Genomic DNA, 265,779 nt, shown 5'->3' on the forward strand with positions numbered 1-265,779 from the left:
TGGTGGGAGATGATCAGGATTGTGCCCGCAGCACTTGGGGAAGGAGCATTTAATCCTTTCCCACTGTGACATAGTTTCAATGAAAATTGTGCCCCTGAAGCTCCTATGAGCCATGAGAGGGAAGCTTCCATTGGTGACCCCTGCACTTGACAGTCCTTATCTGTCCAGCCCCATCCTGAGTTCTGTTTCTTAGTCACAATAGGATGTAACAGAATGCTGAGATACAGAATCCTGAGGTGGAGTTAAGCCGACACAAGTCCCGTTCATGCCACCGGCACAGATTAAGATTGGGCTGCCCATGTATTGTTTTCGCTAAAGCAAGTATACTACTAAAGTACAGTACAACACATACAGTAGATACAATTTTAAATATTATAGGCATCCTGACATAGGATGAATATAGTTACTTTATTTACGCTGTTGCTGCGGACAGGCCATCCACGTGGTTTCTCCTGTTCCAGCTTCTGTCCAGCCCCTTAGAACATAAGAACAGCCCCACTGGATCAGGCCATAGGCCCATCTAGTTCAGCTTCCTGTATCTCACAGTGGCCTACCAAATGCCCCAGGGAGCACACCAGATAGACCTCATCCTGGTGCCCTCCCTTGCATTGGCATTCCATAGCCCATTTCTAAAATCAGGAGGTTGCACATACACATCATGGCTTGTAACCCATAACGGATTTTTCCTCCAGAAATTTGTCCAATCCCCTTTTAAAGGCATCTAGGCCAGATGCCATCACCAAATCCTGTGGCAATGAGTTCCACAGACTAACTACACGCTGAGTAAAGAAATATTTTCTTTTGTCTGTCCTAACTCTTCCAACACTCAATTTTAGTGGATGTCCCTTGGTTCTGGTGTTATGTGAGAGTGTAAAGAGCATCTCTCTATCCACTCTATCCTTCCCATGCATAATTTTGTATGTCTCAATCATGTCCCCCCTCAGGCGCCTCTTTTCTAGGCTGAAGAGGCCCAAACGCCATAACCTTTCCTCATAAGGAAGGTGCCCCAGCCCAGTAATCATCTTAGTCACTCTCTTTTGCACCTTTTCCATTTTCACTATGTCCTTTTTGAGATGTGGCGACCAGAACTGGATGCAATACTCCAGGTGTGGCCTTACCATAGATTTGTACAACAGCATTATAATATTAGCTGTTTTGCTCTCAATACCTTTTCTAATGATCCCAAGCATAGAATTGGCCTTCTTCACTAACGCAGCACATTGGGTCGACACATTCATCGAGCTGTCCACCCCAAGATCTCTCCCCTGATCTGTCTCAGACAACTCTGAACCCATTAGCCTATATGTGAAGTTTTGATTTTTTGCCCCAATGTGCATGACTTTACACTTACTTACATTGAAACGCATCTGCCATTTTGCTGCCCATTCTGCCAGTTTGGAGAGATCCTTCTGGAGCTCCTCACAATCGCTTCTGGTCTTCACAACTCAGAAAAGTTTGGTGTCATCTGCAAACTTAGCCACCTCACTGCTCAACCCTGACTCCAGGTCATTTATGAAAAGGTTGAAGAGCACTGGTCCCAGGACAGATCCTTGGGGCACACCACTTTTCACCTCTTGTTTCACCAAACTTTTCACAGGTTGCACAAACCCCTTCCACAAACGCATCTTGATCTTTGACAATATTTAAAATAATTTTGTGTAACTTCCACTAAAGTACACGTTTGGCAATGGTGGATGCCAGATTTATGTCTTAAAGGTATTAGAATTCTCACCTTGTCTATATTGCAGAGCACAATGAAATATTTTAAATTCATAAATAAATTATCACAGAGTACAGTCAACTCACATCTTGCATGATGGTTATGTTGTGGAGTCTGTGCCTGAATCTAAAATTTTATGTATTCAAGATTACCTTGAAAATCACTGACATCTGGAAAATGCATACGTCCCTTTAAAAATGACAACACAGGAGGGAACCAAGACCAAAGAACTTCATTCTGGATCTCAGGCTCCCTCCAGGCATGTCATTAGTAAACAGAATGGCTGGCAGAATTATCTGCACCAGTGTGTTTCAAACTGTGTGTCTCAAACTGTCTCAACCCACTAGGTGGGTTGTGAGCCAATTTCAAGTGGGTCCCCATTCATTTCAACATTTGATTTTTAATATATTAGTCTCGATGCTACCATGGTATGTGACTGCATTTGGGGAAATGTTACAGTGCATTTGGGGAAAAAGCCTGTATTTTTAACAAGCTACCATGTATATTCTTCTAACAATGATAGTAAATGGGACTTATTCCTGGGTAAGTGTGGGTAGGATTGCAGCCTAGGATTGTTAAAAATTTTCCTGCTTGATGATGTCACTTCTGGTCATGACATCACTTCCGGTGGAACCTGACAGGTTCTTATTCTTAAATGTGGGTCCCGATGCTAAATGTGCGAGAACCACTGGCCTGCACTATTTAAACTGCTAGTTTTTGGTTTGTTGTCCACATGAAGTTGCATTTGAAGTGTGTCTGTCGCTCACAAGATGCTGGCCAATTGTGCAGCGGTTCACATAAGAGTATATTACTTCATCTCTAGCATGTTTAAATGCTATACATGTGAATGTCTAAAAGGCAGTTTCTAATTTCCCATCCCACTTGGAAAAGCAGGCTCAGCTTTGCCCTTTGCTTGTCCTGATGCTGGATGGGAAAGTGGGATTAAGAATGTGGATGGGGAAGTAGAAAGTGGGATTAGCAATAATAATATTTTGTGTTCCTCATGTCCAGAGTGCTTCACATGTATTATTTTGTAATGTTTACAAAACTCTGTAGCGTAAATTGTATTATCCCCATATTGCAGAGGTGTGCTGTACAGCTGCAGCCATTAGAGCAGTGTTTCTCAAATTGTGGGTTGGGGCCCACTAGGTGGGTTGCGAGCCAATTTCAGGTGGGTCCCCATTCATTTCAGTATTTTGATGCCACCATGCCATCAATATCTTGATGCCACCATGGCATGTGACTGCATTTGGGGACATGTTACAGACCTGTACTTTTAACAAGCTATTATGCATATTCTTTTAACAATGATAGTCAATGGAAACTTACTAGAGGCAATGAAGTCTCTAGGGATATAAGGAGCACCCAATGCAGGAAGGGTTTGTGGGTAGTAGTAGGAGGAAAGCTTGAGGAAGCAGAGAGACTGGATTGATGAACTGAGGAACTAATGGCTGATGGAGAACCGGAACTGCTGATGGACTAAAGCATGATTTTATGCCCCATTGTGGTGTACAAATTGTTCAAAGAGTTTTATCAGTGTGTGAAAATACAATCCCAATAAATCTGCCAAGGTCAATAAGACCAAGGATGAAATGATTGTGGCATAATAAACTCAGCAGGAAATGTGCCACAAGGAAATGCGTCCATTCTATATAAATGGAGAGACTCTTGGGCCTCGGTGAGTCACTTACTGATGGGGCTATCAAATTGCCCACAACACATTGTAAGCTGAAGTTTGGCTCATGCAACAAATTGCTATCAACACATGGAAATAGGATGTTTTCACCCCTCCCTGGAAACTCAAGACATGATATCTGCACTAAGATAGCAGCCAGCTCTTCGGCCCCTGCACAGATGGGACCAGCGTTGGCCGCTAGATACAGTAATACAGAAAACCAAACACACTCCTAAATCTCTCTAAAATCTTTCAAATATAGAAAATCATTGAAGGAGATTAGTATTTAGCCTCACACTGGAGTGGAAAGTGTCCTGTTTGCACCCAAAAATACTTCTGCAGCAGCTGCAGTCCCGCAGCTGTGTCCCTGAGCTCCTCTATACTCCTTCATGGTAAGCAGATCTACTGTAGCAGGCCAGCTTCCTCTCAGATGCGACACTGTTAAGGAATGTTCCTTGGCATGGTGTGTATGGCTTGGGGCAATAGTCACCGCCATGTGCCCATGGTAATGCCCCCAGTATCCCATGTGGGCAGTGTGTCTGGGTGAGATTGGAAAACGGAAGATCCCAGGAAATTTCTGGGCCCCCGCCTCTGGCTTCTGGGCTGCCGTTTTGACCTGGGCCTGGGTACAGATTACCCCCTTTACCCCCCTCTCCTAGGCCCTGATGAGAGGTCTTTGGAAGGCTACACGAGGGCTTCTTTGGGGCTGGAGCAAGCCAAGGGAAGGAGCCAAAAGACAGCTGAAGGAGGAGGACAGGTGAAGCAACTCCCTCCCCACTGCTGATTTCTGAGGCCTCATTCTTGGTCCAGCAAGCTTCAACGAGTTGAAGGATAGCCAGCACAGAAGAGGAAGCATCAGATGTAAATACAGATGAACACTCACTGTCACGCAGCCCCATAGACTTCAAGTTAAGATTCAGGTTCATAGAGTGTATTGTGAAAAGTCCCCTGGAACCTAACCCCATTTTCCCCTTAGGCTCAATGATTGGGTATCCACTGATTCAGTGGTTGAGGTCAGTGGTTCTCAAACTATGAGGGAGCTTTATTCCCTCAGTAAGTCTTTGCAGGGGAGGGATTAGGGCATCAATGCTACCCCCAGGATTGCGTCGCTAAGGGGGGGGGCTAGGGGGTGCTTTCCACTTACTTGTAAGCAGGTAGAGCTGTTAGAGGCTGCAGGAGGTGCACAGAGTACCAAGTAGCCCTCTGCAGGGCTCCCTGAGGCTTGGAATCTTCAAAGAGAGAGATCCTGTTCCTGATAACAGGAAGTGCTTTGCGATTGCTTCATTTGAACATTCTAAGCTTCAGGTAGCCTTGCAGAGGGCTGCACAGGGCTCCCTGCACCTTCTGCAGCCCTATCTACTTAAAAGTAAGTGGAAAGCACCCCCCTCACCCTCCTTAGCAAAGAAAATCCTGGGGATCATGTTGCTGCCTCTCCTTTTCCCCCCACCCCTGAAGCAATGTGGGAACCTTTGCACAAACTGATGGGTCATGACCCACCAGTTTAAGAACCACTGCACTAGGTTTTCCAGGAACCTAAACCTAACGGAAAGTGAGAACTGACTGTATTTCTCTAGAAAAGGTTGAGAAAATGAACTTTGGGGGCCTATCCTATCCTTTCCATTGCTGATGCAGTCATGCCAATGGGCATGTGCATTGCAGTGGGAGGGCAGTCACAGAGGCCTCCTCAAGGTAAGGGAATGTTTGTTCAGGGCTGCATTGTGGCTGCATCAGCACTGGAAGGTTGCCCAGGACTGGGCCCTAAGTGTGACTTCTGTGCTCTAGCTTTAAGATTTGAATGGACCCAACAGATAATAGCACTTCTCACATCTGCAATTATATGTACAGTACATATGTACTTGGGAGAAAGTAGTATTGAATTCAGTAGAACTTACTTCCAAGTAAATATGCACAGAACCAGACTGAAATAGTGGCACTTTTTTCCCCTACCAACTCTCTTGTAATATCATGTGAAAGGTCCTGGAGTCTAGCTAGAAAAAACATATCAACACAGTTGTTGCCTGAGTAGTGGTTAAGTGCCAGGTTGTTGTTGTTGTTGTTATTTCACGTGGTTAATTTAAACACTATTACTTGTTATTAAATTTAAAACTATATAACATATAATTTATTACTTTCAAGAAGGCTATGTGCTGCCTGTTCTCAGGAAAAAGGAGGTCACTGAAGTTCTTTTCCAGGACATGAGACTAAAAAAGAGGACATGTCCTGGAAAAAAAGAGGACGCCTGGTCACCCTGGCAGGTCCTAGTGCCAGTTACTGCATTAAATAAACAAACCAGCTCCACAGCTCTTGAAGAAGGAACATGATGTTGACTACACCAGTAAGAGAAAAGCTCGTTTCAGTTCAGTCAGTCATTTCTGTGCGCAATCTGTTGAATGCGCTTGTGCATACAAATGACATGGAAAATGGCATTCGTTTGCAGACCCGCCGGGGTGCAGAATGCGCTGTGAACACTAGAGGTCGCAGGGAAAGCGATGACCTGAGACCTGAATCAGCAGACTTGTTGCTTGTTTCAGCTCTCGCAGCTGGATCGTGGGTCATGTTTAACGCTGAGTGATCGCTCCGCACATCCCTCCCGCGGTGACCGTAACAATGAATCAGGGCTGACGCTCCAGAAATGTGCTTTTTTTTCCTTCTGCTACGGAGGGAATGATTCGGGGGGAGGGGGAATAGATCATCTCCCACACGATCTAGCCTTGAAATTGGGGGGCGGGGGAATAGATCATCATCCACAGGATCTAGCCTTGAAATTGAGAGGAGGGGAATAGATCCTCAGGCACACGATCGAGCCTGGAAATTGGGGGGTGGGGGAATAGATCATCAGCCACAGGATCTAGCCTTGAAATTGGGGGGAGGGGAATAGATCATCAGCCACACGATCGAGCCTGGAAATTGGGGGTTGTGGGAATAGATCATCAGTCACAGGATCTAGCCTTGAAATTGGGGGGAGGGGAATAGATCCTCAGGCACACGATCGAGCCTGGAAATTGCACCTCCTAGGCTTTTTCATTGAGTGGAAAGGGGGTGGGGGGTGGCCTTATGACCCACGACTATTGGATTCCTCGGCTTGGAAACAATGGACCACGCTAATCCCCCCCTCCCCGCAAAACAAGCTTTGATCATCACTAGATCTGCCAAGGAGCCTGGATCTCTCCCGCGTCACGCTGCCTCTCCCGCTCTCTTTATTCCTCCCGATCGCACACAATGACGTGTGTGACATGTTGCTAGAAATCACTGCACTGTTCTCTCTGATCTCGGGGCTGGGGGGAGAGCAGCTCCTTATAAAGAGGGGGAGGGCGATCAGCGAGCGCTGCACAGCCCCCTCCCCAACTTGGTGCCGTGCCCAGCCTTTATCAAGACACTGACGCCCCAATAAAAGCCAACTGCAATTGCAGAGGCAAGCCACATGTGGTGGTGTGTAGCAATTAGCAGATAAATTTGCTGACTAAAGGACTAAGTGAGACAGGCAAGTCTTATTGAAGGCAGGTCAAAAATTCTGGTGGGGGGGAGAACCCTGCTGGGGGATGTTTTAGGAGAGAGAGGCTTGCAGACCCGATATCCCAACTGCCCCTCTTGCACTTGAAACTGGCCTGTTTCATGGATACAGAGCCCAAGCCTATGCATGCCTACTCAGAACCAAGTCACATTATAGTCAGCGGTGGGCTGTGAGGCTGCAATCCTAGCCACACTTTCCTGGGAGTAAGCCCCAGTGACTATTGGGATTTACTTCTGAGTAGACATGCATAGGACTGGGCTTTCAGGCTGCAATCCTATAACACTTTCCTGGGAGTAAACCCCACTGAATACATTGGGACTTATTTCTGAGTAGACATGCGTAGGACTGGGCTCTCAGGCTGCAATCCTATAACACTTTCCTGGGAGTAAACCCCACTGAACACAATGGGACTTACTTCTGAGTAGACATGCATAGGCTTGAGCTCTCGGTCAATATTCAGCGAGTTAACTCACTTCTACATATCTCTTTCCCGATCCGCGGGAGAGTGAATCAAAACCTACATCGCTTGCGTGTCAAGAGGGTGTATCTTTATGTATACGCTGACAGAGGGGGCAGGAACACTTAAGAATCATCATCAGTAGGCCGTGTGAGTGCTGGATATTCGGTCACCAAAGCAGGACTCAGTGGGGAATGTATCGATACACGCTGAAAGCCTTTGCACACGTGACGTGTGGCTGGGAACCTGGGTTGGCGGCCGAACGTGAGTGCGCTTGGCAAGGAAGGGTGCACTCATTCCTGGCTCACTGAGTGCCCTGATAGGATACACGTGTTTGGACAGTGGCACCCGATTTCTAGCTCCGAAATGTACACGTGAAAACGAAGTAATGCGTGAACTGACTCTTGAAAACCATTCTCAAGCACCAACGTGCTAGCAGTTGGAGCTGCAATCCTGAGACGTAACAGGCCACCCAGTTCGGAACCCAAGCCTACTCAGAAGTAAGTCCCATTATAGTCAATGGGGCTTACTCCTAGGTAAGTGTGGATAGGATTGCAGAGAGCCCAGTCCTACGCATTTCTACTCAAACTCTCATTTCAACTCAGAAGTAAGTCCCATTGACTAATAGCACTCCCAGGTAATGGTGGATAGGATTGCAGCCTCAGCGGGGCTTACTTTTGAGCAAACACGCATCAAGATGCACCGTAAGTGTTCTGAATCTCACGTGTCTTCCTTTATCTCCCCCCCCCCCATGAGTATTAACAGAAAGAGGCCCTGCATTACAGGACGACCCTTCTCTGCCCCCCCCCCCACGTCAGTGACTGGAGCCTCACATCTGCTGGGATGATTGATGGAGCCTTGAATGCGACGTTATTACTCTCTCGCAAGCCGAAATCAAACAGGCTATTAACGACATTACTTCAAAGAACACAGTTCTCAATACAATCTACTTATCTTAATTGAAACTTTCTCTGCATGGGTATTTGCAGAAGAGATAATTTACAGGTGCGTAGCGGCGCCAGGCGTCACGATGGAGGGAGGGAGTGGCTACACTGGGGAGGCAGGCGCGCAACTCTTAGGGGAAATGGGCTGGAAGAATGAACGTGTGAGTGGATCTAGGTGTTAGGGCTGTGACTATCATGGATACTGATACTATTGATCTTTCAAGGGGATAGTCATGGTAGATTTCCCCCCCCCCTCCATTGAGGATTAGCCTCTACATTTAACAACAGTGATTCAGGCTACAATCCTATCCACACTTTCCTGGGAGTAAGCCCCATTGACTCTACTGGGACCGACTTCGGAGCAGACACGCTTCGGAGCGTGTCTACTCAGAAGTAAGTCTCATTGCAGTCAATGGCGCTTACTCCCAGGAAAGTGTGGCTAGGATTGGGCTGTAAGGCTGCAATCCTAGCCGCACTTTCCTAGCCCCATTGACGCTAATGGGGCTGACTTCTGAGTAGACAGGCATAGGATTGGGCTCTCAGCGTCTCCAATTAGCTGCAGTCACTTCAGGACTACAACTTCCAATAGACTCCAGTAAGTAGAAGTTGCTGTTCTACTGTGTAGCAGCCCAATCCTGTGCGTGTCTACTCAGAAGTAAGCCTCGTTAGAGTCAGTTGGGCTTACTCCCAGGAATGCGTGGAGAGGATTGCATGTGAATATAATATACAATAGATGGATACCCGGAGGGCTTTTTTCTTTTCCTTTTAAAATTGAGGTTTCCTGTATAAATGCTGCTCCTGCTGCATTGCTTATACAGGAAACTGACTCAGAGAGGCAATCTTCAATACGATCTGCTGTGTGTTTGTGTATTAAAATACAACTCCAGTTCCTTAAACAAACCGGCTCAGATGTTTACCAGAGCAGCCCAACAGACTGAAGAGCTCACGCTCACATGGATCGCAAGAGAGACAGGGGGACTTCGAAGGCTTGGGGCATCCTCGGCCACCGACTGTCTCCCCGCTTACTCTAGAGTAACACGCTGAAATCGGTGGGGCTACTCTGGAGTAAATGGATCACCCTCGATTGACAGGCTTTGGTGCTGTTATGGAGTGAAACCAGTGTCGGTATCAAACGCTTACTCGGAAGTAAGTGCCACTGACTTGCATGGGCCTTACTTCCACGCAAGTGTGCCGGAGACCGCAGCTTTATCAGGGATTGAGAGCCCAATCCTATACATGTCTACTCAGAAGTAAGTCTCATTAAAGTCAATGAGACTTACTCCCAGGAAAGTGTGGATAGGATTGGGCTGTGAGGCTACAATCCTACCCACACTTTCCTGGGAGTAAGCCCCATTGACTATAATGGGACTTACTTCTGAGTAGACATGCCGAGGCTTGTGCTCTGAGGCTGCAATCCTAGCCACACTTACCCGGGAGTAAGCCCCATTGCCTACAATGGGGTTGACTGCTAAGTAGATCTGGATAGATCGGGCTCTAAGTCCCACTGAACTGAGCAGACACGCGTAGAGGATCGGGCTTGACACGTGTTTAGAACTGCAGCGGCATGGCACTCGAGCATTCCGGCTTAATTGGTTTGTGGATCGGGCAATTAATGTAGCTGCAGCGAGCTGAGAAGGAGGGGGGAGGAGGACTGTACTGTATAAACAGAGCCTTATTTTTAATCGCCTGCATTTGGCGGAGCTGTGCTGTCCCTTTAAATTATTAAAATACTTTTCGACAGCTCTCCAGTCTTTGGCAGGGGGACTTTGATTACTTATTGTAATTTGAAGCTCTGCCATGTTCTCTCTCTCTCCTCCTCCCCTTTATCTCTCTGCCTGTGTAGGAACTACCGAGAGATCTTGTTTGCTGCCGCTGCTCCCCTTTCAATAGAAAAATATGGATTAGATAAGGTTAACTACTCTAATTCGCACTGCGATAGGAGCAAGCGTGGTAGGAGAAGAAAGGGGGGGTAAAGGATCCGGGCTATGTAAAGCTGAAGTCACTAAGGAGCCATGCCCCCCTCCCCCCACATTGTATTAACTTCAGCCACGTGAATATAATTTTCATTAAAGTCATCCTGTTTCAGCTGGGACTCCTTGGAGGTGCAGCGTTGCGAAAGCGTTAAAAAGAGCCTGCCAGTCATGTCGACATCCTGTAATTTTATCACGGATCAGATTACAACTGTCATACTGTACAGACCTTTATTTCCCTGTATAGTAAATCATGTTTACTTCCCCCCCCCTCCTCCCTTTAGGAAGATCAACTACTCGAGCATTAGTGCCCAGGGTGTAAAATCCGAGGAGGCAGAGAGAATGCACCATTTTCTATCAACACTGCGAAAAAAAAGCCAAGCCTCCTTCTAGAGGCTGCGGGGGGAGAGGCTGCTGTTGGATCAGTCCTGCGATGCGATTGCCTTTGCTGGCTGCCCGTCTCCCGCCCCCCCCCCCCACGCCGCGTTGTGGGGCTCTCAAGTTTTCCCGGGGTTTGCATCATCACTCCGCGGGCAGAAAACGCTGCAAAGCTCCGGGAAGGAGTAGTAAATAAAGATCCACCTATTGCAAGCGGCTGATGGACTGCCGGGCTCTGTGCTTCTTTCTCAGCCCCTCCTTCCGCCCCCCGCATCCAGCGAGTTTTAATCTCGGGTGGCGTGGAACGAGTTTCCAAAGGACGCCCCACCTACTCGCCCCCCCTGTCCCAACTAGTAGTGGAAGAGAAACCTCTGGGTGCGCTGGAGAAGCGAGGATCCCTGTGTGCCACTTGGGTTACATAAACACATTAGTAGTTGAGCGCGCCCTTGCCGGAGATCTGCATTGTAAACACGTAACTGGGGTGTGTGTGTTGTGTGTGTATGGTGTGTGCACGTCCCAATTAAAGAATGCGCACGCCCCATCTGGCTGAGCCCCTCACCCAGTAGCCCCCACCGCTCCCCCTATATTGATTTCTCATGCAGCCTTTATTGTTCTAGCCTCTTAAAAAAAATGCAATCGCTGTGTGTTCAATATTGCTTGTGAGATTCCGTGATCGGTGTGTGTGTGTGTGTTGTGTGTACTCCCCACCGCCTTCTTGTGGGTGCTGCCTTTTTTTTTTTTTTGCAAGAGAGAACAAATGCATTAATATTTATATGTTTATATAATCGATAACCCACTTTCTCCCCCCCCCTTCCACCTTGGGTGTTAAAATACTAACACCCAGCAGCTCATCTACCCCACCAAGTTGTTGTTGTTGGGGGGGGGGGCGAGGGAGAATATGGCAGTAAAGGCCCGCAATTTAACTATCAAACCCATCTACATGTCTAATAAAAGCAAATCTGCTCCGGAGAATGAGAGGAGAACAGCGCCGCGGACTCTCTGCAGGAAATGTTCTTTATATTAGACATATACAAGCAGGTCCTGTCAGCTGAGCAGCGCAAGTGGCTCGCCTTTCCGGGCTGCAAAAATGGATCCACCCCGTGGTTGGGCCCCGGGGGGGCCGGGGGGGCGTGGGATCGAGTCCCTGCAAAGATCCGGGCGCGCTGGGGTTTTTAGGGGCGCTCCCGGGCCCCGCTCTGCCTCCACTTAGCCCCCTCTGCGCAGCGCCTGGGGGAGGCAGCGACCTGTATCGCCTCTGCAGGCTGGCAGCAGGTGCGAGCGGAGCCCCGCGTGTCCCCCACGGGTGGAAAGTCGGGGGTCGCCGGGAACGGGCTGCAGCGCCTCTGGACATCTGGGGAGAGCCTGGATCGGCGGCCGGGGGTTTGATATTGAGCCCGGGAGGCGGCGGCGGCGGCGATGTCGCTTTTCCCTGCCAGGACCTGATGCAATCCATTCAAGCCAACAAGTTTGGAGAGAATGTTGAGTTCAATCAATTCAGAACGTCGAGATGGAGCCCAATTCAGTCCAGGTATTCGGTTCTCCTCTCTCTCCTCCGCTCCAGCAGCCCCGCATCCCGGCCCCCCGCGCCCCCCGGGCACCCACCTTCGCCTCCCCCCAAACTTTCCAAGAACTTTCCCCTCTCTAATAGCCATTTGCCCCCCTCCCCTGGAAAAAAATGCCTTTGCTGATCGTATAGAGAGAGACACATTATTAGAATGGTGACTGATCGGATTTTTGCCCCCCCAACAAGCCTCCCTCCCCTCACACTATTTCCACCTTAGAGCTGATGGGTCAGTGTGTCTCTCCAGCATGTCCTGATCGGAGTGGGGGTGCCCCCCCCTAAAAAAATGAATTGATCTGCAATTGCTGATGGTTTTTTTTTCCCCTCCTCCTCTCCCCCCCTCCCCGTTTCTTCCTTGCTTCCAGTGGGTCGGCTCTCCGTGTGGCTTGCACGGACCTTACGTTTTCTACAAGGCTTTTCAGTTCCACCTGGAAGGCAGAGCCCGAATTTTGTCCCTGGGCGACTTCTTCTTTGTCAGATGTCAGCCCCGGGATCCGATTTGCATAGCGGAGCTCCAGCTGCTTTGGGAAGAGAGGACGAGCAGGCAACTTTTATCCAGCTCCAAACTTTATTTCCTCCCAGAAGATACTCCCCAGGGCAGGAGCAGTGACCACGGCGAGGTGGGAAACAGCTTTCTGTGTGTGTGTGTGTGATGGTGGCTGTGTGTGTGTGTGATGGTGTGTCTCCGCACCCCGCTCCCCAGAATGTTTATTAAAGGATGGAAATAATCCCTTCTGCCGGCAACGGGAGGCTCTGTCCTCTTTAAAGGGCTAGCGCAGCTCAGGCAGGGCTGCAGCAGGGGCTGCCATGGCCAGGCGCTGCCTGTCATCTTAAAGGGCCGATGGAACGTTCAGCATTTCCCAGCCGCGATCCCACAACTTGCTGTGTGTGTGTCTGTGTTGAAGGTGATCTTTACTTACATCACCCCTCTCCTTCCTCCCCTCCCCACCCAGCCTTGCTGTTTAAGCCTCCTGGTCGTCACATGCTTGCTGGTCGCCTTCATGTCAGTGCTCCTGCTGGGGTGGGGGGGAGATTTTTCAGGCCCCCCCAAGTGGATTTAAATATTGGAGGATTTTTTTTTATTGGGGCGCCTGCTTTTGGTCTTGCAAGTGTTGTGGAGAGGTTGGCAAGGAGGCGGAAATTACGAAAGAGAGGCACCGAGAGTGGAGCTCAGAAGCGATCTGGCTGGCAAAGACGGCTTGAATCTAGTGATCAATGACAGGCACTGGGAAATAATGCCTTCCAATAACTCGCACTGCCTGCCTGGGCGGATTCAAAGCACCCCGGTGTGTGTGGTCACCAGCACAAACACGTTCAGCATTCGCAGCCAGCTCGCTCTCCCCAGCAGCAGTGCTAGGAAGCTCTTCCTCGGAACGTACCACTCGCTCAACGCAATTAAGGCACTGTAATAAAAAAAAAGTGGGCATTTTCCAGAGAAGGCGGTGGGGCTGGTAGAGATGAGTGAGAGCCCAAGCGTAGGCACGTCTACTCAGAAGTAATAGTCAATCGAGCTTACTCCCAGGCTAGTGTGGATAGGATGGCAAGCCTCAATTTCCCTGGCTTTTTTTTATTTTATTTTAAAGCGAAGCTATCTCTCTGGTCGGAGGGACGACTCCTCGCGAATAAAGGTGCAACGGCCAGGATCGGGGCTGGCTGTGAAATTCTCCCCCCCCCCCGCATTACTTCCTCCTATGCAAGTCCCTGAAAATCAATGGGACTTGCCCAATGAGAGCCCAATCCTATGCCTGTCTACTCAGAAGTCAGTCCCATTCTAGTCAGTGGGGCTTACTCCCAGGAAAGTGTGACAATAATTGCAACCTGAGAGCCAACCTATGCTTTTCTACTCAGAAGTAAGCCCCATTATAGTCAATGGAGCTTACTCCCAGGAAAGTGACTATGATTGCAGCCTGATAGCCAATCCTATGCCTGTCTACCCAGAAGTCAGTCCCATTCTAGTCAGTGGGGCTTACTCCCAGGAAAGTGTGACTATGATTGCAGCCTGAGAGCCAACCTATGCCTGTCTACTCAGAAGTAAGCCCCATTATAGTCAATGGAGCTTACTCCCGGGAAAGTGACTCTGATTGCAGCCTGCGAGCCAAGCGTATGCCTGTCTACTCAGAAGTCAGTCCCTGTCGTCAGCGAGGCTTACTCCCAGGAAAGCGTGGCTGGGATTGCAGCCTTAGTACTGCTGAGTAAGCCGGAGCTCAGGCTTACGTGCAGCTGCATTTTCGCTTGCAGTCCTGATCCCTTGTGGGTTTGGATGGGGAAAAGTTTGGGAGGTGGCAGGGAAAGTGCGCTGCCGAAGTCGCATCCCCGCGGTCACTGCTGGGCAGAGGAGCTGAGAAGGACCCCGGGGAGGGGGGGGCGGCGGCGCTGGCGGGCTCGCAGCTACACGGTCTCCTTCTGGATGTGTGATTTCGCGTGTGCCCGCAGTCGCGCTGGCTGCCGGAGTCAGCTGACTGCCCCGTGTGCCGAGCAGGAACTGTTTGAAGGGCCGGAGACAAGCGGCGCTGTGTTTATGCGGAGAGCGCGGGAGGTGGGCGCGTTTGCGAAGGCGCCTCGTCATCGGAAGAACAACAATGGCCAGATGCGGGCAGGTCCTGGCCATCGCCGCCCGCAGCCTTCCCCCCACTCCTCTGGCAGGCCGAGCTGCCAGTCCCTTCAACAATCGATAGTCTGATGGAGTTAATTGTAGCCGCCGCCGCCGCCGCCTGCTACTCCAGCACCTCCCTCCTTCCACTCCCCCCCCGCTCCAGGATCGAGTTACTCTTTTGGATTACACGCTCCTTCGTTTCTCTACCGTGTGCAATGCATGTTCGCTGTGCACGAGATCTGGCTTTTTCAGGGATGATCATGTCATCCTTGTGGTCCAGCCAACAGAGTGGTGCTTTATCATTCTTCCTACCCCTCTCACCTGTACTGGGGGGGGCAAACTGCAAAGCCCCCCCTGGCCCGCCTAGTTACAGCCCTGCCTCACTCACATCTGTACTAGGGGAGCAAACTGCAAAGCCCCCCTAGCTACAGTTCTGCCTCACTCACATCTGTACTGGGGGGGCAAACTGCAAAGCCCCCCCCGCCCCCTAGCTACAGCCCTGCCTCACTCACATCTGTCCTGGGAGGCAAACTACAAAGCCCCCCTCCAGCTATGACCCTGCCTCACTCATATCTATACTGGGGAGCAAACTGCAAAGCCCCCCTAGCTACAGCCCTGTCTCACTCACATCTATATTGGGGAGGCAAACAACAAAGCCCTTCCAGCTATGGCCCTGCCTCACTCACATCTCTACTTCTGATGTCATTATCTTCCCTTCTTGAGTTGACATTTTTTGGAAGATGGAGAAGTTATTGAAGGAGGGGAGAAACCCATACACAGGTTGACCCTCTTTTCTTTCCCCTCAGAGATCTCATCTGCCCGGTCCACCCACCACCCCCTCAACTTCCCCCATGCAGCTGTCTCTCCTCCCCCTCCTCTTCTCGCTAGTACTTATTATTTGCTTTTCAAATTTATTACTTCAACATGGTCTGTGATCTGGAAAGGGGAAGGATTAAATATCCTCTCTCCCACCCCCACCCCCTTGGAAAAAAAGACTACAGGCATAATAGACAGGCCACTAAACCAGACAGGAAACCATTGAAAATGTTATTAAATCATTTTGGATAACGCTTTTGTTTTAAAACTTAAGTGTATGTGATCATTTCTGAGTTCAGCTGGATTCTAGGCATGTTTACTTTGAAGTAAGTCCCACTATGTTCAGTAGGATTTACTCCCAAGGAAGCATGCCTGATATTGCAGCCTTTGTCTTTTCTTTTTTTTAAACATTTCTGAATGTTCATAAGTTACTGGTTGCAGTCCACCTACTACATATTGGTGAGAGACTACCACCCTTGGTATGCAACTTTTGGATCACTGTCTTTAATAGGACCATCCTTCCTTAACTCTAACCCTAACCATAGGGTTGCAGTGTTACACATAGGGTTAAATGCCACTGAGTATCAAAGGACTTACTTTTGTGTAAATATCCATAGAATGGGGCTGTGTGAATGACAGGGTTAACAAATATTTTGAAATCTCTGATGGTGAATATTCATCAGCCAGTCAAGTTCTGTCTCTTGTTTAATGAAAGGGTTTGGAAAGGGTGGGGGATGGGCCACAAATCATTTTAATATGCCTTAATGACCATCTCATGTTACTGTGGTAGAAACATCCGAGAACATTAATCCTACCATTACCAGCCAGAGTGTTCTGTCGATACACTAATTCTAATCTGTGTTGACTTTTAAAAAAATATTACTCATGCTTTTATTTATTTTTAAAATGCAAACTGCTAGCAATTAGTTGTTTGATTATACAGTACCAGTGTATTTCATTAGGTCTTTAACTGATGTGTCTCTGAATTATTCAGCTGGATGAAAATAATTTCTTAGGGAGATAATGGCAAGTCTTGAAATGATGCAAATGCCTTGTGTGGAATGCTCAAAACGTGAAGCAGGTAGAAAGTTGTTGTGTTTTTTTTGTTCCTGATGCAGTTCAGTTTTACACCCCAGTGATGTCACTTCCCCCCACTGGCCTCAGTTAGTCATTCATTAGCAGAGTAGCAGCACTAGCAGAAGACTTTGGCAGGGAGCCTATAGAAACTCGCACTTAGAGCCAGGGCCTAGAGAGGGCAACATAACACTCCCATTAAGAACTGTACTTTGTTTTCACTTACTCCATTAACTTGTTTATAGATGCTGCAATGATTTTTTTTTTAAATCATTGATTTTAAATTGTTGGGGAATGGTATTTTCTGCTCAGAAAATACACTGTGTAGAGACAAAAACAGGGCAGCCTGCTGATTGGCAGTTTCTTACTTAAGGGAAACATTTCAGCATTCTTTCTCGGTACAGAGAGCAGTTATTTCAAGTAACTTAACCACAGTAATAATTCTTTTATGTAAATGACATCAACAGCTATTTCTGAAGCTGAGAGACAGGGCCGTTTTTAACTGAGAAATCTCGTGTAACCCTTTGTACGTCTGTGTCTTGTACAGAGAAATTGCACTGGGGGATAATTTATAGGGAAAATAACAGGGCTTAAGAAAATAGCCGTGTAACAAAATTTAATTATATGTTGAGGACAGTGGATAAAGTGTGGCTGAACCTTTTTTTTCTTTTTAATGTGCATTGTAAATCTGCAGTGTCAGAGGTTTTCTGTGAGGTCAGAGGTCAACAGAGGCACTTGCTCTGAGTAAAACTGATGATTAGCAGAGTGCTGGATCTTATCACATGCTGGTGATCAGCTCCTGTGGAGGTTTAACAATTGTCACTTGTGGGTACTTTGCTTGCTTGGTGAAAACTGTAACTGTTGTCTGTACATTTCTCAGAATTGTAACATCCAAGCTGGGGCTGTCTATAGGGTGAAGTAGCAGAGTGGGTATGTTAAGGCAACTTCATATAAGGTGAATCTCCTCCATAGAGGGCAGTTATGAATGAGAAATTGCATATGGGGATCTTGCATCACACATCTGATAAATGTGTGTTCATCTGTCCAGCCATACATTCCACCACACATTCCAGTGTGGTGAAATAGTGCATTCATCATGCAAAACAAACTATATTTGGAGTTTGCCTAGAAAATTTTATGTTGTGCAGAGCAGCCCTAGTAGCCAGATCCTATGCATATTTACTCAGAAATAAATTCTACTGTGTTCAATGGAACTCATGTCCTTGTTGGTCTCCTTAGGCTTGCAACTTGATCCTGTGCTTGTTTATTCAGAAGCAATGGGTTTGCTTTCAGGAAAGTGTGCTTAGACTTACAGCCCTTGTAAGATGTTTCTGATGCCACAGTTCAGCTGATTGTTCTATATTTGAGCTGATCAGTGCTGGGTGTAAATAGTTGCCTTCATTGTTGTGCAATCTTCCACCCTCACCCTTTGCATTTGTATGTAACCACGTGAGATTGTAAAGCTCAAGAGGCTGCATTCCAGAAAACACACACTTAAGTATGTGAGTGCAAGGGCTTAACTACATGTTACACTGGCATTGGTGCCAAGTCACTGAGGGCAGGGCCAGCCCAAGATTTCCTGGCACCTGAGGCAGTGTGCCAAAGAGTGCCCGCCTTACCTAGTAATGCACCACCCTGGACTAAAGATTGGAAAAAAAGGTGGAGTAGGATTGGAGAGTGGTTGACTAAAGCGGGGGCCTCCAAACCAGCCCATGGTGTGTGCTGGGAAAACCCTTCTGTGCATGGCAGTGGTGAAGCCTTCCTGTTTTGTGCCACAATCTCCTTTCTTCACACCTGATCTTCATACAGCCTCATGCTGGGCAGCTACTTCTGCTGTCTGTCGCTCCAGAAGGCTCTGTGCTCCGATTTCCCAGAAAAAGCAGCTGCCTGATGTGAGGCTGTATGAAGATCAGGCACAAAGGTAGTTGCAGCATGGAATGCTAAGGCTTTGCCACTGCTGCGCCACACCCAGAAGAATTTTCCCAGCATGCCAGATTCGGCCCATGGACTGGGGTTCGGAGACCCCTGGACTAAAGTATTGGAGACCATTCTGTTGCCTGAGGCAACTGCCTCAGTTGACCTTCTGTATAGGCTGGTCCTGGCTGGGGGGCCTGTGGCAAAGCCCCATGGTAGCCTATTTACTGGAGGCATGTTGGTCACCATCACAGCCACATGTACTGTGAGCTTGGAGAAACCTGGTCAGTGCTGACCTCTAATCCCTGTGAGACATTTGTGCTACAAACTCACAACACCACACATGCTGAAATAAAAAAAACCCTTACCATCTTCCATCATGTAATTTTTGTAAACCCAGAAGTGTGGGGCTTCTACTTATTTAAAGGGATCCTGTGAATGAAGGAGTTCCTTTGTTCTCATGGTTCCTGAAGATAAAACTGGGTATAATAAAATAAAAGCACTTCCGGGTTTCTGGAAACCATTTGATGTAGCATGGTAAAGAAACTGCGGATCCATTTTCTGCTCAACGGAGTTGGAAGTAGGTCAGCATAGCTCATGTCCATGGTGGGCTGGAGAGAAGTGGCAGTAGACTAGGCATGAAGGACACCCTGCATCCACCACCCCCTTACCCCCTTCCCCTCAATCTGCTACTATCTCAAGCCACATCAGATTGCCTCATGGCTGGACCAACTGCGGGTATACAGTATTTGGACTGACAGCTTATTGCTGGATGTGCTTCTATTACTGTGGAGTTGGCACTTGCTCTGTGATGGTTAAGTAATAGATCTCCCAGTCTGGTACTGTGTAATTTATCATCAAGAGATTCCACTGAGGTTTCTGATGTCATCAATTTTATGCCCATATGGCTTGTGTAGGGAGGCCTCCAGGATCCATAAACTCCTCTAGACTCAGCTATGATGATTCTGATTTGGGAGTGCCCCACCTGAGATAGCCCCACAGTCCATGAAGAAATTTGGATGGTGTCATTTGGCTGCATCACCTGATGTTGTTGGGAGGCAGAAGTCTGGAGTTGAGGCCTACCCTAAGGTTCAAAGACCCACTTCCTCCATTCCCCACTAAGCAGCCACCTAATAAAAATTCAACTGAATTTATTGCAGAACATAAATCATGCCACTCTCTTTCCCTCTTGTGAAAAGGCTGTGATAGGGCCAACATGGAAGGGAAAATAGAAGTGTGATATACTTGATACTTCAGACTGGATGCAAATTTACCTTCCAGAGTACTGAGAGAAGTTGCTACTCTTATCTCTTTGACTGGCATACTAAGATCCGTGGCAAAATCCTCTAAATCCCAGGATATTCTTAGATTATCTGTCATAACTAGTGGCAGCCTGTTTTGATAAATTATGTTGTTTTGTGTAGCTACTACTGAGCCAACTGTGCCAATTTACTTGCTACTTAAGGCTTGAGCATGTACTAAACAGAAACATGGCATCAGTAGACTTGTGACTTAAAAATATCTGTAGTCTTCAGTTCTGGGCTGGATCAAGGCCAAACTGGTGCCACAATGAGTCTTAGAGATGAAATTTTATGAATAAGCAGAAGTCCCCAGTTTGAATCTTGGCCCTGCCACAAACTTGCTAGGCAATCTTGGACAAGCCACCCTCTCTTGGCCTCAGCCCCCATGTGCAGTATTGGGATAATATTACAGGTTGTGCTCATTATCCAGTGGGGTTCCGTTGCAGAACCCCCATTGGATTAAAAAAAAAATCAGTGGATACCAAATCAGTGGAAAAATAGCTTTAAAGACCCACTCTCAGGTTTCTTGCTCCTCCATTGTTGCCCCAGAATGCATTGGTAGAGATGCTATACTGCATTCAGCCACTAGATGGGGTAAATAATTGAATCGAATGGAATGAAATTATAATTATTTAACAGTGCAAAGGTAGGAAATTGGATTTTGGTGCTTTTTCCCTTGTTATAAGGCATTTAAAGATAGATTCTGGCATCAGTGGTGAGTCAAATCAGTGAATGCCAAATCAGTGGATAGTGTGGTTCCACCTGTACTGACCATTACAGAATTGTTGTAAGGATTGCTATAAGAATATCTGTACGTGAAGCTCTTTGGAGTGCTCAGACTCCTGTACAAACACTAAACACAATCACATACATGTGTACTCAGAAGTATGTTTTGCTGTGTTCAGTGGGCCTTACTCCCAGGCCCACTAGATTGCACTTAAGTACATTGTTGTTATTCAATAAGGGTTCAGTAAGAGTCTAATGTCAGCCAAGTCTATCCTGGTAATCACTTTCCAATTAAAAATCCTAGGCATATTACTCTGAAGCAAGTCCCATTGATCTCAGTGCAACTTCCTTTCAAGTAAGGGTGATGAGGATTCAACCCAAATTGGGTCTCCACTGACTGCAGATCTGACCTGCCCAACTCCATAGTGATTGATTTGAATCAATACAATACTGTATTGGCATCCTAAGACAGGCTTGCTTTTTTTGTTTTTTTGTAATGTATTTTGTTTCCTGCATTTAAGAATATCATTTTCTTAAGACAGCTAACAATTAAAATAAGCTAAAATGTGCAGGAACACAAAACAATACTAAAACTGCGCATCCAAGACGTGTTCTGTAGGACTGCGTGACGCACACAGGATGATACCTCTACTGGCCAAAATTTTTAAATCCTTGATATTTTCAAATAATACTATCATGTTATATATAATTGGATGTGTAATTTCATACAGAATGCAATGAAACAAACCGCACTGAAATATCTCTAGTGCAGGGGTCTCCAAACCTTTTGGCCAGAGGGCTGCATCAAATATCTGGCATGGTGTGGAGGGCCAGAAAAACAATTTAAATATAAAATTTAAATAAATAAATAAGAGATGGAACTTAGATGAGTGAATAAATGAATGAATCGGCTCATTCATTCAACCTCTCTGGCCCTCAGAACACCCTCCAGACATAATCAGAGCACAGTTCTGGTCATGTTCAGTTGAGTGGGCCAGAGGCTTTCAGGGGACAAGAGGTTGGCCGCGGGCCAGAAAGAGGATGCCCGGGCATCTGGCCCCCGGGCTGGGGTTTGGAGACCCCTGCTCTATCAAAAGTGATAGCCAAAAAACCAGCGGGGGCAGGGCAATAGTGCCTCACCACGCCCACCACCGCAGGCATTGCCCCACCCATTGCATGCGAGGAGGTCCATCATGGAAGTGACATGCTGGCCTCCCACACCAAGTGATAGAAACCCAAATGACGCCATTGGTGTACTGTATATGTAAAGTGCATTCCAGGAATTTTGGTGCGTGCACTCTTGCACGCACTCTTTGGCTTTAACGGGTTTCAGGGTTAGGGGTCATTGTGTTGTTTGTGATGTACCATTGTGGTTTTCCCCAGGGAACCATAGGAGTCCCAGACTAGAGGCTTACGCAGCTCCCTGTGTAAGTCAGGCTCTCATCTATTGTCCTAGTTGTGTTGAAATGGAGGTAGCATCAGCAAGATCCATGATGCCACACCAACCATCAGTGAATGGTTTAGCTTCCAACTGGAAGTACCGTATTTTTCGCTCTATAAGACGTACTTTTCCCCCCCAAAAAAGTGGGGGGAAAAGTGTGTGCGTCTTATGGAGCGAATACTGCAAAAAAAAAAAAAAAAAAAAAACCTCCGCCCCTGGCCCCGCCCCCTGCCCGCTCTGCTCGGCTCCGCTTCCCAGGAAAGCGTGGGTGGGGTGGCAGTCTTGCTGAGCAAGCCCGCGTGTCTACTCAGAAGTAAGCCTCAGAGTCACTGGGGTTCACTCCCAGGAAAGCGGGGGTGGATGGGTGGGATGGCAGGCTCGCTGCGAAAGCCCATGTGTCTACTCAGAAGTAAGTCTCAGAGTCACTGGGACTCACTCCCAGGAAAGGGGGGGGGATGGCAGGCTCGCTTGGCAAGCCCAGGTGTCTACTCAGAAGTAAGTCTCAGACTCACTGGGGCTCACTCCCAGGAAAGGGGGGGGGGTGGCGTGGCAGGCTCGCTGAGAAAGCCCGCGTGTCTACTCAGAAGTAAGTCTCAGAGTCACTGGGGCTCACTCCCAGGAAAGCGTGGGTGGGATGGCAGTCTTGCTGAGCAAGCCCCTAGAGCAGGGGTGCTCATTATGTCGATCCTTGAGCTGCCAGTCCATCTCCAGGCGAAATGAGTCAATCGCGGGCTTCTCTCCTGTCCACGCATCCCTAGGAGTGAGCCCCTGGCAGGCTTGTGAGCCTAGGGAGTGAGTCCAGGGAGCCCAGGGACTGAGACGGGCTCCTCCCTGGGAGAGGAGACGCTGGCAGGCTTTTCTCCCATCCACTCATCCCTGGGAGTGAGCCCCATTGGCTCTACTGGGGCTGACTTACCTTTCCCCTGCTTTTGCACTGGTATGTATGGAGATCTGCACCCCCCCCCCCACTTCCATCTGTTGGTTCTGTGTGCAAGGGGTTTTGCAATGGTCTTGCTGTGATGCCTATACAGAGATCTTACCTGCCCCACACTTTTCCCCTGCTTTTGCACTGCTATGTATGGAGATCTGCGCCCCCCCCACTTCCATCTGTTGGTTCTGTGTGCAAGGGGTTTTGCAATGGTCTTGCTGTGATGCCTATACAGAGATCTTACCTCCCCCACACCTTTCCCCTGTTTTTGCACTGGTCTGTATAGAGATCTGCTCCCCCCCCCCCTTGTATTGGAATCCAGGAAGATCTGGTGAGGAGGTAGATGTGATGTCAGCAGTGGCCCCTTTAAGGGTAAGGCCTGGGCATCCAGCAGAGTGTGCTGCACAGCTGCAGTCACTGGAAGGCAATAGGGCCCTCAGGGATATAAGGAGTACCAGAGGAAGAAAGGGTTTGTGGGTTTTGAAGGAGTGTAGGTTGGAGGTAGGGGAGGAGACTGACTGGGTTTATTGAATTTGGAATCTGACTGTGGATTGTGACTGGACTTGGATACCCTGATGGATTTAACTGACCTACCTGGAACCTGACTTTGGACTGTAATTTGGCTTATTGGCTCTGGACTCTGATTTGGTAACTCTGAATGATGGGACTGATTTACTTGGCATCTGTGGACTGGAACTGGACTCATTTTTGCTTGCTGCACTGGTGAGTTGCACAAGGGGGACTGATCAGCCTTAAGCGGGCATGAGGCCCAGTGGATTGGAATTTGGCAGAACATCATTGTAGCAGAAAGATAATGTGATCCCCTATTTGTGTGCACCTGCTTTTGTGAGCTTCATAAATTCTGACTCTAGCGATGATGAGTTCTTGGTGTTTCCAGAAAACTAGAGTGCTCAAACCTTTAAGTCTCTCCATTTGTTAATGACAGTGATAATGGTTCTTAATGCCACTGTTGACTGCTGTTCACTTTACATGGTTCAAATGTTATTCTGTTATAGTTTATTAAATATTTTATTACACTATTTGGTTCAGAATATTTTTTCCTTGTTTTTCTCACCTCAAAACTAGGTGCGTCTTATGGTCAGGTGCGTCTTATGGAGCGAAAAATACGGTATATCCCTGAAATAGAAGGCGAACAGTGGTGGAGGAGAACCCCATGCTGTATCGTACATAACTCATGTGAACAGTGCAGTTCAACCTGACCCTGCTGTGGTTTTATTCTGTTGTAAAGATTGGCACAGGATTGGCACAGGATGAGTCTGAGGTTTGTGTGGTTTGGTAAGGAATGGATGCAACAAATGAACCTACTCAGATCTTCAAAAAAGAAACCAGATAGTATTCACTGGATGGTGAGGGCATATCTGCACACCTAATGTAAACTGGGTTTACTTGTCATGGCTGACCCTCCCTTCCCAGGAATGAGTTGGAGGAGAGACCTTGCATCATATGCCTCTACCATCTGCAGTGAGATTGTAAACCACTAGAAATAGGGCTTTTCCCTTGGCGATGACTGTAGACTTCTCTCCCAAAAGATTCTTACCCAGTCTACGCCACTGAATCTTTTGGGCAAGTAGTAAAAACATAACTGTCCTACCAGGCTTTGGAATTCCAAGCATGAATTCTAGGAATTTATTCTTCTGTGTAATCTGATTTTGGGGGAGGGGACAGGTGTATTTTTAAAATGGAATGTTAATTATCCCCCCCCCCCCCCAATTGCAAACTGCATTGAGGGCCATGTGTTGGAAAAGCAGCCTCTAAACTTAAGTATAGCTATGTATATTTACACTGCTGAATTTGCTTGTGACTTGGAAGCAGCTGTCCTGCCACACTATACAAAAACGGCAGTGTGGTTTGAGGTGTTACTCTGATGCAGTGGGAGATACTCTTTGCCCTAAGCATGTATTTGCTGAAAGGATTTGGATCCTACTGTAGTGATTGCTGATTGGTCTGGAAACACTTCAGCAGCTATGGTGGAGCTAAGATGACGGAGATCCCAAAGGAAGTCTACTAGAAGCCCTTTGTCAGCTGCTTTGAGCTTTCTAGTGCAATATATAATGACCAGCAAATCAGTTATAGCCTTGCTGACAGTTGATTTTTGAGTAAAACACATGGTCTAAATATGCAGTCTCATGTGAATGGTCATGGTTCAGTTGGAAGAGCACCTATAATCTCTTGACTCCAATTAGGGGGGGAGGGCTGTACAGGCCTCTGCACATTGTAGAGCAGCGATTTCCAACCAGTGTGCCATGGTACATTGGTGTGACGCAAATGGTCTGCAGGTGTGCCTCAGGAGTTTGGGGGAGAATCATTTATTAGTAGGGACATTGGGAGATGTGAGTCCCCTACCAGTAGCATGGTGTGCCTTGTTAATGGTCAAAAAACCGATGGTGTGCCTTGACAATTTTAGTGCCTTGTCAGTGTTCCATGAGATGAAAAAGGTTGAAAACTGAGGTTGTAGAGCTATCTTCGGTCGGATGGACCTGATTCAATGAAGTCCTGGTGCAGGTTGCCTTTCTTCAGTCTGCAGTTTGGAATAAAAATATTGACTTGCTTTAAAAAGGTGTTGTAAGAATTACTGGGATCATATGTGTGAAGCAAAGTGCCTTGAAGACATAAAAACTACTGTACACTGAGTAAAGGATATATTAAATAATATTAGACTAAAATCCTATACTGTACACATATACCTGGGAGTAAGTCCACATGAATTCATTATGGTTTCCTTCAGAAGAGATGTGCATTGGATTGTGCTGTTAGTATTCTTATTAGATGGGTTAATGGTGTGACTCTGGTGGCCCCTGAGACCCAATTCCCCCCCCCTTTTTGCTGCGTTTCGAAAAACCTTGCTATTCTGCTTGTGTGGGAAGACAGGTTTTTAAAGAGATTCTGATCACACATCATTTATATTGGGGCCTTGCCTGAGACTTCAGGCATGAGCATCCTTCAGTCAGCTGCCACCATTAGCAATGGCAGCATATTTCAGACATGCAGATTACACTTATTAAAGGTAGACTGGGAAAAAAAATCATGCTAACATTGCATCTCTCTCCAATATGCATTTGCTCAAATTAATTCAGATTTGGAAATCAGGCAGACTTCTAATTGCACTGCATTAGAGATGCATGTTTGACATTTATCATGAGCTATTCCTGAAATTGATAATTGCATAATCACTCCTTGAAACTTTGTCTTTGAGTGTGTCTTACTATTTGCCATAGCTACTGAGATGAGAAAGGGGTAGCAACGTTTATTTGAAGATGTTCTACGTTCCTAATTAGCCATCATCCTGATAACAACAGCCATGTAATTGTTCTCACCCCTTCTCCCAATTTTTAATAATTCCTTTCCTGCTCTGATTTATGTTGACTCAGAAATAAGCCTCACTGAGTTCAGTGGAATTCACAGCAAAGTAATCAGTGCTTTGACTAAACTTTTCCGTATTCCTTGTTGGGTTCCAGTTCTGTCTGTCATCCATCCGGTTTCCCCTGATGCAAAAAGCAGCACTGAGGCAAGTGGGATTGGAGGCCTAATGAAAGTACTACTGTTGAAATTCCAAGTTCCCGTTACTAAGATAGACTGCTCCTGCTCAAAAACTGCTGGCAGGAAACTTCTTAATATCCCAAATCTCTTATTTTTCTTCCCTTCCTGCTGACAACCTGTTCACTGGGTTGAACATGCTTAACATGCTCTGATTGCAGGCACAAAGTCAGCAAGAAGCTGCAGTGGTGCCACTCTGTCTGACCTGCTGCCCTCCGTAAGCCTCTAAGCAAGTTGATAGGACTCTTCTCTTGCAACCCTTTAAATGATTTCATAACGAAAAAAGTGAGATCCTTTAATATTATTTTACTAAGTAAAGGAGATGATGCCTAGGGGCAGATGCCCCTATCACCCTACCCCAAGTTATAGTACTGTGAGTAAGATTACAGTCTTACAGCCCAATCATAAGTGGGTCTCCTCAAAAGTAAGTCCCATTGTGTTCAATGGGGCTTGCTCCCAGGAAAGTGTGTATAGGATTGTAGCCATACACTCTAAATGTACCCACGTTTTTTTGGTAGTTGTTCTCAGCCTGATCAGTGGTGCTAAACATTAAACTCTTGTCTTAGGAGAATAAAAGGCTTTTACATTCTATACCCTCAAGCATGTTAAGATACTGAGCAAGATGGAAAAAATTTTTTAAATGTACTAATTGAGTGTTTTAAATAAGCATAGGGGGTGAATTAATTAGGCTATACTTTATTTTTAGTTGCTTAGTTACACAGTAGTATATTCCTAAGCACAAGTGAGATAAATTGGTTCTTTTTTTGTGCTTCTTATCCCTTAATCATACTAACGGAATTGCTTAGGAGGCTCAAGCATATATAGATTTTGTGTTTCCTAATAGTGCATGTTCCAAATGCATAGGATGCAGAAAGTAGATTTTGGCTCAGCTTCTTAGATATCTTACTTCTGACTGTTCTTTCGAAGGGGAGCAGTGGTTGCTCTCAGGGGAAGTTCTAGGCAATTGATATCCTTGAAGTGCTCCTTTGGGCCTTTTCATCAGCATTCAACACAGGAAAGCTCTAATGTGTGTTAGAACGGTCATGCAGGTTTGACTGAAACACTTTCGCTGGGTCTCTTCTATGCTTGAGTGTTGGTTTCCCATTCAGCTTTAACCCAATGGAAACTGGGTGTTTGTATGACAAGCGGCAAATTATCATGATGATTAGTGGCCTTTCTCATTTGGTAGTCACAATGTTGATAGAAGGTCACTGGGATTTGATGGCCTTAATCCAGCAACCCTAATGTTTGACCATGAATGCTAATGGAGGGTAGTTGCTAAGGTCAAACAACATAACTGGGGAGCCATAGTTATAGTTGGTTGGCAGACACTCTGTTTGCCAGATGCAGGGGAAGGTACCAGGATGCAGGTTGTGTCTGTTGTCTAGTGTGTTCCCTGAAGCATTTGGTGGGCCACTGTGAGATACAGGAAGCTGGACTAGTTGGGCCTTTGGCCTGATACCGCAGGGCTCTTCTTATATTCTTACGTTCAGGTGTAAACTAGTAGCATGTATCTAATTTTTACAGTCAAAGTGTGTGTAGGTGAGAGTTACTGAACCTTTCCCATCCTCTGCCTCACCTCCCGAAAATGGGGCTGCAAGCAATTTTTGGGCGTATTTTAAAAAAGGATTTCTGAGAGTACCTTACATTTGTGTTGGCGAAACTGTAACTATTTTGATGGGAAAATAGTTCTGTCTGCAAACAGTTAAGAAGACACAGAAAAACCATCAGTGTAGAATGGTACAACTGAGGCTAGTTGGGAACAAGTGACATTGGAAACTCTCTCTTCAAAATCAGGTAATGACCCCACAAATCACTTAGGATATCAGTTAGGGAAATCAAAAGGGTTTGATTAAAATTTGCACTTCATTCAGACATAACTAAAAGATCCCAGTAGTAACTCAGGTGACCTAACATGGGTGTTTATGGAGTGCAATATACTTTTTATCCTATGACTAAGTAGGAGAAATTGGAGCCTTTGTATAAAAAGACCATGCCAATTAATTTCTGTGGAAAGGTACAAATAATAATAATAATACAGGTATTTCTATACCGCTTTTCTTGGTCCTCAGATTTCTCCTTAGACTTTATTCAAGGCTATTTACATAGGCAGGCAAATTAAATTCCGGTAGGGATTTTTACAGTTTGAAAGAAGGTTTCTATCTTTCAAGAAACCACAACATTCAGATGTTTCTTTCTTGATCTGGTCGCACATTCTGGCCTCCATCCTCCCACGCTCAGAGCAGATGGTATAGCTCGGCTCAGCTTGTCAGCTGCTTCAAGGTCGCATGGTGCCGGCCTCGAACTGGCGACCTTCGGATGTTATCTTCAGGCAAATGGAGGCTCAACCCTCTAGACCAGACCTCCTGCCCATAGAGATCTTTGCATAGAGATCTTTGACTATATTTTTAACATAATACATATCACACTTTTCCAATTCCCTTACATTTCTGTAATTCACCAATGATAGATAAGTCCTAAGAATGTGAGAAAATGTAATAATATATTTGGATTGTATCCTAAGGTTTCCTTCCTCAGGAGGAAGACTCCTTTCAAGAAGAGAAGGAAACCTTAGGAACTACTCTTTAAACCACCCTTGGGAAATTGTCTTGATGGACACTGGAATGGTCCAGTGGACCATTTCATAATGGCTCATTATGAAAAGAGGTAGCATAAATTGTCACCCATAAATATTGCCTTACATTGCCCATGTACACCTTTTGATATAAATATTACACTGCACAATATCTGAACAGGGAAGAAATGTGAATTATGGCTTTTTCCTATCTAGTGTGGCTCTCGGAGACTGAGCTGCGAGTGAAGATGGTCCCTAGTTCAAATGCAGCATTTATCATGAACTTACTAGGTAGCTATAGGAAGTCTTAGCCCTCCCCCCTATCCAAAAATTGGGATAATAACACAGGCCAATAATAACACATTTTGCTTCCTTAAACGTTACACCAACTCCTGGGTATATTTGGGGTGCTGATTCCAAAAATGGCACCTGTTTTGCCCTATCACGTCTAGTTTTGGAGATATAGTATAGCCTCATTAGTGAATGGTTCAAGCAGCTTCCTCATGGGGAAGGCTATACCATGGATGTTTCACACTTCAAGTGATTACACAGTGGGAGGTCAGTGCACAGGGTAGGGAGAAAATAGATGTGCCCACACTCCTCCCCATGTCATTCAGCATGACCAATAGAATGTATTGTCTGAACCATTGTTAGGGCCTGCAAGCCTTCATTGGTAGATTAATCAACTAAAGCGTCAGTTGACTGATTAGTTAGGGAGCCATTTTAATAAGGGCACACTTTTAATTTGTGGAGCTGCAAATTTTCTTTCCTTCTGTCTTAAGGCAATTATTTTGATTCTGGTGTGCATTTTTTTACAATGTTGTAGATGTTGGGAGTGTATGCTTTCCTTTTTAAAAAACATACTCTGCTCTTTTATGTGAAAAATGTATAGTTTTGTTTTTTAACAGCAGGCACTGCTTGTTTTGAGGCTGCTGGTGTGAAACTCTGAGCTTTGGATTCTTTCTGCACATTTTAATGTTGGCTGTGAATGATGTACTGATTGATAGAGATATCAAACAATAGAAGATTATGGCAAGAAACCCAGTGTACATGCTCAGTAGATGCATGTGAAAACTGCCCCCATTGTTCTGTTGGACTGAGAAGCAAGTAAATTATTTACAGATATTTGCTAATTAAAGCACATATTGTTTTTCCCAGCACAAAGGGACACAATGCAAACAAAAGCCAAAAAAGAAATCAGCCTGCATAATTTTCATTTTACTAATGCAGTGTATATTACTCCTTGGTAAGAAAAATATGTATGTAATCTGCACAAAAGAGCTTTTCTCAGGGTAACTGGAGAAGACAAAAAGAGCAATAAATTGCTTGTCAACTTGCCTAAACTTAAATGGTTCCTGGAGTTCAGTAGGCCATCTGATAGGAAAACATTGTGACTGAACCTTATTTTCTGCCTTGGTCACATTTTCTTGTCTGCAGTGGCAGATGGAAGTTTAATTGAAAACTGGTTGAAACAAAAAAGGAAGGATGGTAGTGGGGGAAGTGAAGAAGTTGCTGTAAAAAAGCAAAAGAAAGGATTTTTACTAACCCTTAAAAAAACCTGTCTCTCCTTAACCATGCAAGATTTACTAACAGCCCAGAAAAATTGCAACACTCCTGCACTGGAAAGCTCATGAAGACTAAGCTGTGAATCCAGAAACCCCAAGATCAGATCTCATCTGCCATCCATGCCCAAGCCCATATTTGAATATCTTTGAATATGACCCACAAATTTCACTGGCCTTTCACTCCTTTGAACATGCGAGGAGGGGAGTGAGAATTAACATGTATTTGATGCGCAGCACAATCCTATTTTGTGCTAGAACAGGCAAGTCAGGAGGCTTGTGCTGTATCCAGCGCAAGATAGGGCTGCAAAATGTCTCAGCCGAAGGTAAGTGGAAATTTTTCCCCTTACCCCCAGGTAAGCAACTGCAGCCCCTGTGGGTCTCCTTAAACTTGCGCCACCTCAGGAGGTGGCACATGTCTGAGGACAGTTGAACTGCTTGAAGCTGCTCCACACTGCTTGGTTAAGAACATAAGAACAGCCCCACTGGATCAGGCCATAGGCCATCTAGTCCAGCTTCCTGTATCTCACAGTGACCCACCAAATGCCCCAGGGAGCACACCAGATAACAAGAGACCTCATCCTGGTGCCCTCTCTTGCATCTGGCATTCTGACATAACTCATTTCTAAAATCAGGAGGTTGCACATTCACATCATGACTTGTAACCCATAATGGATTTTTCCTCCAGAAACTTGTCCAATCCCCTTTTAAAGGCGTCCAGGCCAGATGCCATCACCACATCCTGTGGCAAGGAGTTCCACAGACCAACCACACGCTGAGTAAAGAAATATTTTCTTTTGTCTGTCCTAACTCTCCCAACACTCAGTTTTAGTGGATGTCCCCTGGTTCTGGTGTTATGTGAGAGTGTAAAGAGCATCTCTCTATCCACTGTCCATCCCCTGTATAATTTTGTAATTCTCAATCATGTCCCCCCTCAGATGCCTCTTTTCTAGGCTGAAGAGGCCCAAACACTGTAGCCTTTCCTCATAAGAAAGGTGCCCAGCCCAGTAATCATCTTAGTCGCTCTCTTTTGCACCTTTTCCATTTCCACTATGTCTTTTTTGAGATGCGGCGACCAGAACTGGACACAATACTCCAGGTGTGGCCTTACCATCGATTTGTACAACGGCATTATAATACTAGCCGTTTTGTTCTCAATACCCTTCCTAATGATCCCAAGCATAGAATTGGCCTTCTTCACTGCCGCTGCACATTGGGTCGACACTTTCATCAACCTGTCCACCACCACCCCAAGATCTCTCTCCTGATCTGTCACAGACAGCTCAGAACCCATCAGCCTATATCTAAAGTTTTGATTTTTTGCCCCAATGTGCATGACTTACACTTACTTACATTGAAGCGCATCTGCCATTTTGCTGCCCATTCTGCCAGTTTGGAGAGATCCTTCTGGAGCTCCTCACAATCACTTCTGGTCTTCACCAGATTTAGGTTATGTGATTTAGGATCTGACATAACAGCTGGATCCCAGCCCGGCCTCCAGCTCCCCGTCCCTGGGACCGCCCACTGCCTGCCCTCCTCCCACCTCGGAATACCACCTTCCCGCCTCCCCACCCTCCCCAGAGCCTTGCGTCAGCTGAGCTTGGCCGACACAAGGCTTGCTCCCTATGTCGGAGCAGAGGCTGGATTCAGCCTTCGCAGGCCAGGTGAGCCAACTCTTGAGGAGGCGCAAACATGTCTTACGGAATGTTTGCGACCCTCCTGTGCCGGTGCAAGGAATTTGTGCTGGCCCAAGGGCAAGTCTGGATTGCACCCTAAATTGCATTTCCTCAAGTACATATAAAATGGGAAATAGTGGTTTAATCAAGTGACTGCCCTCCTCTTGTGCACAAAGGAGGTGGAGGGGGCAGCACCAGACCCCCAAATTCAGTGTTGCTCCTTCGCCATGCTTTCGTGTTGTTTCTGATCAGGCCTAGATGTGAAGCATGTTGAATGCTCTGAAGGTTCTGAATTTATGCTGAGTATTACTATCCAACATCCAAGTTGCACCGTCATATTCCACAGATGGGAGACATGTTGTACTTCTTCCAGAGTGCCATATGCACAGTTTTCTTTGCAAAACTACAAATGGCAATTCTTCATGACTTGGAGACAATTGTCAGTTAATTAAGCCTACAATTTGCATGTGCTCAGGTTCAGCAGCTCTAGTGTTGTTAGTTCAAAAATGCCAAGCGTCTGTTGGTTGTATTCTAGATAGCCCCCTCCTGTTAGTGAAAGCTGCCACTCTGCTGGGGATGGATAACTGAAGGCTCTCCTAGTAAACCTCCAAGTGTTTAGAATCGTGATTTTGAGGTTTTGAAAATATTTCTACCGGTTTATAAATTGTAAGATTGGAAATATATTAAAGGCTACAAGTGCATGTTCACTTAAAACAGTTCCTGGGTTCTTTCTTGTGGTCACACTCTAATGTGACTAAGAAGTGGATCATAGGGTGGGTCTATGCAAATGAAGTAGTGGGCTGGTTTTCATGTGACTCCCACTGACATCGGTGGATAAAATAAATAGACTGTAGCCTGAAAGAGAGGGAGCATGTTCAGATTATCCTCAACACTGTGGATTATTTATTATTTTAATTTAATTTATAATAAAATATTTATACCCCTCCAGATAAGAAGGTGCTGCAGGCAGCTAACAAATTAAATTTGAAACAATAAAAAACAGTTCCCACTGAAGCAGTGCCCAATTACTAGAACTCACTCTAATTAATTAATATAACAAGCAGTAAAGGAGCCCACCCATAACGAGCAACAAAAATTGAGCCCCAAATGCTGCATGAAACAAAAATTATTCAGTCGTTGTCAGAACAGTGGCAAAGATGGAAGAGATCACATGTCTTGGAGCAAGGAGTTCCACAGACTGGGTTCCACCATGTGGAAGTCCTGCTCATAGTCAGGTGCACTTCTGCCAGTGGTGGAATATACAGGAAGGTCCTCCCAGCTGAACTCAAGGGACTGACAGATTCATAATGAGGAAGGCGACTCTTAGGTATTCCAGCCCAAAGCTGTTTTGGGCGTTAAAGGTCAGAATCAGCACCGAGAATTGCACTTAGCAATATATCTGCAACCAGTGCAGCTGACAAAGTAGAGGTGTGACAGGTTCACCACTCCTTGTGCGGGTCAGTGTATGTGCAGAAGCTTTGTAAAGGATTGACTGATTCGGCCCTCCTGGGCTCGTTCACCACGCACTCCTTTGATCGCATGCCTGGCAAGGTGAAGAACAAAAGCTTTTACTCTTGGTTTAAAATAAGCCACAGTTTCGTGTTGTGTCCAAAATTGGAAATTTCTTTTAACGGTGGGTGTTCAAACAAAGAGTCTATTAACTGATTAGCTTAAGTCTCCTTTTATTGGAGGGATTTATAGGAGGGACAGTGCTGGACAGAACTGGAGAGCAAGCTTTCCAACGGCGCCTAATTCTTCAGGCTGGAACAACATCTCCAATTTTGCTCTTTTGTCCTAGTGATACCTGGTGCCCCCTCAAAGGCAACTTCTGAATAATTTCATTTTATCTTAAACCAACTTCACTGATCATTTTTCTGCAAAATGTTCTACATATAACATTAGCGAAATGATTTTTTTTTAAACTGCTCAGCATCTCCATAATAATACTATATGTATTTTCAGTGAAATCCTGCGTATTTGACTTATCACTGTAACGAGCCTTATGTGGGTCTTCACCTCAGCATTTTCTGGGAGACCGCCAGTCTAATTGGTCTGGCCTGAAGGGGAGTTTGTTCAACTGTTCTCCAGAGCTCAAAGCACTGAAACCTGAGGGGGTGGTGGAGACAGGTGATTAAAATGTGAATTTAATGGGTAATCTTTTATTTCAAGCAAGAATTCTGGCTGAAAACTCAAAGTAGAATGATTATACATGCTCACATCAGGTGTGTGGGCTTGATCTATTTTGAGGAGTAAGAACTGTCTCCAGGTGACCAGGCAGGAGACAAATTTGTAAAATACAGGGCAATGAGGCCTGGTCCACATGGAAAGCAGAATGAAGTGGTAGAATCCTGAGATGGCAGAGTAGATAGCACCATCTCAGACTGAGGGTGAGGAATACTGTTTTCATACATTTCTGTGTGTTAATAAAGCAAAACACTAATAGCCCAATCCTGAGCTCCCATGGCATGCAGCTTCAGCGGCACTGAAAAGGCTGCCGCAGGCAGCACCTCAGGAGAAGGGGACTTTTGTTCCCTTCTCCCTGGTAAGGGAAATAGCCCCGCAATGGGGCTACTCAAGTTACCATCGACCAGAAGGTTGATGGTAAGGTAACGGTGTTCTTGTAGGGTGCCGAGCCCCACACGAATGCTCTGGATCTGGTGGAGTGGAGCTCTACTGGACCCACCTCCCTCCCTCCCTTCCCTGGCCCACCTCCCACCAGCCCTCTCCCCACTTCCCGCCTCCCCATCACGCCTCCTCTCCGCCCTCTACCTGCCTCTCCCCTCCCCGGAATGTCTCCTCCCAGCCCCCGTCCCTGCCCCACTTACTGTGCCAAGGCTCAGTGGTCTGTGTGACCACTGAGCAGCGGAGGCCGGGTGCCCGCCCGGCACTAGCCCAGCTAGCCCAGCCTGGCTGGCGCTGGGCTAGCATGGGTGCTCGCCCAGTGGTAAGGCTTGCAAACGTGACTTACGGCACGTTTGTGACTGCCGGCACACAGCGGATTGGGACTGTTCAGTATTGGGCCCTAAGCTTCTTTCAAGTTAGAAAAGAAAGGAAGAAGCCAAGTTCATCAAGGAGAAATATTTAAGGTCAGCCCACTCCATGGACAGCTAGATCTCTCCTTACAGGAAATTCATTTTACAGAGGAGAGTATTAAAATATGTAACCCCCAACTTGCACTCTGAAACAGTGCAGTCCATCCTCTTATCTTGGGACTCTTCAGCCACATTCTGACCTCTTCCTTTGATACGTGTCTATCAGGCACTTTTTATTTTTCCTTTTAGTCTGTTGAATTGCCATAATGGTTGTGTTGGAAGTTGAATTAGTGCAAAACAATGTGGAGACTATGTCTTTTTTGGGCTTAGTCTGCCTGACCTGGCTGTTTACCCCATCTCTCTCATCCTCTCCCACACATCACAAACTATGCAACCCTAATAGTTTTCACAAGCCTTGCACTTTGTGAGTTGTATATTGCCTTACAAGTACTTCCTTTGAGCATTGCCTTGCAGTGTGAGAAATAATAATAGTTAGCATTTCTGTAATAATATTTCTGTGTTCAAAGCACCCCACTGAAGGATTTGCTGAGATAATTTTAACTGCCACCCTGTGAGGTAGACCAGTATTTTCTGACATGAAATATTGGCTTATCTGAGGCCAACTAATGAGTTCATGGCTAAGATGAGATTTGAACTGAGGATTTTCTGGCTCGCTGATCGCTTTCATAGCCATTACACTGCTGTTGCTCTGATTTGTGTAACAAGTAGATTAATGGTATAAAAAGTGATAAGTAAGTAAATATTTAATCTAAGTTTACTGTTGTGGGTATTTGAAATATATGCAGTAAGCATGCAGTCTGTGTGGTTTTCCATGTCTCTGTGAAGAGAGATAATTATAGATGACATCAGTGGACCATAGCAGATGCCTTTAATCTTCCAAAGATCTGCATCTTTGTATCTATCCCCATATAGCTTTCAGTTTCTTTGAGTTTTAGCATCTCTGCTTTTCTATAAAGTGTTGCTTAAAAGGAGCTGCTATATGAAGACTAGACTTCCAGCATTTGATTTCAGTCATATCAGAGTGTGCTAGAGGTAGAGCCAGGTAGTACAGAATGTGGCAGATCTGAGGTGGAGGCAGGAAAGATCCTTATGGGTCAAGGGTGGCGCTAGGACAGGGGTAGGCAACCTTAAACACTCAAAGAGCCATTTGGGCCCGTTTTCTGGAGAAAAGAAAACCTCGGGAGCCACAAAACCCTTTTGACATCTAAAATGAAGATAACACTGCATATATAGTTTTTTTTTTTTACCTTTATGCTATGTATAAAAAAACTATAGTGTGTTGCATTTTTGAAGTCAGTGCCAGTAGAGGCAGTGGGGCTTCCTCCCAGGAAAGTGTGGAGAGGACTGCAGCCTCAGAGCCCCTCTGCCTGTCTCCTCAGAAGTCAGTCCCATTAGAGTCAACGGGGCTCACTGCGCCCTCACACTTGTCAGCCAGAGTCGCCTGGTGCAGGAGGAAGCCTGCCTGGGAAAGGATGGGGTGGGGGGAGATGAGGAGCCCTATGGGGGGGTTGTGCTGGGCTGGGCTGGGTGGGGGAGGCTGGGGGGACCCTCATTCAGTGGCTGCGCTTTCGAGGGGAGGGACGGAGGCAGGTGCCGGGCTGGGAGGTGAAACTGAGCGTGGCAGCTGCTTGTTGTGGGGGAAGCCCATCAAAAAGGTGCATACAAAAGGTGGCAGAACACCGTTCCGGTGCGTTCCATTAGAAAAAAGCCCTGTTTTTACATAGTAATTAGTTTAGCAAAGGGGGTGACAGAAAGTGGTCCCTTTGCCACTTTCACCTGGACTCCGGAGCTGCAGCAGACGGCTGAAAGAGCCACATGCAGCTCCGGAGCCGCGGGTTGCCGACCCTAGAGCTAGGAGAATATAATATAGGGAACACTGGGTGGAACATGTAAGTGTGGGTTTGACTTATTCAGTAGTGGTTATCCAGCAAAACATATTTTTATTGCTTCCTCCAATAAAATACTATCTGGTTGCAGGCATTGGGACAAAGAAATGGGTGTATAGTGCTTCATGTTTGAGCGCTGGAAGCTTATTTTACGAACAACAACCTGTGTATAATCACATAATATATTTACTTGAACATTTATATCTTGCTTTTCACCCTGTTTTTGAGCTGCTTAAAATGACTAGCAATCAACACCATTTAAAGTAATTCTAAAACAACAAAAGAAAAAAATTCAAACTTTATATGTTATATTTTCTCAAATAGACACATACTTGAATACATCTGGGACTACTCAGGTACACAGAAAGACACTTTGTAAACTAGCCCTGATGTGTGCTATCTAGTCTGTCATTCAGCAGTGTTTGTATGTTTATCTCACTGAAACCATGCTAGTGACGCTGCGGTGGTAAAACTAGTTCTTGCAATTACCACTGAAACCTTTCTGTCGAGAATAAATATTTCTGAGCACTCTAATCAAAGCTTTCCATCATGGATCATTTTGTACTAGATCGTAAAACCTTTAATTACCAAAATGAGTCCAGAGGAACACATTCAGCATTATGAGTAAAGGGGTTTGTAGCCCCTTTGGGGTGAAATTTGCAGCAAGGTTCAAAGGCCTACTGATAAATATATAAATGATTAAATTTGTGAAACAGAATACAGTAAGAGCACTTACTGGAATTTTGTTTTTCAATTTTGTCACAATTGGTGACGTAGGTAAATTGACTCCATGTAGTCTGAAACTCAAAGGGGAAACTGCCCTGGCTTTCAACTAAATAGCAGTCCTGAGTGACACTTGTTCTTGGAATACAGGGAAGGACAACCTTGCTTTTGAAGGACACCATGGGAGCAGTCCAACAACATTACAAAATACAGGAAGTTGCTTCCTTATAACCCATTTTTCCCTCTCCCCATGTATACATGTATTGACCAACGTGGCCCCTATTTTGTATGTATATATTCAGCCTAAAGGAGAGGTTCCCCAAGCAATTGCTCAGGAAGGTTATGGACTTCATGTAAAAACTGGGGTAGATGTGGATCCTTCCAAACAGAGGGCTGTATTGGGCTATAGCAGCAAAACCAGCAAGGAGCCTATAGCACTGTAAAGACTAATGCATTCTTTTACCAGAAACTTCTGTGGACTACAGTTCATCAGATGCAGGAAGTGAAATCCTTTCACCTAATTTTTATATATAGTATGTCTAACTGGGCTGGGAAGTACTGTGGGCTGGCTTGCTGTAGTCAAATGCTGCCTCCCAGGGCCAATCAACATAACACACTAAAACTGGGCTGGAAGTCTAAGTGTGAAGACGTGTGTCTTCATGTAAACTTTCTACATGTGGTTGAAGTGATTTGAATACTTACACTTAGTCAATACATAGGAATTTCAATCAGGAATGAGCACTGTGCTCATGTGCTTTGTCCTGTTCTGTGCCTTCAGTTAATTCCTAATTCAGGCAAACCATAATTTGCTGTTATATGCAAACCCAAAAACCATGGTTTGCAATTGTCCTTGATACCAATTCTAGAAACAAGATTCAGACAGAGGTTTCTAGTCCTATTTTGAAAGGTGATGACTACAAACCCTAGTTATAGTCATGTTTTAATATGATGCAAACTGTGGTTTGCCCAAATGAGGAAGTAGTAGAGAGGGGTGGCCAAACCATGGCTCACGATCCTCATGCTGCCCTTTGACATATAATGTGTGGCTCATATAAATATGTTGGCTAAGCTCCTTTTTGCATCACAATTAATATAAAAGGTAAATAAAAATTTTTCAAGCTTTTATAATTTACCAGGTATAAACTGAGAGTCCAATGAATTAAAATGTAAGTTTAATGTTCATGATCAGTAATTATATTTAAGCATTTAAATGCTTCCTAAATAGTGCAACTCTCAGATATCTCTCGTGTGGCTCACAAACATCTGAAGTTTATTGTATATGGTTCTTACATTAAGCAAGTTCGCTCCCCCCCCCCCGCTCTAGAGTGTATGGAGAGGAAGGAATGTGTAAGTTTAAGGCTTGTGTCCAGTCCTCCAAACCAGTACTTTGAGAATTAGAACAGTGGTTCCCAAACTGTGGGTTTGGATCCACTGGTGGGTCACGACCAGATTTTTGTTGGGTCCCATAATAGCTTAGCAGAGCCTCCAATGAAAACACAGGTGATGGAAGGATCAGAAAACTAATTGCCTTAAGCCCTGAGGCTTTTAAAAAACAAACTGCTAATTGCCCTGCAAAGTACTCCTTCAGTTTGCAAGCATGTGTAAATATAGGGAGATAAATGTTGGAGTGTCTTTTTTCTGATTATTACAATGTGTAAATAAATAAAAATATTTCTTTCCAGATTTTTTTTAAGTGTTGTAAACTTAGGTGAATCCTGATAGAGTGTCATTTTGAAAAGTGCTAAAGAGTTTGGGAACCACTGGATTAGAAACAAATATGTCAACCTACAAATGATTCGCTGTCCTCAGGACAAATGCCGTAGAATGCAACAAGTGTGTGTCAAAACCACTTAATAGTCCACCACTCTTTAAAATGTCTGTCTTCACCTTGATTATTTGAAGCTCATGTAGTACTACACATTCACTTCATGCAGGTCTACCCCTGATTAAAGACTGTGGTCCTAATGTAGTGTATGCCGTCCAGATGCGGTATGCCCATGGTGGAAACAGTGACATTCTCATATCAGGGATCAGCATGCCAACAAGGTGGAAGGTGGTTCTTTGCCTACTGTATACTTGTCTCTTCTGTGCTCGCTTTGTTTAGAAGTAGGGAGTGTCAGTCAACCTAACAGTTTCCTTGAAACAGCAACAACGACGTTTTAAAATGTTTCATCTTACAATAGATTGAGTTATACTGCATTGAATAATAGATGCCACTCAAACACAATTCAGCAATAATCTGGTTAGACTGTTATGAGTGAGACTGGGCTGGAACTGGCATCTCCTGTTTAGACAACCAAGAAAGAATCACCTTGGGTCAGGTCACATGATGTGAAAGCAAAGAGGGAGTTTGTTGTTTTGCTTAAAGATCTACTGGGTAGAAATATTGCTGTCTCATATGTGTATTTACCTTTATGCCCTTTTAAGTGAAGATGCTGGTGTCTCCCCATACAAGGAGAACTTCTAAAGGTGCAGGGGATGGCAGCCGAAATCTGTATGATTGTGTACAGTATGATTTAATAACAAAATTTGTGGATGGTCATCTTTGTATCTTCCCCCAAAGGCAAAATAGGGGCAGTGTTTTACCAGAAACCAGTCTAAATTGAATGCTCTGAACATCTGACTAACATGCAGAGTCGTAAGCTTTTGTGAGGAATATAAACTGGGACTGTCCCTGTTTATCAGGGATGGGAACGATTTTCAGTTGATTTAAATAGGCTTTGAAGTCAAGTCCAAGGTGAAGCAGAGATTTAAACAAATAAATTATGGCAAGAGGCTTCGTGCCCAAATTATATGGTACGTAGTTGAGGAGACGTTCTGCAAAAGAGTTGTTTGCACTTCCTTGTTGCCTTTAGGTGATTATGCAACATGAGTGCAATGTCGATTGCCAGCTTAATGCATGCCTTGTCAAATAATCCTCAATGAGAGGCCAGTCGGTATCTACAACATGTTTTGTCTTGTGTATTAAAGCAAAAGCGAGTGATCTGCCATTTGTATTTCAGTTGTGACAACGTGTAAAGTTCTTTCACATAGAATAGCAGATTAGTAGCGCTTCAGGGAGTCTGGACATTTTTCCTTCCATAATTTTTGGACAATTTTCTTTTTCATGCATAGCTGTGCCACCTTTGCATGCACCCGTCTGAGCTGACATGAAATTGGACTTAGCTGTCTCTTTATGTTTCTTTTAATGGCTCAAACTGTGCGTTTGCATTTTAGGGAGTTTTAATTGTTCAACATTCAAATGGTCACACACAGGCTTTGAAGTTAACACCCCATTAAGTTAAATGTGGGAATTTCATGCCTCTTGCGGTGCCTGCTTGTCGGTCTGCTTGGCTCTGCATGACACACAGCAAAAATCCTTCAAATTGCACAGTGGTCACATTTCAAGTATGTTTTTGGGATGTTGTATATGCACCTCTGTTGTGTATGTGATAAAGTTGGCTATATTCCATGTGATCCGCTGTAGTTCTTATGGGAAACTAGCATGTCAGCTTCTGGAACTTGGCCCAACCCAGTGATCCATTGTGGGTGCAGCAGTTCTGATGTGCCTATCGTGTTGAACTTCCCCACCAACAGGCAGACCTCTGTTTACTTGAATACAAGTTACTGCCTCATCTGTTTAAGGTCCTGGGGGGTGCCTGCTTATGCAGGAGCTTTTTGTGTTCTTCAGAATGTACTTTGGTCTCTGGGTTAGGGCCCCTGTTTCTGTTGTAGGTTGCTGCAATAATTTCACACTGTTTGGAGAATTGCATTATAATGAAATGTCAATCTTTTGTCTTTGAGATCAAGTATGGAGAAACGGAGCACAGCATGGAAATTAGTAGTGTGGTCTATGTATATGAATATGTTTTGTTGATATGTATCCAAATGGAAGCATGTGTGAAAGCATGAAAATGTGACTTAGGGACAGTTTGGGGGGAAAAAACATCTGTGGAGAATCTGCTTCTGTAATCCCCAGGTCTTGCAGTGTCAGTGGTGTGTTTAGGCAATAGCTGTGTTTATTGTTTATGATGCCTACATCCGTTATTAGCTCTTCCTTTCCATTATCACTTCAAATTGTGATAGTTGACGCATGCATTTCAGAATATGGCTGTTTATTTTCTTCAGCACATGTGAGTATCTCCGTTTTGCACGAGAGCCAATTGCTTGGTAGATAATCTGTTGATTTAACAGCATGGAATGCACAACAGTTGCTTGTGATTTAGTGCCAGGGAGTACTGTATAATAAAGGAAATCGAGTGAGAGGATGTGTGTAATGGTCATTAATGCCATAAGGCACTGAAGTCTGCATACTCAGACTTGTGTTGCTCCACTGCTTACACCCCTTTTCTAGTTCTTATGGGCTCTTGAAGGGATCTTTCACTGAAAGTCACAGGTAGACCAAACACTAGCCTACTGGCGAATAACATTATTCAAGAAGGTTTGTTTCATTATAACATTTTTCAGTCTTCTTTCCTTACTGGACAACTTGATTATCTTTTGTCTTCTCATATTTTCTGAAAGTAGAACAATGTCAGGGTGATCACACAGAGTGGATTTTACATCTTTACTGCTCTGCTTGAAAATGTGATGGTGAATCAGGTTAGTTGTAATACTGCAAATTTGGAATGCGCTTCCAAAAGAAACCGACTTGGCCTTGTCTCTTGTTGGTTTTAGACCCGTGGTTTCCAAACTGTGGGTCATAACCCAATTTTGGTGGGTCATGAAACTAACAAGGCAGATTAGGCTATGCGCATCAAGGGTTAAACAGCTTGGGGGAGTACTGCTGTCTAATCACCATTACAGCCACAGAGGTTTGAGCTGCCGGTAAAGTGAAACTTTGGGGGGGGGGCAGGTCCCATTGCTGCATTGTTTGGGAGCCACTGTTTTAGACTTTAGGCAATGACCTTAGCTTGATGCAGATCTTTGTTTCCCAATACCTTATGTTTCTCTTCAACATACAGTACTGCTGACATTCCCCCCTTTCTGTTTTCAGTACAAAGTATGGGTAGTATTGCCCAGCACTATGGTTAGCTTTCAACTAACATTTGAAACTTGATTCTAACCATGGTTTCAGGACCTAGTTTAAAACAATCTATGGTTAGTGCTGTGAAGGGAAGAGGGGGAAACTTAAGGGAAAAGGGAAAAGAAATGTGTGAGTTCAGGGATACTTTTGATCTTTTAACCATGGTTATGAGATTGGGAAAGAGTAGCTGCATTGAGATGTAATGGCAAACCATGGTTTACCTTTATAAGCATAGTTATGTATGAGACTCAAACTTATGTACTCACTCCTCCCCTTATCCCTTTCTGTCCTTATGAGGGGAAGAAATTTGGAGCTTCTATTAATCTGGCAAACTGTGAATCCAGGATCCCAACCCATGGTTTCATTCTGATTGGGGATCCTGGCCTACAGTGAAACATGATTCAAAGCTTCTAATCTTCTTTTGTCACAACTCATGCTCATAACAGCAAACCACAGTTTATGATTGTGTCTGAATGCAGCCATTGTGATTAACCTAAGACCTTGGATTTTGCCAAGCTTTAATGGTTCAGTTTGTGAACTTCTGTGTTGAAACACACTTTGTGTGTATATGTGTGTATGCTCTTAATAAAATAATTATATTTGTGAAGTTATTGATTGGGCTTATTCTCTTGTTTTTATCTGGTTGCTGTTTTATTATTTAAAGTGCTTTTATTATCTTTATGTTAACATTATGCTGTGCAATTTTTTAATAGAAAAGCAATATAGAGGTTGAGTAAATAAATGGATCCATCTAAAATATAGGGAAAACTGTTAGAGGAGACTGATTAAACCACTAATAGTTAAAACTGTCATGTCTGTGTCCCATATATAGCAATTGGCTCATACCTGCAACCTTCTTTAATATAGATTGCCTCCCTCTTCTTTCCCTCAAATTTGTTTCTTCATCTTCAACTGATACAACTGGTGATTCAAATATTTTGACATTTTTATCTCTAACCTTGAGGACTAGGAGTTTGCTTTAATAGTGAAAGCTGAGCTCCTCAACATGTCCAATTGTACTGTACAGGTGTGTTCCCCTTAATGACCTTCCAGCCAGTAACCGGTTGCATATGTGATGGCTGCCACTGGTCAGGAGGTTACACACTCCCCCCGAAGCCTCCAAAGCTGAGCTCCGCTCGCCTCCAAAGGCTTTTCTGAGCCTCCCAGAGGCAGTGTGCCTCAGCAATGCTCAGAATGCCCCAATCATGTGAGAGGTGATTTCCGGTTTCCCGGAGGGAACCAGAAGTCATGTCTTTCACATGATTCTGGCATTCTGAGCCTTGCAGTGACAGTGCACAGAAGCGCACTTCCTCTGCAAGGCTCAGAAAAGCCTTCAGAGGTGAGGGGAGCAAAGCATAGTGTCTTTGGAGACTTTGCATAGTGTCAAGACCTGCCTGATGAAAGGCATGATGGTCCACATCCCTGTGGTCAAGCGGCACACAACTATATTGAACGACACGAACCTTAAACAACCATCTTGCAGACCTTCACAATGCATGCAGCTCTGACCATAGTACAGCCTTTTTGTGGCTTATTAAGAACAAGTTGAGAGCTTGAAACATTATAGTACCAGAGGGAAGCTGTATTTCTCATAACTGAAGATAATTAGCAAAATTTTAGCACCATAATCTTCAGCCTAAATAGGCAATTAGACAAAATAATTATTTGCCTACAAGATGCTTATAATAACTTTAGTACCTGCCATGTTTTGCAAATCCTAAATGTTACTGCTCTGGTAGTTATAGTAAGGCTGATAATTTAAAAAAGTTAATAGATTTTGGCAATTTTAAGAATTGATTAAAGCATTATATTGTATCTGTTATCCTATGTTTTGTAGACAAAGTTGAGAGTGATTGGTCCAGTTCAGACATGAATGATCTATAATAATAGTTGCTGTGAAAATTTACCTATGTGGATAAAGGCTTTATATGCTCCTCCTCTTCTATGCATGAGAGGAGGGGAGGGAATCACTGGACTGTTGGGTTTATATAAAACACAGTTCTGTGTTATATGTGAATTCAGTTATCCTGGTTTTATGTCGAAGCAGGATTGGATGAAACCGTGGTTTCAACTGCTAGTTGCCCCAAGACTGCTGTGGGAGAAAGAATCACATGTGGCTAAGGTTTGGCCACACCTGCATTTTACTATTGCAGTTCATTGTAAGCTTTGAAGATCATTTGATTTCGGGGGGGGGGGGGGGAAAGGGAGATAAATCTAAAGAAATACATTTTTCTTGGTGTGCAGGGGGAGCAGGCTGCATGAGCTTAAGTATCCCCTGCATGTAAGGCTTGTCCTGCTTGGAACTGAGTGGAAAGAGGCACTTTATTCTTAAGATGGAACACACTTTTGTGCATAAATTGCAAACAAATGTTAGTTTAGTATGAACGTGTCTTTTGGAGCATACAGTTGATGGTTTAGAAAGAAAATATTACTTATTACCTTTCTATCTTGATCTTCTCCAGGGTGCTCAGCTATACAGGTGTGGGACACTTAGCAATAGGGATAGTTGATCTCCGTTGTTATGTAATTAGGTCATTAAGCAAACATTCAGCCCAATCTAGTGCCTTTGTGGTGTAAACAGACACTCTGCTTTGACCACTGTCATATTTGTGGTCCATAGTTAAGCAGAAGATTGTTAAGCAGCGCATGTCTGTACTTGGGATTCCTCCCCCCACTGATCTTCATGACAGCCCTGTGTGGTAGGTTATTCTGAGAGTGAATGGGTCAAGGTTGCTGAAGTGGTTGCTGAAGTGGAAATATTTCTTTACTCAGTGTGTGGTGGGTCTGTGGAACTCCTTGCCACAGGATGTGGTGATGGCGACTGGCCTGGACGCCTTTAAAAGGGGATTGGACAAGTTTCTGGAGGAAAAATCCATTACGGAGTACAAGCCATGATGTATATGCGCAACCTCCTGATTTTAGAAATGGGCTATGTCAGAATGCCAGATGCAAGGGACAGCACCAGAATGAGGTCTCTTGTTATCTGGTGTGCTCCCTGGGGTATTTGGTGGGCCGCTGTGAGATACAGGAAGCTGGACTAGATGGGCCTATGGCCTGAACCAGTGGGGCTGTTCTTATGTTCTTATGGGATTTGAATCCCAGTCTCTCCTGGTCAAATCTCTCTATTACATCTAGTCTTTAACAAGTGTATAGGCGACTCCTTTATGGGGTGTAAACTTTGTTTTTGGGTTCATTGAAAGAGATGAGAAATTTCAACAGATAAATAAAAATTTCAAGGCAATTTTTGAAAACATATTTTGTAACCACTGTGTGTTAAAAGTGTTTTTCTGAAAGTGTTATAATCTCATAGCATTTAGTGCCTGGCTCACGATTAAAAGAAATGAATTGGTGGTTCTAAAATGAACTTGCTGGCAAATGAAAATGCACTAACTGTATTTCTAGCAAAGTCAACATTCATTTATTGATTGATGAGTCCATCTGACAAGTCACATTTAAGCAGACCATCATTCTTGCACTGTGTTGCAACAGGGATTTCTAGTTTTGGTTAGATTAGCACAGAGACAAATGTAATCTTTTGCTTGAGAAAAGCTTCCCAGAGATTTATATTGAAATTTCCCCTAAAACGGGTTTGGGAGTGGGGCGTGTGTGTGTGTTCACAGGTGGGCTGAACATTTTAACATTATTGTTTTAAACTCTTGCGACCTACCTTCAGGTTTCAGGCACAAGGCGAGGTTAGAAAATTAAATAAGCAGCATGAGATTTGAAAACAAACAAAACCATGCAGAGCGTTTTGTGTAATCTACTGGTTTACTCTCACGCTCTCCAGTATACAACAATTGGTTGCATGATTTATGGCCCAATCCTATGGGCCATGCATGTTGTTATAAAGGAAGGTACGACAGTGTAAGTGCTTTTAAGGTGTTGTGCATAAAACTGGGGGCCATTTTAGAACTGTCACTGCATGCAGCAGCGGCAGTACATAGCCACAGCCAGCAACCTGCTCCAGTGCAAGTAAGCTGGCATGGGAAGTGGGCAATGGGGGGGGGGCTAATGAGGTATACAATAGGTGGAATGGGGGGGAGAGCAGGAGGTGAATCAGGGGAGAAAGAGGATGGTTCCCGTCCTAAAGTAATATAATTACCTAATGTAATGGTGTGTACATTATCCTGCCCCCCTTCCCTCTCCCAGATTGTATCAGTCACTGGATCAGAGTGAAGTTCTGGTTATCTACTCTAGGGTAAGAAATATTCCATAGCTGATAATATTGAACATCAATGTTCATATTATACATTAGACTTTTAGTCCACTGTTAGCTAGTCTGACTAGAAGCAGCTTTCTACCACAGAGTTTCTCAAACTGTGGGTTGGGCCCCACTAGGTGGGTCGTGAGCCAATTTCGGGTGGGTCCCCATTCATTTCAATATTTATTTTTAATATATTAGACTTGATGCTGCCGTAGGATGCGACTGCATTTGCGGAAACGTTACAGTCCTGTAATTTTAACAAACTCGTACTATGTATATTCTTTTAACAATGATAGTCAGTGGGACTTCCTCCTGGGTAAGTGTAGGTAGGATTGCAGCCTAGGATTGTTAAAAATTTTCCTGCTTGATGATGTCACTTCCAGTCATGACATAACTTCCAATGGGTCCTAACAGATCCTCATTCTAAAAAGTGGGTCCTGATGCTAAATGTGTGAGAACCACTGCTCTACGGTCTTGGGCAAAATTCTTTCCTATCCCTAATGCCTGTGATCCTTTAACAAAAGATCCTGGGAACTGAACCTGAATTCTAATATGTGCAAAGGATATACCACCACTGACCAATAACTTGACTCTAGTTTTTATACAAAGATCACATTATGGGTCATGTATATAGTAGTCAGTAATATTGAACTAGACAGCTCAAGCGAATCAGTACAGGACAGCCTCATATGTTCATATCCATTATTTGTGGAATTTTCAGGAGCACCTTGTAGAAAACCGATCACACACGCCTACAAAACTGAGGGTCAGAAAAGTTTTTCCTGAACTTTATGGTGATTTGATATGAATTTGGGGTGCTGGTTCCAAAAATGGCATCCATTTTGCCCTATCACATCTCATTTTGGAGATATAGTATAGCCTCATTAGTAAATGATTCAAGCAGCTTCCTCATGAGGAAGCCATAGTGTAGGCTTCCTCATGAGGAAGCTGCTTGAACCATTCACTAAAGAGGCTATGCCGTGTCTCCAAAACTAGACGTGATAGGGCAAAACAGATCAGGGAATCAGCACCCCAAAAATACCCAGGAATTGGTTTAATGTTTAAGGAAGCAAAATGTGTGTTGGCCTGTGTTACCAGTCCTCTTCTTTACACACAGCCTGTGTTAATTATCCTTGCTCTGCATCACTCTCCTTTCCACTCATTGAAAACATACAGTATGTCTCACACATGTTTCCATCCCAGCACATCACGCAGCAGTGATGTATCTAGGAATTTGAGATCTTCTAAGCAAGGATGAGTGTTGATAATCCTTACCCTTATTTTGAAGTTTCACCCCTGTTCTTCCCTCCAAGGTTAGAAAATGTTTAGTTAAAGATGCAGAAGAAAAAGGCCAGGCAATTGTTTTTGCTACTCTGCTCTAATCCAGCCTTGCATATCAACCTGATGAAGTTATCTTTATTGTCTGCTCTCCTTCTCCAAATAGCTCAGGGTGGCATATATGGGGCTTTCCTGTTTTAACCTATGAGATAGGTTAGGCTGAAAGAAAGTGACTTGCTCAAAGCCACATAGTAAGCTTTGTGGCTATGGAGCAATTAGGACTCAGTCGAAACATCCACCTCTTCATGCTGTCTCTTATTACTAGCAGGCATGAATGCATGCACAAATTAGCAGCCTGCCTGCCCACATGTTTCTGTGTTAGTAATTAGTGGCCACGGGGGGGGGGGACGGGGGACGGGACGGGGGGACAACGTGATAAGGAACGGGGCAAGTGGTTATTTGCAAGTCTGCCCTCATTCCATATAAGTGATAGACATACTGTGCTTATAAGCATACTGTGGCATAGTATAGACATACTGTGTGGGAATAAGAGGGCAGGTCCTCTTATGGATTAAGAATTTGTTGAGGACTAGGAAACGGAGTGGTTCTCAATGGGCAATTTTTTACAGTTCAGTTCAGTTCAGTTCAGTAGACCTTTATTGGCATAAAATACAGAGAAAGAACAAAACAAAACAAAAATATACAAAGACACCACAACATAGACATCAGTCTTTTCCTCACATACTGCCCAGAGTTCCAGAGCTCTGCCTGGCAATTACCCCAGATAAAAAGGCAGCGACCCTATCAAGGGTCTCAGAGTCAGATGTGGAAAGGAGAGACTGAAGCATGATTGAGTCCTCCCAGCCCTGCATCCTAGTTAGCAAAGGGCCTAGATATTTCTTGCGTGAGACGTCATGAAGTGGGCAGTAGAAAAGGGTATGTGAATTTTTTACAATGGAGAGAGGTGAAAAGTGGTATGCCTCAAGGATCTGTCCCGGGGCTGGTGCTTTTCAACTTGTTCATAAATGACCTGTAGACAGCGTTAAACAGCATGGTGGTCAAGTTTGTAGATGACACTAAACTTTTCCGGGTTGTGAACACCAGAAGGGATTGTGAAGAGCTCCAGAAGGGTCTCTCCAAACTGGGAGAAAGGGCAGCAAAATGGCAGATGCGTTTCAATGTAAGTAAGTGTAAAGTAATGAATATTGGGGCAAGAAATCAAAACTTCACACATAGGCTAACTGGTTCTGAGCTGTCTGTGACAGCTCAGGAAATAAATCTTGGGGTGCTGGTGGACAGCTTGATGAAAATGTTGACCCAATGTGCAGTGGCCGTGAAGAAAGCCAATTCCATGCTCAGGATTATTAAAAAGGGGATTGAGATTAAAACAGCCCATATTATAATACCATTTTACAAATCAATGGTAAGGCCACATCTGGAGTATTGTGTTTAGTTCTGGTCACCACATCTCAGAAAGGACATAGTGGAACTAGGAAAGGTGCAGAAGAGAGTGACCAAAATTACTGTGCTGGGGCACCTCTCTTATGAGAAAAGGCTGCAGTGCTTGAGGCTCTAGAAAACAGGTGCCTGAGGGGGAACATGACTGAGACATACAAAATTATGCAGGGTATCATTAGAGTGGATAGAGGTGCTCTTTTCCCTCTCACACAACACCAGAACTAGGGGACATCCACTAAAATCAAGTTGGGAGAGTTAGAACAGACAAAAAGAAAATACAGTGTTTCTTTACCCACTGTTTTAATTAGAACATAAGAACATAAGAACAGCCCCACTGGATCAGGCCATAGGCCCATCTAGTCCAGCTTCCTGTATCTCACAGCGGCCCACCAAATGCCCCAGGGAGCACACCAGATAACAAGAGACCTCATCCTGGTGCCCTCCCCTACATCTGGCATTCTGACTTAACCCATTTCTAAAATCAGGAGGTTGCGCATACACATCATGGCTTGTACCCCATAATGGATTTTTCCTCCAGAAACTCGTCCAATCCCCTTTTAAAGGCGTCTAGGCTAGACGCCAGCACCACATCCTGTGGCAAGGAGTTCCACAGACCGACCACATGCTGAGTAAAGAAATATTTTCTTTTGTCTGTCCTAACCCGCCCAACACTCCAATTTTAGTGGATGTCCCCTGTTTCTGGTATTATGTGAGAGTGTAAAGAGCATCTCCCTATCCACTCTGTCCATTCCCTGCATAATTTTGTATGTCTCAATTATGTCCCCCCTCAAGCGTCTCTTTTCTAGGCTGAAGAGGCCCAAATGCCGTAGCCTTTCCTCATAAGGAAGGTGCTCCAGCCCCGTAATCATCTTAGTCGCTCTCTTTTGCACCTTTTCCATTAGTCTGTGGAACTCCTTGCCGCAGAATGTGATGATGACATCTGGCCTAGATACCTTTAAAAGGGAATTGGACAGATTTCTGAAGGAAAACTCCATCACAGATTACAAGCCATGATGGCTATGTACAGTCTGAGACTTGCTGGTTGCTCATCATGAAGGCGGGTAGGAATTTTTTTTTATGTCATTCAAATGGCTGTGGATGGCAGTTTTTTTTGCCTACCCCAGACTGGCAAGGCTACAGTGTGTTCAGAAGGTCTCATGTTTTAAAAATTGGTCACTTGTGTTTAATAAGGTGGCCCAAGTTAAACCCAGGCTGCAGTCTGGTGTCTTCATTGGTGGGTATGAGGGTAAATGAAAAGCCAGGTGCAGGGAAGTGGCAGCAAGATGCAAGTATCTTGTCATCTGTGTGTTCCCTGAGGCATCTGATGGGCCATTGTGAGATATAGGAAGCTGGATCACATGGGCTCTAGGCCTGATCCAGCAGGGCTCTTCTTATTCAGCAGTAAGAAAAGGGCACTTTGTGCATGCTCATGAGTGCTGTTTCTTGACACATTTTGGAGCTCTGCTGCTGAAATCTGGTCCTGGCCCTTAAGTCAAGTCTGTACAAAAGGATTCTGGGCCAAAATGTTGTTGCATTCTTGAACCTCCTGCTATGGTGTACAAGAAGAACTTTTTTTTGGGGGGGGGTATTAGCTGCCACAAGTTTTAACAGAAAGGCCACAGTCCCTTCCTTAGTGTTAAGCACTTTAAAGCCCCACTTATTTTAGTGAGAAGCTACAAATGTTTATGTAGGAGTGTGCTTAAATCTCTCCACTGAAATTGGTGGGACTTCAAAGAGCTGGTCTTTGGTAGTGTACAAGTGCTAAAATAGCTGCATGATCAGTTTCTGCAAAGCTTCTTTATTCTGGTCCTGAGTGCTGGTGGAAGTGATATAATTGTAAACCCTGATAGTTGTGATTATTATTGTATGATGGACTTGCTGTAATATATCATTTGCTGTTTAACGCTACCCTGGTAGGGGGCCCCTCAAGGTGCTGTACAAAATGGAAATTCTATGTACAAAACAAATTAAAATCTACAATAAAAAGAATTATTTAGCAGCATCTAGAATATCTGAGGGTGGGGGGGGGGAAGGCTTGTAAACATCTATCTTTGCTTACCCTATATCCCTGGTGCCAGGAGATGTCCACAGCAGCTCAGATGAAGATGACCTACTCAGTGAGGGGCTCTTAACATCATAATTGTCTTTTTAATTGTATTTTAATTATACTGTAAGCCACTTTGAGAACTAGTAAGTAAAGCGTAAATATTTAAAATAAATCACTACAGAGAACCATAAGCAAGATACAGCAGTGGTGGAACACAGATCTTGCATCCAGAAGATCCCAGGTTCAATCCCTGACATCTTTAGGAGCAGGGCTGAGAAAGACCCCTATCTAGAACCCTGGAGGGTCCAATGCCAGTTAGTGTCGGCAACACTGAGCTAGATGGACCAATGGCCTTGACACAGAAGCAGCCATCTGCTAATATCCCTTGATCCTTCCTCAGTTCAAAAAGAAGAGGATAACAAGGGGAAGGAAGACAAAATGAAATGTAAACATAAGCTTTTAACACTTACGAGGCTTCTGATATTTCAGCCTTCTGCATTTTATTTGATTTTTCAAGTAAATCATGAATATCTAGTGAAATCGGCAGGGACTCTGTGCGTGCATGAGCATTTGCAGACTTGAATTAAACAGGAGAAAGGAAATAGTTATGTTCACAGCAATCGGTACAGATTTTATGGTTCCTGTGTGTACCTTCTGTGCCTCAGAGTCTGAATATAAAGATTGTGTTCTCAAAAACAGGATTATTCATTGATGATGTAGTAATGATTGTACTCGTCTTTTTGGTTATTAAATTGTTTGCTCGCTTTGAATGCCAACCAAGAGTTAGTCATCAAAATTCTTGGAAAGGATGTGCACAAACTGGTAATGGAAGTAATAATCATGTGGTCGTAACAGCTACTTTGAAAAACAGCACTTTAAGCAAGGCCACATCTGAACTGGTTCTTGGATTTTTATGAAGAATAGCTGCTTATCAGAGCTTTTATACTGAACATTTTAAAAAGGTGATACTTAAGACTTAATTGAGCACAAGCAGGGTACATGCAGGAGTCCCTCAAATCACATCTAATGTGTTTTGTTTTGTGGGAGCTTGGGCTGCCGTACAGATTTGCCATATATGATACATGTATCTGTATGGACCAGGTAATATGTACAGTAGGCGAGAGCTTTTTGCTTGCTTGTATGTGTACTGTATGCAAAGTTTATCATTTGAGCAATCAAACAATGATAGTTTAATCAACCAGTTAAACACTGGAAAATATTGGTAAATTGTTTTTATGACAGTAATTTCAGTAGGACTATGATGGCTTAATCAAGGATTCAGTCAAGAAAACCACCCTTAGCCTACAATCATGCTTTTTGGTTTTGGCCAAATATTTGATATTGTTCTGAGTGTAATAAGAGATGACTGCTCCTATAGGCATTCTGAGTCACAAAGGAAAGAATGAGTTATTAAATCAGCTTCCCCATCACCCTTTGCAAGTTTCTTAGTGTGCCTAGCTTCTTATAATAACCCTCTCTCCACTTTGTTTTGTTGGCTGTGAGGAGTATTTTATTACCTGAAGAATGTATTCATCAACAAAGAATGCATCTGTGTCCTTATGTGTTTGTGTAATGACTTGGGTAAGATTTTCTTCTATTAGTCTTGGCTAGGGGCTGGTTCACACATGCACCTTCATAACTTACAGTGTAATCCTCTAGATCTGTGCTTCCCAAACTCCTATAAGGACTTCTACAAACACTTACTAGCACTGTGTGTGCAGAGAAGGAAGGGAAGACAGCAATGTGATTCCCAGGATCATACTGCTGCCAGGGATGGGAGGGGCTTTTTTCACTTACCTGCAAGCAGTGCTGCAGTCCTGGGGAGCCCCGGGGGGGGGGGGTGTCCATGGAACTCTTTGAAGGGCTCCCTATGCCTGCAAAAATCTAAGCAAAGAAAAGAGAAAAAAACCCCAGGCATTTCTGGTTTCGTCACAAAAACTGGAAGTGCCTTTTTTTTTTCTTTTTTTACTTTTACTTTGCAGGCACGGGGGGGGGGGCTGGACCTTTTCCTGGTCCCACACTGGTGGGTCGCAACCCACCAGCCAGAGAAGCACTTGTCCCTGCCCTTGTCCCTTTAAGGAGTGGGGAGAAGACACTGCAGTGCAGGGTAAGTAAAAAACGCTCCCATCCCCAGCAGCAGTGTGACCCTGGGGATTGCATTGCTATCTTCCCCCTAGTCCTTAAAGGGGCAGGGACATTGAAAGAGAGAGAGAGAGAGAGAGAGACCAGCAATAAAAAGATGTGGAAAAGATGCCACATCAGGTTGAAGAGAGACATTTGGTCTCTCTCTCTCTCTCTCCCCTCCCCCCCAGCTCAATATAAGAGGACACCAATTTAGAAGGTGCTCCCCTGACCCGTTAGCAGGGCTAGGGGACAATTCATATTTATTCATGTATCTTGCTTCATGATCTAACTATTTTACAAGGGTGGTTGTGAGGAAATATGGTATTACACCATGTACACCACCCAGAGGAAGAGCAGAATAAAAATATGGGGAGAAAATTACATAAGAACATAAGAAGAGCCCCACTGGATCAGGCCAAAGGCCTATCTAGTCCAGCTTCCTGTATCTGACAGTTGCCCACAAAATGCTTCAGGGAATACACAAGACAGCAAGACACAATCTGTGTCCTGTAGCCCTCCCCTGTATTTGGCATTCTGAGGTAGTCTACTTCTAAAATCATGACTTGTAACCTGTGATGGACTTTACCTCCAGAAATTTGTCCAGTCCCCTCATAAAGGCATCTAGCTGAGATGGTATCACCACTTTCTGTGGCAAGGAGTTCCACAGACTAATTACATGCTGAGTAAAGAAATATTTTCTTTTGTCTGTCCTAACTCTCCCAACACTCAATTTTAGTTGATGTCCCCTGGTTCTGGTGTTACGTGAGAAGGAAAAGAGCATCTCTTTATCTACTCTATCCATCCTGCGTAATTTTGTATGTCTCAATCATGCCCCCCCTTAGACGCCTCTTTTCTAGACTGAAGAGCCCCAAATGCTATAGCCTTTTCTCGTAAGGGAGGTGCCCCAGCTCAGTAATCATTTTGGTTGCTCTCTTCTACACTTTTTCCATTTCCACTATATCCTTTTAGAGATGTGGTGACCAAAACTGGTGTGGCCTTACCTTACCTTATTGCCTTACCAGATGTGGAAATGCTGCAGGTGTGGCCTTACCATCGATATGTACGACGACATTATAATATTAATCATCTTATTCTCAATGCCTTTTCTATTAATCCCAAGCATGGAATTAGTCTTTTTCACTACATTCATAACAAAACTCATACAGCAATACCTCCTAGAACAGTGTTTCTCAACCAGTGGTACGTGTACCACCAGTGTAATTGAAGTGGAATCTGGTGTTACTTGCGAAACCCCTGGACCCCTCGCCCAGCAGTGAGACCAGGAATGTGATGCATCAAACAGCAATAGGAGGCTCCAAAGCATGCTTTTCCACACTCAAAAAAGGCTCTCCCATCCACCCTGAGCCTCTTACTGGTGTGTGTTGGTGTTACATCTGGCCGCCCAATTCAGAAATAACTGGCAATGATATCGCCGGTTACTTCCAGTGGTACTTCGAATAGGTGGACCTTGTGAAGTGGTACAGCAGGGGACAAACTTTGAGAAGCACTGTGCTAGATCATTGCTCTTCATCTTGGGTTGATTGACAGTTACTGCAGCCAATAAAAGCAATGTATTCTGGCCAATCCGCCAGAAACTATATGTTTCCTGACATATAGTCCATGATATTTCCTAAATGGCTGCTTCATATGGTGCTCAGCTTTCCAAGAATTGAATCCCTGCATTATTGGAGGTATTACTGTATGAACAAACATAATTAATATTCAGTTCAGTTCAGTTCAGTAAGACCTTTATTGGCATAAAATACAGAGAAAAAACAAAACAAAACAATAGTATACAAAGAACACAACATGAACATAAACATCAGTCTTCTCCTCACACACTGCCCAGATAATTAATATTACTCTTTAGTACTTTTCTTTTTGAGAGCCCAAAGAACTTAAACGTGAGTTTTCAGTGATTAATGGAAGGCTCATTGACTTGCTGTGACATTCCTGAAATAATTTACTCTCGAGTAACTCAGTTAAAATCACTGACTCCAGAGCTCTCCCAGTCCTTAGGTTGTTACATCCTGACTCTTCATTTCAAATATCAGGCTTAAATATGGAATATGTACTTGCTAGGATATTAAAAAAAAAAGAAACTAATTCATAAAGAAACTCCTCAACTGCCTTCATGAGTTCCATAAAATGCAGTTCTGCTTATTCATCATGTGTGAGAAGAGTTGATTGTTTCCGGGAAGGGTGCAACTTTAGAAGTGCTCATTTCGTGTTTTCTGCATTGTAACTGGATCTGCATGTTTTTTGTTTTTGCATTTTTTAAAATGTAAAAAAGAGAAGTACATTTGTACTCTCTGCAGGCCCAACTAAACTTAAGCAGCTTTTCTGTAAAATATATGTTTAAAGATGGGGGCTGCAGTTTTGTTCCTTTCTGATCTTGAAAACATTAGCAGGAAACCTGAGAATGTGCAAGTTTCTTTTTGTAGGAAGCTTGTAGAATTTCTGTAGTATTTCTTTTGGGATTACATCACAGCTTCATTTAACTTTTAGGGTAAAACTTAAATTTGGTATTTGTATCTAAGCCAGGGAAACTGTACCATAAACAGAGGAATTTTCTGGTGAGTCAGAGTTCCAGGAATCCCAGATTTACTTAGGTCATTTATGTGAGGACTTGCTAGAACCATTAGTCATCTGGCTATGAATTCTTACATTTGCAGGTTAATTGCATTTTCAAAAAGTGCACTTCCCCTCAGCCTTTGGCAATACACAGAATGTACTTTCTCAAGTCTGATTTCTAATTTATTTCAAGATCTCAGCTTTTGATATACTTGGTAGTTTCTTATCATGTAAAAAGTTGGCTTAAATAACAGAGACACTAAAAAGTCACAGAAGGCACAATGTGATATTGATATATCTATTTGCGCAGTCAAAGCCAGCTTAATCTTTTAAGCACTTACTATAGTCCTAGATGAATGAAGGATCACATGAAAGCACAGAACATGTAGACTTGCAGAAGAATATGGTTTTGCCAAAATACCCCGTAATCAGATAAACTTGGCAACAGAAGAAAATACTGAACACAGACTGCAGTCTTTGAAAACTCTGTAGCTATTAGGCCATCTCTACTGGTTAAGATGCTGAGAAGTCACATAATGTTTATGAACATTCTTGCTGCTCAGAAATTTAAACCAAAACTGTTCACATAACGGGCATATGTGCTGTTGGCAGAAAGGGTTTGGAGAAAGTGTGTTATGTCAATATGGATGTGTATATGAATACTGCATGTAGTTAGAGTGAGTTAATAGGTATGAGCAAGTAAAAGGGCAGTTGACAAAAAGAAGGTATCGTGCACAAAAATATGTTTCTTTGATTTAGAACATTGTGCAGTAATGATGGTGAAAATTAATCCAACTAAAACCAAATTAATAATTCTAATAAGATGTCAGGGAGCAAGAATGGTCAATGTTACCATATACAGGTATGTGCTGCATAATGATGTTTCAGTCAACAATGAACTGCATATCTACTGTGGTTCCATATTCTATTTATTTTATTTATTCAATTTTTACCCCTCCTTTCTCCCCAAAGGGCACCCAAGGCAGCTGACAACCAATTAAAATACAAAAGGTTATAATGGAACTGAAAAATCTTGGGGTTTTGTGTAGCTGTGTAACCTTGTGTAGCTGTGACCAGTGGGTTGCGATCCAGTTTTTGGTAGGCTGCAGCCCGGCATTGGCTGTGACACTGCAAAGCATTCTTGAATGTTACCCGACTGCTGCAAGGCATTTTGGGGTGCCACCCAGCCACTGTGGCTGACAAAGTGGGTCATGGCGCTAACCATCTAGGTTTGTGTAAGTACTGTACACTTAGGAACCAACCCCGTACAACAAAAGAATATCAATATATAAGTTAGTGTGCAACAGAATGGCCTGAGAGTGCATTCTGTAGAACTTATTCCTGTTAAGTGACGGATGCCGATATGACACAGCCGATTGTGACTCTTTTCTCCGCTTGTTTCTTGCAGGATGAAGTTATTGCTGCTTCAGAGAAGGTAACAGTAAAACTTGAAGATTTGGCAAAATGGGCCCAGGCAGATTTCTCCAAATGGAAACATGGCCTCCGGGGCGAAGCTGTCAGACTCGCAGAACTGGGAAAGAATGGACAGAAGGAAGCACTGACAAGGTTCCGGCAATCCACACACAACAGCGGCCTCAACTTTAAAGACATTTTGAAGGAGAAGGCTGACCTTGGTGAGTACCATTACCTCTTCTATGTGATTCCATAAGAGTGATTCTGTGATGTTTGGCTGGGTGAAATTTTCACAGGTCTTATCAATTGGGTTAGTTCTGTTGCTGGTATTCAAAGAAGCATAAAAGTAGTTTTGTGTGCCCTAAGATTCTTCATACTTATGTTTTTTAAAAAAAGTAGCCTCTTCCCAATGTCACATATCAAACTGAGGGAACTTTCAAAAGTAGTCTATGATGTGGGGAGTCTTATGTTCAAATAAGAAACGTCAAAAATCTCACTAAGCATGCCCAAATCCTTACATGTCTACAGTATGTGTGCATTGGATCCAGGCCTCTATAACTTGAATAATGCAGAATTTTATGGCAAGAAACAGTTGGCCTTGAAGAAGCGTAACTTTCCCTGCTATTTTTCTTGCTCTGAGGCCTAACGTAGCAAAGACTATCAATAAAAGAGGTCACCTGATATCTGAGGTGAAAAGGTATTTTGATATCTGAAGTAAAATTTCCAAAAGTTGGGGCACATGCCACTAGAACGTTTTCTCATGCCATACCATACAACAAACCATTGTTGTCAATAATAAATATTTACCGCAGACACACGCCCATGAGTTGATCTCACAGATAAGTTGAGGGCAGGTTTTAAGGAAAAAAATCATGGAATTTTCTATGACCCTCAGATAAGTCGGGGGTTAAACTTAGGCTGGTGTCTGACTATAGTTTTGACTGATTTTACCTGAGGCCAGATCCTGAAAAATAACTTACCACTAATTGTTACCTAAGAACTGTACAGTCCCTAATTTATTAAAAACATAGTAAAAGATCATAAGATACATTTTTATTCTTTTTACATTCTGGTCTTCACCACCTTTTTGTAAACACTATCCGTGCACTGTAAACAACATACCAGTAGAACAGTGGTTCCCAACCTGGGATTCATGTACACCCCAGGGACACTCAACAGGGCCTTTAGGGGTACTTGAAAAAGAATGGCATAATGGCAGAAAAAGGCAGGTCGTGCTCCAGAATGCTTTGCAGGGCCAGCAAGGCAGGAAGGAAGGTAGCTAGTTGGCTGTGAAAGCCCCACCAATAGCTAGTTTTTAGTCATCAATTCATCTATGAACCAGTGATTGAAAACCAGCACAGTAAAAAACATAATATGGAAAGTGATCAATCACCCAGAATTTCTCAGCACACTTCTGGTGCAAAACAGTGCAAAGGCAGAGTCTTCTGTTCTTCAAACAGATAAAAAGAGAAAAAACTGTGATAAATACATGAAGTCTGGGCTTTCATATAGAGGATATGAGGGCTTGTATTATTAATTACAAACATTTTGCTAATGGGGGGTACGATTTATGAAAATGGGCTGCCAAGGGATATGCAAGTGAAAAAGGTTGGGAACCACTGCAGGAGATCCAGGAATCAAATCCACCTTTAAGGTGTCTGGTGTGTTAAGCCAGAAGCTCTACATACAACATACAACCCATAACACATAACTGGGAGTGTGCAATTCAATTCACAGCAGAGAGATGCAGCTACATATACTTGCAACCCTTTTTACTCAGAAGTAGACCCACTGCTTTCCATGGGTGTTAATCTTAAGTAATGGTGCATTGAATTGTAGCCTGGGACTTTGCTTCAAATGAAAAGGAGGATCCCATCCTGATGTTGAAAAAAACAGATCTCTGCTAAATGCAAAACAGAACCAGGCTGCAACAGCTTTTGCAAAAGGGAAAGGAGGAAAATAAAAGGTTAACTTTGGCTGGAAAGTTACTATAGAAACAAATGTTTTCTGCATTGCTTCTAATGAGCCTGCTTTAGCAAGAAAGGAAATTTTTCAGAGTTGAAAGGCTCTGCTCTCTGATTGACCCAGAGATAAGGTGAAGTGATAATTGGAGCTTGATTACTTGGCAAAAATTTTACATAATATAGTCACATTTTAGACTATTAAAATTTTAGATACTATAGTATCTACAGTATATAATTCTTAATAATTACAGTCAGCCTACATCCTACAAGTGTGAAATCAAGCATAGGTGAACCTGTTCCAACCAGCAACAGGTTACATATGCAAGGGACTGTCACTGATCACTGTTCTCCCTCCCCCCCCCCCAGCACAGTTCCCCTTGGCTCAGGAGGCTTTGAATTAACATCAGCATCACCTGACAAGAGGGTGCAGGAACATATCCCTGTTGTTAAGACACCTGTATACGTGCTTGCCTCCCCCAAGACAGAGAAAAAACAATTAAAATAGTGCAGGGAACTCTGCCCGCCATTCCACTTAGTCTGTTTATGCCCTGGAGAGAGCCTGAAACAGGAAAATGAAGTGGTTGTTCCCTGAGCCCCCACATGTCTCTCATATCTCTCTTGCTGTGCTTTTAGTTCTTTAAGAGACAATACATATTTTTTTTGCTTTAAGGGAGTTTTGACTATATACCATTTGACTTTAAGCACTGACTTTGGACCATAACCCTCACAGAAGTAGAAGGCTGATTGTGTGTGTCTGTGTGTGGTGCCATCATGATGCACAGCAATTTACAATGAAAAAGAAGATGTGTCCTGCCTTATTCCATGGACATGTACTTAGGCTTAATTGCGGTATGATGTAGTAATTGTAAAAGGGGGACATCCTTTAGGTGATCACAGAAAGAGTTCCAGGCATGGAACTGACTGAAGGAGCTGACTGATGGAGCTGGCTGAAGGAGCAGAGGACCTACAGACAGCTGAGGTTGGTGGAGGTGAAAGTCACAAACAGGAGCTTGGTAGAAGAGCAGAGACATAAAGGGGGGTGCAGCTATGGAGGGTTTTAAAAATAAGGACCAGGACCTGCATCCAGGAGCAGATAGGAAGCCAGTGCAGGGGAATGTAATGTGATCACAGCAATGAAAAAGGTAAATTCTTTTTTTGACAATGCTGGATGGAGGTTGAGGGAATTGAGCCACTGGAAGACCAGAGAGGGGAAGGTTGCAGTAGTTAAGATGATTGATGACCAGGCGTGAACTAGTGTTTTTGCTGAGGGAACAGAGATTAAAGGATGTATTTTTTCAATGTTTTAGGGGAAAGCTGCATGATTTGGATATAGGGAATGAAGGAGATGTAGGAGTCAAAGATAAAGCCAAGCATGGATCATAGAACTGCTTTTGGAAAAAACCCTCAATTTGAAAAGCAGTATAGGTTGTTCCTTGCTCAAGAAATAGAAACTCAAAGCCCCGTTAAGTGTACAGAGCAAACTGTGTGGCCCTTTGGGTCCCAGTTGTATATTTTGTCCTTTTCCCCCACTACATGAAGTAGGGTTGTGCATTTGTTGAGAAAATTGCACAGCTGATGTATCTGTCTTGTTGATTTTTCATTTTTTTTAGTTATTTAAACATAGCTCCAAGGGTAAGCCATAAATAGAAAAAAGATAAAATTAAAAGTGAAAACGGATACTTTGCCAACTTTATACTGGTGAAGTAATTGCCTTCAACATATAATGAATACAAGGTTATGTTGTTACCGGATATAAATAGGTGTACCATCATTTAGTGGAAGTTGTTTTTTCCTTCCTTTATACCTGAAATAGAAAGCTGTTTAGTGGTATCCAAGTGCAATACAACCTAGGTGGGGATTCATAATCTGTGAATACTTTCAGGCCAATATATTTAGGATGTAAAACAGTGTCTGGAGGAAGTGGATGTCAAATGAAAGTCACCTCATCTCCTGTCATTCAGCTCTGGCTTGGGCTCCCTTTCTAATGTCCATAGTGTTCACATTCAAGCCTGTAGTGTAGAGGTTCCTGAAATTGAGACTTGAGGCCACAGCCCCTTCAGATAATTTCTTCTTCTCATCTTTTAAACATGAACATTGGAACACAGGTGAAGCTGAGATACAGAACATCTGGTTTGCACGCAGAGGGTTTCTCTGGCATTTCCAGGTATGACTGGAAAAGACTCCAATCTAAAACCAGTGTAGAGCTGCTACCAGTAAGTACAGTTAACTGACCTAGATGGAACTGTGCTTTATAAGGCTACTATATATAAGTTGCAGTGTAAGGCAACTTCATGTATACTTTGCCAGAGTAGGTCATATGGTCTTCCCTGACCTCTGTCAGAGCTTCCACATAAGGACTGATCGCTGGTCTGAGCAACGAAGGGACTCTTTGTGTTTCCTCTCATAGACCATACTCCCCTCCTTCCCCCCCACCCCACTGCCACCATTTTGATAGGAGTTTAGGCTAACAAAGATCAAGACCCTACTGTAATCTCTTCACGTTGAACATTCTTCTTGATGGGTTCTCAATGGCACTGGAAATTTTCCATTTTACAGTTCATTTCCTAGCATCTGTTTGGACATGTCAGAATAATGCTTGTGTTTTAAGGGACATCTTCTGTATTTTTAATGCATTCTGGATTTGTTTTCCCACCAATAAGTAAATCATCTTCTGTGGAAAGCTGGCAACCCAGTAATGTCCCTCCAGCAACCAAAAAAAAAAGTGATCACAAACCTCATGTTGCAAAATTTCCTCTTTATATATTAAAGCAGAAGAATTAGGGACATGTAGTGCAATGTGAACTTGGAAAGCACACTTGTGCTACTGAGAACAGCAGAAACCTGGCTCTAGAATCCAAGAGTTCAGTCTGTAAAACACACTTCCTATATGACTGCTAGATTGTAATAGTGTGGCTGATGGGTGCAGGTGAACTTCAGCTAAACATGTAACTTCAGTAATGGGCCCATTCTGTGAAAAGAAGACCAGGCAGTCTGTTACAATTTTAAAGTAATCCAGTATTAATTGTTCCCTCAGAATTACTTGAATGAAAGACTTGAAGGGATTGTATTTATTTGCTTTGCTTATCGTTAAATAACCCATAGAACCAGTGACAGCCTTCTTATTAAGGTGACAGCTTTGTATAACAGAGCCAAGAAAATCAACTCCTGAATCCCATCTGATTATATGAATTGAGGTGAGACATTAATCAAAAGTAACTGAAAACCTGACTTAATTTCAGTTATTATGGGGAGAATGGAGTCTTTAACTATTTGCTTCTGCCATGGTTCCAATCTGGATCGTGGCCCCTGTGGCTGCTATTTAGGGGGGGAAAGGGCACCAGTACCAATTGTATGTGCTTGATGTAATGTGCAGTTTGGGTGAGTGAGTGTATTTAGAGTGATTCTTATACACAAGCCAAAGGTATAGGAACAGTCTTTTCCCAGATATTTCTTTAGCCAACCTCTGAGCCTTCCCTATAATTCTTCAACAAAACAGAGCAGGCATAATAGATCAATCCAGCTAGAGGCAAGGCGGTAAATAAAATAGCTAACAAACACTGTGACCTGCCAGACAAAATAATGGAGTGCTTGGAAGTTTCGCAAGATGATGCTTCTGTGGCAGCACCCACAGCAGTTACAGTATCTTGGCCAAGGGAGTCAATGTTCTGAAGTAAGCTGATGACAAACAAGTTATTGAATAGGAGGGGTTCTGTATTCACACTATAGCACTGGCCTCCAACTCAATCTGCTCCAGGGCAATGCCTCTGGAAGTCGAGGAAATGACTGCTGCAGATCCCAGAACAGTCGTGATGATAAAAGAGGGTCTCAAGAAGAACAGTCTTACAACAGGGCTGACTTCTCCCTGGATGCAATTCAAATGAAGATACATTCCCTGATGGTGAACATGGCAGCATGGAGAGATCCATGACTCAGAAGCTGGAATATGAATCTAGGCAAAACATTTTCAACTCACCAGCTCTTCCCAGTTTGAAGCTTTTTTGGGACCCAACTGGAGGTAATCCTCATGAAAACAAAGGTCAAGAAAAAGGCATTGCCTTATAATGAGGAGGAGACCAAAATCTAGGAAGGATGTTCAAACTTCTATCAACTTTCTGAAGGATCACAGGTGTGTCATAAACATGGAAGAGAGTTCTCAGAAGCTACCAGTAGATCACTTGGGAGTGACTCTGAACAGAATGTTCCTTTTTTTAAGAGCGGCAACTGAAGGTAACTGCTCTCACCAAAAATGTCACATACAAATGACAAATCAATGTGATGAAGTTGGCTGTGTTTCCGGGGATACTGGATCCTGCCAGCAACTAGTGGCATTGGTCATATTTCACCTTTGACCTCTAAAGAAACTAATTCTGTCTTTTCAGTAGGAGATAGCATCACAGCGTCATACTGTCATATAAGTTATGAAGAAATGGTCAGATCTCTGGATCAGTGGCTATGAGTCTCTCCTGAAGTATGTAGCTAAGAATACCTTACAGAATGTTGCTAATGATAGATGTAAGTCTATTTGGAATCCATGTCTGGGATGATGCAGCACAGGGGGTGTGGTCTGGGATGAGTATTTACAGATTCAAACTCCGAGTCATGCATTTGTTACTCCTGGCCTTTCAGGACAGGATTGTGCAATCTGATACTCAAGCAAAAGTGAGCAGGCAAGGAGGCCCAATAGCCTCTACAATGAAGTCATCCACATGGTGGAATGAGTAGAACAAGATCAGATGGAGGTCATTCACATTAGCACCATTTTGGCCATAGAGGCCTTGGCTTCTGGAATTGCTCTACCTATCATGCCAAAGAAATTGGGTAATTCCAGCAAGACCAGGGTGTTTCTTCATCCATGGTTTGGTCTGTTAGCAGCCTGGATGCTGAGTAGCAAGCACACCAAACCTTGAGAGTGCTGGCTATTTGTAAGCACTAATAAGGAAGTGTATGATTATACCTAGAAGTCTTTGTGGACTGGTGCCCTCCAATAGCTTGCAGCTGGTTAAGAGAGATAGATGCAGGTTAGTAAGAGAGATCAATGCATGGTTTGTATCATATCGCCAGTCTTTTCTGGGTAAAAAAGTTTCCAAAATTACATTTTTCAAATGGCTCAATGATAGTGTAGTGGCATTATATCAGGTACTTCCTTTTCTGAGGAGGGCAGATCTGACCAGTGCAACACATGTTAGTCATCAGCCAGATTAAATTATTCCAATGCTCTCTGTGTGGCTACTCATGAAAAGCATCCAGAAACTACAGCTGGCCCAAACTGCTGAGGCATGGGTCCTAGTGGGAGTCTGTGTACAGGGAAATATTATTTCATCCTGCATCAACTTCATTGGTTGCCAGTATGTATACTTCTGGTTCAATTCAGTGTGTTGGTTACAGCCTGCCACTTCAGTCATCAGTTGGGGTTCTGCTCTGAGTTCCCCTTCAGACAGAGATACTGTTGGGGTACACATGTGCCATGACTTCTTTGATTGCGGCCCTCATCCCCCTAGAGCAGCGGTTTTCAACCAGTTTCAGCCGGGGCTTTCTTCTGAGCAGGCATGCATAGGATTGGGCTCTGGGGCTGCTATCGCATCCTCACTTTCCTGGGAGTAAGCCCCATTGACTATAATGGGGCTTACTTCTGAGCAGGCATGCATAGCATTGGGCTTTTGGTTTCTCTCTTTTTTCTCAAACACACAAGCAGGCAACTGGCACTTCTCTCTCCTCTTCTCCCCACCCCCTTCCCCAGGCACATTCCCCCCCCCAAATCTCACAATCACAGTTAGCAACTCTTTTACTGTCCCTTCCCCCAACTTGTCCACACCTTCCAAAGATACAGAATCACTGCCTCACATTCTCTCTCTCCCCCCACCCCCAGTTTAATCCTGCACTTGTTTCAATCATTTCTTCTCACTGCCCCTTACCCACTCTGTGATCAACCTGCCCTGTCTTTGCCAACACTTTCTGGCACTTTTCATAAGATTTTGAACATAAGATTTTGAACACCCTTATCAAATACTTTTATCTATGGATGAGATCTGTTGGGCAGAGCCAAATGAGTTTATGTGTTTCAAAAGATGTGACAAGATTCACCTCTCATCCTTTCATTTAAAAGAAAATGGCTTCACTCACAGTAGAAATTTTGAACCAGACTTTTGCTCATACAGTCTCTTGGGGCGAAATAATGATCAGCCTCGTATTGCAGGCTGGTATCTCTGGAAAAGTATTGTGTAGTGCAGATCTCATTGTCAGCACTTTTTTCTTTTGAAAGGTAGTTTTATGCAATTTTTAATGATTTCACATGAAATATACTGGTCATTGTGTTGGCAAATCTAAAATGACCAATAAAGCTCTTTTTTCCATTTTTAAAAAAATGTATATTATGCTTTTGGACAAATCCTATATGTTTAAACTGCCAGTGACAGACTTGCAGCGTTTCAAAGAAAACTGATGTTCCAGTGTCTCTTAACATTCCTGCAGAATCGGTAGAATATTAAATCTTTAATAAACAAATGTAAAAGAAAATTATATATCTGCACACACATACACGCAGTCTCTCACTCACTTTCAGGCCACAGTTCTAAGATTACACTGGAATAAGTTTCAATTACTTCAGTGGAATCCTTTCCAGTAAGTGTGTTTAGATTAGAACTGGAAAAGTTGAAAGGATGTCATTCTGCCTGAAACTGAATAGGTTTTTGGAATAAGTTTGCAAACCTCTTTAAATTTCTAATGGATTTGACTCCCCCCCCCCCAATTAAATTCTATGAAACCTTTCTGTTCAAGAATAAATCTTATATTCTGTGACTGTTAAGATTCTAATAGAGAGCACATTCGCTTTGAGAGATTTAATGTTACATGCCTTCTGCTTTCTTTTCGTGTTTACCTGCATATGAAATTAGCATTTGTGATACTAACTGCAACTCCAGGACGCATGCAGACCCATTCAGATGTTAGGCCCCTGATCTGTGTATAGCAGCGGTTTTTTGAACTGCTCTAAGTTCTTGTGGGGGCAGAGGGGAAGCAGTGGGGATGGGGGGAAGGCAGAGATGTGATTCCCAGGATCGCGTCACTCAGGAGGCTGCAGGGGCTTGGCTATACTTACCAGAGCCTCCTGCAGCCTCCTCCCAGGGGTTTAGGGAGCCCTGTGTGACTGTCTGCAGGGCTCCCCAAAGCTGAAGAAGTGAAAGTGGAGCGATCGTGCTCCATTTCCGGTTTTGCGGAGGCAGGGTAAGATTGCTCCACTTTCACTTTCTAAGCTTCAGGGAGCCCTTAAGGGGGCAGAGGCCAGGGCCCTCAGGCTGGGGCGTTGCGATGCCCCAGTTTGAAAACCGCTGGTGTATAGTGTGATTTTGCTGGACCACAGAAAAAGCAGATAATGTGGTACTGGGTGTAGAATTCAGCTTCCTGGGAATCTCAGATTTCAATTTTTTTAAAAACAAATCTAGTCTCTAGCACTCATGACCACAAAAATATATTTTATAATGTTTGGGCAAGCTCCACCAAAATTTTAGAAGCAAGAAAAGTGACTTAACATTATTTCCTATCATTGGTGTTGGAGTTTCAGTGCTATGCATAACTTCTTTCACCGCCCTGTGACTATTAAAACTAGAATAAATGATGCTTAGTAATAAAAATTGCAAACAGAATCATATGAAGTAAAGGCAATTTGCATAATGTTTATAGGGTGCAGAATGTCGATTGTCTGGGGGCAAAATTTTAACATTTTTAGCATGGAGCACACACAGCTGTGGGTTAGGTGCCTCTAACCCCTCTGGCATCAGTGGAGCACAGACATGTTTGTACACTTATGCCCTACTTAGTACTCAGCTACACTTAAGGCTGCCTACATTCCTTTGGATTGTTCATATTAACTGATACCAAGAGAGCCTAACTTGCATGTGTTAATATAGGATGTGCTCCCATGTGTCCTGGGAGTTTGCTTCCAAATAAAGCCTAAGCCCTTGGGCTATACGTCCAAGTATCTGCACTTAGAATTACAGCTTTACAACTGTAGTGACACAATTGCTAACCAGGCACGGAGGCCCTTTTTAAAAGTGGTGGTTTTCTTCTGTTCAGTAGAAGAAGAGCCAGTGTCCTTATTCACTCCAGCAGAACATCTTTTCCAGTGGCTATTTGCTTGGTCTTTCTCCTGCATCATTCTGGACTGTGAGCCATGTTAGGAGAAGGGTCTGTCCATCCATCTAGTGGTGTAAACTTGAAGCTCCCTTTCCCCTCAAATTTCCATGCAGACCTGGCAAAGACCTGTGGAAATGCAGACTCTTGGCCTTAATCAACTTACTTCAGAGAAATCCCATCTAGAGTGCCATTATAACTCAGTAAGAGAGCTGTTTTGTTTTTAGAATTAAGGCTACTTCTTTCAGATGTTTATCAAAATAACAGAAGACCAACAATACTGTATAGATAAAAATAGAATTGGTTGTGGAATGTATTATTCATAATGAGCCTGAGAACCTGTTTTTCCAGAAGAATTGGTCTGATTAAATCATTCACTTGTAAGGCCTCTAGTGATTTTGTTTTATTTTGTTTTGTTTTTGTCTTCGGAATTATTGAAAGGTTTTTTTTTTAAGTAAGTGGAATCACATACCCATATTTGGTAAACCAGAAGAAAATAGCTGAATTGGGGGACTGTTCATTTTACAGATTTTTTAGCAGCTATGCAGTGTAAACACATCCATTAAACATGGGAAAGTTGCATTTTTTAAATAAGTTCCTTTGGCTACAGTCTGTAAGGAAAAAAAATCAAATTATTTTGATTCTTACAGTGTTCCTTTAAGTATGAAAGCTGTAGTGTAAGCTTTATTGGCCTATAAATATGTCATTATAGTTGGACTACATTTATACGCTCCGGATTGGTGTTTAAGCCAAGAAAATATGTCTCTACAGGTTGACTTTTTATTGAAAGGCTTTGAGGCATGCAAGAGAATGTGTTTTAGGATAAGGTTATTAAAACAGCATTTTCATTTATTTATTTTTTGCGCTGGGCTCATTGTCAATTACACTGCAACAAACTGCCTGTAGATGGGCAGTTACGAATGGCTTCATCTCCAAATGTGTCTCTAGAAAAAGAAGGGAAAGTTGGATGAGTCAGAGCTGAGATTGGAGGGGCATAGGGGAGGAATAATATAATTCAGTGCTTGAGGGCTCCATTTGTTGGGGTCCATTTGTTGCCGTATAGTAGGCTTCTCCTCCCTACTCCTCCTTATTTTTGAGTTGTTCTAACTGGTGTGGCTTAATTATATTATCAATTGGAAATACCATGCATGTAGTTTCTGTCATAAGCCTGTTATGTTTCTGCCTTAGTAGCTGGGGGTATGTTTGTACATTGGCTTCCCTTGTTCACTGTCTGGTGCTTGTGCTTTAAATTTGTGTGTGTGAAATGTTCTGTGGAAAAATGCAGGTACTTTTTTTAACAGGAGGCTTGTCGTGTTCATGTTACAAATATGGTTGTGCGCTTGGAATAACCAGTGCTGATTGCCCCACCTGTGGTATGTGGACTGTAACAGAAGAGAGGGAAACCGGATCTCCATATGTAATCCTAAACATTGACCTGGTTTGCTCATAAGCTCCCCAGTCCCCCAAGGAGGCAGAAGCTGCCTCAGGTAAATTTTTTTTAAAAAGCCCCTTTTAGGCAGTGGCGTGGTTGCAGAGATTGCATCATTGCCTTCATCCTGCAGGAACTTACAGCGGTTCACAAACTTTGAGAAGTGCTGCAATAGTGGCTTGCATGACAGTCAGGTGAGAAAAGCTACTGTACTAATTAATTACCCTGTAAATACCAGACTGGCCATGGAGAAATACAGCAGGGGCATATACCACTGGAAAGACCAATACTTTGTTGTGTGTTGGGCTTTCATAGGCCTAACATTTTCAGTGTTCTAGGCCAGGAGTGTCCAGACTTTTTGGCAGGAGGGCCAAGTCATCTCTCTGACACTGTGTCGGGGGCCAGGAAAAAAAGAATTAATTTACATTTCAAATTTGAATAAATTTACACAAATGAATATATTAGAGTTTATATAAATGAAGGCCTTGAACCAAGCTAGGCTGGCCTTTCCTTCGCTGCCGTTGCTGCATCACAGACATGAAACAGCAAGCAGTGGAGTAAGCACTCGTTCCACACCTCACATTAGAGGTCGAACAGTCGCCCTCACGCTGAGAGCCTAGCGCAGGCTCCAGCAAGTCTCTGGAGGGCAAGAGGCTCATTGGGGACTGGGGGCTCCCCGTAGGCCAGATTGGGAGTCCTTGAGGGCCATGAATGGTCCCTGGGGCAGGGTTTGGGACCCCTGTTCTAGGCAAACTGTGTTTGTACATGTTTCCAATCACATTTTTATTCCACCCTCTCCGGAGTTCAGGGTAACATATGAGCATTTTTTTTCATGCAACAACTGTGTAAGGATAGGCTGAGGGATAGTGACTGGCTCAAGTTCAACCAGTAAGCATTCATGTCTGAGAGAGGATTTGGTCTAAATCTAAATTTGGATTTGGTCTAAATTCTCCCAATTCCAAGTCATTCTCTGTGTGGCCTTAATAATTTCATGTATTGATTTATCAAGACTGACTCTAATTTTTCTGTGTGCAGGCTAGTTTCGGATTCAGTGCCAGAGGCATCAACGTTTGACCTTATTGTTGTCTTTAGAACTTATACTGATTGTTTCATTTCTCCTTTATCGCATTTCCTTTTCAGTCCAAATCTTGTGGTTTAACTAAACACACTGATTTTCTGCTCAGCTAAATGTCTCCCATAGAGTCTTGTTCTTTCTTTGAATGATTCATTGGTAAGTCATCCATTTTAAATCACTGTTTTCTTCTCTCATTTGCCCTTGTTCTTCCACCCCTCCATGCCTTCTTTTTTCTTCTAGTCTTACCAAAATCCACCTCTATCTTGGTAGCTCTTATTTAGATGAAAAGCTGTTGTTTCTGTACAGGGCCTTGTGCACTGATGGAACTATATAAATAATAATTGTCATTGACTTATTTTATTGTTTGTTTTGTGCTGTTTCACATGCTATCATGGCAAATGTGTTTCTTCCAAACCTAGCTTAGCCCTTAAAAAACTCAGAGGCTGCTGTCTCTTATCTGTACTCACTGGTAAACTGTGAGTCTTCGGATTGTATTACCCTTGCGTCAAGTTGGAACACTCTTACAGTACATGGTGCATTGGACTTTCAGACATTTGAGGCTATATTTTAACAGAATGGCTTCCTACTACACGTTGAGTATCCCTTATCTGAAATGCTTGAGACCAGAAGTGTTTTGGACTTCAGCAATTTTGTTTGGATTTTGGAATATTTGCATATACATAATGAGATATCTTGGGGATGGGACCCAAGTCTAAACACAAAATTCATTAATGTTTCATATACACCTTTTACCAGCGGTTCCCAAACTTCCCAGGAGTTTCTCCAGGAGGTTGGGAACTGCTCTAAGTCTTTGCGGGGGCAGGGGGATGGTGGTGATGCAATCGCCACAGTTGCGCTGCTGCTGGGGACAGAAGGGGGGTGGATTACTTAGCAAGCCAGGTCTGCCTCTAGGGCAGCCATTTTCAACCATTTCTCACACTGGTGTGGTGCGTTCACAGGTGTGCCACAGGAATTTGGAGGAAAGTCATTTATTAATAGGGCCAACGGAAGATGTGAGCTCCTCCACTGGCAGCATGGTGTGCCTTGTCAATTGTCAAAAACCTGGTGGTGTGCCTTGACCATTTTAGTGCCTTGTCAGTGTGCCGTGAGATAAAAAAGGTTGAAAATCACTGCTCTAGGGCCCCACAGACCACTCTGCAGGGCTCCCTGGACCTCAGAAAAGCTAAAAATAACAATCACAACCCACTTCCTGTTTGCTGTTTCGCAGGGGAGTTCATGGGGCTCCCTGCACCCCCTCCCTGAAGGTTGGTGCTATTTGTGGTAAGTAAAAGAAAAACCTTCTGTCCCTGACAGTAGCGTGATCATGGTGATCATGTCGCCGTCACCCCCTGCCGTGTCCCTTATGGAGGCAGAGACAGGGCTTCCCTGGCTGTGGCATCGCAACACCCCAGTTTGAGAACCCGTGCCTTGTACACATAGCTTGAAGGTGATTTTATACAAGTAAAAATATAAAATATTTTTAAAATAATTTTATGGATGAAACAAAGTGTGCATACAGTAAACCATAAGGAAACAAAAGTGTCACTATCTCAGCCACCCCTGTGGACAATCTGTGGTTGTTTGGCATCACTGTCATTCCGGAGTCTGAATTTATATGCTACCGATAAGCGATCATTTTCTTACACTTATTCAAACTTAAATACTTAACAGTAAAAAAAGGAAACACCATTAATACAGTGAAAAAACAATGTGTTTAGGGTGCCTAAGCAGCACAGTACCATCACCAGAATACCTGTATCAGCTGTTAAATAACAGCAAAAACAAACAAAGGCAGGCTTTTAGATTTTGGAGCATTTCAGATTTTTGGATTAGGGATGCTCAGCCTGTAGAAATTGGTCAATTTTTAAGCCCACATTCTTTCTGGGACAGTGTTCCTATTTGGCCTGGCATTCAACTGTCAGGATCAAGGGGTTAGCTGTATTTTAATAGGGAGATTTGTTTTTAGTGCTCTGTTTAATTTTTAACCATTGCTACCTGACCCCTATCCTTCTGGATAGACATTTGAAATAATAACATAATGTACCACAACACTGTAATGTTTGAAGGGGAGATGTGTACATGTAAAATATGGTGGACATGTGCCAGGCAACTGTGGCCAGGTTGGACCTTGTTCACTATGAGTCACCATTTGATGCAAGCTAACTTGCTTTTAGAGATGGCTGTCAGACTAGGCAGGAAGCCTGGAAACAAGGTAACTAGCTTGCATCGAATGGGAGATATATACTGAGGGCTTCCACTGACCACAGATGCTTGACACATCTTTTGCATGTACCCATTCCACATCGGAACTTAACATTATTGCACATTCCATCTTTATTAAGATAGGTGTAATAATGGGAATTCTCTTACATGGGGTTCAAGTTTGGCCATAGCTTAGTGGTACATCAAAAGGTCCCATGCTCAATCATTAACATCTTCAGTGAGAAGTATCACAAAGCAGATGTTAAGACTGCTGCTGCTTGTCAGTGTAGATACTACTAGCCTGGAGGACCACAGACCTAAGAAGGCCACCTTACATTTTCAATGCTGGTCTCCAATAATTGTGTCTGTAATGGAGATGGCTGACTATATTAATTGAAATGAAAATCACAGCAGAGAAGAACAATTTTCTCACAGGACATAGCTCAGTGGGGGAATCACCTGCTTTGTATATAGAGCAGGGGGTCTCCAAACCCCAGCCCAGGGTCCAGATGCGGAAAGCAGCGAGCCTCTATCCGGCTCGCTGCCAGCCTCTTGTCCCCTGAAAGCCTCTGGCCCACTAGACTGAACATGACCAAAGCTGTGCTCTGATTGCATCTGGAGGGTGTTCTGAGAGTCGGAGAGGCTGAGTGAATGAGCCCACTCATTCATTTATTCATTCATCTAAGTTCCATCTCTAATTTATTTATTTAAATTTTATATTTAAATTTTTTTCCGGCCCTCAGCACTGCGCCAGATATTTCATGCGGCCCTCTGGCCAAAAAGTTTGGAGACCCCTGATATAGAGGGTCCCAGGTTCAATCCTTGGCTTCCCCTGTTTGAGGAGCAGGCTGGGTAGCAGGGTTGAGAGAAACATTCTACCTAAGAGTTTGGTTAGCCAGTCTCAGATTGAGTTGATGGTAGTGGGCTAGATCAGCGGTGCCCAAACCCGGGCCCGGGGGCCACGTGGCCCTCAGAGGCTCCCAATCAGGCCCTCGGAGAGCCCCCAGTCTCCAATGATCCTCTGGCCCTCCAGAGACTTGCTGGAGCCCATGCTGGCCCGACGCAACTGCTCTCAGCATGAGGACAACTGTTCGACCTCTCACCTGAGCTATGGGATGAGGGCTCCCTCCACTACTTCCTGTTTCACGTCTGTGATATTGCTGTGGCAGTGAAGGAAAGACTGGCCTTGCTTTGTGCCAGGCCTTTTATGGGCATTGAGCTATTCCAAGACCTTCATTCATTCATATAAGTTACATCTCTAATATATTCATTTATGTAAATTTATTCAAATTGTAAATGGTAAATTCTTTCTTTTTCGGCCCCTGACTCAGTGTCAGAGAGATGATGTGGCCCTCCTGCCAAAATGTTTGGACACCCCTGGACTAGATGAATCAATGGTCTGAATCTACTGAAGGCAGCTTTATCTGGACATTTAATCTAGCATGAGTCCAACCAATCCTATGTGAAACTTTTCAGAAGCTTTGTTAGCACATTCCTCATTAGTTTTTGTATCTTTTCTGTTGTCACTCTAGCCATATTTCCTTTCCTTTTGAAATGCTTTTTAAAGTCAAAGTCGTCAAACTGATGCATCTCCAAAGGTCTTTACCTTGAATCTCATTAAATGTTTGTTGTGAAAAAGACTTCTTTTAAAAATACTTGCTCCAATTTTGTCCTACTGTTAATTTTCCCTCTTGAACTTTTCTGGACTACAGCTGTAGCTTCAACCAAGGTGATTGAAAAGATTCACTGGAGGTCATAACTGACCACATGCTCTTTGAGTCTCTCTAGACCACACCATCGTCCAATGAGAATTTGGATGATTCAAGTACTGTTGGTTTTCCCTTTCTCCAGGGATGCCATATTTCATTAGTTCTGATACTTATGTCAGCGACAATGTATTTAAACTTGCTAAAAATTATGCCCTGGGTTCTAAATGACCAACTTATATTATTGGCTTGGCCGAAGCCTTTTTTCAATTTGTAGTTTAAAGTTATTGAAAGACAGATCAGACCATCACATTATGTTCATCAGCCATAGCCCATCAAAGCAATGCAGTCAGTATTTAATCTCCTGTTTTGACACCCTTCCAAACTATCCCAGTTAGTAAATTATGCAACATGAGAACTCTCAGTGCGTAACATTTTGTTTGCGTTATAATTTCTTTTGCTATAAAGACTATGCTGTCACAAAGGTTCAGTGGAACAAAAGATAAAAATCTGTAACAAATGAGAATACAAGACTGTCTAATTAAGATAATATTTGGACCATGCTCCATAGCCAGCCATTTTGTGGTGACAGTGGGCCTAACTACTACTACTACTACTACTACTATTAAACAACAATATTTATATACTGCTTTTCAACAGAAAGTTCACAAAGCGGTTTACAGAGAAAATCAAACAAATAAGTACTGGCTCCCTGTCCTAAAAGGGCTCACAATCCAAAAGGATGCAAAATAACACCAGCAGACAGCCACTAGAAAAGACAGTGCTGGGGTGAGGAGGGCCAGTTATTCTCCCCCCACTAAATAAAAGAAGAGTGCCTCTTACCCATTTAGCAGGGGTAACTATAGATTGATGGAACACTGTAGGTCAATGTAAAGCGATGAAATATAAATCCAAATAGTGCAACATTTAAAAATAAATGTTATTTTAATGGTTAAGTATCAAGCAATCTATACTTTTTAATTTGTTTTTGTTAAAATGTTTTTTAAAAAACTACCAAGTGATCATTGGTCATCACAGTACCTTTCAATTGTCAGTCCAAAACATTAGAATCCTGAATACTGAGCAGTTGGGAAGACAGGGTACACATTTCCCCTCAATAAAGTATTCTGTATGTAAAGGGATTAGAGACCTGATTTAAAAAAAGAAAGATGAGAATTCAGCAAAGGGACCTAGAATATTGAGGGGTGGGGGAGAAGCCCCTGTGGCTAAGGATCTTTCTCTCCCTCAGCCTCTGCTGATTTAATAAAAGTAAATACAAACCTTTAATATGCTGTAGGAACATCTAGCTCTATCTACACTGAGATGTTGAGAACAATATGCCCTGTCTGTTGCTGCCCACATAGGATCTTCATTATATTCTGTAATTTATTTCTGTAATTTAGGGCCCAATCCTATCCAACTTTCCAGTGCTGATGCAGCTGCTATGCAACCCCAAGGTAAGGGAACAAATGTTCCCTTACCTTGAGTAGGCCTCCATGACTCCCCCTCTCTCAGAGGATGCAGCACACATCCTGTTGGCACGGTGGTACCAGTGCTGGAAAGTTGGATAGGATTGGGCCCTTAGCCTACTAATTTCTACTCTGTATGTATATATGTTGTTGGATTTAAAAAAAGATAAGCACAAAGTCTCTGATTTCTCTGAATTCAGCATTTGATTAACCATTGAAATCAATGATATTTAAAAGTATTTACGTAAGTTTGGCTGAATTGTGCCCTTAAATTGAACTACACCGAGAATAGCTCTTAAAACACGCACACACAAACACATTGTGCAGTTGGCACAACTGCATTGAGGGGATAGTTAGGATTGGACTGCCAGCCTTTTTAACCTAGCATAGGGGCTTCCCTAGTTACGAACATCTGTACTTACATAAAACTTCTTATAATAATGATGATGATATATTATAATAGGGCCTTGGGAAGGACCCAGTATTCAGAGGACCAAATCCAGCCACAAACACCTGGTGGACTATGCAAAAGAACCATAAACTGGACCTGCAAAGGATGTGCACGCTCAGTGGAGATATGTGACAACTTGTGATAATGTCACAATCTACCACTGAATAAAAAAGCTTTGGACCCGTTAACCTGGGAGTGGACTGCAAGGATGACATGGAGAGAGGCAGAGATAGGAGGTAAAAGAAAGTGGAGAAAGAGAAATAGTGGGAAGGGCAAGAGAAAGGAGGAAAAGAACTGGGTTAAATAGGCCTTTGTGGACAATATTTATAGCATTGAAAATGTGTTCTTTAACCAGCTTATAAATGAACTTGGAACTTACAGATGAATTTGCAAGCACCCTGTTTGTAAGCTGGGGACTTCCTGAACAGTAAAATTGTGCTTTCATCCTTAATAGAGGTAACCCATTGACTTGTTTTAGGAATTACAGCCTATTTCCATTATCGTGCCTCAAAGAATTCATTATAAAAATAGGGTGGAAAAGCTAGTAATCGATTAAAATAGTTTGAACAATTTTAGCATTTTTTTCTCTCTTTTGTAACATTGACTGTGTTTTACAGATCAGACTTGTAATAAAGAACTTAACTTTGTGTGCTATCCAGGATATATTTTTCGTCATTTTTGGAGCTCATCATTTGATCCTTACTTGCCATGAGATTTTCTTAGATGTTTTACTGGCAGGGACATTGGGAAGTGTGGGAGGGAGACTGGGTAACAACTGAAATAAAGTTTATGAAATTCCTCCAACCGCAAAATACACAAAACAGCCCCTTTTTTGAGGTTCCACGTTTTGCTATGAATTAAGAGGTGAAGCTCCTTTTCAGGCATTATATGAAAGTGTGGGGAACAGGATGAGACTTAATACACCCTACACATTGCTGCATAGCCAAGGCCATTCCCAAGGTACTTTTTCTCTTCCATATCAGCATTACAGTAGTATTAAATTTGTACCTGGAGTCTTAAATTTTGCCCAAAGGCAGTAAGCAAGCCGCAGGAGTTTGAGGGTGGGTCATTTATTTATAGGGCCGTTGGGAGATGTGAGTCCCCAGCCAGTGGTGTACTGTGCCTTGCCAATTGTCAAAAAACTGATGGCGTGCCTTGACAGTTTTAGTACCTTGTCAGTGTGCTGTGAAATGAAAAAGGTTGAAAATCACTGATATAGCATAAGCCAGCGTTTCCCATACTGTGAGTTGGGACCTGATTGTCGTTGGGTCATGAAACTGAAATGGTCAAGCTGATAGCTGCAAGGAAAATATATTGAGCGCTATGGAAAGTGAAACTGAGCTGCATGTGCGTGTTTACTTGTGAGTAGACAAGTGTGCCCTGGCTCTTATCAGGCGAAGGGAAACACAAGGTCTCCAGAATGGTCCTGATCTGATATATGTAGAGCTCAGCAAATGCTCCAGAAGGCAGTCTCTCCCTCTATAGTAAAAAGGATAAAAACAGAAGCTTGAGCAGCTGGTAAAGTGAAACTTTTTTTAGTCTCATAAAGTTAGGTGCGTCCTGATAGAGTGTCGTTTTAAAAAGCAGTTCCCAGTGGGAACCACTGACATAAACCAACGTGTCATCCCTCCCGCCTACCCGCTGTTCCCATCCAACAGAAGTAGGGCATGGTCTGAGTGAATGCTCGTAATGTAGCATTGAGGCTAAGCAGGCTTGGTTCTGGCCTCGTGGTTGGGCTGCCCCATTTGCTTTCATTCTAAAAGCAGGTGGGAACAATAATTCACTTTAAAGCAAATGTGTGCCCACCCCTTGTAGCCCCCAACATACTCTTTAATTATTGAGTAGAATGTTGCCTAGTTGCAGATCATTTGTTTGAATGTGCTACCAGAGGCATGCTTTTACATCCCATATTCTTATTATACTGTAATATATATTATTACATATTAATATAGTATTTTACAGTATAATAATTTACAGTATATTTAAAAATATACTGTACAGTATTATTTACAGTATAGTATAAATTATTATACTGTTAATAATAATAATAATAATAATAATAATAATATGCACAGTTAAGTATTGAGTATTGTGATTTTAAAATATGAAGGTATCAGATGATGCTTTTATATTGTGTTGGATGATAGATGTATCCTTTGTTTCTTCGACATTATTTCCATCATTCCAATTTAACAGGATTTACATTGTGTAAACACTTTGCACAACATTTTGTACATCTGTTTCACCCTAACTTTCCTTTCTGCTGTGACTCCTTTAGCTATCACTTCATCTTCCCTTAGTACTTTCACTTTTCGTATTCTTCCAAGCCTCAGACAGGGAAGAATTTCACTGAGGAATGGCCGATGCCATTTTCACCTGATGTCATCTCACTGACAAAATTCTGGATGTATTCTTGCAGTGGATTTATTGAAAGCAGCTGCTCTGGTCTAAAGATAATGAATAATGGCTCCTGTAAGATGCATGAGTGTGAATGAAAATGAAGTGCAGGTGGAAGCATGTACTAAACTGGCAAAATGAGGTGATCATCTTCCAGAGTATCAGAAACAGGATGTCCATTACCCTCTCCCATGTATTCTGACAGTGGACTGAATAAACATGGCTCACCTAGAGTCCCATGGAGTTTGAGTGGGAGACCACTGCATTAGACGTACGCATGACTTTCTCATTGATATCTGTATGCCCTGAGAATGCTTAGCTTTTTAATGGATTGCATCCAATGTCTAGAATTGAGCACTAAAAACAATGTTCTAAATTGTAGAACCAGAAAATCCAAAATCTGCTGTTTGGGCATAACCTGTGCAACTTGAGTAGCTCTGTATATATGCATAATTTAGCAGGCCTCATTTAGCCTACAAATACCAAATGAATCAAGTTTGCCTGTTAACCTGTGGTGAGCAAAATTTATTGTGTAAACTTTTGCTGACGAAGATTTGCTATGCTGAATAAAAGCATCCTAAATTTAATTTGCACTGATAATTTGTCCTTAGTGCCATAAATGAGCTTTCAAGGCTTCTCTCAGCCATAGGTAATACAGAATATCTTCTAAAGAAGGAAGATGTTTCAACAGCTCATTAATATACAGGTGAAATTTTCACCCCTGTACAGCATTGCAATAAATGATTGAATCGGAAGTCGAAATGGGGACATGTCTTGTTACCAAAGCTTGTGTCATGACTATTTTTTTTCCTTAAGCATTTAAATATGTATATCACACCCTCATTTTGAGATTGCTGGTTTAATAACCACGTTGACAGCCAAAGCATTACATGTGGCTTGAGTAATGTGTCTGGATATGCTTGGTAAGCAGTATTATTCTGACAGTGTTCCAAAGGCCATCTTCAATTTGACTGCACTCAACTTTGTTACACCGTGAAAGACGGAGGGGGAGAAAAAGATAATTCAGCAGAGCATTGTGCTGTCGGCTAGAGACATCACACTTTGGAATATAAATATTGCTGAGGAAAAATGAATCATTAACAGAACAGTAGCATGAAATATCTGATGAATGAACTCCAGGAGCCTGCATTGGAATAAATTTAACATCCCTAGGCAGCACCATAATACATGAACCAACAGTATCGGTGCTATTTTCAGATGTGTAAAAAACACTTACGACCTATAATGGTGAATTATAAGCACACATAGTACAGAGGAGAGAGATTTGGCAAAGTAATAAGCCTCAAGATTTTTAATTTTACCAGTATCCGGAGATACATCTACAGTTTTTATTCAGAGTCATAAGGCTTAGAGAGGGGTGCAATTATGGGTGGGGGTATTCTTTGTCCTTTATGGACTCATGAATCCTATTAAAGCTGAGGGGGATGTTTCTAGGGTAGGCAAGCAATGCTGTGTTTAAAATATACAGATTTTATAATAAATCCAAAATGCAATTACAAATAAAAATTTCCTCCTTGCCCTCCTTCCAGCTCTCTTCTCTCCTCCCCTTTTTCCTTTGAAAGAAGCTAGTGAGAGGGACTGGGGTGTCGCTTGACAATGTGTCTGCTGGTTTTCTTCAGCATTTAATTCACTGCTGCGCTATCTTTTCACACATTATTATGGAACAACGGAACAGGCGAAACAATGTTCTCGTGCTAGTTATTTTTCTCCAAGAACAGATTAACACATTTAAACAAAAACAAAGAGAAGCATGTTTTAGATCTCTGGGGAAATCGGTAACCATTAGGATTTTTCTAGCTAGAGAGAGACTTTGTGTAAGCATTTGTCAACTGAACAGAGCAACGGACATAGGACGAGAGAGATTATGAATACAGTAAAGTTTAGTGCCAGAACTGGGGGGGGGCCTTATCTTTTTTGGGACAGAGAGGATGTAAAACTTGGGATAGGTGGAAGGAATAGGAGCTGGAGGTTAGAAGATCAAGCTAGGACATGCGCAGTCCCCTCCCTCCCGTATTTATAACTTGCCTGTACTGCAAAAACAATGTGTGACTGATGGGTTTGTGTTTGGCTCAGGGGGGTCTCAATTTGTGCGAGCCTGAGGCAGAGAAGTCTAGGGGTTGGGGCTGTAGCTCATACATAGAGCACATGATTTCCATGCAGGAGCTTTCAGATTAAACCATGGCATCTCTAGCTCAGGGTGGCAAAGCCCCTGGTTAATATCCTGGAGAGCCACTCAGTAGGCGGTACTGAGCTAGATGAACCAATGATCTGACTTAGTAGAAGGCAGCTCATATGTCAGTTGTGACTTGTATACCTCTAGCTGGAATAGTGTAGCTTTGGCTCTAGACTGTGCAGCACTGTACTGGCCTCCTTGACTCCTGTGTGTCCCAAAATAGTGCTGTGCAGTGACTAAGAGCCACAGTTGATGTGCTGGTGCTTAGCACTTGGTCCTTAGCTCTGTCCTCATACCATGCTAGGACCCTTACTATGCAAGTCTAAGCATATCTGCTCAGAACTAAACACTATTGGTGTTCCATGGGGCCTACTCACTAGTAAATGGCTTTAGGATTTAGCCTAAGGCAGCTATCCAGATCTACTTTGGATAAACCCCAAGAGACTTTGTTCAGCTGGTGAGAAGTTGTTTTCTTTCATTCTAATAGCAGACCCCATGGCATACGACAAACAACCAAAACCCTTTAGTCTTCAGAATCTTTTCTCATGTACTGTGGCAGGAGCTGGAGGTTCAGACAGTTATTCAGGAAACTCAAGTCCTAAAGTGAGTCTGGAGGTGGTTTAATGGAAGTGCATGGGTGCTATGTTATAATCCTCATCAGATGAATGGATCCTGGGCAATTTTAGGATGGTGCTGTAAGGAGCACAAATTGTGGAGGGTGGGAGGAGGAGGAGACAACATCCCTCTGTGGTTTCTAATAATTTGTTTATTCAAATACAGAAACTAAAAATACCTTTATTCTGTGGTGCGAACATAGTTTCATATTTATACTAGCATCTGGCCTGAGGAATTGAATACTCCATTCTTTAAATAGCTTCACTACAGTGTTCAACTACTCTGACTAGAACTCACCCCACAATTATACACCTTGTTTACATATCCACATTAAAAGGCAGTAAAAGATTGTGCAGTTCTTCAAAATGGCAATAAAAAGTGATGGAAGTTTTCAGGGTGGGGGGAACCCACCACTCCGCCTAATGCACTGAGATGAGTATTTTGAAATTCTTTTTTATCTATTTCATTTATGATTTCCGGATACATACTTTGACGATGAATACCATGTTTCATGCAAGAAGGAAATTCTTTGAGGAAAATATGTGCGATTCCAGATGCATCGCAAATAAGAGAACTGCAAGCTTTCATGTACTTTTACTCAACAAATGCCTTTGGCCCCCACATCATAGGCCTTTGGGCAGCGGCTAAGTTTTGTTATCCATAGGGGAGATATAATAGCAAGATCACATAAAGAAAAAGCCTTAATATAATAATATACTAAATGGGTAAACACTATAAACAGGCGGCTAATGATTAGCTGTTTCAGTACAAAAGGGCAAAGTATCTTTTTTTAAAGCTCTTATGATCCTTGCCCAAGTTTCTTCCAAAGGAACTATAATTTCCAAGTACGTGTAGTATATTATAAGCTTCCAGTTCCAGCCAGTTTAGTAATGCTAAACTTTGCTGTTCTAAAGTAGAAAGTCAATTTATATAGAACTGAAAGCATTAGGTGATGAACTGGCACAGTAGTTCTGTTCGTTTGGATAATGAGTTTTTAAATCAGATTTTGATCAGATGTCACTGTGAAAGGATGTGTGGTGTGTGGCTGTAGATGTGTCTGTAAAGAGGCAGAATCGTGCATAAAGCTCTCTGTGCAAATGAGTCTCTGGAGATGACATTGCACAGGGGCAACTCAAAAAGTCTCAACCAGCCCTAAGGCTAGGTTCATACAACCAATTTTTGACCCACTATAAAGTAATATGTGTGACTGCCTTTCATTGATCTGGTGCAGACATAGTACTATCTGACTGGATTCGTTCTATGGCCTCCACATGCTCTTCCTCTACTCTTCCCCTCCTACATGGGCATTTCCCTCCCCTCTCAACTTTTGGAGATAACTTATATTAGCATTACAATTTCACTAATCATAGTTAGCATCAAACTACAACTGAAACCGCATTCAGAAGCAGTTAAGGTTGCAAACTGTGCTTTGGTGTTAATCATTAGCATCCTTTGCTGTCTTTTATGCTACATTGCTCTTAGGACCTCACATTGAGATTCCCCTTGTGGAACAACTTGACTGAATACCCTTTCAGACCCAAACTTAATAGTTCCCTCTTAATATATTGTTTAATTTCCTTAAATCATTAATGTTGTTAAGCTCTGAAAAGGTATAACTGAAGACACTTTCCACAGAACAATGGGGCCCAGGGGATTCCCTCATGACAGCTCTGTTAGACAACATTCCATCACCTTGGGATATTTTTGCAATCTGTACTTTCAGTTTAATATTAAGTAATAGTGCCTAAAGAGAATTTATTACAGAATCTGACCTTACACTGACTAGTTCTAAGATACTTGTTTCAACTAGATTTCGCTGGGGTGATGGTGGTGCTAGATTGGACAGAAAATGAGATAGAAATAGAAGAAATAGAGCAATGGCAACAACCCTGGATTAAATAACTGCACAAGTAGTGGATAATATGGGGCCATATTTATTTAACCCTCCTTATAGTCTTTAATTTCTATATACATAACTATGGTTAGCATAAGGTTTCTCTTCAAGGGAGAAAAGTGGGATTCCTTGCCCACATGAGAGGGAAGAAAGAAGGAGCCTGTGGACACTCCTTATTACCAAGCCTTCATTTGTCAGTTGGGCAGTGCTGCATTTGGCCTAGGCCACTGAAGCAGTCACCTGAAGCAGTCACTCCCAGATTCCAACATGCAGAGCCAACCCAAAATCTCCTGGGATGGCGTGCCAAATGTTTATTTGAAAAATTTATATCCCGCCTTGCCCGTGCCGAAGCAAATGCCAAGGTGGCTGTTTTGCCCCCTTTACCCAGTATACATGTTGATCCTACTTATCAGCGGATTTTGGATTCACGGATTTGGCTCACTGTGGGTCCCCTGGACTATGTTGAGTAACATTTGGCCCACCCTGAAGTCTCTGTTGGTGACGGCCTCTATGGACCTCAGGAATGTAGAGGTCCTAGATGGGCACTACTGGTTTTTGGCAAGGAAAGCAAAGCCCCATCAAGGTAGCTGGGGGAGGTGAAGGCAAAAGAGGTGGGCAGCTGCAGCACCATGTTGCCTTTCCATTCTGGTGGGACAAACTTCATCTGCCCAGGGGAGAAACTGCCCACAGAGCCCCACATGCCCAGCCAGTGATGCCTTTGGTGAGTTGCTCCTGCCTCTCGGCCCCCTCCCTATTGGCCTCTCGATCCCTCACTTAAGCTGCACCTTCTCCCCTTCCCCTGTGCAGGAGGGGCTACCATTGCTCACATGAAGGCTTGGGGCCCATGGAGGAACATCAGGCTGTGTGAGGCTGAGGACACATTGTCTGTCAATGAGCAGGGTGGAGGGTCAAGCTGCACGCCATCAGTGTGACTTCAGGGATTGCAGGGTTTCACATGCTCACTCTCCTTACAATGCGCATGTTCACCCCACCTAGTAGCCCCTTCAGAGCAGCTCCCTCCTGAAGAACTACATCTCCCAGGAAGTTCTGCGGCTGATCACCCTATTGGTTGTTGTGCCTGAGTGGCGGGGGGAGGAGCAGATCAGGCCATGTGGGATCAGTGCTAATGCCACCACCTAGATGAGCACGGCTTAGGTTCAAGCGGCTTTTGGTGCCCCTTCACAAATGGCACCCACGGCCATCTGCTGCCACAGGTCAGATATGCCACTGGTGGTGCCCAAAGTCCATGTGATTTGATTTCACACAAAATTTGTTGTCTGCGAGGGATCTTGGAACGGAACCCTCACAAATAAGTAGGCGCCACCTGTATATTTATATACTGCTTTTCAACAAGAAAAAAATGTTCACCTTGAATTTGTTGAAAAAAATTCTTGTCCTAACTTTTTCTGTATTAAGTAATTTGTATGACCTTTTTTAATGTGCGTCTCTAAAAGGCAAATCACATCTTTTTTAAGTTTCTTCAAATAATAAAATACTTTTTTCCTCTTATTTGGAGCATTAGCTCCATTAATGTTCCAAGATAAAAACTTATAATCCATAACTAATCTTCTGAACTAGTTGTTTGAAAGTCTATTTGGGCTTGTTGCATGTCCTTTTGATTTTCCTGTTCTCTTCTTTCTTCTCCTTCGAATTCCTTCATAAAATCTTTAGCTTTCTGAACTGTATCTATTCTATAAGTTTTACTCTGAAATCTAAAGGTAACTCCTTCCAGTTCACACCATCTGAAGATAATTTTCTTCTGTTTCAAAACATCCACCAGAAAGCCATATTCTTTCCTTTTCTTTAAAATTCTAAGTGGAACCTCCTTCATCACAATAATCTGTACTCCTTCTACTGTAAGCTTTATCTTTGCATGTTGCTGTAGCACCATATCTCTTGTCCTTTTTCTTGTGAAATGCACTGGTATATCTCTTGGAAGATTTCTCAACCTTGCAATCCTTGTATTTACTCTGTAGACTATCTATCTCCAACTCCATCTCATTAGGATCACTTTTCAAACAAATTGCCAAAATTTCTCTCATCCTGGCTCTTATCTCCTCTCCTTCCTGTTCTGGTATAGCTCTGAATCTTAAAATATTTTCTTTTTGCGCCTGTTCCATCAATGCCAACATATCCTGATTCCTATCGTCTCTGACTTCTAAATCCTCAAATTTTATCTCATGAACTTTTATTGTGTCATTTATCCCTTTTATCTTTGTTTCTTCCCACATTGTATCCCAACGTAACATGTTTGTTTGCATCTGTAATTTCATCTCCTGCATTTCTTGATGTAATGTTTCAAATCTCCCATCCATCCCTTCTATTTTTTTCTGCAAACGATTTTCCATCTTCATTAGTAAATCCTGAATAGCTTCCAGATTCAGCTCTTTCCCTGTTGATCTTGGTGGGGATTTCTCTTTATGTATCTGTTCCAACGTATTACGTCTCCTAGTGGTGGCCATTGTCCCTTTAAAAATCTCAGTCTATCACAATCCACAGTTAATGATCTTAAATTTCCACAGGTGTTCCAATCTGTTACACTTCACAAATTGTTGTCTTAATTTGCCACCAGATATCAGTATACTCCTTTATGCAGAAACTTCAGCAAGCAGCCTATTGTTTCAATTTTATTATCTTCTATTATTAATGTTGGTAACTTAAAGTATTATAACCATAATAAGCTTCTCACTTCCCAGAAGAAATGGTAAACAAAACGGATAAGCTCGGGGAAAAGAACTTTATCAACACGACAAAAAAGCGAGACCGTCTTCCTTCTGTCCCACACACAGTAGAGTTTTATTATAAAAAAAAACAAAACTCCAAAGTAATCAACTCCAAAAGGGTTTTATAAAAACTCTTAACGTTTCTCTTCTCAATATTCTCGATCCTAGCTTGAAAATCCACCCAACTGGGTGGATTATACTGTATCCCATAATTTCTTTCCTTTTAACTCTTTATAGTTCTTAATTCTTAGTCCTTTAGTTATTTCTTGTCTTGTTGCTGTTGGTCCCTCTTTATCTTTCAAGTCCAAATATTTCTTTCTCTTTCCCAACTCTGTTCTCTGCTACTTGCCCCAGAAAAATAAAGCTGTAGGAAGGGGGATCAGACTTACATTTACGTCCGTGGCTGAGCTTGATAGTCTCCAACTCCTTCGCTCTGAAACTGTTTTACACCCAGAGCCTTCGCCCCAGGAAGATAAAACAGGAAAGTTCTGGAGTTAATTGTGGTTAATCTCACGCCGTAGCCCCTTTCAATCCAGAGCTTCCAGCAGCCATCAGCCCGCCATGACTCCCTAACCGCCCAACGGGCACACAAAGCGGCTTACAAACACTTTAAAAATACAACATTAAAAACAATCATTAAAAACAATTTACAATAATTAAAAAATCTAAAAACAAACAAACCCCGTGGATTTTCATATAAAAAGCAAGAACGCCAGCCAGCCTGGCGTTAAATACCCTAGATATTTAAACTGCTTTAAAAATCACTTCCTCACCCCAGAAGACCTTGGAAACTGTAGTGCTGGGAGAAGGGAGTAGTCTTCTCAGGACTCTTCGGGCAAATTTTAGATAGCCCCACAGAAAAGTAAACCAAAACAAAGGCTGTGGATATTTTCTTTTGACTTTTAATGAGTCAGTAATAGTATTTGGATTTCCAATTCATTCAACTTTTGTTTAATGTTAACACAAAAAACCTTCAAACACCAAGCACAACTACCTATGACTACCTACTACTGGGTACTTGTGGCACTTTTGTAAGATATATTTTTGGAGCGATAAATGGATTGATTTTTGTAAACAAGTCATTTACTTTCTAGGAAAACACTGCAATTAATTCCCTCAGGAAAAGAAAGATATTATTGTAACAGCGGTACTTTTAAATACTTGGCATGCCCAGAGCATGTGAACATTGTGAGTAGGCATGTCAAAGGCTGTTCTACATACCTGACCTGCCAGGTAATCATTCTGAACCTTTAGAAATAATCTCGGCTGGAGGAGTTTTTGAGGCAGGGCACGTACCTGTATTTTGCTCCAAGTGTTCAGTTGGACAGGAAATGATTTGGGAAAACTTTCTGTCCTTTTCATTAAGGGGAGGCTCAGGCTTATAAAGTAAACAACAGAAAGGTGACTAGTCTGCTATCCATGCATCTGACTTCATGATCGGTAGCCACCATTGGGCCTGACAAAAAGCTGACTTCCTCGCTTTTGCTGCTTGAAAGTTTATAGGAAGCATTCAGCACAATTTCGTAGGAGAGGCTTATGTGTCAGGTGAATCAGACTGTCCAGTTGCAGCATGCAGCCATTTTTCTACATATTGGGCTATGTACGAGAAGGGGTTCTTGCTGTGTTTATATGAATTTAGAGTACTTATTAAATATGGGAACTTAGCACATGTCAGCAGGAAAATGGGGCAGCTCTCAAAGTGATTGCATTTATTTATTTTAAAAATGTGTGTCCTGCCTCTTTCCTCTCATCCTCCTACAGAGATATCCAAATTAGTTCACAATAAAATTAAAAGAAAACCTCTAAAAAAGAAAGCGAAAAACCTTTATGATACTGCAAGGGTAGACTAGCTTGGGTGTAACAATCTCCGATAATGTAACCCACACACAGTTGCAGAACCTGGAGAGTCAGCGCATGACACCTTTTAGGTGCTCCAAGACACTGAGAATGGAAACAGCAGCTGGGCTTCCTGTCCTATTCTTTCACAATTAGTTTCATCCACTTTCCTTGGGGTAGAGTTGTGCTGGACACAGCAGGTAGAGGAGGGAAGTGGATGAGAGGGCTGTTTGAGGAAAACAGTAGCTTCTTTTGGAAAAACAGTATTGTTTGGCCCTAGTCACGTTTTGTATTTCTAGATGTAACCAAGGGAGAAAAGATGCATGATTGGGGCTCATTTAATTTGTTAGAATGGGGAAGGATGCTCACTGTGATGTTCAAATCGTGGGCTGCTGTTTGACAAGTGAAGAACATATGAATTTCCACTTGGTCTGTTACCTCTTTGTCATCTAGACTACTGCTTCTCAATGTGTGTTCCCCATCGTACCACTTTGCCTGGTCCACCTATTGGAAGTACCACTGGAAGTAACTTCCGATATTTCCTCACCATTAACTTCCAGATTGGGAGGCCAGACACAATGAGACAAACACATTGTCTTGGATGATACCTGAGGATACAGGAGTTACTGGTCCCTGATCTTCAAAACTTATTTACAGAAAGGGAGGAAAAACTGTGTTTACTGTGAGGTGAATTCAAATTGTAGCAAACTTTATTTAAAAAAAAATCATTTCATTGTAAAGCAAACCAATCTAGGCAAAGGAAATGTTATTTTAGTGTAGATTAAATTTATGTCTTAGATATAGAAAGATTATTGTGTCTGCTTCAGATGTAATTTCATGCCTGAGAATTTACATTGTAGGAAAACTGGTCTGGATCACATTAGCCAGAATCCTGTTTTGCTGTCAGTTTAATTAAATGGAAACTGCTGGCAAGGAGACAAGGATAGGTTTATAGAAGCAATGCTGTTTTGTATGTTGGAACTGGAAAAAGAAGTCCTTAGGTCTTCCAGTTCAAAAAGGACACAAAAGCAAAACCTGTGATTCACTCTTGTTTACAGTGATTTTAGTTATGTCAATGCCCGTGAACATATTTAATACACAGTATAACAGCTGAACATTTCCAAGCTTTGAAGGTTCTGACCTCTGACAAAGAGGTTGTTACTTTAAAGATATATATATATTTAAAGACAGTACAGGGACCTTTTCCTTCTCTGTCTAATGTGAATATAGACAGTGAACAGTGGATATTCTATTTGCTCATTGCAACTTTTGTTGTCAAGCACTCTCACACACATGGAAAACATCCTCTAAGTTAAGAACAGTGATTTAGCTGTTAGCTGAGGTTGGCTCAGTGCCTTTTAGCTTTGATTTTTTTTTAGAGAAGTCCGTTTGGCTACTTCTACTGGCCAAGGCACCATATTCACTTGTGGGAAAGTTGTGATGGGGGGCAAAGGAGAAAAACATGTTTTCTTTGCACCTCTTCTTTTACAGTTCTGTTTATTGTAGCATGACATTTTGTGCTGTACATTCTACAGTATTTCTCAACTAGAGTGAAGATCAGGAATCCAGACTTGCTCTTCAGACCTGACTGCTTCAAATGACTCAGAAGTGTGCCTGAAAATGAGCATTTATGTTTCCTACTGACAACTTTTTTTACACAGCCCCCCAAATTTCAGCATGATTTATGTTCCAGTCCTGTTTATAGTGCTGACTTGTATCTACCCTGAACTTATATTAATTTTTCTTTTTTAAATCTCTGTGGAAGTTTTCAACAAGACCTGTGGTGACCTACAAAAGGATCATTTGGGTCTTGCATTCCACACAGACATGCGGATTTACATTGAACAAAGAAAAGTGCACTTCTCTCTGCCTCTCTTTAACTCTCTCTCATACACATAGCTTCTGTGCCTCCACATCACTTCTCCAGTCCCAGTGGATCATTACTTTGCAAATGACACTTTCCTGTCTGCATAAGCTGGAGAATTAAGGAAACAATGTTACAAAAGTGAAATCAGAATTGGAGAAGTGTTTTGGTCACAGCACTTTCTTTTTAGTTTGCATTTGTTTATTCTTAATTATATTGTATGTGTACTTATGATTGAATGAATATGTTATACTTTATATTTTATTTCACACACGCACACTTGCACACTCTGGCCTGTGGGAGAGGCCCCTCTACATGTCTCACCATCACTATCACAGCAATGGTGTGTGAGAATAAGGAAAAGGGCCTTCTCTGTGGTGATGCCCAGAAAGTAGAGCTGCTTTTTCCAATAGATTTGTTTTGCTGCTTCTTTGTTGCTGCTCTTCTGTTTGAAACCCTTTTTGTTTAGGCAAGCCTTTGGCCTGGGTGACTACAACATGATGACTTGCAGGTGTAAGAAAGTCATCTCATGTCGAAGAAAGGCCTTTCATGCCAGTGCTATGCATAAAAGTATGGATTTGTATTGCGTTTGTTACTACCTTGCAGTTAAAGTCAGCTGACTCTGTTAGGTGGTGAAGTTTGTTTAGCTAACATGTTAGTTAACTGAACTCATCTTTTTTTGTCTCAGTAGGAAAAGAGAGAACTTGTTGACATCACTCATCTTCTCTGAATGGTCATCTGACCATGACTAGGTCAGAAATCTCATGATTGAAATATAACTTTAGATTTTGATGAAAACAAAGAGCCCCAAGCCAGAGTTTTGTTTTTTGTTTTTTGCTTCAGAGAAGCTTTCTAAGACTACCCCACTTCTCTTCATTCCTTCTTGTAGGTTTCCTATGAAAAAAGTGATATGCAAAACCATTCTTCAGGGGCAGAGTTGGGTGTTAGCTAGGCCAACTGAGGGCCTGAGCAGCTGGACCAACCCTCTGATCCCTCAGCACTGGTCAGCCGCTATAGGTCCTCCCTCCCCATGTGCCATCCTTTCTTTGTTCCTGAACATCCTGTTCCCAAATCTTTGTTTTCTGTGCTTTCTTACACACTGTGATACAGCACGGGGCACCTGCCCATCTACTGTAGTTTTTTCTAAAGGCAGAATTTGAGCAAGGGCTTAGTATGGGAATCTCTTTTTACAGCTTTGCTTGGTATGTATGAATTAATTATAAAGATGTAAGATTCACCAGGGCATGTACAGAGTCAGACCAAGCACCTGTAACCTTTCCTCAAACATCTTGTCTTTAGGAGCCCAGACTTTCATCCACAGGATGCATCTTTCAGGCAAGATTGAACTCCGTCACCTCTCTTTTTGGAAATTAAGCATTGTTCTTTGTTTTTCATTTTTAGACTTTAAAATGAGGAACTGAAACCTTCTAAACGGGGAACAGTCAGAGACAAAAGCTTTTAATCTTAGCTTTGGATCAAGGACATCACTGACAATGAGGTTAACTTGTGAAATGATGCTTGCCATCTCTGTTCTGCTTTTCCCAACCTGTCTTGGAGCATATGCACTTCCCCTCCCCTCAGGTTCTCTGATGGGGAAGTGATCTGATTGGCTATTTGCCCTACCTGAACAAGAAATCTGGAGAGGTTTTGCTTTGAATCAGAGGAAAATTGGTAAACTCTCTTGGCTTGTGAGTCTCAGACCATTTTAGGTCATCACTGCTAAGTGAAGATAGACATAATGTTTCTAACAGCAGGCTCACAAGTGGTTCCTTCACCTGTAGTATTGAACGCATTTTTGCAACTTGTTTGTGGGCCAAGCTGCGCATGATTTAGGAAATTCATTGTCCTGTTTTGTGCCTTTATTTTTTCCCAGCAAGGCTAGTAGCAGCTTGGAGGCAAAGTGTGTGTGATTTCAGTTGGGGGGAATGGGGGAAAAGAGTTCAGTGCCCTCTCTTTCAGCCCTCCTGCCCTCATATAATTCATCTCCCTAGACCAGGGGTCTCCAAACTTTTTGGCCAGAGGGCCGCATCAGATATCTAGTGTGGTGTTGAAGGCCGGGGAAAAAAATTAAATATAAAATTTAAATAAATAAATCGGAGATGGAACTTAGATGAGTGAATAAATGAACGAATGGGTTCATTTATGCAACCTCTCTGGCCCTCAGAACACCCTCCAGGCGCAATCAGAGCACAGTTATGGTCATGTTCAGTTGAGTGGGCCAGAAGCTTTCAGGGGACGTTGGCTGCTGGCCAGAAAGAGGCTTGCTGCAGGCCGCATCTGGCCCCCGGGCCGGGGTTTGGAGACCCCTGCCCTAGACACTGCTTTTAACTTTAAAAAAATGATGGGAGAGGTCTACAACCCAATCCTACTGAAGGCAGATCTTGTGGTCCGCCACTAAAAGTCCCAGTCCAATGTTGCAGAAGGTGTGCCACTGTTATGTGCTGCAGGACTGATGGTGCAAATAGCAAGGGAACCTCTACACATGCCAACAACTCACCCAGGCTGTGTCGCAGCAGGAACAGGCTGTGGGCAATTCAGGCGAAGGAGCAGGGCAGGCAGGGAGCACTTTGAGGGCAGGAGGAGGCAGATCTTGGCAGCAGTCATCCACAGTGGCATCTTATCCCCCTTTTCCTGCACAACACCCCCATCCCCATGTGTCCTCTGACTTACACCAGCCAAATAGCTGGCAGAGGTTCAAGGAGACTCAATGGTGGTCAGGTGGCTTATGGGGAGGTAAATAAAAAATATTTTTGCTTGCCTCTCCCTGGCTGTCTGTTCACTCCTCCACCATAGGAGGCAAAGTGCGCTCTGTTGGCACCACTGCAGCACGTAAACTCATGCATAGCATGTACTTTGCCCCTTGTACCATTTTCATGTATGAATTATAAATGATGGGTTAAGTTTTAGTCTCACTCTTCTTTTCATGGTTCAGACGGGCTGTTCACACCTGTTAAAAATTATGTGTTTGTATGATTGCGTGTTTATCCTACAACTTACAAAATAAACCCCCCAAAAAATCCACAAACTAAATTTTTAAAGTAGCAAAATTGTTCTAGGGTGGGGGGGGATGTATGTTAGTGATGTTACTGGTATTAGCCAATCAGCATTTCGTGCAACATGTTGAAAAATTATAAAGCTTTTTTTTTCTTTTCAGAGTCCATTCTAGGATATTTAGGTATGTGTAAGTTTCCAGGGCAGCAGAGGTGTTATTTAAGGAATGTCTACCACACTTCTGTCTGTCCTCACTCTTTGAGGAGTGTTAGAGATGATCAGGTTCCTTTCTTCATTTTTGTTGTAACACTTGTAATCCTTGAGAGAAATTTTCCTCTCGAGAAACCCTGGGAGTAGAGGGGATAGTCTTTTGTTTTCTTTTTGCCCTCTTTATCTGCAAAGCTGTTTCCTGGTTTTTTTCTCATTGTATATCCTGCTTTACAGCCCAATCCTGAGCTGCCTGGAGCCGCGGGACCCGGCGGCTCCACAAAGGGCTCCTGCCAGATCCCGAGCCTCCCGCGCTACTGCAGGAGGCTCCTTGGGAAGTTTGTCCCCTTCCCCTGAGTAAGGGAAGCAGTCCCGCAATGGGACTACTCACTTTAGCGGCGACTGTTTGGTCACCGCTAAAGTAAAGGCGCTCGTGTAGGGTGAGCAGCCCTCCACAAGCGCCTGGGATCCTGCAGAGCTTGGCTCTGCAGACCTGCCTCTCCCCCACCCCCGGGAATGCCTCCTCCCTCCCCAGAACACCTCCCCCACGCCCCCGGGAACGCCCCAATTTCCCGTTCCGCAGCCCGGCGGTCATGGAGACCACCGAGCTGCGGAACCTGGGCGCCCGCCAAGCGGTGGCTCAGCACCGGCCGGAACTGAGCCACCTCTGGCAGGAGCCCAGTAGTAAGCCCCACAAACGTGCCTTACGGCACGTTTGCGACTGTGGTCCGCACCACGGAGGCGCGGTGCGGACCATAGGATTGGGCTCTTAGGCAGTTGTCATCCACGTGAGGTGGTTTTTAATTGCTTGCCCTTAGGTAGTTTCTCTACGTTTCAGATGTTTTACCAAGAAAGGAGAAAGGGCTTCTTAGTCATCATGGCACTAAGAATCTTTGCCAATAAAACGATTTAGTCTCTGAACAGCAAAGTGTGGTATTTTGTTCAGCGAGTTTATTTTAATTTTTTTTTGTTCCTCTCTTCATGACAGCGTTTCAAATACTGATAGTGATTTACAGAACTTCAAAGCCATGGGACATTAAAACAAAGCATGGTCAGTGTATTGTTTCTGGCCTTATCCAATTATAGAATTGAGTTTAGGCAAGCAATAACGCACTAACTGAAATATCCATTCTTCATAATTGAATTTCATGAAGACGATGTTTTTGCCGCTATGTACAAATCCCCATTTTTGTTCACTTGTGTCTACTTCTTTTGTCTTTAAAAATATGACACAACCTGGAGATGGAAGAAGAGCTTCAGCTAAAGAAAGTGACACTTTTGATGGCAGACAGACTATAATCAGTCAGAAACCTTGATGCATCCAATGTTAACCCATTTCTGCCCAGCTCACAGGTGTACACATTTTATCCCTGTTGCGTATATGCAACACTGGACAGAAATGGCTTTTAAACTCTTATTGGTTTCATTGAATTGTTCAAGTATGTGCATAAATCTTATAGTGGAATCAGTAGACTGTAAACAGTACAATATGAAACTTTGGCTGGGTCATTGACACCATTCCAGTTCTGGGCACGAGCAACTAGTCATACGTAATAATTGGTGGCCCTCGATGGGGATGTGCCATCTCCTTGTACTTCTCAATATGCATCCTGCCAGTTCAGTGGGGCAAATGAGCATTGCAAATGCAGCAGATGAGGCACATGTCCATCAGCTATGGGTATAAAATGCTGTCTATATCAAGAGATAAATCAATTCAGATTTTATTTCTATTACTACATTTGATGTTCAGTTGTGCTTTATTGATTAGACATTATCTGCAGTTATATTTTAAATGTTCTAGCACAGTGTTTCTCAAACTATGGGTTGGGACCCACAAGGTGGGTTGTGAGCCAATTTCAAGTGGGTCCCCATTCATGTCAATATTTTATTTTTAATATATTAGAGCTGATGCTACCGTGGTATGTGACTGCATTTGGGGAAATGTTACACATCTGTACTTTTAACAGTGTATGTATGCTTTAAGAGTGTATGTATGTTCTGTGTATGCTTTTAACAATGATAATAAATGGAACTTATTCCTGGGTAAGTGTGGGTAGGATTGCAGCCTAGGATTGTTAAAAATTTTCTTGCTTGATGATATAACTTCTGGTCATGACATCACTTCCGGTGGGTCCTGACAGATTCTCATTCTTAAAAGTGGGTTCTAGTTCTAAAAGTTTGAGAACCACTGTACTAGTATATCCCCTAATTTTCTGGCTCAAAAACCATCAGAATAAATGATAGCATTACATACACTGAAAGAGTTTTGCCATGTGCCTTTTTATTTATTTGCTCATGAACTGGTGCACCCGCCCTCCTGAATATAGTACTACACAGCCTCTGTGTTTGCTAACTGCACCTCCACACTGTAAAGATAAAAATCTATTTGTTATCTGTCACAAGGGTTTTATTTCTTAGAGGCATTCTGAGAAATTAATCCTTTCTGGTACATATTTTTGAACTGAATGAGAAAAGTAGACCATTCCCTTCTCCTCTCAGTTAGATACATTTAGATCTCTGACATTCCATAAACCTTGACCTTGTTTGGAAAGAATGGATTCTTCTTGCTACAATACACTGCAAAACTGTGTGTGTATATGTGTGTGTTTAATTTCATGAGCTAGCCGGCTTAATGTTTCACATAAGTATGATGAGAGAGTGATCTGCTAAAGATAGAAACACTGACGCCAGTTGGCTATTGTGATCTTCGTTAACATGTTGTTTGGATAATAGGATAAATTTTGAGCAGTCTTGGAGTGTTTTTTAAAAGTTCTCTTTCTCTCTCTCTCTCCCCCCCCCCTTCCCTTACTTGGCCCAGATTAAAAGTGCAGCTTTAAGATATTTCTCCTAAAATAAATTTCAGGCATCCTCATTTATAGTCAGCATGCCCTGATTACTTGCAGACATACTGGAAATTTACATGTGCTTTTCTCCATTATAAAACACTGATCTGTTCATATCATTAGTTCCCTCATGACTGGAGGTTGGCAGGAAGCCAAGGGCAGTCTAAATCTGTCGCTGTAAATCGTGAGTTGAAATAGCAGAAAGTGGGTTTGTAACTTTGAAAGTGTAAACAGTTTGGAAAATGAAGTAATTTTAGCCTATGATTGATTGCCTTGCGATTCTACTTTAAATTAGCCCAGGGGCTCAGATGGAAATATATGCTTATTATACATATTTTTTTTCTTTTCATTTTTATTTTCTGGGGGAATAATAGCCTCGTTGGGTAGGCTGCTGAACAATGTATGCTTCTCCTAGTGTGACCTTTTGGGAAAAGAATAGTTTTATTGTGTGTCCATTACTTTGCCTGAAACAACATTTTACAGTTATTAAATTGACTTGTTCTGAATATAAATAAAAGGCTGGGAATGCAAAGCAGCTGTACTGAATTGCACTAGGTTTGTACATGAATATTGCTATTTGAAATAGGTAAATGCAGCTTACAATATATTCTTCCCTGGTGCATTTTGAAGCTGCCTTTATATCGATCCTGACCATTGCTTTATCTAGTCCATCAGTATTGTTTACTTAGACTAGCACTGACTCTCCCTGGTTTCAGAGCTCTTTCCTAGACCAGCTATCTGAGACACATGTCACAGCTTCAGAACAGTGGAACCAATGTGTAAGAACCCTAATTTCCTCTCCATGATTAAGCTGTAGAAAATGCAGTTCCACAAATTTGCAGCAGAAGTTGGCTGTGCATTGCACTGATTGGCTGCTACCAATAATGTCACCAAGGGACTTCCCTATTAATCTGAAGAGCCATTTTGTACCTTTTTCATTAATAAGTCAACAACTACATGGATAAATATAGATGCAGCACTTTGTTAAAAAGTAGACCTCCCACCTGAAGTGGGGTGGGAGGGGGGAAAGAAGGCAAGACTGATGGCTGAATCAACATTAGATTATTCTGACACTTCCATTGTGAATCTGGAAAAAATGCCAGGCTTGCATCACAACTGGTGGATCTGCTGTGAGCTTTCTTTTATGTTAAGTTTGTATTCACTCTGAAATCTTTTCACTAAACCTGGGACCTTATGCATGCAAGGCATGTACTCTGCCACTGAACTTTGGCCACTTCCTAATGGGCATCTGCCTGGCAAAAAATAGTTTTGACTCAGTGACCTCTGGAATATGGGACCAGCATGTTCCCACTGCTCCCCTCTCATATGTGGCCATATTTTCTGTATTGTGATTTGTTCCTTCAATATTATTATAGAAAAAATTCTCATTTTTTAAGCATGTGATGCATTTAGGTTCTGGACACTGTCCTGTGGCAACCCATTCTTTTGAAATACTTTTGGAGTAAATATTTAGGCACCAGGAATGTTCTGATAATTTAAAAAAATACGATGAATATACAGGATCTTTACGAGGCCTGCACAAGTTACCTACAAAGCCAAATTTATCCCAGTGTATTTGAGACTTGCTTGGTGCTTGATAACCACCACCCCTGTTTATATAATCTCAGGCAGGCAGCTACCTTGGGCATCTGCTCCTGCAGAGGAAAGGTGGGGTAAAAAAAAATCTTTTAAATAAATAAATAAAATAAAATGAGGAGGATTACCTTTGCCCTGGCAGATCACCATACTTAGTTGATGGGCACCTAGTGTCATGGGTCACTGGTTGTGCAGGTGATGGTCTGCCTTATACCATTAAGAAGGAGACACTTATTAGGAGGGAGATTCTAAATTAAAACCCAATTCTGCTCTGAGCAGTAGTGGTCCTGGCCACTGTGTTACCTGGGGACACGCCTGGAGGTGCCACCCCTAGCAGTTTTTGACTGAAAACCGGAAGTGACACTTGAAGGCCCTCTGGAGATCTTAGAAGGCCTTCTCGACTCCACTCTTCCTCTTTCACTCCATCACTCTGTTCCTTTTCCAATCTAAAGAGGAGGACCTGGGGAGATGGATGAGCAGACAGAAGTGAGCACCCTCCACCAATCTGCTGCCTGAGTCAGTCTCCGGGATGGACCAATCAATGATAAATGTCAGGGTTAGGCACCCCTTTTGTGCACTCTGGTCTCAATTCAAATTTTAATGCCATATGACTGTTACTCATGGGTCAGCTCAGATGCCCAGGAAGCCGGACCTGAGTCAGGTTTTTGTATTGTGGCCCTTAGACCTGATGAGCTGTAACTCAAAGTAAGTCCTGCCAGTATCCATTGCTTCTTACTTGTCATACTTAAAAAATGTTTCAGGCTCAGGCTCACAGATGAAATAGATTGTAGTATTACGTGTGGGGAAATTGTGGCTGATTTTATAAATACATTAAAATTCATGGTTAGAATTTTGTTTTTTTGAAAGCCTACAAATTTTAAGTGTTTCTCTTGAAGCAATAATGAGCACCTATCAAAATAAGTACCTATCTGTACTTAAAGACAACACATAAAGAAATGCTCATAGTTGCTTTCTTGGAACAAGCAGAGCATTTATCTGTTGTGCTAGCCTTCCTTTTTGGAAGGAAGGCTTTGTTTTTCTGATTTGTCACAGAATCAGTAGCTGTTCCTCACTCCTAGTTGTTGGGCTGTCTGATAAATGATTGCGAGGTTGCTTCAATAACCCACATGTTATGATTTCCCTGTTTCTCTTAGCATTTTTGGTCCAGACATTGGGGTTTCCTCTTAGAAAATGCTTCCTCCTTGTCATGTTTTATTTGTTTTTCACATTTTTATACCTCCCTTCCTCCAAGGAGCTCAGGGTGGTATACATAGTTGTTCCCCTCCTTTCGTCCTCACAACAACCCTGTAAGGTAGGTAAGGCTGAGAGATAGTGATTGGCCCAAGGTCACCTAATTTTTTCATCTTAGGGCTGAAATCCAAGATCTGAAGCAAATCACTGCAAATTCTTTCTCACTGATATTTTTCTTTTCTTTGTTCTTAGACAACCTTTCTGCTTGAGATACTTTGACTCTAAGGGGCTCCTCTATGGTGTTAGCTACATTGACTGGTATGGCCCATGGGGGCTGTCCAAGGCATAAGTCATCAGGGGCTTCTCATTCTATGAAGACACTTTTTTTTTAACGATCTAGCAAAATATGTGTTTAACTGAGGAGAATGTAGCCCTCCCCTACAAGTGCTTCAGACCCCAATGGATGTTTTCAGGACATGAACCTTCCCATGCTGAAATCCTAATCAAGACCTCTCCCCCCCTCATCATTATCAATTGCTTTGTTTAAAATGTTGAGGGGCCATTCCCTTCTTATTTCAAGACTAGATTCATTCATCTTTTTCACCCAGCTGCCATCTTGTCTTCACCCAAATTGCAGTGTTTCCACCCTTGTTTTTACTTCCATGAAATAGGAAAAGATGCACTTTCTGTCAAGCACAGGTCAAGAAATGGAAATCAATTGTGGTGTCTTCTTTGGAGTCATGGGGACTACTTGCTAGCATCATGACAGCCAACATTTAGCTTGTCGCTGATGCAACAATCCCTTGTTGCATAGGGATTGGCTGATATACGCCATTGACCTTGGACTGCTTGTGAAGCATCAAGCTCAGCTGTTACCAGTCAGGGTCTGTAAAAATAGGAGTGGGAGTGAGCACATGGGTGCCACAATACAAAGTTAGTGGGCTGCATTTGACCCAGTGGGCCAGAAGAATAGACTTGAATATTTGGAATAGACCTGAAATTGGTTAAACTAGAAAAACCGATGTACATTATATAGACCCTTCAATTGGTGTATGAGAAGAACATTTCCAACTTTAATTTATACATAATTGTTTCTTTAAGAGCAGAAGTGAGTACATATTAGGTAAACAACTGGAACAAGTTTATCAGTAAAATGTTTTCAACAGAGATTTTCTTTCTTCCTGACGTGAATATTTTTCCCCATCCTTTTGCTTTCTCTTTGATAGGCTTCCAAAAAAGTTATTAAAATGTTGCAAAACAAATAAGGTAATGCTGGAGCTTATTAAAAATTGGTTCTTTTGTTCCTGTCTGGCAGCTGACAAATTGTCTTGTGCTGTGTCTTACCTGTTCCATTGTGAAAGGTTAACAGAGAAAATGGCTGCAAATAAATTGCTATTGAACGTTGTTGAAAATTAAGCACAGCACTTTTCTCTATGAAGGATCCCTTCCAAAGCTCTCTTATTCATTCTGCTCCCTGCATGTCTTTCTAACACTTGTCTCTTACATTATGTTTGGCACACAAGGAAACATTAACTAGAAAAGAAACGCCTGACCATGGTGTTACTAGACTCTATTATCTGGCTGTCACATGCCCATACGAGAGAGCTCTAATTTTGGTTCATACTGACAATGATTTCTGACGGTTTCCTTAACTATCTTTTATGGAGAGCTGGTGGAATGTAGTCAGGCTCAAAAGTAATATTTTTTTGGCTTTTAAAAGATTCATCTCAAACATCGCAACAAGACACACTTACTCAGAAAAGTGTAATTATTCTCACATCTTTGGATGTCAGAGATATCAGTGTTGTGGTTAAAGGAGTGCCAACTTGTTATTTTTTAAACGGGCTGAGATATGGGTAGTGTGCTATTAACTCTAAACAGTACATATAATAGAGGGCGGTTAAAAAAAATAAAGAACACACACGTACACAATATAAATTATATCATGCAAGAATTAACAAGGCTGTTATTTCATTAAGGGTTTCAAAGAGAGCATAAATGTCAAGAGCAAAGCTTAAGTGCTTAAATCACTGGACAGTTTCCACTCTCCCACCCCTCATTATGTGGCTTTGAGAGTAGAAGCTACTGTATTTTTTATTTTATTTTTAAAGGCAGGCCAAAGTTCCACTGAATTTTTCAGGCTGATAATGAAAGGGCCATTGCATGAAAAACCCAAGATAAAGTGTTCTATTCTTACTATTCGAGGTGAATGGAAGGAATTTCATGCTGCATTTCTGAGAAGTATGTAGCAATAATAGGGTTTTATAATGAACAGTGCTCAGGGTTTCTCTGTTTGTTTTGGAGTATGAACTGCACAGGACATGTGGAAGAGTTCTTGGGTTCCCACTCCTGAAACTCTATTAATCCAATTAAAGAGAAATAGTCTTTTCTGCAAAAATGGATGTTATTGTTTGAATGCTAAAATCAAACAGTTAGGACTCTGTTCTGAAGTGTAGAGAGAGACTCCTTTAAGATGGTAGGTTTGTGGCATGCTCTTTGCTCTTGTCCCTGTCATCTTCTCAGTTATGTATAATTAAACTTTTCTTTTGTTTAATCATCTGCTGATCTTGAAGCATCTTAGTAGCATCTCCCTTTCACCATGTACCCCATGTATCAGTGACAGATCGGTGGCCCACACGTGCATGTTTTAGTCATGTGATTTCGCCTCCCCCAATTTTTTGACAGGAAAGATTGCAAAACCGAACCTCAGTGTGTCATACAGTTATCCATATTATATCTGATGTGTGGTGGCAGAAGAAGCATGTGGTTGTTTGTATATGAACTGGATTATAAACATACAGTAGACATAAACATCTTAAAGGACAGGAATCAGTTCTGACGAAAGGAAGTACAGGTCCAGGCTTGTTGTAAACTGATTTTTATACATGGATTTGACTCCACGAATGACCCCCTGTAAATGAGAAGTAATGTGCTAATCCCTGGAGAAGGGAAAAAAATGCACCCCTTTAAAATCACAGTTTAAAAAACTGCTTTTTACTGTTGCAGAGAGACAGTCATGCAAGTGATTACAGGTATAACCTAAGTAGCCACAGATTTTTCTATCTCATAGCTGATGAGAAGGGCCCTTTAAATTAGAGGAAAACAGTCGTTTAATAATGCCAGAGAGGGCAGCCAGCTGACAATCCATCAATCACTCTCTAAGCAGGCTTCACTCCTCCCTTCCCCCTAAGCAGTGAAAGAAGGCTAAATGGCAGTGATTATCACCTTCTCCATTCTTTCCCCCTTGCTGGGGCTCCTGGTGAAGGGAGAGATTGCTGCCTGCTAGTGAAGCCTAAGCTCCTGGAGAAAGACTGATTGTCTCTGGGTGCATTACAAAGGTCAGCAAGGCTGTTTTTAAATCACCAAAGAGATTTTATTTTTTAAATTGATTGGCTATAGTGCGTTTTTTGCCATCCACTGAGTTCTTGGAATGGAACCCTCACAAGTAATGAGACTCAATCTGTATTCCTCTACACAACAAATAATTATCATATGAAAATGACTACCACAGCATTCTTTTCAATCTAGCTTCTGTTTTTTGAGGAACAAAACTGCTTTGATCATCCTTGAATCTAGGGCAACCTACTCTGGCGGAGAGACAGGGAGAGTGTGATCCATTTGACTCACTTGGACTTCTTAGGCTGCAATCCTATACACAGAGAATAAGCTCTATTGAATACAGTGGGAATTGCTTCTGAGTAGACATGCATAGGATTGCACTGTTGGTAATTTTCAATATTAAGCATGGTATTAGGCCCGTGGTACTCACACTTCTTCTGAGTAAAACTCCAGAGATAAGTTTTTGCAGGTGGGGGGAAATTGGCAACAAAGTGATCTCCAGGATCATGCTGCTGCGGGGAAGGGGGGGCTTTCTTTAAACCTAACCTACCTGCTGCCAGAGTCCAGAGGGGATGGGGAGCCCCGCAGAGCCCTTTGCAGGTCTCCCCGTGGCTTGTAGAAAGTAAAAATAATGATCACAACCCAGTTCTGGGTTATAATCACGAAATTGGAAGTGGGCTGCAATCACTATTTTCACTGTCTACAAGCTGTGGGATGCCCTGCAAAGGGCTCCATGGGGCTCCCCGCACTCCCAGGACCCCAGCAGCAGGAGGGTTAGGTTTAAAGAAAGCCTCCCTTCCCTGCAGCGGTGTGATCCTGGGGATCACGTCGCTGCTTTCCCCCTGCCCCGCCCCTTAAAGCAGAACCCTTAAAGTGGTTCTCAGGCTAGTGGGTCAGGACCCACCAGTTTGAGTACCATTGTATTAGGTTATTGACAGCTATCAGTAAGAAGGAACATAAAGTAAAAAGTTTAGGTAGCTAGCAGTTTATTTATGAGTACAATTCAGTGGTTTTGTCCTAACCAGCCAGAGACAAACAGCCCTAACAGCCAGAGACTACCATTCAAGTGATATCCAAAAGAGTACCTACTTCCCTGTCAATTTACTGATTGTTAAGATTTTTGAGGATCCAGGTCTGGGTGTTCCACTTATGAGGTGAGAGAGGTGGTGGCAAGGGATTGGGCCTGCTGTGTGCTGGGACCTTATTTGTGGAATACAAATATTCCCTCTTGTGTTCATTTGCCTGTGCCTATTCTGGTGATCATGAAGTGTCATTTAAAATAAATCCCGGTTGTTTTAATGGGCATTTGGTGTTATCAAACTGACTGATTTATGGGCAATTTATGACTTCTGGACACTGTTTTTAAGTACTTTGTAAGAAACCTTAAAACTTTGATTAATAGCTAGGAGATACATTGGCATCCTTCAGTCTTGGAAGACTATGGTATCGCACTCTGAAAAGTGGTTCTGGAACAGAGTGTCCTCTCCAGTGCGCGAAGGCTGGGTAAAGTAGGTATGGAGGATAGACTGTTACCCATGCAGCAAATCCCCCCTCTCCACATCGCTGAAATGGTCCAATGGAAAGGCAGAGGCCAATACGGTTGGTTCCAGCAGCGTCGCAGGAGTTGCCAGATCGTGACTGTATTCAGCCATGAACTGCCTCAGGGACTTCAGCTCCGGATTTTCCCTTGAGGTTGACTCCTAGGTTGAGGTGATAGCTACTTAGATATCTTTTTAAAATGGTTGAACAAATTCATGAAGGAGATGTCTATAAATCAGTTGCTAAATGGAACCTCCAAGTTCAGAAGCTTGTGTGCCACTGCGTATCCAATACTGGGGGCAAATAACAGAAGATGATTGTCACCATCATGTCTTGTCTGTGGCTCTTCAGAGGCTAGCTGTGTGGAAGACAGAAAGAATAATGGACATAGATGGTGTGACTGAGGGGTGTTAATGCACTGCTTCAATGCAAAAGCGTGCATTGGGATGACAATCAGGTGGTCCATTCTGCTTATTTGTGTGTGTGTGTGTGTGTGTGTGTGTGTGTGTGTGTGTTGGGCCTCTTTGAGTCTTTGATTTATGTACAGCGCTCTAGAAATGTTCTAGAAATCTAGTTCTTTTCAGAAGCTAGGAAGCAGAGGACTTCCTCTTCACAGAGCGGAGAGGCTCGTTTCCTCTTCCTCTCTCCTCTCCTTCTCCCTCTTCTTCTTCTCTCAGTCTCTTTGGTCTTTTGAAAAGGGGATACAACACAGCAATTATACCCTTAAGGAGCAGTAATGCTTTGCTGCTTTGTTTTTTCTTGAAAGTGGTAGTATGTCTTTCCTCACTGTGAAAGATAGATGGAGCTGTTTCAGGCTGTACTCTCCCCACTTTCATCTTTTTTATTTCCAGCTGCCTTTTCAAATTTAAATTCTTCAAGGTGAGACTCAGAATATACATATTTGCAATCTTAACTCTCTTACATTTTGTAAAAAAAAATATTGTGGGTTAGATATTGGTTTCAAATAGACCTCCTATTCTGAACTCCTGGCTACTCAGAACTAAGCCCCAGAGTTTCAATGGGATTTCCTCCCATGTAAGTGTGTATGGGATTACAGCTTTTCTCCTGTTCTTTTTCCTTCAGCTTAAATCTCCTGGAAATATGAATTTTTAAAAAACCTGAATGATTGCATAGGAAAATTGAAGATTATTTCATGCTCGTAATGTCTGAGTAAATGGCTCTAAAATTAGAAAATTGTTTCAGATCATTGAGGGGTCAGGCAAGTTGAAATTGAATGCCGTGCTGCTCAATCACAGGGAATGCAACCTTATTTCTAACACCAGAGAGGAAGCCAGATCTGGAAGCTTTTATAAGGTTCAAAGAATATCACATGATTTACAGGGGCCCTAGGCAAGCTTTCTCCACATGGTATCATGGCATTCTTTGAAAGAGATGACCACATCAGCCGCCTTCCAGGCCTCTTCTCTCTTGGTTGAGATCTGTCATGCTACAACATGGACATCCGTGCACATGTTCATCAAACATATGCTCGCTTCAGCAGATGCTACCTTTGGGAGATGGGTTCTGCAGGAAGGATGATAAATCCAACTGTATGCCCGCCCTGGTTAGAATGGTACCACTATTTCATGTCCTGAAGGATATTGAATGTCCTCCTCCCTTTCTTTAGAGAAAATGGGAATTTTGTCCATATTTACCTGTACAGTCTTGTTCTTGAAGAAAGCATTCGTCCACTTCTTCATGCTACACCTTGGGAGGTAGATAGGATCCTGAACCACGTACCTATATCCCCAGTAGCTATTGTTTATATGATTCATATGGTGAATGCAAGCTTAATTGTTTAGAGTTTCTCCTATCTCTGTGGGTCTGATCTGGGGAAGATGGGGGCTCTCTCCCATAGAGGAGTCAGTCAGCAGTTGGCCCTACCTCCTGACAAGGGGAAAAGAAATACTCCAAAAGATATATATGAATACCTTATTTTCCTCAAGAATGGGAATTTACAAGTAAGCTTAGAAAAGAATTCTGTGGGTTTTTTTTTTGTATATTCTTTAACCTTCTTTGCAGAATTTGAATTTATTTTATGACTTGCTTTCCTGTGATAAATATTATGGACAGTTTTATTATTCAGGTCCAATTCTTGATCAACATGCTCAATTTTTGATTCTGTGTAGATGAGAACAAAAAAGATCAGATTCAAATCACCAGCTGTAAAATAATGTTCTCCAGCTGGGAGCTTTAAGTACATATTAGACGGAACAGGGGGTTTTATGTGACTGTATTAGCGTGGGATTGAACAGTAGTTTCAATCTCTCCTAGATTTGTAAGTATTCCCTTCATTTCAAATGTTAAACTTATTTTAAGATCTCTCTGAACTTTTGATATTTCTCCAGTGTTCTGACAAACAGTGGAAAATAACATAAAAGAGAGGTTTTGAAATAATTCACTACCTTACTTATGGGGACATGATTGGACGGGAAAAATATCTATTGCTTAGACCCAGCAAGGCTTTTGTATGTAGAATTTGATGCTGTCAGCTCTGATGGCACTGATCATCTTTTGGGGAGAGAGATTTCCAGGGCTGCCAACTTGTGATTTTAAAAATCTGTTAGAGACAGTGTGAGTTGGGCTGGAGCCTAGTTTGCGCAGCTGTGGTGAGGGCAAAACATGGCACTTGTGATTCCTCATCAGGCATTACAGGTGATAATGGATAGCAAAATGGGTTCCATAGGAAAACAAGCAGAGAATATTTATTATGGAATGTATATAATTGCTGCTACTGTTGCTGCTTATTTGACATCAGACTAGTAAAAGTTTCATACAAAATCAATAACATTGACAGCCTGTTAAAAATAGTCCTTATCTTATAGGTAGCCAATTTTCTATATGCTTTCTCTATCCTTGATTACATTAGCTTTCAAGTAGTGGGGCTGCTGCATGACATACAGGCGAGTTAAACATGGGTGGCTTTTGTGCCTATAAAAGTCCTGTCAACAAAGCAGTCTCCCTGTTGTGTGGATAATTTACCCAAATTTGTTTCAACCTCAAAAAACAAAGATTTGCAGGTTTGCCTACTGGGGTTAGCTAATTATTTTATTTGCATTTTCTTAATGTGGAAATTCAGCCATTAATATTTAAGAAGTGTTGCAATTAATTAGCTGGCCATGGCATACCAAGTAGCATTACAAGAGCAAGCGGAGATGGAAATCAAGGGAAATGAGCTTCAGCAATGTTTCCTTGTCAGGTTGGGGAGGGCAACCAACACTGGCCCCAAGTGGCAAAGGTCCCCAGTCTGCAGGATTCCAGTAGATGAGATTACATAGCTGGACTGGGGGGGGGGTGGTTAACCTTTCTGTACCTGCTGTGGCAATTTACAAACTTGGACATCTAGTGTGGCTTTGCCTCTGCAGCTTTCTCCCACCCATTGATTTTCTTTTCTTAAATGCTACACAAAGCGTGTTTATCTGAGCAACTGAGGAGCACACAGAATGTCCAGCTAATAATTTTTAAAAACAAACACACAGGAGTGCTGTTTTCTTAAAATTTTATAGACAGAGAGCTGCAAGGGTGACTGATAGTAAATCCATTATAATGAAGAGCTTTAGATAGTGATAGTCCTACTGCATTTGTGTGGTGATAACCTTGTTTTGGCAGTTGTCCTTTAACTCTGGATTTTTGTCATAATGATCAAGAAGGGAGGCATGCTTGCTGCTAGAAGTATTCTCATTGGCAATCGAAGGTTGGCATATGAGAGCAATCATAAGATTGTCCCTTAATTATTTATCCTCAGCTATACTCAAACTGTGTCTTAAAAAAAGAAAGCAAGAAAACTTGTGCACCAGGAAAAGCTGGGCTTTTTAAAAAACATGTATAAATTATGCAAATAATACTTTAAACATATATTGTCTTCCTTTGCATAATATATTTTCTGCAAGTCATGGGGAGAGGCATTCAGCATACCATGCTATGAAATTACACCAGCCCTATTCTAACTGCTGCAAATTCTGTGGAGTTCCCCTCTGGCTTTGGGGATTTCACCAGATGTTCTCCACCTTTGTATCGCCAAAAAGGGCTAGAAAGGACTAACACAGTGCAGTGATTAGCATGTTGAACTGGAACCACAGAGACCTAGGTTCATCTCTCTCTACTCAGCCTTGGGCCAGTTGCTCTCCTTTTTAACCTAATCCATCTCACAGGGTGGTTGTAAGAATAAAATGCAGGAGGGTTATGTCAAAAACAAAAGCTGAGAGGGTCGAAATGTTCTGAATTGTGTGGCCAATAAGAAAGCCTTCAAGGTTTTTTTTTTTGTTTTTTTTTTGTAATGTACTGTATACATTAATAACTTAGGCTGCAACCCTAAACACACTTACTTGGGACTCCCATTGAAATCATCGGGAATTTCTTCTTAATAAACATTCATAAGATTTTGCTATTTGTTTTATTGCATTCATATCCCACCTTTCTTCCATGGCAAAGCTTGAGGCAAATCACAGAGGTTCCAAGAGTTGCACAAAGCCAGGTCTGCTGGATTTAAGTGAAGTCACTGCATCATGTACCCTCAGACCGCGCCCTGTGCTATTTTATCTCACAGCACAGCATTCTGTACCAAAATGCTATACCTAGTGCAGTGGTTCTTACACATTTAGCACCGGAACCCACTTTTTAGAATGAGAATCTGTCAGGATCCACTGGAAGTGATGTCATGACCGGAAGTGACATCATCAAGCAGAAAAATTTTGCGCAATCTTAGGCTGCAATCCTACCTACACTTACGCAGTAGTGACTATCATTGATAAAATCATATACATAGTAACCTGTTAAAAGTACATTTCCCTGACTGCAGTCACATACCTGGGAGCATCAAGTCTAATATATTAAAAATAAAATATTGAAATGAATGGGGACCCACCTGAAATTGGCTTGCAACCCACCTAGTGGGTCCCAACCCACAGTTTGAGAAACACTGACCTAGTGAATACAGTGGATATTGCTCCTGCACTTTATTCATGACCTTGACTTCTGTTTTACTTTCAAGCAATGGCCTAATATATATGTAACATTGCCTAATCTCTAATTTGGTCAAGATACTGGGAGTGTCCTAAAGGCTTGCTTTTCCTTGCCTTCTCACTCCAATTCCAATTCCCCCTCCCTTTCCCTCATTGGTCTTAACCATGGTGAAGACTAGCTTGAGTCTATGATTTCAAACTAGCAACAGTCAGCAGTCATTAGCACTCTTCTTGTTATTTACATAATGCCTTCAGTTAGAACACATGAATCTTGCCTGTACCATGAACTTACTAGGTGGCCTTAGACAAACTACTCCCTCTCTGCCTCAATTCCCCAGTTGGAATATGGGGAATCATAATATTTACTGATGTTTCAAGGTTGTAAAGAGAATATCAAGAATACCACGTGAAGCAATTTGTACACTCAGAAAGTCCTATAGAAACGTGAAGTATTATTATTGTAGTTACGTGTATGAGAGCATCTAAAGCTGTAAAAAGGGAATGGAAAGAGTTTAGATTATCCTAATACAATTTTCAGTGTTAGGGAGTGAGAATGGGAAGTGAAGTATCAAAGTAAGTTCACAAGTATATTTACCACAGTTGTACTGAGATAACATTGAGCATTGATGCAATAGTGAAATAGCTATTACAGGGGCACACGCCACAGAGTCAGAACTTTCATATCGCCTGGGCAGTACAGTACATTTCAGTGGAAACCACTCACACATTCAGCTGTATGTTATCGAGTGATAAGTTATTGAGTGATGAGACAACCTGCGATGTGTATGCATAGGGAGGACAGTTGTGAAAGACTAGCAAGATAAGGCAGTGAGTTCACAGAGAATACTGTTGAGTCTAGTGAGCTATTAGAAGTGTTGGAGGAAAGAATAGAGTGATTTCAGCAACCTACATTGCACTATGTAGTGATACTAGACTGAGGACAGTGGACAGTGCGTCAGACACAAAGTGATAAAGAGGGAATTCTTCAGTGAAGACATCAGAAATGCTGTGGGGGGGTTTTTTGTGCTTTTTTTTGGTCATGTAGCTCCTCCAGCATTCATCTAGGATTTTTGCCTCTGCTTTGTTCTGCTAACAGGGTCAAAATATTAACATTAGCAACTGATAACAGTATTATGCATCATTCTTCCATGAGGCCTTCCTGGTGACAAGTGTTACTAAGGGAAGGCAGTGCTGTTGGTTTACTACATATTTCCTTTAAATTAGAAATCTGCTCTGTTGACTAATCAAAGGCAGAAATACAGATTCTCTGTGTTTATGCTGGAACTGGCCAATCGCAGGAAACAATGTTATGCAGCTAGTTCCCTTCTGTGCCTGTAGAGGGCTTTGAGTCCTGTATACACACTCACATGTACACACAGGCTGGCGTTTCACTGGCTTAGGTGCCAGCCCTGATCTGAGAGGTTCTCAGATTGTCCTAGAGTTTCTGACATAGACTTACTTTGCTTATCTAGTTTAAAAAAACAACAACTATTTTTTTCTATGTATGAAGAAAACAAATTTGAGTCTGAGTTGTTTTGAGTATTTTTAGCAGATCCGAAGATCAGCCTCATTATGTTAACAGACCTTCTTGCTAAATGTTCTCCACTGTGTGAGTCTAGTTTGTGTTTTGTATTTTACTATGCAGTGCCTGTTCCAGTTGATTGCAGTTCAGAGAATTACAAAATTGTGAAGGGTGGGGCTTCAGCAGCTGAGTTACAGTACAGGCTGTTTCTCAAAATAAACCACAACAGTGCAATACTGACGTGCAATTTATGTCACAGTTTTTTGTATAGTGAAAAAGTATGCTGCATACTAATTTAAATTTTGGGCAGCCTCCCTCCATTTCCCCTTCTTCTCTGTCTTTCACTTTCCCTCCCCCCATTTTTTCTTTTTAATCATGCATTTTTGCTTTTTAATATTTTTTTCACCCATCTTGGCTTGCTTCCAATTTAGCAGCTTCAGTGAGACGGGGTGTTGGGGTGGAATAACTGATCTTTTTATTCAGCAGTTTAACTCTAAATGTGTTTTTCTCCTTTGTTGTATACACTTTGTGCTAACTTAACTGCCTTGGGAGAGATTTAGATTTGTGGTGGGACACATCACAGAAAGTTGAAACTGAAGCACTGATAAAGTTACTGCTCAAGTTTGGAATCTTACACACCGGGAGCCAAATCAGGCTGTTTAGCTGTGTGTGCTCATACATTCCCCTTTTACAAACATCTTTCTGTATAATGTCTTGTAATTGGAACAGGAAATCATTGAGTAACTGTACGATGAATAAGAGTACTTAGGCTGAAAGGAAAATTACCTTCCGAGAAATTATATTCACCATTTCTCCCCCCTCCCCATTTCTTGCTTCACATTACAATGTTGGTAATGATAGTAACAGATGTGAGTATTCTTATCTGTATAGCATTGTTCTGCAGACTCTTTCCACCCTTCCCTCCCCCCCCCCAATCATTTTCAAAAATGAAAATAGGAAATGCCTAACTAGGAAACTGAATTCTGTGTTACAGCAGAATTGCAATAACATGGAAATGTCAATACCATTATCGATATCTTGGAAGGCTGGAGTAATGCCAAGTGTATGAAGTTGGTGCTCTGCCTTCACTTGGCTGCTAGGACTACTGTAAAAACTACAATATGTTTTCCTACCGTTTGATTAGCTATCAAATAAATGTGTACTGTGCAAAAAGAAAGAGCACCGCTTCTTGTTTCCTAGTGGTAAAGGGAGAAAGTAGTGCTTCAAAAATAGTTCTAATACATACTTGGAAACTTAAGCAAAAACAAAACAAAAAATCTTTACATGTTTGTTTCCATTGGCATCCGAATGCATTTGCACTAATATGATTAAAAGGACTAAAGGGCAAAATACTTGGCAGATTTTTGCAGTTGGGGTAATTAGGTGCAGGAAGGAACATGCATATTTTTTCCATCAAGTGCTATAAAATCCTGGTGTGAAGATTGTTTTGTTTTTTTCTAAAGAGGGGAAAAAAAGCTTACTGATGTTAAAAGTGGATTGTGGATTATGGTGGTTAGCAATAATCATTATAGGGTGATGTTTCTGAACACAAACAAAAAGCAAGCTACTTTTATGTATTTCCTCATTTTGTCTCTAAGGCGCTTTTGATCTAAAAAGGGTGGATCAGGAATTCATGCCTCTTCCCATGCCCTCCCCGCTTTTGGAGCACTGTCCTATAGTGTCAGGAAGGGCCAGTGTGTAGTCCAGCAGAGAATGTTGGTTGGACCCAAATTCAGATCTCACCTTCACAGAGGGCTGATTGAAATAATAATTTTGCCATAGTTGAATCCATGATGAAATTAGCACGCATTGATCTTGACATGGTTATTTGTTCTACTGGGCTGTTGATTATGTGTCCAAATTACCATGGAAGGCATACTCCCCGAACCGTTCTTGCATACAACCACAGCTACCCAAAAGATCATGGTAGCTGAAGAGTATGTTCCTGTGATCAGGCCTGACTGAAGCCAGTAGGGCACCTGAGGCATACCTGATTCTGCTGTCCATGTCTTCCTGTATACATGTGTACAGGAATCCAGCCCCCCCCCCTTACTCGCTGCTGCTGCTGTTCCTTTTCTGCCAACACTTTTTCAAAACTGGCTGGGCAAGGAATACTCAGGGAATGGAAGAGGGTTCCTCTTTCCATACCCAATGATTCCCTTTTGAAGAAGCTCTGGACTGCAGATGAGGTATGGAGGCAGTGATCAGTGTTGCAGTTACCCTACTTTCTCCTCCAGTGTTGTCACTACAATTTTTCAGCAGCAGTGCTGAAGAAGAAAGTACAGCTGGGGCCTCAGTAACCACAAGCGATCTGTTCTTGGACCCCTTGCTGATACAGAAAATCGCCGCTAATCAAATCGGCCCGCTGCCTCTGTGGGCTTCAAAATGGCCCAGCTAGGTGTAAAAACGCCACTGCCCGTTTCCCTTGCCTGCAGAGGCAGTGAGCAGACATGTGTTGCCTCTGCAGGCTTCAGAAAGCCCTTTGTAGGAGTCTGGAGCATAGCTCTTGGCCCCTTTGGATGCCTCAGGTGGAGCCGAGTCTGGCTCAGTGTGGAGCCAGATCCGTGGATGAAAATCCATGGATAAACAGACTCCACCTGTATGCTCCTTTTGCCTGAATGAGGCAGAAGTGGATGGGTCAGTGACTGGCCTGGCAGAAGGCTAGGGGAGGTAGTGTTTGGAAGAGAGGCACCTTGCGTCAGTTTGCAGTCACTTGAAGCTACTGCCTTGGTGGGCCTGATGAATGGGCTGTCCCATCTGTGATCATGGAAGTCATCAGTGGGAAGCTACTGAGATATCTGGATGGTCCAAATCACATGCTATGTTCTCCATATAAATTCAGCTCTCGGGAAGAAGATAACTTGCATTGGCCATATGGAAGGGAATATTTCCATTTTACTTCTTTTGGCTTTTCTGTCCAGCCTTGAAGGGTGGCAGCCCAATCCTGAGCTGCCTGGAGCTGCGGGACCCAGCGGCTCCACAAAGGGCTCCTGTTGGATCCAGAGCCTCCCACGCTACTGCAGGAGGCTCCTCAGGAGAAGGAGACGTTCGTCCCCTTCCCCTGAGTAAGGGAAGCAATGGGACTACTCACTTTAGCGGCGACTGTTTGGTCACTGCTAAAGTGAAGGTGCTCGTGTAGTGTGAGCAGCCCTACCTGAGTGCCCTGGATCCTCCGGAGCTCGGCTCCATGAACCCGCCTCTCCCCCGCCCCCAGGAACGCCCCCAACCATGCCTCCCCCCTCCCTGGAACGTCACCCCCACACCCCCGGGAACCCCGCCATTCCTCGTTCCGCAGCCCGGCAGTCGCAGGTACCTCCAAGCTGCTGAACGCGGGTGCCTGCCGGGTGGTGGCTCAGCGCCGGCCGGAGCTGAGCCACCTCTGGTGGGAGCCCGCGGTAAGCCCCGCAAACGTGCCTGTGTTTTCCCCCGATTCAATTTCAGCTTATTAACTTTCATCCAGTTTGCAGCTGCCTTCAGACGGTACTCCAAACAGTACTCCAGGACCTTGATGGCGCAAAATCAGGTTCTCCTCCATTTGCACACTTAGCTTGAGTCTGTCTGTACTTGGAATTGGTTCATATTGACGTAATCACTTTGAGTCAATGATCACTATGTGCGTACCTGGCCATCCCTCATGGCACGTGGCAAGCTACTTTGGAAACTGGGCCATGGGGGTGTGTGTTTTGCATGCTGTCTATGCATGTGGAGTCTGCTATATCAATTTACCTTTTAAAAGTGAAAGTTTTTATTTTAATTAAAAAATTAAAATTTGAAAAATTCCTTTGAACGTGTCTACAGAAAAGTCTTTAGACCCAGGCCTCTGTGATTACATTTCACAGTCTGTGTTGGAGACTGTGTCGGACAACTAGATGATCATGACGTTCAATGCAGAAGTTTAGTGTTGTGAAATGTCCTGTCCCTGTCCCCCTGGAAGAAAACTGTATAAATTTAATCTCTTGCCTCTGTTCACAGAGTGGGTGAACAGAGGCAAGAGATTAATTTAATTTAAGATATAAATTTAATCTCTTGCCTCTGTTCTCTCTTGCCTCTGTTCACAGAGTGGGTGGGGTCTTGCTCTGCATTTCTGCTCACTGTAGAAACCTTTTTAGTTGAGATGTAAAGCTACCTATGTGTATAAGTGAGATGCTATTGTTGAATGAAGTCACTAAACAAGCAATTACAATGTAAGACAGGGTTAGGAGACATTTCAACTAAAGACTTACCAACCTTGGTATTGTCTTCTCCTGCATACAGGAGACATGGCTATAAGGGAAATACTATTGGGCATTTCTTCTTCATAAGGAAGTGAATGCAGTATTTCCCACCCACCTACCTGAATGGAAAAGGGATAATCACACTATAAATTTTGGCCTATAGCAGCAGCAAATTATTTCCAATTGTTTGCTCTTGAGAGAGTGCACCAATACACAATTACAGTCCAAGTGACATTTGTTAGGTTTTTATTGAGGAATGTTTTCCCCCTTCTGGATTGTTTATTTTTGGGGGGAGCTAGATCTTTGGTTTCTTTTCTCACAAAGGTGTGGCTGAGAGAAAATTTTTGTTCCAAGAACTGTTTTATTTGCCCTTGCTTAAACAAATTGTGTGGTTTACCCATTCTTTGTCCCTCTTGAGATTGATCTGTTGGACCTTTTGTGAATAAAGGAGGGAGGGGGGTAAATCCTTACAAAGTGCTTATTGGACACACATATTGCATGGTTAGGGTTGGCATTCAGTGTCTTTTTTTTCTACACCTAGAAGTTGTGTTAGAAGCAGAAAATAAACATAAAGGTAGAAAGAAGATCAGAGTTACCAAGGCACTGTCTCGTTTAATTTTAGTTATCGAGTTGCTTTCACATGTCATTAAAATGCCACAAAATTGCGTGGGGAATGGCATGCAGTCACTTTATCATGTGCTTTACTGGAAATGAATGGTTTGTAGCAAAGACTTATCTGAGACATTTATATATACACCTTGTTACAAAAACTCACCACATCCTGGCGCATAAGGAAAGTGAGGTCTCATCTCCAAATTGAATGTATACCAGTACCTGCATGAAAATAGAGTGCAGCTATATCTACAGCACAAATAAATTGGGCTTTAAATACATTAAACCAAGTTTGAAAAGTGCATGTTAGCATCCAGGGAAGGTGGTAGAACCTATCAGCACTGGTGGGTGGGTCAGAGAGTATACTGCCTCACCTAGGATTTGTTTTTTAATTGACTTTTTAATTCATCACTATATTTAAAGACTGACAGCTTGTTTTAAGAATAGGAATAATTGTAGTTTAAAAAAACTATGGCAAGCTGGTGTGTCCCCCAAAGTACGGTGTAAAGAATATTGATATAAATATATTATATGAAGAATATTTATATACCACATTTCAACAGGAGTAGTTCACAAGGCTTTTTAAATAGTAAAAAAAAATCAATAAATGGTTTCTTGTCCTCAAAGGGCTCACAATCTAAAAAACTCCACCCACCTGAACTGTGTAGCTCTGCTCACACAAAATTTTCCCTGGCTCAGAAAGGATTTTTTGTGATTGCAGTTACCTTTTAATGCTTACTTAAGTGATCTGGGGGGCTGGGGGGGGACATGTTAGCCATTATGATCTGGATTAGAGTGGGATGCTTTTGGGGTGTGTATGGAAGAGGAGACTTAGGACAGGTATTTTTCAAGATCAAGTTACTCATAACTCTTGTAAAGCACTCTGCTGTGTTCACAATTGTAGTGGTTAAAAATACCCCACTTAGCATGGAGTGCTGGCTATAGCCCTAGGGCAGTGATTTTCAAATCTTTCCATCTCATGGCACGCTGACAAGGCACTAAAATGGTCAAGGCACACCACCAGATTTTGGACAATTGACAAGGCACACCATGCTGCCAGTGGGGGCTCACATCTCCCATTGGCCATATTAATAAATGACCTTCCCCCAAATTCCTGTGGCACACCTGTGGACCACTCGCGGCACACCAGTGCTTGAAAATGGCTGCCCTAGGGAGACCTATGCGAAAGCTTAAGGATAAATGGAATTTTACTGTTGGTTGGCAACCTTCAGTCTCGAAAGACTATGGTATAAGCCTACAGCACCTGATATTCCCAGACGGTCTCCCATCCAGGTATTAACCAGACCTGACTCTGCTTAGCTTCCAAGATCAGACGAGATCAGGCATGTGCAGGGTAACAGTTTACTGTTGGTCAAATAGATATACAGAAGCCTGTATATAATAGCCCCTTCCCATCTGTAATTTTGGAACCTGCAGATTTAACCCAATGCAGGTTCCGAACTCACATTGGGAGGGCTCACAGAGGACCCCCCCCCCCACATCTAGCAGGTCTAATTAGCTGCAGGAAGGTCACACATGATAGTGGTTATATCAAATGATGTTCTGGTGGTGCTTATATCAGCAAAACCAAATTTGAGCTCCCTCAAAGAAGAGTAGAATAAAAGTAAATAATAAATTCACCATCTTCCATCTATTTCATGCAAAATCTGACTGGGGACGGGGGCTGTTGTGAATTACAAGTTCTTGGGGTATCTTGTGGGGCAAGAAAAGTGACTGCAACAACAGTTCTGCAGTCTCAAAGGCTTAAAGGAACAGCTATTGAATTAAATTGTGGTCACCAGATTTTGATCGCCCTCAAACAAATTTTGCTTTTCTACCTTTTAGGCCCTTTTTGCCAACATATGAGACTTGTACTTTCAGAACAAGGAATTGTTTTGGTTTCCTTTCCACTGCTTGCTCTGTGGGAGGATAAAAGGCAAGTACTTAGAAAAAATGATTTCTTTTTAGAACAGGTCTAAAAATGGCATTCTTGCAAGTTGCAACATAGCGCATAATGTTGATTTCTGCACGTGACTCAGGCTCAGCATTAGAGCTTTGAAAGCCTTATAGAATATGTTTCTCTGTGTTGTACTGCACAGATGAAGAGATTAAAGCTTGCAGCCCCAGTCGTGTTGCAGGAATGGAGAACATATGAGCCGCAGACTGTACACAGCCCCCAAAGCACTTTTGTGTGTTGTATGCATTTAACTCCTGTTAAATGACTGAGATTCATAGCATTGTTTTTTAATATAACATTTTGTAGCTCAGATGGTTGTAGTTTGAAAACATAATGGTAGAATGTATTGAATGACACTGTGTAACAAAATTTGAACAATTTTGTGTTTATCTGAATATTTTGTTGTTTATTGATTTTGGAGCGAGGATTTCATAAATGCAACTATTTTTGGCATAGCATCAGTAGTTTATGCAGTTTTATTAGATGACGTGTCATATAATGCGTTAGGCAATTGGATAGATTAAAAAAAAAATTTAATTTAAGATTTAGTTTACGATAACTAAGGGAGCAATCCAAACCTGCGCTGGAGCAGGCAAGCCAGGAGGCTTGCGCTGCATCCAAGGCAGGTTTGTGGGCAGCAGCGGCTCAGCCAGAGGCAAGGGAAAACTCTTCCCCTTACCCCTGGGTAAGGGCTGCTGGTCCCAATGGGTCTCCTCAGACCTGTGCCACCTCTGGAGGTAACACAAGTCCGAGGAGAGTGGAGCGGCTTGAAGCCACTCCGTTCTCCTTGGAGACGGGGGTTGGATCTGGCATAACTGCCAGGTCCCAGCCCCGCCTCTGCGCCCGCCCATGGGGCCACCCATCGCCCGCCCTCCCCTTGCCCAGAAATGCCTCCTTCCCTCCTCCTTCCCTCCCCCCACACCTACCTTTGGTGCTTGTGCCAGCGCAAGCACGCCAACACACCTGGTTGCGGGGAAGCCGCAGCAGAGGCTTATGCCAGCCTTCGCAGGCCAGCGCTTCTCAGGGCGCTGGCCTGGCTTCCCCGTGAGGAGGCACAAACGTGCTTTATGGCATGTTTGCGACCCTCTTATGCTGGCCCAAGGGACTTGGGCCAGCATAAGGCGCACTTTGGATTGCGCCCTAAGGAGGTTTTGATGATACAAAAACCCTAAGATTACTTTTGGAATCAGCACCTCTGTATTGTATAAGAAACATTAAATTCAACATAGACCATTTTGTGTTACTCAGTATAATTAGAAAGATGGGGTGGGTTAAACATACAAACAGAAAAATCCAAACTTCTCATTTTTCTCAGCTCTCACAATTTTAGTTCACTGATTTTGAATTTAGGTTTCAAGATAATAATAGATTGCTCATATTTGTGGGTACCATTTCCAGGAAAATAATTTTATAGAAATGCAAGGGACCTTCCACTTGCAACTTGGTATTGGTCTGCTGTTGTAATAATGGATACTGAGCTCGTAGTCTTAAAATGTTATTGCTTAAGCTAAAAAGGTCATGTTTGAGTGCATATGAATCATATAAACTGGAAGAATTCTGTTGTTATGAGAATTGTTCTTGTGTGGTGTCAGGTAAAGAGCAGATGACTGACCTAGTTCTCACTGAGGTGGTTGTATGTCTGGGCTGGACGACATAAGACTTTAGATGGGGGGAATGTGCTGAAACAGCCCAGCTGAGCAGCCTGCACTGTATCCAGCACCAGTTAGGTGCCAGCTGGAGGTCACCTCAGGGTAAGGGGATGTTTTTCCCCTTACCCCATGTTGAGCCTCAGCCACCCCTATGGGGCTCCTTGGATCTGCGCCAGCAATTTTGTTGCCACAAATCCAAGCAGCCTATGTAAGGCTGATCAGGCCAGGAATGGAAGTTAGGATTCCACCTACACTGCCGTGGCTGATCCCAGGCCTGTTCCACCTCCTATTATTCTGCCCTGCTTCTTCTCACCCCAGAACACCTGCCCCTCCCCACCCTGGAATGCCCTCTTGCCACCCTCTTCCACCTTTATCAGCTGGCCCAAACTCACCCTGTCAGGAGCTGGATCTGGCCTCTGGGAGCCAGCGTGGGCCTGTGCACCAACCCAGCTGACACCCGAATCAGCGCAAGCGTATTTTTCAGCACATTTGCAACACTCTGAAGCCAGCATAGGGGGCCTACATCGGTATAGCAGTGGGTCTGGATTGCTCTTCATTTTTCAAATGAAAAATTCTTTCTGCACACAAAACAAGATGCCAGGGAGAAAGATTCTAGCTTTGGCTTTTCCCTGATATATTTAGGTACATGGCTTCCCCCCCCCCTTATGGAAGTATTCAAGCATTTGGGAGCACTTGCAATCCATAGTGCAACAGCCTAGACACAGGTTTTCTACCTCAATGAGAATGAACCTAGCTCTCTGGGCTTTTATAGATACTTGCTTCATGGGCACCGAAGTTCCCAGAACCAAGAATGTATACCTATCTGTATGGTGGGTGCTGAAATCAGTGTGTTTTGGGGGCAGAAAGGGAAAGGGTACTTTTGAATATAGCCAGTGGAAGTAAACAAGTCTGAGTTTTGTAGCAGACTAGCAAAAAGTCTTCAAAGACGCATTGTTGCTTTTGGGGAACTGATGCTGCTACTTTAAGGACTTACCTAACCTGTCTGGGAGCTCCCCATCCCCTGCTCCCCAAGAGTCTCCAGAGTGCTTTTCTCACAAAAAAACTGACGCTGTAGCAGTTGCTTTGTAGCAGATGAGAAAGCGCAAAACTGCAATGTCATTGCTGACCTTCAGGGTAACATATGCATAGAAGTCACGCAGACATTTCAGCTGGACTTTGGATTTTGCTCTCAGTCTGGAGAGGTTGAAGAGCTTTCCGTCTGATCTGGTCCGGAGATAGATGCCTTCTGTTGCAGTTCCAAAGGCCTGCTTCAGCAGGACAGCGAAGAAAATCCCAAACAAGGTTGGTGCAAGAACACAGCCCTGCTTCACCCCGCTTCGGATGTCAAAAGGGTCTGATGTGGAGCCATCGAAGACAACAGTGCCCTTCATGTCCTTGTGGAAAGATCTGATGATGCTGAGGAGCCTGGGTGGACATCCAATCTTGGGGAGAATCTTGAAGAGGCCGTCTCTGCTGACCAGGTCGAAAGCCTTTGTGAGATCTATGAAGGCTATAAAGAGTGGCTGTCGTTGTTCCCTGCATTTCTCCTGCAGTTGTCTAAGGGAGAATACCATATCAGTGGTGGACCTGTTGGCTCGGAATCCACACTGCGATTCTGGATAGATGCTCTCTGCAAGTACCTGGAGCCAAAGTCCAGCTGAAATGTCTGCGTGACTTCCTCTTTGCCGACGATGCAGCTGTCACTACCCACTCTGCCAAAGATCTCCAGCAGCTCATGGATCGTTTTAGCAAGGCCTGCCAAGATTTTGGACTGACAATCAGCCTGAAGAAAACACAGGTCATGGTTCAGGATGTGGACTCACCTCCCTGCATTACAATCTCTGAGCATGAACTGGAGGTTGTCCATGACTTTGTGTACCTTGGCTCAACGATCTCCGACACTCATTCTCTCGATACCGAGCTAAACAAGCGCATCGGTAAAGCAGCTACCACGTTTTCCAGACTCACAAAGAGAGTCTGGTCCAACAAGAAGCTGACGGAACATACCAAGATCCAGGTCTACAGAGCTTTCGTCCTGAGTACACTTCTGTACTGCAGCGAGTCATGGACTCTTCGCTCACAACAGGAGAGAAAACTGAGCGCTTTCCACATGCGCTGCCTCCGACGCATCCTCGGCATCACCTGGCAGGACAAGGTTCCAAACAACACAGTCCTGGAACGTGCTGGAATCCCTAGCATGTATTCACTGCTGAAACAGAGACGCCTGCGTTGGCTTGGTCATGTCGTGAGAATGGATGATGGCCGGATCCCAAAGGATCTCCTCTATGGAGAACTCGTGCAAGGAAAGCGCCCTACAGGTAGACCACAGCTGCGATACAAGGACATCTGCAAGAGGGATCTGAAGGCCTTAGGGATGGACCTCAAGAAGTGGGAAACCCTGGCCTCTGAGCGGCCCGCTTGGAGGCAGGCTGTGCAGCATGGCCTTTCCCAGTTTGAAGAGACACTTTGCCAACAGTCTGAGGCTAAGAGGCAAAGAAGGAAGGCCCATAGCCAGGGAGACAGACCAGGGACAGACTGCACTTGCTCCCGGTGTGGAAGGGATTGTCACTCCCGGATTGGCCTTTTCAGCCACACTAGACGCTGTGCCAGAACCACCTTTCAGAGCGCGATACCATAGTCTTTCGAGACTGAAGGTTGCCAATACCAACCAAATGCATAGAAAGATGTCCCAGGTCTTCCCACTATAAGGAGTGAAGGGCAGACAAGCCAAAATGTAGGTGAGTGTTGACCTGCTCCACTGCAGAGGTCAGACCCAATATCTTGGGCTGGTTCATATGATCTATCTGTTGCCTCAGCCATTCATTAACAGCTGATGAAGCAATGCAGTGGGAGATTTCAAAGGCTGCATTTCCATTATTGTCCTTTCTTGAATCAACACATTTTTTGAATCATTCCCTCTGTGAATTCACTTGGCAGATGTGTGGTGCTGTATATTTATTCTGCTGTGAAGGAGACTGCTAGCTGATTTAATTTGTCCATTGTCTTATCAAAAGCAATATGCAGGCTGGATGATTTTGAAAAGAGGACAGTAAAATCCAGACATGGATCATTAAATGGTAGCAAGGCAAGTGTAATGTTGTAAAGATGAAAAAAAACTGTTGTTTGGAACATTGTATTGGAACATTAATTGGAACATTGTATTGAAACATTAACAGGATCAATTAATTAGCAGCAAAAATTTGTGAAAGCCTTAATCTGGGCTGATAAAAAAATAAAATAAAAAGAAGACATTGAGTTTTCTCCACTACTCTACTTTAAAAATTCCAATTTGGGCAATTCAATTAATTTCTGAAATCCAGAGTTGGTACTCTACATGTTTTCAATATGGATTCCTCTCAGTTTTGGTCTGTGTAAGCAGGGTAAGAAAGATATTGTGACTATGAGGAAGGACGTGTTCACCATACTACTGAAAAAGTACCAAAACTTGGCAATTGGAATTCACTTTCTGACCCTCTTCGTTGTTTGAGATCGTGACAAAAGTACAGTTTCCTTGGTCATTGGACAAGAAATCTCCCCCCCCAAATGAACAACTATTTTCTCTGAGTTTTGTTCAATGTACTGCATTTTTCACTAGAGGCCACATTCTGTGCCATTCAGGTTCCTATTCACTGATAACACAGGCCTACAACACACACACACACACACACACACACACACACACACACACACACACACTTATTTCTTTAGTTGTGAAGGATGTTTGGAGGTACAGCATAGCCACCTTATAGGCCAATTCAAGCAACTTCCTCTTAAGGAAGCCATAGCATCGGCTTCTTCATGAAGCTGCTTAAATCAGCATATAAGGTGGTTATGCTGTACACCAAAACTAGAGCCAATTGGGCAAAACCAATGCAATTTTTGGATTCAGCACCACAAGCTGTACCCCAAAACTAGAGCCAGCTGGGCAAAACCAATGCAATTTTTGGATTCAGCACCACAAGCTGTACCCCAAAACTAGAGCCAGCTGAGCAAAACCAATGCAATTTTTGGATTCAGCACCACAAGCATACCCAGGAATAGATCAAACTTTTAAGCATACCCATATCAAGCATACCCAGGAATAGACAGCAAAAAGTATGTAGGCTTGTGTAATAAATACCTTTTCACTGTGATTCTGATGGGGTTACGTGTACAATGAGAAATGCTACATAATAAAGCTACACTTATTCATGATTAATAGTCTGATCCTCAAAAAAGCTCTGCATCAAATATGTATGTGTATTGCTTATGTGTTCCCATGTCTTGTAAACTGCTTTGGGAGTCAATCTTTGCAAAAACAAAAGAAGGGGATATAAATATAATAAACAGGTGCTATGCAATAGTACCTATGCAGATCTACCCTCTACCCCAATGTAAATATTTTCTTTGCTGGAGATAGTTGAGGGAATGGAGAAAAGGGGATAGAAAATATGAATTGAAGATGAAGAGGTAGTAATGTATCATGTCTGCCACCTGTTTCTTTCCTCATTCCCCAGGGAGGAGTGCAGAGTTTGGAATGAAGTTCTAAGATATTACTCCACACACACTCACGCTGTTTGTGTTGGTCAATAAATAAAAGTAGTTTTGATACTTTTCTTCCAGGTGAAGATGATGAAGATGCGAATGTGCTGATACTCAGCTATCCACAGTACTGTCGGTATCGTTCCATGTTGAAACGCATTCAAGACAAGCCGTCCTCCATATTAACAGACCAGTTTGTATTAGCCCTTGGGGGCATTGCCGTACTCAGCAAAAACCCACAAATCCTTTATTGTCGAGATACATTTGATCACCCAACTCTTATTGAAAATGAGAGCATATGTGACGAGTTTGGTAAGTCATTTTTTCTCTACTCTTTGTTTCAGGTTGAAACCATGTTGTTGAAATTGCTTCCATAATGCAATTTTTCAAGTGAAAGACAATAAGAATGTATACACTTTTTAAAAATAGCAAAGATATGTGTATTTGATTTGCTGAATGGCAGCAGTTGTTCACCCAGAGGCCAAGGATGCATTTGTAAACATTTACAATCTTCATATCAGAACTGCTGTTTATTATGAGCAGAACATGCAGTAGGAAAGCAGTGTGCTTGCCTCTGTTATCTTGAATAATTAAAGAAGTATTTGATTGGATAAATAATAATAACTTTAAAGTTGAACCTATACCATCATTTCTTAAATTTTTATGTCTTGAAGGTTGAGGACAGCTTCTTGGGTTCGTTTTTTCTTTACAACTCAGCTCAGTACATTTCATATTTTGTGGTGCCCCATTTGGAGAGATGAAAGATGCTCAAAAGCCTTCTGTAGGAAACTCAGGGCACAATTCTAACCTTGTGTAAATGTACTGTAAAACACATTTGCGCCTCCTCGTGAGTCAGTTGGGCTGGTGCAGGGATGTGCACCGTTCCACAGAGGCTGCATCCGCATTGACCTGGGAAGGGAAAGTTGTGAGCTTGGCCAACGTAGCGGGAGGTTGGGGAGGAGGCGGGAGGGAGGCATTCTAGTGCAGATAGAAGGCGTTCCAGGGGCAGGCAGGTGGGGAGCGGGAGGCGGGCCTGATCCCAACCCCATTCCCCAAGCAACACGGAGTAGCTCCAAGCCGCTCCATTCTCCTCAGACCTGTGCCTCCTCCTGAGGTAGTTTCCCCTTGCCTCCGGCTGAGCCACTTCTGACCCCAATCTTGTACTGGATACAGCGCAGGCCTCCTAACCTGCCTGTTCCAGTGCAAGATAGAATTGCACTGTCAGTTGATTCATTTGTGCACTGTGGTCTCAGTCCAACAAACTATTGCATTTCATCCCAGCACTTGGGGTTCTCTTGAAAGTTCTCATTGTAGTTGCTGTACAAAGTTCCATTGCAGTGGCAAGTTACGTTTCAGTTTACTTTTCAAATTTAGAACTGACTCTAACTCTTAGCATTTTTCTCTGTTATTTTTATTGTGATCTTGGTGTCTGCCTGAAAATTTACCAGGGACCACCACTGAAGAATCTATACTTTCAACCTTTACTATAGTTCTGATGCATTGTTGTTTCTGTGTTACAATTTGAGCTTATTGGGTTTCCAAATTAACCAAAATATTGAAGTGGTATGCATTAGAATGTGTTTAATACATGTATTCTGTATGCACACACTGGGTAACTCCCATAATTAATTCAATGCAATTTCTAAAATGGTTTACCTGTACTATGAAAATCCTGGATTTATTGGCCATATCTCTGGGTGGATAAATACTGCAGCTGAAGGAAGGCTGTATTGCTTTCTGCATTAAGTGCTGAGAGACTTTTGATATATGAAATTCATAAATCTTTGTAATATGGGTCCTCTTCAGAGACATGGGGAGGAAGCTTTTATAGAATCATGGAACTACTTTCAGAAAATACCTATAGTGAAAATATGCCCCTGATTTTGTTTCCTGCTGTCTGTCTCCTGGCTTGTATTTTAAACAGATAGAGGTTTAAACAGATATTTATTTTATCTATCTGTTTAAACCTCTCAGTCACAGTCATCAAAGTAAAATGTAGACTAAAGTTCAAAAAGATAAATATGTATGTTAACAATATAAAATCTCAAAATTCTTAATGTATACGCAGGCGTGCACTGCTTGGCAACTGTTCGCTTAACAACGAACCACATATATGTCGATGGTCAAAGCACTCTAAAGATGCTCTTAATGAGGCAATTGTGTCTCCCATAGCCTTCAGCAGAGTGTCTGTTTGCACAACAGAGAGGCTGTTAATGCAAAGAAGAGGCAATCTTTCTCCAGTAGCCTGTGCAGCCAGGTAGTGTCTGGCAGGGAATGTCTTTTTACACAACAAAAGCAATATTTTGGACTGAATGTTCACTTAATGACCTAATCGCATAACAAAGGGGATAGGAGAATGTATTCCTGTCGTTAAGTGGCGCACACCTGTACTCTAAAAAGCTCAGAACCATCCCAAACACCATAAAATAATTATGCAAACAGGGAGAGGCAGGGGAGAGGCAGCAATGTAATCCTGGGGATCTGCTAAGGGGGCTACAGGGACTGGCATGTACTCACCAGTCCCTGTAGCAGCATTCTGGGGGTGCGGGGAGTGCTGCGCAACTGTCTGCAGGGCTCCCCACCCTTCTAAATATGAACGTGCAGTGATCGCACTCCACCTCTGCAAAACCGGAAGTGGAGCACGATCACTGTACTTTCACTTTTGGAAGGCTGGGGAGCCCTGTAGAGGGTCGCGCAGGGCTCCCCGCAGCGCTGGGAGGCAGCTGCAGGGACTGGTGAGTGCATGCCAGTCCCTGCAGCCCCCTTAGTAACGCAGTCCTGAGGGTCGTGTCACTCCCCCCTGCCCCTTAGGGGCGTCGCTGGCTGGGGCGTCGCGACACCCCAATTTGAGTAGTCCTGGCCTACACATTGGCCAGCCTTTGCAGCATCTATGGTTTGCTAAAACACAGACTTTGTATATGAGAGTTCAATCAGATGCTGAAGGACTTAAATAGCAGCTTGAATTGGATCCACAAGCAAACTAGTAGTTAGAGCAAATCTAGTAAAATTTGTGAATTATCAAGTTCTCAAACTTGCAAGGTAGTTATACTATGACTCAAACTCAGTGTTTGAGAAATATGTTGTTTAGAGGTGTCCTTTCAACTGAAAGTGCTCTTTTTTTCCATAGGAAAAAGCTATGGGGAACCCTGATCACCTTATCAGCACAAATGGAGAGGGGAGGTTAACTCTTTCACAGAAAATAACTCCAAGGCAGCTCTTAATGCCCAAAGTGGCTTTTTGCTACAAATAGCTGCTTTGGTAGCAAATAGAAGTGCTGGGTGGCTGAGTTGCAGTGCGGAAAAGACAGTGGAGTCACAATCAGAACTAAGTTCCTATCCCCCATCACAGCTACTAAATATTGCAAGAACTAATGAATTGCTAGGGTATAGGAAACTTAGTTCTCCAATATAATTCTGGTTCTGTATTACCAAATGCTCTGTGTCAATTTCAGTATACTGATGGCATGCAGCTGATAAAGTGCTATGTTATCCTTTTTTCCCTCCACTAACAGGACAATAAAATGTACTACACTGGGTTACGCAAACAGTTTACACTGATACCATGTAGATTGATGTCACATGTATAAAGTGATGACAGGTAAATGTAAACACAGGCATGGTGGTACAGTAGATAAAATGGATTATTCTAAGGTACTGCTGTTTATCAATCAGATCTGAGAAGGGGAGACTAGATTACAAGAATGGGAGTGAAATTCTTACAACATGTGAAAATGGCCCAGATGCCTTTAACGTGCAGGAATCGTAGATGTTATTTAGACTGAAAAACGTGTTTAAGGAAAGAAATGCATGCAGAGGTTAGGCCAGCTTACAGAACTTACATAAAAGGGGAGGTTATTCTTCAAGAACCAAGATAAAGGAAGTGAAACACTGGGGATAACAAGCAATAGCAAAATGTGTGCTGTGTACAGAGGTCATATATAAAACAGAACTTAGAAGTCCATGATGCAAACATTCTGGCGATGAAATTGCGATACAACAAGGACTTGGGCCAGACTTTATTTGCTTGTTTACAAAATTTGCAGGAAAATGTTAGAAAAGCTCTGTGAACTGCAGCACCTGAGTGACAGATACAGTTAGTTACAAATGAGATACAAGCCATCTTGACAAAGAAACCATTCACTACAAGGCCTGAACTGCTACACTTGCTAGAAGGCTTTAACAGAGAGAAATGTTTTCTATCAAACCTTTTCCTAGTTTTTTTTAGAAAACATTATTATTATGCTTTTTAAAAAAACAACAAGAACATTTTGTTCTTCTGTAACTTTTCTCCATGATCTGAAAAATAGTTACTTAAGAAAAAGGGAGTTTGGGGGGATGAAATTGTGTCTTAATATTTTTCCCTAAACAAGTAAAGCAAGGAGTTGCCCTGCAAGTAATGAGGGCAGGCAGTTAGGTTTGTCAGTTTTCATCAAAAATATTATGAAACAGCATTCTAATGTGACCATTTTTTTTTTTTTGTATCCTGCAGTTAATGCATGAACGTGAGTAGGCTGGATTTGTAGGTGGAGACCCCAAATTTCAATAAGCATAACTTTATAGAGTCAAATCAACGTAGTGATCTTTGGTGCTGGACTGGTTAAAATGTCCTCAGCTGTCTGGATGCTACCAAAGAGTCATAAGAACATAAGAACAGCCCCACTGGATCAGGCCATAGGCCCATCTAGTCCAGCTTCCTGTATCTCACAGCGGCCCACCAAATGCCCCAGGGAGCACACCAGATAACAAGAGACCTCATCCTGGTGCCCTCCCCTACATCTGGCATTCTGACTTAACCCATTTCTAAAATCAGGAGGTTGCACATACACATCATGGCTTGTACCCCATAATGGATTTTTCCTCCAGAAACTTGTCCAATCCCCTTTTAAAGGCGTCTAGGCTAGACGCCAGCACCACATCCTGTGGCAAGGAGTTCCACAGACCGACCACACGCTGAGTAAAGAAATATTTTCTTTTGTCTCTCCTAACCCGCCCAACACTCAATTTTAGTGGATGTCCCCTGGTTCTGGTATTATGTGAGAGTGTAAAGAGCATCTCCCTATCCACTCTGTCCATTCCCTGCATAATTTTGTATGTCTCAATTATGTCCCCCCTCAAGCATCTCTTTTCTAGGCTGAAGAGGCCCAAACGCCGTAGCCTTTCCTCATAAGGAAGGTGCCCCAGCCCCGTAATCATCTTAGTCGCTCTCTTTTGCACCTTTTCCATTTCCACTATGTCTTTTTTGAGATGCGGCGACCAGAACTGGACACAATACTCCAGGTGTGGCCTTACCATGGCAATCCGTTCACAGGGAGTAACATTTTGCTCTCCTCTTCCCCATGCACTGGTCTCATAGCATGCAGTGTTACAATATCAATGCTGCCATATTACCCTATGTGAACTGAAGCCTACAGTGCACACAACACTATTCTGCAGATGAGCATAGCAGGGAAGATAGTCTACGATTACTGATTTTCTCATTGTGGAACCTTTTCTAAGGAATGGCAAGGTTCCTTTTCTAAGGAATGGCAGTTTGAATTCACAATGAGTGGTCTTCATGTGCATACACTCAACAGGAGTCACCTCCAGAAACTCCCCCAAGGATGCTAAATGTTAACATCAGAACTGCCATTTTCTCACTTGGTTCTGTAAGAGTAATAATGATGGCCTTCACTGTCCTGTATGGATGAAAGGACTGAGTTAAGACTTTCTGCATTGAAACCTAATATACAATTTCTGGTCCAGAAGTGTTCCAAAATGTTTAATAGAAAGCAGTTCTCTCTCAGTCAACCCGAAGGCAAGTCTATATTAGTACCAGTAACTTCACCCCTTTACATAAAAGGCCACAAACACAAGATCAAAGAGGGTTGGTTCTTCATCATGATCCCACTTTATTTGCATTCACGCATGACTAGACTCCATCCATGCACTCATTTCCTTTCAAACACCCACAGCAACCAGGATGGTAAAATATCCCTGAAAAGATGGCCTTTTCTGGGTAAACTAGTAATTTTTTCTTAAACAGAGATGTATTAGAAAAGAGATTTTACAAGCTGGTTGTGTATGATTCAGTCTTTGGTTAATATTTTTGACTCAGCTTTTGAAAATGCATGTGCTTTACTGCTAAGGGAAATGAAAAACACAAGGGTCATTAATTTCCAGTAGATGCTTCACGGGTTAAGCCATAAGGAGAACTAATTATAACTTGTTGCGAAGGAAGGTATATAGATAGGAAAGTAAGTCATTGCCATCCCATGCTCGTGGCTAAATTTTACAAGTTAGATTGAGTGGTAACATAGATGTATTTAACTTACACAAATTCAACTTTATGCACTCAGAGAGAGAGAGAGCGCGAGAGAGAGCTATACAACTGTATAGTTACATTGTGTGGACAATTCTGCTGGCCATTCCACTAAATGAGCGTATGCCCTGGAATGAGTGTGAAACTGGACACATGAATCTGCTGGTCCCTGTTGGTCTCAGTTCCCACACGCATCTCATAGTGTGGCTCTGGTTTTTAAAGAGGCAGTACATATTTTTCAGATTTAAGGTATTTTCAAGGGTAATTTTGAGCATATGCATTTTTGCTTAATATGCTGTCTTTGGAACCTAACCCCTGCGGAAGATGTGACTAGACTGTACTTAATGTAGGACCGGCTTACATCACTTGATTTCTCCTTACTCAGCACTTGATCAATTGTAGTTGACTTTGCTCTACTTAGAAACATTGCTTTTGTGATAATTTTAAGACAGCGCTTCCCAAACTGTGGTGTTGTGATGCCCCAGCCAGGAAAGCCTTGTCTCTGTACCTTTAAGGGGCAGGGGAGGGGGGAAGGCAGCAACGCAACCCCCAGGAATCACATTGCTGCCAGGGACGGGAGGGGGTGTTTTTGCTTACCAAGAGCCAGCACTATCATCCCAAGGTGTTTGGGGAGCCCTCAACAGGGATCCCTGCACCTCCAAATATTTAAAAATAGAAAAAACACGCACTTCCAGTTTTCCTCGTGAAACCTCAAGTTCCATTTTTTTCTATTTTTAAACATTTGGAGGTAGGTGGATCCTGTGGAGGGCGCCCCGGACTCCACAGGACAATGGCACTGGTTCCTGGTAAGTAAAAAAAAAAAAACCCTGTCCCCGGCAGCAGTGAAATCCTGGTGATTGCATTGCTTCCTTAGCCCCGCACACACTTACAAACTCTCGAGGAGTTTGAAAACCTCAGATTTTAAGAGATATTTCATTCAAATGTGCCTCTCAGCCTTTAATACTGCAGTTATTTTATCAAGTGAGAAGCATGCATATTTGAACCAACCCATAGTTGTCTGTACCCTTGGATCGTTCTTTCCTGGATTCTCCTGTCAATGAAATGCTAGCACACAAGCACATATTAGGAACTCCATTACACAATCATTGATCCATTGGTTGAAAAGCTAGCATCTGCAAGGTTCCAGAACAGTGGGGTAGCTACGGGGGTGCAGGGGGTAGCAGTTGCACTGGGCATCAGACTTTAGGGGGGCAACAAGCTGAGCTTGGCACTAGTGACCAAAATTGTGAAAATCTTGGTATGCATGAATAATGCTATCATGTTATATACCAGGGGTGTCCAAAGTTTTTGGCAGGATGGCCACACTGTCTCTCTGACACTGTCGGGGGCCAGGCAAAAAAAAAGAATTAATTTACATTTAAAATTTGAATAAATTTACATAAGTTTACATAAATGACTATATTAAAGATGAACTTATATGAATGAATGGTCTTGTAATAGCTCAAGGCCTATAAAAGGCTTTGCACAAAGCAAGGCCAGCCTTTCCTTTGCTGCCACTACTGCATCACAGATGTGAAACAACAAGCAGTGGAGGGAGCCCTCATCCCACAGCTCACATGAGAGGTCAAACAGTCGCCCTCAAGCTGAGAGGAGTTGCGTAGGGCCAGTATGGGCTCCAACAAATCTCCGGAGGGCCAGAGGCTCATTGGAGACTGGGGGCTTCCTGAGGGCCGCATTGAGAGGCTTTGAGGGCCGCAAGTGGCCCCAGGGCCGGGGTTTGGGCACCCCTGTTATATACCATTGGAAAGGTAATTTAATGTGGAATGCAGTGAAATAAACTGCTTTGGAATATCTGTATTCTATCAAAACTTATGGCCAATTAACCAGCAAATGAAAACACAACTCCCTTATGGAACAAAAGGTGGATTTTTTAAACTCAAAACCAACCTATGATTGTTCTGAAAGCCAATGATGAGTTATTATGTTATTGACATGTTGCATATTATGATATAGTATGGAACCAATAAGGTGTTAATATGAGTCCGCTCTCATTTCCTTGTATCATAATACAGTTACCCCTGCTAACTGGGTAAAGATGCAATTTTTCTAGTGGTGCTCCTCTTATATTTAGCAGGGGGAGAATAACCATCCCTCTCTATGCCTGCACAGTGTCTCAAACCAATCAGTGGCACACTTTTTATTTATTTACTTAATTTAATTTAATTTAATTTAATTTAATTAAGGTAGCAGATAAGATGTCTTAGCTATGCCGCTGGCTGGGGGGGGGGTGTGGCAGAGCAAGTGGGTGGTGAGCAGCAGGGGGAAGGAGGCATGTTTCCCCCCAATCTTCACTTTTTAAAAAGCCTGGGCATGACATCACTTCCTGTTATGACATAACTTCCAGAGCATCATTTTGAGCTTGGCACCAGGCTACACAATCATTAGCTATGCCACTGTTCCAGAAATTATCTTGGTGCTGAATGGATAGTACAACCTATACTTCAACCGTTGGCCCCATTGCCAGCTTTCCTGGAGCAGAGGTTCCAGAGAGTACAAGCACAGCTATAGATTCTAGTGTATGGAATGTTTGTAGTCTTCCTCATTGCCTGTATCCTTTAGATTATATTCTCTTCAGGGTACAGACTTGTAATTGTTGTTGTGCATATTTATGCTACTCTATATAATAATTTCGCTCACTAGCTCACAATATTGTTATTGTTCAATAGATAATATATGTTTCTGATTGTGCTGGACTGATGGCAGTGGAGCAGTTGTTTTGTGTATAAAAAAAATCAAAACTGAAAACAGTACAGTACAGCTAATTCTTGCCTGAAGTTTAGATCTCTGGTGTCAACTGCATTAGGCATTCTGAATATTTCTTTAGCTATTATATTTATATCCCTCTTTTCAGCCTGGATAAGTTCTCAAATGGCTTACAACTTAAATCATAATAAAATGGTACAATATCAGTAGAGTCTAGCTGTAGATGGACTTGGGGAGGGGGTGGTACTTGCTGATGCTGAAGATGCCAGCCCACAGAAGTGGCCTCACAGTTCTTCTGCAGGTCTCTGGCTGTTGGTGATTTTGTTCAGGATTCTATACTCGTCCCTTCGGAGGCGGCAAAAGGAACTGCAAATGGACTTGGGCTGGCTGCTAAGATCTGTAGTTACAGTTGTCTAAAGGCCCAATCCTAGCCAAATTTCCAGCACTGATGCAGCCATGCCAATGGGTTGTGCACTGCATTCTGTGATAGTGGGGCAGTCCTGGAGGCCTCCTCAAGGTAAGGGAATGTTTGTTCTTATGCCTGTGGGCTGGATTGTGGCTGCATTGATGCTGGAAATTTGGATAGGATTGGGCCCTAAATGCAAGAATGGGCTACAACTCTCATTAAACAAGCAGGGGATAAAATGTGTATAAAGAATTCTAAGGGCATCAGAACAACCCTGCTGGATCGGACCAAAGTCCTTCTGGTTTTCTAGCAATGACCAACCAAATGCCTTATGATGCTCACAAGCAGGATATGATAGTACTGGCTAGCCCTTGTTTGTTCCAGCACCTGGCATTCAGAGGTATACTGGCTCTGTCACAACTCTGTCACAATTAGTTACCATAGATTAGACATACGTGTGCATTTTCTTGGCTATTTAACCCATTTTTCTTTTTCTCAAATACTGCCCAGTGTAAGCTATAAGGGCATGGATTTTGAATACAAGCTGGTAGCATCCCAACTATTCTAAGGCAGGAACATTTTAGCATTTATATCTATTCTTAAAAATACGATATGGAAGTTGAAAAGCATTTGTGCTTGCATATATTCCGAGACCTCCTCAGATGCAGCTTTACTGTGGCAGTAGTCTGAAAAATATGCAAATCTCCAAAACTCTGGGTAGAGTGTCTTAGCTAAATATTGAAGTTCTAAACTTTCACAAAACCAGGAACAGGACATAGCTGCAGGGAAGTAATGATTAATGCATAATAATGTTACAGTTTCTCTCTCTCTCTTTGTGTGTGTGTGTGTGTGTAATAGTTCTTTTTCCATTGTTGTTCACATAAATCTAAAAGGTTTTTAGATGAGAAATCTGGAAATGTTTTGAATTCTCGGTCCAGCCTTTTCTATTTTGTTAATCCAGCTGTGGAATAAACTATTAATGATACCCAGATGTTGTTTATAATGATTGATTTTCAGTTGTGAAATAATACATACAGTTGACTTTCTTGAAGTGATAGATTCTAGTTTCTTCTGGAATAACATGTGGACTAACAATTTGGAGACAGCTTCTTACATGCCCAGCATAATTGCTTTTGTTAAATGATTTCTTTGTTTTTAACATTTTTACCTCTAATTACTTCCCACTTCTCATAATCTCAAAATAAACATTTGCATGTTTTTACATTCTGTCATTCATTGGAATATGTGAAATGGTTGCATTCCCTAAGTAAAAAAAACATAGATAACGGGGTCACAATGTGCTTCCCTCCTGCAATGCTGTAGTAATTTAATCCACATTTGTGGTGCCCTGGATTGACATCGCTTGCGCTAAGTGATGCTTTTGCACTTAACACTTCCAGTGCAAATATAAACTTGCAGTAACTTGTTTTATCTTTATATTTTGGTACTTTTTCCTTACTCAAGTAGACCTTTGAGAACAGTCTGGTTCTTGTATGCTGCATCAGTAATATCCCTCTTGGCCATATAGTGCTTTGATTTTGATATATTTATAGTCTCTTCAACTGATCAAAGCACTACTGAAGAGGCTTATTAAGAGAATCCTTGTAGAGAGGCATTTTTAGGTTCAGTGTAGTCCTGGCATTTGGCTGGCGGGTGGAAGTTCTGGGTTCCACTCTCGCTTCAACCTAGATAACTGAGTCCATGTTCTGATGATCTGAGTCTCCTGGAAATAATCACTTGCTACTTCAAGATACAAGATACAAGAAACCTTTATTGGCATATTTCACTTGCTACTTGGTGACTTGCCTCTATTACTACAATAATGTGTAGCATGGCACCAGCCAATACATCATTCTAGAGGCTGATGTGAAGACCAGTCTTCCCACACCAGCACTACCATTTTGAAGATGCAGGCAATGTGGGAATGGGAACTCTTCCAGACATAATCATTGGCACTACGTATTCTTGCTGTGGTGGTGGTGGGGAAGTCATGAGAGAGAGAATGTGGCATTCTCCATTCAATCATTGTATTGTATGTGTTCTGGCTCCCACTGAATGGCCTTGCAAGTTCTTTTAGCCAAGTTAATTCTCTGCAAAATTAATAACTGTTACTTACCTCACAGGGCTGTTGTATGAATGGTCAAGAGAAAAGCTGTAATTCGTTTTTCATATGATGGGCATCCTTGACAACCCTGTAATGCTGCGCTAATGTGTTTCCCTCTAGCACAGGCAAAGAAGTCCTTGCAAATGCTAGGCCTACCTAAGAAATTGGGGTACTGCATGAACAGCAACCATGGAACAATACAATAACAAAACAACAAAACAGTAATGCAGCTGCAATTGGTTGTTTCACAGCCTGTGGCAAGATGGGCGTATGCTTCATTATTAAGTGGGCTAAGGGCACCTATTCAGTGGTGGTTCTCTTACGTTCATCGGGGGAGAGCAAGTCACCCCAAGCAGAACATCTTTCCCAGTGGCTGTTTCTTGCTGTCTCCTTTGCATCTCTTTTAGATTGTGAGTGCTTTTGGAACCTGGCAGACATTGTTTCATTTATTTAGCTTTGTAACATTTGACTGAGGTTTTGTTGCTGTTTAACAACAAAAACATTCCAAGTATACCTGGAGTTTGGGTCAGGAAACTAGAGCACCAAGAAGCTATTCAGCACAGTGCAGTGGATCTGTGGATTGAAAATTAAGAGTGATCTAAATTACATTAAGAAAAGCAATGAGCAAGGATGATGGCATGCAAAGAAGTGACAAAGAAATCTTTAGACAAAGGTGTCTTTCGAGTTCATACTTTTAGAAGGCAATATTCCCAACATTAAAATACTGATATGTTAAAAACTTCCAACTGTAAAAACTATTTTCCTGCATGTGTGTTTGAAAGTGGCTTCTATTTAAGTTGGTTTGTCAGGAGCAACAAATTTCATTATGAGCAGTCTTAGCTCTGCCCCTTGTGATACAGTCTAAGTATTGCAGGAGTAAACATAAGATCATCACGACTTTTTGAGCCTAAAAATAATAGTGCATAGGAAGTATGTGGTAGAGCTTTTAAAAGCCCAGCTCTCCTTAAGCTCTATTCTAGTTCCCTAACCACAAGTGTCTATCTGTTCTTGTATGTAAAATTATTGCAGTGGTTTCAAAATTTTCAGTTGCACAAGTATGGTACAGTTGAAGAGGAATCACCGGTCAGAGTTTAAGGAAGGCTATAGGTAGTAGGAGTGTGAATGTACCAGCTAGACTGTCTGTACACAAATTTAGATCAGGAGAGTCTGTTGTTATTACTTAAGAAATATTTAGACTAATCTTCAGATACAGGTCCAGACTCCCTAACCGTGAATCCAGAATCCATGGTTTTAACTAAGCCAGACCTGAGCTTGTGGACACCACTGGAGATGCTCTCTGGAATCTGGTATCTGGTGGTGGTATCTGGTGGTGGTATCTGGAAGCCTTTCTGTCCTGAAGAGACCATGCATGGCCTCTATGGGCTTCTGAATGCCATCCAGAGCAGTTTAAAAGGTACTTCCGGTTTTCAGCAAAGATTGGAAATAAACTGCTCCGTGCAGCATTCCGAGGCCCATGGAGGCCACAGACAGCCTCTACAAGCCTCAGAAAGGCTCTGAACCTGACCAGAACAAGGTTCTGGTCTTGTTTGGCGTCCCTGTGGGTTGGAACTGGTGGATTTCATTATCTGTGAGCTTCTTTACTGCAGGGAGTCCAGGAACAGATCCCTGCAGATACCAAGATGCTACCTGTAATTCTTTCAGGGTGGTGTACAAAATTAAAAAGAATGAATGCAAAAATTGGTGTGAAATAAACTTAAACGTTGGAAGGATGAGCTTCTGGATCATCCTATGTGTGGTGTAGAAGGGCCTGTGTTTGAAATTTATTTATTTATTTATTTATTTATTTATTTATTTATTATTCACATTTCTATGCAACTTTCCTCCAAAGAGTTCATACTAAGCTCCTTTCCTCCTTTTTGTCCTCACAGCAACCCTGTATAGTTGGTTAGACTGAGAGAGAGTGACTGGCCCAAGATCATCCAGGAAGCTTCATGGCCGAGGGGGAGTTTGAACTTGGTTCTTCTAGCTGTAGGTCCAACACCCAAACCACTACACCAGTGGTTCTCACACATTTAGCACCGGGACCCACTTTTTAGAATGAGAATCTATCAGGACCAGCTGGAAGTGATGTAATGACTGGAAGTGACATCATCAAGCAGGAAAATTTTTAACAATCCTAGGCTGCAATCCTACCCACACTTACCTAGGAGTAAGTCCCATTTACTGTCATTGTTAAAAGAATATACCTAGTAACTTGTTAAAAATACAGGTCTGTAACATATCCCCAAATGCAGTCACATACCATACTAGCATCAAGTCTAATATATTAAAAATAAAATATTGAAATAAATGGGGACCCACCTGAAATTGGCCCACAACCCACCTAGTGGGTCCCAACCCACAGTTTGAGAAACACTGCACTGTTAGTTTCTATAGAGAGCATCTATATGCATCTATATAGAGAGCATTTTTATGTTCTTCAGAATTTTTATCATTTTCCTGGACCACCCTGGCTGCCTTTTGTGTTTTGTGTTGAAACCTCTTGAAGGACCTGTTGTGTTTTGTGTTGGAAGACTTTTCTATCAATCACACTATCAAATTTACACTGTTAAATTCCCTGAGGTCTTCATACTGCAAGATCAGTAATTATTGTGAACAGAGATAACTTTTTTTTTTTTTTTTTTGCTTTTCATTTAGTCTAAGTGCCAACATTCCTAAAGCTAGCACAATGGAAAAGAGAGGCGATTTATGTCAGAATATGGTTACATTCTTCAGATTAAACATACCAAAAACACACACACACACCAAAATTGGGGGAGGCAACAGCGTAATATTTTCCAATGACTGTTTATCATGAATTACGTCAGCTTTCATTTAAATTGCTATTATTCCTCCTTAATGCTTCTTGGTGCCTGCATAATTTACAGCATTGGCAGCTGCAGAGCTATGAAATAACCATTCACAACCTCCATACAATAGTAACGAACATGATGTGTGTTTTTTTCCTTGTTAATTATTACAGGACTCCTTTAATTCCCCCCTTTTTAAAAAACAAAGTGGCATAAAATATTGTTGAGGTATTTATGGCTAAAGCTACTTTTACACAGCTCTATTTTGCTTCTGGCCAGTTCTTAACTAAAGCAGTCATTTGTGGTTATTATGCTTTGGGAGATATTATGTCAGGACTGGTTTAAGAGTATTATTATGTATCACATGACATGCAATACATGTCAGCACTTGAGGCTCTCTTCCAATGAACTCCAGTGTAATTTTAGCTAATGCCCTGTTAGGAATAGGCCCATTTGTAAACATACCTGAGTTCACAGGAAGCTGTTCTTTGCTCCTTCCAGAGAACACTTGGTTATTATCAGTTAGGGCAAAGCTGGAAGTTCCAGGATTATTTGTCATTACTTTTAATCTGGCCAGGGTGTGAAACTAACAGCACAATCCTACAGCACAATAAAATGAAGTTTTATTGTAGTTTACTCTCAGAAAAAAGTAAGAATATGTTGTAGGTCCTTAGTGCCTACGCTTCTAAATAAAAGTAAAAGATTAACCTTCAAAGCTAAATACAGTCTTATGTTTGCAACCTTTAGATTATTTAATTTAAATAATGTTCAATTAATCAACTAAAGTAGGTCTGGCATATTGATTGAAGACATATGTTGTGATATGGAAAGTTCTGGATTCAGTTCTCACCTAAATAATTAGCTCACTAGTCAGCCTTGACTGAGCCACACACCCTTTCCCCCTTCCCCCCACCCGCAATTTGAGAACAACAATATTGGACTACTTTACAAGGCCGTTTTAAGGATTACTGAGATGATGTTTGTGAAGGTCTTTAAGCGCTCAAAAATATCTCTGGTATTTTAAGCGTCATTGATTAATTAACAAAGGCACATTTTCGTTAGTAAGGCTGACAGTTAGGGCCTGCATGCTTTTGGTTCTGGCGTGTTCCTGTACTTGCAATTGAAAAAGAGAACACTAGAAATATTTTTATCTTTGAACAATGTTTGGTATTTTCATTTGGTAAATTGTAAGGCATCTCACCATTTTTTTCAGCATCTATAGTGCAATTCTGTTAATATCAATGTTTCTTTTGGAATTCGCAATTAATGAATGCATTGGTTAAAATATATTTAATAATTTGATAGCCCTAATAAATATCCTTCCCCATTTCGGGATCCAAGTTCATATCCACTCTAAGGAGTTTGCATTGATACATTCATTAACTTGTTTACTTGGCAGCAGTGCTGATAATTGCAGTACACACAGCTGAAATGTTTAACAGTGACCTGTCATTTATATAGCATGTGGAAATAGTTTGAATACTTTAGAATTCTTCTTAAGGAGGAAGGAAAGATGCCTGGGGAGTAACACTAACGTCTTCTTGACTTCTTGCATTTTGTGCTTTGATTTGACCGGAATGCTGAACATCAGCCTTCCCTTCTTCACCTTCCAGGCAGCACAATGTTGGGGTGCCAGATTGCAACTGAGAGACATAGATTGCCTCTTCAAAAGTTGCAAGCCAGTAGGAAAGGATGTGGCTGCTGTGCCTGCTCCTGTCCCATGCTGTCAGCCCATGCCTGCAACACAAGTTTGGGGGAGGGGCATTTCCAAAGCATTCAAATATTCATCCAGTACTAGACAGATCAGCACAAAATAATGGTATGTGACTGCATTTGGAGAAATGTTACAGGGTTGTACTTTTTACAGGCTACTATGTATATGCTTTTAACAGTGATTGTAAATGGAACTTACTCATGGGTAGGATTGCAGCCTAGGACCGTTAAAAATTTTCCTGCTTGATGATGTCACTTCCAATCATGGCATAACTTCTGGTGGGCCCTGACAGATTCTCATTCTAAAAAGTGGGTCCCGGTAAAAGTTTGAGAACCACTGAAATGGAGGATAAGTCAAAGGGATAGCAAAAGGATAATTCTAGAATGGAAATAAAGCATGCAAGCAAGTCTGGAGTTTCCGCAATGTCCTATTTTTGAATATGGAAGAGCAAACTTTGCATTCATGTGCCTGTCCCCTTAGCTCCAAATGCTAAGCATATTTTCCAGTGCGTATTTCTTTAAAGCAAGAAAGGAAGCACACAGGGTGTGCCAGAAAGTTGAACAAAGAACAAAAAGCACATTTAGTGACTCATGCGAACATTAGTTTAACTTTTCTCAACACGAAATTAGTTAATTACTTTTAGCCAAAATAATTTGCATGTGCCTTTTTTCATCCTTATCTTTGTCAGAGCAACATAAAAATGATCAAAGCTTTGATTTGTCTCTTGCAGGGCAACACTTAGCTCCTTGCTGCTAGCAAGTTTAGTAGTCTGCTGGGGGGAGAAAAAATTGTTCTCTGTCCCAATACAAGTGGTGAAAATGAAGATTTCAGTAATGCAAACCTAATTTTAAAACAGAGCAAGAGAATGAGAGTCTGCACATTTAATGTATTATTTAGATCAAATACAACAAGGAAAATGTGATTATTATGGAACTTGCATAAATTTACATGGATCTTGTAGGATTTTTTCAAAAGGAGACAACACGCCTGAGTGCCTTGGAAATTAGTCTGCAAACCAGATTTAAGATTCTTCCGGGTTTTTTAATTAAAGGCATTTCACAAGCCATTGCAAGTGAAAAGAGAATCTCGCATTACAGAATGTAGCAAAACTTTTTCTGGGTTAATGAGTGAATATTCGGTATTTATAAAGCAGATAAAAGAGGGCGAGGTGGGAGACAGATCTGAAGTTTTATGGAGAGATTTTAATAAAGACTGAAGTTAGTTGTGAAAGGGGTCAAAGTACCATTTGCAGAAGCCCTCAGTTTGGCATGGTTTCAAACACTTCCAGGCTTTGCTGTGTGACAGGGCCAAGCTAGTTGTTGCACTGGAAATGTGCAAACAGTCACCCAAAGATTTGTATAGTAAAAAGCACCTGAGGTTGACTGCCAATTTGTGCAGAGAAACAATACGCAGAACTGCCCTCACTATGCTGCTTTTTTCTTGTAGAGCAGTGATTCCCAAACTCCTACAGGAGAGTGGGAACCAGGTAAGTCTTTGAGGGGATGGGGAGGAGGACAGCGATGGCGCCGCCACAACCAAGGGGATTGGACTTACCTGGGGGGTAGCACTGGCCTTCTGCCTGGTGTGGGGGGCTCAACACCCCCAATGCGCACCACACCGCTGCTGTAAACAGTGCTTATCTCCTATCAGAAGCCACTTCTGATTTTTGATCATGAAACCAGAGGTGGCTTCTTATCGTAGATAAACGCTGTTTACAGGAACAGGGAGGCCTGCAGAGGAGGCTGTGAGCCCCACCGCACCCTGCAGAAGTCCAGTGTTGCTCCCCAGGTAAGTCCAAAATCCCCTTGGTTGCAGTGGTGCTGCAATCACTGTAGCAATGTTGCTGCCATCCCTGCAGGGCCACTCCCCTTAAGGTGTAATGCCCTGTTTCCAGTTCCCCTGATGGGTCGCGACCCACCAGTTTGAGAACCACTATTGTCAAGATAGGAAAATCCTGTAACATTTCCCCTCTGGGTGGGAATTACTTTAGGATGTGTGAATTTTAAATGAACAAGTGGCAGGTCTGGAAAAGGCTAAGCAGCCCCTCTCTTGCTGCTTTCCTGCTCCTGATCACAACCTCCAAGGCCATTTTACAGCAAAAAAAAAAAAAAAATCCAATAAATCATCAAGACTGTTCATCCAACATCTAGTTTTGCCCTGTGATTCCTGTTAATGAACAGTGGAGGCACTTAGGTGGGATCTCTGATTTATCCTGTGAAATTCTACTTCAGGACACATGGAGGTAAATGAAGCTTTGGAAAAGTATTTTTAATAAAATAAAACTATATATTATAAACATTTTAATAAAAAATAAAATAAATAAAATGTATTCTTTTTGTATGGTCTTTGAAGGTCCTGAACAATTAATTTTTGAAAAACAAATTAGATCACTTCTTCATTTGACTGGAGACCAGCAGTAGTTATTTTTTCATAGAGCTGAAGGCAAAGGAGAGATTGCTACTTTGCAGTGTGCCTGCTCATCACACTTTTGACTATGTTGAACAATTTCTGCAGAGTTTTTCATTATTTTAAAAACCTGCAAAGCCTATTTGATCAGATGCTACAGTGGAACAAAAGAAACGTGTGTATGTGTGTGAACATAAAGAGGAAAGCCTCAACTCCCTTCAGGATTATTGCCCATCTCCAGTCTTTTAAAGTCCTGGAGATAGGTTGGAAAGCAAACTAGTTTCAAATCTAATTGAACACTGTGAATAGTTTAGTTATTCAAAATAGTTTTTCACTACAGCTGTTACGCCATTTTAGAACTTTAGACTAAATAATGTCAACTCTTGTTTGCTTTCTTAGTATGTTATTCATTTATTGGGAAATTCAAAATGTAAAACATCTGGGAATGGACTTCGTGCTTGCAAAGTAATCTTTGAAATGTGTACATTTCAAACTTTCTCTTTAATGGCTGTTTAGAAGGAGAGAACAGGCTCATGTGTTACAGTTCATAATGCTTTGTAAACCTCCTTAAACAAGCTTAAGAGGATGGAACATGAAATTGGAAAAGTTGGTAATTTTGGCAATCAAATACACTTTTATTAAAGTCTTTATTGAACACCCTAACTGGTCTCTTGAATTGAATATGTTGTGACCTTTGAGATTCTCAGTGGAACTTAAAAGTTCTAAAAAGTATGTTTCGTTCCTGTTGCAATCTCTGAATAATGTTTGTGTCAAAACAAAAGGGTTAATTTGTCTGAGAGCTACAGTGTATGAGTTAGAGCCCTACAAAACCAATCATGTAGAAATAATTGACTTCCATTGGAAGTGCTGGAGTACTGCCGTTTTAATAGCTCCTCAGTTCTGCTCAACAATTAGTCCATACGTTTTATGGCTGAGGCTTTAACGAATTGGCACACTCAGCAGAAATTGGAATAACTGGGAGATGATACAACATAGTGTTACATAGAAGAAAATGGATAGCAAACAGTAGTTTTAATCTTTTTTTGTTTAACGTTGCAAAGATGGTGTCCGAATGCTTACGTTTATTTTCCTCCTTTAAGTCTGCAGTCTAAAGCACATTTACTAGGAAGTGAGTCCCATTGAGCTCATTGAACACCCAGTGGATGATAATGGCTAACAATTCATTGGGGGCCAAGGCCTTCCATGCTTGCTTTTGAGTGCAAAATGTTTTGAATTGGACATATAACTGCTTCACAGCCCAATCCTATGCATGTCTACTCAGAAGTAAGTCCCATTAGAGTCAATGGAGCTTACTCCCAGGAAAGTGTGGATAGGATTGGGCTGTCATTCAGGTGCTCTTTCCCTTTATCAGTTTTGGAGTGGTTCATATATACAACTCAAGTGAGAGCTTGCGTGTGTGGACAAAGCATCCAGACTTTGAACAGAAATGTCATATCACTTCAAATGCTAAGCTTTTGGGTTGAGTCAGTTTGCACATTCATGGCCCTATCCTGTGGTCCTGCTGTGTTATTGGAACTCACATTCTGGCATTGCAGTGTACTTTGCGCAAAACATATGTGTGCCATAGTGCACAGCCTGACCATTGCAGCAAACAGTGAGCCGAAGCAGCCAGATGACAGCAGCCTCCATGCACTGGTATGTTGGTGCAGGGGGACAGAAGGTGGGTGGAATGGGTGTGGGGGCATGTTGAGGGCAGGAAGTGGGTGGTGATCAAAGGCAATAGCTCTGCTGATATCCTATTCTCTTTCCCAGTCTTGATCTACCTACCCAGGTTTGGATGTGCACCAGTGATATAGGTGGCGCAAAACTCATTGGGGCAGTGGAGGCTTGCCCTGGGGCAAGGGAACAAACGTTCCCTTACCTCGAGGAAGCCTCTGCAGCATGAAACTCACCTACAGGTTGAACCACGCACCCCATTGGTGCAGCAGCGTTAGTGGGTGGGGGGCTACATTGGAATGTGCTGTCAGTTCCCCAGTAATAAGTTGTAGAGAACTTGAGTTATATATGTGCATGCATCATGCTTGTGTAGCTATTTTCATAGGATCCTGACTGACCTGATAAGAGATTTTAACTATGAGCACTGATAGAATCACTAACACCTGCATTCTCTTTTAGGTGTGCCCACTCAGGATACAGAGTTATGGTATATATTGTTAAATATCTGCGTATATACAGCTTTTTTATTTTTTTTTAAGTCCTGGGATATTTTTGGAAGTATTACTTGGCTGTTAAGTTCACCAAAACACCGAGTACATTAGGCTTATTATAGATGATGAGAATTGCTCTTATTTTGTTCTTTGGTTGAGTCAAAGCTGGAAAATGTTACTTGATTATACCATTTTACAACACGTTGGCTGAAGTATGTTGACTAATACAAGCTCAAAAATCAAACAGAGACTCAATGCGACTTTTAAATAGTTTTTGGATTGCTCCCCCATTTCTCTCTTGATTCACCTGGAATTTTTTGTGTAATAATCTTAATTAGCACATTAATTAAAAAGTGTGCATTAGCTGCCAGTGAGTAAGAGGGGAGGAGGAGGAGGAAGAACTGGATTTGAAACTGTCAATTTTCAACCCCTTAGGAAGAGTAAGAGGGTAAATGAAAGAGTTGAATATACTGTAATCACCAAGTTGAGGAGGGTAACTTTTCAGCGGTTGCAGTTGAATGCTTCCCACATTTACTTTAAAAATTTACCAGTCTACTCATGTGGAGAGCCAGTCATTTGTGCCAGAAACTGTCCAGGTTCCTGTCTTTAGCCTAGTGAACTGTCTGGGTCTGTGTATACTCAGACTGCAGAAACCTCTTTTGGTAAAGATGGGAAAAGAGTAGAGCTGGGTAACATTTACTTCTGTGATTTTCAGGCAGTATGAAGCATCTTGGTTGGTCAAGAATAATAATGATACTCGAAGCCTGAACTTGTTGCCTGGTCCACTGAGCAATACATTCTGTACCTCAACTCAAGCTACTGAGTCAAGGACATCTTTCTGGTCCAGATTTTACAACTGACCATGGTCCCAGAGTACCCCTAATAAGGAGAGCTGATCATTTGCACCTTGGACCATGACGATAGTTAGCTTTAAGAAATGGACGGAAAAGCTAGTCAGAGGAGTTTGTGATCATGCTCAGTTTACCACGTGGCCACAGAGACCCCATCCTAGAAGGTTTAAGCACCCATACAGCTACAATTCATTTTCTGTTTGTCTGAATCTACTTAGTATACATTCAGTACTTCAGTACACGTTCTGCTTAGTACATGTTCAGAGCTAGCAGGTTCAGAAAGTACATGAATTACAAAACGGGAAACATTATTTGAGTCAGTTATGTACAGTAAGTTGATCTTTTTAACTTATTGGTTTGAATGAACCCACCATGAACCTGCCTATTAACAGTGCCTTGGAATCTCATCATAAAGTAGCGGCTCCTGCACTGCTGAAGTAATGTAAGGGGAGGGTCCAAGAAGAAGGCCCCTCCTCTGAGAGATTTCGCATATCTTTTCAGACTTTTTTACTTTCTAGTAATTCCTGTGGATGTTTGCATGAGCAGAATATTTGCCTCAAATTTTGCTTTCCATGAACCCACGTGGTGGGTTCAGAAAAAGCCCATTCCAGCAAATTGCTTGAGGTAACAAATGGCTTGAATAATCAGCAACTCACTTATCCCCATTACCCTGATTGAAACCTGCTGATTCACAATCGTTTGACAGAACTACCAAAAACATTTAGTGGTGGAATCATATGAGATACACTGCTTGTACTTTTGTTAGCTGTGAGCGTCTTGTGTTAGCTTTAGTCATGACAGTGGGAATTTAGTCATTAAAATTATTACCTAGTTTTAGATGCTGCAGTTGTTTAGTTGGTAAAAGTTTGAGTCAATTTATGGAAGTCTGTGTTTACTGTCTCTGCAGCTTGTTCATGACACTGGAATGCTGTGGGGAGGGGGAGGCAGGGCCAAAAAAAAGAACCCCACTGTACAATACAGTCTGCACTTACTAAGGAGCACAGAATATTTGGCATCAGCTGTAAGGCTCTGCTGTCCCTTTGAAGTGAAACAAATGAGAATTCTTGCTGGTTCCGTTATGGGTTGCAGAGATAGATGTTCTAAATGAGCTGAAATAATAAGTTACGAATATCCTTGCTGATAGAGAAAATAAAAATAGAGCCAATGCATGTCAGGCAGAATTTAGTATATAAAATGACAAGCAGGATAATGAAAAGCAGAAGATTAAGAAGACATAAAATTCTTTGAATGAGTCATTGCCATAGATGAGGCTACTTACAATTTGGGGATTGATGTCTGAGTAATTTGTGACTCATTTCACCCCTTGACACAAACACACAGCGCACCAACTATGAGAGATGACTGCGATAAAGAACATGTCCAATTTTAGATATGACAGTGTCCTCAGCTTTGAAGAATTTTCGTTCTCTCTCTCTCTATTTTTTTTTTAAAAGTGCTCAGACAATTAATGTCTTATGCATGTATTCAACAATAGTTGCCTAGCAACCATCAAGGAGCATGCTGCAGAGCCAAAGAGGCTGATATAACTGAACAAAAATGTCAGCTGCCACTGCAGGTGAGTCAAGGAAGACATTAAGGCTGTTTTTACAGGACACACACAAGTTACCAACTGAGAGTAAATTCATTGGGTAAAAAATGTGTGTGAACGCACTCCTGATTTTAATCTGCAAACCAATTTGGACATAATTTGGACATATTGATTTTCTCATGCAAAAATGTAAATGAGAACTGAGTCAGCTGGGCTTTTAACAACCTATGCCCAGGTTGTAAAGAAGACTGCTAATATCATAAATGCCATTCATATTTTTATGTAACAGAACATTGTGCCACGACCTGTGATCAAGTTGTTACCCCTACAGAGGGGAGAAGAGGAAAAAATGGCATTGCTTGTTTGCATATGGTAATTAAAAGACTCATTGAGGTAAAATGAAAAAAAGAAAACCCAGAGTGGGGAGAAAATGTTGCTCCAGTTTTATGTCAGACAGGTTTCAACTTTGCCCGCTAATGAACTTTGGAGGGAGAGAGAGTTGAAGCTTACTAATTCAGGACAGGCTCCATTACCTTTCAGTGTTGAACTTTTTGGTGTATATGAACACATGAACAGCTTCCTAATATTCATATGTTACATTGGTAAGGGCAAAGGTAGCACCAACTGTGTGGCAAGATGGATCTTGGAAACTAATGAGTTCTCTTGAGGCAGCATAGTTTTCTTCCCTGACCTGATAAGATGTTTTTTATTTTTAAATAAATGTACGTGATGAATGCCCAATCCCCTTCCCCTTTTTGCATATTTTTTCTATATTTTTGGAAACTTTTAACCTCCTAGAAGCCCTTTGTAAGTTCAGTAGCCTAAAAAGCTGCTAAGGCATCATCTTGCAAGCAGCCTTTGTCCTCTGCCTTAGACCCTATTATCAGAGGAAGAGCACATAAGTTTGTGAGTTGGGTTTCTCTTCCGATCTGGAATGGATACCACCTCTCCAGGATTGGCCTACACTTAGAGATTGGACAGACAAACATGCCTGTTTAGATCAGTGGGGTGTGATGGACTGACCAGGTCAGTTCCACTCCTCCAATCAGGTAACTTGATAACATCATCAAAGCAAAGTTATACATTTCCTAGCCCACAGGAAGTGGGGGTGGATTTGACTGAGTGACCCATTCATTGGAAACTCAGCGAAAAGCACCCACTTGCTCACCCACCAACTCAATGACTAGGGATTCCTTATGCAACGCAAGTAGCATAAGCCAGTGGTTCTCACACATTTAGCACCAGGACCCACTTTTTAGAATGAGAATCTGTCAGGACCCACCGGAAATGATGTCATGACTGGAACTGACATCACCAAGCAGGGAAATTGTTAACAATCCTAGACTGCAATCCTACCCACACTGACCCAGGAGTAAATCCCTTTTACTATCTTTGTTAAAAGAATATACAGTACATAATAGCTTGTTAAAAGTACAGATCTGTAACATTTCCCCAAATGCATCACATACCATGGTAGCATCAAGTCTAATATAGTAAAAATGAAACATTGAAATGAATGGGGACCCACCTGAAATTGGCTCACGACCCACCCAGTGGGTCCTGACCCACAGTTTGAGAAACACTGGCTTAAGCAATTTATGCCCAACATTGCATATACACAACAGGGATCAAATGTGTACACCTGTGGGCTGGTTAAAAATGGGTTAAGCTAGAGACTGTCTAGTCAAATTGTGATCAGGGACTTTTCATTACTTTGTGCCCAATCCTAATGGTCTGCTGCACCACTGGAACTCACATTCCAGTGACACAGCATGTTTTCTGGCTGCTGCAGAAGGTGACACACCACACAACATGGCCTGCCCACTGCTGCAAGGGGTGAGCAGCCCACCAATGAGCACTGGTAAGTTAGTGCAGGGAGCTAGCAGGAGGTGGGGGTGCAGAATGGGGATCGAGACTGGGAAGGGCTAGTATCGGCAGCTGTGAAGTTGCCAATATCCTGTCCCTCTTCCTGGCCTTGATCTTCCTAACCTTGATCAGCAAAGCAGCTGGCACAGGTCCAATTAGACCCAGTGGGGCAACGTAGGATTGCCCCAGAGCAAGGGAAAAGTGTCCCCTTACCTTGAGAAGGTCACGTCCCCACAGGATGCAGCATGCATCCTGTTGGTGAGGCTGCATTGGCACAGGGGGAGTTAGGTAGAATGGGACTATATACAGAATGACTCTAGCTAGAGTGTGGACCTACTTCATTTAAGGTAGTGAAGCTATTGGTGGTGGCCTCCTACATCCATCTGCTAGCCATTACTGGTACCTTTCTTTCCTTTGTGCCTTCTAGTCCAGCTTAGACATTTTTCATCCGCCTGTTTGTACTTTTACTATCAACCATTCTTTCCCTATTTTGTTAATTCCCTTTTCTTTTGGACTTTTAATAAACTAATTATAAATTGATGGTTTGTCTGCCTGATCCATGTTCATGGCTACTTCATTGAATTATCATGTCTCTTCGCCCTGCAGATGCTAATGTGGGATTGTTTTTTAATAAGAACCTTTGAAGTTCAATCCACTCCTGGTCCCGTCCCCCCCAGACATTCCCCCTCTGCCTGATATCTGTCGCCTGGGATGGTGGCAGCAGATACAAACTACCAAGTTTTTTCCCTGTTCAGTTGCTAGCTCAGTAAAGGGAAAGCAGGGAGTGGGAAGAGGTATGTGTGCACTAACCACTAGGTGCTTGGTCAACTGGTCTTCTCCCAGTCCTTTTCCCTGGCAGTGTGCAAGGGGTGTGAGGGGAGCGTTTAAAACCATGCTTCTTGATTGCAGTCTGAAGTGGTTCAGCACAGATGGCACAGTCTAAAACAGTGACTGGGGCACAGAAAAGACCCTTGTGTGTGTTGATATACTGAAGGACATTTTCTCCTACTTCTGGTTTAGTATCATAGTACTAAGCCAGGGCTTTTCAAACTGGGGCGTCGCAATGCCCAGCCTGTGGGCCCTGGCCTGTTTCCCCTTAAGAGGTGAGGGCAGCCTGGAGGCAAAGAAGAGGCAGCCTCCTGCAGCCTCCCGGGGGTGCAGGGTGCCCTGTGCGACCTTCTGCAGATCTCCCCGCAGCATTGAGAGCGAAAGCTTAACGATCGCGCCTTGCCTCCGCTAAAGCGGAAGTGGAGCGCGATCGCTCCACTTTCACTTCTGAAGCTGCGGGGAGCCCTGCAGAAGGTCGTGCAGGGCTGCCCGCACCCCTGGGAGGCTGCAGGAGGCTTGGGTAAGTGGACTCAAGACCCTGCAGCCCCCCTGAACGGCACAATCCTGAGGATCATGCCACTGCCTTCCCTCCCCCCCCGCCCCCGCAAGAACTTATAGCGGCTCAAACTCTCCCTGAGAGTTTGAAAACCACTGTATTAAACCATCTACGGGATAGCTTAAGCTATTTATGGGAGAAGCTGCTGTCCAGACTCAACTTTAGAAATTGCAGCATGATATAGGGAATAGGCAGGAATCAAGTTGTCCCATAGTCCTAATAATGCTATGTTAACACAGGTCCACAACTAAACACATCAGTTTTACTCAAGTGTTTTTGATGCTCCTTTCTTGTTTTAGGACAAGGGCCTCCAAACTTTTAGGCATGAGGACTGCATCGTACATCTGACACGGTGTTGAGGGCCAGAAAATAATAATACATACGTGGAGAACCCATGCGCTGAGAGTTTGAATACAATACGTGGGTGGGGGTGGAATAGAGTAGAGGGCAAAACTGATTTTCACAGAAACAAGGGGAAACGATTTTGAAGAAAACATCAAGCAACCTACAATGCAAATAAAAAAATTGGTCTAATTTTCTGCTCTGTAGAAGTTTAACATAAACATTAACTTTAATGTATATTTTTATATGTATGGTATTCCAGGTCTCCCAGCATCGGTATATATGTATTTCATTCAGCCACTAGAGGTACTGAATGTAATGCAATGGAATAGAATAATTTCTTTCTGTTACTTTGCATTACTTTTAGTACCTCTAGTGACTGAATATAGTGTATAACCATACTGAGATCCGGAAGTGTGTCTTTTGGGTAGGTTTAGCCTCAAGAGACTGGGAATGAAAACTACCAAGGGCCGGATGTTTGGAGACCCCTGTTTTAGGGGATAACCCTAAGGTAGGTCCAAAATCAAATGGAGGATTTTAAGTAAACATTCTTCATGAAATTTCTGCATACTCCATAACTCCCCATGTTGTTTTTTCTGTTTGCTCTACCTGTTCAATTCAAGTCCTTGTTGGAGTCCTTTAGGAGACCCACTAGCAATTCATGTTGCATCATGTTAAGCATAGCAAAACCTCATACAGTACATACCTTTTGACTTTCATAATTTACCTGGAGTATGTAAAGAATTCAGGTTTCTTACATCACTGACTCTTATCAATATATCATAGTTTTAAAGTATGGGGGAAGCCTGAACTTAGAATCTTGCTCTGCAGTGACCTTTGGGTCAGTTACATTCTCAGCCTAACCTACTTTACAGAGGTGTTCAGAGGAAAAAATGACTTGGGCTTAGAGCCAAAACAGATGTGATGGAAGAGATCTGTGATTGGACCTCCCAAAGTATTTTTTTAAACTTTGTTCTGAATACCTACCCCCCACCCCCAGACTGTTCTGGAGAAAAAATACAAGCTTATGGTGCTGTTAATTTTTCACCCCTGCAAGGCTAGTAGCAATGGGAGGGGGAGCATTTAGATTAGAGAAAGGAGTTAACCCTTCTCATGCTGCTGCTTCAATCAAAATCAGAGCCCCAATTCCTGCATCATCTTTGAAGTTAAAAAAAAACAACTGATCACAGATATTTGACCCTTACTTCCAGAAAGAATGCAGCTTAGCAGGAGTGTTGGAACACTGGTTCTTGTCTGACTGATGGAAAGAAACCTCACTCAGCCCTGGAGGAAGGTGGAGCAGAATGAAGCGAAGGCAAAACCTTCCTTACACACTTGTTTCCTGAGCATGCTGAAGCTCTACTTTCCACATGTGGCTAGCATGCTGAATGGAACATTCGCACCATATCTGACATGTTCAGCAGTTGTATCATTGCTGTTTTACAACATAGTATGCTGGGGGGGGGGGGCACGACAGATGATGAAATCCATATTTTGATTGAATTCACTTGATATGTTGAGTGGCTTTTCCCAGCAAACATATATGTGTGAAAATCATTGTGACATTTGGAAGCCAACTTGTTAAGCCATCTGTCTTGCACCCGTTGGCTTTGCCTTTACTTCTTTCTGCTGTCTGAGGTAGCCTGCCGTCTGGTTGGAAGTTGTAGTAGGTCAGGATCTAAATAGGTGAGAAAAGCTAATTTGAGATCGAATTTGGAGGAGTGCGTGATGAAGTCAATGGACAGATGTGGGGGGGGGGTCAGAAGGCAAGGCTTTGGCAGGCATGATTAATGATATTAAAGGGGCAGTTGAAGAAAAGATATCTGTTTTTTTGAGAGCAGTGTTCTCACATATCCTAGTGCAGTGTTTATTTTAATTTTTTTCCCTACAGATTCATCAAGCTGCATTTAATTTCAAGATGGTGAATTTTTGCTAGGAAGATAATCAAATGAAAATGTCTTCCACAACCTCTTTATTTGCATGACTGCATAAAGATTGTGAAACAGTTTATTATTATAAAATTAGTATGGCATAGCACAGAACAAGCTGGGATTGCAGCCAAATGAAACAGAAAATGAAGAGTTACATAAGGTTCTGAGGCACATGCAGTAGAACACAAGTGCACTGTATATTCTTCTGAACTGTCTGCTGTTTGAACATGATTGCATCCCAGTTTAATAGTTGTTCCCATTGTTAGCATAGCTATATCTAGTCTCTGCTACAAACATGGGAATGCATTTAGCTAAGGTTTTGTAAACTGAGCATGGTTGCCTAATGCACTTAGAAGAGATATAAAATGAAAGGCTGTACCATGTAACTAGTTGTTAAGGAAAATTAGAAATGTTTTTCACCGATAGTGAAATGTTAGTTTTCTTTCGTTCTTTAAAAGAAAAAAGATGACATTTGAATTCCTGTTGAACAATTTCCTACATCTGCGCTCTCTCTCTCTCTCTCTCTCTCTCTCTCTCTCTCTCTCTCTCTCTCTCTCTCTCTCTCTCTCTTCATGGCAGGGTATTATTTTGCAATCAGGATAAAAGCATTATTTATGAAAGTTCTAAAATATTACATTACTGTAAGTTAAAAGCTGCAAATCAATCTTGCTGTATTTTATAAAAGCATTTTATTGATTTTTTTGGTGGGGTAAGTCTTTACTTGAATTTTTAAGTACCCACTTTATGGCTTGGAATTGGGAGTAATTTTATAAGCAAACATGCTTAGGCCTTAAAGCCGCTTGGACTTCACTTGTTTACTCATGGAATATTGAAATCAGCAAGGCATTTCCACAACAGACAGCTGAAATTTTGTGTGCACGTAAATCAAGATATCTTTATTATTAGAAAAGCCTGCAAATGGGAAATGATGCAGATCTTGCTTAAGAATCAGGACATGAAGTCTGCCTGCTAAGAATGGCTAGCACTCCCAATTAAAAGCAAGCTAAACCATGGATGGGTGTGAGAGGTCATGAAGGGTTGCAGGGGGTACGGACCGCTCTGGGTGACGCACTTGGGGGCTGACACCCCTACTGGCTAAAATTGTGAAGATCTTGGTATTTTCAAATAATACCATCATGTTGTATGTACATTCCAAACTCCTATAAGGGAGTTGGAAGCACTGTAAACTGTTGTGGGGTTGAGGGACTACAGGCAGCACTAGAGTCCTGGGGGTCTGGGGAGCCCTCCACAGGGCTCCCTGTTCCTGCAAAAGTCTAGAAAGGAAAGAAAGAAAGAAAGAAAGAAAGAAAGAAAGAAAGAAAGAAGGCCACTTCCAATCTCGCCACAAAAACAGGAAGTGCCCTTCTTTCTTTTTTCAGACTTTTGCAGGCATGGGGAGACTTGCGGAGGACTCTCAGGTCCCCCCAGGACTGCAGCGCTGGCTGCAGGTAAGTAAAAAAATCTGTCCTGTCCTTGGCAGCAGAGTGATCCTGGGGATCACATTGCTGCCTTCCCCCTCCCCGCCCCTTAAAGGGGCAGGGATGAGTGCTTTCCTGGCTGGCGGATCTCAACCAGTTTGTAATAATGTATCTCTTGCTCTCTCTATATCTATATATAAAATTACAGTTTGTAATAATATAATGTTATACTATATATCATTTGGGTATAAGTTAATGCAGAAGGCAATAAAACAAACTGCATTGAAATATCTGTAGTCTATCAAACATTCTGGCCAAATAACCAGAAAAGGAAAACACAACTGCTTTGTGTAACAAAAAGTGGATTTTTTAAAACTCAAAACAACAACAGTATTTATATACCACTTTTCAACCAAAAAGTTCACAAAGCGGTTTACAGAGAAAAATCAAATAATGAATGGCTCCCTGTCCCAAAAGGGCTCACAATCTAAAAACTAAACTAAACAATCTAAAAAAACTAAACTAAAAAGAACCATCTAAACAATCTAAAAAAACTAAACTAAAACAATCTAAAAACAGACTAATGGAGTGATTTTTCTGAGAGCCAATTACGTGTTGTAAGGTGTTAGTATGGGTTGTTTCCATGTATTAGAGCTTATACTAAAATACTTATTCAGTTGTGTGAGTGCCTTCAAGTTGGCTACTGGTTTTTTTGTTGGTTATTTGTTGGGTGACTTGTACTGTTTTATATTAAAATAAATGAAGTTAATGGGGGTTACACCAACCCTAATGATGCTACTGTATTTAGGTTGTGTGCATGATATTGTAATGTATTCTGTATAGTCTGGTATGGGAGGAGGTCCATCATGGCGGTGACACAATGAGCTCTTGCATCAGGTGACACAAACTCTAGTTACGCCTATGGAGTGCAATAGGTTTCTCATATTCTTGAAAAAGGAAAGGTGAATTTGAAGGAATGGATATCATGTGGTCAGTGGCGTCTCTAGGGTTTGTGTCACCAGGTGTGGGAGACCAGTACGTCACCCCCATGAAGAACCTTCTCCCATGCAGTGGGTGGGGCAATACCCTGGGTGGTGGGCATGGTTATGTACCATCATCCACCCCCTACTGGTAGCTTTTGATACAATAGAGATATTTCTATGCAGTTTGTTCCATTGCATTATGCATGAAAACACACATCAAATGATATGTAACATGATGGTATTATTCAAAAATACCAAGATTTAAAAAACTTTGGCAAGTAGTGGTGTCACCTCCCCCCACCCCATGCATGTCACCCCATGCGGCCCACACCTCCCTAGCGATGCCACTGAGAATGGAGTGATCTCAGCCTCTTCACTTAGTATACTGTACCGATTTGGGGAGAAGAGGAAATTTCAAATGGCAGCCAGGAACATATCTATAGCTGCAGAATTTAACTTGGTATTTATTTGTGTATATATCTATGCATAGTAAAACCCTGAGATCCACCAGTTAACGCTGTAGAGCACAGGTAGGCAAACATTTTGCCAGGAGGGTCACATCATCACTGTGTTGGGGGCTGGGGGAAAAATTAATTTACATTTCAAATCTGAATAAATGTACACAAATTTACATAAATGAATACAGAACTTATATGAATGAATGAATTTTACTGAGCTTATTTATAATGCACATAAGAACTATGAACTGTTTGTCACATACCTCTTGCACAGTGAAAACATACAGAACAAGCCAGAAACACATGGAGGCTTAAGTTGTTCAGAGTTGGGGGAGGGGGGTTAAAATAATGCCCAAGGTAAAGCAGAAAACACATGGAGACTATAAAAGGACTTACTCTAACTTGGTCTGCAGCTTGCATCTGGTGGTTGCAACCAGCAGTCACGGGCTAGCACAGGCTCCAACAGTCTCCAGCAGGCCAGAGAGTTATTGGAGATTGGGGTCTCCTTGCAAGCCAGACTGGGGGACCCTGAGGGCAAATGGCCCCAAGCCAGGATTTGCCCACCTTTGCTCTAGAGCTGGCATATCAAACTTATTTAATACAGAGAACCAAAGTGAGCATTCATGGTGCCTGCTGAGGGTCGGAAGTGACATAATTAAGAAGAAAATGCCATCATTCCTCAGATGATGGCCAGAAATAAGTGCTTTGTTCTCACATAGAAACTCATTAGCTGCAACTGACAGAAGAGAAAACGTGCAAATCATATTTTCAAGATATGAGAGAGCCCCATTATCAAGCTGAAAGAGCCCATTATAATGGGGGCCAGATAAATTGCTTCCAGGAGCCACATTTGGCCCACAGGCCTTATGTTTAACACGCCTGCTCTAGAGTCTCATGGATTTCTTACCTTGCCAGGTTTGTTTGCCTGAAGCAAAAATGCTACAGTTTTTTAAACATTCAACAGAATTTTCTACAGGATTTTAGACTTTAGTTTAATGGTGGCTGACGCACTACTCTTATTTGGTGCAGATTAGCTTCTTTCAGTAAGCTCCCCCCCCTTGCATTGCTCCTTTATTGTGTCTTGCCATCACAAAGTGCTGAAAATGACTGAAATCTTTTGCAGTTGGTCAGTTTGCTGATGGGTCACACTGAGACACAAGTATAACTCGTCAGCCCATCTAATGGGTGGTCACTTCTGATGATATGTGAGTTTCAGAATAAAGCTAGATTATACTATTCACTTGTGAAACAAAAATGTAAGAAAAGAATGATATAAAACTCAAACCATTCAAAATGTTGCAGAGTTACATTTGAAACGCTGGCAAAGATGGCATTCGGTAGAAGACAAATGTGGTTTCAGAAAATAGGACAGAATGGATAATTAACTCAGAAATGTGGACTGAACAAATGCTTTATAATGGATGATAGGATTAATATACCAATAAACTGGACTGAAGTCCTTAGTACATTCATTTGGAAGTGTCACAGAAATCAATTGGCTTTACTTTCAAGTAAATTGCATAAGACTAGAGAGTAATTTATTATTTTTCTAACTTCTCCAAGAATTTTGATTGATATTGGGCAAGTTCAGACATAACAGGAAACCATGGTTTCCCAACAGAAGAACAACCTCAGGAGAACTGCAAACTCATGTATTCACCCTTCCCTCTCCTCCTATTTATACATTCATGGAGAAGAGAATGAAAGCTTCCGCTTTCAGTTTGAAAGAAACCATAGTTCTGTGTTACATGCACATATGAAGAACTGATTTCAGACCACCTGGTTTGTTACAGAACTGTGGTTGAACAAAGCACTGTTCCCTGTCAATAAATAATATGGAATTGTTTCTTAACTCAGACTGAAAGTGGAGGCTTTAACTTGTCCTCCTCTTGTGCAGAAAAGAGGAGAGGTGGGGGAGAATGTGAATCCAAGCTCCCCCATGTTCATTCTTCTAATGTTCATTCATTCTAAGACCCTCTTCTGGTCTAGAGGGTAGAGCCTCCGTCTGCCTGAAGATAACATCCACAAGGTCGCCAGTTCGAGGCCACCGGCACCGTGCGACCTTGAAGCAGCTGACAAGCTGAAGCCGAGCTATTCCATCTGCTCTGAGCGTGGGAGGATGGAGGCCAGAATGTGAAGCCAGATTGGAATGAAACACCTGAATGTAGTGGTTCTTGAAAGAAAGAACCTTCTTTCAAATTGTAAAAATCCCTATTTAATGAGGGATTTAAATAAAGCCTGCCTATGTAAACCGCCTTGAATAAAGTCTTGAATAAAGACCAAGAAAGGCGGTATATAAATACCTGTTATTATTATTATTATTATTCTAATGGGAAACTATGGTTTCCTGTTACACCTGAACCACCTATTATCTTGTATGTCACTTTGCTGTATCTGAGGAATCCTTGGCTAAAATTTAGGAGGGTGAAGAGTGGAATGGCCCAATGTTTTTAACCAATAAGAACATTCTGATCAGAGCTTTCTCTGAAAGTGTCAGTTAATTTATATTGTTCACATCCTCTGAGATCAGTAATACTGATGTGTGGAATGCAGAGTAGTCAGGCACCATTTATAAAATATGTCCATCTGTTCTTGCTCTAGCTTTGGTCAATGGAAATGAGTCTTACTGGGCATTAATGTAATTCCATTCTCCTCTTCTCTCTTTTCAGTTTAGAATATCACATTCTTAAGTGCTTAGTTATCTCTTCCCAGAGGCTTCTTGCAGTGATGATTCTGATTATTTACACTACATGACCTTTTTTCTTCCTCAAGTAAATGTTTCCCTTTGTTTTCCCATGGTCAATATCTCTCATTTAGATCAGTGCAGCTCCTCTGTAGAGGTTCATCACTGCTTCATATTTTACATCAGGGGTTCTTAACCTGTGAGACTTTCACACCTCCCGGGTGCATGAAGGGTTCCAGGGTGTGTGTGCTCCCAGAATTAAGAATAAAAATTGCTTTGATAGGGGAAAAAAATTAGGAAGTAACAATTTTTTTTAATGATATTTACTGTTTTCTGTCTTTTCATTGATTTATCTTCTGAATTTTTTGTTGTCTTCACATTCTATGAAGTGAACATGGATTATGAACTATGAATTTCTAGGACTAAAATTTAATGTTGCGTTTGAAGTTCCACTTTTTGCCATACAGTCCGCAGTCTGCAGGTCCGGCATCCACAGATTTGACTAACCACGGATGTCAGCAGACACCGGGATCCACATTTAAAGCACTTTAAAACAAAAAAAAAAGCACCAAAATCAGGGCTGGTATCTTTTCATGACCAAACCATGCTATTTCCCAGTCTGTAGAGCTGTTTTTAGCACTGAAAACCCACTACCAAGTGCACAGAGGTTTTTTCTTCTCCTAGGTTCGTGCCAGAAAGCATTGCAATGCATTCTGGGGCTAGCCTGAGAGAAGAAAGGAACCTATGCGTGATCCAGAAGTGAGTTTTTCAGTTCCATTCCGGACCCACCCCCCACCGGGGATATCAGGATCTGACTGTATGTTCAATGCAATTTCAGGAAACTAGGAAAAAATAATAATTGAATCAAAAATGGTGTGTGTGTGTGGTGTGCTCAAAATTCTCTTAGTGGTGTATAAGGCACAAAATGTACATCCATTGCATTTTTCACTTGTGGCCACTGCTTTTCACCCCGTAGTTGCCTCACTGGGGATTCTAGCCTGGCTTGGCTTTATTGAGCTTCTTTGAGCCAGGAGATTAGAGTTGGTTAAGAGGAAGGGATGTACTCTGTGGGGGCAACTCCCTGAAGTGTGGAGGCTCTTGGGATGCCAATCTTATGGGGAGAAAGATGTTGTAATCTGGATCTCTGTCCTTGCTACCAGTGGTAGGTTGGAGTCAGGACGTGAATCACATCTCTGAATCACCAGCTCCTGTTCCTCTCTTAAGGTCCCCATCTATTTGTTCCCCAATCCTTCTTAAGCCTCTCCTTCTTTCCACCTCCCCGTACTGTACCTGTCTCCAGCTTGCTTCTCTTTTCTCCTCTCATTGAGATCTTCTGCTGCCCCTTCCTATCTCTCCAGTTTTCCTGTTTCCATTGTCCTCCCTCCCCATTACTGCTGCTTTTGAGTTTTGTAACCTCTTCTGGCTCCACCCCTTCCCACTCAGCATCCCAACTTGCTGTCTTCACTCCTGCTGAGTGTATGGCATCCCTCAGTGATGTAATCCTCAGATGTCTTGGGGGTGGTTGGATGGCCAGGTCAGTCTTCCACGAGCCATACAGCTCCAAGGGGCAAGATGGGGCAGAATACTACTCAGATCTTGCTGAAAGGTTCTAGAATAAAGGTGATGGTCTAATCCCACAACTTTAGTATGTACGTTGCAAAACATTCTGGGATCTATTTACGGCAAGGCACTGTATAATGTCAGATTATGTAAATCAAAGCTATCTACATTTCCAGTATTCATTTTCCTGATTATATACTCTCAAATGCCTTACAAAAAACTTGTGGCATTTCAGTATCATCTAGCCTAAAATAAGAAAACCTTATTTTCCAATTATGGTTTCCCATATTCCAAACACGCTAACATTTCTTCTTTGTATAAATTACAGAGGTGACCTTTACATTCTCCTCACTTAAAAAAAGAAATCCAAGAATTTGCATCTTTGTTTCTATAAATATTAAAATGTATACAGAAATAATTATCAAGAGCAATTGCTTCAAAGAAGAAATACCAGGGGGGAGGAGAACATTTTGAAGTTGCCCAACTGTGGTTGTATAAACAGAACAAGCAATGTCATGCACTGTATAGTATTTCTAAAGAGTTTGCTGTTTAATTTTGTATTTGCAGTATTTCAAGAGTACTGCTGATACAGTGGGAGAAGTGGATCATTCTCATTGCAAAACTGTTATTAGTTACTTCTACTTTGAAAGCTGTACTTCTAAAATTAAAAAAAAAAAATGAAATATGCAGTCATCCCTCAAGCAAAGTTAACAATAACAGGACATTTAGGGGGGAAAAAACTTAACAAAAACTGGCTGTTTGAGCAGTAGTGATTTATCAAAGCAACCGTCAAACAAAATAAATGTTTGGCTCTTTACTGAGGATGGACTGGAAAATGCATTTGTTTTGTGCTTTTTCCCTCTTTCAAGTGTACTGTGATTTGTTTTTTTTAATATGATCTGATTTGCATTTCAGGGATGGTCTGTTGCTTAGGAAATGGTTCAGACCCCTCAAGTTGTATTATAAATTGCATTGACTACTTTTTTTTAATAAAGTGATTGTGCAGAATTAATTTAGTAATTTAACATTAAATGTAAAGTTTGAGGCTGTCAACCACTGTTTTTCATAAACAAGATTGGTGGAGTATGTGAACACACCTGGTTTGGTTATGTTAAATTTCTGCATATGTCATCCATTTACAGAAACAAATAAACTGCTTCTTCAGGAAAAACTCAATTTCTTTCCCATATTAGGGCATTTTACAAACTCCCATTCACCCTAGACTCATAGAATGCTGAGCTAGTAGGCATGTCAGGCTGTTTTAAGTTAGGAATGAAGCTTACGGAAAGGAATAGATGCGGTGATTTCTGATAAAATCCTTTAAACTCTTGTTACCCTTGTTCCTCATCTTGTAAACATAACGGTGAACATGTTCCATGAATTACAGTATTTTAAGAAAAAAAAGAAGACCTGAAAGGACATAAGTCAGAACAGTGCCAGCCTTAGGTGCTGCAAGGCACAATTGGAAACATTTCTTGCAGGGCCCCAGGTTCACAGCCAAGGTCTGTAGAATCTCACAGATCTAAATAACATTTATTATAGACTTTAAATTTCGATAGTAGACTGGAAAGTAATCAATATGTGCGCTTCAAAAGTGCATGTGAGTTAATGAACCAAATGGTTCTAAGCAAATTTTAATTTAAAATTGCATACATGTAACCTTACAGATGAACAAACAAAATGTGTAATTACTTTTGAAAAGTAAATAGTTACAAAACCACTTGTTTCAGTGACTGTGATTTAGTAAAATATTGATTTTATTTTTTATTTTTACCATAGCATGGGGCCCCCTTAGGTATGGGTCTTAAAAGCCAGCCCTGAGTCAGAACCATTCTGTATTGTTTCCCCTTGTTATCTCCCTGCTTTTACTGTTATTCTCCTGCTTACAACATTAGTTCCTTCAGCTCTCCCATCGTCAGCTATTCTACAGTCTCTTGCTCCCTCAAACTGCTCTGTCCCTTCTTCCTCATGGCTTATGATGTCTGGAACGTCCTGCCAGATCACTTGCAGGGTACCTCCTTCCTTCCTTTAAATCCCTCCTCCAAATCCACCTTTTTAACAAGCCTTTGGCAGAACATTCTAGTAGTCCCTTTACCTCCATGCAACTAATCCCAAGTACATGAACATGAAATAATCACCTATTCTTCCCCTGCCACTGTTTCCCTTCCCTTCACACACTTTATAATGCCAAATTTTTATGCTATAATTCATATACTATGATACTATAATTCACACATATACTGCATATGGTGTACACAAAAACAGTTGCTTAACCCAGTTAGTTAATTAATTAGTTAATGAATTAGACCAAGTGCTCGAAATGTTCCCCATTGGCATCTATACATCACTGACGTGGTTGACTGAGAGCCCAATCCTGAGCTCGCACCACTGGCAGTGAGTGTCACAAATGTGCCGTAAAGCAAATTCATGGCCCTCAGCGCCAGTTCAGCGCGGGTGGCACTGGGCTAGCACCAGTGGATCACTGGTGCTCCATGGCTCAGCAGTCGCACAGACCACAAGGTGAGTGGAGGTGTGGGGGGAAGCGGGAAGGAGGTGTTCCAGGGCGGAGGGAGGGCGGGGAGGAGGCATGCTGGGGGAGAGGGCAGGGCAGGAGGGAGAGTGCGACTGATTGAGCTCCACTTCACCGGATCCTGACCCTCCGTGTCAAGTCCGCTGTCCGACACGGAGGCTCTTGATTCTACAGTGACCCAAGGGTCACTGCAGAATCAAGTAGCCCCATTGTGGGGCTCCTTCCCTTACCCAAGGGAAGGGAATGAATGGCCCCTTCCCCTGAGGAGTTGGAGGCGGCTGCCCAGTTGTGCTTAAGATGCTGTGGCAGACATTTTCAGCACCAAAGCAGTCTTGTGCTCAGGGCAGCTTAGGACTGGGCTGTCCAGGATCAGAAGATATCCTCCAGCGTGTATGCTGGTCCAATTTTCCATGCATCTCTTCAATTGCTTCCCTTGGATGTTTGAGTGTTGCAGATTTTCTGCAATAAAGTATTTATGAATTAAAGCCCATTAAAATGTGTGTTTGAGACACCCGATGATAATACCATAGTGGACACCTCTCCCCCCACAAGAGCGCTAAGATCTGTGGTGGTGGCCTTGCTCCCTTGAGTTCCCTTGCTGAGGGAGTGTGACCTACATGAAAGAGAAGCAGGGTCTTTCTGATAGTGGCAACAGTTCTGTTAAATTCTTTGCTGTGGTGTGGACATCCTTGGATATCCATCCTTGGAGATGGATAAGAAAGGCGGACACTCTCTCTCTCTCTCTCTCATTCAATCTCTGTAAATATTGGGAGTAGTTTTGTTGCTTGTTATATCATGCTTTTGTATCTTAATGTAATGCAATTGCTTCATGAGCCAGCATTGCTGTGCTCCATCCATGTTATAATTTACCTAAAAAAATCATTGACCTGGTGTGGGAAACAGTTGTGCCTCGTGGCTCCCATGCAAAGAGAGTGTTTCCACCCCCTTTGCCTTCAGTGGAGCATTCAAACATGCAACTGATCCCTGGGGGATCCATCCCTGGGGGAACCCATCCCTGGGGGAAGGCCGACAGGAGCTGAGGGGCATCCGGTTTGGGACTCCTCATCCCTATGGGACGAGGATGGGGAGGTTAGAGAACAACAAGGCAATGACAGAGTAGGAGAAGAAATTGGGAATGGTAGCATGATGGGATGTGATAGACGGTTTGGCACAATGAGAGGATTCAGGGATAAAGGAGCTAATAAGCAGCCCATCCTGGGGCATTCCATGTACAAATGCTTTTATGTAAATGCCCGAAGTCTCCAAGCAAAGATGGAGAACTGGAATGTCTGGTGACAAGGGAAAATATTGACATAGTAGGCATAACGGAAACCTGGTGGAATGCGGAGAATCAGTGGGATACCGCAATCCCGGGCTATAAACTCTACAGGAGGGACAGGGAGGAGCGTGTTGGAGGTGGGGTGGCCATTTATATTAAGGAAGGGATGGAATCCAGCAAAGTGGAGATTGAAGGTGGGTCCGACTCCATAGAATCTCTATGGGTTAAATTACCAGGCCTGAGGAGTGAAGTAATACTGGGGGCGTACTATCGTCCTCCAGACCAGAAACCGGAAGGGGACCTTGAAATGAGGAAACAGATCAGGGAGGTGACAAGGAGAGACAGGGTTGTAATCATGGGGGACTTCAATTATCCTCATATTGACTGGGTCAATTTGTGTTCTGGTCAAGAAAAGGAGACCGGATTTCTTGACATGCTAAATGACTGCCTTAGAGCAGCTAGTCATGGAGCCCACCAGAGGACAGGTGACTCTGGATTTAATATTGTGTGGTACTCAGGACCTGGTTAGAGATGTCAACGTTACTGAGCCATTGGGGAACAGTGATCATGCTGCGATTCGTTTCAACATGCATGTCGAGGGAAGCATACCGGGCAAATCTCTCTCAAAAATCCTTGACTTCCGACGAGCGGACTTTCCTCAAATGAGGAGGCTGGTTAGAAGGAGGTTGAAAGGGAAGGGATAAAAGAGTCCAATCTCTACAGAGTGCATGGAGGTTGCTCAAATCAACAGTAATAGAGGCCCAGTGGAAGCGTATACCGCAAAGGAAGAAGGGCTTGACTAAGTCCAGGAGGGTGCCCACAAGGCTAACCAGCCAAGTTAGAGAGACCATAAAGGGCAAGGAAGCTTCCTTCCTTAAATGGAAGTCTTGCCCTTATGAGGAGAATAAAAAGGAACATAAACTGTGACAAAGAAATGTAAGAAGGTGATACGGGAGGCCAAGAGAGACTGTGAGGAACACATGGCCAGCAGCATTAAGGGGAATAATAAAAGCTTCTTCAAATATGTTAGAAGCAGGAAACCCCCCCAGAGAAGCAACTGGCCCTCTGGATGGTGAGGGAGGGAAAGGGGAAATAAAAGGAGACTTAGAGATGACAGAGAAATTGAATGAGTTCTTTGCATCTGTCTTCATGGCAGACCTCGGGCAAATACCACTGCCCGAACCGCCCCTCCTGACCAAGGAATTAAGTCAGATAGAGGTTAAAAGAGAAGATGTTTCAGACCTCATTGATAAATTAAAGATCAATAAGTCACCGGGCCCTGATGGCATCCACCCTAGAGTTATTAAGGAATTAAAGAATGAAGTTGCTGATCTCTTGACTAAAATATGCAACTTGTCCCTCAAAACGGCCACAGTACCGTTTGGGGGATAGCAAATGTCACGCCTATCTTTAAAAAGGGAAAGAGGGGGACCTGGGAAACTATAGGCCGGTCAGCCTAACATCTATACCAGGTAAGATGGTGGAATGCCTCATCAAAGATAGAATCTCAAAACACATAGACCAACAAGCCTTGCTGAGGGAGAATCAGCATGGCTTCTGTAAGGGTAAGTCTTGCCTCACAAACCTTTTAGAATTCTTTGAAAAGGTCAACAGGCATGTGGATTCAGAGAACCTGTGGACATTATATATCTGAACTTTCAGAAGGTGTTCAACATGGTCCCTCACCAAAAGCTACTGAAAAAACTCCACAGTCAGGGAATTAGAGGGCAGGTCCTCTCCTGGATTGAGACCTGGTTGAAGACCAGGAAACAGAGAGTGGGTGTCAATGGGCAATTTTCACAAAGGAGAGAGGTGAAAAGCGGTGTGCCCCAAGGATCTGTCCTGGGACTGGTGCTTTTCAACCTCTTCATAAATGACCTGGAGACAGGGTTGAGCAGTGAGGTGGCTAAGTTTGCAGATGACACCAAACGTTTCTGAGTAGTGAAGACTAGAAGTGATTGTGAGGAGCTCCAGAAGGATCTCTCCAAACTGGCAGAATGGGCAGCAAAATGGCAGATGCGTTTCAATGTAAGTAAGTGTAAAGTCATACACATTGGGGCAAAAAATCAAAACTTCACATATAGGCTAATGGGTTCTGAGCTGTCTGTGACAGATCAGGAGAGAGATCTTGGGGTGGTGGTGGACAGGTCAATGAAAGTGTCGACCCAATGTGCGGCGGCAGTGAAGAAGGCCAATTCTATGTTTGGGATCATTAGAAAAGGTATTGAGAACAAAACAGCTAATATTATAATGCCGTTGTACAAATCTATGGTAAGGCTACAGCTGGAGTATTGCGTCCAGTTCTGGTCACCACATCTCAAAAAGGACATAGTGGAAATGGAAAAGATACAAAAGAGAGTGACTAAGATGGTTACTGGGCTGGGGCACTTTCCTTATGAGGAAAGGCTACAGTGTTTGGGCCTCTTCAGCCTAGAAAAGAGACGCCTGAGGGGGGATTGATTGAGACATACAAAATTATGCATGGGAAGGATAAAGTAGATAGAGAGATGCTCTTTACACTCTCATATAACACCAGAACCAGGGGACATCCACTAAAACTGAGTGTTGGGAGAGTTAGGACAGACAAAAGAAAATATTTCTTTGCTCAGCGTGTGGTTGGTCTGTGGAACTCCTTGCCGCAGGATGTGGTGACGGCATCTGACCTGGATGCCTTTAAAAGGGGATTGGACCAGTTTCTGGAGGAAAAATCCATTATGGGTTACAAGCCATGATGTGTATGTGCAACCTCCTGATTTTAGAAATGGGCTATGTCAGAATGCCAGATGCAGGGGAGGGCACCAGGATGTCGTTATCTGGTGTGCTCCCTGAGGCATTTGGTGGGGCCACTGTGAGATACAGGAAGCTGGACTAGATGGGTCTATGGCCTGATCCAGTGGGGCTGTTCTCATGTTCTTTTGTTCTTAGCTCTCCCTGCTTGAAATGGTACCAATTCAGAGAAGGCTTTACCAATTGAACATGTAACCTGACCCTTTTTGTTCTGTATAACCTTTAGCTTTGAGAATGTCTCTTCCCATCAGTTAATAATGATAGCACATTGCATTTTTTATGTAGATTTTTCTCCTTACTCTGCACAGCATTAATATAACACTAGAGGGCAACTGAGAGTTTTCTTTCAGGGAACAAATCTGCTTAGTTTAATAATATCAGCTAAGTGTTTAAAACATGGTAAAGATTGATTTCCCTTTCTTGCAGTGGTGTTTTTTTCTTTTTTAAATATACATACTGTATAACTTCTGGGACTTTGCTGATAGCAAATCATAGTAAACCAACTATAAAGGGTGTGGGAAAGAAATAGATACTCTGTGGTTAAAGAAAAGTTGTTTTTGTCCAAATAAGGCATCTTTTTTTATTATTTGTTTTTGGCTTCCTCATATGTTAGATAATGATCAACTGACAATTGGTCATGAGTTATAATGCTGGATGCTGAAATGCATACCATGTGGCAGGGAAACAGTTTTGCCAATGACTAGAAACACTGCTATGGTTACACAGCAAATAAAAATCATGGGGAAATACCTAAAATATTTAACAGTATATCTACCCTATTTCCTAAGAATCCATACTAACCACCGGGGGGGCGGGGAGAGAGAGATAGAGAGATAGAGAAGCATATTATACATTTACCTTTTATGTTTATTACTGGTATGTGTAGAACAACTGTATTGCTTGTAGATTTTTTTTAATTCCATAGTGCTGATGCTGCTAGGCAGTTTTATATAGGCTTTTGTCCTGAGTAGAAGAAAACAGGTTTGTGGTGAGGAGGAGGGAAGGAAAGGGAGAAAAACCCCCTCATTTTGTCATTTCTTACATGGAGCCATTTATCTTGTTGTTCAGAAGGTTCTTCATCTTTTAGAATGCCCATACTGATGCACTGCAAGTTTTGCCAGTCTTTGACCTGGAGGTTGGCAGGACATGATTGTTTATTATTTATTTATCTAAAGAAGCCCATGCAGCTGGGGGGAAATAGGTGGTAGAGGCGTGCCCTCTTATTCACAAGTGTTCCATTCTGGAACCCCCCACAGATAGCTGAAACCGTGGATACGGGTCAACATCCATCCCTGTGGTCTGGGGGGTCGCTCCCCCTCCAAAGGTGAGGGGAGCTCTGCTCCCCTTCGCCTCAGGATGGAGTCATCCATCCTCAGCCTCTATCAGGCTCAGACTGGGTTTTAGAGGTCAAAACATGTGGCTTGCTCTAAAGTTCAGTCTGATCCCGGCAGAGGCCAGGGATGGATGTCTTCAGCCTCTGCTGAGCTCAGAAGCCCCTCTGGAGGCGAGGGGAGCAGAGCTCCCCTTGCCTCCAGAGAGGGTGCGCTGGGGGGGGGGCTCGACCTGATCTGCGAATAACTGAATCTGTGAATACAGAATCTGTGGATATTGGACTCCCTGTACCTTTTTTAAAATTAAAATTCAGGGACTGGGCTATAGTTTTGTATGCAGGAAGTCCTACCATTTCCCTTAAAATTGTGTTGGGTAACAAGCCTGGGAAGAACTGCTACCCTTGGACACTGTTCCCCGACAGCACTGTGCTGGAAGGACCCACTAGTCAGTCTCCTCACAAAGCAGCTTAATATGTTTGATGGTTGTTTGTATTTTTATTAAGCCCTGCTCTTATTCCAAAGAACTCATAGCAGCTTATGTGCGTTTCCTAGGCAATCTCTTATTCAGGTAGGTTACAGGGCCAGACCTGTTGAACAGGGTCACAAGTCTTCTCCCCAAGCGCCAGAAGAGTCACTTGTCTGAGTTGCATTGGTATTCCCTTTGTCTTACTTATTACATACTCATTTTGTGTCTCTGAATCTCTTGCCTGTTTTAAAAGACTGTTCTTTGAGGGGAAGGGAGAAGGATTTCCTTGCTAGCTTGGAGATCTGTGATATGGTTTTGAATAACAAGTTCACAACCCATTGCCAATTGCATTATCCTACCAGGTGCCAACTGGGGATTATGGGAGTGGTGGCTGAGAGCCAATCTAACTTTGCAAGAGAGATGTCCTTTAATAAACAAGGATCATATACACTGGTAATATCCCAGGTGGTTCTTGCTCCCATAAGACACTCTCACCTTATTCACTTGGGAAGTCTCCTTGGAAATGTTTGTTTAACTTATTTCTCTGTTTTAGTCGAGGAGCTTCAACATATATTCAAGTGAATGAGGTTATTAATATCTGCTTTTAACTTAACTTCTAACAGTTGTGCGACAAAATTCAATATGGGGGGGCCATATCTGCAGATCCCATATTTGTGATTTCATTTATCTGCAGATGAGGTCCATGAGGATCTACTGAGCTTTGCTCTCCTTGCCTCCAGAGGGTCTTCTGAGCCCAGACTAACTGAGAGTTTAAAAAAAGCAACTTCTTTTTTTTCCCAAAAAACTGGAGGTGACATTTTTAATACCTTATTGGGTTTTTAAAAAAATAATCTAGAAGTTGCTTGTTTTTACTCTCAGAGTCAGTCTGAGCCTGGCAGAGGCTGTGGGTGGACACGTACAGCCTCTGCTGGTCTCAGAAGACCTTCCAGAGGCAAGGGGAGCAGAAGGTGGGGGCGGTCCCTGATATCCACAGTTTCACTTAACCGTGGGAGGTGGGTTCTGGACTGGAACCCCTGCAGATACTGGGGCATGCCTATTCAGATGTTAGACATTTTGCAGGATAGTCACTCAATGTAGTGAGTTAAGAAGCAAAGGGCAACCAACCTACTTCCATGACAGGAGTGGGTAGGGGTCTGACTGCTGACAGACTTCTAAGGAATGTTCAAAAAATCTGCTTTAAAATAGGCATGTTTTGCTGCTTCCCAGGAAGCATGCATTTTGCAGCTAGTTAACATAAAACCTCAGCATTGGTTTCAACATCTAATGCCCATTTTCATTTCCAAAAATTCAGCCTGTTTTAACAAAAATATAATGCCAAAGCAAGAAAGCTGGTATTTCCAACTGGAAATTGGCTCTTGTCTTATGTGGGTTGATGTATCTCAGGTGGCTCACATTACTCTTCAGGGTATACAGCCTGCACATAGTTTGTCTAGAGAAATTATGTAGCTATTCTCCTGTTGGATCACCATTGTAAACTTTCCTGCCTTGAACAGGGACCCTTTAAAATGGCTGGCTGGGGCTGCTCAATAATAGTGGTGTTAGACTTAAGAACAAAATGACTTAAGATAAGGAAGCTTCTATACTGGTTTTGTAAGTGTCTTGGCTTCCCTGAATGAACCTTAAGAACTCTAGTTGATGAGGATGTTGAGATTTTGGTTAGAAATCCCTAGAGAACCTCAGTTTGTCTGAGAAGAGGGAATGAATTCTGAACTATCAGATACATTCTACATGTCCTCAAAAAGCTAGTGGGGATTTTACCAAGTTCACAACTAAAATTTTGTAAGCTGTGGCTTGAACTCCATCCAATGTGTTTCTACTTCTAACCATTAACCACAGTCCATAATACATAGAAATTGCGTTTTCATTTTTGAGAGAGAGATTATTCTTAAGTGTAAAACAAATAAGGAATGCATTACCAAATAAACAGAACACACCAGCTTAAAAAGTTCCTGTTCTCCATGTTTACTAGGAAAAACAGGAAATTGATTTCCCCACATTAATATCTTATGTCAATGTGAAACGTTTAGAGATGGTTGCACATGAATAGACATGTGAGCGAGCACTTTACACCAAGCTGCCACCATTCTTAAACACTGTATTCAGGAATGAGTCATATGAAATGAATGATATCACTCTAGACCAAGTAGTTTGAAGATTGTAGTCAGTTTCTCTCTACCAAAGTCAGCAGTATTAAAAAGAGTTTCCAATGAGTTCTAACAAATTTAGGGCGCAATCCAAACTGCGCGCTATGACAGCCAAAGTCCTTTGGCCCGACCTGGGAGGGTCTCAAACATGCCATAAAGCATGTTTGCGCCTCCTCGGAAGGAAGCCAGGCTGGTGCTCCGAGAAGCGCCGGCCTGCGGAGGCTGACAGAAGCTTCTGCACTGGCTTCCCCCCAGCTCCTTACGCCGACGCAAGGACAAAAGGTAGGCATGGGGGTCAGGGAGGAGGAGGGAGGGAGGCGTTGCTGGGTGGGGGGAGGGCGGGTTATGGGCAGCCCTGGGGCGAGCAGGCGGGAGGCAGGGCTGGGATCTGGCAGTTATGCCAGATCTGAACCCCCGTTCCCGGGGAGAACGGAGCGACTTGAAGCCGCTCCACTCTCCTCAGACTTGTGCCACCTCAGGAGGTGGTGCAAGTCCAAGGAGACGCATAGGCGCCAGCAGCCTTTACCCAGGGGTAAGGAGAAAAGTTTCCCCTTGCCTCTGGCTAAGACGCTTCTGGCCACAATCCTGCGCTGGATAATAATAATACAGGTATTTATATACCGCCTTTCTTGGTCGTCAGATTCCTCCTCAGACTTTATTCAAGGTGGTTTACAAAGGCAGGCTGTTCTAAATCCCTGTAGGGATTTTTGCAGTTGAAGAAAGGTTCTATCTTTCAAGAACCACAACATTTCAGATGGATCTTTCTGATCTGGCATCACATTCTGGCCTCCAGTTTCCTCCCACGCAAGCTGACAAGCAGCTCCTTCATCTCTCACATGGAGGGCAGCCAAGACGCTTCTTCGCTCACACCAAAGAGCAGGTGGAATAACTCAGCTCGGCTTGTCAGCTGCTTCAAGGTCTCACCATTCACAGTGCCAGTGGCCTCGAACTGGCAACCTGCGGATGTTATCTTCAGGCAAACGGAAGCTCTACCCTCTAGACCAGACCTCCTGCCCTGGCTTGCCTGTTCCAGCGCAAGTTAGGATTGTGCCCTTAGTTATAAATCCAAGGAGCCATATGCAGAAAGTAGAAACAAATAGCAAAATGCTGTGTTTATTCAAACATAGGCTCAAAACAAGTGAGCAAGATATCTGTACAGTGTATGAATAGCTACCTCACAGGGACAGGGAATTGACTGGGAGCGCCTGTCAATTTTGTATGCAAAAGTGGACCACCCACTGACAGGGTAGTGGTTTTTATATGCACCTTATGTATGTGGAAGTTGGTAAGATTGTAAATTTAAAAGAAAGAACAAACACAGCAGCCTGATATGAACTGAGCATGTGAGCCAGAGAACGTTGAGGTATCAGTTGAAAACAAGCAATAGTGGACAGTGGCGTCACTAGAATTCGTGTCACCGGGTGCGGGAGGCCTGCGTGTCACCCCATGTGGTGGGCGTGGTGATGTACCATTGCCCCGCCCCACTGGTTTTTTGGGAGTACCTTTTGATGGAACACAGATATTTCAATGTGGTTTGTTTCATTGCATTCTGCATGAAATTACACATTGATTGATATATAACATGATGGTGTTATTCCTCCAGACTCTGATTTTAGTGATTTTGAAAACTTGTGGAGTCACACACACAAACACACCTGTGTCAACTTACTAACACCTTATTGCAGCAGTTCTTATACTGTTAGCACTGGGACCCACGTTTTAGAATGACAGTCTGTCCAGTACCCACTGGAAGTAATGTCATGGCCAGAAGTGACATCATCAAGCAAATTAAAATAAATAGTTATAAATAATTAAATTAAAATAAAATAAATAATTAAATAAGGGGGAGCCAGCCCTGTTCCACCAAGTGAGTTTTCTCTGTAGTCTGCCTGCAGTAACCCCCCCCCCAAAAGAATCAGTGAGATCTTCAGCCCTCCCAGTGCCCAGTTTAAAGTCTTTCTATTTCAAGCACATCAATAGAAAGACCCACCTGGCTTTACAAGTCTGAGAGCCCAATCCTGTGCCTGTCTACACAGAAGTAAGTCCCATTAGAGTCAATGGGGCTTACTCCCAGAAAAGTGGGGATAGGAGTCCCCCCTCAGAGCCCAATTCTATGCATGTCTACTCAGAAGTAAGTTCCATTAGAGTCAGTTGGGCTTACTCCCAGGAAAGTGTGGGTAGGATTGGGCTGTGAGGGAAACTGCAAGTGCAAAATAGAAAACATTCCCCTTACCTGTTCAAGCCTCTTTGTTGGTCCTTTCTAGTGGGGGGGAGGCTGCCTTCTGGGGCTTTTGTTGCGCTCCAGTCCCATCGAATCGGAACCATTCTGGTGTCCTCACATTCCCCTTTGCCTGGCCTGACCACCAGCCAAGGCACATCTGCCCACTTGCCAGTAAATGCTACCGTGAGGCTGCTTCGCTTCCCATAGGGCTCCATACACTCCAGCTGGGGGGGAGGGACCTCCTCCTCTGGTGTTTTTGGGGGCTGCATTCATTGGATCAGAACCATTCTGAGTTGGAGTCCTCTCAGCCTGCCCTTTTCGATGGAGCAAGGCGAGGTCGCCTGCTCACGAGTAAACACGGCCACATGGTTTCCTTTCCCTTCCCATAGAGTTGAACACACACGCAGCTGGGAGGGGGAACCTCCTTCTTGGGTGTTTTTGGGGGGCTGCACACATTGGATCAGGACCATTTCAATGTCCTTGGAGTCCTCTCAGCCTGCCCTTTCTGTTGCACTAAGACATGTTCGCCTACACTTGAGTAAACACACGATACGGCTCACTTTCACTTTCCATAGGGCTCCATGCATTTTTTCCTTCCTGTTTTTTGGCCATAACTTTTGAAGGAAAGGAGCTCTCTCAATGGGGTTTTTTGCATTGTGTTCTGCTGGTCATTTCACATCCAACTGTGTATGGCAGGATGTGGTAGCTTGTAAAGGCACAATTTTAGCGCATCACCCCCAGGGCGCTTCACCCGGTGCGGCCCACACCCCCTGCACCCCTCTAGCGACGCCACTGAAGTGGAACACCTGAGAGTGCAGCAGGGAATATCTATTTGAAGCAAATAGATATTAGGACTAAATAGATACAACAGTTCATTGCAGGATGCTCTTCTGTATCTGTTTCTCAAACTGTGGGTTGGGACCCACTAGGTGGCTCATGAGCCAATTTCAGGTGGGTCCCCATTCATTTCAATGTGTATTTTATTTTTAATATATTAGACTTGATGCTACCATGGTATATGACTACATTTGGGGAAATATTACAGATCTGTACTTTTAGCAGGCTACTATGAATATGCTTTTTACTTTGATACTCAATGGGGTTTACTTCCCAGTAAGCATGGATAGGATTACAGTCTTTGGGATGTTCGGGGAATTTTTAAAAACAGACCAGAAACTGCTTGCAAGGATTAGGAAGGTTCCTCTTTAAATACATTATTAAACTTAGTTTTTGGAAACTTTTAATTTACTTAATTTAAGTTTCTCATATTGGAAGGTGTTAACAATTTTTCTGCTTGATGATGTCACTTCTGAACATGACATCACTTCTAGTAGGTCCGGACAGATTGTCATTCTAAAAAGTGGGTCCCAGTACTAAAAAGTTTGAGAACCACCAATATAAGTGATTAATAAATATATGCATGTTGCCAATATAACATGTAAAAATATTTTTACAGATGGAATACAGGAGTGGAATTCTTTTATTGTGAGGGTTAGTGTTAACAAAATAGCAATACAGAAGATAAGGATATAAGGGTGCAGTCCTAATGCACTCTTGGGCTGGTGCAAGTCTCTTGAGCCAGCCCAGGAGGGTCGCAAATGTGCCATAAAGCACATACGTGCCTCCTCAAGAGTTGGCTGGGCTGGTGCAGGGACGTGTGCCTGCCCGCGGAGGCTGAAGCCAGCCTCCACGCTTACCTCGAAGGGGAGCCTTGCATCGACCAAGCTTGGCTGATGCAAGGGTCTGGGGAGGGCAGGAGGGAGGCATTCCAAGGCGGGGGGAGAAGGCAGGCAGAAGGCGGTCCTGGAGTGGGCGGAAGTGGGAGGCGGGGCTGGGACCTGGCAGATATGCCGGATCCTAAGAACATAAGAACATAAGAACATAAGAACAGCCCCACTGGATCAGGCCATAGGCCCATCTAGTCCAGCTTCCTGTATCTCACAGCGGCCCACCAAATGCCCCAGGGAGCACACCAGATAACAAGAGACCTCATCCTGGTGCTCTCCCCTACATCTCCCCTACATCCTAGCTCCTGTTCCTGAGCAGCGCAGAGTGACTGCAAGCTGCTCCGCTCTCCTTGGATTCCTGAGGTAGCGCAAGTCCTAAGAGACCCATTGGGGCTGCAGTGGCTTACCCGGGGGTAAGGGGAAAAGTTTCCCCTTACCTCTGGCTGAGCCACTTTGGGCCCCTATCTTGCACTGGATGCAGCGCAGGCCTCCTGGCCTGCCTGTTCCAGCACAAGATAGAATTGCACTGCATGCCTAGCATTGTTCTTGTAAAGGCACAGTTCAGCAGGACGTTTGTTTAGTAAAAATAGTTGTAGTTGTATCCCATTTTTCTGTCTCCAATAGTACCTTCAAGTCTGCTAACAACCATCATAAAACCATCAAGTTCCAATAAAGCCACGTAAATGATATAACGTTGAAGCCTACTTTACCTGCATTCATATGAAACCTCTTGCACAAACTCCTTTTAGGTTGCCCAATGACCGGAGGTGGGGGAAGAAAAAAAACAAACAGCCGGCACAATTTATTTGCTTTTTGACTGGTTGATGGAAAGCATGGGTCAAGACCAACCCCTTCCCACCCAAATAGGGCATTATTATTGTTTAACAGCTTTGCCTCTGTGACTATATAGGGAAGGGTACTGCTTGGCTAGTGGACAGATCCAGACCTGCACCATTTGATCCTCTTCTCTGCTGCTGGCTCACTCAGTCCTTTCCAAAATGTTTTGGACTAATCAGGTCTAAACCACTCATTGATCAATTTCATAAGGTCATGTCTTACAAAATTAGCCGAAAGAACTCTTGCCTATCTATTTAAACACCCTTGTATCTAGCTTTGTTGGGTACAGTAAGCCCCTTATATACATACACATTAGGTTTCAGGGTCTCCCCAAGCCTCTGTAAGTGTGAAGAAAGGGGAAAAAAACTGTCACTTCTGGTATGCAGAGGCTTGGGGAGCCCTGGCTGGCTGGAGGTAAGTGAACTCCCCCCTCCCACTACTGGCAGCAGCATGATCCTGGGGATCGCGTTGCTACCTTCCCCCCTCCCGCCCCTTAAAGGGACATAGACCAGTGTTTCATGACCCACCAATCTGGGAACCACTGCTGTGTAGAATTACAGGTTGAGTCTCATTATGCACATGAGTTCCCTTCCCAGAACTCACATGGATGACAAAAAATGCACTAAAGCAAATCCATTTAAAAAACAAAGTTCCCTTGCTCCAGTGATTTAAAAACAGGTTTGCTGACCTTTGTGTTGTAGGATAAGAGTCCTTAAGAAGACAATCCATCAATCAGTTCTCCTTCAAGCACTTAGAAAGGCACTTCACTCAGCCCCTCCCTTCCCCAATGCAAAGTGATCACCTTTTTTTCATGTGCTCAGGGGGAAGGGAGGGATCACCTGTAGAGAGAAGGATTGATGGATTGTCAGACGCCAGCTGCCCCCCCCCCTCATTAAGGAGGTTATTGTTAAAGGACTCTTCAGTTTTTAAAACTAATTTTAAAGGGGTGCATTTTTCCCCTTCTCCAGGGATCAGCACATTCCTTCTCATTTGCAGTGAGTTGAGTCAAACCTGTGTATAAAAAATCAGTGTATAACAAGGTTGGACCTGTAATGAAATTGGTATCAAGGAAGACTGGGGAAAAGATAAAATATTAAGAATAAGAAAAAAAAAACTACTGATTAATTTTAGTTTATTAATCAGATGATTAGACAACTGAAAAATGAAATTTGAACATGTATGGGTATTGCCCAAACCTTTTTTGTTTTGTTTTTATTTTAACATCTCTTGAAGGCTGGAATAATCTGGAGAACAAAATCTGTCACTCCTTATTGGAACAAAAGGTCATCTGTAGTAATGTTTTTTTTATTCTCTATTGTATTATTGTATTAACAAATAATAGTACACTGAAGCAGAAATAGTCTTCCAAAAATGTATACCACTAACCTTCACTCTGACTGATTAAAATTTGCTTCACCAGTTAAAGCTGGCTCCAACTGATTAATCAACTAAAGTTTTAGTTGATTGATCTACTGATTAAAGAGATTAAAGCTTGTGGTCCTGACAAAAGCATGAGCTAGAAAAACTGGAATTGAGTAACAGTTGTAGCACCAAAAATAGCCCTGGGGTACATCTGACTTTGTAATAAAGTGTAGGAATGGATAAAGCTGAATATACCATTTTGGCTGTACTCCTATATACACCCTCCTGCAAGAAAGCCCATTTGAACATAATGGACCTTACTTCTGAGTAGACCAGCATAGGAGTTGGGCTGTTTATTTTTATGCACAGATATTCCAGGAGATCAGGAGGCAAAATAAGCTACCTGCAAGAGTATTCTCGGTCAGTTCTTGTTTCCAACCTGCTTTATGGCTCCCAGCTACTTAGTAGCTTGTATTCATACGCAGTTAGGTCATTACATTTCATGAAGGTTTTTTTGTTGATTTGTGATCTTAATCTTAACTGTAATTTTGTTTTGACCTTTTCATACTGTTAGCCTGGGTGGGGGTTGGAATCAGTGCATGTCTTTTGGCTTGTGGTATCATTCTAAGAACTGAAAGCTTACCCTCATGGAGAGTTTAGTTGCTTTCAAGCAACTGTAGAGGGTATCCTGAGGACTGTGTCTCTGATACCATGAGGTGTTGACACTGGAGTGGATCCAGTGCTCCATATAAGATCAGAGCTTCCACACAAGGGAACTAGAACCTTCCAAATTCTGAACTTCTCAGAAGAATATCTGGGCAGGCCAGTAAATTTACTATAAGAACATAAGAACAGCCCCACTGGATCAGGCCATAGGCCCATCTAGTCCAGCTTCCTGTATCTCACAGTGGCCCACCAAATGCCCCAGGGAGCACACCAGATAACAAGAGACCTCATTCTGGTGCCATCCCTTGCATCTGGCATTCTGACATAGCCCATTTCTAAAATCAGAAGGTTGCACATGCACATCATGGCTTGTAACAGTAAGTGAGGCTAGTTCAAAGTGAGGATACTCAAATGAGCAAAGAATAATCCTGTACAGTACTCATTTCCGAAGAAGCAGCCAAAGGCTAGCAAAGTTAGGACAGTTAGAAGAGTTAGGTTAGGACATACAAAAGAAAATCTTTACTCGGCGTGTAGTTAGCCTGTGGAACTCCTTGCGACAGGATGTGGTGATAGCATCTGGCCTAGTTGCCTTTAAAAGGGGATTGGACAAATTTCTGTAGGAAAATCCATCACAGGTTACACGCCATGATGTGTAATGTGGCATACCACCACTGTGAGAAAAAAATGTACATGTATGCTTGTTGGCCCCCTCTCTTGAGACTGAACACTAATGAAAACTAGCTCATTAGCCACCCTAGAAAGGACCAGTAAAATAAATGTCCTTGTGCACTGTCTGAATGGAAGACTATATGGAAACTGTAATAAATATGGTGCTCTGAGCTGTTTGGAGGAATATCAAGAAATAATGGTTGAGCTCCCAAGAGGTGCACACAAGGCCTGGGACCTTGACCAGTGGCATGTGCCCCCTCCCAAATTGCAGGGCTCTGCCCCCTTCCCGCCCACTACACCATATCACAAACTCCTTATGAAACTGCATACAAGCCTGCACTGATGTTCTGGGCTATTGTCTTAGAAATACTTTTGGACATGAAACTAGTTACATTGTTCTTTGGAACCAGATCAGTAATAATGAGAACAGCAATGACGATGATATTCTTTGTACTGCTAGGTGCTTTGTAAAATAAACAGCCTGGTCCACAGGCTTACAATCTAATTAATTGGCTGCAATTGATGCATGAATCAATCAATCAGTCAGTCATATAAAGGAAGCCAGGTTGCAAGCACACACCTTCCAATGAATAAGTTTTCAACTACAGTTAAATCATTTGGCTTCTTCATCACTCAATTAGTTATCCATGTATTGCTCCTTCCCTTCAGCCCTGTTCAGTGCATTTAGTGGGAAACAGAAGCAACAGGTAGAGATTTCTATAATGTTATGAGCTGGAGGCAAGTGAGGAATGGCGAATGGCTATCACAGCACATTACTGTCATACAAAAATAGTACCTTTTGAAAACATGTCTAGGAAGCACTAATAGCTACAGGCCAGAATTGAATAGTCGCATCAGGACATAACTGTGGAGTTCATAGTGAAATGAAAAAAGGTGGGACTTTAAATAAATACTTAATGCATGTGCTAAATTGGTGCTATGAAATGAAAGGAAAATGGTGTGAGTGTAGAACTTATATGATTTGATCAGCAGCCATAAGATTGCAAAGGTACTTTGGATTTAGCACATGTAAGTGATCCAGATATGTTAAATGAAGTAGTACATTCCGTTCTCATTAAAGTTCTTGGCTACAGCACTGATTTTTTTCACAATGCCCAGGTGGCTAACTGGACTTCACCAATGCTAATGCCTCCTTTTGGCACGCTGTCTGTAACAACGTGTCTTGATGTCAGTCAAAATGCATAATTTTTTTTAAGTACTATATTTTGGCAACAACTCAAAAGATACAAATAAAAAATATTTCACGCTGTAACATCAACCTTTCAATCCAGCGCAAATAATGTTACACCCAGGTTGCAGTTTTAGCCCATCTATGCGTATCTTACATAACTGTTGCCTGTTATCAAACTGCTTTTTGAGCATCTTGGGACTATAAAGGAATAAAGGAATGAACTGACATTGTTTTCTGTACCTTGACAGCTAGTGTGTTAATAGAGGCAAAGAAACTGCAGTGTGAGCTAAGAAGCCTCCAAATCAAATCAAATCTCAGCCATGAACTCACTAGATGAATTTAAACCATTTTTAGATGAATTTAAACAAACCATCAGCCCTCACCTTTCCCAAATTGCTATCTGGGGATAACAACACTTACAGGGTTACTGTAAGCAGTATTCAGTAATATATGTGAAGTGCTTTGAACATTCTAGAGCACTACATAAAAGTTTTGGTCCTTAAAATCATTTGTAATATAAAATGTTCATGAACAGAGATAATTTTTCTTGCTTTCGCAGTGTAATGAAATAGAGCAAGACGTTCAGTGTTCAGACATACTTGTTTATAGTCTTTAAAATCAAGTTGTATTTGTTTTATGCACAAAATAATCATCCAGGAAATTACAGTCAAAAATTTCAACCATAGAGCCAATACAGAGGCCAACAATTCCTCAGTATTGTATCAAGGGCTCTTTTTCTAGCTTAATTATCGTTTGTGGGCTACCCAGGGCTGGCCTTTCCATGAAGTGAGCTGAAATGATTGCATGTAGCAACACAGTTGGAAGAGGGAAATGGGTGAGCCCGCAGCTGGTCTGTCCAGTCTAGCCTGACGCTCCATTGGGAGCAAGTTAAGAGGATAGGGATGTGGACGAATTGACATTACCACTCTTCCCTATCTATTCACCATGCACACAGACCCATCAAACAAAAGAGGAAGTGTGGGACATGCTTCACCTTCTATTTACCTGATATGTTTTAAAGGGACCATGCAAAGAAAAAGCAACATGAGAAGTTGGGGCTGACTTATTACCTTCTTTGCAGTTTGAGGGGGAGGCACATGTGGGGACATAAGTGGGGGCTCTGGGTCAGGCAGTGAATCTCCTTGGGCTACCCCTGAGTGCACCTATGTCTATGTCATGAACATTTATTTGGATGCAACTTTCCAGTACATGTACACTGTAGTCACATTCAGATGATCTGCCAAAGGAGGTGCGTGAATGACACATGGCCGGCTCCATCCTCAACCTTCCCCCCTCCCCTTGCATATAAGACTTAATTCCTTTGTATATCAAACCACTTTGCCATTGTATCTGAATAGGCAAATGGTGGTTTGAGTGATCCTTGTAAACCAGGAGAATAAACCATGTAAATACAATACTTTATATCCTGGTTTGTAGAGATCACTCAAGCGAGTTTGCTGGTTTAGACAATGGCAAACTGTGGTTTCATTCAATTAGGAAGGAATTAAGTTGCACTTGCAAGAGGAGGAGAAAACATTTATGTGACTCATTCATGATCTTCCGAACTATGCTTTGTGAATATGGCCTGTGATGGTATACATTCAGTCTTGTACCTCCAGTTTTTTCACATGGGAATAATGCCTTTTTAGAAAATATCCTTTATTTTTTGAATTCAAAGCTGGGATTTTCTGTATTCTAAATAGCCATGGAACCAGTTATGCTGACAACAGATTCTACTATGGAAATCATGATTATCTTAATATATATTTTATTTTAAATGAAACAGCAAAATGCATGTGTGCGTTCTTCATATTTGTGTATGTGTATTTTGGACTCAGGTACGCATACAAGTAAAAAAGGTCAAATGGAAATTAGACCCCAAAGGCAGACAGTCCACAAGCTCTGTTAGTTGGTACATCTGCACTAAAGCCAATAAGTTCCAGATTTAGGTGGTGACTAGAGAATTAATGAATTTAAAAGATGTTAATATCCATCTTTGGGCATTGAAAAATCTAAGGCACCAGACTTATTTGGGGGAACTGTGGTGTGTGTGTGTGTGTGTGTGTGTGTGTGTGTGTGTGTGTGTGTGTGTGTGTTTTCTCATCAATTCTGTGGCAAAAAATAAAGATAGCATGAGTTAATTGCTTTCTATTTCCTTTAAACTATACTGTGAAACAGCACGTGGCACTGTTTCTCAGTTTAACAATGTGAGTTTCTTGTATTGCTGTCGCTCCTTTCAAGTGCAGGAAATCTATGTCCCATTCTCAGAAAGAAAGAATGTATGTCTCTTGGGAATTCATAACTGTGAACGGTGTTAAATCTTTCTTTCAAAAATGGAAAGAGTTGTTAAGCTCAGATTGTCAGCAAGAGCTTGTGTGGTTCTTGGTATTTGTGAAATTTCCATTCACACCATTTCACCTCACCCGGAATATCAGGCTTACGTTAACACCAGGAAGTAAATAGGTGGAAAAAAAATCATTTTGTATCGTATCAAGAGCAATTTGCTTTGCCAGTAATTAGCTCTGCTTCCTTTTTTGTTGTTGTTGCAGTTGCATATATTTTGAAATAGAGCTTCCCCCCCAATCATTGGTTCCTGTTCATTTTGTGTCGTCATATTCTTTCCACAGAAAGTGTCCTAAAGGTCAGGATTAGGGACATAATAGGAAGAAAGGGAAAACTGTGAAAGTCATACAGCTCTTTCTAGCCACTCAGTCAGGCCAGTGAGGTCAGCCACAGTGGTGTTAAATAGAAGTGTCTGGTGATAGATCAGGGTGCCATATATGTATCTCAAGCAGTACTGGTGTTGTGAATGAGCACTCATGCCTATAAAGCCAGAACCTGAGTCAGCGTTCAGCCACTTTATCTGGAATGGCTGAAAGAGGGTTAATGACCCGAAAGAGGGTTAACTATTAATGACCTTGAATGAGAGGACGCTCCAGGTGGGTCCTTGGAGCTCTGTAAGAGGAAGGGCCAAAGTGTAAAAGGGGATAAGGTGACACCCACCTTCTGCTTGATTGGCGCGGTTGGGTGACTCATTCCTGCTTTTGTGTGTGAAAGTGAGGGAAGTGAGGCTGGCCATTTCCTGGAAGACATACAAATATAGGATTTGATATGAGAGAGGCCAGAATGAAAACTAAGAAAGAGAGTTAGCCATGAACCAAGATGCCTCTGGGGCCAAAGGCTGCAAGCCAGGAATGCTGGCTTCATTGCTGTTAGGAGTGTGCTACCTAAGTCCATCCTGATGCTCCAATCAGTGTATTTGTTCTCTGCCCCATTGCTCCCACCACCTGTCTCCTGCATTGGCTTACCTGCGCTTCCACTGGTAGCTTGCTGTAGCAGGAGGCCTCCAACACCACTTCCGGTGGCAGCGGAATGGCTAATGGTGGTACACACAGTATGCCACCATAATAAAATAGCTTCAAATATAGACAAGTGTGTTCCTCTTAGTGTTACTGAATAAAATTTGCACTCACCTATTAATCAACTAAAGTTTTCACTGATCATGCTGATTCAAACCAGGAGTCCTGATCATTATGGGAATCAAAATTCAGTGTTTATTAGACATTCACTAATACTCGGTCCAAAAAGTAAGCAGTTGCTATAGAGCAGAGAGGAGACAAGGGGAGGAGAAGGGAACTTCTTTCTCCTCCCCTTGGGGGCATGAAAGGGGGCATATAATAGTGTGGTGTATACATGCTGTACATGGAGTGGTTTAGGGAGTTTATCTTTTGTGTGAGTATGAAAATAAATAATACTTTAACGTCAGGCTGCTTCATGCTGCGTTTATGAAATAACACAGTCACCATTGATTCATAGATATGTTTTCATTTTAATTACACATCTGATGTCGTATTATGTCATACATGGCGTAATCTTAGAATATTCTAGAAGGAGTCATTTCCTATCATTTCCTAATTCCTCAGCAACTGATGAAACAAGAAATTCTGTAATATTGCTGCCATCACTCAATAACAAGCAGAATGTAGAGACATAGTTGTTATTTCTGGAATTTGCCCTTTTCTGCCTTTTGGAGCTTTTCAGTCGATTAATTAAAGCTTACCATGGGAGATGTGGTGGGGCAGATGTGTTTTCCTTTTGTGCAAAACAAAATCTTATGTGTCCCTCAAACTTAGGAATGACCTTTTATTTTTATAAAATGCCATGCTGAGAACTAGCTGTACTTCATTCTGGCTTCTATAAAATAAGCAATCGTAATGAAACCAAGATCCTGAGCCAGAATTAATCCATGTCATTTGAGCAACTTCAGAAGGATTTGCCAGAGGTAAAATTGCCCCATTTACTCTACGGCAGGCATTAAATTTTAGTGTTTGCATCAGGCTGTAATAAATCTGGAGAGCACTTTGGGTCTCCCACAATAGCTTGTGAAGGGAGCTATTCTGGATACCGTGCTGGGCTCAAACATGGCCCTGGGTTTGTGGAACTTGGTGTGCTTTCCAACTGGTGTCGAGCAAGGAGGTCATGAACAACAAAACAAGTAGGATGAAATCATGAGCTACATTTGTAAACGAGGGAGCAAGCTTCTTGGCAGTGTGTCAGCCGTGAGAGAGTCCTGAGAGCACATCCCACTCTCTTCTGCTCGAGTCACTCATCTGTGTTTATATGAGTAACGGAGCAGCTGGGGGGAAGGGATTTGTAAGCGCTGAGCAAATACTCCAAGTGCTCATTCTGTGTAAGACTGACATGCACACTGAGTCGAGACTTCCAGGGATGTGGTGTACGCGTGGTCACATGCTGTAGCATTCATGAGTAGAGAGATAAATCAAGCAGATGTTCGTCGACTGGAATGGGTAATAATTTTTTACTTTTTAAGTTCTTCCCTCTCTCTCTCTCTCTCTCTCTCTCTCTCTCTCTCTCTCTCTCTCTCTCTCTCTCTGTGTGCTATCCTCTGATGACAACCTCAGAGTTGCTTTCTGCAACACTTAACAGCACTGCTGAAGCATGAAACATTTTGGGGGGTAGGGGGAAGAGGCAGATAGGACTTTTGCTTTTAAACAGAGGGGTGGTGGGTTTGTTTTGTTTTCATTCTTCAGTTGAACCACTGCCAGTAGGAAACAGTTATTTCAGAGCATCAGTATCAAATTATAGCAACCTTGCATCTGAGAGCTAATTAAAATGTAAAATGTCCTGAAACCACTTGTGTGACAAATGTAAGATTAGAAACAATTAGAAGCCACTCAAGAGGTTTGTGGTGTTTAGATTCCTGGCGTTATTATAATCGTCCCTAGAAGTAATGAAAACAATGGTTACTTTTAAAAAAGAGAGGTGGGAGAGGGATTTACAGCATAGTATCTCCACTATAATCACAAATTAATTATTGTTTATCATTTTTGATGTCTTCTTAGTCTGGCAGCCTTGATTTAAAAAATGATCTTAATTTGAAAGCATACATAAGTCACTTTTCAGTCTTTAAAAAAAAATACCTACGTCATTCTTTTCCCCATTGGTTTCTCACAATTGGCATTGAGTACAGTATTAAAGAAAAATGACATCCAAGTCTGAGCTTCTCTTATATGACCCATATACACACCAGTTTTCAAAACAGAACTAAAAATGACTAGATTTTCTGCTGTGCTGTGTCTGAGCTCTGTTCAAAAACAGTTGAAGTGTTGCATTGAAACCCTGATCCGATCTTTTCATCCTGCCTGACACATTGAACTGTACCGCCTGGAAGGGCGAATCATTCTTTTATTTCTTGTGCTATATCTGGAAATACTAGTTGCTTTTGCAACTTAGAAAATCTTTGATGCAAATAAACATTGCCTAATCAAATACCTTATATGCTGAGGAAATTGCCGGAAGAGGGATTTATACAAAACAAAATACATATCTGTATAAAGATGTTCACCAATGTGCTGTTTTGTGCTTTGTGTCTTGCAGGAGAGCAATTTGTGCTTTCTCAATAGTCTTTTGGGTCCTTGTTAGATGTAAACAGCGGTAGATTAGCTGGGGGGGATATAATCTATAAATATGTGACCTAGAAACAGCACAACTACTGGGTTTAGCAACCTTATGTATTATAGGGGAGATGTGTGGATTTCATCTAGTTGTTTATAGGAGATTGCTTCAACAGTAAATTCTTTTGTAAGAAATCATGCTGAAATTGTTGCCTGTTTGTTTTCAGCGCCAAATCTTAAAGGCAGACCACGCAAAAAGAAGCCATGCCCACAGAGAAGAGACTCATTCAATGGCATTAAAGATTCCAATAATAATTGTGAAACCAGAACTGTTGCCAAGGTAAGCCACTTAGTAATTTTCAGCAAATGTCATTTCAGATAGAGTTCTGTTTTTCTTTTCACATATAGCTTTTCAAAGGAGGAGTTTTACGGGTTTTTTGTATGGAAATAAATACATAATTGCAGATTTAAGGGCCCCCCCATTCCATGAATATTAGACTGCCTTGATGCCTCATTAACCTCATCAGTTGATCAGTCAGTATAAGCATGTTGGCAGAGGGGTCTTGATTTAAAACTTCAGATTACATCTAGTACAGTTGTTCTCAAACTGGTGGGTCGCGACCCACCAGGTAGTGTAAAGGTTCCCCTGGGGGGAAGGGGAGAGGTAGGGAAGCGATACCCAGGATTGCGTCCATTTGGGGAGTGCTTGTCACTTTCTTTTAGAAGGCAGGGCTGCAGCAGGCTGCAGGAGGTGTGGGGAGCCCTGCGCAGCCCCGCACAGCGCTCCCCAAAGCTTGGAACTTTCACTGAAAGCGGGTGCAAAGCGCCTCCTGCAAAACAGAAGTGCTTTGCACCCACTTTCAGTGAAAGTTCCAAGCCTTGGGGAGCGCTGTGTGGGGCTGCGCAGGGCTCCCCGCACCTCCTGCAGCCTGCTGCAGCCCTGCCTTCGCAAAGTAAGTGACAAGCACCCCCCTCAGCAGCTCAATCCTGGGGCTCGTGTTGCTACCCTAGCCCCTCCCCCACAAAAACTTACTGAGGGAGTAAAGCTCCCTCAAAGTTTGAGTACCACTGATCTAGTATGAACAGGCAGCCATAGTTCCACACAATATATGCTCAGGAAAACCTAAATAAATCACTCAAAGTCTTTCTTGCCTATCTTCCAAATATAATCTGAATATGACCATATATGCCCAGGACCAGCATCAGAGGTTGGCCAGGTCAGACACTGGCTGAGGGTTCATGGTTCTATGAAGAATCACCTGGCCATCCCCTGAATCTCCCCCAAGTACAGCAGGCAGCAATGACATGAGGTGCTCCATGTGAACTGCCTTATAAGTAATGAATTCCAACAAGCATAGATAAACAAGCATAAACAGAAACAGAAACATAAACAGAAACATAACATAAACATATGGTCTGATCCCAAAGGATCTCCTCTATGGAGAACTCGTGCAAGGAAAGCGCCCTACAGGTAGACCACAGCTGCGATACAAGGACATCTGCAAGAGGGATCTGAAGGCCTTAGGAGTGGACCTCAACAAGAGGGAAACCCTGGCCTCTGAGCGGCCCGCTTGGAGGCAGGCTGTGCAACATGGCCTTTCCCAGTTTGAAGAGACACTTGGCCAACAGACTGAGGCAAAGAGGCAAAGAAGGAAGGCCCATAGCCAGGGAGACAGACCAGGGACAGACTGCACTTGCTCCCAGTGTGGAAGGGATTGTCACTCCCGAATTGGCCTTTTCAGCCACATTAGATGCTGTTCCAGAACCACCTTTCAGAGCGCGATACCATAGTCTTTCGAGACTGAAGGTTGCCAACAGTATACATAAATAACTTCAGAGCTAGAGATATCCCAGAAGCTTATAATGAGATTGTCAGGCTTATTAAATGTGGTTGATGCACACATATTGATCACCTGATGACTGCAACATAAACTGGTGACTTGTATCTATGAATGAATCATCACAAATTTCACATATATAATTTTTATATAGTCTCAAAGGAAATGTTTTCTTTGGAGGCAGAGCACATATTATGGCTATTCACACATTAGGTTATGTGCACACGCAGTCTGTGAACAACATACGCAGATTGTTGATCGGTACACAAGTATACTATTTTTCACTTTTTATATTCAGTGCACCTACAGCAGTAAACACAATCTGTATTCTATTTTTAGTAGTTCAGTCCATGGTTTACTTTTAAAATAAACTCAAAAACATCTGCATGTGTACCGATACCTGAAAACATGTACATCGCATCATAGGAATAGCCATATTATAATGATCATGCAGAAACTGTGGAAAACAGTGTCCATGTGATGACTTGTCTTCTGCCACTGTGGCTGCAATGTGTAGCAGTAGCAATCATGCAGTTCTGATGATTGGTGAAGGACATTTCCATGTGAGCAGCATCTTCTACCTTCTGGAAGTCCAAATCCTGCTGTTTCTGCATGATCATTGTAACAAACACAGTTCACACAATGCTAGTCATCAAGTGGTGTACGTGAATGTGTACGCCAGCCCTAACAGCCCAATCAACCTAAATCCCTGTGCAGTGATGTAGCAGTGCAGGCGCAGGCTATGCTGCATCCTATGGGGGATTTATGGCTGCTGGAGGTCTCCTCAAGGTAAGGAAACACTTGTCCCGTCGTCGCCCCCCGCAGTAAGCCCCAGCAGCCATAATGTGTGAACTCAGGCCTGCGCCAGCATTATCTCTGATGCAAGTCTGTGCTGATCTGTTTAGGTGGATCAGGCCTGGGAAGGGGCCTGAGATTCAGTGTGTGCCGCCACCCAATCCTGGACCTGAATCACTCTACCCAGCTCCATCTCCCTCTTGTTCTGCCCTCCTCTGCCCCATTTATAGTGCCTTTGCGGCAGCCAGCACTAGCGAAACACACATTCCACTGGCATTGCCTTTAATTAATATGGATTCAGCCATAAATGTCCTATATATGTTCACTGAGCAGTGATTCTGCACATCCCCTATACATTTCAATTTGGGATGGGCAGACATCCTTCACAAGTGCCACTGAAACAAGTTGATTCCGCCTGGCAGCTTGGTAAACATGAAGCTAAGAGCATCAACCTATTCATGTTTAATTTATTACTTAGATTTTTCAGGGTTGCTTTCAATAACATTGAATCTCTGTTGCTTATATACCTTTCAGGCAGTTATCTGTATGTTATTTTTTTAAAGCGGTTTACTCATCCATTGTTACTTTCAGGAAGGGTTTTTATTTGTCTTGTCTAAACTGTAGGACCTAGGGTTGCCAACTTTGCTTTCTGGCAAAGCATCTGTACTTTAAGAAGCTGCTAGATTTGCAGAAATTAAGTTGATAAAAGTTTTTCCATCACAGTTTCTCTGCCCTAGGTGGAAAAAAAATAACTTGCTGTTTTGTCATTCAGCTGTTTAAAAGCATAGGAGTTCTGCCAAAAAATGTTGGCAACTCTTGATGATACAGTTTGGAAAAGACAAATGAGAACCTGACTGGGTCAGAAAACCCTGCCAGGAAAAGTTCCATGTCATATGCTTTGACTAGGAAGATTTCCCATTGTTGCTGATATCTCTTTGGGAACACAGAAAATTCTAAGTAGTGTCTTTGGTTTAGCATTGGGGTTTTTTGGGTTGGTAGTGGTGTTATTCACACTGAATTCCTTGAGAGGATTTGAGGCTTAAAGAGGTAAATAGCTATATTCTTTTCACTTTTACAATGCTATACTAGTTCATATTTTTAAAACTTTTACTATGGTACATTACCTATAATGGTGTCCTCCCCTATATTTTGCTCATCTTAATGTATTGGCACAATGGGATGGCAGAAACAATACTCTAAAGTTAAAATAGTCAAGTTTAGTCATTAATTTTGCATTGCTCAGTTTTATGAGGTCTGCCGTGTGCCTATTAATTGCCTGTAATATGATCTGCTAGTATCATGTTGTATAGAGATGTTGGTTTAAAAACCTGATTTTTGATGTTTGAAGGTTTTGCAAAGTCTATAAAATGCTATAAGGCTTTCTCAGGTTTCCATTGCTGATGGATGCTCAGAGAGCCTGCTGTGCAGATGCTCTACTTTCCTTGAATTCTTCAAACTATTCAGAACAAAGTTTACCATGTGTCATCCACAACTTGCCCTTCACTCACTGAACATAAAAGCTTCAGCATCTTTTAACCAAAGATTCATGTGCATGCCAGAGACCTCTTTATAAAATGTGTTGTTTTGATGGTACTAGAAATATATCCTTCGGTGTTTGCTCTGCCCATTCCTCTTTTCATCTATATTGGTACTGAAGGTTCAGAGGTTGGCCTGGCAAGGGGGCCTTCTGATGGGCAGGGACCAAACTGCTGGGTGATGCACAATGCCAGCCCTGCTTCCACTTATTCTTCCTTGTCAGCTATGATCTTCTGGAGGGGCCTTGCTCTATGTGACACCATCTCACCAGACATGAAGTTGGCTACATCTTGGAACAAGGTCTTTAGTGGTGGTAATGGCATGTTTGTAGACCTTCTCCCATCCTATAGTCTGTCATGCTCATTCTCTTCAACATTTTAGGAATGTGAGAAAGTCTTTCGTTTGTTTGCTTCAAGAGGCTTGTTGAGCCATGAGGGGAAAATATTTTATAGTGCTGGTTTTATTGTGTATTATGTATTTGTACTGGTTTTATTGCTGTTTCATTGCTTTTTATTTACTATGTTGTCACCTGCCTCCAATAAACTCAATAAGAGAAAGGAAGAATAGAATGAATAAATGCATAAAGAAATCACATCATTTATTAGCCTATTGGCTAAGATATTGAAAATGTTGCTTATACCTCTGAATGAATAGTGAATCTGTGTCAGGTTCTCAATCCGTCATCATGTGACAGTCAACCTCATTGCCTTGGTTCATTCCATTCAGGCAGAAGCGATACTGAAAGTCTATGGAAGAGGAGGTGCAGCGAGCCTCCAGTGTTAAGTAGACCTGTTGTGAGAGTGCCTGAGACAGTATGGAAAGTGCGCCCCCAGTAGAGCCTGTAGTGTAACCTGGGCCCTCCATCAGAATGCAGACATGGTCTTCTCATACAGGACCTCATTCATGCTGGAGACTATCTACTTTAGAGAAAAGAGGGTCTCATGTTATTTCAGCACAGCCTCCAGCTGAATGTATAAACCAGGGCCTTGTGTTCTAATCTAGAGGAATTCATTTTATCCTAATCCTGAAGGCACAACCAGAAATTAAGCATCTTCAAGCACAGGGAAAATGCATATTAATGGTGCAAATGACTTTGCAACCGGTTTGTGAGTAAAGTATCATTACATATTTTCCTCATTACTGTGGGATGATACAATGTCATAAATTATCTATATTTACCTGCACGGAACTGATAGCTATTACTTGAAGCATCAGCTCTATAATTCTTCCAACAGATAACGTTTGGTAACATTGTTGATAGACCTACAGGAAGTTCAGACCTTTGATTGATGACACCTTAAAAACAAAACAATGATACAAAACAAACAAACAAAAAGGCCCACCAACTTTCAGCAATCCAGTGGATGAAATGAGGAGGAAGTGAAAGCAGAAGACTCAAAATCCTTGGACACTTCATGAGGTCCTGATGGAATTCTGGCAGTCCATCCTGCATAGGCCTTGCTCATATGCTAAATGTTATACAGTAGAACCTCTTTAAGTTGACCACCCAAGGGACTGGAGGAATTGGTCAACATAGGGAGGTGGTCAACATATGGAAAAAAGGCATTTAAATATTATCATGTTTAGCTCCCAGGACAACAAATGCAAGGCCAAGTTATTATTTAGATTGGATTTTTAAAAAGTTTTATTGCAAATATCAATGAGAATTGATCCTCTTGTGATGCTTACTAGTTATATCATCTATATCTATATCAAGAGACAGAGAATAAACAACTCATAATCAGTGTTTTAAAAAAACCCTAAAAATTCATAAGCTTGAAAAAAATTGTAAGCTAAAAAAAATACTTGGTTTCATAGCAGACAGGGAGACCAATACTATCCCTTGCCAGCCCATAGCATGTAGCATGTTACATAGCCCCAACAGCTAAAAACAAACAAACACTTTTTCCTTAGGCTGCCTGGCCTCCACTGGGTCTCCTCAGATTCACTAAATGCCAGAAGGTGTTTGATATGGTCCCTCACTAAAAGCTGTTGAGAAAACTCCACAGTCAGGGAATAAGTCCTCTCATGGATTGGGAACTGGTTGAGGACCAGGAAACAGAGAGTGGGTGTCAATGGACAATTGACAAAAAATGTGGAGAGAGGTGGAAAGTGGAGTGCCTCAAGGATCTGCCCTGGGATTGGTGCTTTTCAACATCTTCATTAATGACCTGGAAAGAGGGATAAGCAGGGAGGTGGACAAGTTTGTGGATGACACTAAGCTTTTCTGAGTGGTGAAGACCAGAAGGGATTGTGAAGTGCTCCAGAAGGATCTCTCCAAACTGGGAGAATAGGCAGCAAAATAGCAGTTGTGTTTCAATATAAGTGTAAAGTAATGCACTGGTGATGGAAACCAAAGTGAAAGGACAGTGGCTTCACTATGCACAAGCAACCTCATGTGTCCCTCACAACTTGGTACATGTCCAGGTACAACCAGCAGCCGGCGCAGTTCTGTCAGCTATGTGCAGTGTGCCCACCTATAAAAACCCTTTTGCACACGCACTAGCAGGCATAGGGGAGAGATTGTCGCATGGCTTCTTGCTTTTCCAAGATGGTACAAACCAGACAAAACACAGGCCCACAGTATCGCGTTCAGTGGGCAACTTATGGAGAGTAAATTAATACTCTGTGCAGTGGTCAAAGTGGTCAAGATACAACTTACGGAGGTGGTCAATATAGAGAGGTTGGTCTCCCATAGTGTATATGCAGCATCTGACCATACTGTGAAAATTAGGTCAACTTAAGGAGGTGGTCATTATAGAGAGGTGGTCAACTTTGGAGGTTCTACTGTATTTGAAGCTGTCATTGAGTGAAAAGCTTTTTAAGTGGTCAGGACTCCAGTTCATTCAGCTTGTTTACCTTTATCTGTGAGCAAATAATTGTGTGGACTTTATTACCTAGCATACAAAGGCATGTTGTTTGGTTTTAATAGCTCTGAATAAATTCCAGCTGGGGCAGCTTTTTAAGTAACTGAATTACAGTGCTGTATTTTATTATCCCAAAGCTCAAGTGTAGTGCTTGAGGATCCCAGACACTTAAAAAGCAAATTTGTTGCTTTTATTGATGAGCTTTGCTCTCCCCATGACGTCTTTGGGCAATGCCTTCAGGAATACAATATGGAACATATCAGGTTTGGGAAAATCTTTTTTGTAAGGGTAAGGTATCTATTTTTATCTCTCAGAGAGAAGAGCTAGGTAACTTATTCACCACCAAGGGCTGTGAGAGGGACTGTTGCAAATTTCCATATTTAACTGTATTTATTTATGTTAGAATTAAATATATATAATATCCCATTTCATTAGATGGTTCATAAACAGTAAGGGATAAAACAAGTATTTGCTTATATTTTTCATAAAATCTGGCAGGTGCCTGTCTAGAAGAACAGGTCACCCCTTCTACAGTATTCTTATTCCAAGATTTTTCTCCTCAGGTCTGTAAAAGTTGGGCAAATTTGTAAGTTATAAGGAATACCTTGTCCTGAGTCGGACCAGTGGCTGGTCTAGCCCAGTACTGGCTATTCTGACTGACAGCAGCAGTCCAGGGTCTCTTTATTAACCCTAATACCAAGATCCTTTTAACTAGAGATGCCAGGGCCTTATCAAACAGATACCTCACTGTTGGACTATAGCAAATCTCTTCTTACATTCAGAGTAAGCCCAATTATATTCTCTTGGAACTAATTGGTCTTGGTCTCAATAGGCTGTCTTTCCAAGGAAGTGCACTTAGGCTGCAATCCCATGCATACTTAGTTGGGAGTAAGCCCCATGGGAACATAGTAGGACTTTCTTATGAGTAAATAGGGATAGGTTTGTGCTCCCGGAATTGCAGCCTTACTGAACTTGTGCCATCCCAGATTTTTGTAACTGTCCAGCAATTCAAAAGGCTGGACTGTTCATGGACCATTAGGGCAAGGTGGTAACATAAGTGTCATTTCATGGAGAAGAAATGTTGTGTGAATTCACTGCTCAGCTAGCTTATTCTGAAATTAAACTAATTCCAGAGGAGAATGAGGTCTGCTTTGGCAACCATTAGCAAGATCTATTGAGCTGCCTGCTCTGTAGAGAATGTGGCCAAGAAGGGGCCTTCTTAATTTCCATGCTCGGTGCCTTTGTCCATCTCCTTATGCCTTCTGGTTACCACAAAACCCAAATAGCCCGAACCATGCAAATCCCTATTGATCTGATTCCAAGAAGATTGTATTAGAAATCTGGGATACATTCTGATCATTGGTGTAAATTGTCAGCAAGCTGTATTAGTGCATGTGTGCAGAACATTTACTAACGTAATCCAAACCAGAACCAATTGCTTTCCCCCTCCCCCCTTCTGGCTCCCCAAGTCCAAGTTATTCATTGGTCACAGTGGCAGTTCCCTATTGTCTTTCCCACGGTGGTGAATTTCTGCAAATAAGGCTTGCCCCCAGAAATACTAGAAATAAAATGAGCGCCATGGGTTTTTAGTTAAAATAAAGAAATCATCAGATCCAAAAAAAGATGCAGACTGATTTTATGTGTGTTTACTCAGAAGTAAGTCCAACTGAACTCGTTAGGAGTTTCTGCTACACAAGTGTGCAGTAGGCTACGATATTCCATTAGCCATTTCATGTTCTTGGAGACATTGGCATCACTGCTATTAAGGGGGCATAATTTTATTTTCATATTTTCTGTTTCAATGATTCCTTCATCCATCACACAGAATAACCCCCTTTGACATTAATCTGCTTTCATATAAATTTCTTTAATATGATTGACCTGGTATATTCAAGCTATCATGTATGTTTTTATTGAACTTCCTAGAAAACAAGGCTATGCATAGTCAGGATATTGTTTGCATAGCAAGAATATTTTAAAAAGAAAAAGTATTCCCAGAGCAAGGAACATTGTTCCAAAGTTCTTTTGGCAGGAAGGACAGAAAATAAAGTATAGATGTCAAAACACATTGTTATTTTGTCTGGCATCAAAAACAGTTCAATGGAATATAAACTTCAAATGGAAAACACTTAACAGGTAACAATATGAGCAATCCCCTGCCCTTAAAGTGTCTGTTGTGGAAGGTGGGGTTGTTAAATAAAGAGATAAGATACAGTCCAGTGGAAGGACATTTGTGTGTGGTGGATGACATCATTGACCTTTTTAAAAAAAATTCCTAATAACCTTCTAACCACTAGAACAATATTTCTAGAACCACTAGAACAATATTTTTCCTAATGCCAATGGGACGTGTGCTGCATCCTGCAGTTGGGTGGCACTCACAGAGGCCTCCTCAAAGTAAGGAAATGTTTGTTCCCTTACCTCAGAGCTGCATTGCCCTTATGTTGGAGCTTTAAGTAAGGGTTAGAATCGCGCCCTTAGTTAAAGGGATGCAGGATTGTCTCCTCCCCACCCCAGCATGCTTTCTTCCAAAAATACATTGTCTTTTCAACTCTACTCCAGTGGCACAGCCAAAAGAGGGAAGCGTCTCCCATACCTGAGAGAGATTCCTTTACTGCCATAATCTGCTACTTTAGGTGTTGCTGCTACTGATGGGTGGGGTGGGGTGGGGTGAGGGTGAAGAGAATATATGAGGGCTACTGTCCTTTACAGAGCAAATCACACCTGGCATAGCCAGCACAGTAAACAGAGGAACAACCCCCCTAGCATCCCCCAACCCATCCTAATCATGTTTGACTTGCTAGCCATAGTAAGGGCTGATCAACTCCGATCATCGTGTGTTGGTGTACATAGGAGCACAAAGGGGCTGATACTTTATAGAGAGACTCTTTAGCCTCATACAAAGTGCAAGAATTCTCATGCATCTGGCAACACTTGTCACTTGTTGTCATGAAAAACATAATTCTGATACTCACTATATCATCCATGGGGAAGATCCCGCATAAATCCAAGGTGTTGTGCAAGAAATTTTCACTGAGTGGGGGGGGAATGTAGACTGAGCCTTGCCTCTACCTTACCCTAGGAGGCTAGTGAAAAAGATACAACATTAAGACTTGTGATACTATACACACTTTCCTGGTGGTAAGCCCCAGTGGTAAGTCTCATACAATGGGACTGACTTCTGAGTTGACCTGCATAGGATTGCATTGTTATTCTCTTGGACCTGAATAACTATGAAGATTCACTTACCTTCCATAGTAATCTCCAGTTTGTTTTGCTATTGGTGCTCACCATGACCACTCAGTGGAATTATTTTTTTTATTTCAATGAGGTAGGGAACATGCTCCAGAGTGGTGATTGCTTCCTGCCAAATTGTCAAGCTTAGTGATATATGGCGGGGGGGGGGGGTGGTGGAAGAATCCAATTCTTTGCCATAATCTTATTTTATGGTTTTGAAGGGGAAAATGGCATCATTCTGTTTAAAAAATGAAGACCCAAAAGCAAAACAGGGCCATATAGATTTTTCCATTTTGCTTCCCATCCTGCAGCTTAGCCTTTTATGAATAGCCATTGCTAAATCACTGTGGCTCTGAAATGTGTGCATGCACATTCTCTGTCTCAGCACAGAAATGAAATGGTTTGCCTTTACTCTGAGATTAAAGGCCAAATTTGATATTTGCAAATAAAGTGGGCGTTGAGGGCAGTTCTACTTTTTATACCAAAAGAAGCATGTGGGGGAGATGAGTGAAACCTGCCCCCCCCCCAACAGACCATGCTGCGCTTGGTTATTTTTAAGCATTTCCCATCAGCTTAACTTCAATTGAGCAAGCAGGGCAGGAAGGAAACTGCTTAAAACTGTTTAAGCGTGTGGTTGCACTGAACACCTAGTCTGCCTTTGAGTGATAGTCCCGGGTAGTTTAGGTCTGTACGCACTAAAAGTTGAACTACTCATGTATATGATACTGGTTCAGTTATTTTTAAATTACTTCTTTTACATGTGCTTACACTGGGTGCTTGCATTCTTCGTTAGACAGCAGAAGCCCTAAGGAGTTTCCCTCACTTTTCAAACCCTTTAGCAACATCTCTCTGCATATTTATTTTTGAGGGGTTTTTTTTGTAATCATGAGGACTAGACATTTCCTCTTAACTGTAAATCTAAAGAAAACAGTATTTTGCAGTATGATTGCAGTCATGCAGATTTTTTTATGCCCATATTGACTTTTGCTACTATACCACCAGTTTCCTGTCCAGTTCTAGCTGCTCATGCCGCACCCCAAGACATTGAAACCAGATACTTTGTTTATAGAAACGCTGCTCCAGTTTTGAGCATATGAAGGAAGTTTTCCAGTTTGGTTTTGCATTTATCAAAGGTCTCTTTTACATAGCAATGATTTTTTAAAAAGTGTGTATCCAAAATAGATCATGTAACCATATCCTCTAGCAAGATTATTTCATTACCAGTAATCACATGAATATTATTGATTGTGTGCTAGGAAAAAACATTGCTGGTGAATTAATTTATTTAAAATTTTTACATTCATGATACATAACGGAACGATGACATTCAATTAGTTTGATTTGTTGGAAGGTTTGTACATAAAAGGATATTACAAGATCATGCAACTTATTATATATCTTTTTTTTAAAAAGTGGCAGAATTAACATGATTCTATTTTATTTCCTTGCCGTTATTTCCTTTATTTCCTTTCCACCTATGTAAAGACATGAACCTATATCATGTCAGGAAGACAGGGTCCATCAGTTGAAATCATATCAGTTTTTTTTTTTTTGGGGGGGGGGGGGGGATGAACTTGCTAGGGAATGTTGATGAAATGGGATCAACTGTCCTCTGATTCAAATGCAGTTGTTGTTTTAATCCTCTATATTCCAGTAAATGTTTGTTGATGTAAATGAGACCAGGGCTATATTTTACTGCAGCAGCCGAGGGAACAGATGTTCCCTTTTGTGTAGCGCCTCTTCATCTGCTGTTGAAAATTAGCAGGGGAGGGCCTGTGTATTGCTGCAGGGACCTTCCAGTATCAAGGGTGGTGTGGGGACTCCTACTGAAATGTTGTCTCCAAATACAGTGCTTTACTTTTTCATAACGTAAACTGGTGAATTTAGGAACATTTTGGGATTGAAATTAAACCTGCCCTCTATCCCAGAGAACCCCATTTTCAGGGGATCTGGAATAACACAAGTTGTGCCCTTTTCCCAACAGTCTTCTTGACTTCAGTCCATGTATGTGGAGCTCAGTGGAAGCCACTGAGAAACCCTAGATGTATACTGCCCCATTTCTTCCATTTCTTGTTCGCAGAAGAGGGTAATGCTGAGGCTAACGGCTGATTCATATACACCTAACAAAATTTCTGACTCTGGGGATGGGTTGGGAATAGAGGTGGGATCTGTTTATTGCACAGCCTGTGGGGGTTTGCAGATTTTGCCCTTACTGCAACTGTGTTCCCAAGTGTATAGCAAAGCAATCATTCATTTATTTCAGATAAAAGTATCTGAAAAATTTTCGGGGACATCACTGAGATGTGCCACTTGTCCCAGTGAACCAAGCTGGGGTAAATGGCAGGTTTTTCTTCTTCTTATCTGTATTCCATGGGGCTATTAAGAATGCAGGTAGGCCCTACTACAGAGTTCTACACCCTTCTTGGAGTGAAGCTTTGATGGAAACCTGAAAACTGACTTATTTATTGGTAGCAAAATGTCTGCCATTCTGACAGGCAGGGTGTGTGGAGTGTATTATGGGCCAAGAGAGCTAGTGCCATTGGCCATACTCTATGTTCAAGCCTACAGTGCACTGTGATATGTCCTTAAGTGCAGCAGTTTGCTTTCTCTGCCCCATAACTGTTCAGTTTTGTGGAAGGAAGTGTAGCTGCACTATAGGGTGTGTGTGTTTTTGTGCATGGCTGTGTGCTAAACCTGCTTCTGGAGAGCCAGCCATTGAGAATCATCCCTGCTCCTATTAGCATAAGCCAATCCTGGATTCTCTTTCCTAGTCTTATTACAGCATGATGAAATTTAAGGATGTAGCGTGATGAATGGTGCATCCACAACAGTGCTCTGGCAAAAAAAGTGAGAGAAACGTAAAGCATTTGGCAATATTGTTACTAAAACACAGAGCAGAGTTTTGATGTTGAATGCAACAGCGGTGCAGTTTGACCTTCTGAGAACTGAGAGAGGACATGATGGGGCAGAAGGCAGCGTCTCTTAAATGGGAACAAAAGATGGATCCGGTAGTTTTCAAGATCTAATCTGGCATCTCCTCTTTTCTTCCAGGTAAAATGTGAGGCTAAGTCACCTTTGTCCAAAACCAAAAATAACAACAGCAACTGCAAAAAGGGCTCAAGTGAGGATAAATCAAAGGTTTCTGTAGGCGAATGCAGAGCGGATGAACAGGCATTCCTTGTGGCACTTTATAAATATATGAAAGAAAGGAAAACGCCAATTGAACGAATACCCTACCTAGGTTTTAAGCAGAGTAAGTAGAATTTTCATTGCATTTTTGTGGATAGTTTAGATCAGTTTGACTTCTGGGGATTGACTGACTTCATGGGGTGGGGAACAACATTGTGGGCTGATATAGTGCTCTTTTTCTTTCTCCCTCTTTTTTGCATTATACACTTGTTACAAAATCAATGATCAGGTGCCAAAGAAACTATTTCAGCATGCCCAAGAGCTTGAGCATGCTCAGTGGGCGTCCTGATTTTTTTCTTTTGAAAAGGAGACCCCTCATACCATGAAATAAATTATCTTTGAAAGGCCCCTCTTTTGCCAAAGTGATTTGCCATGTGGCATGGAGAGTGCTATTTGAGAAACACCAGTGTAAAGCCCTCTTAAGGCGCACAAAACAAATGGTTGTTTGAATCCCAGTGAATCAAAACTTAGAATAGGCAAACACAAACACACACACGAACTATATCATTCTTGTCACTGTGTTTATATCCACCTCCACATTTTCCATGTCAGGTCTTTTTAGTGTCTCTTCCTTTGAGATTTACAGCTCTGGGCAGTTGTTGCTGGATGTGTATTGTTTTCAGATACATCAATGGTGTCCAGCGATACACATGTTTAAAAGGTTCCTGTGTTTTCTCTTTGGAAACTGCAGCTAATGTCTTGCTTTAAATTAATAATATGGTGTACTTTTATTGTACCCAGATGTTCCTTGTGAGAGAAGAATTCCACAAATATTAAAGGAAGACATTAAAAGTGGTCAGAAAATAGATGAGGGAGGTCACAGGGTTTAGAGATTGTAATTAACTGAGAATATAAAAATAGACTGGCTCTGTTTAAAAACAGAACACCTTGCTAAGAACTGCTGTGGAATGAATGCTTGTGGGTGTCACCATTTATGAAGCAATAATTAATAGAAAACATGTAGTTGTAATTAAAATCTGCATAAACCTTCTATAACAAAGAAGAATGAACCTCACAAACTATAAAAGGTGTTTTTGTATTTTTTTTAATGTAGTCTATAAGGTATCTAAATTATTCTAAAGGGGGATTCTTATTTGGAAATATTGCACACCCCAACCTATCTCCCCAGATTAAAGCCGTATGTTATTTTTATGCATAATGTCAAACCTGTATGTTTTACATAACAATTTACATACCTAATAGCAATTTTACATACCTAATAGCAATAGCAATTGACACTGATTGCAACAGACCTCTAGCAGCCATTAGAAACTTATATAACTCCAAAATGATTACAATGTTTGCCTGAAAAACTGGCTGCTTGAAATAGAAGTAAAATTAATGTACTATGAACAGCTTTGTTGCATTATGCATTTGATTCCGATTAAATCAAGGCCTGAGCAAAGCTCTTGATAGCTCAGGGAGAGTACAAGGTTCAGCGAGGCTTTTTGTTTAATATGCTTTGTGATGAAGAAAGGATGTTGGTGTTTTTCCCCTGCAAATGTTGATGTTTTGTTTTTTCTTATGTCCCTAATAAAGAAATACAATGAAAAAGCAAAGACAAAGTCTATTGGATCACAATTATCCAGTATAGGGATGAGATCATTCTGTCACATGCAGCTAAAAAAAACTGGGTTATTTGATATTCAGCTGCGTGCCACATGTACCTGGTGCTACAAGTATTTAAGTGCTACTTGCACGTTTCAGCAACATTACTCAAGAGTAACTGAGCTGCGCATATGATGACAGAGATTATTAACAGTGTTTGACAAGATGTAAACACTCCCCTTCTAAATACACTGAGATAGGAGAACCAGTTCAGACACTCTGTTGCTAAATAAGTACGGTGAGATTTCTTTACTCTTCAGTCTAGTTCAATAAAAAGTATTATTCATTGGAAAACACTCACAATGCATATAATGTTATGGAAACAATTCGTGCAGGGCTACTATGAGAAGCTCTGCCTTGGAGTAGTGGAATATTAGCATAGCAGGAAAACATGAAGGGAGAGAAAGATTCAGGTGACCCTATATTTTACTGCGTTCTTAAGACTTTTCATTACAGAACACAATTACAGTGTTCTGAATATTAACACCTTTCCCTGTTTTATTTGTAACTTAATTTTAAAAAGACCACCTATGTAAAGTGAAACACAGGCACACAAAACAAATAAAAAATCAGATATAATTGCATCAAAGATTCATCTGTATCTACTTGTTAGATCTTTTGGTGTGAGTATACATTATTATTTCCATCATGGATGTCCCCTTAGTCAACAAATGACTTCAAAATTGCATGAATGGACTACTTCATTATATATTTATGAAATACCTTATTCATGATCAACCAGCCTTGGGATAGCTATTCAAGAAATGTCCAAGGGGGTCGGCACTGTGGATGAATTTGTGTTGTGTACATGAATTCTCCAAGCCATCCGTTCTAATGGTATCAGTCAAATTTGCTTCATTAGGTAGTCATTTTAACATCAGTCGAAATGGTTTAAAACAGTGGTGCCCATGTCATGATACACTAATTGCAAACCAGGGGCGGTATTAGCAGAAAAAGAAGGGAAAGCACTCATGATGGTGGATAGGACAGCTATTGCTGGAAGATGTGAAAAGAAATAGAGGAGCTATAAATGTCCTTCCTCCCTACCCCATCCAGGAGAAGTTTCTCTAGTTTTAAGTCTCGTTCACATGTTCCTATTTCTTTGTAAAATTGATTTCTGTAACAGAGAGATTAGAAGTGTTCACTTAAAAAAAAAAAAGACTGAAATTGTGAAGCATCTGATGGAGACATTGAGTTCCATTTGAAGCAAAATGTCAAGAGTTAGGGTGCAAGGCAGCTAGGATGCCATCAGCTGTGGTCCCAGTTTATGTTTCTGCCATTCCAGATCTAGTTCTCAAAGCTTTGGTTGTTGGGTAACCAAGGCAAAGGTTTACCTTGGAAGCCTAGCAGGGATATTTGCTCCTTGCATTCTCCACAGCATGTTCACATGGCTACTAGTCAACACTTTGGCCAATAGTATGTGAAAGAGAAAGAAATGCTTGTGCTCTTCCTGAAGTAGCATGCACAACTGTGTGTGAGAAACAGGCTTCCACATGTGCATGCCGGGCCAATTATTCAGCACAAGCATCTCCTCTGGTTAAGCAATTTATTTCTAGGCACCAGTGAAAGGAGTGCTTGATCTGAGACGTGTGTGCTATTGCAGTGGTTTAAATACAGGAGTGCAGTTGTCACATCATCCAGTGCAGCCCGCCCTATATGGAAAAACACTCTCTGCACGGGTCGTAATTTTCCTCATACTTCAGGCTGCATGCATGAAGAAAATAGCTGCTTCACATGTAGAAGCTTGTTTTCTCGTAAGAGAGAGGATCTCTGGATCCTGGCCAAAGTCTCTTATCTGAGTTGCAGTAAATACTTGTTTAATCAATGACTGCTTTGTATGCGCTCCAGTTTACTGCTACATTAACTAGAGTCATCCCCCCCCTTGTAAAGAATACTTGTCCAAATAACCAATGTTACATTTATATAGGAACATATTAAACAAAGCTTTTTAGGGTTTGTTTTTTAAAAAAATAAAGAAATGCTCTTTCATTCTTATTCTGGAATCCAACAAGCTCAGTAATCATTTATTTTCTACCTGTAACTGCATCTCAATGGAATGTTTACCTTGTTATTTTAAGACAAGAATGATATATGTGCATTTTGAATGCCAGTGTTTACTCTTTGAATTATGTAAATCTCATTTGAAGACTTTTTGCTTTTTTGGGCAGATGTGATCATTATCTTTGTGCTTCCTTGTAAAAGAAAAACTGTTTGATTTGCATTTCTTTGAAAAGTTGGTTAATGCAATGCTTATCTAAATACTTATTGTCCCTCTAACAGTTAACCTTTGGACTATGTTTCAAGCTGCTCAAAAACTGGGAGGATATGAAACAGTAAGTGTTTAAGTAACTTCAATGAAAAAAAAATTGTGCAATCTAACTTTCCCCTGTATTTTTTTTTAAATTGTTATTATTTTAAAAACACACTCACAAAGGAAACGATCATGTAGTACACACATACACGAACTGTAGGCTTATTGGGCCTTTTTTAGGGAAACAGCTCCAATTAGTTCCAGGTTTGGCAAAACTGTAAACTTGTCCTTTTAAAAAAAAAAAAAGAAAAGAAAAAAGAAAACTTCAAGTGGAAAACATATGTAACTCTTCCCTGTCAAGGAAATTGGTTGGGTCTGTAATTTTTTCCCATGTTGAGAAAGGGCTATTCTTGTTCAACAAGCCAAGATTGCATAAGGCAGAATTTCACTTGGCATAGTCCCTGACATCTGTTCATGTTGAATATGGGAAATGTATTAAATGCTTTCAAAAGTAATCAGTGTTGTCCATTAAGCAACAGCATGGTGTGGTATCTCTCCTTGTGAATGGTAAAATATCTTTATTAGACAAGGGTCAGTGCCACATAAACAGGAAGTTATCCAAAGGATAAAGTCGGGGAGGGGAGCAGTCTTACGCTTTTTATCAACTAACCATATCTGACATGGCCACTTTATTTTTAGCTCACGGGGAAATTTGATGGTTGTGGATTTTACAGCATGTATTCCAAACCAATAAAATATTGGAGTAACAGACTGTGATTAAGATCTTGAAATGAGAAGAAAGAGCTGCCTTAATATGGCACATGGAGATGGCATCTGTAATAAAACTCATCTGACATAAGATGATCGTCACTGGAATTATATTCCTTGCCTGTGATGGTGAGATTAAGTTGTATGATTCCTGCCACAGTTGAATGCGAGAAATATAGAGATATAGATTTTTTTTTCTTTGTTCCCCAAGTATAAATCTGGGCTGCGTTTATGCTATAATGAACTAACAAAGGAAACCTCAAAAGCTGAAATTAATTTAAGCCAAAATGTAGTCACCCTGGCATGCATACCATACAACAAGGCCCATTGTTCTATCCTTTCGGGAGTTGTGCTGTCAACTAACATAACTGTGGTTGAGATATTTTTGTGATAATAAGGCAATAGTGATCACAGACAGGAATTCATTAGTTCATCCTTTAGCTGACTTTTTGCATTTGTGGAAGTTCTGGATTCTGCGCCTGTTTACTTGAAAGTAAGCCTCACCCAGTTCAATGGGCTTTGCTTCCAAGTTTGTGTGTATGTATTGTAGCCTTATTGTGCTAACCTACAGCTCAGTAAAGTTGGAAAGACCAATAAGCTAACTTTAGACATCATGCCAAAGCATCATTAAGGGAGCTTAATGGTGGTTTGGTGTAATGTTTAAAACTGGCAAACTGTGGTACGTTACTGGCCAGCAAATCAGAAATCGCAGTTTAAAGTGGGTTTGGAAACCATGATTTGGTGTGATTTCTAAAGGTGAACCAGAATTATGGCTATCACTGCCCCTTTAGAAGCTGCTGCACCATGGAGCGAGGAACGAAGGGCTGAGAGGATGGAAAATGCAAGAGGACAAGCAATTGTAAACCATGGTTTGCCCGTTGGAAGCTCAAATCATGATTCAGTTTCTAAATTATGGCAAGTGCAAAGCATGATTTAGCATGGGGCATGTGGTCACATGGAAGAGAAGCAACAACTTTTTTTTTTTTTTTTTAAACTGGGCAATGCAGTGAATATCAGCATCTGTTACTCAGGAGAGATGAAAAGTTGGCATAAGATATAAGTAAAGTTAAGCAAGATCAGCAGGGAAGGCCTTTGTTGTGGCCTACAGCCCTTCATTCAGAGAAATGTTGCCACCTAGTGGGGCTAGCAATAGGGTTGTTCAGTTGCTCTAGTAAGTTTAAAAAATGTCCTCCATAGTGATGCCTTTAGGTGCCCAACCTGGTTGCTTTTCAGGTAGAAAATTAAATTGATTTTTCAGTTCGGAAAATTTAAAGTTAAAATTTCCACTTGACCAATTTTAATGGAAAAAAAATTGGATTGCTTTAAATGTAATTAATGTATATTTGGTTGCAATCTGGTTTTTTTTTTTTTTTTAATTGTGGTGTTGTGCTTTGGATTTTTCATAAGAAGTTCTTTTTAGTACAAATAACTTGTTTGGGCTGATCAGGAATTTCCATATTTGCCTTGAATTTTGTTTTAGGCAAAATTTGGTTGCAATTCTTCCTTGCAAGTAAGGGAACTGGTAGCGCAATTTCAGAACCAGCTTTATTTCATACGCATGGAAAAATGAATACCCCCTGATCTCAACATATGTACTAGGGACATATACTGTTGATAGATGGAATTTACTCCAGGGGCAGTGTGTTTCAAATTGCCTTTTGCAAACCAGCATATTGAATGAGGGAGCATGCTTGGGGGTGGGATTTGGGGTTCTTTGGCAAGCAAATAAGGGTGCGCTGGTTCTTAAAACAGACACTGGTTGCTGGGCAGCACTTGCAGGCTTGTAACTAAAGCAGATGTGGTGTTTACATTCCTGCATTTGGTGGAATAGCAGAGTTGCCTAAGATTGTGTTACATGCTCTTCCTCTACCCCACAGAGACCAATGAGTGAAGGATCCAACAATCCTTGAGTCACTGCAGGTTTAATAGAGAAGTCTTCCCATTTTTCAAATTCAAATATGTTTCTTAGTTTGAATTTTTGAAGCAGGTTTTTCATATAAAAATAAGTAAGTAATGAGAAATGGTCTACTGCCTTTGTGCAGTGATAGTAAATTTTCACCAAGCTACAAATGACTGTGAGCAAAACTAATGAGCGACGTGCAACTTACTAAAAACATATGCATAGTCACAAATTAAAAATAAAATAATGATATACACCTTGTAGTAGCAATGGTAATATCACAATAGCAGGCACATGATTTGTCTTTGATGTGCAGTCTTAGAGCCCAATCCTGAGCTTGGCGCTCCGGCTTTCCGGTGTAAGGATTTTTCAGATTCAGGAACCTTTTATTGGCATAAAATAACAAAAAAACATAGAACAATACACTTAAACCATAGCTAAAACAGCCCCCATAAATCAAACCAATCCATTGACCTTACTCACTTATACCGCGCCTCCTCAAAATTAAATAAAGAAATTTCGCCACCTGGCGAGTACATACCTCATCCTTTCCTAATAGCAGATAATGTAACACAAGGTCCTCTGACCCACGTATGGAGGACAAAAGCGGCTTGAGCAACTGCAAACGCAGATCGTCAAACCATTTGCAAGTTGGGATCCTGTGTAGAAGAGATTCAGTGTCCAGTGAGTTGCAGCTACATACCCTTGCTTGCACACTCAGGCCATTGTATCTCCCCGAAGTAAAATTAGATGGCATAACATTGCAGTGCGCCAGTGAGAAGGCTCTCCGTTCCTGTGAGTTGAATAGGAAGTATAAGTAAGCAGGCCGTTTATCCAGGATTGGAAAAAGCAGAAACTGGAGGGGTGAGCAGGTGGTGGATGCGGCTGCAAACAGCTCTTGCCGCTCGATATCCTCCAATCGGGTTTTCAATGTTTTGAATGCCAGCTCTGGAGAGAGGGCTCCTAACAGATCTGCTGAGAGACCTATGGCCTTAACCTTTTTGAGAAACAATGACAGGCCCGGGGAGAATGTTGGGTCAGTTAATAAACCTCTGAGCAGAATGTCCTGCTCAGAAGCGTAGCAAACCCTTAACCAGAATTTGCAGAAACTAACCCAGGCCATGGTTTCTAGTTTGTGCTGGCCCACTTCCAAACATAATGCTGCGTATGGAACACAGCGTGGTAGGGCAAATATTTTATATAAAAACCATGACTAGATCCTCTCAACACTGGCACCAAATGCAGACATCTGGATAGGTATTCTGTATAGAATTTGAGCCTTAACCTTAGCATTAAAAATTTGCAGGGCAGAAGAGTTATAAGAATTGCCCCATGCATAGAAAAAGCGTGCAATGGCCTGTGTGGACAGTTTTGCAGCCTGAATCCTCACCTGCCAGTGCGGACTCCAAGAGAGTCTGTAATGAAACAGAATACCCAAATACCTGAATTCCTTTACTTGCTTGATCACTTTGCCATTAAAAGTCCAAAGTTGGGGTTTCCATGACCTACCAAATACCATGATTTTGGACTTTTCGTAGTTTAAAGAGAGCTTTTTCTGTTCAAAATAGGGTAAACTAGATTGAACCAGGCGCCATAAACCAATTCTGGTTTGGGAGAGCAGAACCATATCATCTGCATAGAGCAGTACAGGGACTTTTATGGAACCAAGTTTAGGGCAGTGAGCGTCAACCTCATGCAAGTGGGTGGCGAAATCATTAACATATAAATTAAACAGGGTGGGGGCAAGCGCGCAACCCTGCTTTACTCCCTTATTCAGGGGAACCTCCCCAGACAAATAACCATGTGAGAACAACTTGATATGACCAAAGATGCCAGAGTGAAGTCTCTGTATCAACAAGATCAATCTTCTGTCAAGACCCAAGACCCATTTTGCCCCACAAAATCCCCCGATCCACTGAATCAAATGCACCTTTAAGATCTAAAATAGCTGCATACAGATGTGAATTTCACTGCGAGGCACACTTTGTTGCAAGGTGAGACAGAATCAGACAGTTAAGGTTGACTTCCCTGCTCGAAACCCAGCCTGCTCAGAGCCTATAACATTATTCTCTAATAACTATCCTAAAAGCTTGTCAAGCAAGTGTTTGGAGTACATCTTTGCTGTCACTGACAAAAGGCATAATCTATGGTTGGTTCTTGGTACTTCTCATTGAAAAAGATTGATTTAAAATAGGACTCCCACAAAGATGCAGAGATCTCCGAAGGTCCCCTGGGCGGTTTACAAAAGAAACCTGAGACTACCCCCCCCCCGAACCGCTTGCAATTTTTTGAGAGAATTGCATTGTACAGTGCCTTCCAACGATTCATATTTGAGTGATGCCGGCTCAAAACTATAGCCTCTTTCAGGTGCGACCTCAATGCAAAATAATGAGCTAGTATGGCTGGACACCTGATTTCTCTAAATTTTTTTAAGACTCTGCACAGATCAGCCTGAAGAGCCAAACAAGCGCCTTCTACTCTGGGCTTCTCACCCCTTTCATAGTTATGCCCCAGCCCTAATGGAGGCAGGCTTAAGGCAGATGTTATAGTGTCTACTATGGATTCAAATCCAGTAATAACCCATTGCAGAGCTGCTCCCCTTACCTGGGAGAAGGGGATGAAAGCTGCTGCAGCTGCGTGCCCTGGGCAGCTCAGGATTGGGCTGTTAGTTGCTAAGTGGCTGATTTACAGTCTTGGAAATCCAGGCGGTACTGATGACTGCAGAACTCCTGCAATTGGCATCTCAGGAACATGTGACATTTTTACAGAGGAATACCTCCTATCAATTCAATGGCATTTCTGCCTTTCAGGAGTAACTATATTGCCTTAAAGCAGCAGCTGTTGTGACATGACACCTTATCTGAGACTTATGGGGTACAAGCCATGATGTGTATGCGCAACCTCCTGATTTTAGAAATGGGTTATGTCAGAATGCCAGATGCAAGGGAGGGCACCAGGATGAGGTCTCTTGTTATCTGGTGTGCTCCCTGGGGCATTTGGTGGGCCGCTGTGAGATACAGGAAGCTGGACTAGATGGGCCTATGGCCTGATCCAGCAAGGCTGTTCTTATGTTCTTACCTGACCATTTGGACAGTTGTCGTATAATTCCTGTCCTCCCACTCTGTTTCTTTCCTCTTGCTCCTTCTTACTTACCCAGATGAAGAAGACTGAAGACTAGATTGTGATCAAATAGCTGACAACAATGACATAATTTAATCATTAGCAGCTTGTTTTCGTTCAGATAATTATTGCCACTCTTACAGACCACAGTCCTATGCTTGTATAATGGCCCATTCCAATCCCGTTCCCCCATTCTACCATCCCCTACCTCATTCAACCCCCTCTCCATCTTCCTCCAGCCCCCTTCCTTACTGCCCCAGTGGGTGTCCTTGGGTCTGACAGTGTAGAGGAGGCCACTGTGGCCTCCCTGCCTGCAGGTCCACTGTACTTATCTGCAGAGGCTGCCTTACAATGGCTGTAAAGTGGACTATGCAGGCACAACACCCATTGCACTGGTTGACAAACAGACCTTTGCAGGAAAGGAAAAAACCCAGTAGGCATTCTGTAACCTACATTAGCCTAACTCCACACAAAGGGCTTTCCTGCAACATGAGAGGGGTGCATGTGAAATGAAAGCAGAGACATTTGGAGAGGCTATGCAGAGCAGAGCTTGAGTATGCCTGGCTAGTCAGGCAAGGAGTGACAGCCTGGAGCCCTTTATAAACCTGGCATTGGACCCTGCACTGGATAAAACATGCATCTCATCCAGCACATTCTCTCCCCAAAAGGAATGTTTCCTGTCTACCTGTTAGGACTGCTGCCTTAATCTGCATTAATCACATTCTTGAAATTGCTTCCCTAAACTCCTTTTCACATCCAAAATAACTCTGCTGCTGACATATTTTTCTGAATAGGGGCACTCTGTGAAAGAGATGCTGTCCTCACATCACTTTGCATAGTTATATGATATCAAGTTGAATACATTTCCAGCTTCAGATATTTATGCAGGAATGTGCTAGGGCTATTGAGATGCAATTAGAGATTGAAATTAAGCAAGTGTTTAAGTCAGAGCCATCAGGTTAATGACACCACATCCTGATATTCCACTCACATTGTTCAATGTCTTGTAGTCAAATAACAGCCCAATCTTAGCCACACTTTCCTGGGAGTAAGCCCCACTGACTCTAATGGAACTTACTTCTGAGTAGACATGCATAGGATTGGGCTCTTAGTGTATAATTTACAAAACAAGACAGCAGCAAAGTAAATTGGGCAGTGACAAGATGAAGTCAAGATATTAAGGTTTTCTAGCAATCTGATTATTTTTGTTGTTGTTCAAATTGCTAAAATACATTAAAAAAAAAAACTCTCTTCCAGATGGCATTTAACTTGTCAAAGTGCCACATTCATTGTATTTTTACACCATGTTACAACCTTTGAGATATTATTCTTTTCCAATACAGTGAACCTAACAAATGGAGATTTCATAATGTGCAGGAGTTAGCAGTTCTGATTTCAGCCTTCATCACTTTGACTGAACTGAGCTTAAAGGGACGCCTGCAAAACCAATACTTCATATGCTGTTGTGTGCAGTTCAGTCAAAATAGGGACATGAGAAAGTTTTTCTCCTTTGGACAGTAATGTTAAGAGGCAGAGGACACAGATATCCATCCTGATGACACTCCTATGAACACTTCCCTACTAGATACAGATAGGGCATTAAGGATTGGGATCCAACTATCACGTTTCCCCTTCTTTTTGTTGCTTCTTGTACCACACCAAATGAGATTGGCTTTTCAAGGGACCACAAGGAGCTGTGGTTTGAAAAGGCAATGGAAAACCCTTGTGCACTTGAAGACCTTTGGATTCCAGCCCAAGTGCAGTGCTGATTACAAGGGTTGGATTTGACATGGGATCAGAGTGCATCTGATGCAGATCCAAGAGGCGGATTTGCGCAAGTACAGACCTATTCTAATTCAAATCCTATGTGAGCACTTAATGCTGATTTGGACTGGACTACATCGTGTTATGTCTGTATATTATTCAGAATGCCTTTGCCGCTGCTTATAATTGAGGCCTGCACAATGGAAAGTTATTCTGAAGTCCTGAACTCTGCACTGTCACCATTTCCAAAAATACTCTGATTGCTCACAAATTGATTAGACCAAGGTCCAACTTGTCCAGCATTTTGTTCCCAAGTGGACAGCCAAGTGCCAGTGGAAGCTTGCAAACAAAACATGGAAGTGCTGCTCTTCCCTTTTTGTTTGGGTCTAACATACAGTACTCAGAAGTATACAGCCTCTGAACATAAAAAGTTACCTTTTCCCATGTGAGATCAGAGTTAGTGCGAGGGTTAGGTAAGTAGTTTGTAGTAAGCTTGAATCTATTACAGGAATCTATTATATGTTTCCCCTATGCTCCGTTTTCATACAGAAGGTATACAATATACAGAACTTTTATATTTTTATACAGAACTTATGTAAGCCTCAACCTACGTAATTTTGAACTTAACCCCTTAGCAGGAGCAGAGAGGCAAGATTGTTTAGAAAGGATTCTCCTACGCAGGAGACCTTGCATGATTACAGCGAACATACTATCTCTGCACTGGCTAGACAAGAATAAACAAGATTGGTGGTGTTTTCCAAAGTGCTTTCTCTTTACAGAGGGCCGCCCATCCATTTAATGATCTGCCTCAGTAGCAGATTGTGGGGGTGGTGGTGAGAGGGCAGCAGATTCAGGGTCCCTTCACTCCAGGACTGCTGCTGCCTCCCTCCAATATGCAGCAAACACAGCCTGCACTAATCTGCTTTTTGCCTGATAAAAATGAGCAGAAAGTGGATGTCCACCTCCTTACTTTGATCCAGGTGCCGTTTCTTCAAATATAGAGGTGCAAGACTTTGCCACGAACAAAGGACCTCTTTCATTTGCACAGTCCTTGTCAATCAAATCAGAAGTCCTGTACTTCTGCAGTTGAAGAAACCATGCAAGGAGCATGATAAATGTAAACAAGGCAGCATCAGGCTGAGTTCTGGGTCACATCACTGCTGTCGGGACTTTTAGGTACAGTTAGGGCACTAATCCTATTGGGCTTTAGCACTGGCGGAGCGAGTGTTCCATCAGTGCTAAATGCTGCAAAAGTGCCGTAAAGTGCTTTCTGGCAGCATGCTCAGTAGCATTGTTTCCTTGCCTAACAAAGAGGTTTGGGCGCTGTTCTTGTCCATGGCAAGAGTAGGGCAAATTCAGTCAAATGTTTGATGGAGAGATTGTTGATCTCTGAGTCCCTTGCACCAAATGACCTTGCTTCAGAGTTGGCAGGACTTCTCCATTTCTGAAGAGTTGATTGGGGCCCTGGGTGTGATTTGGGCATAACAGCTGTTTTGGGTAAAATGGCACATTCACTCCTGTTCAGGTTTTTACTCATAATATTGGGGGGGGGGGGAATGCAGGAAAATGGCACTTTGCATCTGGCTCACAGGCTTCATTTTGACCTGATTTTGATGAAAGGTAAATCACACAACTAGGACCACTCTCTGGCCTTGTGTGTGGGGCACTAATTTATGACACAGAAGTTAGCTTTTTCAGTATTTCACAGTGAAATCGGTTCTGATTCATCTCTATTAAACATGTGCATAGCTTCATGTAGAAAATATTTTGTTCTACCATAGGTTCAATTGTGGGGCATTTCTGCCTGAAATTGCAGTGGTTTTTATGCAGATACTGACATCCTAAGCTGAGAGGAGGAACTGGCTAGCTGGCTGGCAGGCACTTCAGAGCCATGATGACCATTTCTGCATATGAAATGTGTTGGTTGCATTTGCATAAATGAAGCTGTAGTTTTGCACAGATGTATTGCATGGGCTTCCACATATGGGAAGCAATGCAGCAGACTTGCAATTGTGTTCCATGAACTGTAGATCTGGTAAGGAATTGTGGGTGAGGAACAGCTGTTCTGTACTCATAATGTCCCAATGGAGCAGGGAGGAGGTTCATAGAATCTACAGTTACTCAGTTCCTCTTTTTAAGTTGGGAAAAAGCAAAGATTAAGAGGTTGGCTGTAACTGAACTTTTAATTTGTCCCCATATATGAGAGGCTTGTCAAAGTTTTAGGTATTTCATACCATTGATGAGGAAATAAGCATTTTGATTTAATCGGCAGCTAGAAGTAGGCGGTGATTATGTCTAATGAGAACAAAACAAAGATAAGCTTCAAGGATGTTTCTCTGAAATTATAACATTACCAAATAGCATGTCTTTTGCTTTTGAAGCCTGGCTTCTGCAAAGGAAGCATTTTATCTCTATGCAGAGCAGGAAAGGCACCATTTACCCTATAATATTTAACTGCTTCACTCATCGCCTCTTTTTTAGATTAAAATTACAGGCCCCTAGATTGCAAGTTTTGATATTTGTTTTCTTTTGATTGCTGCCTTTGGCTCCTTAGTGAACTCCATTGGCAGCACTGTGGGTAACTGCAAAGAAGCCTGCGGGTCTGAATATATTAAGCACCATGGCAGTCCACAAAAATGCCCCCACAATTTTTAAAATCTCTTCTATGCAATTTTCCACTAATCTTCCCGCACCCACTTTTATGAAGTGCATGCAGTGAGGGTGAAGTGCCATCATGCTTTGCTTCTCCAATTCTTATTTTCCTTCCTGTTTTTAAATATTATGGACTATATCAAATAATGAAGTGACATTCAGAATCATTCCTTTGCCAAGTCTTCCCTCTGTTATTTGATTGGATCTTAATTTCTGCAAAAAAAAACCTGCCCCCCTTCCCCAAAACCATAGCTTGCAACTTAATACTTTACAATATGTTTATTTTCTTCCATTTAGCCAAATATAGGGCATAGCTCAAATATTAACATTGGAGAGCGTTTAGATTTCATTACCATTTGATCTGTATATTTTACTGACACAGACGGATGAAAATAAACAGCTTGTAACATATAGAGTTACAGGCCATGTTTCTGTGTAGATTTGGAAGGGGCTGTGATGGATTAAGGGTTTGCAATGGATTCATTTTCACTAACTCAGTTAAAATAACTATGTAATTATTATTTGTGCTTAGTTTGAGGTTCATTTTCATAATTTACCAAGGGATTTGTCTGCATACATTTTGATGGTTAATGGCCCTCAATTGATTGAAGTTCTTTTTCAAGAAACTGCACACACAAAATAACAGAATTGCTTGATAATGAGGCAGCAGTGAAACTCAATTGTACCCAAAAAAAGATTATATGAAATAAATGTGTAGAATGTCATCTCTTCCTAAAAGAGAGCCATTGATGTGTGTTCAGTCTGTTCTTCAGGGGCTTGAATAGTGCCTGTAGTACACGCTGTTCTAAATGTGTCACATATACATTTGTTGCTGTGAACTCATACGCTGCAAAAAAAGGGAAAAAAATCTGTAAAGATGCAAGATTAAATTTTCCATTGCCACTTTTACAGATAACAGCTCGTCGACAATGGAAACATATTTATGATGAATTAGGTGGTAACCCTGGAAGCACAAGTGCAGCTACATGTACTCGTAGACATTATGAAAGGTAAGATAACAAATATGAAATGCTTGTTTAATAAAGGGAAGAAATTAATTTGGAGGGGCTTCAAAGCCTTTTGTAAAGAATGGGGGGGGAATGACCAAGTGAGGAGGCCTCTTACAAAGGAACAGTAAATATTCCATCACCAGCTGTAATATGCTATAATTTAAACTAGAGTGTATTTTCTATGGGAAAGCAAACAGATCGGGCATCTGATTTCTTTCTGCTTCATACCTCTGTTTTGCCAAAGCTTCTCTAATATAGAAGTTCTAGCAAATGAGCAAAACAGACAGTACTTTGAGGATGGAAGAATAACTATCTGGTTTGGCTGTGGTCTTTTAAGAAATCATTTTGGATATTTGCAAATAAGGCAATCTCTGGTTATCTTCAAATTAGAAGGATATTCCCATTATAAGCCATACAAAAACATATCTTTCCTCTCCCTTTAATGTTCTCTCCTTTCCTTTCCTTCCTGCAGCTGACAACCATTTATCTTTCTAAAGTGCAACAGACTTGCTGTTTTATAAGCATTGATTTTGTACCCTTTCCGAGATAATAATAGTTTCCAAAGCCTGGGTATCCAACGTACATCAGATAACGTGATATGGTTGTGATGCTCCCTTAAAAGAATTTTGAGAAAGTACAGCCATTAATAAAATATGTGTGCTTTCAAGCTCTGAAATGAGCAATATTATATCATGCTCCAGATCACTAACTAGTTGCCTGTAGGGGCCAAAGAAGTGTTTGTTTATCACTGTGTTACAGCGCTGTATGTTTTTCAACATACATGAGGCACACATGCATTTATTGAAGTGTTAAGCTGTCAACCAGATGTTTAGAAGCAAGGTGCCATGTACGGTATAGGGCCATGGTTAATCTTAAATTCCAAAATAAAATATGTTTTGTAATCCATTGGTAAATAGTGAGTTTCTTCGTTGTAGTCCTAAAATACAAAGAATTCATAGTCAAGAAACAAGACACTAGAGTGGAGATGTGGAGATGATGGGGCAGCTCTACGCAGATAGGTGTGGACTCAGTTCACAGTTACTGCCGCTGTATTCTCTGAGTCTGAATGAACAAATCATAGCCATTGGATGTAGTTAAGCAAACGTGGATTTATTCAGGTCCCATCGGAACTGATGGAACTTAAGTACATAGTCAGTTGCTTAATTAATTTCAACAGGACTTTGGCTCTTCTACCTCAAATACACTGAATCACCCTGATCCAAGCAATGGGGGGGGGGGCATATTCATCCAGCTGCCTGTATAGCCATTACTGGTGTGGGAAAGAGTTTTGGTGTCTCAAAAAGTAGATGTGTGAGGGGCTTTTCAGTGAAGGCCCTCTCAGTGCCCTCATGGATTGCTGGATAGGACAGGAAAAGTGAGAAGCAGTGCTTGCTTTGAACACCCCTTCCCCCACTTAACAGGTGATTGATGCTATCTGAGTTTTCCTTGGCTGCCTGACCATCTCTAGGAAACCCTCTTCACAGTCCCCTTCATAGTTTGGACTGTTGATCAAGATTGCATGGTTCAATTTGTGAGAACTGGGTATGAAAAAGTGGGACCTACAACCTTCTGCTATTCTCCTGGTTCTCTGAAAAGGGTTATGACTTTTAGGTTGGGTTGTTTACGTTACAAGTGAAAATCACCCAATTTCTTGATTCTGTGGTGTTTTTGCTTCCACTCAGCACCAATTTGCTTTTTGACCAGGTTTTTGTAAAATGGTAACAGAGCAAACTGTAGTTTACACTGCTTTTTAGAGCAGCACTAAGTGTACTTTGTAAATTAGTTTGCATTTACCATTTGAAGGCAATTGTAAAAAAAAAAAAATGGCATCAGGCCTTTCCCATTGACTTGACGCTGCCCCACAACCAAAACTCGGTTGAGTGTTTACAGGAAACCCTGTTGGATAATACTTTGCAAATGAGGTGAATAAGTTCCGAGAAACAGGAGGCTGGATGTATATTAAGTCCATTTGGGAAGTTTCCAGGCTAGGCTGTAGAACTGCTATGTCAAGTGAGAGTTTTAATAAACAGAACTGGCAGATGCCCCACCCAAACCTCAGTGGCATCTCCAGCTGCATTAGCAATGGATTTACAGTTCACAGAACTTTCTGAGCCTTTGAATTAACTGTAACTAATGATTAGAAGTAGAAAGGAAAAGTCCTGTGCTCACACATGCTTTGCAGTGCACCAAGCCCCAGATTTAATCCCTGTTATCTTTAACAAATGGATTTCAAGTAGAGATCAGGGCTAGGAAGACAAAAGTGCTGCCTGAGACATGGCAAAAGTGCTAGCAGTCAAAAATGACAGTATTGGGCTGAAGATGGTCTAATAATAAAAGTCAATCCCCTCCTTTTATATGATTCTCACTGATCTCTAAGTTACACATAAAAATATGCTGCTTTTTTGTTGAGACAGAATGTACTTACCTCTCAAAAAAATGATTTTATTGCATTATCAACATATTTGTTTTTAATTGCATCTGGCTCCTTTCCAAGAAACATTTTCATTTTTAAAGCAAGGTAACGCTGCCAGTGGGTTCAATGAGTGTTGTTTTGGATATGCATTATAGGCTTTCTTTGCCTTATTAATGAGTGCAATAATGCAAGCGCAGGTTGCTTTGAGTCAAATCAATGGATGTTTTTATTTAAAGCATAACAGGAATTGTATAATGCCCATGAATGCATTATTGTCGCTGTAGGGCTGACTGGTCTCAACCTGCCTCTCTGATTGGTTTAAATCAAATCAGTCCAAGCACTTCATAAAAATGTCTTTGTCAGCCCAGTTTTGCTTGCAAACCTATTCATCTCTGTCATTTTTTAATATTAGTACCAGGCTCTTGGCCATAGTCCATTAGTACTGTACTTAATTGCTCGTGTTACAGATGATTACTAAATAAAAAGTTCTGTCAACTTACAGAATTTTAGCGCTTTAGACAAAAATTAATGTATATTGCCATTGTTTTATTTGGACTCTTGCTTTTGTTTCAGTTCTGTAATTTGAAAACGAGCTTGAATTTACACAATTTTCAAGCTGATTCAGTGAAAGATATTATCTCCTTGATTCGTTGTCATCATAATACATTATGGCTGCCATTCTATGCATGCTTTTTTGGGGAGTGAACCCCAGTGATGAGTATTAAGTATAGAAGGACTTGCCTCTGAGAAAGTGTAAATAGGACTCTGTGAAGTAAATGTGTAGAAACAAATGTCTTAAATGCTCAACACATGTGAGCTGCAGAGGTTGGATTTGGTTGAATGGGAATCTGCTCCCCCTTCCTCCACTATCCAAAATATGATGCTGAAACGTGCTTGGGTATATGAATGAAAGTAGCAGCAATCTTTTATTTTTAAAAGGTTTTAACAAACGGAATGGTCATTGTTGCCTTTGAAATCCAGATTTCCCCCCAAAATGCAAATGCTTTAGATTTATTAGCATCTCTTGATTTCATTTGGCAGGCACCAGATATGAAATCTCATACACAGAAGCTGTCAAATACTGTCAGATGCTAAATGCCATTACACGCCAGATATCAAATACTGTCAAATATCAGGCGCACTGCATAACAACTGTGAAATACAAATATTAAATACTATTGCATGCCAGGTATGGAATACTAAATACTATTGCATGCCAGCTAACAGAAACTGTCAACCACCATCTGTCAAATCTGAAAGACTGAAATCAGATCTCAAACGTAAATATAATATATTGAAATCTAATGTCACGCAGTGTGAATTGTTTAGCAAATACGTATTCAAATATTCAGTAAATGTTCACAATCAACATTCACAGATGAGAAATGCGAATGTTTGGAACAAAGTTGTTCCAGTTCTACAAGAAGGTCATCCAATGCCAGCAAAGGCCGTGAAGCCAGGGTTGCAGGGGACAGTGTGGTTTTAATTCCAAGCCCCTGATTAGCATGCTTTTTGGGGGAGTGAACCCCGTGATGAGTATGAAGTACAGAAGAACTTGCCTCTGACTTTCTATAGAACTTTCTATATTTGTTCTATCCAAGATATGCCGTTTTTCTGGAAGTCTCCCACACTTGGCAGGCAGTGTCTCTGCTGCTACATCTTTCTTTATGAGACAGTGAAATAATTCTCACCCCGTGCAACCTTCCTGGATAACATTAAAAGCTGATCCTGAACCTCTGAATTCTGTCTTATTCTATGCCACCGAAACTGTTCCCTACTTAATCTTTCTGAAGCTCCTTCCACTTTGGGGCACACTGGAAGAGTTACTCACATTGGGATGGTTATTTTTCTTTCTTACATGCTCTAATAAGCAGCAATTGCCCGTTAACAATGTTGACATTTAAAATATCATAGGCATCTGGATTAGGGTCTATTGAAATTAATGGGGTATTTGACACCTCAAAGCTATTGTTATGGACTCCCTGCATACTCAGACAGATGGTCCTTTTTATTGGCTACACTGATTTCTTGGTTTAAAGGGCCTCCTTCCACAAGCAGAACAGCAAGAGGCTTATTATATTTTTAAATGTAACCTGATATGTGGGAGAACAAGTTGGAGGCCTCTTTGCAGCCTTATGGCTGGATCTTCATACTCTTTATAACTATGGATGCTGGCATGGAAAATGATCAGCTAATCTGTTTTGGTTTTAGCCCAGTCATTTTTTATGTATCTCAGGAGTTCAAGCCCTGAACTTTGAAGAACAAATTTTTTTTAAAAAGAAGTGTATCTAATTAAAATGCTGGTAAACTGTCTCCTCTTCTAGTATCTCTGTCCAATGATACAAAAAGTAAAATCTATTTTTACCCACAAAACTGAGTTAGGTCAAAATAAGGCCTTGGAAACGGGTTCCTGCAACAGCTGTAAAGACATTTTCTTATGTTGTGATGTAATTTAATACACAAGGGAGTCTCGTATTCCAGTTGAAAAGTTGTTTGGTTTGCTTAAAGTATTTAGAGATAACTTTATAAAAGTGTGTGCATTTCAGGAGGCATCTGTAAGTGCTAACAGCCGGTCTCCTAGAAGAGGAAACGGTCTCCTATTATGACATTTTTATAAAAATTCTTATGGTTATCTTTACTACAAGTTATAATTAATCGGAGGTTTGGGGGTTACATTGCTGAGTGTGAAAACGTCCTGAGGCTAAAATTAATCCAGTGTTATTCCATGCCCTATAGACAACTAGTGCTTTGTTTGACCAAGAAAACTCAAACAGCAGATTATTCTTTGTCATGCTTTGTTGTGTTGTTGCTTCTCTTTTTTCTCTGTTTTAGTTCCTCTGACTGCCTCTAGTAAGTACGTTTTTTCTGTATTGGCTGTAGCTAACAAATCAGTGAAGTTCGTAGACATAAACCATTTACAGAACAAAACTAGTTCAAACACACACACACATGGACAAGCATACGCACACAAAATAAATGCTATTGTATTTATTACAGCTATAGTCCCTATACAGAGGTAGTCATATATTGAACCAAATGCAGAGAAAGGTGTAATATAAAAAGAGAGCTCACCATGGGTTTTTCCCTCTCATTGTAATTCCAGCTTCCTCCCTGCTTCATAGTTGCCTGACAGAAGTACATACCAGCTAATGGATTGCTAGTTTATCTCTCAGTCTTGCCCCTCTCCCCTGCTTCAGGCAGATCCTTATTTTATTTTTCAAAGAACAAATGCCTGTATGTTTATATAATAGTCTTGATACTCTCTCTCCTTTTTAATTAAATGTACTTGCAAAAATGCACCAGGATTGGAGAAAGGGAAGCTTTTGACATCACAAGCACTGGTCAATGTGCCCCATAGGAGGATCTTTCTCATTTAAACACCACCATCCTAGAAAGGTACACAAACACAAGCTTAGAAACTCTAGAAAGACTTCTGTTTACAAAACCCTGAAAATATCTTAATTGTTCTCATAGTGATGCATGTGTATGCGCTAAAAAAAACAAACTAAAAACAGACTAATAAATACATATTAAGGCTGCAATCCTAACCACACTTTCCTGAGAGTAAGCCCCATTGAACAAAATAGGACTTACTTCTGAGTAGACCTGGTTAGGATTGTGCCCCAATTAAAATAACAAATCTTGGTCGCCTTGACAGTACAATCCTAATGAATTCTTCCACTGGTGCAGCGGCCACCGTGCCAGTATAGAGTGTCACAAATATATTATAAAGCACATTTGTGATTACTAGAGTAAGCAACACCAGCAGGAAGACCTGCACTGGCTCAAAGGTGTTTATCCAAGCTTACCCCCTCCCTGCCACCTGCGGAGGGAAGTAAAGAGTTGAGCAGTACAGGAGCTGGGAGAGGGCAGTGGGAGAGTGTTTTGGAGGTGGGGAGAGGGCATTTGGGGGAAGGTGGAGTGGGGGTGAGACCAGCCCAGGAGGGGGTCAGGATTGGCAGAGCAGGCCTCCGCCATATCCTAACCCCCTTCCTGAACCTGCTGGCATTATACGGGGCTTCCTGGATTTGTGCCAGCAGTATCACTGGCACAGATCTGAGAAACCCCATTGGGCCAGCTGGGTCTTTATCCCACATAAGGGGACAAATGTTTCCATACCCTGAATAGATCTCCAGCCTCCTCCTAAAGTATGCTGGACACAGCCCAGCTGCGCTAGCGCAGGTTGGAATTGGGCTGTGAGTTTCACAGCCATAATCCAGAATGTAAGGCAGTAACCAGGGCCTCTAACTGTGTCTAAGAAAACCTTTTAAATCCGTGAATTGTATTACTAGTTTTCCATCAAGCAAGAGTTTGGGGATCAATTATTTGCCTTGGCATTTTTTCCTTTTTTGATAAATAACGAGAGGGTTTCTACTTATATTTCTGTCTTCAGGGCTTTATCATTAAGATTAAATAACTGTACTCTCAAGCATGCCACTGAACAAACATCTTTTCAATTATGTGAGTAATGGATGCTTTAACAAAAGAACTATTGAAAAGTCTGAAAAGCATGTTTCTCTTCTTCCCCCCTCGAACCAAAAAATATTAAAATTGAAGTATCAAGTGACAGAAGAATGTAATTGTTTACCCCTTAAAGCAGATTCTTAATTCTCTGGTTGGAATAGCTTAGAACACTATGCGTGTTTTTGCATTACTTGTTCACAGCATGTTTTGCAGTTGTGGAAATGATTCATAAGCCAATAGCAGGAGATGCATAAAGTCTGTGTGCTTGTGCGTACATGGACATGTGTGCCTTGTGCGCGTGCATATGTGGCCCTTGTGCCCACATGTGTTTGTGAGTGAATCTGAAAGGAGAATGCACTCTTCCTGTGCTTCAGACTATTTCATGCCTGACACTACTTGAACAGTTTCAGAAGTTAGCCACAAAAAACTTTCTTTTTCCTTTTGTTGAGCATTGTGTTCAATCACTGGGGAACAACTGTAGATTGTACAGACTATAACAGATCTTGAATTTTTGAAAATCCAATCTCAGATGACCTAAAATTTTAGAAAGCAAATAAGACTGTGCGTTATAGAATCATCTCTTGGTGGTTTGGATGGTCATGAAATTGAACTATGGCTAAGCTGAAACCATATTTCACAAACATTTTCAGTAATACAATAGGCCTGCATCTTAATTTGCACTTTACTTGTGTGAATTTAACTGCATACACTTGTCAAACAAACAGAGAAAAGGAGCAGTTTAAATAGTGCAAACAATTCCACCCACTATTCCACTTACTATATATCCTGGTATGAACCTGAGATGGGAGAATGAACTTCCTGTTCCCTCAGTTGGTCTCGGTTCCCATGTGCCTTTTGTAGTTTTTAAAGAGACAGTATGTATTTTTCAGATGTAGGGGATTTTTAAGATAATTTTGAGTATACAGGTTGCATTCACAAGGGTTCCGTTCCCAGAACTCACATGGATGGCAAAAACCGCATTAAAGCAAATCCATTTAAAAAGCAGTGGCTGCATGGATCCATGTTAGCATGTCACATCAATCTACTGCAGATGCTACATCTCACAGTTGCGAATTGTTCTGCTTTCTACATTCGGTGTGGAACGGCACTTCCCTTGAGATCACACAGTACTGTGAAGATAAAATACCTTTACAGTAGTGATGCACTTTCAAGTCTGTGGCTGCAACTAATATGTATATTTAAAGAAAGGTCAAATTCTATTGGTATACCTCCTTAATATAAATTTTAGGAAATGCTGTCTTGAGAGAACAGTCATGCATATGGAGTTGTTCATGCCTAGCAATAACCATAATTCTTCTGGAAGCTGCCATTCCCTATAGTGGTCTTTGCTAACTTTTGTTCTACATCAACAAACACACTAATGGATGAAGGTGGCCTCAAAGTGTTCCTTTCTCTTTGGCTCAAGTTTCATCTCCCTGCTGTTATTTTGTAGGTCAGAGCAACAACTTCCACTCCGAACATAATGATCTACCTGTGTGATTTTGTACAACACAGTTTGATTGTGGGAGTGGCCTCTTCTAGGTGTTACAGACCAAGTGAGAAGCTCATAATGAATCATTTATATTAGAGGTGTTTGCTGTTGTTGCTAAAGGCTTGAGTTATTTGGGGGACAGCAACTAATTGTTGGTGTGCGTTAGAATACCTCTGCATCTGATTTAATTGGTGATTTCCCTAGGCTATTAGTAACTCTTATTTCTTATAATTTATACCCTGCACCATATTCTCAACAGGGATTAAAATCCTTTTCTACTCAACAACCCTTTGAAGTTGATTGTTGTTGTTGTTTTTTTCCAAAGGTAAGTAACAACAGTTAAGATTTAGGTAGGTTCCACGTATCACTCCAGTTAGTAATCATAGCTAACAAATGGGAAGTACCTCTTTAAAGAGATACTTCTAGTTGCAGGAGTTTAGCGTTACCAGCGCTTTTGTAGTGCAGAAATAGCGAACACTTGTGCAAACAATTGAGGGCTAGCATGGGATCCTTCCACCACAGATGTGCGATGTGTGGCAAGATGTGCACCCAGAAACCCATTCATGTGACCACATCCCTTGAGACTTGTCTAGGGAAACCCATTGAATTGAGGATGAGCCTGTAATTTGCACACTAGTTTTACAGGCCTGCGCTGAACTATGATTGTCATACTGCTATTAAGATTTTTTTAGTGTTGACAAAATTACTAAGTATTGGCTGTTTTATGATAAGGTTTGATAAGATTTAATCTTTCTACCCTTTAATCTTTAATTTAATCTTTCTACCCTTGCTTCCTAATCTCCATATAACAATTCTAACTAGTGTCAGAATGAAATTTAGAATGTTGTGACACTTTAATCATTCTTGTGAAATATGCCTGTGCTATTCCCTTAAGTCCAAAGGTCTTAGGAAAGTCATGTATTGTCCATGGAAAATAAAATAATTGTCCATGGAAAATACCTGGAGTATTGCATCCAGTTCTGGTCGTCACATCTCAAAAAAGACATAGTGGAAATGGAAAAGGTGCAAAAGAGAGCAACTAAGATGATTACGGGGTTGGGGCACCTTCCTTATGAGGAAAGGCTACGGCGTTTGGGCCTCTTCAGCCTAGAAAAGTGGCGCCTGAGGGGGGACATGATTGAGACATACAAAATTATGCAGGGGATGGACAGAGTGGATAGGGAGATGCTCTTTACACTCTCACATAACACCAGAACCAGGGGACATCCACTAAAATTGAGTGTTGGGAGAGTTAGGACAGACAAAAGAAAATATTTCTTTACTCAGCGTGTGGTTGGTCTGTGGAACTCCTTGCCACAGGATGTGGTGATGGCATCTGGCCTGGATGTCTTTAAAAGGGGATTGGACCAGTTTCTGGAGGAAAAATCCATTATGGGTTACAAGCCATGATGTGTATGTGCAACCTCCTGATTTTAGAAATGGGTTATGTCAGAATGCCAGATGCAAGGGAGGGCACCAGGATGAGGTCTCTTGTTATCTGGTGTGCTCCCTGGGGCATTTGGTGGGCCGCTGTGAGATACAGGAAGCTGGACTAGATGGGCCTATGGCCTGATCCAGTGGGGCTGTTCTTATGTTCCTATGTTCTTAAGTGGGTGCCTTAAGGCTAATACTTAAAAGCTTCAACCATGACCATTGGTCTAAGCGCATGAAATCATTGTCTGCCAGCATTCATAGCCCTGGGATCCATGCCCCACTATTTGGATCACATGCTTAGGGAAAAATGTTTTGGCCGCAATCATAGCAGTAAACTTGCATGTTCTGAGAAAAAGGAAAAACAAAAGTGAGATCTGTAAAATTAGTAACTTCAGTTGTGCTCTTCAAGCTAAACAACCTCAGAATAATGGTTGAAGTCAGTGGAACTACTCAGAATTAGGGACTTTTATTGCTTTTGGAATTTATAGCAACTGACCTTAATTTACCTTTAACATTTTGGGCTTGCATATCATATATGTATACCCAGGAAAATCATGAGATAGACAGAAGGCTGGGCTAATAATAATAATAATAATAATAATAATAATAATAATAATAATAATAATAATAATAATAATAATAATAATACAACTTTATTTATACCTCACCCTTCTCCCCAAAGGGACCCAGGGCGGCTTACAACATGTTAAAAACAGATTAAAACATAATTTAACAAACATAAAAACATATTAAAACACATTAACAGATACCATAAAAACACTAGTCAGATAAAAAGTCAGATAAAAAGAGCATAAAGCAGCAATTCATAAAGGACTCAGGCCTGTAAAAAATACTAAAAGATGTAAAAAAGATGTTAAAAAGGCCATGAACTCAGAAGGCTTGTTTAAACAAAAGGGTCTTCAGGCCTCGCCGAAAAGTCTCAAACGAGGGAGCCATTCTCAAGTCAAGGGGAAGGGCGTTCCATAACGTTGGTGCCACTACTGAGAAGGCCCTATTTCTTGCCGCCACCCCACGTACCTCCTTAGGCGGCAGCACTTGTAAAAAGGCCTTCTCTGATGACCTAAGAGGACGAGCCGGATTGTGCGGGAGTAGGCGATCTCTAAGATACCCTGGCCCAGAGCAGTATAGGACTTTAAAGGTCAAAACCAGCACCTTGAATTGGGCCCAGAAACGAATGGGCAGCCAATGTAGCCCCCGGAGAAGCGGGCTGACAGAGTCAAACCGCCTAGCTCCAGTGACCACATGGGCTGCCGCATTCTGCACTAATTGCAGTTTCCGAACCATCTTCAGGGGCAGCCCCACATAAAGCGCGTTACAATAATAATCTACAGCTGCATGCTCAGAGCTGTCTTGCTATGTCCCAGAGACAGCTGAAAAAGCCGCACCTGCCATTCAGTAGATAGGCAGGAAGATTAGGAGAGGGGAAAAGATTATTCACCCCCCCAACCAACAGGAGAAAAAGAGTCATGTGAAAGTCAATTGCCGGATGTTGGATTGTGCCCTTGTGCAGGCAAAATACAGTTGTTAGGTCAAGGGCCATGATCCTTCCCTAGTCTTAGAACATTGTAATAATTTAATATAGTCTCAATTCTCATATTGTGTCCTCTCCTTCATGGCCCATCTTGTGCTGCTGCTTATAGTGGAGAAATGCAAAACCACACAGGAGGGGCCAGATCATGTGGGAATAACCAGGGTAGCATCAGAGACTGGAACTGATGTGACTGCATTGGTGTGGTGCATGATACTGCTTCTCCTATATCAGTGTTTCTTGAACTGTGGGTCAGGACCCACTAAGTGAGTTGCGAGTCAATTTCAGGTGGGTCGCTTAGCACCTAGCTCAGCTGCTATTGAAAATACAATGTATAGAGCTGCTGCACAGGGCAGGCTCCTGGTGGGAGAGAGGCATGCTGCTTTGCCCTGAATAGGTAGTAAGATGAGATGCTGGAAAGGAGGGAGGGCTGGGTGGTTGGAGAAGGATCGAAGTCTGTGACTTCCCAGCTGGAATGTTTAGATTCCAAGCTATGCAAAATAACAGCATGTGTGTGCTGTGTGTAATGGGACCTTTGGCTGATTGTGGCTTAGGTTTGAAGCCTAAATGGTTGATGTCACTTCCAGCCATGACATCACTTCCAGGTTAATGACATCACTTCTGGTGGGTCCCAACAGATTGTCATTCTAAAAAGTGGGTCCTGCTGCTAAAATATTTGAGAAGCACTGTCCTATATGGTTTCAACATAACTGCTTTACTAGAGTGGCATGGGGTGGAACCAGAGGTGATAATAGCCATGCCAATCCCATAAGAGTGTAGACTCTGTGTAAAGAGTCAAAAATGGAGCTGGCAGCCTCAGTCTTTCCTTTCCTTTCATGCATTTTTTTCTTCCAGTGTCATTCTTGAAACTGCTGTTGTTTTTACTACTATAAAAAAAGTAGTTGACTATTTCCTGTGCAAGAGAGTTTGGTTTTAAAAACTAGTTATTTGGCAAAGTCATCAATCAGAATATGAAACATTAGTACTTATTGCTTAAAAATGATTTTGAGTTACATTTTTCTCATGGCATGTGGGAAGAATGTTGGCTAATGAAGGAGAATAATTTTTTTCTCTCTTAATGTCTTTTATGAAATACTAATGATGAAGACATGTTTGGCATGCTGTGAAATACATTTTTCTAATGTGCAGTTTCTGCCTTTTGTTGGAGATGAGACAAAGTCCCCAGAGGATTTTAGAATTTGTAAATATAAAATTATCTGTCTCCATGCCCCCCCCTTTTTTAAAGGCTGGCAGAAAGCCAGATTACTTACATTACTGTAATAGATTTGATGACCTCTGACTTCTGCTGCAGAGAAGTACATTGAATTTTTCATAACATCAGACGATGCAGGAATCTAAAAACTCAGAACAGTAGACACCATTATTTAATTCAAGGTTTAGCCAAGCTAAATTGTGTTTTTTCCTTGAAAGAGAAAGAAAAATAACCACAATTAAATGTAATATATTGCTGATTGTACAAAGTTGGGACTAATACAACGCTGATTTGTTCATCCAACTTGTATTGATTTTTAAGTTGCCTTCATTATTTTTTAAAGGATAATCTTGCTTTTCATAGTCACTGAATTTAATCAGGAGCTTGGTTAATGGCAAAGACTTCCCTACTGTTTCTGCTCTGGGCTGGAAAATGTTATTCTTGTATTATTCCAGGGGAAAAAAATAGCCCCGTGCTGTTCAGAAATCTGCTGCCTGCAGAAGGATTGTTCTTTAATAACTACTGCTTACACATTCTAGTTATGCTAATTATCCCATAAATAATGCATTTTATTAATCTGAATGTATGAACTGCACTTATGATTAAGGCATTTGCAAGAAAACCTCACCCTGGGTTTCTTGGAAATGAATACCCTTGACTTTCTCTCCTCTTGCCCTCCATACTGACGTTTAGATTGTAAGCTCCTTGGATGCAGGGACCTGGTACTACAAGCACAATTCTGTAAAGTGCTGTAGACATGATGGTGCTATATAAATATTAATAACAGTAGCAGCACCAACAACAAAAAGTCGATACACATATGCTACCCCTTTCAGCAAGATTGTTTCTTAAGAATTTATGGGCCGCTCTCTCCACAACTTGCGACAAACACAGCTTTGAAAATGTTTTACAAACTTAATACCTTGTGTGTGCGTGGGGTGTGGTGAGCTTGTATGTGTTCTAGGCCATCTTCAGTTAGTGTTTGTGAAATGCACCCTTTTATCTCTCACAAAGGTAAATTGTCTTCTGAGTGACAGCTGTTCAACACAAAGACAAGGTACTAATTCTAGGCATGTTACATTCTGCATAGCTATTTCTAAAGCGGAGAACCATATTCTTCCTGTCTTGGGCAATATTGACCTACAGTTGGCAAAACATAGAGTGAGTGACTGCGTATGTGTGTGTGGGTGAGAGAGAGAGATGTTTTAATGGTACATTAGCTGGATGTTCCACAAGTTTTTATTGTACTATAACAGCTTCTAATAATCAAATGATAAGGTTGCCTCCTTTGAGTAATTGTGTTGTAGCATGACAGCATAAGTGAAGAGAAAAAACAAGCCATAAAAACTTGAGCAAATGGATACCTCTTTGTGAAGTTACAGTGGCATTAGGCTTCATTCTAATCCACTACACTTTACAATGCATATTGGTGTATGCCTCTTGTTTATTTTGCTGTTAAAAAACCCAAAATTGTTGCTGGAGAGAAAGAGCTTTGCATTCACATTTATGTAAAAGGGAGAGAAGCTACTGCACTAACAAGCCATCTTTGTGTTTTGATTCAGTTTTTACCTTAGTCATGGTTCTCTCCAGATACAAGAAACATTTAATTCAAGATTTCCTGCTGTTGGCGCTAGGCCTTTGACCAGCTCTGTGAAATGTATTTTTATTGCTGTCCTCCTGCCAACTGCTGAGCTCAGTGTAAAAATCACTAAAATGGAAATGTACTTCCAGTGTTGAACTCTCGTCAACCATGGTCCTCATTATCACTTGACCTAATTTGTTCTAGGGATGTATTGGACAACAAAGAGACAGAGTGCTTTTTTTTTCCTCCCTGGTTGTCAAAATTTAAAATTGCCATACCAGGTTCCTCTGAAAGAGAGCTAACCGTGATTTACTTTGTCAAGTCTGGCCTTGTTGCCATTCCTACTTTTACTGGGTGGTTAATCACACAGAATATTTTATTAAAAGGACTAGTGGTGGTGGTTTAGTATTATCCTCTAATTTAAAGCTATGAGCAGCTTTTGAAACATTTACCGATGGAATATGTAGATTTCAAACCGGCTGCATGTTCCCATGGCAACCAAACAAAGTCAAACAATCCTTTCTGCAGTGCTAACAACTATTGCCACAAAAAAATGTATTTTGGTTAAATCTGATTCTTTAAATATTTAACACATGGCAGAAAAGATATAAATATTGCTCTTGTTGAAACCCAACCTCACCTCCTTTGCCGAAAGTCCCAAGCAGAGGAAGATGTTCAAGTGTGCCTTGAATATTTTGTGCTTGTTACCAATGAAATTTAGCAGCCTCAAGTAGGAACAAGATTGTATTTCTCCCCCTGCTTCTCCCTTGTTATGCTTCTTTTTTATTACATAAACATTAACTGTAATGTTACAGTGGGAAGCGAGTATTTGGCAAAGTCCATATTATTTTGCTAAGCCTGCACAGAGAGAGCCGTTTTCAGTTTTAGCAGCTGTAACATGTTTAAACTCAGTTTGTAATGGGATCTGAAGACCAATATTCCCTGTGGGCATTGCTGAGCTTCATTACTGGACTGCTGCCAAATTCAGGGCTCGAAAGTATTATTCACGCCTCTCTGCACATCCCCATGCCAGAGCATGCTCAGTTAATGAATTTTGCTTCTAATATGGCATAAATTAGGTTTGTATTTTAACATAATTTATGTTGTATTTTATTAAAATGTGAAATACTATCATCACGAGCGAGCTAATCCCCAGCCCTCTTGAAGCCAAACTGTATTTGAACATCTAAAGTATCTAAATCAAAACTGCATGGCTCGGAGCTGATTCTGGAATAACAAAAAAAAAAAATCTGTGTCTGAACAAAAAAGTTGTCTGCCTTGAACTCTTAGATTAAGCTCTAATTAAGAAAGTCTGATATTTAAGCAGATTAATGCTGTTTTAAAAGCAAAATACATTTTCTTCACAGAAACCTTTCTATAAAAAGCACACGGACACACACACTATGCTTGCGATATTAAAGTTCATATTTTTAAAAGCCTTTGTCTTTCATTAATCCAGCTATGAGTCATTCATTAATCATGTTGAATGCATTATAGAAACTTTAATCACTGAAGTTGAAACTCGGCTTGCAAAGGCAATCTATTCCTTTTAATAATGTGGGTTATTTTTCCTTTTGGAAGATCCACATTGGAGAGAAAACATGCAGATTGCAATACTGATGTTTTTTTCTAAAGCAATTTTGTACACCCTGGAAGGCAGTACTCTGCAAATATTAAATATATATATATTTTACTTTCCTATGCCATGTCCCTTGTGCCAGATATCTCCTGGCAGCCCCTCTGTTCTTTCCCTTAAGAAAAGTCAGTCCTCTTACCCACAAAATATTCCCCATAGCACTTCCTCAATTTTTCAAAGAGAGGCAATAAAGGTTCCATGCCCATTATTCTTTGTTTGACAAAATCATATCATCCACTGGGTACTGGAGGCCGATTCATGATGACCCATTTATAAGATAATAAAACTAATTACTGGAGAGCATTCCAATGGAAATAATGCTTGTATATGACAACTCTCCCCCCCCCCCCCCATTGAATAATGAACTGTATACTGGACATTCCTAGCAACCTGCAATTCATGTCATAGGACATGACATAATAACAGCAGCGTTAGGAGCCCCACATTGCTGCACCTTGGATCACATGTACCTCTCTGCTGAGGGCCTCCCCATCCTGCCTGTAGCCGTAGCTGTGGGGTAGGCAATGGGGCTACTCAATTCTAAGACAAACCAAAGGTTGGCGTAGAATGAAGAGCCTTTGTGTCCAGCTAAGCTCCACTGGTCCCGCCCTGCTCCCGCCCCTGGCATGCCTCCTCTCCACCCTCCCTCTGCCTCCCCCACCCCAGAATGCCTCCTCCCATGCCCCTACCTGTCTCTCCACTGCTTAGTGTTCCGTGCAACCACCAAGTGGCAGAGCTCCCGTGCTCCACCGGCGCCAGCCAGTGCTGGGCTTGCATTAGCAGAGCACCGGCACTAGGGCTCGCAAACGTGCCTTATGGCATATTTGCAACACTGTACGCTGTCAGTGAGCTGGCGCACGCTGAGTAGGATTGGGCCCTAAGGCTGCAATCCTATCCATACTAACTGGGAGTAAGCCACATTGGCTATAATGAGACTTACTCCTGAGTGGATATGCTTAGGATTGGGGTTGTGAGTCCCATTGAAAGGAATGAAAGTTAGCTATGATTAACAGGTACCATAAGTTCCAGTTAGTCATAACAACTAATTGTTGTCAGCTTAATTAGGACCACTGTATTTTTTAACCTAAGACTCTTTAAAGTATCCATTTTAAAAGTATAAAATAAAGTGTTAATGTGGGAAGCATGTATCATATAGTACAAGTACACTAATCAGAGAGCAAGTATTGGCTACAGCTCTCTGTCAAACGTACACTTGGTGGCAAAATTTCATTGCTGCATAATGTGTGAAATGGCCCATTGTGAGATACACTCACTAGTTCAGTTAAATAGCACTTGGAAAAACTGGCCTTCTGATCAGAGCTCTATTGCACACTGACCATCTGTTCCTTTTATCATTCATTCCTGAGTTTTTACAAGGAGATTTTTAACAATTTCTTATAGGCAATACTTTTTCTTCCCTTTGTTGGCGAGAGCTTCTAGAACTGATCAATTATTTGTTCTTTAGATTAATCCTGCCATATGAAAGATTTATTAAAGGAGAAGAAGATAAGCCGCTGCCTCCTGTGAAACCTCGAAAACAAGATAACATCACCCAGGAGGGAGAAAGTAAGACAAAATTGTCTGGTACAAGACGCATCAAAAATGAAAACCAAAAGAACAAGAAGGAAAAAGACAGTACACAGAAACCCCAAGAAGCACCCGAGGTTAGCTTAATCTTTCTGTAATTTATTATCATTTATTTATTATCCTTCATTTTTACAGAGCTGTTTTGATAGTAATCTGTCCAGAAACCAGATATATAATTTGAGTCAAAGATTGGAGAGTGAATCTGCCATGTTTATTTTGGTAAATATGAATCTTAGATATGGAAAGGGCCACAAAGATGCTTGCAGCTGTGAACCAATGTGTACAAATCAATACAAAGAAAACCTGTGTTATTTAGTCATATGATGATTTGCAGTTATTCATTTGGAAGTTAGATTTACATATATTATGCATTTAAAGAAGTAATAGAGAAATCAGTTCCTCAGCTTACGCAGAAAATCTGAGTATAACTGATGATATTTTGACATCTGTGATTAGGAAGAGTGTATAAAGGCCTACTATATTGAGTGCATTTGGCAATGAGCTGTTGCCATGGAAAAGTCTTCAAGTGTCAATAACAGTGGTATGCATAGGGCAGTTTGGGGGTCTCATGTGGCCTGCAGTATCTTCACTGGTGGCTCTCTACAGCTTTGGCACCCACCTCCTTGCCTGGATTCCACAGCCTGCCTCAGATGCACAAGAAGCACATGGACCATTTAAATAAGCTATTTCTCTTAAATAAGCTGTTCTCAGCTATTTAGCCATTGCAGGGGGGCATTTCACCCATGTTTTAGATGATAAAGTTGTCACCATAGTGATTTCAACCTATCATTGTTGTATATGGAAAGGTGTTTTGGAGAGCCTGCCGCCATGTGGTAATACTACAAATTACCACATTACTAGTTTGCTGCACTCAGGAGCATAGAGTACAATTTTGCTTTGTGGGGGTAATGTCCAAAAAGGCACCATATCTCATGGAAACAATCACACTGTGAGTTAAGCAGTGATAGCCACAGAAGTAAGGATTGGGATGCAGACATGGTTGTAAAGGGGGCAATTGTAGGAAAGAATGCAAGATTGTTGAGACATTTTAGAGAAGGAATGTCTGACTTGTAGCTTGCACTGCTATGATTAGCATAGTCTCTGCAACAGACTCTACAAAGTTTTTTCCTTTTTCTTTTTAATTTAATCGTAAACCAAAGACAGGTTTTGAAAAGACCGAATCTTGATTAAAACATACATAAAAGAGGACACACAGACCTGCTTAAGCGATGGCAGGATTGCAACACGAATTGCCCAAAGCAAGGAAATTCAAAGTTAAGACTAGCATTCCATTCCTTGTTCATCCCTTTGTGCCTTGTTATTTATTGCAGGGGGTTTGGATCAACGAGTTGTGTTACATACCATATGTGCTGCAATAGCTTGGTGCAACCTAACAAGCTAGCAATGGAGTGTCATTCTAAACTTTGAATTTCCTTGCTTTTGTTGTTTGGCGTCTCAAATTTCCTGCTTCTTAAACTGCAGTTATTTTTTTTTTAGGTCAAGTTCTTAGGCTGAGAGTAGAAAGTGCATTATACAAAATGCAATTATGTGTGTTTCTCTCTGCAAGAACACAGCAGTGGAATTATTTTCTCCTGTCAGACTGTAACGTAGACGCTTTTAATATCAAGTTCTTGCAAATCTGTCAGGAACCCTACAAAGCTTTTCAGCCTCTCTAAATCTTTCAATGCTAAATTTCAGAACAATCTCAGTTTTTATAACTTTCAGAAATATATTAGTAATTGTCTTGCTTCTGAAAAAAAAGTTTGTAAAAATGAATTAATTATCATAGGGCCAAGTCCTGTCCAACTTTCCAGTGCTGATGCAGTCTCAAAGCAACCTCGAGGTAAGGGATTAAACCTTCCCTTCCCTTGAGGAGGCCTCACTGCAGGATGGAGCTCACAGCCCTGTTGGCATGGCTGCATCAGCACTAGAACATTGGACAGGATGGGGCCCCTTGTGTCTTTTAAGTCTGAAGGTGAGATTCTCACACCTAAAACAATTTGTCACATCTTATGATCTAAAAGTGAAACTTGGAATTTTGGAGAGGAAAGGTGGGCTAGGCTGACCTCCCTGCAGTAGATCAAACCATATCTATTTATGGAGAAGTGTGTGATATAGTTAGGGAAAACTATAGTTAGCATATAGTTAGGGAAAACTACTACATTACAAACTAAATTTTTCTTGTTGTGGCTGGACCCGATGTACAAAGGAGAAGGCAGAGGTGCATATGTGTCTTTGTGACTAGTGTTTTTTTTCAGAGACGCCAAAAGTTACTAAAGAAAGTGGACACCATCCCACAAAAGTTGGCTGCTATTGAGCCTCATGGTCATCAATGAGACTAAGGTTCAGTATGACCCACTGTATTATTTTCAGAAAGACTGCATTGCAGTTACCTTTTACTGAATTCTGCCCAATAGGAGCAATTCATTCTTTACAATGAAACTCCCCCGAGTTTCAAAAGCAGTTCACTGATTCCAGCATGTGGAGTTCCTGATACAGTGGCAGTAGTCATAAGCCCCACTGTGCACATTGAGATGATTCCACATCTCTCTTGATTTGTTGTGGTTTGGAGTTGATTTTGAAATGAAGTTTCTGCAGCCGTGGGAATCACTTTCTTATAAAATTGTCTTGTCAAAGTACTCCCCAAGTACTCTGATTTTTACCTTGACAGGTTGAGAAAAATATGCTTTGTAAAGTTTTTCAGGTAACTTGTATTTTCAGCGCAACACTGAGAGGGACCATCATCTCCTAATGATTCTTCTTCCTCAAGATTGGTTGTGTGAATAGAGCCTTTGATTGCATACAGTTCAGTTTTACAGTTTTACTTGGCTCTTTTTTGTGATTGCAAAAGTAACTGAGTACAAGATGACATATTAGTCTTACCATGCACACTGCTCTTGCACAGTTAAAAACTCCAATCAAAGTGTTGCCCAACAGGAAAAAAGAGCAGGACATCTAGTTATTAAATATGAGTTTTTCTCTGTCTGCTTTGCTCATCTGTCTGGTATTTTCCTGTAATTGTATAAGCTCTAGAGGCCAATGATAAAATTTTTGCGAAAGGGCTAATGATGGTATTTGGACTGCAAAAGGCATCTTTTAGGTTAAGTTTCCTCATGAAGAAAAAAATTAAAGCAGTCACAATGAGTAACAGACACGTTAAATAATAGGAAATGGGAAAGCGCAACACATGGGAAAATTTAAAAGTAGCTGCAATGACATAAATCTTGGAGAGGATTGTGATTCATTGGCTGCCTTACATCCATCTTTCATGCAGTGCCCTCTAATGCAGCATTTAAATAATAACTTTTCTGATGCCTCCTCTTTCCAGCTAAGAAAGAAGAAGTGTGTGTGTGGGGGGGGGGGTGACAATAATAATAGAAGGGCTCAGACAACAGTGCTGCTTTATGACTGCCTTCTACCAAGGCATATCAGAGTAGAATGATAGTAATTTTGAAAAGGATTGTCCGTCAGCTGTATCACAGATGGAGCACTCTAATGACCTCCCGGGTCACAGTTCATTCCTCTACATAATGTAATGAATAGCAAGAATTGAGTGCACAAGCTTTATTAACGAAGGAGCATGAAGAGCTGTAGCCTCTGTGGCTATAAGTGGGGAAAGCTCAGTCTAGAAAATGGCAAGATGCTCTTGCTGCATGTTGACTTCCTTCTAATCCCTGAAGAAATGGGGCCTCAGTTGAGCCACAACATCAGTTCTTCAGAATGCATAAATGATACCTGCTTTTTCTCCCACTTAGGTCTTTAAAAATTTTTAATGGGGATGATTCATTTTTGAAAGCACTGGCTTTAATAGTGCCAAGAGATTTGATTAAAAATAGAGATAAATGAAGTCAAACCAACTTGTTTGGGTTTGTGGATGTACGTGTGTGATTAAATATTGAGAGTAGTTTTATAGATTTCTAGATTGCATCGTGAACATAACAGTTGTCCCCTTAACTAAGAGGTGACCTCTGCACAAATGCTGCCTGGTCAGCACATCAGTGGAACTTATTTTTTTTTAATGCAGTCTGATAACAAGTATTTGCAGAATAAAGAAGACTTACTATGACACTAAAGGGGGCATGTGAATTCCTTAAAATTTTCATAAGTTGGATGTATGTTTAAATCTACTAATGGCTACTGAGGGCCCAATCCTATCCAATTTTCCAGTGCTGGGGCATGCGCTGCATTCTGTGATGAGGAGGCAGTCACAAAGGCCTCCTCAAGGTATGGGAACATTTGTTCCCTTACCTTGGGGCTGCATTGTGGCTGCACCAGTGCTGGCAAGTTGGATAGGATTGGACCCAAAAGCATTTAGATTTCAACACAATGGTTGACAAGGTTGTTTCCAAGAGACTCTGCTGTGTCCTGTGTTTGATTTTGGATGGCTTTTCTCTTTCTTCCTTCAGTGTTTTCTCACAGTTTTCATTTAATATATTTCATTAGGTTTCATCAGAACAAGAGAAAGACCAAGAATGTCCAGACCACAAAAGCTTATCTGAACTAACTGTAACTGATGAGATGAAGCTGTCTGTAGAAGGGCCCCAGGTTTCCCCACCAGATGCAACATCTGGGCCAACATCTCTGGAAAAGATTGACTTGAAGGAAACCACCTCAAACACTGAGGAAATCAAGGAAGAGATGACAGCCGAGGGCTCTTTTTCAAGTACTTCGGTGGCCCCAAAAGAGGATGTTGTCTTAGATTCCACTGTTGGGAAAGTACCCAGTCCTTCAGAAGACACAGAAGAGCCAAAGCAAGAACCAAGAGCGCACAGCTTTGCAGACAATCTGGAAAGTGAGGGCCAAGAAGTTCCATTCACCAACTTCCCCACCATCCAAATACAGCTGCCAAGTCAAAATGAGATGGAGGATGATAAACTCCCAGAAATGGCGGACTATATTGCCAACTGCACAGTTAAAGTGGATCAGTTGGGAAATGAGGACATACACAATGCACTGAAGCAGAGTCCCAAAGTCCTTGTGGTACAAAATTTTGATATGTTCAAAGAAAAAGAGCTGCCAGGCTCTATTAATGGAGATCCTGGTTTCAATTACACACCACTGATCTACTCTAAAGGTAACCCAGGCATCATGTCACCTCTGGCAAAGAAGAAGCTCCTGTCCCAGGTTAGTGGGGCAGCCCTCTCGTGTAGCTATCCTTATGGCTCGCCCCCACCTTTGATCAGCAAGAAGAAGTTAAACGGCAGGGATGAACTGCCGTCAAGCATGCCACAGACTCCTCATGCTCCCCTGCCAGAGGCTGCAGCCATTAGCAGGCCGTCTGTGATCCAGCATGTGCAAAGTTTTAAGCCCAAGAGTTCAGAGGAAAGGAAATCTGCCAGTGAACCATATAGGCACGAATCACTGTTAAAGAGACCAGATTCTGAGTGTTGTGATTTTACCAAGCAACACCTGAGCGCTCTGGCTGAATCCTATGCGCTGAAGTCAGACATCCAGGACATGAAAGACAGAATGAATGAGAAAAGGGCCCTGCACCACTCCCATATGCCCCCCTTCTTGGCAGACTTTTACTCATCTCCTCACCTGCACAGCCTTTATAGGCACACAGAACACCACCTTAGTAATGAGCAGGTGTCAAAGTATCTCCCTCGGGACATGTACAGAGACTCAGAAAACCTTTCGATGTTCTCTCAGCACAAGCACCAAGACAAGCGAAACCTAAGCTACCACCCCCCTTTGCATCCGCATGAGAAAAAGGCCCCTCTGGAAGTCTCATCAGATGATCAGCCAACAGATCTGAGTCTTCCAAAAACGGCTCACAAACAGACTGCAAAAGCCCTGGGGCCTGGCCTCATGCATGTGTCCTCGGGACAGCAGGAGAGGAAAGGTACCTCCCAATTTCAAGGCTCAAGCAGCCAGCCTCTGAGCATAGGCTGCCATCCCAAAGCTTGTCGCGTTTCTCCTATGACTGTGTCAGCCCCCAAGAAGCACGGCGAGGCCCTCCTCAGGCCTGGCAAACAGCAGAACCTGAGGAAGATGGAAGGCATGGTCCATCCCATACTGAGTCACAAAACCAGTGCTCAGGCCATTGGGGCAGCTCGGCCTTTGAAGCGGAGTCTGGAGGATTTGGACAAAGCCATTTCAGAAAAAAAGATCCGTGCTGTCTCACCCCTGCGCTTACCAAAGGAAGCACCTGCAAAAGACAAAGGTCTTGAGCCAGAGGCCGAGGGCAGCAAATCAGTGCACGGCCTGCCTTCCAGTGGCATGCTGGAGGGCCACAAATTTCCCCTTTCAAACCCCATCTTCACAGGCTTGTACCCAGGAACTCTGTGCAGCGGCCTGAGCAACCGCATCCCTGCTGGTTACTCTCACCCTCTGCAGTACTTGAAAAATCAGACAGTGCTTTCTCCACTAATGCAGCCTTTGGCTCTCCATTCATTCATGGTGCAAAGACAATTCCTTGCTTCCCCTGGAAATTCACAACAGCAGCTTTACAGGCACTTAGCTGCTGCTGCGGCACCCGTAGGAAGTTCATATGGTGACCTTTTGCACAACAACATTTATCCTTTGGCTGCTATCAATCCTCAGGCTGCTTTCCCGCCTTCTCAGCTATCTTCTGTACATCCGAGCACAAAACTGTAAATCCTCCCTTTAAAAAACAAAGAACAAAACAAAGCTACATTCCTTTAGCCTGTGATGTCTTGCAAATTTTCACAATGAAAGAAATCAATATTTGTGTTAGCCAATAAGCAGTTTTCACCCCTCATTGCTGAATGCTTCAGATTTGATTGAGACAAGACTGTGGTTCGGTTTGGGGCTTTTTTTTCCAGCTCTGGCTCCCACATCTGCTCTTTTCCAGGGTTTTTTCACTTTGCATGAGAGGTTCCAAATGGATCTATATCTGGCTGCAAACAAGACATCAGAGCAGACAAAACCAGGTGGCAAATTGGGCCTTGTGCCTGATCTCAGAGGAAAAGGTCTCAGTTTGTGTGTGTTTCTCCCCAAAGGGAGTGGGGGATTACGGAGCATTTCAAATAGAGAAAGAGGCAGGTCTGATTGAAAGAGAAGGTAGGGAATGCAAATAATCTGTGGAGGTTGTTTCTTCGGGTACCATTTTGTTTCCTGACTTTTCAGAGTTAAATCAATGCAATGTATAGTAAAACTGCATAGGGTTTCATCTTAACACTATTCAACCAGAAAAAAGTGAACACTGTTAAATTGGACTGTACATATCTGCTTTAAACAAAAATTACCAGTGTCGAGTTCACTTGTATAATTTATCTAAGTTCTTTTCAGCTTATCCTGTGCTCTGTTTGTTTTTAAATTATCTGCGACTGTTCCTGTGAAAGAAAAAAGGCTGTAGCTATTGAGGGCTGCTTCTTTTTTTCTTGCTCTGTCTATTTTTCTTTTCCTTCCTCAGCTAATACTTTTTTAGAGCAGCTTTTTGAGGTGGTCTTATCATTGTTTACAAAACAAAAGCATCAATTTTCAATGAACCTTCAAATGGAGAGAAGCATACTGTAGATCACACAATGGTGCCATGAGTCCAAACTTGAGTTCCTTCTCCAGCGGCCTGATCATGAAAGGTGCTGAGCTCTCCCCTCACCCACCAGGATGGTTCTGATGTTCAAATATTGCTCTTTTTGTAGCCACTGAGATTTGGCTTTCCTGTATCATGGTCTGTGAATTTGTTCAGATTTGTACTTAACTTTATCTAGGCTGTGAAACTGTCCTACATACCAGAGAGGGAACATACTCAGGACTGCGCTGGCAACAAGTTACTCAGTAACATTGGAGTCTAGAGGACCTTTCTTGTGGGCTGTGAAACTATTTCAAGAATTTTAGTCATTAAAGGAGAAAGGAAAAAAACAACTGTGTTTTAGTTTAAGATAGCCTTGGTTCTGTGCTGTTGAAGGGAGGCCTGGTGAGGATGGATGTCCTTCCAGACAGAAGGGTTATGACTAGGAGCAGTCTGTTGTTTGGGGGTCCCTTGCAGGCCTTCTGTCCCTGGTGGTTCCTTCCATCCCACCATAGGTCTCTAGCAGTTGGTCCCACAAAATGCTGAACATTCCATTGTGTTCCAGCAAAGTACTTTAAAATGCAGTTCAACGTTGAACATAATGGCAGCTTCATCTACAAGCCACTTAAGCCAGAGTACTTGACTTTAATAAAGTTTGACCCCACTGAACACAAGTTCCAGACCAGTGGAACTTTGAGCCTGAGCATCTTGTTTTGGACTCTAATGAAAGAGTCTTTCTACTGTAAAGCTAAAAAAGTCTTGAGATATTTTGCTGGAACAGCCACTAGAGCGCTTTAATCATTGCAGGATCAGGACCATAGCACAGAGGGCTCAGCGGCTAATTTAAAAGCGGACCTGCTGTGAATTGAACAGGAGGGCCTTTTCTTACTGGTCTGTTCCTGTGCATGCTAGGAAAGGAGTTGACCAAGCTCATTATTTATAATCAACTCAGCCATGAATAATGGGCTCCTCTACTATACACACCCCACCACCTTCATCTCTCTCTCCCCATTTGAAGAGCAATAGTCAGAGTCTTTGCCTTATGGACCTTAACCGACCACTTGCAATAAAACTATACACATTATATTATACCCATCATTAAGACTGATGGGCTTAATTTTTCCTGAAAAAATAAAAGCAGCTGCAAGGGGGGGCAATACAAATTGAGACTGTGGTGAAATACAGGCTTTAACATTTTGCCTTCACCAGGCTTCCAATCTGGCAGGTGTGTGTACACACACCCCCATCCATCAAAGGGAGCCTTTTATTCTTTGTCAAATAGTACCCATGGGGAAGGCACCCGATCATGACCAGGGCCAAGGTGGGGAGAAAGGGTTAAAAAGTTCCTTCCACCACTACAATCCTGATTTGTATCATGTGCACACATGTACAAGTGTTGTTCTTGCAAGAAAAGTGTGGCCCTTGCTCTCATTTGATTCTGCCTTGGCTTTTGCCTGAGTGAACTTTGAAGTGCAAAAGGAGGTAGCTGGTGGCCTGTGTTGCAGTTCACACAGGAAGAAAGGGGTTCAAAGTTGCCTGTCTCTTTGAGTGAGCAGCTCAGGACACACTGATGGGGCGGGTGTGGTAGGAGGCACTGTTAAAGAGCCCTTGTCTTGTACTTAAACTTTTGTGTGAGTGTTTGAGGTCCATAATGGAAGGGAAGGTCCTTGGAATTGGGTGATAAGCTCAGGGTCAGAGGAAGTTACCATGTTACCAATCCCTGCCTTATACCATCTACCAGCACAGTGGAAATTGCCCATTTAGAGGCGGCATTGCAGGTGCTGTAACATAGCTGACTTTGTTCAGGTCGAAAGAGACATGACCAATTTGCACTGATGGGAATCAGCAGTATAGTTTGAAGAGCATAGCTATGTCTTTGGAGGTTCAGGTCTCTCTCACTGACTTGCTGAGTTTCCACTGCCAGTTCAGAAGTAACAAGACAGCCATATGTATCCCTGCCACCTCACTTCCTCACACACCACTGGCTGTTGCCAAATGACCCAGCATGACCAGGGCAGCTCATTGAGCAGTTGGCTCAAGGTGTACACTGACTGACCAGAGTTGTGTGAGCCTTTGCGTGAGGCTGAGATATAGCTACATTTCCCAGGGAATAGTTTTTAAGAGTGAACAGCCCATAAGTGGAAGCGGCAACTTTTCCCACAGAAAACAGTCCTCTTACAATGGTGTGGATTCCTTTGTGTGGAGCTTCTCTGTTGTGGGCCTTGAAAATGTGGACAGCTACATAGAGAGGCTGAATTTTGGAAGCATTTTTACAATGTGAAAACTGTTAATGATCGGAACCCATCCCAGATAACAATTCAAATGCAGAAGTCATAAAAACTACTGGAAACTAGTGGAAACTACTTAAGCAACGCCATTCATGCATGCCAGACATCCTATATTAAAATTTCCTGTGATATGAAGCCAATTGCAATATATTATGTAACCTATTTAATATACAACGGTGGAAAAACCAGAATAATAGACATCTACTGTTAAAGATCAATGTTATCTTCAATTATATGCTTTTATGTTCTTGTGGAAAAACTATATTTAACTGATGATGCATAAGCAGGCTAGTAGAATTTAGAACCTAAATGTGCCAATGCAGGGTTTTGGGAGACTTTTTTCTGCTGTGCTCCAAACATTTAAAAAACAATCACTGTCTTAGTTGATCAGATGCTATAGAGAGCATTGTTAGTAAAATTGCACTAAACCTGACTAATATCATAATTGCAGTGAAGGGGGAGAGGGGAAGCTGGCAGGTTTGTACAAGCCTGCAGTAAGCATTGTCAGAATCGTGCCCAGTATTGTAAACCAGGGAATGCAATGCATTTGTTCGAGATAATCAGGATTGCCTGATAGCTCTTAGTTCAGGGAAGGTCCTTGTTTTTGAAGGATGGTCCCTTGTTTCGGAACAGCACAGCTCCATAAAATTATTCACCTTTGTCAAGTGATTTCCTGCAGGCAATGGTAGCTCCACTTGACTGCAAGTGGTACATGGCCCTTAACCATTTTCCCTTTCACTTCCCACAGTCTCTTGTGTATGTGATGCTGCCCCCTCCCTTGCCGTTGAGGCCCCTGTGCACTTGAGCTCAATATGCATATCAGGGCACATGACTGCCCATCCTACACCCTTGAATGACTCTTTTGAAAGATCGATCTGGCAATCCTATCTGTTATGTCTTAACCTCCTGTATTTATTTTACAAGTCTCCAATTTCAGTTTTATCACATCATTCTGGAATTTGCTCAGACCATTCTAAAACATACTGTAGGGTTAATTGATTTTTTTAACCGCTTCCTTCAATAGGAAGGCTGACTTGTGTTAAGGAAGTTCATGATATGCTGGCCCAAATAAGGGCAAATGAAGAGTTATGGAGACATAATCCTCAGTAAGGGGCAAGCATTGTTTAAGAACTGTTTAAAAAAATCCATTATTTCTATGAAGTATTAAATTTTCCACTGGCAGAGAACTACTCTCAGCATCTTAAATGGGGCTTTGTTTGCTTTGTTGGAGTTCAAGGGGCCTTATTATTGAATGAAATTGCACAAGTTTTTCTTTGTGTAATCAAGCCATTGTTATTGGTAGGTTGGTAAAGGAAACAGCAGAATCTAATTGGCAAGAGTGTAATAAATCTATTTACCAAGAGCTGGTTCCAAGGAATGTTGCAATTCCAACGCATTCTGTTCAGGATTTATTAAAGATTCTAAAGGCTGGTGAGCTGAAAGACAAAGAAACACTTTTTTCATGTAATGTCTTGTTAGAAGCAGTTGACTTTAGGAGAAGAAAAAATCCTGGGTTTTAAGAGATGAAAAAAAAATCCCTAGGTACATCCTCTTTCAACTGGATTGTCACTTTATTGATCATAGTGTATAGAATTTGCCATTTTAATCAGAGTCCAAAAATAAAGCTAAGAATGGTTGCTTTCTAGCTTATAGAATTGCTGCATGATACAGGCAGGGCACAAGCCAACAAAATGTAGCTACAGTTTGGGGTCCTATTTGTACATCATGCTTGGAGTAACATGATAGCTGCCATGTCCATGGTACTTCACGTTGTGCCTGAATCTTTGCAGGCAAGAAGAACTAGTTATGACTTTGGTCCCATTTGGATGTTCCCTGGAGTGGTGTGGTTCGTGTGACTGCTCCCACACATGAAACATGGAGACATCCATGTGGCTAGCAACAGCACCCTACTGGTATGGGGCGTTGCTAGGGTGATTCATAATCACATAGTCAGCCGTATCGATGTAAGTAGAGGTTACCTAGAATAATAGAGGAGCAGCCACAGAGGAAGCATCGAGCAACAGTAAAGTAATATTTAACTTCTCTCGGATATTGCCCACAAATCTGTCCTATGCTGTTGTGACTAATGGAAGCAAATAGATGGCTGTGGGAATATTTTGTGTGGTGTGTGCCTTTAAAGGGAGAGGTTGGTTTCTATTCACTCATAGCTCCAATTGGTCAGATTGTGTGACAGTGAGCACAGTCACATCTGGCCCCATTTCACAATTCATAATGCTTCTATGAGAAAATATTTCACTGACTTGAGGTCCACAGTATTGAAACTATTGTCATGAGCACTTAACCGGTGTTTGCTGTAAATGTATTTGATATTTTACATGTACTCCCCCCCCCACAACATAGTTTTAAATATGGTCTAACAAAGGCAGCATAATCTACTAGCTGTTTATACTTTGTTTTCAGCGTTCTTTTGTTGTAAATAGTGTATACATTCTTGTGATTCAAGTTATTGTAGCTTATATGCGCTGTAAGGTGATTATTTGTATATAGAAAAACTGGCCCAGTAATATTATATAGTTTCCCATTTTTTAAAAAAATAAGAGGGTTATTGAGTAACCTTTCACCTTAAGTTTAAACACTACCAGAAAGAAAGAAAGAGAAGCTGAGCCAACTATAAACACTCAATTTTTGTATGTTTTCCAAATTGTATGTATTAATGCTTTTGATACTGTATTATGTGCCAATAGTTTCCCAATCACATAGCAAGCAAAAGATATTTTGTACTTTTTGATCCACTGTAATATTTAATAAAAAATGTTACTATCTGCTCCTTTTGTGTTTGATTAATTCATCTGTAAACCAGTCACACAAGGAATTAGAGGTTGCTCCATTATAACCTTTTAGCTGCTCAAAGGCAGATTCTCTGGAGAAAACCTCCCCCCCCCCCCCCCAATGTCTGCAGTGAGATGAAATGCAACTTTGGTTTTCCAAGTACAGTTTGTTTGCTTACACACAGGCAATTTCTCAGATGGAAGAATGGATATGTCAGAGCTGGGTACACTATTCAAACCCCCCTCCCCGGCCAAAGTTCTGAGTCAGGGCAACTCAAATTCTGTGACCAAAAAGAATTCTGCAACCTGTATAAATAGTGCAAATATGCATGATTTGCTTTGCATAATCTAAATTTGTTTTGCACAGTTTATTCCAATCTTGCCTGCCATTGGTGTGTGTGTGTGTGTGTGTGTGTGTGTGTGTGTGTGCGTGTGTGTGTGTGCGCGCGCGCAAGGAACTATGCAGGCAGAAAGCTCAGTCCTGAAATTGTGTTCTGCACCATCCCTCTGGCAACAGGGATTCCCCTCCAGGCAGTTTCCATACACTTGCAAGCATATCTTTGCATCTCCAAGGGCTTCTATGGACTTCTTGTTGTTAAACGAATGATCACATTCTTAGGAGACTGATTTCTGTGTCCAGTGCCACATTCTGGCCTTCTGCAGAATCTCAGCATACACACCCCATGCTGTGAGTCTGAGGGTGTGATTAAAATAAAAACATTGTTCATACTTGTGTGGCAATTTCCTTTGCTTTTTCATTCCTTTGTGTTTCACAGCATAATTTTGCTCACATCCACACAAAGTTGTAGGGGCGCTGATGTACAGTGGTGCACACATATGCATGTACATAGTGTTCTTAAAGGGTTACATGGGTCAAAGAAGTTGATCTCCATTCAGAGCTATACAATGGAGAACAGAAGAGCAGCTCACACCATTGGAGGAAGCAACGGACCTCAGTAGTTTTAAAACCAAACAAATGACATTTATGAAGACTTTCATGTACACTGTAAAGTGGTGCCTCCAATGGGTCAGGAAGTTTCCCTGGCAGGATTGCCAATTGCTGATGGCACAATCCCCCAGCATCTGCTTTGAAGCAACACGCTGGTATTAGGCCAGCCTTTTGAAATAGTAATGATGCTTTGTGCTTGTGTAATGTCTTCCATCTGATCTGAGGTTCTGAAATAATGTGGTAACTCTTTGTATAGTCCGTAAAACTGAAGCCTAAGTAACCTTCATTCACCAAGGACAAAGCAAGCTTCTAGGAAACGGAACATTAAAGTATCATTATCAGATCAATGAACTACACAAAACATATTGACCACTCTGACAACACCTTGTCTGATAAAAGGCCCAAATTAAATCTGTACTGTCTTGATCAAAGGCTTTAACAAAAATAAAATGTTATAAGCGTGTGTTTTTTTAAATCTATCACCCACTTGCATATAAAAATCAGTACAATGTCAGATGAAATAAAAAGAAAATACACAATGGAATTATCTGTTGCTTTTATGGCAATACATAATAATAATAATAATAATAATAATAATAATAATAATAATAATAATAATAATAATAATAATAATATACAAGATGGCTTTTCATATAAGTTTCCAAAGAAACTTACGGAGTTCATCCATGAGGCTGACTGAAATGGTCACTTGAAGAGCAAGCTGGGGAAGGCAACAAACTGGTGAGGGGTGCCCCATCCCACCGTCTCCCCAGCCATTGTACCTGACTGCTGCCTTTTCCTTTCAAGTGCTCTCATAAGAGGAGGGTGGTGGCTGACTTACCTCCTGTGGTGAAGCCAAAGGAGGAGACAGCCACCTTCACTGCCACATCTACCACTGTCTGTAAACTGGCCAGATGGGGAGAATGGCAGGAGCAAGAAGACTTTTTAAAGAAAGTGGTGGCAGGGGAGGTGATGGGTGGGAGGCAGAATTTGACTCTGCTTGGCTCACTGGATTGGCTTGGCCCAGACCTGCCAAAGCATCAACCCTATTATTATTAATAGTATGATCATTTCTAAAGAACTTTCAAAACAGGCCTGTTGTAGACTTGCAACTCAGTGGGTTAAAACAGGGACAAAGAAAGGACATGTCATTTGGGCCCTAGGATCCTTCAGGATGAGAGGACATGTAATTGATCCCAAAGCAGTAGCAAATTAAGCAAAAGGTGATAAATTGAAAGTATAAAGAAGGAGAGACATAGAAGAAGCAAGAGCCTTTCAAAGATGGGAAGGTATGGGGTCAGAGGATCAAGTGTTAGCCTTAAAAGGATGGATGCAGTAACATACAGATATGGGGAGGGGGGGGGGGAAATAACAGACTAGAAAAAGGGAATTGAAAGTGGGGAATAGCAAAGTATATGGAAGAGGCATCATAAGAATAGAAGCAATCTTATCAGCAAAGAAAAAAGGGAAATCCCAAGAAAGAGAAGAAGGCCACAAGGAAGACACAAAGATGTCACAGAACAAAAAAGAAAGAAAGCTGAGTAAGAGGAATATTAAGAAATACAAGTAAAACAATATAGTTGCTTAACAGAGGCCAAATATTTCTATATGTTGGGGACAAAAAATGGTGAGGTGAAATTATTGCCGAGTACAAAGAGGAGACCACAGAGTTAATTAATTTACCACCCCTCGTCAAAGCAGCACAATGTAGTGTACACAGTTTGTAGTTTGCTGAGGCCTAGGAAAGATGGAGGTGAGCTGAGATAAGCAACAGAAGGAACAGCTTTGGTTGGATGGGAATCATGATGAGAATAGCAGAACCGATAAAAGAATAAAGGCAGACCAGAAGCCGAGGACCCAACTTTCCAGTGCCACGCTGCTAAGGCACGTGCTGCACCCTGCGGTGGGGAAGACAGACACAGGCTTCCTCAAGATAAGGGAATGCTCTGCAGACGCGTGTGGCCTCTGGGACACCAAGTGCCTCTGGGAACTAAGTGCCAGGTAAGGCACAAGAGTTTAGCATCTGGGCGAGGAGAAGGCAAGGAGACCTCTGAGTTTTGGAGAAGGAGAGGAGGAGGAGCAGGAGGAGGAGGTAAGTGTACTCATTCTAACGCTTTGTCTTTCTAACTCCCTGTCTTCTAACCTTAACCTTACCTTTAAAGCAGCCTTAAATCAAAATTGAAAGTTAGCACCTAAGGGAGGTACATAGGGCTACTCGTGAGTAAGAGCAGAGTCCTACTCGTGAGTAAGAGCAGAGTCCTACTTGTGAGTAAGAGCCCAAGGGCCAGGCATTTAAATCAAAGTTGAAAGTTAGCTGCGCCTAAGGTAGCACTTAATCGAAGGAAGGGAGGAGGATAAAGTGGAAAGCAGGTTTTTTCTACTTGTTTAAATTAAACCTATACTTAACCCAGGTTAAACCTAATCTAAGTTAGAACATAACCTAAACAGGTCAGTAAAGTGGGACACAGGATCTAGAGAGCAATAAATAATTAAACAAACCCAAATAAAAACTAGCTTGAGGTTACAAAAACAGTCCAGCCTACGAGAACAGAACTAGGAGGGAAAGGACCTAGGAAGGGCCAGTTCCCAACCCATTAAGAGCCCCATTAGGCTAATCCAAGCAGTCCATTCAGGAGCCTGCAGAGTAGGTCACGCCCATCAGCAGCCATTTGCCTTCCTGAGCTTTTGTAAACTCACCTGGGAAGGCCAGCCCCCTTTCAATCAGGAAGGAAGGAGGGGGGAGGAGCCAGCCAGGAGTATAAAGCTAGGCGGGCCATCGCGTGAGGCTCTCTGCAGACGCGTGTGGCCTCTGGGAACCCAGTGCCTCTGGGAACTAAGTGCCAGGTAAGGCACAAGAGTTTAGCATCTGGGCGAGTTCAGCAGCAGGGCGAGGAGGCCAGGGCCCCAGACACTGCCCTTCCTCTTCCCTTGAGAAGAGGGCTGCTATCCAGTGTACGGTTTTTAAAAGGACCCCTAAATAAAACAACAACAAAAAAGCTATGCAGTCAGACAGCCAGCAGCAGGGTGGGGGCTATCCAGTGTTCTGCATCGAGTGCCACATGTATGATTATATGCCTCTGGGGCATAAGTCATGGGTGTGTCCTCGGTGCAAGGAGCTCCAGGCTCTCAGGGAACGCGTCCGCTCCCTTGAAGCCTTGGTGGCCGACCTGGAGAAGCGCAGGCAGCCAGAGGAGGACCGTGGGGAGACTTCTGGGGACGATCAGGCTTCGTCCCAACCTCAGGCGTGCAGCTCCTCGGCTGCCCGGGTGGGAAGTCTCGGGACTGGAGGACGTCATCCTGGAGAGGAGGGAAACAATCCCCTAGGGGGGATCCCTTCTCCAGGGGATGGGCCCGTATCCGAGCGCACTCGGGATACTCCTCGGCGGGAGGGGGGTCGTGGGCTTCTTGTAGTGGGGGATTCGATTATTAGAAACATAGAGAGGGGGGTTTGCGACGGATGTGAGGACCGCATGGTGACTTGCCTGCCTGGTGCGAAGGTTGCGGACATCACTTCTCGTCTAGACAGGCTGGTAGACAGTGCTGGGGGAGAGGTAGCGGCTGTGGTGCATGTCGGCACCAACGACGTGGGCAAGTGTAGCTGGGAGGTCCTGGAGGCCAAATTTAGGCTTTTAGGCAGGAAGCTGAAAGCCAGGACCTCAAAGGTAGCGTTCTCTGAAGTGCTACCTGTTCCACGCGCAGGGCCAGCTAGGCAGGCGGAGATCAGGGGTCTCAATGCGTGGATGAGACGGTGGTGTAGGGAGGAGGGGTTTAGATTCGTTAGGCACTGGGGAACGTTTTGGGACAAGCGGGGCCTGTACAAGAGGGACGGGCTCCATTTGAACCAGAATGGAACCAGACTGCTGGCGCATAACATTAAAAAGGTGGCAGAGCAGCTTTTAAACTGATCCCTGGGGGAAGGCCGACAGGAGCCGAGGGGCATCCGGTTCGGGATGGGGAGGTTAGAGAACAACAAGACAAAGGTAGGGTAGGAGAAGAAATTGGGAAAGGTAGGGTGATGGGATGTGATAGACGGTTTGGCACAATGAGAGGATGCGGGGACAAAGGAGCGAATAAGCAGCCCATCCTGGGGCATTCCATGTATAAATGCTTTTATGCGAATGCCCGAAGTCTACGAACAAAGGTGGGAGAACTGGAATGTCTGGTGACAAGGGAAAATATTGACATAGTGGGCATAACGGAAACCTGGTGGAATGCGGAGAATCAGTGGGATACCGCAATCCCGGGCTATAAACTCTACAGGAGGGACAGGCAGGGGCGTGTTGGAGGTGGGGTGGCCCTTTATGTTAAGGAAGGGATAGAATCCAGCAAAGTAGAGATTGAAGGTGGGTCCGACTCCACCGTAGAATCTCTGTGGGTTAAATTACCAGGCTTGTGCAGCGATGTAATACTGGGGGCGTGCTATCGTCCTCCAGACCAGAAATCTGATGGGGACCTTGAAATGAGGAAACAGATCAGGGAGGTGACAAGGAAGGACAGGGTTGTAATCATGGGGGACTTCAATTATCCTCATATTGACTGGGTCAATTTGTGTTCTGGTCACGATAAGGAAACCGGATTTCTTGACGTGCTAAATGACTGTGGCTTGGATCAGCTAGTCACGGAGCCCACCAGAGGACAGGTGACTCTGGATTTAATTTTGTGCGGTACGCAGGACCTGGTTAGAGATGTAAACGTTACTGAGCCATTGGGGAACAGTGATCATGCTGCGATCCGTTTTGACGTGCACGTTGGGGGAAGAATACCAGGCAAATCTCTCACAAAAACCCTTGACTTCCGACGGGCGGACTTCCCTCAAATGAGGAGGCTGGTTAGAAGGAGGTTGAAAGGGAGGGTAAAAAGAGTCCAGTCTCTCCAGAGTGCATGGAGGCTGCTTAAAACAATAGTAATAGAGGCCCAGCAGAGGTGTATACCGCAAAGAAAGAAGGGTTCCACTAAATCCAGGAGGGTGCCCGCATGGCTAACCAGCCAAGTTAGAGAGGCTGTGAAGGGCAAGGAAGCTTCCTTCCGTAAATGGAAGTCTTGCCCTAATGAAGAGAATAAAAAGGAACATAAACTGTGGCAAAAGAAATGTAAGAAGGTGATAGGGGAGGCCAAGCGAGACTATGAGGAACGCATGGCCAGCAACATTAAGGGGAATAATAAAAGCTTCTTCAAATATGTTAGAAGCAGGAAACCCGCCAGAGAAGCGGTTGGCCCTCTGGATGGTGAGGGAGGGAAAGGGGAGATAAAAGGAGACTTAGAGATGGCAGAGAAATTAAATGAGTTCTTTGCATCTGTCTTCACGGCAGAAGACCTCGGGCAGATACCGCTGCCCGAACGGCCCCTCCTGACCGAGGAGTTAAGTCAGATAGAGGTTAAAAGAGAAGATGTTTCAGACCTCATTGATAAATTAAAGATCAATAAGTCACCGGGCCCTGATGGCATACACCCAAGGGTTATTAAGGAATTGAAGAATGAAGTTGCAGATCTCTTGACTAAGGTATGCAACTTGTCCCTCAAAACGGCCATGGTGCCAGAAGATTGGAGGATAGCAAATGTCACGACTATTTTTAAAAAGGGAAAGAGGGGGGACCCGGGAAACTATAGGCCGGTCAGCCTAACATCCATACCGGGTAAGATGGTGGAATGCCTCATCAAAGATAGGATCTCAAAACACATAGATGAACAGGCCTTGCTGAGGGAGAGTCAGCATGGCTTCTGTAAGGGTAAGTCTTGCCTCACAAACCTTATAGAATTCTTTGAAAAAGTCAACAGGCATGTGGATGCGGGAGAACCCGTGGACATTATGTATCTGGACTTTCAGAAGGCGTTTGACACGGTCCCTCACCAAAGGCTACTGAAAAAACTCCACAGTCAGGGAATTAGAGGACAGGTCCTCTCGTGGATTGAGAACTGGTTGGAGGCCAGGAAGCAGAGAGTGGGTGTCAATGGGCAATTTTCACAATGGAGAGAGGTGAAAAGCGGTGTGCCCCAAGGATCTGTCCTGGGACCGGTGCTTTTCAACCTCTTCATAAATGACCTGGAGACAGGGTTGAGCAGTGAAGTGGCTAAGTTTGCAGACGACACCAAACTTTTCCGAGTGGTAAAGACCAGAAGTGATTGTGAGGAGCTCCAGAAGGATCTCTCCAGACTGGCAGAATGGGCAGCAAAATGGCAGATGCGCTTCAATGTCAGTAAGTGTAAAGTCATGCACATTGGGGCAAAAAATCAAAACTTTAGATATAGGCTGATGGGTTCTGAGCTGTCTGTGACAGATCAGGAGAGAGATCTTGGGGTGGTGGTGGACAGGTCGATGAAAGTGTCGACCCAATGTGCAGCGGCAGTGAAGAAGGCCAATTCTATGCTTGGGATCATTAGGAAGGGTATTGAGAACAAAACAGCTAGTATTATAATGCCGTTGTACAAATCGATGGTAAGGCCACACCTGGAGTATTGTGTCCAGTTCTGGTCGCCACATCTCAAAAAAGACATAGTGGAAATGGAAAAGGTGCAAAAGAGAGCGACTAAGCTGATTACGGGGCTGGGGCACCTTCCTTATGAGGAAAGGCTACGGCGTTTGGGCCTCTTCAGCCTAGAAAAGAGACGCTTGAGGGGGGACATGATTGAGACATACAAAATTATGCAGGGGATGGACAGAGTGGATAGGGAGATGCTCTTTACACTCTCACATAATACCAGAACCAGGGGACATCCACTAAAATTGAGTGTTGGGCGGGTTAGGACAGACAAAAGAAAATATTTCTTTACTCAGCGCGTGGTCGGTCTGTGGAACTCCTTGCCACAGGATGTGGTGCTGGCGTCTAGCCTAGACGCCTTTAAAAGTGGATTGGACGAGTTTCTGGAGGAAAAATCCATTATGGGGTACAAGCCATGATGTGTATGCGCAACCTCCTGATTTTAGGAATGGGTTAAGTCAGAATGCCAGATGTAGGGGAGAGCACCAGGATGAGGTCTCTTGTTATCTGGTGTGCTCCCTGGGGCATTTGGTGGGCCGCTGTGAGATACAGGAAGCTGGACTAGATGGGCCTATGGCCTGATCCAGTGGGGCTGTTCTTATGTTCTTATGTTCTTATGAATGGTTGTTCCCTTACCTCAGGGCTGCAATGCAGCTGCATTGACACTGGAAAGCTGGATTGGATTGGGCCCTTAGTTAGGCTACTTTGAACTCCCCCACCTCTTTTTGTTTTTGAGCACTATAGTAAACCTTATTGCCCTTTCACCCTTATGCCTGTTTTCCTCTCACTGTTGAATTATACAATCGTTACAATGGGTTTCTGCCCATAATTGTCCCTTAAGCCACCACACAAGAGGACGGCTTCACATTCTGGCATGATGGAGCAGCCTTTGCATGGCATGTCCCACAGAAAGCCTTCAAGTGCTGGCACGTGCTGTCCTTCTGTGTGCTGTCTTTCAGAAACTTTGATCTGCTTTGGCTTCGATAACATCAACATTTAGCAGGATCAGCACTGAGTGCAGCAGCCACTTTGTTGCTCATGTAAAGTATTTCATGTTATGCCAAGAAAGGGGCAAACAATGGTTTATAGCAGCAAATTATAACGATAGCCAGGTCTTGTATGAATTATTGTCAGTATTAAAGCATTTAGTCATTAAATGTACCAAATGGAGTCACAAGGTTTTCTAAAAGTCTTCAGGCCATATCTCAGCCAAACATATTTAGTTAATTTAGCCATAAGTGCTAAATGCCAAAATTTAGGGTCAAGCAAGACACTAGTGTGTGATTGAGGCCTGTGTGTCTGTTTCTCTTTTTAAAAAAATCATGCAGGGTCCCAATCTGGTTTGGGACACGGTCCACCTGGTGGCTGCTTTTTGCTCTGGAAACAAAGTTCCACTCCAATAGGCGCTCCTCCCCCCCAAATATTGGCTGAGCCAGATTGTGGCACAGGCAAAGGGTTAAAACTCCTTCCCCCTGCAGTCCCAACCCAGACTGGCTCTGTATGGCTGGTATTTCCATTAAAAAAATGCAATGCCACAAAACAGTCCAATTACACAACAGCTTTGAATTGTCTAGTCCAGTGTTTCTCAGACTGGGCTGGGACCCACTAGGTGGCTCATGAGCCAATTTCAAGTGGTTTCCCATTTATTTTAATGTGCATTTTAAGTATATTAGACTTTATGCTACCATGGTAGGTGACTCGGGGATGCACTTCTGTACTGCAGCAAGTCATGGACTCTTCGCTCACAACAGGAGAGGAAACTGAACGCTTTCCACAGGTGCTGCCTCCGATGCATTCTTGGCATCACCTGGCAGGACAAAGTTCCAAACAACACAGTCCTGGAATGTCAGAATGCCAGGTGCAAGGGAGGGCACCAGGATGAGGTCTGGTGTGCTCCCTGGGGCATTTGGTAGGCCACTGTGAGATACAGGAAGCTGGACTAGATGGGCCTATGGCCTGATCCAGTGGGGCTGTTCTTATGTACTGCTGAAACAGAGATGCCTGCGTTGGCTCGGTCATGTCGTGAGAATGGACAATGGCCGGATCTCCTCTATGGAGAACTCATGCAAGGAAAGCACCCTACAGGTAGATCACAGCTGCGATACATCTGCAAGAGGGATCTGAAGGCCTTAGGAATGGACGTCAACAGGTGGGAAACCCTGGCGTCTGAGCAGCCCGCTTGGAGGCAGGCTGTGCAGCATGGCCTTTCTCAGTTTGAAGAGACACTTGGCCAACAGACTGATGCAAAGAGGCAAAGAAGGAAAGCCCATAGCCAGGGGACAGACCAGGGACAGACTGCACTTGCTCCCAGTGTGGAAGGGATTGTCACTCCCGAATCAGCCTTTTCAGCCACACTAGACGCTGTGCCAGAACCACCAGTCAGAGTGCGATACCACAGTCTTTTGAGACTGACGGTTGCCAACTAAGAGGGGTATGTGACTGCATTTGAGGAAATCTGACAGTTCTGTACTTTTTTTTACAGGCTACTATGTATATGCTTTAACAATGATAGCAAATGGAACTTACTCCTGGATAAGTGTGGGAAGAATCGCAGCTTAGGATTGTTACAAATTTTCCTGTTTGATGATGTCACTTCTGGTCATGATGTCACTTCTGGTGGGTCCTGACAGATTCTCATTCCAAAAAATAGGTCCTAGTGCTAAAAGTTTGAAAACCACTGGTCTAGTCTGTCTCTTTATGGATGGAGGGTTGAGTTGCATCCATTCTTGGTAATGAGCAGCCAGTTTACGTCTTGCAGCAATGGCCATTGCTCCTATCTGTGGCACATGGGACAACTACCCCAAAGCCCACCTATGCACTCATCTCATATGTATTTTGTACTCAGCTATACATATTCTACATATACAGAGTGATAAGTAGTGCTCTGTGTTTTCACCCACTCTGAAGGGGGTGGCAGCCATTACAGTTTAAAATATTTTCACAGCAGCTTTCTTTGGAGTATAGATATGCCCTAATAGCTCTCAAGCTGGACATTTAATTGGCTTTACACATGTCTGTGCTGCCTGTCTGTCTATGGTAATTCACAACTCAAACTTTAAAAAATGGATATAAATAAGGTAACCTTGATAGCAACAGTGTCAGGCTAAAAAGGAAGCCTTGAACAGGGGCCCATGCTTGACGCACAAGAAATATTAGAGTTGCTATTTTATAATATATTAACATGTACACTACAGACCCACAAGCCAACACTATTAACAGTCAAAGCCCCTGGATAACTGTGTGCAGCTCACTGCATTCCCGGCTGTTGTGACTGTTTCAGCACATTGGCCAAGCCTGGCATGCTTCACTCTCATGCAGAATGGTTTGGCTTCCTTTCTAAAACGTAGGTACAAATATTTGGCCACAAGATGGCATCGTATGCATTTTTGTTCCGTGAGACTTTTTTATTTCTTTTGTGACCCAGGAATTTGTTTCAGAATGTTTCACTACCCACCTGAGCACTTTTTAAAAGGCCTCAGTTCAGTAAGGGGGGAACCAGCCGCCTTGGCTGTAGCCAGTATGATTGCTGCTGCATCTACCTCCCCCACCTGTGGTGCAATGTTCATTTAGGCCTGACTAATGTGGCTGGATCCACAGCCCCATCCAGAGCCACTGGGTTGTATATGCAAGTTGTCTGTTGCAGCTGGAGCTGGCTGGTGGCCAGAACCCGGTATAGGTCCGTTTGAAACATACAGCCTGCCTGCACATTTCAAACAACAGCCATGTATTGATTGAGTTTCACAGCTTGAAAGCCACTTATTTGATTGGCCCACAAAATGTGGACAGTCATTCTGCAAGCTTGCTATTTAAAATCACACATCGGTTCTATGAAAAGTTGTGGTTGAAGGGGCTCAGGGGACACGAGAGGGGACGTTCCCTAAACTCCGTGAAGTAAGCAGCTATTTTACACACACCCCGTCCCCAACTGCCTTGGTATGATTTCTTCAAAGAAAAATGGCTGGTATCTCTGTTCCCATGCCAGATTTTCTCCTTTCCCAAACCAGCCTCTTCTGGACCAGCTTAAATAAGTATACAGGAGGTGGGCTGGTGACCTTGCATGGGCAATATTATGCAACAGTCATGAACATCAAAATCCATTAGGGCTTTACAACCAGGGCCAGCCTATTCATAAGGCCAACTGCAGGAGCTGCCTCAGGCAGCAAATGGGGGGGCACTCATAGTTGTTCACCTACATTCCTCCACTGTCCCCCCTCCATCTACGCCCTGGATCGGCAAAAGATGAGGGGTATAGAGAGGAATTAGAAATATGGAGGGGAGGTGCTGAGCTAGAACAGGGGTCTCCAAACCCCGGCCCAGGGGCCAGATGTGGCCTGCAGTGTGCCTCTAGCCAGCACGCAGCCAGCCTCTGATCCCCTGAGCGCCTCTGGCCCAGTTGACCAAACACAACCAGAGTTGTGCTTGTGGGGTGAGGGAATGGGGGTCCATTTAAGTGTGTGCTTTATTTCTTGGGCTGTGTTGATGCTTGGAGAAGTCCTGGACATTTGAGTCCATTCATTTATTCATTCATCTAAGTTCCATCTCTAATGTAATTATTTAAATTTTATATTTAATTTTTTCCCCAGCCCTTGACACTGTGCCGGATATTTGATATCTTCGGCCAAAAAGTTTAGAGACTCCCTGAGCTAGAACATTGGAGAGTGGGAAGAGCAGAGACTGGCACATCATTGGCTCACTGTCTCAGGCGTTAGGAGGTCTTGGGCCAGATCTGTGTACAGCCAACACATATGCTCCTTCTCCCTACCCACAAATGAATTTGAAGATGGGGTTTCTGGTTAGTGTTGCAGCAGCACAGTGCCAAATACCACAAAAAAACAGTTTCACTTAATGGAACAGTAGCTCCTAATGAGTGCACAGCAGTCCACCCGTCTTCATATTTTGTTGTTCAGTAATTCCCAAACCAAGAGTAAAAGTCATCTATAAACCGAAACTGCTACAAGTGCAGTTTTGCTGGAGAGAGCCTCCTTTGCCATAGCTTCAGAATGAATAACATTTCTGTGCAAAATTCATATACAGTATTTTCCCAGAGCACAGATAGTTCTCAGACTGCTGGTTTGCTGTGGCCTTTTTTTGAGAGACCACTCAAGCAGGTCCTGGGGCTGGTGTTACGGGGTGGAGAATAAGTTGTATTATTCAGCGAATGATCAAGTTAATGGGCTCTTTGTGAACGACATAACGTGCATTCATCAAAAACTGCAAGTTGGCCACCTGTGTTATTTACTGGCCATATCCAAGAGATCTCGGAAACATAAACACCGAACTGAAGAGCTGCGTTTTTGTCCAGCTGCTGTGCCCTATTTCTTACCATGAAACCAGCAAAGCAAACAGCTATGAACCGACAGATAAAATTTCAGGCTTTCAGGGCTTTCTGCTTCCCCATAAATCTTGACATTAATTTTTGACAGGCTTTTACCAGTAAATATCAGCTTACATGGAAAGCCCTACTTATGCTCAAGGAGTCATGCGCTAACTTGAGCCTGACGTGGCACTAAATAGATCACATTGACAATCAATGTATCTTTCATCTTAAAAGCATGGGGGTTAAGCCCTTGGACAGCAGTGGGGAGGAAGCCTGAGGAGTATAGTGATGGCAAACGGACCACTCTGGAACCTAGCAAATGTGACTTGATTAGACAAGGGCCAGTTCACATTGAACATTTTGGTCATCCTGCCTACTCCCGCCCTTCAGCATCTCCATAATAACAAAGTGCACTGCATTTTGCAATTGACCAATTGGAGACTATAGAATTTGCTATTACTTCATGTACATGTAGTTCAAGTAAGGCTGCACTCCTATGCCCAATTTCCTGGGAGTAAGCTCCATTGAACATAAGGGGTCTTACTTCTGAGTAGACATGCCTAGCACTGTTAATTACAATAAGTAACTACATTAAACAGACCTGAAGCATAAAGGCCTATAAAGAAGCAAACATCATTGACCTTCATGGGACTTGTTGCCAAGTAAGCAGCTTGGCATCATTTAAACTACAGGGTCATTTGTATATTATAATAATTTTAAATTCCCCTTAATGTGTCTTAAAACCATTCCTTTCACTTTCCGGAATCCTTTAAGATTTTGTCAATTAATTCATGTACTTGCCAGTCTCTGCATTACAAGAAAGGATTGTTTTCTCTCCTATATATAAAGGCTGATATCAAAGAGCAATGACATTTCCAGCTTGTATTTCTATGCCTCAGCTGCTGTAATCAGTCAGTCAGTCAATCAGATCCTCCTTAAGTGCTTTGGTGATCTCAATCAAGAAAATATTGAAGGCCAAGCAAAACTTGTGTTTGACACAATATGCAACCAAGACCCAGGTCTGCAGAGACATCAGCATCACAGCATCAGCAATAAGAATAAGCCACTCTCTCTTTATAGCAGCAGGGTGTCTGAAGTTTTACATTTGCTAAAATATAAACATTTGCATTTTTACTATGGCTGATTACCAGAACAATGACAACTTTATTAAGCGCAAGTATGAGGATGGACAGCACATCTAAACAGAGCTGCAGTAACAATCCCTCAAAAGGAAACAAAGAAATTTTACACATATAACCTCTGGGGTATTGGCTTCCCCTTAGTAGAAATAATTAATCCATAAGGGTGTAGTAAAGCTCAGTGTTTATAAAATGCAGTAAGAGCTTCAACTGAAAAGAGTTTTGGTAACAATTAGGTATAGATATACACTTGGGGTTCTATGCAGAAAGAGTATTTTGAATTTTTGTTGGCCTTGCCAATAAGTAACTTGTCATAAACACAGTAAAGAAGATTAGCTAATAAAGGTACTTGCTATAATATTTTAAAATTTTTGTTTGCCAAAGGGGGAAAAAACAAGTTTCTAACCCCTCTGCAAAGGTGTGGATGTTCTGCATATGAGCAAAGCCTCAAGAAATTGGCAGCAGGGGGAATTTTCAGCAGGCAAAACAGCTGGGGGGGTTGTTGTTAAATTCCCTCCCCACAGCAGGTTTTATACTGAGAGAGGAGGGGCACTTCCTACAGGCAGTCTGGCTCGCTAAAGCCAGGAGAGTTGCTGAAACTTCTTGTAATATCAGAGGGTAAAGCTTCTGGAAGTGTCTAGCTCCTAGGTGTCAAATGTATTTCACAGAGAGCCAATAGCATTCATGGCGCCTGCTGAGGGTTGAAAGTGATGTCATAAAGCAGGAAGTGACATCATTAAGCACGTGATGACCATAAATAAGCTTTTTCTTTTGTCCTTAGGAATTCAATAGCTGAAAATGACAAAAGAGAACATACACAAATCTCGATAATATTCTCAAGATAGGAGAGAGCTGAATGATCACGTGGGCCACCCTTTTAGCTGTGCACTTCTGCTGAGGCTTCACAGCTCAGAAGCTGAGAGGTACTCTGCAAAGTAACACCTCAGCAGAAGCAATGCCAGTAAAAGGGTGTGCCACCTGATAATTGGGCTCTCCCAGAGCATTTGCAACTTCTTCCTTTCTTAGTCCTCTTGGTCTGTCTCTTCCCCTTGTACCATTCCTTGCCTCTCCTTCCATCTCTCCCTTCCAGTGCCTCTGAAAGGGTGGCCTGCCTGATAATTGGGCTGTCCCATTTCTCTCCCAGCACCACCCTTTCAGCTGTGCCCCTTCTGCACTGCGTTGCTTTGCAATTCAGCAGCAGAGAGCATCTGATGAGGTGCTGGGAGAGCCCAACTATCTTGCAGGCCGGTTAAAGAGCTTCCAGGGGCTACATCTGGCTCAGGGGCCTTTTATTTGATACTCCTAGTCTGGCTCTTTACCCATCAGCACAACTAGCAGAAGCAGAGCAAGAGAGTTAGATCACATTAAAGGACTCGTACACATTGTTTAATTTACAGAATACAACTTGTCACTGAATTTGGATTTTCTTCAGCCCAGAGTTCATGTTGCCTAGACTATAATCCACCTTGCTGTGAGAGGGCCAAGTCTCTGTCTTGCACATATTGAACATACCCTCGACACCCAAAGTGTCAAGGAAGTAAAGAAGAAGAAGACTGAACATATAGCTCACTGTTTCTCAAACTGTGGGTCAGGAACCACTGGGTGGGTCACGAGCCAATTTCAGGTGAGTCCCCATTAATTTATATATTTTATTTTTAATATATTAGCCTTGATGCCACATGGTATGTGATTGCATTTGGGGAAATGTTGCACATCTGTACTTTTAACAATCTACTCTGTATATTCTTTTAACTATGATAGTAAAGGGACTTACTCCTGGATAAGTGTGGATAGGATTGCAGCCTGGGATTGTTAAAAATATTCCTGCCTGATGATGTCACTTCTGGTCATGACATCACTTCCGGTGGATCCTGACAGATTCTCATTCTAAAAAATGGGTCCTGGTGCTAAATGTGTGAAAACCACTGATATAACTTGCTTATTTTTTATTTATTTATTTAAAAGGCACAACACCGCACAAACGGATGCAATGGCAAAAGACAAGGGATACCAATGTGACTTTAAATTGTAACATGCCCCAGCATTGAAACTCAGAGATGTGTTTGAAATTAAGAATTTTGCTATGGCCTGCAAAGAAGGCAGTTTCACCTTGGAACCTTTGAGAGCCTTGAGGCAGACTGTTCTAGGAAGAGAAAAGTTAGAGGATGATGTATGCATTGTAGGGTGAGGTGTACTTCCTATATTTGTCAGGCTAAATGAAGTGGTTGCAAAGCCAGCTTTAATGTAGGACTGATCTTGCGAGGAGGGAGACTATCAGAAGGTATTTGATAGACGCCTACATCAGCAGGCACCTCTGCTCCCAATAACACATTTATTATTTTTAGGCTCTCGCCTGACTTCATGAACAGCCAAATTCACACCAAATTCAGTGCAGTATTCCATTTTAGCAAGTTTTCCTATAGGCAGGACAGAACAGGGTAGAACTTGAGAAATCTAAATGCACACACACAAAATAAATCATGAGGCTTTGTCTATAAACGCACATTCGACTTCCAAACGATAGTTAAAAAATAAAACCTTAAACCACTGTAACAATTTGGGAAGGAAGAAGTCACAGAAACCGCCACTTCCTCTCCTTATTGCACACTACCTCATCATTTCAACTCTTATTCAAACATTAAGAAGAAATCCAATACCTCTAAAGATGCATGAGCTGTACTTGCTCCAAGTGATAGCTTTGAAATATGCTCAGCCCGTCATTCCCAGCAGCTGAAAAAATGCTTCTTACAGAGCACCCCCCCTCTCAAGTTTGTCTCAAAGACGTGAAATTCAAGCCATGGCCTAAAAGTTGCATCTAAGTCTGGTTTCTGTTTTGATGTCTGTCTAGACAGAGTCCTACTGTATTGTTGTTAAATAGACAAACTAGAAATTAATGCCATTTGTTTCAAAAAATAAACTACTACATAGTAAACCCCACCTATAGGCACTGTCCTCTTTAGCCCAATATGACAATGTCAGGGTGTTAATAGCATAAAGACTGCAGAGTCTAAGGTCAGTAACTTAGAGTTAAAATTAATAGACCTTCTCCCCACACCCCAAGAATTCTTTCTCTGGATGCCTTTGCCATTATTTTAAAATCAAAGGTAGCTTCTCAGGTGGAATAGTAACTTTCCACATGCCTAAAATGTCTAAATATATGGCAGAAAACAGATCTTATCAGAGAGGAGACAGTTAAAGGGTTCAGTTGGACACCTATGCTTAACCATGCGCCACTCTGATCAGGACTTACACATGTACAAAATTCACATTGAAAAGAGCATTTCCCATGGAATAACTGCAGGTTTAGATGCAAAACCCATGTGGGTTTCCTTATCGGTGAGATTTCTGCCACACAATATCCATGCACCCTTTCCCACGTTGTCGCCTCCTAATCTGCAAGTTTGGTGCTTCCCACATGTATTTTTGAATAGTCACAAAATGCATGTGATGTTCAATATCCAAGGGTTTTGAGTCCTAAGAGGTGGCGAGATGGCACCCTAGACTAGATGTCATTGTCAAGCATCAGCAGACAGCATCACAGACCCTTTACAGGGAATACAGTCCACCATGCATGCTTGCTCTCTATAGCCAATGTGAATCTGGCTGTCATGAGCAAGAACAAGACTTTTACTGCCCTCAGAAGAGCAAAGCCTCAAGGGGAAGCTCCTGCCCCATTTGACTGGCAAGTGCTGCTGGGATACATGCAGACACAGGAAGATTGCTGGAGGGCGATAGATAGTACCAAAGAAGAACTAGCATAGCTTTTGCCTTGAAGAAATTCATCGATTGCAGTGAACGTGTGTTCACAAATCCCATCTGAGTGGAAACTCACGGATGTGACGCACAGATGTATTTTCCTGTGAACAGCTGCATGTTTGGTCTACTTATAAATAGGAAGTGTGAAATGGAGCAAAGCTATAGTGGGGAGGAGGCTTGCATAGTTTGCCCCCAGTGCAGTTTTCATCTCAATCATGCTGCCTCATTCACCATTTTTAGATCAGAAAAAAATTTCTGATCTAAAATATATATCCATCTGGCATGCTATTTGCTTGGAAATAATGGTTACTTGTCCTGGATGAGCAGCTAATATTAGTCTCTGTATCTGAATATCACAGAGAACTGGAAAAGAATGAAAAGGCCCTTCACACCCAAACATTCATATCAGCCTATACATAAATTACACGTAACATATCAGCCTGAGCAATTACCTTCCATGACACTGTTTTCTTTTACAGCATTCTTTGTCCAGGTGTGATTGACAGCTATTGTAGCAAATGGAGGCAGTGCATCCTACACGAGACCAATCAGCACCAGTTTCCTGTGTTCTTTAACAATGCCTCCTATAGCACTGTTTCATACAGCACACAACTCTCCAGTAACATCTCCCCTGTATTATGGGAAGTATTACAATTCACAGAAAGAATTGAGTGTGTGCCTATTTTCTGCCTGAAAGGCATCTACATGCTGTTTACATGTATGGAAGCCACAGCTCCTAACAGCCCCCACTCAGGTTATTGACACATTGTGGGCCAATAGCAGTACATTCCACATTGGAAGATGCACCCGCCCCCTTCTGCTATAATGTGTGAAGCAGCCTTATTCAGTTTTCTAGCATATCCCACAAAGTCAAGACAATAATAGCTTTGAAAAACAAGTTAAAATGAAAAACTCAGAATTTACTTGATCAAGTCAATAGCAAAAATCAGCTTTTGAAAGCAGGCATATTGTGCTCATTGATAGTGTTTTGCTTTAAGATATATAAACATTTTGAAACTTCTCGATATAAAAATGTTTAAAGATTGTTTTTCATGGAGTAAAACCAATTTATTTTGATGTTTTGCAGACAGGTTTTTTTGTGCATTTATATGACACATATGGGAGACCTCAATATAACGGTGTGGTAGTGGTTGTAATAAGATATTATCCTATCTTGTTTCAGTATAATCCCTCGAAGCAAACTACTGCAACTTTGACTGCAATGTGATTTTCATTAAATCATTCATCTGCAAGGCTTTCCAGAGCCTCCCCCACCAAAAAAATCAATCCATCATACTTCAACATTCTTCATAAACTCATAAATCAATCATGCTCCCCGAGCCTGAAGTATCTGCCAAGCTTCTTGTAAGTTTATTACAGTTTGGTGATGATAATTGAGCAAAAGTCTACTACGCTGGTCTTTGGCTTGAAAAGAGTGGCGATATTTGCAGTTTTTCATCCAGGAAACAGCAGTCTTTGCTCTTTGCGTCCAAGAAAATACAAGATGCTTAAGAAAAAGTAAATTTTGCTACTGACAATTACATATATAATCTAGACACCCATTTTTAATATTGTGGTTTATCAAGCTGGTGCCCACACTCCATATTGCAAATATATTTTCTGTGGGTACACTGGAACTTCCTGCAGTGAATATGCATGATATTGTCCACACATACCTTTAATATCTTTGCACATTTACAGCCCAGTCCGATTCAGATGCTGCGCTGACAGCATACCAACAGACTGTCCTGGCAAAACAACATTGTTGCAGCCCTTCTCAGTAACACTCCCCAGCATCCATGGAAACATCAAGACAGCCCAATATCCATGGAGTGATGCCCTGACATTGGCCCATCAGCAGTGCACCATTCATATGACATGTTGTATCATGACATGTCCAAGGAGTCAATCTCTCTCAACACTGGTGGCCAGAGAAGCACCACTAGGGTGGACTGAGAAGGGGCAGCTGTAGAACAGGGTGAATGCTGGAGAAACACACCCCCTGCCAGCTATTAGGAATGAGCAACACAGCAACAGGCACCATTGCCAACCATGGGGGGATGCCCCAAGGGGATGGCAGATAGACACACCACAGTACTCCTACAGGAGTTGCAATTGCATCAGCAGCAAAGAGACAAAAGCAAAGAGCTGCTAGGAGTCCCTGCACCCAGAGTTTGTCCCCTCATCCCAGCTTGGGGGGGGCTGCAGTGGAACTCTGCAGAAGACCAACGTTCAACCCCAATGGCACAGTCCTGAAAAACAAGAGATTCTGACGAGTGTGTGGTCAGAAGTACCAATGGATGGAGCTCCTGGCATTCCTCCAAAGGGAGCAAACGCACCAATTTTTGCTGCTGCAAAAGGAAGGGATGGTCAGGCAGCACTGTTGATAGCAGAGACACATTTGATAATCCTGGAGGGTCAGAAAAGAGAGAGTAGAGACATGTTTCATACAGAACTGCGTGTATGCTCCCTACACTGTTACTGAACATTCCATCAAATTTCCTCAAATGATGAAAAGTTCAAAAACTGTGATTCAACCGTGCTCGAGAATCACTTTGTCAACTTGTTCAAACTCATCTGTCACCACAGTTACGGGAGAGTACACCAAGTATGTCGTAGGACGCATACATAACGGTTCTGTATGAAACCATGACTAAGAAACTAGACTATCACAAGTTCTATGCAAGGTGGATGCCCCTAAAACCTCAGATATTCATAAAAAACAGCAAATAGTGTCAGTGCAGTGGCATCGCTAGGGGGTGCAGGCCATGCCGGGTGACGTGCACAAGGGGGTGACACCACTACTTGCCAAAGTGTTTTACATCTTTGTATTTTCAAATAATACCAACATGTTATACATAAATTGTTGTCATACATAACGTTATATATAAATTGATGCATAATTTCATGCAAAATGCAATGAAACTAGCTGTGTTGAAATCTCTATTCTATCAAACGTTATAGCAAAAAAAAAGCAGGGCGGGGTAAAGGTACATCACCACACCCACCGCCTGGGGTGTTGCCCCACCCACTGCACCGGAGGAGATCCATCATAGGGGTGATGCACTGGCCGCCTGCACTGGGTAATGCAAACCCTGGTGACACAACTGGGTCCATGATGTTTTTTCATGAGGGCATACAAAAATTTGTGTCCCACTACAAGTGCCTCAATTGGGGTGGTAATTATGTCAAGAAGTAGTGTTGTATAGTAAGCAATTTTTGTGCATAATTGTTTTCCTTCATTCCTGTTGTTTTTAACAGCCTACCAGAGGTTACTTTCTGAATAGCCCTTGTATAAATAGCAGTCCTGCTTGCTGTGTGGAGCTGTCCCAAGACAAACCAGTGTACTCAAGAAAGTATTGCAGTTCCTATTACACCCAAAATACTTTTCTGCTTCTCAGTCCTCTAAAGACGAGGTACCCCAAATTACAGCAGCTTAGTCTTCTCAGTACAAACACTACCATGACCGAAACCCATCGTCTCAAAGGATATATACACAGTCAAGCCTCTTAATCATTCAGTTGTAGCAACATTAAATGGCTAAATTATATGAAATGCTTATTTGTTCAGTGCCCCTTTACATACCTTGGAGAATTTAGAAAACAGAGAACAGTCAGAGAATATTATGCTCATTGAAGTATGATAAAGTGAGAGGAATGTCAGTTTATATACTGTGCCCAATTACTTTTATGAATATTTCCTTTTTTTAACCACCATAACGGCTATAGTCAGTCATTTAGGACTGTAATTAACATTCACTATTGCATAGCTTTATCTGTTCTGCCTTTTTGTTACAGCAAGGCCAACATACTGTTTATTCTTCATTTCTAACCCCTGGAATACACTCTGCAGATTATGCCACTTTTAAGAAATTAACTAAGCCTAAAACAATTCTTTTATTTCACAAATGCGAGGGAAGCATGATTTTGCAATTCCAAAATTGTACTTTGTAGTACCTATTTAGGCTGATACTGTATAGGTCAAAACAATAATCTTTATTGAGCCAAATGCATTGACTGAGAAACTTCAATCAACCAGAAAGCAATGAGATACCAACACTGTTATTCCCAGTAAAGGTCACCATTGCAGATATCTCCATCCCTTCTGTCTTTGAAAACAATACAGCAGTAGATTCACACTTTTAGCACTGGTACCCACTTTTTAGAATGAGAATCTGTCAAGACCCACCAGAAGTGAAGTCATGACTGGAAGTGACATCATCAAGCAGGAAATTTTTAACAATCCTAGGCTGCAATCTTACCACATTTACCCAGGAGTAAGTCCCATTTACTATCATTGTTAAAAGAATATACATAGTAGCCTGATAAAAGTACAGATCTGTAACATTTACCCAAATGCAGTTACATACCATGGTAGCATCAAGTCTGATATATTAAAAATAAAATATTGAAATGAATGGAGACCCACCTGAAATTGGCTCGTGACCCACCTAGTGGGTCCCAACCCACAGTTTGAGAAACACTGCAATGCAGTATTCATGTATGAGATGTTGAGCAGCCTATTGAGACTCAAACTTTTACAAAATTTTAAGTGACTCTATTTGTTATAAGCCTCATTATAAAGTATGTTATCCCCAGAAAATGACAATACGCATCGTAGCAACAAAACATGTTTAATGCACACATCTACTAAATTAATAGTCGTTTCATGTACAGACATCCAGACAGCAATGTATTAAATGCCCAACAGAATTCAAAAATGTAAACATTAGTAGTAAATAAAAAATATCCATACAAATATTAACACCTCAATAAGAAAAGTTAACACATTGGCATTAGTTACAGGTTATAGCTACAAAGAACAACCAGATATTACTTCATTAGTTTCTAGAAGCCTTCCCACCCATTTCATCAAGCAAGAAGCCATTGAGAAATGAGATTGTAAGTGAAGTGCATGTGTATGTAGATAATCGTATAATGCCACATTAGGCGGGGGAAAAGTGTAGGAACTTCTGCTACTGCATGATAAATTATTAGATTGTATAATTCATCTCACTTTATTTCACAGTTTCTCCAAAGAGTCTCTGACAGTGTACCGGGGAGGGGGGGTGTCATTCCAAGTCTGTGAAACCAGAGTGATCCTGTGAGCATCATGGCCGAGCAGCGTTGAAGCACTGATTAAGATCCACGTCCCTGAAACCCAAGTCCAGCATTCTGTCCACCACACCACATTGGCTCCCTCCCTTGCACATGGTCAGAATATTTTACAGGAATAGGAAGCCATTTGGAGTTAATAATGAGACACTTTTTGAGAAAAGCAGTTATAGGGTAATCTTGCTGGGCATTTGTTGGCAAACGTGTAAGAGGCATGAGAGTAAATCCAAGGTATTCCTTTTCTAGACAAAATGCCCTTTTCTAGATTTTTGGTTTGCGCACATCTCACAGTGAACCATATCCCATGGTACATGCAATTCATACCAGTCGCATCAATAACCCCAGCTTCTGCCTTCTACTTCATGGCAGAACTTCAATTCTCCTCCCACTCTTGCTGCCGCTGAAGAGACTGCATTGGCCTTGGTACACCTATCTCTCAAGAGACAAGTCAGCACAGTAATGTTGCTGAATTCACTACCTGGGGTAATAGTGCTAGGGAGTAAGTGCACCTGTCTCATACCACGCTTTAAGGAGTAGAGTC

General features: G+C 42.3%; 1 protein-coding gene across 1 annotated transcript; it reads left to right on the plus strand.

Moving 5' to 3' along the window:
• The first annotated feature begins 11,996 nt into the window (after nt 1–11,996).
• ARID5B (AT-rich interaction domain 5B) lies at nt 11,997–242,447 on the plus strand. Its single transcript, XM_066621840.1, has 10 exons — nt 11,997–12,183; nt 12,582–12,836; nt 58,138–58,363; nt 123,309–123,539; nt 184,256–184,368; nt 197,353–197,554; nt 201,379–201,431; nt 212,466–212,563; nt 229,812–230,010; nt 234,377–242,447. The coding sequence occupies exons 1-10, from the start codon at nt 12,163–12,165 to the stop codon at nt 236,531–236,533; spliced, it is 3,555 nt and encodes a 1,184-aa protein (XP_066477937.1). The 5' UTR covers nt 11,997–12,162; the 3' UTR covers nt 236,534–242,447.
• The last annotated feature ends 23,332 nt before the right edge of the window (nt 242,448–265,779 follow it).

The sequence above is a fragment of the Tiliqua scincoides genome, chromosome 3 (genome assembly GCF_035046505.1).
Source record: "Tiliqua scincoides isolate rTilSci1 chromosome 3, rTilSci1.hap2, whole genome shotgun sequence".
NCBI classification, from domain to species: domain Eukaryota; kingdom Metazoa; phylum Chordata; class Lepidosauria; order Squamata; family Scincidae; genus Tiliqua; species Tiliqua scincoides.

Bases quoted from the DNA above. Each gene is read 5' to 3' on its own strand.
- ARID5B (XM_066621840.1), top strand. From the start codon at position 12,163: ATGGAGCCCAATTCAGTCCAG. The intron at 12,184-12,581 runs GTATTCGGTTCT...CCTTGCTTCCAG, and splicing joins TGGAGCCCAATTCAGTCCAG to TGGGTCGGCTCTCCGTGTGG. The intron at 212,564-229,811 runs GTAAGATAACAA...TTTGTTCTTTAG, and splicing joins ACTCGTAGACATTATGAAAG to ATTAATCCTGCCATATGAAA.